The following is a 288,358-nucleotide window of genomic DNA, read 5'->3' on the forward strand; positions in this document are numbered from 1 at the left end:
ACAATATGTTAAGGATCTAGAAGACACGAGTAGATATACCCTGTATGACTTATCTCAACATTTATTTTTCTAAGATCAAAAACATACTTACACATTTTAAGGCTGGAATAAATATAGGAACATCTATATTTAAGCTGTAATTATTCTAACATTCTGAAGAAAGTGATGCGTAGTTGCTGATGCTTTCCTTCTGGTGAGAATTGGAAACAGTCAAGAACTAAAAATAGATAAGAGCGTTCAATGACAGTTAGATTTTATGTTCCCAAGTTATGTAGAATAAGGAGTAATGGTTTATTTTTAAAAGTTCCCTGTTAAAAAAATATCAGTTTAGCCACAAGAGGGAGCCAAGAACAGGTTGTCTAATGTGATTGGTTTAATTTAATAGAAGTTCAATTCCAGTTAACTCTTGTTTATTAGTTATTGTAGTAAAACTGGTTGTTGTGGTAAACGTTATTGCAATTTTGCATGCACTGAGAAGTTACTATATCTGGTAAATAAGAGAATATTTGTACAAGAAGACTTTCTTTTTGTATCTTGATGAGATCCAGGTTATAACTAACCTCAGTTGAACTAATCTAACCTCTTGATGTAATGCTAGAACATTCAAGAATTCTCCTGAATCCTGACATATGACCATCCAGGCTTTGGATAAGTGCCTCATTAATAAAAGTAGAATCGATTTTGTTTGTTGTTTGACTTTTTTGCATTATCAGATTTCCGTCTAATATCTCCTCAAATTTAACATCTGAACTTGTTGATTTGGCTCCTTGCTTCTTGAGGTTTGTCTGTTTATCTGGAAATATCCCACTGAATTCATTAAGCTTTATTTCTGGTTACACTTGCATTTTAAATCAAATTCAGTTATGAATTAAACTAGTGGTACTGATTAATGCTAGTTCAGCTTAGTTGCAAAAAATTGTGCACCTTATTTCTAGATTATTGTGTGTAACATTGTAGACCTGGTCCTTACAACAACAACAACTCGGTTGCTGGATAAGAATCTACCTAAACTCAACTCTGAAGCAGGGGATGGTGAAACTCCAACTTTAATTGTATGATACTAGGGGCTGAGGCATGAGCTTATATAAAATACATAGCCTTGTAAGGCTGATCAAAAATGAGAGGTCCAGAGTTATCTATGACAGAAAGTAGACTTGAATCCAACATCTTGACAACTAGAGTCACCTCTAGATGAGGTGGGTAGCATATAAATCTAAAAAAACAAACAAACAAATCTATACCACAATGGACTTGCAATTAAAATAGTGTGAACATTTATTTATACACACTAAATTTATGTATGTGTACACTAAATGTGTATGTATGCGTATGTGTATTAATTATATAAAACCCAACTTAGTTGGAGCAATTCAATCAATATATAATAATAACAGAAAGGTTAGCAGGGTTGGGACCATAGGAAGTCAAAGTAGGGGGGATGGTATGGTGTCCCATAGGACAAATACCGTGACAAATGAAGGCACACTTCCTAGATCTCATGATATTCCATTATTTAATGAAAATGACATCATAATTATTTTTCAGATATCTTGATTTATAGATTTTGATATCTTCCTTAATACATTAAAATCAAGAGGAATTTTGTTGTTGATTTCAACAAGAATAAAAATGTGCAGCCTGGATTTATGATATGCACTCAGATACTCCCAGTCCTTCCAATTTTAACTGATTTATATAGCATTAAAAATATAATAATCAGGCACATGCTTAACCTGATCCAAAACACCAGCTGCCTTAAGGGAAAATGTTAACACCTTCTCTTTCACCTACAGAAGCTAAAGCAACTGGCAATTAAATCTTACTTCAACATATACTCTATTACAGGGCTGTCAAACTCCGGGTCCGCGGGCCGGATGCGTCACGCGCTGGCCACCCCCACCCCCATTTTAGTGAAGGGGAAAAAAGTCCTGGTAAATCACATGACAATGTGAGTTTAACACCATGAATTTGACACCCCTGCTCTATTACATTTGAATGCCACAAAATAAGAATACAGGGAAGATTGAGCAAGTGGTCCAACAGAAGGAACCAAACAGCAGGTTTCCCCAACTCAGCCTCCATACTATTTGCTACTTAAGCCCTCCTAAGAACAGAAGCACATTGTTGCTCAGATAATGAAGTTGAGGCAAAGATGGTAGCTTTTCAAGTCAGGAGTGAATAAGACTTTTATTCAGGTAATGAATTCTGCTGCATGACTCTCCACCGAGGTGAACTCACCTTAGAATATATTTATACCATTGTCTCTTTTTCTTGCATGGAGACTCCAAGAAATGTTCAGAACTTCCCCCAGAGCTCTGAAACATGTAGAGGGCAGTTTTATTGAAAAAGAACACAAATACAGGAAAAATGTGGAAATAGGCATGTTGTTCTTGATATAAAGTGTAGCACTAGAAAACAATTTTTGGGGCTGCCTGAGAACAAGTGTTTGAGTATTTCAGGAGATATCTAGAAAGTAAGAATAGAATAGAATAGAATAGAATAGAATAGAATAGAATAGAATAGAATAGAATAGAATAGAATAACAGAGTTGGAAGGAACCTTGTAGGTCATCTAGTCCAACCCCCTGCTCAAGCAGGAGGCCTGAACCATTTCTGATAGATGGCTGTCCAGTCTCATATCAGACCAGAGTATCAGAGCAAAGGTATCTTCAGAATCAGGATGATTGAAATGAGCTTCGTGATGCATATTCCACTTTTTAGATAAACGCTAGGAAAAACTTAACTATGTTCTCAGACCACTGGGAGATCAGCTTGTATCCGGTTCCCTGGAAGGGTGGGAGGAAAAAGCCCTAGAGTTTAAACTCTAGAGCAGGGCTGACAAACTCCCGGCCCGCGGGCTGGATGTGTCACACGCTGGCCACACCCACACCCAGTTTAGCGAAGGGGAAAAAGTCCCGATATGTCACGTAATGCCGCTGTGACGATGTGAGTTTGACACCCTTGCTCTAGAGGATACTTATAGATATCTAAACAGGATTTAATTTTTCTGAACTGTAGCACACTATCAATGACTGGATGGGTTTCATTCTTACTTGCAGTAATGCATTTCTTAGTGCTTTTTGTTTGATTTTCAGTTTTATCCTTTAAATAATTTCACTGGAATTTGGCAGAGAATATTGCACAGTATTTTGAATTTGCTTTTCAGAAACTATGCTAAAACTTTCTAAGAGACCTATGTTTTGAAGCCCAAGAAACAAATTGGAAATGCCACATTCTCTTAATCAACTTTTGTGAGCACTTTAAAAATCATTTTTGCATCACGCCCAGCACCGTTTGTAATAAACCATATTACTAATCAATATATAGGGCTTTTAAATATCTGATTATGTGCCATCAAGTTGTTCACTCTTAGCAACTACGTTTTTTCTATGACAATCTGTCCCTAACTTGGTCCTTCAGATCTGCTAACCGTATTATGTAAGTACTATTATAAATATTATTTTTAAAACCATTTTGAATACAGAACAGTCAACATGAATTGTATTGAGAATATTTATTTGCTTTCAGTGCTATTTTCAATAAATACTGTATCATATTTATGTCTGAGGTAAAATAAATTAACTATCAAGAATCTAAACCTATAAATTTATGCAGCATTGTTTCATAACCATCAAACAGAAATATTACATTTCCTTCCATGTTACTTCAGTAGTAATAAAAACTTCTCTTTTGCTGAAAACTGGTTTTTGCTTGAAGAATGGTTATTGCGTGCTAGTTTTTCCAATATGCTTTTTGAAAATCACACTAGAGCTATTCTTAGGAACATCACATCAAAATTACAGGAAGAAATATGCCATAAGGATGCACTTTAGGCCAAGCAAGGTAAACACTGTATGAAAACAACAATGCTTACTACATTCTTATTATCTCTTTAATGTACGGTCTGGAATAGCAAAGTGCTGGCAGGTATGTTGCTTCATCTTTAACAGATACGCCGTTAAAACTGAGTTTTGATGGTGCACAAGTTTGTGGTTTTAGCTTTAAATGCTACACCTATGTTTAAAGCTCAGGAAGTCATAAAGTGGTGTGCTACATTAGACTTCACCACCTGACAGCTTAACACAGGCACGTGCTTAGCGGAAACTGCTTAATCAGAAGCTGACCTGTAGTACCTACGTTAAAGGAAAAAGGAAGAATAAAATCATATGGAGATAAAACCCAAATTTTTGCCACCGTGGTAGTCACCCATCATCAGTTGAGCTGGATTGTCTTTTCTTCCATTTTTGCTTGGAATGGGCTCATACTAAAGGCACCTGGGGGGGGGGGAGTTAAAAAAAGAAAGTCAAAATGGCAGTTGCAAAAGCAGGAATGAAGTCTTGCCCTTGTATATGTGCGATGTCAATTTGTGTTCAAGAGGAGTGGGATTTCAATTGTGTTATGCAACCATCATTTTGATTTCTATTGACACCAATCCCTCCCCCCTTAAGATGTACCATTGGGTGTTGATTGTCTTGTGAAAGGTCCAAGTCAAAAACCAATACAGGTTATTTAGGAGGTCTTCTATTTAAAGCCCACTTTTGTTCTACCTGTGGTTGAGAGCTTCCCTGAATATCAGTAGCGCTTAGCTTTAGGTTGCTAATCTTTTCTTCCTCTTTGAGATACATCGTTTTGATTGGTAATAGGTCTTCCCTTGAGCACTTTTGAAGGCAATGCAGATCCCATTAGTACAAAAAGATGGCAAGAGAAGCAAAGAAATAGCTTTTTGAAGGATGCTAAACAGCTAGATGGGAAGATAACAATGGTAGATATTTGCAAAAAGCATTTCAAACAAGAATGGATGCATTTTCAAACATTTGATACATTTCAAATAGGTTGGGGCAGGATTGTATCACACTCCATTAAACTGGTAGCTCTTCTTGATATGGTGATCAGTTTGTAAATCTAGAAGTTACTGTCAACTCAACCTAGCAAATTTGAGTAGTTAATTTAATTATCTAATTCCAGGATGAACTTAATCTATATGGAACCATAGCAATTATAAATTAGAATCCCAGTTAATGTCAAAAATTGATTAGAATTTATACACAAAGCAATCTTATACTTCCTACTGGCTTTTCAGGGTAATACCTGAAATTAATAGACTTCTATTAAATTTCGTACAGGAAGACTTATTTTTTTTTTAAAAAAAAGGGAAATTATTCTAAAACAAACTCTTCATCAACCAATTCAAGTTATGTATCATAGCAAGCATGCCTAGAACTTGCACATTTAGCCACTTGAACTTCTACCATGGACAAAATTTCTCAAATGGAAGGATAATTAAATTAACTACTCAAATTTGCTAGTTTGAGTTGACAATAACTTCTAGATTTACAAACTGATCACCATATCAAGAAGAGCTGCTAGTTTAATGGAGTGTGATACAATCCTGCCCCAACATATTTGAAATGTATCAAATGTTTGAAAATGCATCCATTCTTGTTTGAAATGCTTTTTACAAATATCTACCATTGCTATCCAAATGAACTTGGATGGAGCTCACTAGCCACAGTGGCAGTAACCTGGTTTGAACTTTTCAGCTAACCATACTCTTCTGGGATTCGAACCCAGAATATATATCTGAAGAAACTTCTGAGAGGTCAGTTCATTGATTGATTAATTTTCTTAGGAAAAATGGTTTGGTTTGTACTACATCATGCTTTTGCATGTGTGAGCCAACTTTTTTTCCTTAGCAGTATTCCAAGAAGCAACCATTGAAATAAATCATCACATGCTAAATGTGTCAAAAGTGTATATTTGGCTTGTGTTATGCTGTAGTGTAGGCAAGTCCTAAAAAAGATTTAAATATCCATCATCTAAAATTGTGTATCATTGCAAATTAACTGATTTGTAATATTTTAGCAGCACTATTTGAATACTCTCCACATCTGTAAAGCTTTATCATAGAAAGTTTTTAACCTGGTTTTACAAACCTCACTCAATTAACAAAAATATGCAGCAATAGGTTACCCTCTTCCCACACTCTGGAAAGAGAGTATCTGATTCAAAAACTGTCATTCACAATAAAATAGGCAATAAAAAAATAAACTCTTAATTTTCATCATCTCTTGGCACATAAAAACATAGTAATGATTAAGATCTTGGCCTTGATTTCTTCTTTATGCTAATGTCAGGGATGGGAGGGAGCCATGGATACCCGTGAAACACAATTTCATTATTTAAAAAATTATCCTTTAAAAAAAAACAACCTTAGAGACAAACCACAATTTTACGCCTGCTGTTTTTTTTTTTTTTAAATGGAAGAATAAATATCCTACACATTTACGTCTGTTGCTACTTTACATAGTGAACTGGAATTTCAAGGCTGTATGTGCTTTAAGAAACATGGTGTGACATGCGTTCAAGCACTTCAAATATTTTGGATAGTTGTAGTGACTTCTTGAAGCTACAGCTAATGTTTCTTGTGCTTTATTGCATGTGTTTCCAAGCATAGAATAATTTGATTGGTTTATTACTATTGTCATATTTTGCAAGCTATTGACAGTAGCCAAGACACTACCCTGAATAACCGATCTGGAGTATTGCAAACTCTGTGGTCTGTATTTTAGCACTCCATGCTCATGCAGTAGTTTGGGTGAGAATAAGGTTCATACTGCTGTAGGTGGAACATCAGGTTGAAGCTGTGATCAACAGCAGTTCTGGATTGTGCGTCAATATTCTGCAGAATTCACGATTGCCAAGGGTTCATCAAAAGTTGCCAGCATGATTTGTTTTGTGGAAGGCATAGAAATGATGTCTCCGCTTTCTGGTGGAGAGTGAATTCTGTTGTCTAAAGAATCATCTATAAGGTTTGAGCCTTCTTCTTCAGGATCTTCATACAGTGTATTGATGTGCAGAAGAGGGTGCACAGGGTGGCAATTCAGGGCAGGCCCTGACTCTACTACCTTAGTAGTCTGGGGCAGAGAGGCTTTTGTTGCAGCACCAGAAGTTGCTATATGGTTATGTGCACAGGTGAGGAAAACCCCCGATGCAGGCACTGTCCTGCAGATGTCACGGGAATAAAGGGACTCTTTTCCAGGAAGGGAAGAATCTGAAAGAGAAGCAAAACATTTATTTATTTAACTAATCGACATCTTTTTTCCAAATTGGGGGGGGGAAATGATTATGTGGGATCTCTTTAATTTTATTTCCACAATAGCAATTCAGCTTTCTAGATTGGATGAGAGCAACGGGTGGGCCCAAAGACACCTAATGAGATTGGAGGATAAGGAAGAGCCTTAATGTGGATGTCTTTCTTCCCTCCAAATTTTGTTTCAAAAGAGGCTTATTTTAGAAGAGAGCCACTGTACTATAATAGTGTAAGTTTTGAACGATGAATGACATTTGGGTTTTATTCTATCTTCAGTCATTAGGTGACTTTGGAACGGACATTCTCTCTCAGCCCATCAGTCTTAGGACTGATGCTTGTTTATTTTTATTTATTTATTTATTTTTATTTTAGTTTATTGGATTTATATACCGCCCTACTCCCGAAGGCTTGTAATAGGCTTCTAGAATGCATACCATTAAAAAAAAAAAACTACAGTTATTGTATATTTTTTTTTGCTCAAGACCATACTATACATAGTTTTAAATGTGATTCTGTGCTTGTTATGTACAGTTTTATACAATCCCGATGAGAGAGGGGATTGAAATTAATCACAAAACATCTTAATTTAAAATTGAAATTCCTGACCTGCTACAAAAATATGTAATTTGTCTGCAAATCAGACTCAAACATGAACAACAATTTTTAAAAGGGTCCAAGAAGGAAATCCTGGAAGCTGTAGAATAATTATTTTAGAACACGGGTCTCCAATTTGGCCACTTTAAGACTTGTGGACTTCAGCTCCCAGAATTCTTTCCTGGCTGAGGAATTCTGGGAGTTGAAGTTCACAAGTCTTAAAGTGACCAAGGTTGGAGACCTCTGGTTTAGAATGTATTCAATGGAAATTGATTTTTTTTTTTAAAAAAAAAAGGTAACCAAAGGGGGAAAAAAACTAATAATGCCCAATATGGGTGGGTGGGTGAGTGGGAAATGGGGACTCCATGAAGGACAAAAAATTTTCCTCTAAAGCTTGTATTTGAATTGGGAAGAAATTTCTATAAACATCAATGAAGAATCACTTCCATACACATCTACACCTCACAGTCAAACTGTTAAGAAAGATGATGTAGAATTATTAAAAAAAAGTACAGAAAACAAAACTTTAAGAAGGCAGCATATATTACTTGCCAAAGTAGCTTCATTGAGCTAATGAAGTTACTTAACATTCTGTGATTCAACTATAAGGACAAAACTTCAGGGAAGCTTCAAAATTATATTATTTTACAGAGTCAAATTGCTTTAATTATGTACAGTACTCCCTTCAGAAGACGTTTAAGGGAAGTCATGGATTATTCTTAAATTTCATATGAGTATTTAATATAGCGTCGCTATATTTGAGTGTGGGTGTTTATTGAAATCCTACAGAGGAAGGAAATATCGCAAGCAATAATAATTCAAGTTATCAGAAAATTAGATCCATAGAAGCTAGAGGTCAAATTTCTTCTTTGTTCCAGGTTCCTATGATGTTCTTCTCAGTGCACTCAACTCCTCTCCTAGGGATGCTGCTGTAGGGCATGACATGCCAAAACAACTAGACACAGGGACAGTTATTTTCCCCTCGTGCCATCATTCTGCTGAACACCTAATTCTCACAGTACTGTCTTATGTCTAAGTATATTTACCCATGTTGTATGGCTCTAGTATTATTATCCTTCTCATCTTCTCTACTACTCCCTCTTGTTGTTTTCATTATTATGATTATTACTATCCTGTTGCTCTGCATGCACATTGATAGCTTCTGCACTGGAGACAAATTCCTTGTTTATCTAATCACACTTGGCCAAATAAAGCTATTCTATTCTATTCTATTCTATTCTATTCTATTCTATTCTATTCTATTCTATTCTATTCTATTCTACCCTGTTTCCCCCAAAATAAGACTCAACTGGAAAATAAGTCCTAGCATAATTTTTCAGGATGCTCATAATATAAGCCCTACCCCCCAAAATAAGCCCCCGTTAAGATTGTCAGCCAGATGGGTGCATTTAGCACTGTATTCCCCCAAAATAAGACCTAACCAGAAAATAAGCCCTAATGCGTCTTTTGGAGCAAAAATTAATATAAGACCTGGTCTTATTTTTGGGGAAACACTTCTATTCTATTCTATTCTATTCTATTCTATTCTATTCTATTCTATTCTATTCTATTCTATTCTATTCTATTCTATTCCATTCCATTCCACTCCACTCCATTCCATTCTACCCTACCCTACCCTACCCTACCCTACCCTACCCTACCCTACTCCACTCCACTCCACTCCCTCCCCATAGTCCCTATTAATATCTGGCATTTATTGTGATTTTGTTCCAACTCCAAGATGTTTTAAATTGCAAGAAACCCAAGAAGTTTAGATTTCATGAGAAAGATTTTATGAGGAAAAAAATGAAACCAGAACCGAGTCATTGATTACGTGGCACAAGGACACTTTTTTCCTGAATCACACTAATGCTAGAAATATTTACAAAAATTAAAGATTCACAAATGGCTCATACATTCTAAGCTTAAAAATACGATTCTTGATGATAAATTTCAGGTTAGCAAACATCCCATTTATTGTGGGGCTCCCATACTATGTGATCAATATTTCAGTTTGTATGAGTCACATTGTTGAGGGCTCTGGATCTGCCTGATGAATGCTTTCCAGCAGAGGCTACAGCTATCATGCAAGATCTCAACACTATAGAAAAAGGAATCCCAATCAGCCCAACCACATTTCCAACATTTCCAAAATAAGGAGCAATTATGTTAGCTGCAACGGCAATGGAAAAGTAACTAAAAATATCTCCATACCTTTGAGAGAAGAAGTGACGCAAACTATGGCTTTGTTTTCTTGGTTTAAAAATCCACTCTCTTGACTTTTGGATATTGCCACAGAGTTATTGGATGGAATTTCTTGCTTGGGTTTCTTATTACTCAATATATATGGATGAACATCTAAGGAAAAGTGACGCGTATGCTTCTTTTCATTACCTGTGCTGGGTAGAGTACTAGGTTCAGTTTTGTGAACAGGGGATGGTTGGATAGGTTTTGAGTTGGTCTCCAGCAGAGGTGCAATCAGACTATCGGCTGCTGTCTTCCGACGCACCGGCTTTAGCTTCTCAGGTTTGCTGTTCTCAACCTTCATGGTAGCTAGCTGCTCCTTGAATGGCTGAGGAAGTGGATTGGAACTCGGCATCCACTTCATTTTCTTCCGAGGACGCTTGATGATTAGTGGCTCATTAGGGTCAAGATCTGTAGGGTTAATGCTGGGGTCTATTGTTTGTATTCCAGAATCACGTACAGTTGGGGTAACATCATGATTAGACTGGGCTAGAGCTGCAAGCAACTGACGCACGACATTGTCATACATCAGATCGCTTTCGTTGGTAATGAAATCCAAGCGGTTTAGAGACTTGATGTGATCACGATTTTCATTGCAAAACATGGCCAGGATATTAATATCACAGAACTGAGATTTCTGCCACTGTTTCTTGGTCTTTATGCCAACCTTGTTCAGCTTGTCAAATATGAAATTGGACTTGCGGAAAATGAAAAGGTGGATTAAATTGATGAGGATGATCAAGTTCATGAAACAAAGGAGGACAATGTCCACTCCAGCAATTATGCGTTGCAGCTGAACGGAGGGCAGTTTGCAATTCACCCGTATGAGCAATTTGGAATTGCTGGTTTTGTCAGGAGGTTCTCCTAGAGCACACGTAAATTCATTTTGTTTCTGTGTAGCATAATAGGTGGACAAGTATGTGATGGGGATGATGCTTAAAAATATGATGAAGAGGTGCCTGGCCAAGTAAAGTTTGGCTAGGAAATTGCTACGCCCTCTGCGTTCCAGATATTTCTCAAACAGGTTTTGCTCAGGGCTTTTTTCCTTCTCAGCATTCTCAATGATTTCTCTTCTTTCGCGTTCGGTTATCCCTGGGCCTTTTGACTGGATTTGTTTTTCGATTTTTGGCGCCCGGCCTTCAGCTGCTCGGTGATAGCAGTTATCTATCTCCTGGAGCAAAAAGTTAAGTTCAGAAGTCAGTCTGGTGGAAGCCAGGAATTCCCACCCAAGGGCTGGAATGTACATAATGCCGGCAAAAGCCAGCAAAGCATATGGAAGAAATTTATGCTCAAACAAGGAAGGCCAGTGGCTGGCATTTACACCTGGCAATGCATCTCTTAGCTCTGTCCAACAGTATCCTCTGGCATACAAGGCTTGATCCCGGGTGAAGTTGTGTGGTGTGTAACAGTATATGGGCTCCTCTGTATAACAGAGAGAAAAGTCACTGCTGTGCATTTAACGTACAAAAGGAGCTCTGCAAAATAAATATGTTTATAAGCTACTGTATATCAGTTTTCGTTTACAGTATATTCAGCATGACATTAAACTACCCTGTAAGAGTTAAAAACTGCCCCCCCCCAAGGCATTAGGTCAATGCAGAAAAATCTATACAGTCAACATACAGCGGCACTTGAAGTAGGAATGACAAATTACATTTGGAAAAATGGTTTGGGAGGTATTTTTTTATACTAATCAATCAAATTTGTACAGCAAAATCAACAGGATAGTGCCACAATGTAATAACTGGGGGCTCATCCTATAAAACAAGTTTTTTGCATAAGGCCCTCAAGTTCATCTCTTCATACTGAACATTGAAAAGAACAGCTCTCCTTTTAAAAACTCTGTTTTGTCATTTCTTTTTAAGAGACGGGAAGCAATCTAAAAATGAATTGATGGAGGGTTTTTTTTTTCCCTCACACTACTGAAACTTGGAAAGGATTAGCTGTGAATGTGTTATATTTTCTGCTGAGCTCTTGAGAAACTTCGGCTTTATAACAGTATATTTAAAAAGTGCAAAAATTGCAGTTGCGTAGGTTCAACATACGTCAGGGTTTGTTTGTTTGTTTTACTGCAAGGAGATAGTTATAGAACAAAATGGATGTTTTAAACTCTGAACCCCCCACCTCATAAACGATAGTGACCAGAATTCTCTTGAAATTGCAAGCTTTGATTCAATTTCTGGTAAATGGGGGCAAAGAAATGAAGCAGGCCCTCTCAACAGAAAATCCTGTAACTATGATTATCAGTAGGAGTCCCTAGATTTCCTAGGTCCCTTCTCTTTAATGTTGTCATCTAGTGCAGGGGTCTCCAACCTTGGAAACTTTAAGACTTGTGGACTTCAACTCTGGGAGTCCACAAGTCTTAAAGTTGCCAAGGTTGGAGACCCCTGATCTAGTGGGACATAGGACAAATGTCTTCTCCGTAGTGACACCTGCCTTATGGAACCACCTCTTCTCTGAGATATACACTCTCAGCTTTCCAGAAAGTTGTGAAGACCTGGCATTGGATCAGGATGGGGATTGCCCCAGAAAATGCAGAATTAGTAGCAATAGCACTTAGACTTATATACAGCTTCATAGTGCTTTACAGCCCTCTCTAAATGGTTTACCATTTTGCCCTCAACAATCTGGGTCCTCATTTTATCAACCTCAGAAGCATGGAAGGCTGAGTCAACCTTGAGCTGCTCAGAATTGAACTCCTGGAGTGAGAAGTGAGTTAGCCTGCACTACTGCATTCTAATCACTGCGCCACCCCAGCTCAGTGATGATTTTAGGGTGCCATGATGGAAAGTCTGATTTTTAAAAATATTTTTTAACTTTGTAATGTTTTTATTTCTTATTGTTGTGGGCCACCCAGGCTGTTGTGTTTAATATAGGTGGCGATATATTTTAAATAAACAAATGTTTAATTTTCTAAAGCACCTCTCAATATAGGACCATTTCTGTAATAGGGATTCATATCCAAATATATGAATAACAAATATGTTTCCATCTTAAACAGAGGGGGAATATTCAATTCCCATTTCATAGATATACTCAAAATAATTGAATACACATTGTTTCTTCAATGTTTATTAATAATTGCAACTAGGGGTGGGTATTTTGAGACAGAAGCTCCCTGCTTTGAGTTTGAGAACATTATTTCCTATTCAGTATGGGCTGTTTTTATCATTTTGGAAGTGTTTTAAGCTCAAAACTGAACTGTTGTAAGATTAAAATGGTCTCCAAACGATTGGAGCAGCTAACAAAACAGGGCATTTTAAATTCAAAAGTAATTGAATTCAGAATGTTTTATAGACCATTAAACTGCTTCCATTCAATAGGGAAAGATGAAATATTGTGGACTTTAAAGGTACAATTGAAAATATCTCCTCATAATCAATGCCCCATATTATAATGAAAGGAATATTGTAGGATTTAATCAAAACCCTGTCATAATAAAGGCAGTTTTGAGACCCTGCAAAATTACTGCTTAGCATGAAAATAATAAAAATGGAATCAGGAGACTGAAATTTAATTTGCTCCAAAAGTCTATACGATATGCTATTAAATGAATGTTTTGCATCTGAATGTTGCCAGTTACAATTTTGCAAATATTTTCTTTTAAATTTTCTAAAGAAAAAAATTACTGCCAAAGTATGTACAGTGGCATAATTTGGAGGCCAGATATCTATTTGGTTGAGTCTGTTTTGAAGAATAATCCTTAACTGACTACATTTTGAGTGTCATGAAAAGAAACTTCAAATGATAACACTATCACTAGTAATCTTTGGAAATGCACAGTGAGACTGCTCATTGTCTATATATGGTATCGATCACACATCCATGAAATGGCATCTTATGAAAATCAATAAAATGACATCTTATAAAACGATACTTTCATTTTATAAAAATATAATCAAAAGCATTATAAATACATTCTATGATTTCCAGAAAGTCTACCACAAAATACTTTTTGGGGTTGAGTGTGTTAATGGACACACATATTCATTGCTCCCTGAAAATCCTACATAATCTAAGTAATAGATTTAAGGATCATCTTCAAGATTATCATTCAGCACTAAGTCATAGCAATCCTTTGCAAAACATATTGTAGGTAAATGAATGCAACCTATAGAAACAGATCTTGTACCTTACAGTAATTCACTTGTATTCAAAATCAAAATGGGTCAAAGTCAGGTCTAATATAGCACAGAGTAAATTAATTTAATGCCACAGCGATATGGTAGGCATTACTAAATTGCCTCATTAAGTTTTATGGTTCTACGCTTAAGCTTGATTAAAATGGAGAGTAGATTATTATTCACCAGTTGCCAACACTTTAAAACTTTTGTCAAAATGATGAAAATGGCATATTTTGATGATGATGCAAGTTTGCCCTTTTTGATACAGGTTGCCATGATAAGGGCAAGGGACTTCCACTGCAATGGCACAATGCTGCCGTTTATCCCTCTCCTGCAGGTATCTTTAATCTACGTAGTGTTACTCTTCATCTTTTTAAACAGCATTATTTACTAATAGAATTAAAAAATTAAACAAGAAAAGCAAAACTCGAGAGACTGAAACAGCAATAAGCCCAATAAAATAAAAACATCTGGCACATCTGATAAGTGCCATATGAGTAAATTCTAACTGTAAAGCAAATCTCCTCTTTAGAATTTCTGTTAAATAGTGAAATGCAGGCTAATTTTTCAAAAGACCAATGAAAGTTTTGGCTTTCAACCATTCATTGTTATTGGTATGGAACACTTACCTGGGTTCTAAAGGGTATTTTAATTTAAACAGCAAATTTCAATTACAAATGTTAATGAGTGGTGGTGGTGGAGAACTTCTGCCAAAAAAACCAACCTCCATGCCTGACCCTTGCACAAAAATAAAATATATTCTTCTCTGCTCCAATAAAATTTACTTGGGCAAAATGTGACATCAATACATCACATTTTGTTGGTGCAATTTTGTATATAAAATGAGACCACAGGTTACGGGTGTCAATGTGTCCCTGCTTTGTGAATACAGCAAGGACATTGTGCGGGTAAGTATCCATACAATATTTAAAGTACGAAGTTAGGAATTCAAAACTTATACAGGTTCCGTGTACAACAATCACAGTGATTCAAATCCATTTTCAACTGTTACTATTTCCGCTAAGCTTTGGCACCAACCTCTAGTTCTCTGGATTGAGTACTAAATTTATCTGTAAATAAAGTTGTAAAGCAACTGAAACAACAGTTCATTTAATTATTGGTTGGCCCTACTCGGACTTCTCTCCTCCTGTTGTTGTTTTCTGAGATTGTAAACTCTTCACTCTTTGCACACAGATACCATAAAATACCACATTGATCTTAATAATTCCCAAATATTAATGGAACACGACCTATCAAAGTCGCAAGGCAGAAAATTGTGAACCGTCTGGATTTTTATTCATGCATGAACAAACTCTATACACAATCTTACTAACCTAAATTGCATTTGATGCAAATAAAACCATGAATAGGTAAATAAAGAATATATAGCATGCTAAGCAACGCCAAGATATTTTACTGTTGATTTTTATTATTCAGAATAGTCCCATTCCTTATTTTTAATTCATTGATCCAATATATTTTCTCTCCCCCCCCCACTTTTTGGTAAAACCATGCTCTCTATTCTCACTGTTTATACTTCTGTGCATTTGTACATCCAGGGATGTCTGCAGGAAGAGTCAAAGAAGTCAAGATGGTGGTTGGGTCACAAAGGGATGGGAATTTGACCATATAATCACAGTCACCATGGTTTGTTTGTTTTTTTGACACCCTCCTCCAAAAGAGATGCCCCTGCCCCCTGTACTGATCCCACTCTAGTTGTCTTAGAATTCTTAGAAGGGTTACTAAATTCTCTTGGATAGGTACTGTTGTTTGTGAGTTATTGTTACAGTTTTATTTTCCTTTTCCCTTTCTCTCTCTCTGTGTAGCTTTTAAGTAACATTACATTAATTTACATATGAATGTTGTCTTTTCTTTCTTCCTTCTGATTATCTTCCTTAATACATTTAATGTGGAAATGATAGCTGGCTTTTGATTGTAAATAAATGTTATATTTAATATGATTACACCTTTGGGATAAAGCTTACAAGCACACCAGGAAAAGTAAGAATCAATTGTGATATATTTACAAGCAATTAAGTTGGGGATAGGTTTTTTTTTTATCATTAAGGAAAAAACTGGATTGATCTCATGTTGCCTGAAACAGGATCTACTCCAATATAGTCAAAGAGTTTTACAATTTTTATGGCTTATGTTGCAGCAGCTGGCAGCACTGAGGCTGCCTTGGCCAATTCTTTAAAAAAAAGAAGAAACTAAACTGGGTTTCTCCTGATTAGTATTTGGATGAGAATCAAGGAAATTCCCTGATTGAACAAAATCTTGGAATGAAATAACAACATATTTCTGTATTGTTGAAAATAAAACTACACTAGCATAGCTATGAAGTCTCACTGAGAGATGAAATTGATTTTTAAAAAAGAAATAGGATTTATATGGAAAAATCCAGAGTAAACATGTATTTACTGAGTTTAAACATATACTCTAGCAATAATACTGAACTTGGCCATGATTTGATCTTTGCAGTAGAAGACATGAGCATGAACATAAAGGTTTTGCATGCAAATAAGAGATCTCATGTATGGTCCCATTGCTCCCTGCAATAATGCTCTGTTGTTTATCATCCATCTTTAGTAGTCATGCAGAAATGCTCGTTAGATGATGACTGTAATACACCACATGGTTACTGCAATCACAAGTCTCCCAGAAATCTTAGCCAAATGCAGTTCACAAAAATAAGAATGCAACCCAGCACATGAATTATTATCTTTTATTTAATGAATAGTAGCTATTCCTTTGTTACTGAAAATATTTTTAAATTCCCAGATCCTCTTCTTTCTGAAAAATAAATTAAAAGTTGGTTAATACAGTTTAAATAATGTTTGCATTGGTTTGCTACAAAACTTATCTCTGAAAAAAAAAAAGTGAACTCATGATTTACATATCAAAGAGCAGATTCTCTTACATGGTTGTTATTAAATAAGTAGATAAAGTGAAGGACTTTAATGATCATACCTTGATGGTATAAACATAATTAACAGTGGTTAATTTGGGGGGGGGGATAAACAATGATGTGGTTAGTCCTTTGGACTTGAGAATCACTCTCTGGATTCAACCATGAAACTGTCTGAGTGAATATTGGTGCTTTTGAGTTGTTTGATATCTTCCCAGTTAGAACCAGAGAGTTTAAGCACTAGAAGGGATGTTGGATATTATGTAGTCCAACTCCCCACTTACTGCAAGAATCCATATTACAGCATTCCTAACTGATGGACATATAGCTTTTGTCAGGGGTTCTCTGCCCGGTTACTGGGTGGGCATGGCCATGGTGGGCATGGCCTACACGGCCTCCTGCACCACGGGGGGGGGGGATTTTTTCCCTCCCTGGGCTCCGGAGGCTTTCCTTGAGCCACTGGGAGGGTGAAAACAGCGTCCCCAGGCTCTGGAGGCCCTCTGGAGACTGGAAATGGGCCTGTTTCCGGTCTTCCCAAACTTCCAGTAGGCCCATTTTTAGTTCTCCCCAAGCCTCCGTGTGCACCCTGCACTTACCTGCATCCAAAACGGGCCGTGTGGGGACTCCTGGGAGGGGAGGGTGGGGCCATCCAGGATTAGGATTTGGGGGTTCTTCAAACTGCACAGAATCTTAGCTAGAAGTTCTCCCAAACCCCTGCGAACCCCCAGTAGCCCACCCCTGGCTTTTATTTAAACATCTTTAGGAAAGAAGAGTCTATTACCTCTCAAAGACATCCATTCTGTTTTAGAAGAGATATTAGGATTTTTTTCCCCTGGAGGTTTAACTGAAAGTCAACTATGATAGAATATCTAACAGACCTTAGGAAAACCCAGGAAGAAGACTGTTATAGAGACCCTCAGCCCAGGGCAAGGAAGAAGTATGAGAAAGATTCAGACCAACTCTATCTTAATTATGCCAGATCAAAGTTAAGCAGAAAACTGCATTCATGGGCTTTCCAGATTCTGTTGGAGCACCCTAAAAGCAATAAAAATATTTTGAGAAATCTAGGATATTCTTGTTTCCTAAATTGGCCAGCCTCACACAGCTTGACATCAGATTCGCTGTATTTTAAATACATTGTTTCTTGTCCTGTTTTCTAGAATAATTCTGAACAGTTATGTCCTGTCTTCTACCTACAGTTATTTGAAGACAATTGTATCTCTTTACAGTCTTTTCTCCTGCAGGTTAATCATACCCAGTGCCTCCAATTGTTCCTCTTAGGTTTTTCTGCAAGGACCAAAAACAATCATGTACGCTTTTCTTTGGACATGCTTCAATTAATTGATGTTCTTTCTAAAGCAGGGCTTTCCAACCTTGGCAACTTTAAGACTTGTGGACTTTAACTCCCAGAGTTCCTCAGCCAGCAAAAAACCCCTATTCTAAAGTACCATGCTCAGAATTGGATGCACCACTCAATACACTAAGGAGACAATTAAACAGAAAGGAACTATGACTTTTCATAATCTTATTGAACTATGATCTTTTCTTGTTATCCTAGGATTCTTGTAGAATCTACCACCAACTTTTTCCTAAGCTTCTAAGAAGTCAATAGCTTGTTTTTCCATGCCACTTGTAGAAAAGACGAAAAATACTTTTGTCTATGGTCAAAATGGAGCTAACCCTTAGCAAGCTATTAAGAAAGTCTACTTTTTACCAAGTGAGATGGGTTCTACTCACTCAATCCTCATCCTTGTCCCTTATAGTAGCAAGGCAAGTTATTAAATGCCACTGACACGCCTGTATTGCTTGTTTATCCTATGTCCCCAGCTAAAATATTCTGAATCATCCTTTGTCTACTGATTTAAATATGAATTATGATTAACCACTCTCATGTCTGTAGTATTGATTCTTCTCTTCTTCCAGGCTTTCCCTAGAAATTGGCCAAATTCACACATTATTAAAAACTAGAGTTGCTTGTTAATTGTGAAGAAGCAATGTCCTAGAACATGCAGCCTACCTACGCTGCTTCTCCATCTGCAGAAACAGGTACTAGTAATTCAGACATCATAATCTAGTATGACACCTACCTTTGAAATCCTAGTTGGTTACTTTCCAAATAATAGAGGAGTATAAATTAGAACTTACTGGGTTGAGCATGCTTATGATTTTGGCAAGTTTAGAAAAAAAAATTACACAAGACTTCTGGATTTGGCAATTACAAATTATCACTTCCTAGTTGGTTTTATCCACTGTATGAAATGAGAATAAATGCCTATGTATGTAAACAGGCAGCCCATTCATTGGTAAATAATGTGCAAAGTCTGTCAATATCTGGTTCAATTCCAGTACTGTCTATGGTTCAGAACTGGCAGTACTCCATACTCCATACTTCCTTATGCGAGTTATGAGATGCTCTTACTGTTGGGGAGCGGGAGGTGGAGATATTTTTTCCTGACTGGGGCCTATGCCTGTGAAAAAATCCTGCCATTGAAATCAGTGAAATTTGTAATAGGGAGGAATCAACCCCATCTGACATTTTTAATTTAAATCGCTTGTTTTCCCCTTTCAAGTTACCCTACCCACCAAGATTGTAAATGTTGGTTTTGCCTAAGCTTCAGATAGGATAATGGAAGCCATACAGTCTGCAGGTTGCCATAAAGAATCCAATAAAAGGACAACAGAATTTTTGCAATATACTTAGCCTTAACTAGGATTCCTACTGCTGTTAAAGGAAACCAAAGAAACAAGAATCCACAGATCTTCTAAAGATTTGGAATCTGGCATGCAAATTTCCTAATTCCATGCATGGAATGTCTACAGAGAGGATCTGGTCTGTTCGCTCAGTCTGCTTTCTCTATCCTCTTGCCTCCTCACTGGTTAAACAAATCCACAAATGCTGAAAACTATTCCATTTTTCAATTCACACATGTAGTACTTATTAATGAATAAAAGATTTGTTTCCTTTCAGGTCCGCTTCAGTTTTGTGATTCCATTAGCAATTCTATGTACTTTATTGACTGCAATATACATGTATATGTATATCAGGGGTGAAATCCAGCAGGTTCTGGAGAACCAGTAGCGGAAATTTTGAGCAGTTCGGAGAACCGGCAAATAAAACCTCTGGCTGGCCCCAGAGTGGGGTGGGAATGGAGATTTTGCAATATCCTTCCCCCAGGAGTGGGGAGGGAATGGGGATATTGCAGTATCCTTCCCCTGGAGTCACGCCCACCAAGCCACGCCCACCAAGCCACACCATGCCCACCAATTCATGCCCATAGAACCGGTAGTAAAAAATTTGGATTTCACCACTGATGTATATTTATGTATATATGGATGTATGTGGAATCACAAAAGTAGACAGGAAGTGGACAAAGACCCAATCTCATGTATTTTTCTTTCCATATGTTAGTGGAAAGGTAGTCTAAAATGGGTACTCCATAACAAAATTAAGCAAAAGAGACATTAGAGAATCCTGTTGAGCTAGAATTCTGGAGCTAAGATTTCTATTAGCTAATATTGTGGCTACTCTGAGACAATGCCTCCAAACACCAGAAAAACAGGTAATTTCTATTTGGAATTCAACAACCTAAAAGAGCAGCAGATGGAATAACACTTTGGAAATGTGTTTAACATAGTATCTGGGATAGCCACTGACAGGTGGGGATTAGTCATTCTTCTTTGGCTAGAGCCAAGGGGAGGGAAAGAGTGAGATCTGTAGAGCACAAAGACAGATTGTTCTTACACCAGAAAAAGGGACAGAAAGTAAGCCCTGCAAAAATCCAATAGAATTAAGACACAGTCAAAACTATTGCCTCCATAGAACCTCCCCTCCATACCCAATACCACTTTTGCAGCCCATAGAGACCCCCATATTGTATGAGGCTGAATATTTCAGACCTTTTTTTTTTAGCTTGGGAGATTTGAAGGCTTTTGAAAAGATAAAATAAATTCTACAAGATTAGCAAGACCCTAGACACCCAGAGTACCTGTAAAATCCAAATGTCACCAAATTGGACTAATTTTTTTTCTTTCCTTCTTTAGGAGGTTCAAAAAACAGTATACCTCACAAATTTCAACTTTTTTCCATGCGAACAACAAAAGCAAACCCCTGGGTTTCAAAACATTGGCCCTACCCACTCTGGTGGCTTCATAACATCATTGGCCACACTTTCTCTTGACACCAAGGGAAGGAGAAGGAATATTTATTTTTATTTATTTGTCAAGAACGTATTAGGTAATAAGTATAAACATGGATTGGATACATGAAATAGATACAAATAGAGGAAACATTAGGAGAGGGACGGTAGGCACGCTGGTGCTCTTATGCCCCTTAAAGACCTCTTAGGAATGGGGTGAGGTCAACAGTAGACAGTCTTAGGTTAAAATTTAGGGAGTTTTGGGCTGAAACCACAGAGTCAGGTAGTGCATTCCAGGTATTGACCACTCTGTTGCTGAAGTCATATTTTCTGCAATCGAGTTTGGAGTGGTTCACTTTAAGTTTGTATCTGTTGTGTGTTTGTGTATTGTTGTAGTTGAAGCTGAAGTAGTCATTGACAGGCAAGACATTGCAGTTAATGCTATGAAACTTGTGTATTTATAAAAACACTTTATGTCATGGAAGTACCATAGCCTTCAGTATCATAGAATTTAGCCCCTGCTGTGCAATCCTCTATGTTCAATACAGAACGTAGCAGCCTCTGCTTGAGCATGTCCAGGAAAAGGTTTCATCACCTCTTCTACTGCTGAACAGACTCTACAGTTTAACTGCTTTTATACACTGAGATTAGCATTTGATCTCACTTGGTTCAATTTACAGAGAGTTATATTCTCTTCTTAAGAGACAGGGCAGAATCCTGACCTCCTCTGCATTATCTCTTTCCAAATTAATCAGGTTAGAAAGAAGATCAAGATGGGAATGTATGAGGAACATGGCATTTAGAATTATTTCTAACTCCATTACTTGCAACAGCCCTAGCAGCTTCTCTGTTTTCTTCTGCGCAATGAATATATTTCCTCAAAATTTCCTAGAAGGACTTAATTTGTAGTTTTTTTTGTAGTTATGGCATATTGTTGAATTTAGACATAATTTGTGATCAAATAAAATCCCAAAACATTCTTCTCATATACTATCATCATGTCAGGAATATTGCACATTTGATTTCTCTTCCCTAACATATACATTTTTCATTAGCTACCTATCAGCCCATCAAAATAATCTTCAATCTTGTTTTTAGGAACTTTCACTCATTTTGTATTCCTCTTTTAATTAGCTTCATTCAATTGTATTTATTATTGGTGTGAGAAATAATTGTGAGTTACTGAAACCTGCTTTTTTGAAGTTCCAGGTATATATTTGGCTACCTTCAACTTTCCCTCACCTTTTATTTTGCTGGGCAGTCTACAGTAGACACCACCAACAGTACTGCTTTTATTCATTTTTTAATTTTATTTTAATCCAGGAGCACCAAGTTTATATTGAACTTTTGTACACATGTAGCTTTTTAAACATAAGACAATTCTTTCTTTGTATTGGTTTTGTTCCTTTAGACAAGTGATATCCTATTATTTTATTCCAACCATGAAGATCATCTGACCACATTATGCTTCTTAAACATTTGTCTTTCAGCAATCAGCGTTTAATCTTATCTTCAAGCACCCTCATATTACATGATCAAAATTCAAGTGTTTGGCAACTGGCATGTACTTAGAATAGTTGCAGTAGTACAGGCTTGCTATTTGTCACCTTCCCAGAGGGCTTTCATTAGGCAAACTCAATGTGAAAAGTCACATTCACTGAATGACCATGGCAAAAAAGTCATAAAAATGAGCATGACTCGCTTAATGATTGAATCGCTTAGTGATGAAAGTTTTGTTCCCAACTGTGGTTGTAAGTTAAGTACTACCAGTGTTTAGGTATGTTCAAAAGCTAGGTAAGGCACAGGGTTCTAAATTTTTTTACTACCGGTTCTATGGACGTGGCTTATTTTGTGGGCGTGGCTTGATGATCATGTGACAAGTCTTTAGGATTTAGCAGAGGTACTGGTCTACCAGGCTTTTAACTGCTTGCAGAGCTGTACCGGTCTACTCATTTGTTTTTGGAGGCACTGGTCTACCCATTTATTTTTGCAGGCACTGGTCTACCCATTTATTTTTGCAGGCACCGGTCTACTCATTTGTTTTCTTTTAACACTGATCAGCTGTAGGGCGGCCCTTTGAAGCCCCATGGCAAAAAGTTTAAACAGTTTTTTTCCCTCTAGCTGATAGCTGGGAATCAGGAGGCAGCAATAGATTGGGGGTGGGGCCAAATAAAAGGTAAGAATAATGCAGGGGGGGTGGGGGCCCAGAACTGGTTCGGTGACGTCATATCGTCACCGCTACCGGCTCGGTGGAACCGGGCCGAACCGGGAGGAACCCACCACTGGTAAGGCAGCAGAATTTTGGATTTAATAAGAACTTCCTACATTTATGTTCCTCCAGAATAAAGTGCTTTAAATATTTTTTAAATATTAATTAATATTTGCCACAGTTTCAAAACTTGAACTTCAAGTAAAAGAAGCTGAAAGACCTATCTTTCAGATATGCAAAAACATCTGTGTAATTCTTTGCATTTCTATATGTGTTAAGAATGTGGGGATACAGGTGGACTAAACTGAGGTAGTTTTGCCATACTTCTGTCGATGCTGTTATTGCCCAAAGAGGCATGATTATAAAAAAATTAAATTATGGTGTGGAAAATGTTTTGAATGCAAACAACCATGGTTTGAATTCAAAATGTCCTGTTCTGAATGCGAGATAGTTGGTTTTAGAATGAAATGAGCTCTTTTGATCACTCTTTTGAAGTTGTTTCAAGTTCAATAATTCAAAACAGATTTTTCAAACCTCAAAATCAGGAGTACTAAACTGGAAACAATATGAACTTGAATTTTTCATTAATGCTTTAATTTTGAATGAGAAGGTTGGGACCTTTTCAGATTTATTCGTTAAAAAAAATAAACACAGGATTTAAGAACCATAAATATAGGCAGATTAAGTATGTTCAAGTTATAATCTTCCTGAATTTTTCTTTGTGGGACAAGTAGTTTGGCTGTGGTTTCCTATCCCTTTTTTGGAACAAACAAACAAGCCAGCAGTTGCATAGATCCACAATCTAATTTTAGCACATCAAAGCTACAGCTTTCATTTGGTGTGGCATCAGCTCACTCTGATTAAGTCGCTATCCTTTCTCTTCTTTCATCATTTCAGACTAAATTGATGCTGCACCATTAACCACAACCTTCCTCTTGTTCAAACAGCAAATCATCTCAGCCAAGACTGAGAAGGAACATTGCATGATATTTGAAGATATTTTACAAATAGGCTTAGCTTACTTAGCTCACTTAAACGAATGTTGAAAAGCAGTCTCTGGGATCCAATAATAGCAAAGTCAGAATAGTACACATGATTGAAAAGCACTGAAGCTGCAAAAATCTATCTATCTATCTCTGTTTTGAATAGTCGCTCAACAAGGCAATTGTTAACCAAGGACTACCTATAAAAGAAAACTAATAAAGTTGACTGATCAGATGTATCACTTACTGGTTGTCTCCACTATTTTCTTCATGAGAATGGAAAAGGGCTGAATTAGGAAACTACTAAGAGATACAAAAACACAGCATTCATGAGCTTTCTTTGATGCAATTAGGCCATTTCAAATACAGATAGTCCTTGACTTACGACCACAATGGACCCCAAAATTTCTGTTGTTAAGTGAGGCATTTGTTAAATGAGTTTTGCCCCGTTTTATGACCTTTATTGCCACAGTTATTAAGAGAATCATTGCAGTTGTCAAATTAATAACCTGATTGATAAGTGAATCTGGCTCCCCCATTGACTTTGCTTGTCAGAAGATTGGGACACAGCAAAGGTCATAAATATGAACCAGAATTTTGATCACATGGGGATGCTGCAAAGGTCATAACTGTGAAAAATGGTCATAAATCACTTTTTTCAGTGCAGTTGTAACTTTGAACAGTCACTAAATGAATGGTTGTAATTCGAGGACTACCCGTATATGCAAAAGGAAAACAGAAGGCAAAACATGAAGATTGATCTAAGTACAGTTTATTTAGTTTGTCCACCTTGTAAAAAAAGACAAAACTAGAACACATTTGGGGAAAATGTTCTATATTAAAAAAGTGGCATGCTTATGCAATCTTTTCTGGATATCAAACACAAGATTACAATTTAACATTATATAAATGGTTTCATTTTAATATCTATCCTTCTGTTTCTTTGGATGCTGTAATTCCAAAATTACTTACCCATGGCAGATATAATAACCATCCTTTCACTCGGATGATGCAGCTGCTAGGAAATGAAACCTTGCTTTAAAGCATGATGAATAATTTACCATAATGAGCCATGCAAGTCCAGACAAAATTGGATACAAATGAAGTAAGTAGCTAAAGTGTGAGGTTTTAACAGTCTCATGCCGAAGCTCAATTATTTTCTTTTTTCCCAAGGAAAAATGGTAAAAATCTGGCAAAGTTGCCAAATCTCATGAAATTTCAACTGAGAACTGTAACATCTCGTGACAATAGGCAGTTGTGGTATCTGTATGCCTTTTCTACACCAGGAAAAGAAAAATCCTTTTTTGTTGATTTGGGTAGTAATTATTTTTTAAGCCAGTTATTAAAGTTGCTTCATATTTTTTGTTGCTACTTTAACACCCCCTAATTTTTGAAAGGCTGAATTAAGAGTTGGGTTTTCTCTGCATCAAAGTAAAAAAAAAAAATCTCTTTCTCTAAAGCATGTTGCCAACATGTTCAAGTTCCAGATGTGCCAGAGCTACATTTCCCCAAATTCCCAATTGAGTTTGTCCACAAGTGACTGAAACAACTATTAAGTTTAATGAGAGATAAAGGCAACACAAGATGCTCTCTAATAAAAACTTGGGGGGGGGGCTTTAGGATGCTTAACTTGTTCTGGATTGTGCCTTTGTTTTCTCTTTTCTTGTTAAAAAACCCTACAAACAAAACTGGGCACATTATATCTGACACCAAAACAAACAAACAAACAAACAACAGCAACCAGTCTATCATCACTTACACAATCCTGCCTATAGCCCTTCTGCAAAAGAATTCACCAATAAAACAGAATATTACAATGAGCTAATTGAGCAATTAAATGTCAGCTCCATGAGATATAAGGAACTTTTACTCAATCATTCCAGTATTTAAGGAATACGGGAATAAAACCCCATTTTTTCTACCAATCTTTTAACTATTCACTAATTTTAAGAATTTTGTCTTTAATTTGAATATTTTACTAGTTTTATTACCAGGCTTTACAGCTTCTGTTTTAATTGTTGTAAATTTCTTTGGGTGCTTATGAAAGAAGATAGGTTATAGACTCAACAATTGATTGATTGATTAAATCAATCAATCAATCAATCTGCTGGTGGCCTGTTATTTATTATTTTTATCCTGCTTTTTATCCTTTTTTATCCTGTCACCCAATTCTGATGACAACTTTCGCTGATCTCAAAAAAACAAGCAACGATCAACTTGACCATTGAAATGAAAAAAAAAAAATCAATTAGATGAAAGCAATGTTAAACTATTTCCATAATGTTGCCAAGGCAGCAGCATCTATGCATCCAGGTTTTCTCACCAAGCTGTTCTTGGTTAAAGGGTTCTTTAATTCATGGCAGTCTTGTAAATAGGATGTAAGAAATTTACTTGCCCAATGGGTTTTTGTGGACTTTACTGTTAAGACAGAAACAAAGCATGGATTTTTCACCAACTCAAACACTGTATTCATTACTTATTAGTTTCTCTTTCCCCATTTATACTTATTATCCAGAAACATTAACTGAAATATCATTAGCTGCCCTAATCTCTGAGGGTTTAGTTAGCATCGATGAAAGCTAGGATTGTTTTCTTCTTGGTTATCTGACACTACAGCCCTAAATATGCCCACCCCAGAAGCCCATCAAGAATAATGCTATCTATTCCCAATGATATTGCTAGATAATTTAAGCTTCTATAAGCACCATGTTATTATAAAAAAGGTGTAAATATGAACGTTTGTAACTGTGCACCTCTCCATCCAGAAGGTAATTTTCTTAAGGAAGATTGTCTTCTTAAACTAGATCAGGGGTCAGCAACCTTAAACACTCAAAGAGCCACAAAGGTCCTAACCGGAAGCCCCCCATTCAATTCTGAAACCGAACGGAAGTCCGGTTCCCCTACCATAGAGTCTCCTCCTAGCATGGCGTCCTTTTTCCTCTACCTGTCCTAACCGAAAGCCCTATCAGTTGTGGAGCTGACCAGCGACAGGGAGCCGCAGCAGAGAAAGAGCCACATGCGGCTCCAGAGCCGCAGGTTGCTGACCCCTGAGCTAGATGAAGAGAATGTTAGAGTAGCAATGTCTCTCTAGTGGAAGTGTTTCTGCTTAAGGTGTTTGAATAATGCAATCTTAAAAAGCCAGAAGCTCCACTTAATCATAATCAATAATATTCCAAAATAAATACATATAATATTGCACTTATTTTAATGGATGTATGGAGAAAAAGTTCTGAATTTGTAACTCAAAATTTTTTCTTCAGCTAGATATTTTCTCTGCTATCTCTGGAGTGCAAAGAATTGGCTTCATGACTCCCAAGATTCCTCTCAAACAGACAAAGCAAAAACTGGAGTTGTAGGTGGTTGCGGCAAATTTATGGGGCAAAACTGTGTGATTTCAGTCACTGTAAGAGCTCAGGTATCAATTTCCTTCCTTAACAACACTGAAATCCCCAATTTCAAAACTGGACCCTGCCCTGGCATGTTTTGAATGTGGCTTTCAACATCCATTGTTAAGCCTAATGTGACCCTCAGGCCAACAGAAGTAGAACATTTCTGTCTTGTCATGGTTCTTCACTGATTTGGCACTATAGAAACAAATGAATAAACCAAATCTGAGCCACTGAGTTCAAATTATAGTCTTTTCTAGACAGCCAGTCAATCACCATCTGAGCCTCTATTTCAACTACCTTTGTGTGACAGGCTGGCTAACACTTTTTTTAACAGCTTGCAGCCTAGATTTCACCTCAGTTACATGCCTGCAAGTGATTAAAATGAGAAACAAATAGGAGAGAGAGGGAGAGAGAGACAGAGAGGGAGAGAGAGGGGGGAGGGAGAGGGAGAGAGAGAAGGGCCAATGGAATGCTATAAATGAACAGTTTCATTGTGCAGTCACTTAAGACTCACAAGTTCAGTAGGTTAATCACACATATCCATCTAATCTAAGTTCAAATATCATGCAAATGTCTAATCCTAGAATAAAACTTAGGTAAAAACTGTGGTTGTTTAGCCTATGATCTAAGTTTGGACATCGTACAAAATTTAATCACAGCCCATCAAGAGGTTTATATAAAAATGTATCTATAGCTCACAGTAATGTAGATCACGTAGTGTGATTACAAGAGTTGTTGCTTAGCAATAAATATGGGATAACTGCATGTTAGCTGTTAACATAAAAGTAACAAACTTTTACAATTTTTATACTACTATATTTGTGTCGAAAACCAAGGCACTTCCAGGTTGAAAAGATTAGTTGGTGACATTACTGTTGTTTAGGGGATGCTTGAGAGGGCTCCTTTCATATCCCTGGTATTTTCCCACCAAAGTGGTACCTATTTATCTAGTTGCATTGCATGCTTTCGAACTGTCTGATATCGTATAGGGTCTCCTGCTTGAGCAGGGGTTGGACTAGAAGACCTCCAAAGTCCCTTCCAGCTCTATTCTGATTGATTTATTGATTGCTAGGTGAGCAGGAGCTGTGACAAATTGGTGGGAAATCATTCCTTTGGGATATTGGGTTTTGCTCTTGGCTTTTGAACTGCCGAGTTGTAGACCTCTCAACGGTCTTCTGACTCAGCACTGTTTTAGCACCTGTGCCCCCCTCATTTCTATAGATAACGTTCTTTTCACATCCAAATTTTGTTAGATCAGATGTGAACTGATTACATTAACCTATAGAACCCCGAGAAATTCACAAAAATAAAAAATACCAATTTCAAGAACATAACATGGAAATAGGTATCTGTTCTTGAAATAATAGCAATAGCAATTAGACCAGCATGGAGGGGGGCATGATAATTATCTTCCAGTACTTGAGGACCTGTCACAGAGAAAAGGGAATTAACTTATTATTCCGAACATCAGGGGCAGGACAAGAAGTAATAGGTGGAAACTTGTTAAAAAGAGATTGAATCTAGAAATAAGGAGAATTTTTCTGACAGAGAACAATTAATCAATGGAATAGCTTGCCTCCCAGAATGGTGAGGGCTCCATCATTTGAGGTTTTCAAGAGTATACTGTACAACCATTTGACTGGGATTGTATAAAATCTCCTGACTTGAGCACGGGGTTGGACTAGAAGACTGCTAAGGTCTCTTCCATACCTATGATTCCATGTTCTATTCACACCAACAGAAATTAGCCCTAGAACTTACTTCTGGCTATACATAGCCCAGTAAAAATACCCCAATAAGTTAAGGTTACTAAACTAAATGGCTTCACTAAAAATCTAAACATAGTAGTTAGGTAGATTTTAACAGCTAATATGATTTATTTTCTAACATCTGTGAAATAAATGAAACAAATAGGTCTATCAAGCTAAAATCATAAAGTATTTAAATGCCTCATACTGATTTATGTAACATCTACTTAGAACATTCTTTTAAGGTGTTATTCTTATAACACCTTATTTTTTAAAAATGAAAGTTCACCACACATAGAATTTCAGGTTCGTCTGAGATTTTATACAACCAGTTCAATATGAGAAAATCAGTACAGAATTAGATACTTCTCATTTATTTAACAGACCGCACACATTATCCTTCTGCTGGCCTTACATCAACGTCCAAGGGAAATTGTAATGGAAGATACAGCTAAGGCACAGACTGCTATACAGTAGTGACTTCAAAGAAAAAGCAAGACTCATAACAACACTCAACTTCTCATTTATATTACAACCTTTATGTGTATTTTTCTTTAGGGTACTACAAGTAAACATGTCTATCCCTCTTGGAAAAGAAATCATGCCAGACGCCTGGAGCAACAGACTAATATATAAATGTAATACATGGCCCTATCTTCTGCTCAAGATATAAAAACAGTATCTTCTACTGCTGTAGATCTACTACTGTATTACAAATGAAAAGGATCAGGATATCTGGGCGATTGTCTGTCTGTCTGTTTTTCGAAATCAAAACTGAAAACACCCTTGAATGCCTTTAAGGAGTCTTTCCAAATAGACATCTTCCAGAATTCCAAGTGTGAGAATTATCAAAACTCTTAGTCGAAGACCTTTCTTGCTGGGGAATGCTGAGCACTGCAGTCCTCACACATCTGGAAAGCAGCCAGGTTGGGGAAAGATACCTTTGGCATGCAAGAAGACATCTCCTAACAAGTCTTACAAATGTCAACAGCAGGTCAACTATAAATATCGCAGCCTCCATGAAAACAATAACTACCCTAAATCTAAAGAGCCTTGGTAGTACAGTGGTCTAAAGCACCCTGTTATTAACACAGCTGTCTGCAATTACTGCAGGTTCGAATCTCACCAGGCTCAAGGTCGACTCAGCCTTCCATCCTTTCTAAGGTAGGTAAATTGAGGACCCAGTTGTGGGGGCAATAAGCTGACTTTGTATAAATATACAAAAGTATGAAGGCTATTGCTTAACGCATTGTAAGCCACCCTGAGTCTCCGGAGAAGGGCGGCATATAAATCAAATTAAAAAAAAAATCATTGTGCTAAATCAGATCTTAGGGAAATAGTTTGTGGCAACCTATGTAGAGTTTCCATCACTCCAAATAGGCAACAGAGAAGCCATTTTAGCTGTCTATCTTGCCAAAATGGCTATACATATATAGTAAAATAAAATTTCCTTCTCACCCTTATGGGTGTTCTTTGTACATAAAAATAGATAAATGAAGAGAATTAGATTAGCATTCTAACAGGCCAAATCCAAGGCACCAATGAGTTGGAAATACAGCAAGAAATGAAATAAACAACAGAATAAATGACTATTCCGTCGGCACATAATGCATCATTTCTTTTAGCTCATGTAGAACACATGGGCTATCATGCATTTGCTTCCTTCAGATGTCAGACTGAGACCATCTTCCTGTGAATTCTTTTCATGCCTTAGCATGAAATCCAGCTGGGTGACTTTGGGCCAGTCATCTCCTTCAGCCCAGCTCTTCTCACAGGATTGCTGCTGTAGGAAAAATAGAAGGAAGGAAGGAGTACTAGGGATATTTGCTCCTTCAGTTACCTATACAGTAATAAAGGTGAGATATAAATCTAATAAATAAATAAAATAACCTTGGGTGACCTTCCCCAAAGGACCTGCCAAGGTGGTATTGTTCTGCAGGACTTTATAGGTTGAAGTTGTACAAAAGGGGTTGAGGTCATCAAATTCCAAAGTTTTAATCTTGATTTATTTTTTATGTTGAACGTATAATTTTAATCTTTTTAAAAAATGTGTGTGTGTGTGTGTGCATGCAGCCATTTTTGATTGGTTTTGGCCCCCTGTTCCTATGGACAACCCTGGCTAATGTGATCCTTTGACAAAACTATTTTAGAAAGATTATTTAAAAATAGAAGGACACATAAATATGGCTGTTCTAGGGAGCAGAATTTTTCTTCCCTCCAATATCTCACCACGACATATGACGTGTGACACACACAAGCACATGACAGCAGTTTTCTCTGCCATTCCCACACTCTGGCCATGTATCCTTCTGCATCCTATCAGGTGACAAACAGGTTTTAGCAATCTCTCTCTCCCCCCCACCCACCTCTCTTTCTGTATGTCTTTCTGCCCGTCTCCTCATGAAGTTAACTTCATCTCAGCTCCAGTCATGAGTGAAACAGACATAAGCCATTCTTAACTGTACAGGCTGTCATTAAATATTGTTCTTCCTATTATTCCAACACTGCCTAAAGGCAGCCTTAAGGTGAATAAAATATGTTCTGTCCCCTATTATCTTGGAGGAAAGTCAGTAACTAGAAGTGACTTGAAAGACAGCCATAAGAATAGGATAGGAATTGGCAAGAAAAGCAGTTCCATGCTGACACCCTACCAAAGAAAGGTGGAAGTCCATAACTCAGGAGAAAGAAATTTTTTCCTAAACACATCCCCTGCTTTGCCCTTCTATCCTCCACCCCCAGCATGGGGCATCAAAAAAATTAAGATGGTAGCCACACCCATGTAATCAAATTCCACCCCCTTTTTATAAGCGCCATCTTGACTTTTTTGATGGCCACCATGTTGATTTTTTGGCGCTTCTGCGGCCACCCAACCCCCAATTTTCTCCTCTTGCCTTTTCAGTTGCAACTTTACCCTAACCATTATCCTTACTGTCAATCCAAATATAATGTCCACACGTGTCTTTTGCATGCCCAAGGCATTTAATACACCAAAGTAGCCAGTCATCTTGATAAAACAAGTTTATAAGAAGGGCACCCTTACTGTTCCTGAAGTACAGATGTGGGGCTGGGAGACCAAAGATTGTGACTGTATTGAATTCAAGACTGACCCTTCTTTTTTCCTCACACTCTTCATCCCCTTGGATATACAGTTGGTGCTCGACTTGCAACCATTCGTTTAATGACCAAAGTTACAACGGCAATGAAAAGAGTGGACTTATGTCATTTATCAGACACTTATGACCACTGCACCCTCATGGTCACGTGATCAAAATTCAGACGTCTCATAATTGTTTCATCTTTATGAGGGTTGCACTGTCCCACGGTCATGTGACCACCTTTTGGGACCTTCTGACATGCAAAATCAGTGGGGAAGCCAGATTCATTTAACAACCGTGTTACTAACTTAACAACTGCAGTGATCCACTTATAACAACTGCGGCAAGAAAGGTCGTAAAACGGGGCAAAACTCACTGTTTCGCTTAGCAATATAAGTTTTAAGCTCAAATGTGGTTATAAATCGAGGACTACCTGTAGTGTTTGTTATACAGCAGGGGTTCCCAACCCCGGGCCGTGGACTGGTACCGGTCCATGGCCTGTTGGTAAGCAGGCTGTGGAAGCAGCAGGCGAGCGCATGAAGCAGGGGTGGGTTCTAAATTTTTTTTACTACTGGTTGTGGGTGTGGCTTGGTGGTGGGGGTAATGTGACTGGGTTGGCGTGGCCAACTTTTTAAAAAAAAACTTTTAAAAGCATTTTTTCTACAACCTTAAGAGGTTGCAGAAAAAATGCTTTTCGAAGCCTCTGAGGATCAGGCAACTCAGCTGGGATCGCCAGAGGCTTTTAAAGGCATTTTTTTTCCCTACAGCCTCTTCCACCGCTGCTCTACAGGCTTGACCCCTTGTTACCGGAAAGCCAACTGGACCTTGCTTTATTTGCAGTGCTCTTGCTGCAGTGCCAGCTCACAATTCTGGATGGGAATGGTTATGCACACCGCCTCTTTATGGGTCTCCTTCTGCTTAGGCTCACCACTTTAAATAGCTGTCCGGCAGGCAGAATTTCAACAGGTGAAGCTGGTCCCGGTCCTTAGATCCTAACGCCCGTTGGATTTCCCCCCTGCCACCTGTCCTTGAAACCAGCTCGTCCCCCAGCCTACTCTTACCGGCGAAGTTCTTGGTGAAGACCAGCGTGACGAGGACAATCGGGATGAGGACGGTGCCGATGGTGACCACGCGGTCAAAGGGCAGCTCGAGCTTCAGCTGCACGAGGAGCGCGGCCAACGAGCCCGTCTTATCGTCTTGCTGCCCGGGCAAGATCAACTCCTTCAGTTTCTCCCCAGCCAGCAGCGCCGTTGCCATGTCCGGATGGTTTTCGATGATGTGTTGCATAAGCGGCGGCGGGTCGGAAGGCACTCACCGGGCTCCAGGTAGCCGGAGCAACGGCGTCGTCGCCTCACCGGAGAAGATCCGGAGCCCGAGATGGGCTCAGCCTGCGGGGAGGAGACCAATGAACGCGCCCGTGTAGGGAAAGGCCGAGGCGGGCGGCAGGGAGGACGCGGCCCGAAGGAGGCACCATATTCTTCGAAGAGACAGCACGGTCTACTACCGAAACTGCGGCACCGAGGCCGGGAGGCTGCCCGCGCGCTATCGAGAAGCCTACTACATCCCCCCCCTCCCGCTCCACCGCCTTCCTTCCCCCTTTTCCCTTTGGTAACCCGGACTCGGAGGCGACGGCGAGGCTGCGGCTGCAAAGCCGGCCTACACACAAGGGTCGGTTCTGCCTCAACCGACGCGAGCAGATGGAACTGACGCGGGGGGTGGGGGGGGGGAGAAATGCCGCCCTCACCCTCACAACTGAGAGGAAGAGGTTCCGAGCAAAGCCCAAGCCAGGTGTTTTTGCTGGGTCGTAAAAAGAGCAACGGGGGAGAAAGGAGGCGGGAAAGGAAGGGGGGGGGGAAGAAAAAAAAAGGTTTACTGCGGAACCACCAGAGTCGTCCTTAGTTACCTTGTGAAGTTTGGGAGGCGGGCAGGGAGGCTCTCCCGATCCACGGCGGGAGCGCGAAAGCCAAGGTAGGCATGAAATTTCCAGATGCTGCTGCTGCTGCGGCAAGGATGAGAAAAAAACGCCGGCCTGGAATTTCCTCTTGGTCCAAAAGGGAGCCTGTCCCACCAACCCAGCGCCGAGTCGCTTTTCCCTCCTCAGATTAAATAAACAAACAGAAACAAGAACAGCAGCAACAACCCTAGAAGGACGGCCGATTTCTTTGGGCTTCAAGTTATGTCGGCGGAGACGCGGGATTTCCCCTCCGAGGCGGCAGCGCGCGGAGCCCAGGCAGGCGAAGGGAGGCTGTTGCCGCAGCGCTCGGGGCGGAAGGATGCCCGGAGGCGCCGAAGCCCAGGCAGACGGTGGCGAGAGGTCCTTTAAGGTCTTCGCGTCCACATCTGGAATTCGCATCGCTTGGCAGCCGCGGGAGGCGGGGCTGCCGGCTTTGCACCGGGCCGGGCGAGAGAACCGAGAGGGGGCGGCAGTGGTCGCCGGCATCACACGGCACTAAGCTGCCGAGTCACTCGGCGCACCCCCGCTGCGACTGGCGGGACGGCAAGGAAAGGTCGGGCGGGCTCCCCCTCCTCCGTCTGGGGCTGCGGCTAACGGCGGTCCGTTGCCATTCCCACGACCTGCCTCCCGCGCACACACCCACACCCCGATTTTTGGGGATGTGTGTGGAAAGGCGGGGTTGCGGGGGAAGGAAGGAAGGAAGGAAAATGCAGCGACCTGAGGCGGTGAAACGTCGCTATATCAAACGCAGCTGGTGGCTTTTTTTTTTCTTCCCTTCTCCCTCAGGTTGCCCGGTTCCCCCCCCCCCCTCCTCCGAGTTCCTCTCATTAGTAGCTCTCCGCTTCAGTTCTTCTGCAGGCTCACCTAGAAATTAATTCCAGCGGTCGATGGCACTCAGGCGCATGCGCCAAATCAGCGGATCGAAGCTGTAGGGCTAGGGCTTCTTGGAATGGATTAAAATTCCTGGTTCCAAAAGCATTGCTGGGATATTCCATCTCTGGCAAACGTTGCCTGAAATTTAGGCAGAATCCAAGAACCGTAGGCAGACGAGCCGGCGTTGAAGATTGAAAGGAATATGGGCAGGATTAAGTTGCAATACAACCAAAGAGATAAAACTCTTATTATCTCTAGAATGGATTTACCCATCCATTAAACCAGGACAGTTAAGGTTGGATATGGGTTAGTGCAGGGGTGCTATTCAGTAGGTTCTGGAGAACCGGTAGCAGAAATTTTGAGTAGTTTGGAGAACCGGCAAATACCACCTCTGGCTGGCCTCAGAGTGGGGTGGGAATGGAGATTTTGCAATATCCTTCCTCCAGGAGTGGGGAGGAAATGGGGATTTTGCAGTATCCTTCCCTTGCCATGCCCACCAAGCCACACCCACAGAACCTGTAGTAAAAAAAATTGAATTCCACCACTATTGTAGTGGAATGGAAGGACTAAAAAACATTCCCAGGCCAGTCAGAGACAGTTTATTGCGCAAGGTTCAGAGCCAGATTTGTACCTGAAGCTTTGAACTAAGAAAGAACTCTGATACAATGGTTTTTATACATTTCTAAGACAAAGGATTCAGTGAGATCATACATTTTCCATATATGGTTAATCATGAGATCATACATCCGATTTTCCTTCTATGGTTACATTCACTGTTAATAAGTTCATCTAATTACTTAAAGCATTAATCTTAGTTTACAAAATTATCTTAGCCACACAACTTTTCTTAAGTGCTCAGAGTCGCTAATGGGAGAGTTACTACTGTCCTTGGGTAAATTCATTGGATTAAGTAACTCTTTGTAACATATAGGTCTTTGTGTCATTCACAGTCAGGTCACTCAGATGTTTTTTCATATAGCAGTCCTTTCCGTGACATCTAGGTATCAGAAGATATATTACCACTTAAAGGGGTTTAACTGTTTGTTAATGTAATTTCCAACAAGCACTTTCCTCTCTTATAATAATTTGAATAGATAGGGTCTCTCAGAGTTCATGTATCCAAGCACGTCTTCCCCTTATAATAATGTGAATAGAGAGGGTCCCCCAGAGCCCATATATCTGACTCTGTATGATTCCTATTTTATTCACATTATTTCTTTTATCTACATTATTCTTTATTTGCTATTTACCTCACTATGGTTAGTGTGACTCCATCCAGCCACTATGGTTAAATGAAGCAGTAGCTTGGGGAACCAAATCAATGCTTAAATTCTCTATTAGATTCTTATTTGCAATGATATAAATAGTTTCTTATAAGCTTTGGTCTAAAACAAGGAGGTCTTTAACATTTTGGCTTGCCTGGACTGCATTGAGTGAACGGAAATTGTCTTGGGCCACATATAAAATTTATAAGATAGTTTTATAATATAAAATCACATAACGTTAAAAATTATGATCTTGTGGGCTGCAGGTTGGACATGCCTGGTCTACAGTAAGATAAGGAACTGCCTCCAACTCCCCTCTCTTCCCCTGTCTTCTCCCTCAACTCTCCAATTTTGGCCACCCTGTCCCTTACCTTGTGTTGCAGCAAGCAGCACCAAAACCATGCAGCTCTGGGATTGCTTGCTGTGCCCTGGGAAGCTGAAGTCAGCTCAGCCCAGTCCAGGTCCCACTTGACACCCAGCACTCTGAGACCCCTACTGTCTTGTGCTCCACCATCCCAGCTGGCCATCACCGCTGTCTTTTTGCTTCTGCTGCTACTGCTGAGGTGTGTCTGGGCTGTGAGGGATTGCTTTGTGCCTTGAAAAAGGGAAGAAAAAACATAAAAGCAGCTTAAAGTTGCCAGAGTATACCAAAACAGTTCTTATGTAGTGTTCCAGAGCCATGTGGGACTGGCTTTGGGGGGGGGGAGAGGGGAGAGGGAGAGGTGAAAGCAACTTTTTCCCCTCAGAATGCAAAGCCAGCCTCAGCCCTACTCAGGAGTTATTTGCAAAATAAGGAATGGGATGAGATGGGATGGGACAGGACAGGACAGGAAATAAACTGTTTGCTCTACTCCAGCTCAGGGAGGGGCTGCTTTCTGGTTTTTTTTTCCTTTTTCCCCATGCAAATCTAGCCCCATACAGCTCAAGAGCATGGCACAAAATTGTGTGTTGGCACACTCCAGCTTTTTAAAGCTGGTTTTGTCACTTTTTCATAATGAAAATCCAGCTCCATGTAGTCCACTAGCGACATGCCTCAACAGTGGGAGGAAAAAAACAGCCGGGGTGGTCGTGCAGAGGCAGCAGGGACCAAAAGGACAGATGGGAGATAGGCCAGTGGGAGGAATTGCAGCACTGTGAGATGGTAAGTGCAGGTGGGCTGCAAGTGCCTGAATTTTGATCACAAGACCGTGGGGACCCTGCAATAGCTGTAGCTTTGGGCATGGGTCGAAGATCCCTTTTGTTGTGGCCCGCCAGTGGCCAGCGGAGCTGGTGGCAGACTCAGACAGTGAGGAGTTTGGGGAGGAACATGGGCCAGTCCTGGAGTCTGGGGAAGGCTCTGATGAGGGCTCTGCGTCAGAGGCAGAGATGGGGCCAGGGCCGTCTCACAGTTGTCAGCTGCTTTTGGAGTCGGACATCTGTGGAGCAGAAGAACAGCTGGAGCCTATTCCCAGTGTGCGCATGCGCAGAGCTGCCAGGAGAAGGGAACAGCTAAGGAACAAGAGTCGACTCAGGAGTAAAGCCACAGGTGGACAGTGAACAGCCCCTCTCATAGGGAATAGAGGAGCAAAAGGGGAGGGGAGTTTGCAGGAGACAGTTTGCTTAATTGGTTCGTGACTCTCAGACACTTCTTGCCAAGTTTTAAAGATATCGGCCTGGCAGCTCTCCAAGCCAGATAAGGTCTGTGACTGTAAATTCTCCCTTGAAAGACTTTGCTGGATGTGAATGAGAGGAATTCACAGTTTTTGTCAGGACAAGGAGTCTGCTTCATGCTCTTGGGAAGCCTAGGTCAGAATACCTTTGTTCATTACCACTGTAAATTTGAACAGTTGTTGAACGAATGTTGTAAGGTGAGGACTACCTGTACATGTATTGTTAAAGTATGTCTTTGCTGGCCTGATTTTGGCTACCTTCTTGACTTTATTGATCCGCTTCCTGTGGACATCTCTGTTTGCACAACAAACACTTAAGAGGCATGTTATGACCCACTCAAAATAAATTTCTCAATATTTCAGTTAAAAATGCATTGATGGCTATCACTTCAGGAAGCTTAGCAAGCCACTTCTACAGCTCTGGGGCTGTAGCAGAAGCAGTCTTAAAACAAGATCTGGGACATTCAAGCAGGTCAGTGAGAAAATGGATGAAGGACAGCTATATGGATTTTGAGCAGCTGAGATATTTAAATCCCATAGAAATTATGTGGCAGGACCAGAAATAAACAATTAATGTCAGGATACTCTCAAATATTATTGAATTGAATGGGCCAAAATTCTCATACCTGGATATAAAACACCAGTTAAAGAAAACATTTGCATTTATATTTATTGCAGCTAAAAGTTGTGCAGCTAATTTAAGAATTCTAAGAGTGGAACTATTTTGTCAAACTCACACATTACAAATTGGATAACTGTGAAAGCATTTTTTTTTTTTTTACAGTACTACAATTGTATCACATATGTGTTTGTATTTCCACTATGGTAATTTTGTCTGCTTCAGAATAAACTCTTTTGTGCAATCATTTGGGTTCAAAACACATTCATGTGTGATAAACTTCTTGTACTGATAAAAACACAACTCATGTAACTCTACTGTATGGACTTATCGATCTTGTTTTCTTTGTGACAGATATGTTCTGAAATGTTTTCTCAGTATAATAGCTGCAAATCCATGTAATTTCCCATGTTAAACCTGCTTCATTTTTTGGGAGATTAACTGAGATAGGCCAAGTCTTCACACAGAGTTGAACACAATTCTTTAAATTTTACACAATTGGATACTTATTCTTCAATTTTTAATTGTTCTGAAAAGCCATAAATCACATTCCACAGTGTGATATATTAAGACAATTCCAGTATAGGAGTCTCATTTGATCCATCACAGTGGTGGAATTCAAATTTCTTTACTACTGGTTCTGTGGGCGTGGCAGGGGAAGGATACTGCAAAATCTCCATTCCCACCCCACTCCAGGGGAAGCATTCTGCAAAATCCCCATTCCCTCCCCACTCCTGGGGGAAGGATATTGCAAAATCTCCATTCCCACCCCACTCGGGAGACAGCCAGAGGTGGTATTTGCCGGTTCTCCGAACTACTCAAAATTCCCGCTACTGGTTTTCCAGAATCTGTCAGAACCTGCTGAATAGCATCCCTGGTCCATCATCTCAGGCATTTTTGGAGATGGTTCTAATTTTAGATAATTGCTTTTGTTCTCCATTATGACTAGAGTAAATTTTTTAAATTATAGAATACTATATTATGTTATTTGATGTTAAGATATCTTTTATAGTGCATATTCACTAGATTAGGATTCTTCATACTTGTATAAAGTTCTACGAGAACTTGATGAGGTTCTACAAGAGACTAAGAGCGGTGAGACTGAGACTGTGTTTCATTCAAACACAGCCAAATTCTCTACCAGGAAAGTGCTCATTCCTGAGTTGTAGCAGTGTCAGTGTTGATGGAAGTCATTGCTTCAGAAGATCATCTTGTTAGGAACCCTGGCAGCAGGACTGTAAGAACAACCTAGGCCTGCAGCTGTTGGTCATGAGGTCCACAGCTTGATGAGCCTCTGACTCTTCCTCAGAGGAAACAGCTGATTCAGAAGAACCAGGTCATACTGGCTAGGTCTTCCATCTTCAGCATATTTTGCTTTGTTGGCATCCTGCCATAAAATGTGGCGGGAGTAGGGGTGGGTGGGACGAGAGAGATTAGGACTGGTCAAGGTTGGAGGATCAGGGGAAGAGGAAAAAACACAGGCTTTGTGAGGGAATATTCAGATCCAGCTTTGCTAATAACCACTTGACTTTAGTAAAGCTTTCACTTTAAAAACAGAGTTAAGGATCTTTCCTAAATGCAGGTCGGGTTAAGGGATTTGAAAAACTCCCTTGGATGCATAGTTTTACCTTTCCTTTCTTTATGCTAACAGGAAAATCTGTATGGAAAATACAGTGACATCTACTATTTATAATATTTTGCATAAGAGATTAGAATTCTATAATTCTAATTTAAAATTCTAATTTCTCTGTTGAACCTGTAGTTTTCCAACATTTCTAGCAACATTAAGTAAGTTACTGGTGATGACTAGATTTTTTTCCTGTAAAATCTAAATCTCTTGACAATGTAATAAACACATTTCCAGTAAAACCATAGCAGAACATCAGCACCATTTTAAAGTGATGGTAAACAGACAATATATAATCTTCTGAGTCACTGAATGAGGCATATATGGGGGAAGAATTGCTTAGGTAACATAAATAGACTTACCCAAGAACAAAATCTGCACCACTTTGTATGAATGTTACATGAATAATTCAGAATGTAATCCAGAGTCTAGAACTTGTAATGCTGGATCTTCATATATAGGTTCCATCCAGGACATTTCATTGCCACTCTTCAAATCTTTGAAACCATTCTTGCAAGAAACCATAATCGTTCACACCACAGCTGGCCAATGGGGAAAACAAAAATTGGCCTCCAAACCCTATCTCCCCTCGTCTGTTAATTTATACTGATGAAAAAAACAGATGACTACAATTCTTACAGAGAATGAGGAAACAGCCTGCCCCCAAGAGACACCAGGAAGTTCCAAGTGTCTCAAATGGCCAAACGGTAGCTTTCTGACTTGAGACTGGTCACTGAGGTCCCACATCTATGGTAGTTCTCCTCTGGGTAGCTAGGAAGCAGTGGGTGTCGCTTCACTAACTACAGCCAATCAATGTTGGGAAAGTGTTTTGCATGGGTAAATCTAAATCTTGATTTTGGTGTTGCTTTATTTACTCATAATTTTCTGGAAGAACCAGGAAGACAAAGTTATTTGCTCCATTCACTTCTTCCCATAATATGGTTGAGTATTCTATTCTGGGTTGCTAATTTCAGGCACTTAAAACTTAATTACCTTGAATTATCTTACAAGAGGACAATTATTGTCTTAAAAGGGGATAGTTGTGTGTGCTTGACTGCATTGCATATAATACGGTGATGGCTAATCCACCCCAGGGCTTAGAAAAAATAATCATTGCAGGTAAGGCAATGATTACTGATCATAATACCTCTATATTCCTTGCCAGATCTGAATACCAGTTGCTAAGGAACCTGGGATGGAAAGAGCTGTTGCATTCCTACCCTACTGTGGATTTCCTGTAGACATCTGTTGGATGCTGTGGGAACCCCCTTTGTTAGTTTATCTTGACTGTATTTTTAGATTCTAAGTCTCTTCAGCTGGAGGTCTTTCATGGCTGTGCTTTGAATGCATCATGTACAAAGGCAGGCCTACAGAGGAAAAACATAAATAATTTAAAGAAAATTATTTCACTTGAGTTTCTTTCATATTTGGAAATAGATGGTAAAAGGGCAAAAAGCCCGCTTTAGAGAAAAGACATCAAATTACACAGGACTGATACTACATATGTGGTGAAATCTCCTAAATGCATTTAATAAGCCTTTCCTAAAATAAAATAGTAAAGCTTTTCATGCATATTATATACCCGTGATGACGAACCTATGGCACTTGTGCCACAGGTGGCATACGGAGCCATCTCTGTGGGCACACGAGCTGTTGTCCTAGGTCAGTTCCACTGTGCATGTGCGTGTGCCGGCCAGCTGATTTTCCACCCACAATGCCCCTCCCCTCCCAGGAGTCTCCACGTGTCCCGTTTTGGATGCCAGGTAAGTACAGGGCTCGTGCAGAGGCTCTGGGAGGGCGAAAAATGGGCCTCCCGGAAGTCCGGAAACAGGCCTTTTCCAGCCTCCAGAGGGCCAGGGGAAGCTGTTTTCGCTCTCCTGGAGGCTCCAGGAAAGCCTCCAGACCCTGGGGAGAACGAAAAATGGGCCTACCGGGCATACTGGAAATCTGGAAATGGGCCATTTCCGGCCTCTGGAGGGCTGGGGGAGGCCGTTTTCGCCCTCTCAGAGGCTCCAGGAAAGCCTCCGGAACCTGGGGAGGGCAAAAAAACAGGCCTACTGCTAAGCCCAAAACAGGGCACGGGGTGGGGGGTGGGGTCACATGTGCATGCACAGGGGGGCGGGGGAGCATAGGGGAGGTCTCACACATGCAGGCGGGAGTGCGGGGGGTCGCGCGTGCATGCACAAGGAGGTGGGGCGCACGGGGGCATTGCATTATGGGTGTGGGCACCCGAGGAAAAAAAGGTTACCCATCCCTGTTATATATCATAATCCTGCAATGTAGCCTTTCCTTTTCTGGAGGAAAATATCCTTCTTCTGTCATCAATAAAAATCTGCTTTCAGAAGCTTTATTTTTATATAGGGCAAATCAGTGTTAATTATGATTAAAAAATACAACCCATTCTACCAAGTAAAGATAAGATTCCTATTTGTCTTCATGATGTCTCAAGAAGTCAACACAGGAAAATTTGTATTATCTAAAGGTGGCAGTAAAGGTGTTAAGAAGATGCAGTAGAATCCCTAGGAGAATAGTTTGTTGGTGAAACAAATGCTGCATATATTTTAGGCATCCCTTTTTAATTATTAAATATAATTAAGCACAAAAGAGAAAGTGGGCCTTCTTCCAAACTTACAAAAAATACTATTTCACTCACAGTCTCTGTGTCACTGGCCATGGCAGCTTTTCACCTGATAAAGTGAAGTCCAGCTAAACAAAAAGTGTATATGTTCCTGAGAACATATACATATTTCATCTTGGAGAGATGGAAGAATTTACAACTATCATTAATGGGAAGAATAACAACAATTAAGATGAATACATTACCAAGAATGTTGCTTTTATTTCAAACAATACCGATAAAATTAGAAAAAAAGTATTTTGAAAATCTTAATAAAACAATAATGAAATTTATATGGCAAAGGAAAAAAGCGAGAATTAATATAAAAATGTTACAAGATGCAAGACTCAGAGGAGGGTTCAGACTACCAAATTGGGAATTATATTATAAGGCAGCAACATTATCATGGATGAAAGAATGGATTGTACTAAGAAATACAAGGTTATTGACATTGGAGGGTCATGATCTACAATTGGGTTGGCATGCTTTTTTATGATATGGGAAGAATAAGATACATAGTTATTTTCAAAGACCTTATGTAAGAAATGCTTTATTATCAGTATGAGAGAAAGTTAGAGAAAAACATTATCTGAAAAGACCAACATGGCTTTCAACAATGGAAGCATTAATACATCCAAATGTTATTAATATGGGAAATATTATTAGATATAAAGATATCTTATCAGAAAAGGGGGAACTGAAAACGAAACAAGAATTAGAAGAGCAAGGGATTGATATGATTGACTTGAACATTGGGCGCTATCTAGCAAAATGAAATTCAATGGTGAAAAAAGTTAAGGTTCTACATTTAGGCAAGAAAAACCAAATGCACTAAGTATAGGTGGAACCTGGCTCAATGATGGTAACTATGAGGGGATCTTGGAGTTCTAGTGGACAATCACTTAAACCTGAGCCAGCAGTGTGTGGTAGCAACAAAAAAAGCCAATGCAGTCCTAGCCTGCATTAACAGGGATAGAATCAAGATCATGTGAAGTGTTAGTAGCACTTTATAATGCCTGGGTAAAACCACAATTGGAATATTGCATCCAGCTTTGGTTGCCACAATGTAAAAAAGGTGTTGGGACCCTAGACAGAGTGCAGAGGAGAGCAACAAAGATGATTAAGGGACTAGAGACTAAAACATGAAGAACGGTTGCAGGAATTGGGTATATCTACTTTAATGAGAAGAAGGACTAGGGGTAACACAATAGCGGTTTTCCAGTATCTGAGGGGCTGCCACAAAAAAGAGGAAGTCAATCTATTCTCCAAAGCACCTGAGGGCAGGACAAGGAGCAATGGGTGGAAACTAATCAAGGAGAGAAGCAACCTAGAATTAAGGACAAATTTCTTGACAGTTAGAGCAATTAATCAGTGGAATGACTTGCCTCCAGAAGTTGTGGGTGCTCTCAACACTGGAAGTTTGAAAGAAGAGATTGGACAACCATTTGTCTGAAATTATTTGAGTTTCCTAATTGAGTAGGGACTAGAAGACCTTCAACATCCCTTCCAACTTGTTATTCTGTTCTGTTATTCTTCATAGACAATGAGTGGATATGTTCAGCTAGATTTCACAGGTGAATCCTCTAATAAATTATACAGAGTTTTTACTTTAGCATTTAGTATGACTAAGCATTTTACTTAGCTGACCTTTGGTTATACACTAATAAGTCTTTTAACATCAGACTTAATACATTTAGTTTTAGACATATAGAACAGCATAAAATGTTATTAAATGTTTGCATTACTGTATTTTATGAACTTAATAACCAAGATAATTTAGCAGCAGTGTTATTTGTAAGGAGGCCTCGTTTTACATAACTTATGCTGACCTTCAATTGAAATAAAAGATCTGTCATACCCAACTAAGAACATCAATATATTGAGTTGAGAGGCCATTTAAATATGTTTAATACTAAAAACATAGCTTTATTATTTTAACTACTGGGTCAGTCCTGCTATGTGTGAGGCTGAAGGATTTATTCAAGTGCAAATAGTAGTTTTTTGAGGTGCTGAGTACTTCAGAATAGGTCTCTGTGTGGGATACCTTCTTGTAGAATATCACTTTTAACATCCCTATATCTCTTCCATTTTTAAAGTGTGATTTCTCTGTTCTTAATAACTGGCCAAATGCCTTAAGCATGGTAGTAGTAGTAGTTGTTACTTGCAAAGTTGTGTCCGACCCATTCCAACCCCATGGACAACGTTCCTCCAGGCCTTCCTGTCCTCTACCATCTCCTGGAGTCCGTTTAAGCTCACACCTACTGCTTCAGTGACTCCATTCAGCCACCTCATTCTCTGTCGTCCCCGTCTTCTTTTGCCCTCAATTGTTCCCAGCATTAGGCTCTTCTCCAGTGAGTCCTTCCTTCTCAAATAACAAAGTATTTCAGTTTGATCTTCAGGATCTGGCTTTCTAAAGAGCAGTCAAGGTTGATTTCCTCCAGGACTGACTGGTTTGATCGCCTTGCAGTCTAAGGGACTCGCAGGAGTCTTCTCCAGCACCATAATTCAAAGGCCTCAATTCTTTGGCTTTCAGCTTTCCTTATGGCCCAACTTTCACAGCCATACATCTCAACTGGGAAAACCATAGCCTTGACTATATGCATTTTTGTTGGCAAGGTGATGTCTCTGCTTTTTATATGCTGTCTAGATTTGGCATAGCTTTCCTCCCCAGGAGCAAGTGTCTTTTAATTTCTTGCCTGTAGTCCCCATCTGCGATGACCTTGGAGCCCAGGAAAATAAAATCTGTCACTACCTCCATTTCTTCCCCATCTATTTGCCAGGAATTGAGAAGGTCAGAAGCCATCATCTTAAGTTTTCTTAATGTTGAGTTTCAAGCCAACTTTTGCACTCTCCTCCTTCACCTGCATCAAGAGGCTCTTTAGTTCCTCTTCACTTTCTGCCATTACAGTGGTATCATCTGCATATCTGAGGTCGTTGATATTTCTCCCGGCAATCTTAATTCCAATTTGTGATTCATCTAGCCCCGCCTTTCTCATGATGTGCTCTGCATATAAGTCAAATAGGCAGGGTGACAGCATACAGCCTTGCCAAATTCCTTTGAACCAATCAGTGGTTCCCTGTCTAGTTCTCACTGTTGCTTCTTGACCCGCATATTGGTTTCTCAAGAGACAAGTAAGATGGTCTGGTACTCCCATCTCTTTAAGAACTTGCCACAATTTGTTGTGATCCACACAATCAAAGGCATTAGCATAGTCAATGAAGCAGAAGATGTTTTTCTGGAAATGCATACATGGGCCAGAATTCACAATTTAATGTCACTGATTATTCCAGTGAACTAAGAGTCTGGCACTATCATTTTCACTGCTATTGTCAACTATTTGTTTCATTTTAAAAGAAATGGAAATACTGAAGCACTAAAATTGTAGGACAAAGGCATTGTGAGGAGGGAAAAAGCATTTTGAAGAAAAAAAATGACATGCTTTTAAGATGGGGTATTATAATTGCAGCAAAAGAATAAACGAAACTGCCCCTTAACAAAGATGATAATTTGATGGAAGTTCTTGCTTGCTGTCCTCTCAGAAACCAAACAACACCTGGAACATCTGATCAAGAAATTCAAAGAGAGGATCTTGGTCTGTTTCTGAACATCAAGAAGACCAAACACATGACCAGTGCAAGGAATGGAAACATCAACATAGAAACTGATAGTGAAGAGATAGAATGCATAGAATTCTTTCCTAGGGGGTCAGATCACTCAACGTGGTGTATGCAGCCCAGAAATAAAATGTTGGATTACACAGCAATGATGAACATGAGCCGAATATGGAAAAGCAAAGACATCTGCCTGGCAACCAAATTTAGATTAGTCCACTCTATTGTGTTCCCTGTAATTATCTATGGGTGTGAAAGTTGGACCTTAAAACAAGCAAGACAGGAAGAAAATCGACTCGTTTGAGATGTGGTGGTGAACAAGGCTCCTTGTATTTCTTAGACAACAAAGGTGACCAACAAGCAAGTACCAGAGCGCACAACACCAGACATATTACTAGAAGGAAAAATCACAAAATTGCTTCTTGCTTATTTAACCATATCATGCGTGGAAATTCATGGAGAAAGCAATTATATTGGGAAGAATTAGCAATAAACCAGGTTGCCAAAAATATGGTGGCTGGACACCATCAAAGCTGTTGCCAGTCACAGCATAGGGAAAAAAAAATCAAATAAGTAGCGCAGGATCAGAAGACATGGATAGATTGGCCCACCGAATCACCGAATCGGACATGACTGAATGGGTGATATCATAATCTTGCTTGCTGTTCTACTTTTTGACCAAAGTAACACAAGAACAACATGGAGTAGTGTTTCTTTAAATATAAAGACTATCCCAAACCGAACTGAGCTTTGACAATTCACTAATAGAAGTATGGGAGCAGTTTGCCACTAACTTGTTCCAAGTCGTTCACCCACACTTTCTCCCTCACCCACACTTTCTTCTTTAGACCACAGCACTGTCTATTTCCTTTTCTTCCCTTCGAGCACTAATCAAGTCAAGCAGTCCAACTCTGCTTCTTCTTTTTTTTTTGAGATCAGCCCAAGTTGGCCATACACATAGATCTGCCAGCAATATTTATATGAAGTTGAAGAATCTCAGAACAGGCTAGGATTGGTTGGCATGAAGAATAAGATCTAGTATTTTATTGTTCATTCTTATTAACTACACGAAAAAAGATACATGCAAAATGCTTTAATAGTATTTATTTGTTACAGCATAAAAATATAGCAACAATGAAACCATAATTATAACACAATAAGCCCTCTATTTTATAGCATATTCTTTTAAACAACCAAGAAAACAAATCTCTGTGTATTTTTTAAAAAAGAAATAAAGTCATAGTCTGGAAAAATGGCCTGGTAGCACTTCTTCTATTTAAATGCACCTGTAGATTAACAAAATAAAAGAAGAAATTAAACAACAAGAATTGGAGAAACATTGTTTTCGTCAAAATAGTTAATCCAATATGCTGGAAATGATACCTATAACTAAAGGCAACATATGAAATATTTGTTTTACTAGCTTAAATTGATTTAATAATCATAAATGTCTAGATAGCATCATGCATTCCAAAGTAATTGTTTTCCTGCAACTTTGAGATTCCATCTATAAATGTGCACATAAGGGTTTGAAAGAGCTCTAGTTAACAGGGGAACTTCTAGGAAATAATAAAGGAAACAAAGACATTGTTTTAAGATTAAGGATGTATTTTAACACCAGAACAAGAGTTTAGGCATTGATGGTTGTCCTGAAGTGCACAGAGATTGATATTAAGGTTGTCCACCAATTATGAAGAAAATCATGATTATTTAATGAAGCCTCTATTTGTGAGTGGCGCAAGTAGACTATCTGATCAAAGTAGTTATTTCCAGCAGATAGACTGCCAAGTATGGCATAAATATGGAAACACCAATGCCATATATACAATATGAAAGAAAAAAGTGGGATCTTAAGTAACTGTATTGATCTACTAGATAACTGTAGCATTGTCTGAAAGAATTTGGACAGTGTGATATCAGAGGAAACCTTCAAAGACTCTGAATATCTTCCAACTATTCTAATAGTTGTAATTTTTTATATGCTGCAATAAATCAAATCCTTAGATATAAGGATGTGAAGAGATCAAAGTGTACTCCTCATATGGCAATGAGGACCTGCATCAGGGAAAGCACAAAGTTACATCATCAATGAGAATTAACTATCCATGAAGGGACCCCACAAACTAGGTGGAATAGAAAGATGAGAGCTAAATGACATCTGAACCCAAGGGGGCAATGCAAAAGTAGGTAGAGCAGGGTCTCCAACCTTGGCAACTTGAAGACTTGTGGACTTCAACTTTCAGCTTTGCTGGCTGAGGAACTTTGGGAGTTGAAGTCCACAAGTCTTCAAGTTGCCAAGGTTGGAGACCCCTGAGGTAGTGGATGACACAGGTCTTCCACTCTTTCTGCCAGGAAGATTCTATAGAATGTCTATCATACACTGTTTTGCAGTTTTAGTATCAATTTATTATTTTTTAAAAAAATCCTGCCTTCCTCTAATAACATTAAATAACATCCTCAAGAACTAGAAGTAGTAAGATTTTTTTTTTAAAAAAATAACTGACGTTGAATCTCATGTAAAGTGAGTTATTTGCTAAGAAAGCTAACTACAGTATGACCCATCTTGCCAAGAAAACTGCAGAGACAAGTCCAGGCAGTTGCCAGGAATCAACACTTGACCTGAAGGTATTTAAACAAGGCTAAAATATATCAAAATAAAACAAAGGACGTGAAAGAAAAATATTTTAGGAAAATTGAAAACTCTGGATATATTACTGTTTCTTGTTGTCATAACAGATTAAGGTAGCACAGCATCAAGCAAGATTTACTCATGCATCATATGTATCCCTATCAAGAATTATAAAAGGTCTAGAAAATTTTGAATGGATTGTGTATAGATGCACTAGATACCCAAGAAAACACAAAATCCTATAAAAACATGTATAACACCACTACAAATTTGTAATCTTATGTATCTCAGTTCACATATGCAAGCAGACTTGGGAGTATAGATCACCTTCTCTGTCCTAATAGAGCAGGGGTGTCAAACTCATGTCATGTGACATATCGCAACCCTCTTCGCTAAACCAGGAATGGGTGTGGCCAGAGTGTGATGCATCCTGCCCACGAGTTTGACAGCCCTGTAATACAGCGTCACTCACTCTTTCTGATGGACTCCAATATAGATCTCTTAGAGAACACAGAATAAAATCCTTACATTATTTAATGATTCATCCATGTCCACTTATTTCTTCATCAATAATGTTGAAAATACACTCACTTTTCCTGGTTTTCAAATTCTTGAGGCAAGTCACAGCCAATGTAAACGTCATTTATTAGACTGTACTCCAACAGAGCATTAAAGCAGGGATCCTGGCCAAAGGAAAGAGGATTATAAAGCTGTACAAAATACTATACCATAAAACAGCCATAGATATTCCTCTGGTTTATATTCCTTAATATTAGCAGGCCTAAATAAGAATATGTTTAGGACATTATACTCAGCTGATTTTTCACATAACACTGTGTTGCTAGGATACCTAAGATGGCAGTGTGGGAGCTGAGATGTAGCAAGCATAGTCTAAACTTCTTATAATTTATAATATACATAACTAAATTCCGTTAAAAGTTTTTACAGGCTTTTGGAACATTTATAATTTCACCGAGGCAAATTACATGTTTCCTGATTTTTTGAAAGACTTGATTTGGCAACAATCCAAGCTGTTCAGCAGAACAACAATTAATAAAGGGTTTCTATAACTAGAAAGTAGTGTTGAAAGCCATAAAGGCAATATGAAGAGGTTAATTGATTTGTTCACTTCTATAGCACTATTGTTCTCTTAATTATGAAAAATTAAGTTAGAAGAAACAAAATAAAATAAACCATACTATATTAGCTAAAATTATATTAGTATGAATTAGCACTAAACAGACAAATGAGGATCATGACATGGAAGATTGCTGCTGCAACTGACAGCTGAATGTCAATTAGTATCCGCTGTACATACACAAAAAATATTATTATTTATTAAATTTATATGCTGCCCATCTCACTGTTGCAACAACTAAATGCAATACAATCTACTAACATAGTACTACATTTAATGATAATAATACACAGTATGGTTGCTTTTTTGGGGGGGAAGGGACAGCTGTTATTAAAAGTGGCATTACTTTTGATTAAATGCCATATAATCCATATATGACATACGTTGATATCAACACTTAGCGACCACATAATTTTTTACAGGATGAGGCAAAACTTTACAACTTCAAAAGTGAGATGTTTAAGATCATTTATGATAGCATATGTAAACAAGAGTCCATCTGTTGACTTCATTTGGCTCCCTGCTGTATTTTCATTTAATGAAGTTAAGACTGCGTTCACCATATTTCAGATATCTTTTCTGCATTTAAGGATTAATGTATTGCTAAGAAAGGCTGAGATGAATCACTAACACATAATTTCCCCCTGAACTTTAAATTAGAAACAGGCAGCTACCAATATCTCAATGATATTATTCTATTAGTGTGATTAAAGGAACATGAATTAGATAATAAATAAGAAATTCTTACTTTAGCAAGAACATGAGGATTTCCCACAACAATGAGCAAAGCCTTGGCTCTGGTAATTGCTACATTAAAGCGCTTTGAATTAGCAAGAAAACCTAGAAAAGTTCTTTCATCAGTGAATAAAGTTTCATTTGACCGAACCTGGAAAATAAGCACCAACTATTTAATTCCTCCAAATATGCATAGTACTGCAAACAATTTTATAATCTGAAGTTGAATATAGCATAGTGATTAAAATGGCGGACCAGAATTAGGAGAGTTCAAGTTCAACTCTGTCCTCAGCCACAGAAACTCACTGGGTGTATTTTGGCTGGTTACTCCCTCAGTCCATCCTTCTAACACCAAGATGTTACTACAGGTAGTCCTTGACTTACAACATTTAGTAACCGTTTACTAAACTGAAAAAAAAAGGTGACCTATGACCGTTTTTTCAAGTTATGACCTTTGCAGCATCCCCATGATCATGTGATCAAAATTCAGATGCTTGACAACTGGTTCATATTCATGATGGGCGCAGTGCAGGGGTGAAATGCTCCCAGTTTGGACCGGATCGCCCGATCTGGTAGCGATGGAGGCGGGTGGTTCAGAGAACCGGTAGCCCGCCCCCATTGCCCAGCTGAGTCGCGCAATCATCAGAGGCCTTTTTTTTATTTTTAAAAGCATTTTTTCTACAACCTCTTCAGCCGAAGAGGTTGTAGAAAAAATGGTTTTAAAAGTAAAAAGAAAAAAGTTGGCCACGCCTACTCAGTCATATTACCCCCACCACCAGCAAGCCACGCCCACAGAACCAATAGTAACAAATTTTACATTTCACCACTGGCACAGTGTCCCTGGGTCACGTGATCCCCTTTTGCGCCCTTCTCACAAGCAAGGTCAATGGGGAAGCCAGGCTCATTTAACAACCAGGTTACTCACTTATCAGCTGCCGTAATTCACTTAACCTCCGAAGCAAGAAAAGTAATAAAATGGGGTAAAACTCACTTAACAAATGTCTCACTTAATAACATAAATTTGGGGCTTAATTGTGATGGTAAGTTGAGGACCACTTGTAAGGAAAAAAAGGGAGCAAAACATGCTGCCTGTGCTGCCTTGAACTCCTAAAGGAAAATGCAGGTATATTGCCATGATGTAATAATAGTGGTTGTCCAGCCTCAGAGATGGCTACCATGTATTTTTGAAAAGTTTCAAAGCCCAGAATGAATCATTCTCTTCCATCAAGTATTACAAGTGAGTTAAAATGTAAGACCTCACATCAACCACCGAAGTCTTGGTCTAGCACTTTGATGAGTAACTGAACTGCATCCTAAATAGTCAAAAGATTTAATAGTATTTCCCCACTTTAAAAAAGGTTCAAAGGAAATTTGATGCCAAGTACCTAATAACTAAGTGAGGTGGTGGCTCAGTGGCTAAGACGCTGAGCTTGTTGATCAAAAGGTTGGCAGTTCAGCGGTTTGAATCATTAGTGCCGTGTAACAGGGTGAGCTCCCGTTACTTGTCTTAGCTTCTGCCAACCTAGCAGTTTGAAAGCACGTAAAAAATGCAAGTAGAAAAATAGGGACCACCTTTGGTGGGAAGGTAACAGTGTTCCGTGCGCCTTTGGCATTTAGTCATGCCGGCCACATGACCACGGAGACATTTTCAGACAGTGCTGGCTCTTCGGCTTTGAAACAGAGACGAGCACCACCCCCTAGAGTCGGGAATGACTAGCACATATGTGCGAGGGGAACCTTTACCTAATAACTGCAATCTTCAAGGTTTTATGTATTGGTATAGTACAACGAACATATACCAACTACCACATTTTGTACTAATACCCAACTTGCAATCTTAAACACACCGATCAGCTTCATTATGTACGCTGGAAACTGCTAATAAATACTTATGCAGAGGATAGGATGATCGATTTCAAGTAATTGTGAGAGCAGCAGTTCAAAATAAGTGGAAGACACTAGCTGCCTATCCTAAGCTTTACTTGTCACTTACACATGTACTTTATCCTACTTCGGCTTGCTAATTTGGGGAATGAGATTGGCCTCTGAATACCACATACACAAATAGCACTTCACTACGTACTGTTGATATGATGATCACTGAGAATTCTTGTCCCTGAAATTCCTCTACTGAGCCAACTTTAATATCTGGTAGATCCACACTGCGTAAGAGAACTGTGATTTTTTCTACCTAAATTAAAGATGCATATTATTTCACAGACAGCATTGGATTCAAAAAAATAACATCATGATTTGATTAAAATGATTCAGGTATTGAAAAAGGTTAAACAAGTCGATTCTGAATTGTATTTTTGAAGGTTTTGAATAGTTTTCTCATTGATACTACTTTACTACAATTTGAGTTAGAAAATAAGAAAGTTTACTGAAAACAATTCAAATTTAAATCAAAACTAATAGATTAATTGCAGATCTTCAAAAAGAGGGCTATTTTTCTGGGGGGAATTATCCACTATTTTTTCTGATTTTTCATGTTTATTGAATTATTCCAAAATTGGATAGAGTATTTTCTACCAACTCCCAAGGATTGTCTTGTCTTGAATGGGGAAGCACACTTTTGTAGACATGTATTTTTCACTTTTTAGAAGATATGGATATCTGGTATGAATGAGAAAAACTGAGCTACATAAAACCAGGCTGCACATTAAAACATCTTTAACAATGTTTCAGATCACTGTCTGCCATTACGATTTTCTATTTGAAACACTGGTATTATATTTCTAAAGAAACAATTTTCTCAATATACTTTTCAAAACTAATTTTTTTAGTTAGTCTCAATAAAAAGAGAATCAGGCAATTCATTTTTGATATGTTTGTTGATAAATGTATTTTTTTTTTGTAAAAGTGAAATTGAACCACATTGGTCATTCACCAACCTATTCTAGGAAACTATGTAAATTTTACATTGTTAATTTACATTGTAAATTAAACAATGTGGGTTATACAGTACTACCCACCAGATGGATTTGCAACTGCCTGACCAACTGCATTCAGCAAATAGTCCTCAATGGAACAATATCTACATGGAGGGAAGCATGCAATGTGGTACCTCAAGTTTACGTCTTAGGTATAATATTCTTCAAAATTTTCATAAATGATTTAGATGAGAGATAGAAGGGGGAATCATCAAACATTGCAACGACATCAAGCTGGAGGAAATAGCTGACACTATTTTTTGCACTGGGCGCCTGCAAAAGCTCTTTATTTACTTTACTTTACTTTACTTTATTCAAATTTCTATACCGCCCTTCTCCTTTCGGACTCAGGGCGGTGAACAGCCAAGATAAAAACATCTATACAAAACATCACAGTTAAAAAATAAAGTTAAAATAATTTATAAATTTGGCCCATAATTTAAAACTTGTCAATTAAAATCAGTATTAAAATTTTAAAACTAACCCTAAAATCAAGACAGACCGGCTAACTGGAAAAAATGAGTTTTTAGGGCCCGACGAAAAATCCGAAGGTCGGAGATCACTCGTATCTCTGGGGGTAGATTGTTCCATAGGGTGGGTGCCACCACAGAGAAGGCTCTCCTCCTGGGGGTCGTCAGCCGGCATTGTCTGGCCGACGGCACCCTGAGGAGGCCCTCTCTGTGGGAGCGAACCGGCCAGTGGGAGGCTATTGGTGGCAGAAGGCGGTCCCGTAAGTACCCTGGCCCTAAGCCATGGAGCGCTTTAAAGGTGATCACCAACACCTTGAAGCGCACCCGGAAGTCCACCGGAAGCCAATGCAGCTCGCGCAGGAGAGGAGTCACATGGGAGCGCCCCGTCGCTCCCATAATCCCCCGCGCAGCCGCATTCTGCACCAGTTGGAGCCTCCGGGTGCACCCCAAGGGGAGCCCCATGTAGAGAGTGTTACAATAGTCCAGACGAGAAGTGACGAGTGCTTGAGTGACTGTGCGTAGGGAGTCCCGGTCCAGAAAGGGGCGCAACTGGCGTATCAGGCAAACCTGACAAAAAGCCCCCCTGGCCACGGCTGTCATATGCCCTTCTAAAGACAGCCGCGCATCCAGGAGGACACCCAAGTTGCGGGCCCTCTCCGTGGGGGCCAATGATTCGCCCCCAATAACCAGCGATGGCGTCAGCTGGCTATACCGGGACGCCGGCAGCCACAGCCACTCGGTCTTGGAAGGGTTGAGTCGAAGCCTGTTTCTCCCCATCCAGACCCGCACGGCCTCCAGGCACTGGGACATCACTTCCAAGGCATCATTGGGATGGTCTGGGGTGCAAATGTACAGCTGAGTATCATCAGCATACTGATGGAACTCCACCCCAAAACCACGGATGATCTCACCCAGCGGCTTCACATAAATGTTGAACAGGAGGGGCGAGAGGACCGACCGATAAGGTTTTTAAAAAATCTTTACATTCTTAAATCCTATTGCTTTGTCTTTGCTTAATATTTCTAAAGCTAAAATAAGCAGGAGACAATAAGCACAATGTCTTCCTTGTTGTTTCTCACAGGATATAGATAAATCTCCATTAACAATCTTCTGTACTTCTGTAAAGGATAAATAGATTTTTTTCATTGTATAAAAGTCTCCTCCAAAATTTTAAATAAGAATGTCCAGTTCAAATTGTCAAAGGTTTTCTCTGCATCTAAAAAAAATATCCAGCACAAGTTCTAACATTATTTATAATTGCCTTTTAGGTTAAAAACCCAGGTTGATATTGATGACTAAATTTTTTGCAAAACTACTTTCAGTCCGGGCAGCTGAAAAATGAATCATGGGAATGTCAAAGTCCGTGATTTATCAATTAAGAGATTCAGGAATACCATATCTCTTAATACCTCCCCCCAAATAATGTTTTTAGTGTTCACATTTATAGTCCAATAGTGTAATTTAGACAACAAACAAACATTAAAATATGCTATGCAATTACAAATAAAAATTATAAAAAGCTGAAGCAGAAAGCTATACCTGCTTTCGATAAGGTGCAACTACTCCAATGTCCTTCCCTGATACTGAACAATCGATGCCTTTAACAAGAAGGCAACAGTAGCGCATCACTTGAACTGCTTCTGTAGGATTGAACCAAGAAGGATTGGAGCCTTCACGCATTTCCATACCCTAATGTTAGCAAGGCAAGAAATGAAAAACACAGAAAACAATATTATTTCAAATACTTAACTTTATTTGCACAGTGTTTATTTTAATAATAAAAAGTCAAAACAGGCATTTAAATAGCCAGAGCTGTTCCAGAAATATTATGTTTATCATTCTGAGGAGATTCACTACAATAGTGATTGAACATAACACTGTAGCGCTGGGGCAATTTAAAAAGGGCTTTAAGTCATTCATTACAGGGGAAAAAACCTCTCTGAATGGATTTTAGTATATGGAAGTTTCTGCAAAAGAACTGGTCCTTAAAATTAAGATTTTACAGGGCAGCATTAGCAGCTCAGATTTTGAACAGTAATAGTTATTGTTCTTTGCTAAAAGGAATACATCCTCCAGCCATTTCCAATTTATTCTGGATAATTTGTAATTTCTCAACAATAAAAATGTAATATATATTCTGCAGGTTTCTCCAAAATTCTTCACACAGAACTCTCCCCTAATGCCTCATAATTTTCAGTAAAATGAATTAATGGTTTAGTGAGTAAATAAGACAGTTGTGGAGGTAAATATAAAAAAAGTAGATTTGAGAAAAAGTGCCTTTACTCTGGATTCATGCATTGTTACATTTTGATGATGACCACTTCCCCCTTGTTCAATTCTATAGTGGCCTCCATCAAATTTACGTAGTCTTTGTATATATCTTCCCTCTTTTAGAAGGATTTGGGTGCTAAAGCAATTTTTTAAAAAAATCAGCAATAATTTCAACCAAAGAAAAATAGAAGATACAGTTAAGCATTTTTTATTATTTGTGTCTGCTCCAGAAATAGTTTTTAATTTAAATATTTGTCCCCATGCTTTCTAGAACATAATCTTCATTCACAAATTAGTGAAAACAGCTTTCATCAGCAGAGTGACATCACTATATCTTCAGTATACTTAAGATGAAATGTGTGAAGGCAGAAAGCTAATTAAATCCTTTTTACATCTGGTTTTTACATAATTCTTTTAAAGCAGCTAGAAGCAACATTTAAAATGTTATTGTGCCATGCCTGACAGAGCACTCAGTGAGGTTTTCCCAAAGTGGGACAGCAGATTGCAAAATTCTCTTGCCAAGATAAATAACAATAATAATACATAAAATTATAAAGAAAAGAACATTTATGTTAAATCTCTTGTACTCAAACTACATGGTATTGCAGCAATCTAAATAATGTGATATGCTTATTGATTTACGTACTTTTGTGTATATCAGAGATTTCTAAAATCAATCTACTTTTAAGTATAATGCAACGAATGCTGATTTGTTTACATACCCTCATTCCATGAAAAATCAGTGGAAAGCCTTTCTTTGGCAGCTTTTCCCACCCCAACAAAGAGTTTACCACTGAAGGGTCAGCACAGACCTCTAGCTCCTTATGATAAAATAGCCTGGATGGCAATGTAAGCAATGCACCATGGGATCTGTAATTCTTCACAAGCTTTGTAATCTGCAAGCATAGAACCAACACCACAACATGAAAAGGAATACAGCTACATTTAGAAGCATTAACGTTTTAATAGGTGAGTCGAATTCTGTAAAGCGAGACAGAATACTGCTGCTGAAATGTTTCCCTACTGATATTTAGGACATCAGGAGGACATTGTTTTCGGTCACATTCTGAGTAACAGTCATATGCGGAATTAAAGGGAGCCACCATCAGAAGTGCCATCTTCATATGGAAGTCCATATACTGCAGCTCTACATTTAATCAAAATTCATAAGAATATACACAAATTTGCTATATTAACAGCAATTTGATACAAATGTCAGATTTAGGAAACTTCCACACAAAGTATCTGTCAGTTTGAAAGCAGCTCTTGATCACTATATTTCCCAGTTTCACTTACCAAGAGAGGATTGTATGATCCACAGGGACCAAAAGCATCCTCATCTCGCAGGTACAAAGGGCGATGCATCAGCCTCTCCAACAAAGAGATGTTTAATCCATAAAGCATTGCAATCTTAGATTTTATTATTGGACCTAGTTGCATGGGATCCCCTGAAAGTATGATCTTCAGATAAAGAACATTTTTTAAAATGGGACAACTTGCATTTCATATAATGCTCTTCATGAATTACATAACAAAAACTTGGAGATAGATGCTATCAATAACAATATGGATTTCTCTCCATTTTTTAATCAAAAATAATTATCCATATCTAAAGTAGGACATTGTATTTGAGTTACTTTTGCATTTGAATAAAAAGAAACATAATCTCCCCAAGTTAGCATTTCCAGGTTTTCACTTAGGAGCAATATTTCTACCAATACAGACAGACTGCTATTGACCAAGAAATACCCTGATCCAATTTTTACATTTTATCTATTTGTATTACTATAACATACAGTACATAGAAAGGAGAAGGATAATCTGGTTAGTCTTCAAGTAGAAATATCTAGCAACTCATTCTCCAGGGGCCTCATCTGGCCCAGAAGCACTCCATACAAAAGACAAACACTCTCGGCAGAAGTTCTATCATCTGAAGCAAACTGAGATGAAGATATTTGGTGTCTTCATTGGAAAAACAGGGGGAAAAAAAAATATCCCGTGTAATTGTGCCACCAGAAGAGAAGACTGGTAACCTTGTCAATAAAGCTGTTGCAGGACCATTCTTTCCTATCTTGCTGAAAGGCTCTGTAAAAAGGTAAAGGTTCCCCTTGCACTTATGTGCTAGTCGTTGCCGACTCTAGGGGGCGGTGCTCATCTGTTTCAAAGCCGAAGAGCCAGTGCTGTCCGAAGACGTCTCTGTGGTCATGTGGCCGGCATGACTAAACGTCAAAGGCGCACGGAAAGCTGTTACCTTCCCACCAAAGGTGGTCCCTATTTATCTACTTGCATTTTTTATGTGCTTTCGAACTGTTAGGTTGGCATTTGGCAGAAGCTGGGACAAGTAATGTGAGCTCACCCCATTACGCGGCACTAGGGATTCGAACTGCTGAACTGCTGACCTTTTGATCAACAAGCTCAGCATCTTAGCCACCGTGTCCCTACGAACTGCTCTCTATGAAAGGCTCTGTACCTCTTAGCTATTTCAGCTTTGATTGCCAGAGACCAGAATCCCACCACTAGCCAGTACTGGCATTTGCTTTGGTGTAGAGAAAGCCTAACTTCCTGGAATACCTTCCCACTTTGCTGATCTTCTGGCCTGTAGCTTCCCTTGTTTTCCCCAATCCCTTCTTCTTCGCTTGCTTCTCTCTCTCCCTATAGTCAGTTGCAGATCCTTCCTTCTCCCAGTTCCTCTCTCACCATTACAACTTTCTTTACATCCAGGCCTCCCTCAACAACAGCAGCCATAGTTAACCCTTCCTGTGTGTTGCCCTGGGTGGGGGCAGTGACCTGCTAGTGCTGTTGGTACTAGCACGTAGATTGTGGGTGCTGTTCAGGTCACCAAGAGATTCTGAGTTTTAGTTTTGAACTTTAAAGCCCTGCATGGTTTGGGCCACAGGTCCTACAGCATAGCCTTCTCCAGTTAAAACCATCCTACATGGTGAGCTAATCTGGTAGCAGAAGCTACTTATTCTTGGTGTGTAATAGGTTAGTTTGGTGGAAACCTGTTGCATGTCTGTTACAGAAACAGGCATTTCCTTATGAAGCGGTTCTTTCTGATGTCAAGTCTTCTCTAGGCTTTGAATTTCTGTACAGCAGCAGTGAAAATGGAGGCTATTTTGAAGGGGTTTTCAGAGCCATGCCAGCTACACTCATGGGTGCCTATGATTAATGTGTCTGGATAAAGATTACTGCTTTTATTTTACTCCTCCTGTTTGACAGACCGCTGTATAGTTTTTCTTGTGTACTGACTGCATTTATTGTTGTAAACTGATGTGAGCTATAAGAATGGATTACATATAGATAAAAAGATGATGAAGGGCAACTTGGATGGAGGGGATAGTAGAGAAAAGAAACAGATATGAAAGATAAAACTATCCCTAAACCAAATAAATGATATGGCCATGGGCAAGACTTTGACTATGAAAAACCACTGATATCCATACTCAATTAAGAGTTTCCCCTCTTCCTTTTTAAACAAAACTTATAGATATGGGATGAAAACTGAACTTGTGACAGTGCAGTCCATTACTAAGATATGGATGAATAATGTTTGAAACAGGCATGGCTGTTTTTCTAGTAATGGGCACAGTTCCTATTATATATTTTAGATACATTAGATCAACAGCATGCAAGCAGTATCTAAAACCAGAATGTTTTTCCTCCTTGGAGAACATCAAACAAGCTCCACACAACAGACACGAACAGTTAAGATACAACCAATTAGATCTAATGAAAACTTACGTACTTGCCCAGTGACTTCTGAAATCAATCCCAGAGGGATTAGGGTTTCTGGTTCATTTGCCTGCCCTGCTTCATCCACAAATACATGCGTGAAATGTCCAAACCTAATATTGTTGAATAAAAATTGGAAGTACTTGTCGTATGCTCTGCATTCTCAGACATCACTTTAAAAAATAATGAAAATTGTATCAAGGTAACATTGGTAAAACAAAAGTATTTACTTTCAGTTAAGCCCATTATAGATTTTTGCAAGTTATTATGTTTCCAAGAACATTGAGGTTCATGGTACAGTATTTTCAGTTGCCATATACCACTGTGCAACCTCAATGTGAAAATAACAAGGGATGGTAATTATCCAATTTTGATTGTGGGATTCTGAGAATGCCTTTGTATATCCAGATTCAGATATATTGTAGTGTAATATAACTGTATGACTGAGCTACAGTACGAATGGATAAACATCTGTGGCAATTATATAGATTCTACTTGGGTTAATTGTGAACTTTTACTTGCAATATATGCCTATTACATATTTTTAATGACAACATGAATCTTGAAAGAAACTCCTCTTCTTCATTAACCGGGATCTTTTCCCACTTTGTTCTGCCCCAGCTACGGACCCCAAAGAACACAACACACACAAAGTCTGTACAAAACTTAAATTTACTAAAATAACTCAGTCTTTTTCAAACAAAGGCTGTTAAGAAACTTTCTTAACAGCCTACAAGAAACCAAAGATAAAGTAATCACAATCTTACTAAAGTTGGCAGAAAGCCCAGAAGCAATTTTGCAGAGAATCCAGACGCGAAGGAGAATGAACTAAAGTTGTTCCCGACAAATTGCTTCAGTCAGCGTTCTTCCTTAAATAGGCTAAGGGAGTGGCCAATTAGCCCCAAGCCTTACTCTCGAGGAGACTTCCTCCTGAGGAGCCACTCCTGCCTTTTGGCAGCTCTGTGCGCCCGTGCCATTGAGAAGAGGCTCCTCCTCTTCGTCTTCTTCACTTAAAGGAGCTTCTGGAGGTTCTGAAGGCCCTGGCTGAATCCCTGCCTCTGGCACATTTTCTCCAGCCTCCTTATTGTCTGACTCGAGTGCCAGCTGCACAGGCTGCTGGCGCAGCACCACACCAGCCTCCTCGCTGTCAGAATCAGCTACAATCCGCACAGGCTGCTGACGGGCCACAACATACTTGGAGTAACTCCAGCCATTTATCAGCTGTTGCTGAGGCAGTTTGTTGCCTATTTACCTAGTTCAGGTAATAGCTTCTTGCTTTCCATTTCCTTCTCTATAGGAAGTTGCTGATATTTTTATATCCTACTTTTCCTGGAATAATCAGAAAAGTTTATATGGTACCTTACTCCTATCTGGTAGAACATCCCTGCACTGCTGCAGGTCACAATAATTATTCGAAACCGAGATGCTTCGTGAAGATCTTCTCCAGCTTTGCAGTAACACTTTATTACCTCATTAAGATTCTGTCAATACAAAGAAGCATGTGTTATTAATAGGCCTACCATGAGTCTACACATTTTCAACTCCAGACACGAGTCATTCTTTCCAATGCATGGTATTTATTATATTATACTCTGAAAGGAAGGCAATGCCTCTCATACCAATGAAGCATCCCTAATTCAATTTGTACCCATCTTTCAATTTACTTTTAAAAACAGTGAACAAGATTCTCCTCTCAAATATTTTTGCTCTGAAGCACTATGTCCCTTCTTGAAAATCTGGGTTCTCAGTACATTTTTGTCTATGTTCTCTATTAATTTTGACCTCTTTGCATTCCGTTAGATACTTGTTTTCTCTATCGTTCTCTTTCTACCTTTCATTGCTGAAATGCTTAGAGGACCTTCCAGCACCTGCCCTCTGGAATAGTATACTTACACACACGCTCACACACACATAGACATGCGCACACACAGAGCCCGAAGAAATTCAAACAGCTATCTTTTAAAATGGCTTTGAAGGAGAGGGGATTAGGTGCCATCAGTATGCTTCCCTATTTTCATCACCTTTTATTTGCTTTAATGTACTAGGTTTTGTACAAAATTGATTTATACATCAAGAAGTTACAATATTTCTCAGTACAAAATGACATAAGGAATCACTGTGTAAAATTTTATCTTTACACAGTGATTCCTTATGTTACTAAGTTGTATCTGCTGTTTTTAAAACTGTACAATATATTCATATGGCTCTTTACTTTTGTTCTTTGGAATAGAATAGAATAGAATAGAATAGAATAGAATAGAATAGAATAGAATAGAATAGAATAGAATAGAATTTTTTATTGGAAAAGTGTGATTGGACACACACAAGAAATTTGTCTTGGTGCATATGCTCTCAGTGTACATAAAAGAAAAGATACGTTCATCAATAATCATAAGATACAACACTTAATGATAGTCATAGGATACAAATAAGCAATCAGGAACAATATCAATATAAATCGTGAGGATACAAGCAATAAAATTACAGTCATACAATCATAAGTGGAAGGAGATGGGTGGTGGGAACGATGAGAAGATTAATAGTAGTGCAGATTTAATAAATAGTTTGACAGTGTTGAGGGAATTGTTTGTTTAGCAGTGATGGCGTTCGGGAAAAAACTGTTCTTGTGTCTAGTTGTTCTGGTGTGCAGTGCTCTATAGCGTCATTTTGAGGGTAGGAGTTGAAACAGTTTATGTCCAGGATGTGAGGGGTCTGTAAATATTTTTTAATTGTAAGTAGATTCTGCAACAAAATTACATAGGTGTAATGCAATTATGAACTAGTTTCCGTACAGGATTTATTTCATCTGGAAGTTCTATTGTTCTGAAAATATCCAAGTCAAAGAAAAATATGTATTTTTTCTATTAAACATTAGAACCTGATATATTTTTCCGGCCTGATGGAAACCTTGGAGAACTATTCTCTCAACCTTTTCTACTGTACATCTTGACTCCAACTTTTCTTATGCGGAAACTGACCTATTGAACCTATGATTTAAGATTCAATCTTTCAGGAGATAATATATTCAACAATTCAGGAGGATGACATTAGCAAGTAACATTTTCAGATGGTAACTTGGAAAACCAAGCACTGTTCAGTTAAAACAAGTATAACTCCGAGCTTCAAATGCACCATTTATGTAATGATGAGACAGAGTGACTCAAAGGGCAAGAAAGTATTTTAGATACATTTTTACCTCTTCGTTTCTGTTGATTGCATTAACTCTGACCATAACTCCTGGTCTTAACAACTTGCTGTCATGAAGTCGTACACAAATAAGATCTGTAGCGCTGTTGGATGGTGCACAGACTAGTATTCGGCTGCTTGGTAAACTATAATATATCTAATTAGACAAAAACAAGCATTCCTTTGTTGTATTGTTAACTGATACTCTTAATACAGTGAACAGTTAAATGGCCATTTTTAAACAGTGGTGAAATCTGAACTGGTTTACTACCGGTTCGCTGGCTGCGCATGCACAGTGCACACCATGCACCAAATGCGAGGTGCGTGCGCGCAGTGCACACCAAAAGGAGGCATGTGGTAAGTAGAACAGCGCGTGAGGGGGGTGGGTGATCAGCTGTGGTGCCCATTTTTTTTTTTAACTTTTAAAGCATTGCTTTTAAAAGTAAAAAAAAGAGCCTCTGACGATCGTGTTGAAGAGGTTGTAAAAAAATGCTTTAAAAGCATCTCAACTGAGTTGCCTGATCGTCAGAAACTTTTTTTTTTACTTTTAAAAGCATTTTTTCTACAACCTCTTCAGAGGTTGTAGAAAAAATGCTTTTAAAAGTAAAAAAAGAGCCTCTGATGATTGTACGGCTCATCTGGGCATGGGCGGGGGGCAGGGATTTTTGCTACCGGTTCTCCGAACCACCCGCCATCACTACCGGATCAGACAATCCGGTCCAAACAGGGAGCATTTCACCCCTGTTTTTAAGAATTATATTGAACCAATTAAATTTCAACATTATTTTCTTTCCATGCTAGTGCATATAGTACTGAAGACTGAGAAGACATTAAAATAATATTCAGAATATTTCATTAAGCTACAATTATGCACTGGTGCTTTATTTCTCCATATTGATCCACCATAAAAAGCTACAATTTCCTGTAGCATCTTTTTTCAAACATATACCAAAGTAGCGTTTAAAGCCACATTACTGTAATTATTCTGTTATTTTAATGTAGACAGAAAGGGTCTTGTTATTTTCAAAGCATTCTCACGCATATTAAAACTCTGTTATCTGCAGATGAGAAAAATCCATCAGCAATTCCTATCTTCCACAGCAACAAGTATTCATTCACAAAATATATTCCTAAACAACACAGGTGAGTAATTTTTTTAACAAAGAGTTAACATTATTAAAAATAGCCGAGACAAGAACCAGTTACAATTCACTGTTACCTGCAAAATTGCTTCAATAATTGTGACAGTTTTGCCAGTTCCTGGTGGCCCAAATAGGATATAAGGAGTTGGACGACATTCACCACTAAGAATCCTTTTTACTGCAGTTTTCTGATGCTCATTCAGCAGAGGATTGAAAAAGTCACAGTCTTGTCCATTCCAAGTTAGAATTCTATTAACTATATCCAAAATTATATAATTTAATGAACATCTTATTATAGTGCACAGAATTTTAAAAAATGTGGAAATGTCTCCAAAATTATAGTAACCTTCAAAATACATATCCATTTAAATAGGTAACAACAACAATTTGCCCTCTGATATAGCAAAAATTAACAAGCATTTAAAATGCACCCTCTAAACCACTTTATCCCAACATAATGATACCAACTTGTTTCTGTGGCAGTAGTAATCATATCAGAAGCAACAACTTCTTTTTCATTTTTTGGCATTCCTTTTTCCTTTTTTATCCTTTCTTCCTGAAAGCAGCAAAACACGAACATTAATATTTGTAATGTTTCATTCAATCCACTTTAATAAAGTGACAATTTTAATGTAACTTAAAATATTCACAAGCAAATTCTAAAAAAGTTATTGAAAAGCTTATCATTAGTAACAGTTAATGTACATAAATGCAGCGTTCATATGAAGATACTGTACTGCACATGTAATCATTCTAACATCATTGAGGTTTGTTATTGATGCCACTGCTTCCAAGCCTAGGCAAACTAAATCAGATGCTATTGCTTGTCAAGACAATGTGCTACTAAGGTTTTACTTAAGAATTATTAAGTAAGTAAGATTCTACTCTGCTACTGCTAACTTTTCTGCTACTGCTAAATACCGATTACCAGCAGATTGCACGATACAATTTAAAAAGCTGGCCACTACTTTTAAAACTTCAGGTTGTGTTCCAATTGAAGCTTCTCCTGGATCAGGAGTCCCTGCATTGTCATTCAAGCCCTAATCATCTCCCAGTCAATTGCAATGAGCTCTACATGGGGCTACCCTTGAATAATAATAATAACTTTATTATCATTATGTGTATATACAGTATACCCATACTACGAAATTCACTTAACACCCAAAGACCAAGTCCAACACACATAACAATCCCCACACTCTCCACCACCACAATTCCCCACCCCTAAACCACCCAAACATCCACACAACAGACCAAATAATACTGTCCAACAGCTCACTGATGGTGGCCCTTTAGTTCATTGTTGAATGCAATTATAGCTCTGGGATAAAAACTATTCAGAAAATGTGTGGTCTGAGTTTTAACTGTTCTGTATCTTCTGCCAGAAGGCACAAGTCCAATAAGATTGTAAGCAGGATGGGAAGAGTCTCTGAGAATGTTATGCAACTTTCTCAAACAGCGAGATTTGAAGATGTCATCCAGGGTTGGTAGCTGGAGTCCGATGAAATTCTGGGCAGTTTTAATGATTCTCTGTAGAGCTTTTTTGTCCACTACAGAGCTGCTCCCATACCATGCAAGAATGCCATATGTCAAGACACTCTCAATGGTGCTGCAATAGTAGGACTGAAGTAGATGCTGAGATAATTTATCTTCTTGAGCATTCTCAGGAATTACAGCCTCTTCTGTGCCTTCTTCTCAAGCATGTTAGCATTCATAGTCTGTGAGAGGACCTTTGAGATATAAATGCTCAGAAATTTAAAACTACCAACCATCTCCACCTCCTCACCATTTATGTACAATGGTAAATGTACATCTCTCTTCCTCCTGAAGTCAATTATAAGTTCTTTAGTTTTTTTGGTGTTAAGTGTGAGATTATTTTCATTACACCACAATATCAGCATTTGTACTTCCTTCCTGTAAGCAGACTCATTTGGAAGAGCATTTGGAAGCTACAGCTGCTGCAGAGTGCAGTGGCGCAGGTAGTTCTTGGGGCCCCAATGGTGGCCAATGTAACACCACTGGTCCGGGAGCTGCACTGCCTGCCTCTTTGCTTGTGGATGCAATTCAAAATGTTGATAATCACTTTTAAAGCCCAACATGACATGGGCCCAGGTTACTTAACCCCTGTCCCCAACCCCCGTCCCACTACTGGACTGTGGCCTATTTGCAATCAAACTGCGAGCTGGCGCGCACACATGCGCGTAGTTCAACTCACATGAGTGGCGGACTTGTGCACACACAAATGTGCATGCAGCTTAACTTGCTACGTAGTTAAGCTACAGGTGCATGCACGCGGACGCCAGCTCGGCACTTGCACGAGTCAAGCTGCGTGCATGCGCACTGGCCTGTCACTTGTGCGGCCCAGTTCCCCCCCACCACTGGTGGGCTGCCAAGCCACAAAGGTTGGGGACTGCTGACCCACTGGGATTGGCTTGCCCTACCCATGCAGGCAGAGGAGACATGCTGTGGACCCTACCGGCCAGGTTATTCTGGCTGGCAGGGTCTAGAACAGCCTTCACCACCATTGCACTTGCCCTTTGGAACATCTTGCCCCCCAAGTGAAGTCCACTCCAAAGGAAGGGTTTTATGTTGGGTGTGGTTGATAAATAAATAAATAAATAAATAAATAAATAAATAAATAAATAAATTAAATAAAATTAATATCAAGAGCCGAGGTGCACAGTGGTTAGAGTGTAGTACTGCAGCTACTTCAGCTGACTGCTAGTTCAGCAGATCAGCGGATCAAATCTCACCGGCTCAAGGTTGAGTCAGCCTTCCATCCTTCCGAGGTGGGTAAAATGAGGACCCAGATTGTTGGGGGCAATATGCTATTTAGTATACTGCCTTTGGTGTAAGCCGCCCAGAGTCCTCGGAGAGTGGGCGGCATAGAAATATGAATAATAAATAAATAAATAAAATCAGATCCCACCGTTTATCCTACTCCCTCTCTTCCCATCTTTTAGCTATTCTATTTTGTATTTTTATACTTTTGTAGTATTTTATTTATATAATTTTATTTTGTAATATTGTAAACCCACCCAGAGTTAAGACAGGGGGCAAATAAATTGGATAAATACATAAATGAATCTCAATATGTGGATATCTTCAGTACTCCCTTATCCTAGGGACATGCTGCCCACCCATTAGATCGAGAATAGAAATCTCTCTCTTGGCTCTAGTCCCTGGCAAATATTATCTCCAGTGATCTTGGAGGCCAATATTTTCTGCTAATGCCCTTTTCTCTGGAATAGGATTCCTCCAGAGAGCACACTGTCTTACACATAAACTTATGAAGATACTAGTCTATCTTATCTTGGAAGAGAGTATCTGGTGCTCAGTTTGTTATTGTTGTTGTTGATGATGATGATTATATATTATGTATGGCTAATTTTAATACAGGCTAAGGTAAAGCTGTTCAGACTAATTAGGATTGAAGCAACATGTAAGATTAATAAAACAAAATATAGTTAAATAACACAATAGCAAATGAACACATTTCACATTTTTCTTACAAACAAGCTGGTTAAACACCACAGTAATAAATAAATTAATGTAGAGGTAGATTAGGGGCAGGAGTTTACCTTAGTTTCTTGGGTAACACTTTGTTTTGGAATGCTGGAAGAATATTCTGACTCATGCTGCTGCTGCTGCTTAATGATTTGTGGTGATTGCATAATAAGAGCATCAGGAAACAAAACTTTGAAACAGAGCAAAAAAGAAGGAAGAATAATAACAATATGAAGTTAATAGAAGTTATCATTGTAGAAGATGCTAAAATCTTTATTTGTAAGATCCAACAATAACCTACCTCAATGTAAAATGTCTACTGAAATAATAACAATGAAAAAAAATCTAGACTATTACAGTTTCAGTAAAAATAAACAAGTAGGTAAGACATATACCCTTTGCTCCTAAATTGATGGCTTGTTCTATTGCATGATGGCATCGCCTGGTTGTTATCCTATGAAAAGTTCAGAAAAAAGGTTAAAACATAATTTCAAGAGATTAAAACACTAAGTCTGACCAATATATTATGCTCAAGAGTGCTGTTATATATGATAGTAGGAAAACATGCCCAAATCCATTAGTGTTTGCTTGTATTTCTTGCCTTAGCAGCTGCAAAACATACCACCTATCAAAACACCATTATTCATCATTTCCCTAAATTTGGAAGGGTGGGTGGAGGAATATGTTATCTTAAAAAATGCCTGCAAATGGCTCATTATTAGAATTGGTACCAAAAGATCCATATTAGTACTCAAAAGGTTATATGAAGTATTTGAAATCTTACATTAAAAACAAATTCAAAACAGATGTACTTAAGGAACAAAAGCTGTGAAATGACAACAGAGACACTGATGGTTACAACACTGCATCAGTTTGATGTGAAGGTGCCTAAAAGACAGCCTGAGAAGACTGGAATTAAGGAACACTATGGAATCCACCACCCCATTTTAAAATTTATTTTGTTAAAACTGAATTATTTTGGGATCCTTTTTAAGATTAAAAAGTAGCAGGGTGCAAAATATATTCCATGTAAACATTTCTTGAGCTTTTTAAAGATTAAAACAGCTTTTTCAACTTTGCTGGAAATGCTACAATACTTTTGTGACATTACTAAAAATGTTAGATTGGGTGATGGAAGAGACAGGACACGGTTCCAACAGTAACAACAGCTCTTTATTAGTAGATCGGTGCAACCCAGCAGCCAGCTCGTCTGACAGCCTGCTCTTTAATAGGGAGTTGTCAGACGGGTCAGCCAATGAGGTTTGAGTATTTTCCCGCTGGTTTGGTGGACCTGAGTGAAGCCTATGCTCACTCCTATTTAGTATGCAACAGAAAGTGTTCCAAGTTGACGTGCTTTGGGTACCACTGTTAAAAAGCTATCGATATTTCAGCAGTTTGTGCTTCACAGTTTTCTTTCTTGAGTCTGCATACTAATAAAAACATTAGGCAACCATTGTTACCGTTACAAACAGAAGACCTAAAACCCTCATGTGTCATATAATGCCTGAAGTGGACTTGTCCTTTTGCTCCTATGGGATTATAAAGATTTGTTTTAAACAAAGGCTGGCAACTCGCAGACCAAATGCCACATTTAATTACTATTGGAGGCAGAAACATTCTGTGTTTGTGTTTTTAGAGTTGTAACCTGAGCAAGAATCAGTGGAGTTTTTATAATCGTAACAGAAAAGAGTTATTTACAAATGCACTGTAGGCAGATCAAAGCCAGGAGGAGGAGAAAAACAACATGATGAGTTCCATATCAGTGGTGGGTTGCTCCCGGTTCAGACCGGTTCACAAGAACTGGTAGTAAAACCGGCAGGAGGCCCGCCCACTGCCCCGGATGTCATCATCAGCGATCTGCGCATGCACAGAAACAAGGCGTGTGTGCGATCCCGTTGCAAACCGGTAGTAAAGGTAAGTAGAACCCACCCCTGCTCCATGTGTGCCTGGGAACAAAGGCAGAAAGAATTGACCTTGGATTAGTAATTTTAGGAAGACCATAAAGAGTGATAGAGAAAGTGATGCTTGGCTGAGTGAGTGTCCTTGGCCCCAGCTGGCCTTGTGCCTATGATGGGACTATAACTAACAGACTTCTGGTTTCTAGTTTGGTGCCTTAATCACTAACCAAACTGGCTCTTATTTTTTACGCATTTCTTAATTATTTAACAATTACTTAAAATGGACACTATCAAAAAAGCACAATAAAGAATGTTCTTTTTGCGCCAACTCAGAAAGCTCAAACTGCCCAAGGAGCTGCTGGTACAGTTCTACAGAGGAATTATTGAGTCTATCATTTGCACCTCTATAACTGTCTGGTTATAGACAGTCTGGTTGTTGCAACCCAACAAGACAGACACAGACTTTAGAGGATAATTAGAACTGCAGAAAAAACAACTGCTATCAACCTACCTTCCATTGAGAACCTGTATACTGCATGAGTCAAAAAGAGGGCTGTGAAAATATTTACAGACCCCCTCACATCCTGGACCTAAATTGTTTCAACTCCTACCCTCAAAACAATGCTATAGAGCACTGCACACCAGAACAACTAGACACAAGGACAGTTTTTTCCCGAATGCCATCACTCTGCTAAATCACTAATTCCCACAACACCGTCAAATAATTTACTAAGACTGTATTACTATTATTCTTCTCTTCCTTACTAGTATCTATCTCTTCCCATTTACTACTATAACTTTGTTGCTTGTATCTTTGATTTATATTGTTTTATTTAGTTTCCTAGTATGGTTTGATTGAGTATTTAGTATCCTATGACTATCACTAAGTGTTGTATCTTATGATTCTTTTTCTTTTTTGTACTAAATTTTTATTTTATGTTATAACATACAAAAATTCCAATTTCAATTGAACAGTGTGTTGTCTGGGTACAAATCATTGTAGGAAATAATAATCAAAGTGTTTACAACAATATTCCTTGCATTAATATCAATTATATTAATATTAATAATCATCACCATAATATTTGTTTAACCAAGTTAACATATCTTCCTTATATCACTGATCCTTCCATATATTTCCCAGTTTCTAGCTCCTGTTTTTGTCAGCTTGCCATTGATAAAATAAGTCCCAAGTCAAAAAATATTCAGTTTCTTTCTTTTCCTTAATTGTACGTTTTACAAAAGAAATATAATTTTATGTCATTTTATTCTATTTTATGTATTTATGTATTAAATTATATTGTAGCTTCTCTATTTTACCCTACTCTTATTTTAAATTGTTTGTTTAAGATTTTATTGGCGATATGTGTTTGCACCTTATGCTTTGATATGGCCTATAGGCTAATCAAAGCTATCATTTTAAAATGTATTTTATTTCAATTTCATTTTAAATCGTATTTTATTCCAATTTCATTTTAAATTGTATTTTATCCAAATCCATTTTAAACTGTTTTTATCAGATTTTAGTAATAATTTGTGTCTGGAATTCTGCACTTTGATATGGCCTAAGGGCTAATCAATAAAGTAAACTCTAAAACTCTTAATTTTAAGTTTTAGCTGATCCATTTCTGCACCTTCTAATATTTTTCTAATCACATCATCTGTTGGGATCTCTTCACTTGTGCAAATACTATTCTCGCTGCATGTAAAATCAGATATACATTTCCTTTATTATACTTGTCTGGTAAATGCCCAACAAAAATGTTTCAAGAGACCCGTTTGCTGGGAATACTTAATAGGAAATATAGTAAAGAAATAAGGTATCTAATTCTACACATAATAACAGCCGCAAGAATATCTTATGCACAGAACTGGAAAAATGAGAATATACCATCAGAGGAAGAAGTGATAAGGAGAATTCTGGACTGTGCTGAGATGGATAAATTAACAAAGGAGATAAAAGGAATAAATGGTATAATTGGATAGAAATTAGAAATAGTAAATAAGAAAAAAGGGGGAAATGTCACAAAAAAGGTAGTGCATGGACAAAAATGTATTGTTATAATGATAGGTATGATGGAATATACATAGAAATAAGGGATAATAGGACAAAAAGATAAGTATAATTAAAGAAAAGTAGAGGGGAAAATATAAATAATAGAGGATTACCGTTACGAAACTGTTGTAAAGAAGGAGTATATGTTTTATGTTAGTGTTTGTTATGTCTTGTTGTTTTAAAAAATAAAAAGTATTTTTTTAAAAAAATGTCTCTGGTTTCAAATCTAATCTGTTGTTTTATCATTTTTTCCAGCCATGTATTTTTGTCCAATAAGTGTTGTATCTTATGATTCTTGAGGACTTGTATTTTTTTTAATTTACACTGAGAGCGTATGCACCAAAGACAAATTCCTTGTGTGTCCAATCACGCTTGGCCAATAAAGAATTCTATTTTATTCTGTTCTATTCATTATCAAACTTATTCTTATGAGTATTATTCATCAGACTAATTTTCTGATGAATATTAGCAAACACAGAGAAATGTCTCTGACCATTCTCAAAATGTTTTTTTAAAATACTGTCAGGGTTTGTATAATGATAATTAAGAGCAACCTTCAAACAAAAGCCAACATGGTCTTCTGTCGTGGGCTGCAAAGTAATCTCATCCTTTACTAATGTGAACCTTTTTTTTTTATCCATTTTGAGTGCTTGAGAGAACCAGAATGTAGTTTCCTGAACTGGCAAGAACATACATAGCATGCTTCACAATGAAATGAGATGCAAGTATTCAAAACAGTACCTGCTATGAACAAATTCCACATTCATAGGTTGAAAATTATATGCCTGCTCAAAATCTGAGTTGACTTTCAGGGTAACCTCTTCATCATGAATCTATATAAACAGAAGAAGTTAATTATTTCACTATATACCCATACTTAAAAAACTCTAACTTAAGAAAACACCAAGAGTTAAATTTTACATTCCTGCACAAATTACTTGACAGATTCTTTTATTAATATACTAACTAAAGTTCCAAAAATTTCAGGAATATATAGGAATCATATAAATTAAATGAAAGTTTAAATGCAGTAAATTCGGAGTTTAAAAACCTTCAACTTGAAGGATATAATTATATATCACTAACATGGAACTAATTCCTAATAATACAAGAGTTATTTTTAAGTAAACATGGCTCAGTTACATTATTAAGACATAAATGTACAGAAAATAAGCCAAAAAGAACTAATTAACTTACTTCGGTAATATATGCAGCATAGTAGATTACCTCCTCTGAATAGTCTTGGGTCTTCAGTATCACTTTGTCACCTAATTTAAAGTTATATGTTAAATTATTTCCCTTGATACCAAATGTAATAATGTAATTTGCACAGGGAACAGAATTAGGAAATCCAACCAACAAAGCAATTATTAAGCTTCTCTTTCTCAATATTTTCCTGAAGGCCCAAAAATAAAATTCTTAAAAAAAATAAGTAGAACACTAATAGTGGAAAAGCTAACTATATTACTTATAGAAGAGCCGAGGTGGTGCAGTGGTTAGAGTGCAGTACTGCAGGCTAATTCAGCTGACTGCTAGTTCAGCAGATCAGCGGATCAAATCTCACTGGCTCAAGGTTGATTCAGCCTTCCATCCTTCTGAGGTGGGTAAACTGAGGACCCAGATTGTTGGGGGCAATAGGCTGACTTTGTAAACTGTTTGGAGAGGGCTGTAAAAGCACTATGAAGTGGTATATAAGTCTAAGTGCTATAGCTATTATATGATCCAAGTAACAGGCTTCTATAGCTGTGCTTCAGATAGGCAGAAAAGAGGTTTGAGGACTGCAGTTTATTGCTTTTGTATATAAAATTATAGAAAGTACTTACCAAGGAATAACGAAGGGCGGCCCTCTATCACCCCTGGCACTTCAAGTACTAGGAAATTTCCATTTTTTTTCAAAGTGACCCCACACATGGCAAATTCCTTCAGTTCCGCCTCTGAATGGATTTCTTCAAGCCACAAAAGAGTAGAAAAGTTTGTCTTATAATTAAGTAGAGTTAAACCCTGAAACACAAAATGAGTTGAGAAAAAAATAAATTATTGGAGGAGCTGTAAATCATGGGGAACAACCTGTGGCATATCAGATCTACAGTCCTTCTCAGAATTAATGATGCTGCTTTGGGCTTTGGGGAATGGAATCTCAGAAACATTTGGATAGCAGAGATTCCCCATGCTTACTCTACAACAGGGGTCTCCAACCTTGGCAACTTTAAGACTTGTGGACTTCAACTTCCAGAGTTCCTCAGCCAGCTGGAAGTTCAATTCTGGGAGTTGAAGTCCACAAGTCTTAAAGTTGCCAAGGTTGGAGACCTGCTCTAGATCATATAAACCTGCAATGAAAGACATGGAAATGCAAATTCAGTGAAGTAAAATGCTACTTTTAAGAAAGGCCCCATGTATATGGCATCTTCAAATTGCGTGAACATCTTTCAGTTTTAAGTTTCACGCTACATTACAAGCCAAAGGGAAGAAAATAATCAGTAAGGGGGTGGGTGGGGAATGAATAAATATTCCAAATAGTGTTTTATGGTATCCCTTTAAAACCAATGAATGCAAAGGGAAGGCAGACAGAATATTAAAATTATTTCTATCCTTTCATAGTGATCATGCAATCATTTCTAGAAGGTTTTTTTTTTTAAGTTGTCTCCCTCTAGAGTTCTGGTTTACATGATCTACCATCTTTGACCAGATCCATCATCTTTGACCCAATAGCCCTTTTTACTAAAAAGGGCTATTGGGAGTTCCATCCCAAAATTTCTAAGAGCACTCAGGAACAGAGTTTTATGATGTTATTGCTTCCTTTTAATTATACAATTGTTTTTTTTTAAACTTTTATTATATTATATAAGATGTTGAGTGTTATTAAATAGTGTCACAATGCCAGTTTAATAAAAAATAAATAAGCCCACATAAGTACAGGTGCATATTATTTCCTAATTAACAATGGTTTTTTTTAATCAAGTGGGACATATTTTTGTGCCTTTAAGGCAGCTTTGACTCCTGATGACTGCCTGACAAATCCCATTTTCTTGGCAAGATTTCATAAGTGGTTTGCCATTGCTTCCTTCCTAAGATCACCCAATTGGCTTTGGGCCTAAACTGGGATGATAATTTACAGCCTCCCAGTTTCCAGTCTGGTGCCTTAACCACGAGAACAAACTGGCTCTCAAATTAGACATACTCTCTTATAAGCATCCATTCTAAACCAGCTGTTCTTATAAACTAACACTTTGCAACAAATTCTCTCCCCACCACCTCATTGTAGCCCAGAAAAAGCTATATTTTAGCTATTCCAACTTTCTGCCTAAGTCCTTTGCTAGACTCAACAAAGACATATCTGCCTTGCCATTTTTCAATGGGACCATCTTGAAGCTTTTAAGAAAGCAAAGGCAGAATGCTGACATCCTTTCAGACCAAGTTTCAAGGTTTTGCTTGCTATAATTAATAAAAGATAACATATGCTATAGTGCAGTCTTTCTCAGACTTTTTGTCCTTAAGAAGCCCTTGAAATAATGTTCAGGTCCCAGAGAACCCTGACATAAGAATTGCAACCCACCCCCACACAAAAACTCATAGTATAATTCATTCCTACCCTACATAACATTCATTTTACAATATCTGCAATAACAGCAAAACAGCAGGCTGATAGCCGAGTCAACATGTGCATAGCATAAGGACAATTCTGGTTAAGAAAGCCTGGCCTAGCATAACACACATGCTGATCTTTAAAAAAAAATACATTGATGTATAATATTCTGCATTTAGTCAATCTTACGAGTAAGATATTTGATTACAGTTGTACCAGATTCATGCATCTGTATATTTAAATTGATAAGAGATCTTTACTTACCTCTCCAAGATCTGGATAAAAAATCAATATATCACATTTCTTTTCCACACATTCTCTTACTCTGTCTGGAATACTGTACTGTGGAAGGAAGTTTGGTAGCTGTCTTCTTGACTTTCTAAGATATAAGAAAATCAAAGTAGTGTAATACTCAAAATACACAAAGCAATTCTTGCAGTTAGTCAGTCAGTTAGATACTATCAGACTTTTTTTCCCTCGTAAACTAACATACTTCTCCTTCTGCAATACCTTCCACAAAATATCTGACTTTTCACTCTTAGGAAAAAAAAAAGATTGTAGCGACTTTGAAGTTAATTTCCCCAATAAAGAAGCTTCACTGGCCACTAGTCAGACATGACAAAAAAGTCACATATAAATTATGAGCACAGTTCTATATAAACACATGGATACTGGTACTGGTTGAACACCACAGATGTTGCAATGATTTGTAAAACAATTTTGAAGTAAGTTTCAATAAAATTCTAAACAGATGAAATGTACTTCTTAAAACTAAGTAGAATGCAATATGTTTTAAATATTGAAAAGGTGCAGCTAAGTTTAAAACAGATACATCTCATGGTCCTCTTTAAAATTCAAATATATAGGGCACTGAGACAACAATCCTTACTGAAAAACTGTATCTCTGCTCACAATTAAAAAAAAAAAAAGGTTGATCAAAAGCACTCAAGTTTCCAAAACTCAGCCTGAGAATCTTGATTTCCTAAAATAGATATTTGTAACAGACTTATTCCATTTCTTTGAAGTAATTCCTCCTGATTGTATTTCTACTAATAAATCTCTCAAATGAAGATAATCACAGTCCCCTAAAGACAAACAACTGTATGACATTAGTGTTTAAAACAATTTTTACTCAAGAAAAGCAAACAATTTTTTAAAAGTGGATTTAATCTTACTTTAATCAGCAGTACCTTTTCAATTGTGGTAAAACCACTGTTGCTTTTGCAATCTGGGGTTCAGAACTGACTCGATATTGTCTCTGAGAATACTTCTCAGTAGCTTCTATCAACGACTCTTCTTCCGTTACTATAGTTGCTTCGAGGTACCGACCAATAACGCAGTCAGAAAAACACAGCAACAAAAGTTCTTTGCAGCGGCCAGGATTTCTTGAAGAACACAAGAATTCAGTTAAAGCCATAAAAAGGTAACAGTCTATAATAAAGTTGGCTTTTATCCCAGGATATGCTTGGCAGGAGAATAAGATGACCAGATGACAACCATATGAACAATATTCGTTGTTTTAAGATCATACTGGATGGTTCAAGCACACCAGACAGAAAACCAATTACTAATGCCATTCCCTTTCTGTATATTTCTGGATTGATAGCAATAACTGTCTGTTTTGCCTTTTCTGGGCCATGCTAGCTGGGAATTGTTAGATCAGGAAGGGATCACATTGGCAAAGGCTCTTATTAACTAAAGAAAAGATGCGTAGTATGCATTGAACAGTGTTTATGAACTAAAGCTAAGGCAACTAACTCCTTTGACAAGTTTCTCAAGCCTTCTGTAACTTGAATCTACCTTCTAAAGTGTTAGCTGTTCCCCCAGGCTGGATGTCATGTGCAGATTTGATGAGTTCCCCTTCTATTTCCTTGACTAAATCATTTATGAAGATGTTGAAGAGTACTGGACTTAAGACAGAATCTTGAAATTAAAAACTTTCATTTAAATTTTCTTTAAGTTTACCGGTTTTAACTCACTAAAAGTAAATTTTGTTGTGAAAGAGACTGTCTTAAGCTCCAACAGCTAGAATGAATTTAATAGGTATCCAAATTCACTGGTTAATACTTCAATGAATTCACTCCTGGATGTTTGCTTAGCCCCCACTGAGATTGATCATTACTTTAAATCAGGGTGAAATTCAGCAGGTTCTGGAGAACTAGCAGTGGAAATTTTGAGTAGTTCGGAGAATCGGCAAATGCCACCTCTGACTGGCCCCAGAGTAGGGTGGGAATGGAGACTTTGCAATATCCTTCCTCCAGAAGTGGGGAGGGAATGGGGATTTTGCAGTATCCTTCCCCTGGAGTGTGGTGGGAATGGAGATTTTGCAGTATCCTTCCCCAGCCATGCCCACCAAGCCATGCCCACAGAACTGGTAGTAAAAATTTTTGAATTCCACCACTGCTTTAAATGATTGCATTCCAGCAATACAATCAACATTCCTGAGCTCAGATTTTGGATGAATGGAATGTTAAACCATAAATGTTGCCCTTTTTCATACTTTTTCATGAAGCCGTATCAAGTAAAAAAAAACAAACAAACCAGATCTACAAACTCACAACAGAGGGATCTAGAGTAGAATTAGTCCGATAACATATATGTGTAATTCCTTTTGGCCATCAGTTTGAATCCTGATTTCTAACAGAGAAAATCATACATTATTGTTTCACAAAATTGTACTCGGGGGCAAAAAAGGAAACATACTTTGCAGTGCATACAACTGTTATAGAAGTCTTGCTCCCAGAAGATACAGATATGCTTCTGTTATGTCCTGTGGTTCCTTCTCCTTCATATTCTTGTTTTTCACAGATTAGACTTCCAGATTGTCCAGTTGTAGAATTATTACAATCTCCAATATTGCTTAGGTATGTAAATTCACCTTTTGCAAAAACAAACCAAAACAAACCAAGTATTCCAACTAGAGTAGAGCTAACGAGCAGTGTAATAAATTTTAAACACTGGATGTATAATTTACCTGAAGTAGCTCCATCAGGGACAGTCAATGCTGAAGCTGTTTTCCAGCACACCTGGTTCTTTTCTGGCATCTGAAGACAGAACTGCTTCTCTTTATCCCAGCCACATAATTTGCAGCTAATTAAAGAATGCTCTGTTTCCCCTTTGTTCCTAAAATAATAGCACCACTTTCCGTCTTAATATGTAAATATATTATATATAAGAAACGATATCTCAAATTATTTTATTTTTATTAAATTTATATAGGTAGTCCTTGACTTATGACCATCACTGGGGCCAGAAATCCAGTTTCAGTCATTACAGTCAAAGGTCAAGAAACCCATGTGGCCAAAAGTTATTTCCCAGCCTTTTTTGCAGTGATTATTAAGTGAACCAATTCATCTCAATGCACTTTTCTTTTTATGGAAACCAGCAAAAAGCACCACAAATTGTGGTCACATGAACACATGTAAAGCTAGCCCAACATACGGGCCCATCATTGCACAGGGTAGGGTGGGTGGCACAACCATTTAGGACAAGGATGCTTTATGGCCCATAAAGCACCTGTTCCATAGCTATTATATTTTCAACCGGTTGAAAGTCAAGCTTACTTGTATATTTTTAATACGATCATAAATAATACTAGAGTGATAAGGAAATACACTATGACAGTTTTATCCTTTATCCCAAGTTATTACCAATATAACAACAAGAAACTGTAAGAGAAGTTTAAGAGAAAATTTTTATAAAATGTTCTATAGATGGCTTTTAGATCCTAAAAAGTTGGCTTGTATGTATCTGAATTTACTATCTAAGTGTTGGAGATGTGATTGTGATGATGCCACTTACTATCATATATGGTGGACTTGTAAAAAAGTTAAAGCATTTTGGATTAAAATATGGTGGATTATCCAAAATATTCTTAAAAAGAAGATAAAAGTTTACTCCACAATTGTTTTTGCTGGGTATAATTACAGATTGTACGGTTATAGAGACTAAATTGATTTTAAACTTAATAACTGCAGCTAGACTTTTGGTGGCGCAATATTGGAAGAAGGAAGATTTGCCTACTATTGAAGAATGGACATTAAAAGTAGCGAATCTGGCAGAAATGGTGAAGATTTCAGCATATTTGAAAGATCACTCACAAGAAAGATATATATCGGAATGGAGAAGATGGATTGATTATATTCAAAACAAATATTGGACTAAAAAGTATCAAATAGCTTATGAATGAATAGAAAAATTAAGAGTATTTATATTTAGTTAAGTAAAAGGGGAGTTAAAGTGTGAAGGGGGGATAGGAATCCTTAGTTAATTAGCTTAGTTTAGCATATGATTGTTAATTGTTATACCCTGTATTTTGTTCTGGGGAGTTCGGGGGGGGGTAAGGAAGGGAAGGGGGGCACGGGGAAATACTTGTAAAAAATTTTTTTTTCTCTTTTTATAAATTTTTTTTCTTTTTTTTGTAAAACTCTTTAATAAAAAAAAAAAAGAAACTGTATTCCTATGATGATAAGAGACTATATCCAATGAAGGAATTTTCAGAAGGCCTCTATTAATACTAATAAAGTTAGTACTAATACTAAGAATAGAATAGAATAGAATAGAATAGAATAGAATAGAATAGAATAGAATAGAATAGAATTCTTTATTGGCCAAGTGTGATTGGACGCACATGGAATTTGTCTTTGGTGTATATGCTCAGTGTACATAAGGAGAATAAAATACATTCATCGAGAATAAAAAGATACACTTAGTGATAGTCAAGGTTACTAATAAGCCAACAAATCGTACTAGGAAACAAATAAAAACAATATAAATTGAAAGATACAAGCAACATGGTTATAGTAATAAGTGGGAAGAGATAGATACTAGTAAGGAAGAGAAGAATAGTAATACAGTATTTAGTAAATTATTTGACAATTGTGGGAATTAGTTGTTAACCAGAGTGATGGCATTCGGGAAAAATCTGTCCTTGTGTCTAGTTGTTCTGGTGTGCAGTGCTCTATAGCGTCGTTTTGAGGGTAGAAGTTGAAACAATTTATAATAAACTTAAAATACTAATAAAGTTAGCTTAGAATGTGGTTATGGTTATATACTCAAAGCTATACTTTGCATGTAGCTGTGCATTAAGTGAATTGTAAAAAAAAATCTTGCCTGTGACTTTTGGACCAATTAGGAAAAACACATACTGTAGGAAAAATATTTTTCCATGCATTAAATAAACACAACATTTCTTTTCAGTCTGCCTGGTGCATGGAGTACTGGCATTTTTCCTGTGCTAGGAGATCATTCTAAGTGCTTGTTAACCATACAGAGTAAAGTGCTTTAATTGTTCCTTGTCTTTCTCAAGAGGAAAGATATAGGATAACCAAATTGGAACTGCATTGTTGGACTTCCACTTTGTCCTGTGTACCTGCTAGACAGGGAAAGGATTATGGGTAGCTCAGCCTTGGATATCAGAGTAAGATGTGGATTTAAGTTATGATAAATATTTTAAAAGAAAAACCTAGGCAATAACAAAATTAACTTACTCTATCCAGATTTCCATATTTTTACTCTCTCCTAGTTTGAGTTTTCCAAAATCTGTCATTTTTGATACTTCGAGTCCTTCTTTGTCTTTCAATAAATTTTCATTTGGCTCATTGAGAATTATGTCTTGCGACAGCAATGATCTGAAATGTTAATTGATAATATGATTTAATAAAGCTATTCAAATCAATTTTATCCATGTAATTAGTATGTTAGCTGTTGGTACACAGCTGACATACACTTTCATCCAGCATATTTTTTAAAAAAAAAACCTATTATGGACCAAACTTTCAAAAAGCAAATAAAAACATGATCATATTAGATTATATTTTATGTAACGCCATTTTAAAATATATTTTATTAAAAACAACTTCTTAAGAAATAGATAGAAAACATATTTGACTGCTGATTGCCAATGTATTTTGGACAGCCCCAGTCTAAAACAGATTTCCTATAAGGATTAATTTGAAACTACTGAAAATTAGAAAAGAGTCAATTTAATCTAATGACTCAACTCTAGGCTAGAAACCAGGAGACTGAGTTCTAGTTCTGTTTTAGGCATAAAAGTCGTGTGGATGACTTTGGGATAGTCACTCACTCTGTCTCTTAGCCCAACCCACCTCACAGGGTTGTTGTTATGAAGAGAATAGAAGGAAGGAGTAATAGATATAAATAATTTCACTTTGAATTATTTATAAAAAATAATGAAGACTGGATAAAAAAGTATTTAAAAGCCCTAGGAAAAATACTATTTAAAACTTTTATTTTTCATATCAGCTCATAATATAGTCTTGAATCTGTGGTGGGAATAAATATGATTAGTAAATATTAATGAGTGAAAACTTTTGAAAGTCTGCTTACAATTTTTTTTTTTTAAATCTCTTTACTGCTAGCATGAGCTATGCTTGAGTTACAAAATAAATAAGGATAACAAACATGTTACTTTTAGCTATCTCAAACAAAAATGGAATGGAACAAGACGGAACAAAACAGAAGAGATGCTATTTTACTCAGTACCACACTTATTTTCAAGAACTGTAGAAGGACTTTATGAACTTGAATTAAATAATTTTGTAAGAATTATGAAAACTGCATTACCGATTTTTGTCTGCTGGAGCCATGCAAAATGCTCTCCAACTATAACAGGACTGGTTACTCTCCACAACCACAACATTGACAAGATCATGTTTACGGGGTAAATAATCCTTAGGAAGACTCAGAAAATCCAGACTGAAAAATATACTGTTGTCTACCACACCAGTTCTTCCATACATACTGGAAATATGAATCTGTAATAATTGTAGTTATCATTAGATTAAATAAACAACTATAATCTGATGCCCCAATGTGTGAATTATATGCTTGGCAGGCCCTGATTAAGCACTCCTGATAAGCAAAAATGATAAAATACTCTTGTATCTTCTGTGACTTGTTTAGCATTTATGTGCGAAGAAGAATTCTAGCTTGTTTGTCTTCTATAATACAGTTTATCACTTATGGGTTTTGGTACCGTATACAGCCTACAAGTAGTCCTTGACTTATGACCACAATTGAGCCCAAAATTTCTGTTGCTAAGAGAGACATTTGTTAAGTGAGTTTTGCCCCGTTTTATGACCTTGCTTGCCACTGTTGTTAAGTGAATCACTGCAGCTGTTAAGTTGCAGAAGTAACATGGTTGTTAAGTGAATCTTCTTCACAGCTTGTCAAAAGGCTGCAAAATCACATGATTCTGGGACACTGCCACCCTCATAAATTGAGCCGGTTGCCAATTATCTGAATTTTGATCACGTGACCATGGGAATGCTACAACAGCCATAGGAAAAATTGTCCTAAATTACTTTTTTCAGTGTTGTTGTAACTTTGAGCAGTCAGTAAATGAACTGTTGCAACTTGAGGACTACCTGTATAAGTCACAATGTCTTCACATGTATATACATTAAAAATTATATATTTTGATAATAACACAAGGTGGCAAACACACACAATACTTCTATTTTCCCCACAACAGCAATCCCCTAAGGGGCTGAGAGAGAATGATTGTCCAAAGTCACCCAGCTGATATTCAGGCGAGAATAGAACTCAGTGTCTCCTGGTTTCTGGTCTGGTGTCTTAACCACTAGATCAAACTATCTTGTCTATTGCAGGAAGAACTCTTATTCTACAAGTCCTGACAGCCAAACATTAATTCCACATGCAGAACTTCTCTATCAATTGCTAGAGATGCAACACACAGGTAGTTCTCGATTTACAACCAGTCACTTAACAGTTCAAGTTACAACGAACTTGAAAAAAATTACTTTTGTCCCATCCTCAAAGTTATGACTGCTGTAGCATCCTCGTGGTCAAATAATCACATTTTGAGTGCTTGGCAACCGGTCTGCATTTATGACCGGTTACAGCATCCTGTGGTTTTACCATTTCCTGGCAAAAAATACCTATTGGATAAGCTGGACTGGGACTTATGATCATGTGATTTCACTTCACAAATGCAGTGATTAAAGGATCAGTATAAAATGGGCATAAAATCGACTCTGGTTATGTGGTAACTTAACTTATGACTGCAATGACTTATGACAAAATTCTGAGCTCGATTGTGGTCTTAAGTCAAGGACTACCTGTGGAGGCTACTACTGAACTTATGTCCTGCTTTCAGGTCACTGTTTCAGGATTACCAATATGAATTTTAATCTTTAAATAAACTTTTCATCTTCTTATAGAAAAAAATATTACACCACCACAACAGAGTTTAGAACAATTTAACTGCCAGGTTTCTCCCCTCCTCTCAAAACCACCCTTGATAATTGTAATCTTGTTAGAGCAGGGGTGTCAAACTCAAGGCCAGCGGGCCGGATCTGGCCCATAGGATGCTTAAATCTGGCCCATGGGGCTGGCTTGGAAATATCAAAGGACAGACCCATGGTGCCTCTGCCGGCCAAAATGGGCCATGCGGGGGCTGTGTGCAGCCCCCGTGCGGCCTGTTTTTGGCCTTGAAGGCCTCCAGCAGCACTCTGCCGGCTGAAAACAGGCTTCGTGGGGCCTCTGCAAAGGCTGTTTTTGGCCGGCAGAGTGCTTCTGGAGTACTGTGGAAAGAAAGGGAAAAAGCGCATCTTGACCTTGTGTCAAACGCCCACCATGACCACACTCACACGGGCCACGCTCACCTGGCCACACCCATCACCATCACCACCCTGGCCCTCTGAGGTCAAACATAACCCTGACGCGGTCCTCAATGAAATTGAGTTTGACATCCCTGTGTTAGAGCATAAAGATCATTTCTTTTTAGACTTTTACTTTAGTGCTTCCGTAAGTTGGAAAAGGTTTTATTGCAACAAAGAGATTTCAGGGCTACCGGATAGAATCAGAATTATTCTAAACTAACTGCATCAAAGCAGTTCCTATTGTGGCTACTGATTTCTCCTCCCATCATCCATTACAACGATTGAAATACCTGCAAGGTCTCCCAATGTATAACACGTACCTTGTCAATTCTTTTAAACCGCAAGGGCTTTACAGATATGGCTTCACTTGTCCATGTTGTTGTGTTGACAATATATTCAGCTTGCACCAAATCTCCTTTACAAGGATAAAAGTCTTAAATATAAAACAAAAAGCAGCATGGAATAACTCCAAATCTGTTAAAAGGGAAGGTTTCAAGGCTGTATAAAATGGCACCACTTGACTTTACGGAGCACCTTGATTCTGACATGAAGCCATGCCACAATTTGGAAAAGCTGAGTGCTCCCCCACAACATCTCCAATCAGAACTGACCACTTTGTTTTGATACAGAGTGTAGCTTGACAAACCTGTATCACAGAAACAATTTGGTCAAAGGCTCCACTGAAATGAAATATCCCTTCCGGACTTTGCACGTATACTGTGTTTCCCTGAAAATAAGATCCGGTCTTATATATTTTTTGCCACCAAAAAAGGCACCAGGTCTTATTTTTGGAGGGGATGTTGTCCATTGACTCACCTCACTTTCATGTGTCGCCCCTGGCCTCCTTTTCCCTATCAGAGGCCATACGAAGGTAAGTAGTACAGCAGCTCCACCCCCACCCCCACCCTATCTTAATTTTTACCCGTGCATCCTGGATTGGGCGGGGTCTTGATTAGGGCTTATTTGGGGGATAGGCTTATATTGGGCACACGTGTAAAAAATCAAGCTAGGACTTACTTTCTGAGTAGGTCGTATTTTCAGGGAAACACAGAAATAGATATTACCTTTTCAAACCACACTGTAATTTACCCAAACACTGGATTACAAAAGAAAACAACTAAAGTGTCAGTTCCGGCATGCCTGGCAACCCGGAGCTGCCATTCTGACTGGGGGAGCTACAGCGGAAGCACCTCCTGACGTCTGGGAGCGTGCTCACTAGCTGAGAGTGGGAATCGGCAGCATGTACGGTTTCAATTAAGGGGCTGGGCCGCTGGTGTTACCAGATAGCAAAACACGACGGTGGCAGGACCTGAGCTGCTGACAGCATTGAGGGGTGACTTGGGAGAGCCGGGAAGCCCTCCAATTGGGAGATGGCCCTGGAGCAGCTGATACTGTGCGCTGAATCCTGGAGGAGCCGGAAAGCTCCCTAGCTGGGAGACACTTTAAACGTCAGGAGCCATGTGGTGCTGGGCATACATGCGTGGAAGAGGGTGGGATGGCGGGAACATTTAAAAGGTGGTGGATGTTAGCTCTGACAATTGATTCATCACTTTATTGCTTTGTTGGTCAGTTAATGCCAGAGGAGATAAACCTGCTTTGCAAGCCTTCTTCGTATTTGGCTGTTTTTTATTCCCTTCGGAACAGCAGGATTAAAGATATGCACTTCGGCAGTCAATACATATTTTAATCACATTTAAAAGTAAGCAAGCTGTTCAAAGATAAAATATACTTTTCTGTGAACAAATATTTCTTTAACTTGGCCATCAAGAATCCCTCTGGTTATGTGATTCTGATCTGGGCACTAGGGGTTTGGCTTGCAATTATAACATTGCAGCAAGCTTTAGTCATAATTGTATTTTTTGTCTTTCCCTGCCTGCTTTCCACATATGAAATTCTTACTTTATGATAGCAAATGATATTGCCATCGCTAAGTGTTGTGGTCATGTGACTTCATGCTTTATGACAGCGTCACTTAGTGATGGCAATTCCGGTCCCAAATGCTGCTGTTAACCGAGGACGATTATCTGTACTTAAACCAATACACCATCTGAAATTTAAAACTGCAGTTTTTTTAAAAAATAAAACTTACAAAGGAAATATACAGGTTACCTTTACAAACTACCTTCATAGAGAAAGAGGTTGTTTGATTGATGTAGCCACTAACTCCAGTAAACTTTGTAATACTGCCAATGAGCGTTTTAACATTTGCATCCACTGTATAAGAACTTACGCTGTTATCATCCCATTTATCACAGATGGTTTCTACCTGCAAAAAGGAACAAAAGAATGTTTCTATTGATGATATTTCTGGTGGGATGAGTGTAACCCTTTTAATAACATTTGTATACTATACTTCATGGTAAAAACAAGGAACTGAACGCTAGATCAACAAAATGTTAAGTAATCAACCCTAACTGAAAATTGACAATTTTCTTTAAATCAGTAATTTCCAGACATGTGAGACTATTATAATTTCTAGACAATCATGGAATTGAGCAGACAGCTCTAAGGCAGTCAAACTCCACCACATACAAAATAGGAATCAGTAAATTGCAGCTTATCATGGAGAGAATGGATGTACAGATAGATACTTCTGAGAAATATACTCAACCAATGAAATGTTGAACATGTGAATTAAATCGTTTCACAAACATATCAAGTTGACATTATATCCTGTACACAGATCTACAGCCCTGAAGATAAAAGTAGAAACTGCCTCAGATATCTGAAGAGGTTAGTTTTTATTTCATCTATGCAATTAAAGCTTTTGCATCTTCTTCAAATCCCTTGACACAAGACAGCAGGCACCTAAGGACCTAAGGACACAATTATTAAGGTAAAACTAAAGGTTTCCCTGTCTAGTTGTGTCCAACTCTAGGGGACGATACTCATCTGTTTCCTAGCTGAGGGAGTCAGTGTTGTCTGAAGAGATTCTGTGGTAATGTGGCCAGCATGACTATATATCACACAGAAAACTGTTACTTTCCCACTGAACTGGTACCTATTTATTTACTTGTACTTGCTTGCTTTCGAACTGCTAGGGTTGGCAGGAGCTGGGCAAGTAACTGGAGCTCACCCTGTCGTGTGGCACCTGGGTCTTAAACCCCGGCTGTCAGACAAGCTCAGCGTCTTTAAACGTTGAGTCATCACATCACTATTAAGTAGATACCATAAATGATAAATGACAACTGGATGTGAAAAGAAAAAAGAGTATAGACCCCTTTAGCTTTTCCAATATAAAAAAGGGAATATATTTTCTAACACTTGTCAAAATATGGAAGGCAAGTGAAATATTTCAGTAACTTATCACAATGTGCACTGAGCCACTGAGAAATAATTTGCGAGGACAGCTAAGATTTTAAACCAGGTAGGGAAGCATGGCTTACACTCATTAATCATCCATACTAACAGACTAAATCTTGTTTAACTACTACAGAGATATTTATGAGATGCAAGGGAAATTAGACTTTTTATTAGTCTAGAGTCCTATTTAGGCCTTGTTGGAACAGATAAAATGGACACTTATTTCCCCTTCTTAAAACAGTCCCTCAGATTTATAGAACATACTGCAGCAGTACTGTATTAATACTGTACAATGTATTAACATTTTATCTGCATAATACTGTGAAATTAATAGTCTACTTAAAATTGTGGTGCCTATAATCTTTCTTCCTTAAGGATTGTATGGAAGACTGTTTTTCCACATAATGAAGTGTTTTCTAGTCAATGTGCCACGAATGAAAAATAATTGATCAAATATAGGCTGCTAATAACATCCTACCATTTCATATGGGTGTTTTTCTCTCTCTACTGGATGCTGTTCTGCTTGGCTACTTTTCTACATTTGTCCATACCCTTGTCCCTCACCTCAATTTATGTATTTAAAACGATTGCAGCAAACTTCTGAAGATAGTCTTATCTAAAACCAATGAAGGCGAAAGCAAAAATTTTCACCGTCTTATTAATTCAAATTGACTGAACTTCAACTTGTGTACTAAGTCTGCCCCCTACTGGACTTCCTCCAGTATTCCTCTATCTGCAGTGTTAGTGCTTTCCTATGTTTATTATTATACAGACTCTATTTGTATTTTTCATTTCTGTCTTATCTAGAATTATTGTAGAAGGAACAAAAATTCAGTGTTTGGAGGCACGGTCCCAGAAAATTGCTACTTCTGTATGTCGGGGAAAAGGAACACCAAATGATTAAAAAGCACAAAAAAACAAAACAAATTCATAAGTGTAAATAATTGTTAATCATCAACAATCATGTAAATGATTGTTAATCATTTACACTGTTGTGCTTTTTTTAAATCATACTGTTTTCTTATCAGGAAATTTGGATGCAAGTATTCCTCTTTTCTGACAATTTCTATCCTTTTGAAAATATCTCATCCAGGTTATTCTGCATGTCTGAATTTGAAATCTCTTCCCTGACTCACCTCAGACTGAATTATTTTCTGTTGACAGAACCAGGGCAAAATCATATTCAACACCTATAAGCTGCATTGCTTATTACATTTCCATGTTTAGGTGGTAGGAGACAGATCGCTGCCTGGAGGCCGTGCGGGTCTGGATGGGGAGGAACAGGCTCAGACTCAACCTCCAAGACCGAGTGGCTGTGGCTTCCGGCGCCCCGATATAGTCAGCAGGTGCCATCGCTGACTATTGGGGGTGAATCTTTGCCCCCCACAGAGAGGGCTCGCAATCTGGGTGTCCTCCTAGACGCACAGCTGTCTTTAGAAGAGCATATGATGGCCGTGGCCAGGGGGGCCTTTTATCAGGTTCGCCTGATTCGCCAGTTGCAGCCCTTTCTGGACCGGGACGCCCTGCGCACGGTCACTCACGCCCTTGTTACCTCCCAGTTGGACTATTGTAATGCTCTCTACATTGGGCTCCCCTTGAAGAGCACTCGGAGGCTCCAACTGGTCCAGAATGCGGCCGCACGGGTGGTTATGGGTGCAACTCGTTGTGCCCGCGTGACACCCCTCCTGCGTGAGCTGCACTGGCTCCCAGTGGTCTTCCGGGTGCGATTCAAGGGGTTGGTTACCACCTTTAAAGCGCTCCATGGCATAGGACCCGGGTACCTCTGAGACTGTCTTCTGCCACCAATAGCCTCCCACCGGCCAGTTCGCTCCCATAGAGAGGGTCTCCTCAGGGTGCCATCGGCAAAGTTATGTCGGCTGTCAACGCCCAGGGGGAGGGCCTTCTCTGTGGGAGCCCCAGCCCTGTGGAATGAACTGCCCTGGGAAATACGTAAGATCTCCGACCTCCGGGTGTTTCGCTGCGCACTGAAGACCCTGTTGTTCCGCCAGGCCAGGCTATCAACATAATAATTTTAAATTGGGGTATTTTAAATTTCTGGGGTTTTAAATTGAGCCAAATCTATTTAATTATTTTAAATTTTTTAATCGTTGTTTTGTCTTGTTTTTTTAAATAGGCTGTACACCGCCCTAAGTCCTTCGGGAGAAGGGTGGTATAGAAATAAAATTATTATTATTATTATTATTATTATTATTATTATTATTATTATTATTATTATTATTATTATTATTATTATTATCTATTCCAAAACTTTAAATTTCCTCTTGGTAGGATGCTCAATAAGTCTTCTCAACCTGACTTAACTGGGTGTCAATCACATTAAAAGGTCTATTTTATACACCAGTGGTTCTCTAATTTTTTAATTTAAGAAGAATTTAATTTAATCGCAGACCTGAACGATAGCTTTGTATATCAAGTATCTGTTAAGTGAAGTAAAACATTAACAGCCAAAGACTAGCTATATAGTAGTTAATAGTAGTGTTTTAGGTGATATTACATTTTATTAATCACAAGATCCACATTCAATTTAAAATTAGTACTTTGTAAACCTTTTTTTCAGTCTGTAGGTGGTTATGGTTTTCCCCTTCAAAAGAGGAAGCCCTTTGGCAAGCTGCTAAAATGCTCCCAAATAGTAGTGAAATCCGCCTTTTCCTTCACTCCCTGGCATACTTGTTCATAGTAAGATAAATACAAGTCAAACAAACCAGGAAGATTTTTAGCGAACAACTCTCCTTCCTATGCACCTATTTTCTTGTTCCCATGAGCAATCTCTTTGTGCATGCTTAGAAAAATAACTGCATCCTCTCAGTTTTGCGGCCAGTAAATAACTATAAGTACTCGTTTAACATCTACATAAAGGGCTGGGAAGATTATCTGTCAACATAGGGTGAATATCATCAATATGCTGATGACACTCACAGGTACATCTCTTCCTGTAGTGAGCTAAGCAATGCTCAATTGTTCTCTCTTGGTGCCAAGCGGCTGCTGAGGTCTGGATGGAGAGCAATAGGCTAAACTGAACCTTAGAAAGATGGGAGCGACTTTGAATTTAGGGATCCTTGGATCTTGGAGAATTACCATTGCTGGTCATGGAAGGGGTTGCACCGCCCCAGATGGACTTGGTGCGTAACCTGGGGGTTCTCCTGGCTTCATAATTCCTGCTTCATCCGTTGGCACTCATGGCCAGGAGGGCTTTTGCCCAATTGCGAATCATGTGCCAATTATGCCCATTCCTGGACTAATGTGCCCTTCTCACAATCACCCACTCCCTGGTCATCTCCAGTTTGGACTACTATTGCAATGCATGGCAATGTTTTGGAAGAGCATCTGCAAGTTTCAGTTGGTTCAAAATGCAATGGCCCAGTTTTGCACAAGACTTGATATGTGCATGTGTCACCTCTTTTGTGGGAACTGCAATGGTTTCTGATTTGCAATTCAAGGTGCTGGTAATCACCTTCAAAGAATTCTTATTCTTATTCTTAATTCCATTCCATTCCACTCCACTATTCTTGCCTCAGGCATGAAAAATATCAGCTGGGTAACTTCTCAGCTCAACTCATTTCACAGAATTGTTGTTGTGAGGAAACAATCCTGTGAATTGAGGGAGGAATAATGGTGTGTTCACTGTCTTGATTTGTATATGAAGTGGTGTGTGTCTGTGTGTGAAAATAAAACAGGCAGAGGCAGGCTGCTGTTCTATGAGTCCTCCACAAATCTCTTGTGTTTGCCTGTAATGGCAGCCACCAAGCAGTGGAAAGAGCCTCCTTGAAGGAATGCTGGCAGCCTATACAAAGTGAACTATACCAGGGGTCAGCAACCTTAAACGCTCAAAGAGTAACAAGGTCCTAACTCAAAGCTCCCGTTCACTTCTGGAGCTGACAGGAAGTCCGGTTCCCCCACCAGAGTCTCCTCCTAGCGCAGCATCCTTTTTCCTCTACCTGTCCTAACCGAAAGCCCTATCAATTGTGGAGCCAATTAGCAACAGTGAGCCACAGCAGAGGGATGAAAGAGCCACAAGCGGCTCCAGAGCCACGGGAATTGAAGGTGCTTCTTTCTCAGCTCTGCTCCTGTGTCAGGAGGCTGGAACAAGCTATTGATATGGCCTTTGAGGTTGAGGTTCAAAAAATTCCCAACTGGAACTTGAGACTCTTTACTTTGGGGGCTTTCTACTCCTGTCCTGTTTCTCCCTTCCATCTTACTACTGGCAGTGAAGTACCTTTCAGTCCATGCAAGAAGAGGAGCTGTGTGAGCGAGCTTTGGGCTTGCTTGTTTTCTTCTTTGATCCATATCACAGACCCCTTGTTATAAACTCTGCAGCCTCTTTCAGTGATCCAATTTGAGAAACCACTATTGTAAACAATTAAAGCTTAAGAAGCATCTCCAGTTATTTTAACCTCACCCTGACTGCTCTTAATCCATGAGATATTTTATCTTCTTCAACGTAAGCTATTACTCTCTGTCCGACTTGCAGTGGCATACTCCTCATCACAGCATCCTTGGTAAAGCAAATTAAATCATCGATCATCCCATAGTCCGGACAAAATCTTGTTATTACACCTTCTACTGTTTTTATCCGCTTGTCATCTATAAAAAAAGAAACATTTATGTCAATACTAAATAAATCTGTACTCGCCAGAAAAATCTGTTTTAAAAATTATTTTTCTTTGTACTCTATTATAGAAAAGAGTAAAGCACACACAGTCAGTTGATTCTGATAGGTCAGTCTTTGCAAAGCGGTTCTACAAATGAAAACAGCACGCAAAATATTACTGGTACAACATTTTTTTAACATTTCCCTTTTATGTTCACAGAATCAAGTGTCTGTCCTATATCATATAATATGAATTGCTAAGCAACTTAATGATTATCAACAACAGATACTCAATATTTTTTCATAACATTTGAATTGAAAAACATTGCACTTTCACAATAAAAATATCCTTGTAGTATCACTCCACAATTTGGTATCAGAACTGAAACAAATCAAAATGTATTACTTCTACTTTGCCTGCCTGAAAGAAGTTAAGATACTATTTTGAATTTACTCAGCAATGAGTATGGTAGAAAGTAAACTATCCTGTTTCATTCAGTTGTACAGTCAGCGTACTTAAGGTAAAGGTTCCCCTCGCACATATGTGCTGGTCGTTCCCGACTCTGTTACCTTCCCACCAAAGTATTTTTCTACTTTGCATTTTTTACAGGCTTTCGAACTGCTAGGTTGGCAGAAGCTGGGACAAGTAACGGGAGCTCACCCCATTACGCGGCACTAGGGATTCGAACCGCTGAATTGCCGATCTTTCAACTGACAAGCTCAGCATCTTAGCCACTGAGCCACCACATCCCAATTCAGTGTTCTTACTGCTCAACAAAAAAACAAAAAACAAAAGACAACTGCATTGTCAAGCACATCTCACCTTATATGTAAATTGTCAACAATATTCTAAATCTCTATATATTCTTATTTTCCAAGCATGGGGTTTTATGGATTTTCTGAAAAGGTTCTTTAGTTTATTACGCATTAAAATTCACTTGTATGATATCTTCAAAGGTACATCTGCTTGTACAAACATGTTGGACAGACTTATCAATTAGCTAGAAAGTTCATACTGACAACACAGAAATTAATATGAATCCTAGAAGATGGTGGAAATTCTTTTCCAAATATACCACCCAGGAAGATGAAAGGCCAATAGTTTCAGAAACATCAAACAAGCCAAGCAAATACAACTCCACCTTTTTAGACAGATCTTCCTTAAGAGGCAGAAGAATTTATATAAACAAATTTTGTGTAACTCTAAACTTTTACTTATATAAAACATTGCAAGACTGCTAAGCTAGTGTTAAAATTTCACTAGTTAGCCCTCTCGTTTATTTTTGATTTTTTTTCATTCCCCCCCCCCAAAAAAATTAAGATGGTGAACATGCCTGATGCAGGTATGGTAGTCTTCGATTTACAACAGTTCGTTTACTGACTGTCTGAAGTTACAACAGTACTGAAAAAAAGTGACTTATGACTGTTTTTCACACTTACGACTGTTGCAGTATCTCCATGATCACAAGATCAAAATTCAGATGTTTGACAACTAGTATGTATTTATGACGGTTGCAGTGTCCCCGGGGGCGGGGGGGGGGGGGAATAATATGATCCTCTTTTGTGACCTTCTGACAAGCAAAGTCAATGGGGAAGCCAGATTGGCTTAACAACCGTGATACTAATTTAACAACTCAAGTGATTCAGATAACAACTGTGGCAAGAAAGGTTGTAAAATGAGCAAAGCTCACTTAACAAATGTCTCACTTAGCAACATAAATTTGGGGCTCAATTGTGGTCGTAGGTTGAGGACTACCTGTACTCCTTCCACATCCAATTTTCCCCACAACAATGATGGTGGTGGTTTGGACTAAGAGTGACTGGCCCAAAGTCACCCAGAGGGCTGACTAAGGCAGGACTAGAATTAACAGTCTCTTGGTTCATAGCCTGATGTCTTAACTACTAAACCAAACTGACTCTCAATATATATCCTTATATCCTGAAACGAGGCAATGCAATACATTGTACTGCATTTATTTATCAAACATGGTAACACAAAGGAACGAAGAAATACATGTAAATTATTCCATGTATCTTGATCGCAAATATATTGCTAAGAAATCTGATCTACTTGAATCATGCTATGAATTAACTGGACACATATTTTGCAAGCACTGACTTTTATTTTTATTCATTTACTAGATTTATGTTTCTCCTTTTTTGGAGGAGGTCAAGGCAACTTGCCACTCTCACTCAATTCCCCAAAGAACATTTTAAGGATGGCTGAGCAGAGAAAATCAGTCAGTGAGTTTCTTGGCTTCAGTTGGGTTTCCTAAGGTATAATCCAACATTTTAACAGTTACTGTACATTTTTCTAGCTGAAAATTTGCAGAGCTTCTGTGATCACCAAATTGTTATTAAAGTTTTCAACGAATCAAATCAAATCTCTCATGGCATTTTTTTCTGGAACTAAAATGAAAGCTCCTTAACCCTCCCTGCTTCCAGTATCATTTATCCTTTCTCCAGTATGTACTTGGTTGCTAAAGTCACTTCTTCCACTCTACTAGAACATGACTCATAATGTCTAAACAAGACCACAAAGCCTATTCTACACTAATGGCTTCCAAGGTCAATTAATCCCTAAAACTAAACTATTTTAGTTTATTTTTACTTTTTAAAGTGACAGAAAGCTATTCTTTCTACTGCTACAGACTAGCTTTGTTGGGAATTGTTTGCCAAGACATATTCCTTAAAATATTCTAAAATTAAAGTTCTTGGTTTGGGGTAGGCAATCTTGCATCCCTCAAAGCTTTTATATTAATTTCCCCTCCCACTCTATTATCAAGAATTGTGGGAACTGTAGCAGGGAGGACAGATTTCCTACTCTAATTTAAATTCAGACTACCCATTTCAAGAATGTGTACTTCTATCATTCTGAGAAAAACATTTTCACAGCTTCTAGTTCAAGAACATAAGCCTACATGTGGGATGCAGTAATATTCAGAGAACTGTATTTCTTAGAAATATACTTACTAAAAGCTTGTAAACATTATGTGACAAATAAAACAGGTTATGTAACAATTACGCAACTAGCAATTATATCCAAAAACATTAAAAATTAAAATGCCAATGTATTTCTTAGAAAGTAAGAGCCAGTCTAAGTAACAATTTCCTAAAGTAACTTTATTATTGTTAAACTTTGTTTTTAATAAAAGTTATACTCAAAGATACAAATGTTAGGAAACTTGCTTCTGCATCTCAGGATAAGAACAGCATATATATTTATATATTTATATTTATTTGATTTGTATACCGCCCTACTCCCGAAGGACTCAGGGCGGTGAACAGCCAAACAATAAAATAACATAGATACAAAAAATTTAAAAAACCAGATAAAATCAAATTAAATCATTTTGGTCCAGACAAATTAAAACACCCCAATAATTTAAAAACAGATTAAAATTTACATATTTAAAAAGGGAAGAGATTAGGCCAAGCCCGCCTGATGGAATAAAAAGGTCTTCACAGTGCGGCGGAAGGTGCACAGATCCGGGATCCTCCGTATCTCTGGGGGGAGCTCATTCCAGATGGTAGGTGCCCCCACAGAGAAGGCTCTCCCCCTAGGGGTCGCCAGCCGACATTGTTTGGCTGACGGCACCTGGAGGAGTCCCTCTCTATGAGAGCGTACTGGCCGGTGGGAGGCTATTGGTGGTAGTAGGCGGTCCCGTAGATAACCAGGTCCTAAGCCATATAACTCGTGTACTTCAAATACGTCTTTTTAAAAGAGGTTTATACTTTGCATTTAACACTAACTCCCAATAAAAATCTAGTTAAGTTTTTGGAGATGATTATTTCCTAATTTTTGTCATGCATACAATTACACAAATGTATTAATATCATGAAGCCCTATATAGCCTAAGGCCAGTACTGTATACCTGAGAGAATGCTTGTTTCCAATTGTTTCTGGCCCTCAGTATATCACAGCAGAGTGGATGTGCTCTAGATCCCCTCCATTAAATATTGCCATCATGTGGGACAGTGGTGAAATGTAAAATTTGTTAGTACCGGTTCTGTGGGCGTGGCTTGGTGGGGGGGGGTAATGTGACTGGGTGGGCATGCCCAACTTTTTTTTTTTTTACTTTTAAAAGCATTTTTTCTACCTCTTTGGCCAAAGAGGTTGTAAAAAAAAACGCTTTTAAAAGCCTCTGACGATCAGCCTCAGCTGGGATCGTCAGAGGCGTTTAAAAGCATTTTTTTCTGAACCATTCGCCACCATTGCTACCGGATCGGGTGATCTGGTCCGAACTGGGAGCATTTCACCCGATGTGGGACCAAGGAAGCATGCTTTTCATCACATCATCTGGAACAGCACTTCGGCTGGTCCCTCTGAGGCCCGAGTCTCAGTAAGGTAGGCGGCTGCCTCTTCTTGGAACTCCCTCTATTTGCCGATCCCCACCCCTTCTCTGCCCTTCTGTATGTCCTGCACAATGGCACTCCTTGGTTGTGGTGATGGTGGCGGTACCAGTGCTGAAGTATAGGCCTGGGGCTTTCAGAAGTCTGAGCTGGGCCTCATTGCTGCAAGGCCTCTATTTCAGCTCCAGCTGAAATACTGGTGCGACTTCTGAGTACCGCCTGAAACCCTGTGCCACGCATACTGTTCTCCAATGCATGCATGCTGTTTTCCAAGCTGTGAGGACATGTACAATTTGCAGAACCGTGTTTGCAGTCTTGGGAAAAAGGCCTGGTGCAGCATAGGACCCGGCTGAGTATACCTCAACAGTGGGAGGAAGCCGGTTATGGTCAGCTGAGTGTGGGAGGGCCAATGGAGCACAAAGGGCTTTATGCTGCGGTGGCTGGCTGCAGTGTTTGAGGCAGCACTCCTTAGTGGCCGTGGTGCAGTGGTGAAATCCAATTTTTTTTTACTACCGGTTCAGTGGGCGTGGCTTGGTGGACATGGCAGGGGAAGGATATTGCAAAATCCCCATTCCCTTCGGGAAAGATATTGCAAAATCTTCATTCCCACCCCACTCTGGGGCCAGTCAGAGGTGGTATTTACCGGTTCTCCAAACTACTCAAAATTTCCACTGCCGGTTCCCCAGAACCTGCTGGATTTCACCCCTGCCATGGTGGTACTAGGGCTGAAGAAGAGACTCTGGTGGAAGTGGCTGATGGAAAAATGTTGAAGGGCCTGAGCTTCTACTTCATCCCTACTGCCACTGTGCAGGACAGTCAAAAGGACAGAGACGTGGAGATGGGTGGATGGGGAAGCACCCTGAGGTCATAAGCACAAGCATATTATCAAGCACCCAATTTTGATCATGTGACCAAGGGGTGCTGCGACAGCTATAACTTTGTGGACCAGACATACATATAAAGAAAGGTAATCATTATTTGATCTTCATATTCCACTGAACAGAAAATACCCCATTTTGTAAAGAGCCAAAGATTCCCTGGTCTTGATCAGAAGCCAATCCAACGTGGTTGCTGTTGCATTAGGTTAACTGGGAAAACCGAACTGTCATTTTCCGCACCACCACAAATCCATTACTGGGGCTGCATCACTTTCAGACCATGCTAGTTAGCCCTTAAGAGTCGTTGTGGAGAGAACATTTGGGGGAGACCATCCTAAATGCCACCTTGAACTCTGAAACATTATAAACCAGGGGTCTCCAACCTTTGCAACTTTAAGCAACTCTTCCTTAAGAGGCAGAAGAATTTATATAAACAAATTTTGTGTAACTCTAAACTTTTACTTATATAAAACATTGCAAGACTGCTAAGCTAGTGTTAAAATTTCACTAGTTAGCCCTCTCGTTTATTTTTGATTTTTTTTCATTCCCCCCCCCCAAAAAAATTAAGATGGTGAACATGCCTGATGCAGGTATGGTAGTCTTCGATTTACAACAGTTCGTTTACTGACTGTCTGAAGTTACAACAGTACTGAAAAAAAGTGACTTATGACTGTTTTTCACACTTACGACTGTTGCAGTATCTCCATGATCACAAGATCAAAATTCAGATGTTTGACAACTAGTATGTATTTATGACGGTTGCAGTGTCCCCGGGGGCGGGGGGGGGGGGGAATAATATGATCCTCTTTTGTGACCTTCTGACAAGCAAAGTCAATGGGGAAGCCAGATTGGCTTAACAACCGTGATACTAATTTAACAACTCAAGTGATTCAGATAACAACTGTGGCAAGAAAGGTTGTAAAATGAGCAAAGCTCACTTAACAAATGTCTCACTTAGCAACATAAATTTGGGGCTCAATTGTGGTCGTAGGTTGAGGACTACCTGTACTCCTTCCACATCCAATTTTCCCCACAACAATGATGGTGGTGGTTTGGACTAAGAGTGACTGGCCCAAAGTCACCCAGAGGGCTGACTAAGGCAGGACTAGAATTAACAGTCTCTTGGTTCATAGCCTGATGTCTTAACTACTAAACCAAACTGACTCTCAATATATATCCTTATATCCTGAAACGAGGCAATGCAATACATTGTACTGCATTTATTTATCAAACATGGTAACACAAAGGAACGAAGAAATACATGTAAATTATTCCATGTATCTTGATCGCAAATATATTGCTAAGAAATCTGATCTACTTGAATCATGCTATGAATTAACTGGACACATATTTTGCAAGCACTGACTTTTATTTTTATTCATTTACTAGATTTATGTTTCTCCTTTTTTGGAGGAGGTCAAGGCAACTTGCCACTCTCACTCAATTCCCCAAAGAACATTTTAAGGATGGCTGAGCAGAGAAAATCAGTCAGTGAGTTTCTTGGCTTCAGTTGGGTTTCCTAAGGTATAATCCAACATTTTAACAGTTACTGTACATTTTTCTAGCTGAAAATTTGCAGAGCTTCTGTGATCACCAAATTGTTATTAAAGTTTTCAACGAATCAAATCAAATCTCTCATGGCATTTTTTTCTGGAACTAAAATGAAAGCTCCTTAACCCTCCCTGCTTCCAGTATCATTTATCCTTTCTCCAGTATGTACTTGGTTGCTAAAGTCACTTCTTCCACTCTACTAGAACATGACTCATAATGTCTAAACAAGACCACAAAGCCTATTCTACACTAATGGCTTCCAAGGTCAATTAATCCCTAAAACTAAACTATTTTAGTTTATTTTTACTTTTTAAAGTGACAGAAAGCTATTCTTTCTACTGCTACAGACTAGCTTTGTTGGGAATTGTTTGCCAAGACATATTCCTTAAAATATTCTAAAATTAAAGTTCTTGGTTTGGGGTAGGCAATCTTGCATCCCTCAAAGCTTTTATATTAATTTCCCCTCCCACTCTATTATCAAGAATTGTGGGAACTGTAGCAGGGAGGACAGATTTCCTACTCTAATTTAAATTCAGACTACCCATTTCAAGAATGTGTACTTCTATCATTCTGAGAAAAACATTTTCACAGCTTCTAGTTCAAGAACATAAGCCTACATGTGGGATGCAGTAATATTCAGAGAACTGTATTTCTTAGAAATATACTTACTAAAAGCTTGTAAACATTATGTGACAAATAAAACAGGTTATGTAACAATTACGCAACTAGCAATTATATCCAAAAACATTAAAAATTAAAATGCCAATGTATTTCTTAGAAAGTAAGAGCCAGTCTAAGTAACAATTTCCTAAAGTAACTTTATTATTGTTAAACTTTGTTTTTAATAAAAGTTATACTCAAAGATACAAATGTTAGGAAACTTGCTTCTGCATCTCAGGATAAGAACAGCATATATATTTATATATTTATATTTATTTGATTTGTATACCGCCCTACTCCCGAAGGACTCAGGGCGGTGAACAGCCAAACAATAAAATAACATAGATACAAAAAATTTAAAAAACCAGATAAAATCAAATTAAATCATTTTGGTCCAGACAAATTAAAACACCCCAATAATTTAAAAACAGATTAAAATTTACATATTTAAAAAGGGAAGAGATTAGGCCAAGCCCGCCTGATGGAATAAAAAGGTCTTCACAGTGCGGCGGAAGGTGCACAGATCCGGGATCCTCCGTATCTCTGGGGGGAGCTCATTCCAGATGGTAGGTGCCCCCACAGAGAAGGCTCTCCCCCTAGGGGTCGCCAGCCGACATTGTTTGGCTGACGGCACCTGGAGGAGTCCCTCTCTATGAGAGCGTACTGGCCGGTGGGAGGCTATTGGTGGTAGTAGGCGGTCCCGTAGATAACCAGGTCCTAAGCCATATAACTCGTGTACTTCAAATACGTCTTTTTAAAAGAGGTTTATACTTTGCATTTAACACTAACTCCCAATAAAAATCTAGTTAAGTTTTTGGAGATGATTATTTCCTAATTTTTGTCATGCATACAATTACACAAATGTATTAATATCATGAAGCCCTATATAGCCTAAGGCCAGTACTGTATACCTGAGAGAATGCTTGTTTCCAATTGTTTCTGGCCCTCAGTATATCACAGCAGAGTGGATGTGCTCTAGATCCCCTCCATTAAATATTGCCATCATGTGGGACAGTGGTGAAATGTAAAATTTGTTAGTACCGGTTCTGTGGGCGTGGCTTGGTGGGGGGGGGTAATGTGACTGGGTGGGCATGCCCAACTTTTTTTTTTTTTACTTTTAAAAGCATTTTTTCTACCTCTTTGGCCAAAGAGGTTGTAAAAAAAAACGCTTTTAAAAGCCTCTGACGATCAGCCTCAGCTGGGATCGTCAGAGGCGTTTAAAAGCATTTTTTTCTGAACCATTCGCCACCATTGCTACCGGATCGGGTGATCTGGTCCGAACTGGGAGCATTTCACCCGATGTGGGACCAAGGAAGCATGCTTTTCATCACATCATCTGGAACAGCACTTCGGCTGGTCCCTCTGAGGCCCGAGTCTCAGTAAGGTAGGCGGCTGCCTCTTCTTGGAACTCCCTCTATTTGCCGATCCCCACCCCTTCTCTGCCCTTCTGTATGTCCTGCACAATGGCACTCCTTGGTTGTGGTGATGGTGGCGGTACCAGTGCTGAAGTATAGGCCTGGGGCTTTCAGAAGTCTGAGCTGGGCCTCATTGCTGCAAGGCCTCTATTTCAGCTCCAGCTGAAATACTGGTGCGACTTCTGAGTACCGCCTGAAACCCTGTGCCACGCATACTGTTCTCCAATGCATGCATGCTGTTTTCCAAGCTGTGAGGACATGTACAATTTGCAGAACCGTGTTTGCAGTCTTGGGAAAAAGGCCTGGTGCAGCATAGGACCCGGCTGAGTATACCTCAACAGTGGGAGGAAGCCGGTTATGGTCAGCTGAGTGTGGGAGGGCCAATGGAGCACAAAGGGCTTTATGCTGCGGTGGCTGGCTGCAGTGTTTGAGGCAGCACTCCTTAGTGGCCGTGGTGCAGTGGTGAAATCCAATTTTTTTTTACTACCGGTTCAGTGGGCGTGGCTTGGTGGACATGGCAGGGGAAGGATATTGCAAAATCCCCATTCCCTTCGGGAAAGATATTGCAAAATCTTCATTCCCACCCCACTCTGGGGCCAGTCAGAGGTGGTATTTACCGGTTCTCCAAACTACTCAAAATTTCCACTGCCGGTTCCCCAGAACCTGCTGGATTTCACCCCTGCCATGGTGGTACTAGGGCTGAAGAAGAGACTCTGGTGGAAGTGGCTGATGGAAAAATGTTGAAGGGCCTGAGCTTCTACTTCATCCCTACTGCCACTGTGCAGGACAGTCAAAAGGACAGAGACGTGGAGATGGGTGGATGGGGAAGCACCCTGAGGTCATAAGCACAAGCATATTATCAAGCACCCAATTTTGATCATGTGACCAAGGGGTGCTGCGACAGCTATAACTTTGTGGACCAGACATACATATAAAGAAAGGTAATCATTATTTGATCTTCATATTCCACTGAACAGAAAATACCCCATTTTGTAAAGAGCCAAAGATTCCCTGGTCTTGATCAGAAGCCAATCCAACGTGGTTGCTGTTGCATTAGGTTAACTGGGAAAACCGAACTGTCATTTTCCGCACCACCACAAATCCATTACTGGGGCTGCATCACTTTCAGACCATGCTAGTTAGCCCTTAAGAGTCGTTGTGGAGAGAACATTTGGGGGAGACCATCCTAAATGCCACCTTGAACTCTGAAACATTATAAACCAGGGGTCTCCAACCTTTGCAACTTTAAGCCTGGAGGACTTCAACTCCCAGAATTCCCAGCTTTGCTGGCTGGGGAATTCTGGGAGTTGAAGCAGTGGGGAAATACAATTTTTTTTACTATCGGTTCTCTTGGCATGGCTTGGTGGGCATGGCAGGGGAAGGATACTGCAAAATTCCCATTCCCTCCCCACTCCTGGGCGAAGGATATGCAAAATCTCCATTCCCACCCCACTCCAGGGGAAGGATACTGCAAAATCTCCATTCCCACCCCACTCCAGGGGAAGGATACTGCAAAATCTCCATTCCCACCCCGCTCCAGGGGAAGGATACCGCAAAATTCCCATTCCCTCCCCACTCCTGGGCGAAGGATATTGCAAAATCTCCATTTCCACCCCACTCTGGGGCCAGCCAGAGGTGGTATTTGCCGGTTCTCCAAACTACTCAACATTTCCGCTGCCGGTTCTCCAGAATCTGTCAGAACCTGCTGGATTTCACCCTTGAGTTGAAGTCTTCCAGGCTTAAAAGTTGCCAAGGTTGGAGACCCCAGTTATAAACGCAACCAATTAATAAACCCGTTTAATGGGAGAAGCAAAACCCCTTGCACAACCAAATTAAAAAAGAAAAAATGAGATTGTGTTTGGGGGTAGTAGTGGTGGTGGTAGTGATTTTCCAAGCCGCCCAGTCTTGGGGAGTAATGGCCATAGCAAATATATTAATTAAATTAATTAAGCTGAATTCCTGTAGGCCTAACAGTTCCCCTGTCAAGGTCTTTTTGCATAGAAAACATGTGATACGAATTCGCTCCCTTATTGCACTTTTTTTTTTAACCGTCCAATCAATTATTAGTACAAGGGGGGGGAAAAAAAGCACCAAGTGATCTCCGTTCTTCTACCTCGGGCCGATTGAGACGCCTCTTCGATCTCCTGCTCGGCGTTCCGCCAGAAAAACGAAAAGCCCTTGGACAAAAGGTGGATCATTTCACCCCAAGCCTCCAAATACACCCAGCTCAACCCTCAGCAAGGCCTCCGTCGTCCTCCTCCTCCTCCTCCTCCTCCTCGCGCACTAAAACCCCGCGAACCACGCCACGTGCCTCCCCAACCCCTTTTTTTTTTCTTCCGCCGCGCGCCGGCTGGTCGCTCAAGCTCCGCCCAGACCAGAGGTCTTCAAACTTGGCAGTTTTAAGACTTGTGGACTTCAACTCCCAGAATTCTCCAGCCAGCTATGCTGGCTGGAGAATTCTGGGAGTTGAAGTCCACAAGTCTTAAAACTGCCAAGTTTGGGGACCCCTGGCCCAGACCTTGGAAGGGCGCTTTATTCCGCTGGTACGCATGCGCGCGCGGTTAAAGGCGGCTGTACTCGTGAGGAGAGGGATGCGTTAACGAGTTGGGGGGTAGTGTGGGGTGTGGAAGGGGAGAAAAAAAAAAGCTCCTTTGCCTTTTCCTAATTTAAATCCCGCTCCCCTTCCCGTCTCGTGACAGGTGGGTATGATGAGTTCCACACCCCCCCCACCCCAATTTGTCCAATTTACGGTTTGGCAGGTACCTTCTTCCACCCCGAATGCCTTCAGAGCTCTCCCCCAAGTCATGGGTGTCTCGCTCGGGCGCCCCGAAAGCCCCGAAGCCGAACCTGTTTTCCAAGTGGGGCCCAGCTCGGGTCGTTTGATTCCACCCCAGTTTTTCTTCCCGAGGGTTACAAACGACCCCCCATCATTCCTGGCCGTTTGTAATTGAAGACGGATGCACTTTAATGGGAAAGCAATGGGTGTGTGTGTGTAGTATGTATTTCATATGTATAAGGTATCTCTTACACAAGATACACATCTTTTTTTTCCAGAAAAAAGTTTTTTATTTTTATTTTTTGTACACCTATTGTAAATGTACATTCTCTTATTCATAATATACATATTTTTTCTAACGAAAGCATAAAAATAAGATTTTATTTTAATCACATTTGGGGTTGCTCTTCTACCCTCTCTTTTCCCTCTTTTCACAACAAACCTTCTCCTTCTTTCTTTCCTCTCCCTCCTCTCCTACTTTCTTCCTCCTTCTCTCCTCCCCTACTTTCCCTTCCCCCACTCCCCCACTCCTCCCTCTTTTCCCCCTTTCTCACCTTCTCTCCTGCTCTTGTCCCCTATCCTTTCTTCTTCTCCTTCCTCTTTCTTCCATTCTCCTCTCTCTCTCTCTCTCCTCTTCTCTCCTCCTCTCTCCTTTCTTTCTCCTTTGTTGTGCAATATTTCCCTTATTTGATATCCGAGCAACTCCAACAAGGTACACATCTTTTATATTTACACACATACATTTTATATAAATGTGCAATTTTCTTTTTAAAAATTTAAAGGCAGTGCTGGTGCTTTTCGGTAGGTTGATAGGATAACATTTTTACCTTGCATTTGCCTCAGTGGATAGAGTTATCAGGAATCCAGTAGCAAAAAAAAAAAAGACTCATGATGTAAGCATATAGGGATTGTGGGGGTCAAAAAAGTCAAGAGAGATACTTTGCTTTGTCATTGAGGCATTGGTATGCACCCCCTACAAGGAAACGATGTAGGTTTGTTGATGACATAATGAAGATGGCTTGCCTTGCCCTTTTCCAGGATGTTTGTCTATTCTAATTTTTAGGCATGATATTTTCATGCAGGTAATAAACACAATTGATCCTATTTAGCTTTGCAAAATCAGATGAAATTGATCAGGTGTTTCTATCCTTGCTAGTCTAAATCATGAATGGCAAAGCACTGAACATGATGAAATTATACCAAATAATCCATATTATAACTGAACACTTCCATCCCCAACAAGGTTATGAATACTTTCTGTGCTGTTTGCCCAATTCCTTACTCCATCTGACTTTTAATAAGGAAAAAGGAAGGGAGGGAGGGAGGGAGAGAGAGAGAGAGAGAGAGAGAGAGAGAAACAAAAGAAAGAAAAAAAGAGAAAGAAAAAGAAAGAAGAAAGATGACTGCAAAGCCTAGCCTAGGTCTGGGAATGTGCAGAATGTTCTATATGCACAAAGCAAAATATAAATTTCTGATGTTTCAGTCCATATGCAGAATGAAATGACTGGGTTTTTTTCAGGATATGAATGGAAATGTGACTTTTGGGATGAAGATATTTAGTAAGGGCAGAGGAACAAATGAGAAAAACCTAGGGAGTGTTTGTGGAAATGCTGACTGCAAGTATTAAAAATATCAGTTCTGGCTGATGGGAGGAAAGAAAGGCAAGACTTAGGAAGATTGGGAGGCAGACTGGCTGGGGAGATATGCCATAGTAGGGCATCAACAGCAGTTTCCATAGACATAAAGGAATCACTGTAGAAATGGAGGGCAGCCAGCACACAATTATATAGCAGAAAGATTAAGGTACCCTTGCCAGCCTTCTATTGTAGAATCTCTCTGGAATCCTCCAGATTTGGTTTTGGCTGAAACCCAGCACAACCGAACATTTCCAGGTTTAGTTTTAGCTGAACTGTGGCTAGTCAGAAACAGTTTGGCAGAACTGCTGGAATGTGACGGTTTGTTTCAAGTTCAAAACAATACATGTTTTCTGTTTTATGTATACAAAGCACCAACTGTATCTTATATTTCCAATATTTCCTCAGCTCCCCATATAAACCACAGAGGCATTCTTGGAAAATGGAAAATGGAGAATGACTACAATCCACTTGGGAAATTGCATGTTTCTCCCTAGGAGAAGAAAAGAAAAAAAAATAAAGATATACTGAAGTGGAAAAAGCCACTCCTGAATGACTTGAGGGACTGTTAATGAGCAAACTTATCTGTTTGCCTTCTGATGAAGAGGGTTCATGATTGAGCATCCCTAATTTATGAAACTATCCATAACCTGGTCTCAAAAGATCTTGGCTGCAAAGTTCATTGGCTGAAAAAAATTGCTGATTTAGTGTAAACCAGAGGTGTCTATGAGTCAAAAAAGTAGCCATGATGTAGGAATCTTAACTTTTGCCTGGTTTTTGTGTGTGGTTCCACAGATAAAAACAAGCAGAGATTTGGTCAAATTACCATGACCATTTGGAGGTTGTTGTTTTTTTAAAAAAAACCTTGTTCTGTAGATACCCCTAGTACTAACCATGTTTGAACCCATGTTTGGGAGCAGGTCTTAATGCACAGTGAAGAAATGTGTACAAAGGACACTTCAATAAGTGAAATGGCTTTTTAATGGCTATGTTGATACAACAAATGAGTTAGAGCTACTTTATGTGGGCTGCTATCTAATGGCCATTTGAAGTTTTGCATCATATCTGATGTATGTCTACAACTTGGGTGTAAATGTAAGTCTGATATAGGTTGCATAGTACATTTCAGTACTTGAGAACAATTGCATACAGATAAAAGCTAGGTATTATAACTCTGCCATCTATTTCCTTTTTATTAAGAAAAAATAGTGTCTCAAAATATTCTCTTAAAATTAGCATAGACTTCTATGCTGGAATTGTTTCTTAGTTGCAAGGAATGTTAAGGCAGTACAAAATGTCATCATTCCTGTTAACAGTGTGCCAGTCGCTTAAGAGAAGATGGCATTCTTAATAGTATTTAATTTAACAAGTAGAGAGGTAGAGATTATATAAAACAAAAGTACTTTAATATTCTCTATGAGAGAATATATATCTTTATTTTAAATTTCTAGAAAACTAGACATATAGAAATGTACATTTCATATAATGTTCTTATGTAAAGGACTAAATCAAAATATTGAATAATAATATTGTTTGTATTTTCAAATCTTGTTTTTAACCTTCAATTTTAATGAAAGAAGACATTCGCAATTGATGATACTCCCAAGTGGGCATGTTTGAGTTTCTGATCTACAATTACTGTCTATGTTTAAGTTCCTGACTCCTTTTTTCTTTTGATCCTCTTTCTACAATGCTATTTGTATTGTGGGAAAAAATGGAATAATTTTTCAGGTATGGCCTAGGACAACACAATATGTGTTTTTCAAAGTAAGTCCATTAGACACAGTAATGTGTTAGGATTGAAATTATAATTTCTCAGTATCAGAACATGAATATGATTAAACAATTATAATGTTTAATATATGTTATGTTGTATATTATATGTTTTACTTCTCAGCAGCATGGAACTTTATCTTGAAGTTCTTCTTGAAGACTATGATGGAAAAACCTTGCGAAAATATGGTGTAGTAGTTTTGTAGTGTGTTCTCTTCATTAACATTCTGTTGGCATTTTTATGTTCCCTTGCCTGAGTTTTTTTGCTGTGCTTTTGTTCTTGTATGAATAGATCCTGTTGAAAGCCAAAGTGGAGGAGAAAATTTTTCAAAGGGTGCATGAATCATTACACAGTGAGACTATAACAAAGTATCCAGACAGCTCTACTCACCAAACTGTTCAAAGTTGACTATTAAACTTCTCAGTTTAAGGTATGTATGGCTTTTTGGAAGGGCTGATATATGCATAGATAAGTTATAGTAATCAGTCTGTGCTGTAAATAATGTAATAATTTAACTGGGTTCCATTGATTAGTTGCATGTATAGAAGAAAGTATTTTGTTACACAATAATTATAACTGAAATGTCGGGTTCAGTAAAGATCTTTTGCCATTTTTCTAGTACTTGCTGATTTTCATACCCAGATAAAACTTAAGAAACAGTATATAAATGAATAGTTATTCAGTTCATGGTAAAATTAATCTTTATTAAGAAATTGTGCATATACATTGAAATTTTCTCAAATGTAATTAATAAGATATATTCCAATTTACATCAATTGTTAGAGATCACTTTTTAGTTTCACAGTGTAATATTTTGTAAGGTATAATAGAAAACTGTTAAGTACTTTATCAGGATAGTCAATTAAAATTAGAAATAAATTTATTAAATAATTTATTCCTTAGGCCAAAACAAATTGATGTGGAACTTAAATCTTAACACTTAAATAGGGCTAAAATTTACCATCTATGAAATAAATCTGGGTTGAGAGGTTAATATCTTAAGCATTTCTATGTAATGAAATGTGTGGGGTAATATGTGTATTAAGAGTTCTTAATATAGCATAATAAAACTGAAGATACTAAAAGAAGCAGGGGTCTTTGTCATTATTATTATTAGATCTTTATCTCACTTTAAAAAAATACATATTTCTATCAACTCAAGGCATAGCTTGGAAAATAAATGAAAATTGGTATTTTGTTATCTCTTTAAAGCATCATGACAAACGAAGAATCTTACAGGGAAGAATTTAGTTATGATAGGATGCCAACTTTGGAACGTAGAAAACAACAGAATGGAAGTTATGTTCCAGATATTAAATCTAGCAATCTTCAGCTCTCCAAAAAATTTCATCCTTGTTTCTTTTATAAAACATGGATTTATTCATTGCTGATGGGGGTAAGTACAAGAAATTGATCTACTTTAATCTGCTAGTTACTGCTTTCATGTACATGGAAAACAAACATTATTACATTGTCATCTAGTTAACTCAATTATAGGCAGATTAGGGTTATGTGCAGTCCTTCACTTAAAGTAATTTCAAACAGTCTGTAGAAAGGATAATTGCAACTCCTGGTAAAACAGAAAGTTCATTGCCTGTTGTCTAAAAGGGAAAAAAAAGCATCAAAAAGAGAAAAGAGTGTCTGAATGCAGAGGTTGCTTTTAGCACTTGTTACACCCTTTTGTATTCTCTCATGTGGCATTGTCTTCAAAGGAAGTAATAGGCACAAATTTGCTTTTAGCATGTCAATGCAATTTGGAAAAAGTGCTGCCTATGAATTATCTCCATGATGACACATTAAAATAAACGTAAAAAGAATTCTGCAACACATATGCAATTAGGTTCATCAAGTTCTAATCACAGTATTCATTCTTACAGTTTTTTTTCCAGAAAATGGGTGGCCCTTATTATCCATCTACTACCCGTGGCTGCACCTTTCATTGACTAATAAAAATAGATAATACTCATGATCTATGCGGATGGATTACTTTTGGTGTGTGGTTTCAAGGAAGACTGTTGGAGTCTTTTAATACATTTTATGTATGCAGAGAATAGCATCTGTATGTCAAAGTAAATCTCAAGTTTATTTGTGTTTTTGTTATATTTGAATATTAGGCTAGAGCAGAACCCATATCAGTAACATGGGCGTTATTTCTAGATAGATAAAGATAAGAGTTTTCTTTAATATAGATGAGACTGTCTTGCTCCCTATGTTCAATAATAGTGTAAGATGATTTTTGAATCTTGTGATGATGTTTTATGGTAAGTGTGGGATTGTTTGAGAGGTTAAGCTGCTTCTAGGGTGCTGCATTCAGTGATCAGTGACATTTTCAGAAGGAACATGAATGTTTTTTTTCTTACTCCTTTATTTTGCTTGTTTTTAAAAATAGAAGGAGAAATGGAAAATGACTAGTCCCAATCTCAGAAATGGGAATGGAAGACAATATTCCCCCATTTTTAACTTACTCCAAAGCCCCCAAATTCTTTTTTATGTGAATGCTTTCAGATGTAGATGGTAGAGATTTAAAAATAGGAATGGGAACAATTTCCATGCCTACTTCCATTCCCACACTTAAACTGATGATGATGATCATGATGATGAATTACATTCGTATGCTATTCAACTGTCAATGATTCTGGGCAGCTCACAACAGTCAAGCAAATAAATTACATTAAAATAAATTAAAAATCAAAGATAAAAGATGGCAAGAAGAATGAAGTGAAAGGTCTCATTTTCCCTTGCTCCAGGATCTTCATAGCTCTTCTAAACAAGCAGAGTGTGGGCCATCTGGATCTTGGGAGAGCAGAACATGCTGGTGATGATGACAACTACAACTAAGTTTGCGGGGAAAACAAAGGAAAGCAATAGAGTCAGGGAATGAAAAATTGCAGCCTCATTTTGGGAAATTTAGGTTCCAAATGTCAGTGAATTTGGAGTGCGAGTGGGCTTCAGTAGAATGCTGGAAGATCTGATACAGCCTATTGGTTGGCCAACCTCTGTATCAGGAAGAGATAGTAGGAATGAAGAGGAATCATCTCCTCAGCCCCATTACTTCCTATTTCTTAGAAATGTTAAGTAACTGAACATAACAATTCTAATAGAAATTATATGTACATATTTAGTTATAGTGATTTTGGCATTGGAAATTCCATTCCACTATTGTTATAGACTAAATGATATTACTTGCAATATTGCAGTAGCAGCACAGTGGCTCTTGAACATTTTCTCTTAAGTAGTTTATGAATAAGAATGGCTTCAAAATATTTTGCAATGGAGAATCACAAAATGTAGGCAAGCTATGCATATTTGGTTGTTGCATGTGTCTGCCAAGAAATCATTTATGTATATATATTCATACTGTTACTGCAATCAACTCACTAAATTAAACAGTTGCTGAATTTTCATATTTGATAAGGGAAATATAATTACAGAAATATCAGCTTACTGCCTGTACATTAACAGGAGTTGAATAGTTAAAATGCTATATAGAGAGGGGAAATATTATTGCTTCTGTGAATCTGTATCACATTCTCAGTGTAAATGTCTATAGAAAGTCTCAATCATCCAGGTCATAGTTGTCCCAAAGATGCTTCTCAAAAGGCAACTGGACTTTCTTGTTTTTTTCTTCTTGAAAACGTTTCACTTCTCATCCAAGAAGTTTCTTTAAGAACTGAAGAACTGAAGTTCTGAAGAACTGAAGAGTGAAGTTCTTGGATGAAAAGTGAAACATTTTCAAGGAAAAAACCAAAGTGCAGTTGCCTTTTGGAAAACATCTTTGGGACATTCTCGGTATATTTCTTCATATGTATTCTTTCTTACTAAAATATGAATACATTTATATTGCTGCCAGATGTTTTGGATAATAATTCTCAAATTTACATAGTTGCTTAGTTCTATAATTATATCAAAAGATTGCTTGTCATATTTTTATATTTCAGACTTGTGTACTTGTTACCTCGGGATTTTCTCTTTATTTGGGGAATGTTTTTCCATCTGAAATGGATTATTTGCGCTGTGCAGCAGGTTCAGTAAGCATTCTGCAGCATTGCTGTGGCTCCATGGAAATGTGAATTATAATGCAATTTAATTACTTAATGTTAATTGAAATACACATTTACTGTATCTCCAATTCTCTACTGAAAATTATAATGGCAACCTGTATATGTATATTTTCTTTAGCTTCCCTAGCTATTGATCGTTGATAAATTATTTACCATAAAATTACTTCATTTTTTTTTGCCAAGTAAATTCATTTTTCACCCAAGCGGATATAGAGTCATCCACAATAAAAATTAAATTATTTTATATGTGCATTTTAATTGAAATAAGTCCTGCAATGAAATGCTATTATTAGCAATTTCAGAAAAAATCAGACTCCTCCCCCCCAATTCATGTAAATGTTCTCCGGTTCCACAAGGAATTAGAGCTGATAGAGCTGGTGTTTGTTCTAGTTGTACAGTGGGCTATTGTCATGAATATATTTTGTTGGATGAGAACTTAATATGAATGAAACTTTACCTTCAGATATTTTTGAACTGAGAAAAAGGGATTTTTAATTTTTGCTGTAGCCCAGGAACCATTAGGTTGGGAATTATACATGTATTAATGAGAGGCCCAATCTATGTTCCTTTCTTAGAATACGTATAAGAATAGCAACTTTTACATTGAAGTAAAATTGATTTTTTTAAAATTTTCTTGCTATCATTACATGGATTCTTGCAGCCCAGATAACTAACATACATACCCATTTTCCTGAAAATAAGACCTATCCAGAAAATAAGACCTAGCATGTTTTTAATGTGTGTGTCTAATATACTGAGCCTGGATAGCTCAGCAGACTAATGCATTGTAATTTAACTCCAGCTGTCTGCAATTAGTAAGTTCGAATCTTGCCAGGCTCAAGGTTGACTCAGCCTTCCATCCTTTCTAATGTAGGTAAATTGAGGACCCAGTTTGTGGGGGCAATAAGCTGACTTTGTAAAAATATACAAAAGTATGAAGGCTATTGCTTAACGCATTGTAAGCCGCCCTTAGTCTCCGGAGAAGGGCGGCATATAAATAAATAAATAAATAAAAAAGCCCTACCCCCAAAATAAGCCCTACTTAATAGCCGCTTACCCATTCCACCTGGTTGGTTGCAGTGCCACAGCCACAAGGCGAGGCAGAGGAGGTGGAGCTGCCCCATGAGCCCCGCACCGGCTTACCTCAGGGCCACCGCAGCTCGGTCATCCACATCCTGATAATTGCCTCGCAGCAGGAAGCTATGTGCAGCAGGAGCCCGCTTGGCTGCTGGCCCACTACTTCTGCTTGTTCACAGCCACAACAGAGCAGGAGGCTGAGTGGTGTAATGCTGCTGCGGCTGCGAGGCAGGTGTCAGGGCATGGATGGCCTGGCCGCAAGGGCCCTGAGGTAAGCCGGTGCAGGGCGTGTGGGGCAACTCCACCTCCCAACCTCACTTCATGGCCGTGGCACCAGTGTGTCACTCAGCCTCCCGCCACAAGCAAGCAGAAGAAGTGAGCCTCCCGTACATGGGGAAAAAAATAAGACACCCCCCAAAATAAGCCCTAGTGCTTATTTTGGGCCCCAAAAGAAAAAGTCCCAGTCTTATTTTTGGGGAAACACAGGTAAACACAGACAGACACACACATACTTACTGTGTGTCTGTGTTTACCAGTAGTCTCTTTAAATCATCACATAATGTGTAAAATCTCAGCATATGGCAGCACTTTGCTAGAGTTGTCAGGGTAAGCAGAGTCAGTCCTGCTTATGACTGCTTTCGAAGACCACCAGAGAATCCTAGGGTCACAAGTTGGGCCGGATGTTGAAAAATATCCTCGAGTAAAGCACAATACAACATTGCAAAGTTGTGTCCATGTAGCTCTTAGAAGATGAGGTTGTCTTTATTTTTAAGGTGCAAAAGTCCACAATAACATCTAATTTGTATCTTTGATTCGAAACTTTTTGTTAAAACAACCATATTTTTTAAAGATGGTATCTCATTTAATTATTGTTCCCACCCAACTTAAATGAGTGATACAAGATTTCAGTAGTTGGAATAGAACTTGATTTTTCTATCATACTAAGTATCACACTAACATGAAAAATATATTATTTTTAAAGTTATTTTCTTAATGTTTTTGGCCTAGTGTATTCCCTCAGCAGCAGTGAGTTTTGCCATAGCCAGAAACAAAGCTAATGTGGTAAGTTTTTAAGTTTAGAAAGTTGAGTAACCTATTATTTATGTATTATTTTAATTAAATAAGAAATACAATGTTTTTACCATTTTTACAGATACCTGATTTTCAGTTTATATTTGTTTCAACATTTGCGATTACAACAACATGTTTAGTTTGGTTTGGATGCAAGCTTGTCTTAACGCCTACAGCAATAAATGTGAGTTGCAAACAACAAATATGGAACATTTGAACAAATCAATAAAGCGTTATAGCAAAAGATTTGCTGTGCATTTTGTGATCATTAAATAAAGGCTAGATAGAATATAATTATTGTTATCCACTTGTATGTTTCATTAAAATTAGTTGAAGTTAGGATACTCATAAGCAATTTTTCATACACATTTCAATTATATTGAAGCATAATTAACTTATTTTCTAACCCAGACTTTCTGCTCAATATCTGAATTCTTTGCTAAGTATAAACTTTTATTATTTTACTTGCAGATGATTGAATGGGCTAGGGTTTTTTTACTACATAGTAAATTATGATTTGTATCTGAGGGCCAGTGAGGAAAGATGGTTCATAACATTATATATGTTCAGGCTCATTAGAGTTTTTGATGATAGTTTTGCAAATTATGAGTTGATATTAAGACCCTCCCCCCTTTTTCTCCTCTGCCGGTTCTCACAGACTATTTTAAATCAACCTGCCTAACAAAAGCTAAAAGTAGACTTGAATCCTTGGGACATTCTTTAGAAGCTCTCTGTTCAGTAGGCATGAAAGTACCAGAAGTCATTTAAAACAATGTATTTAGTTTAATATCCAATCCTACAGTTTATGGATTCTTCTCAAATGGCCATATGCCATTATCTTACCTCTCTTCAGTTCAAATTTCACTTTGGCCAGGTTGGATGCACTAGATCAGGGATGTCAAACTCAAGGCCCGCGGGCTGAATCTGGCTCACAGGATGCTTAGATCTGGCCCTTGGGCCCACCCTGGAAACAGTGAGGGACCGCCCTGCCGTGCCTCTGCCAGCAAAAATGGAGCATGGAAGGCCCATGTGCAGGCCTCCTGGGCTCTGTTTTCATTTGCAACAGCCTCCTGCAGCGCTCTGCCAGTGAAAATGGAGCTTCGGAGGGCTCCATTTTCACTGGCAGAGGGCTGCAGGAGGCCATCGCAGATGAAAACAGCCTCAATGAGTGACACTGAGCTGGACACGCCCCCTGGCCACACACACACACACACACACACACACACACACACACACACACACACACCTGCCCTGCCCCCAAGGTCAAACAAAACCCTGATGCAGCCCTCAATGAAATTTAGTTTGACACCTCTGCACTAGATGCACAGAACTCTGTAGTTCTGTGGGGCTGGTATAAAAAAGACCTCTTTTTTTAGCAGTGCTTATGTCCCTGAGGAGATAGATGGCTTCATGGAATCCTTAAGCCATATGCTCCTCTATTGCTTTCTCTATAAAGGTTAAATGTTCATTAAAAAAATTAATTAATTAAGGAAGTTACATATTTTTATCTTAAAATATATATCTTAAAAATTGACCCTGGTAGACAGCACAATATCTGTCTGATCCATTCTCCAGAAATCTAAATTCTGCCATCCAACTGGTTTTTATGAAAGACATTAAAACCTGGCTATTTATTCCTTGGGGATTGAGATATTGAAATCTCTCTTCCCCCGCCCCCCAGCTTTGGAATATTTGTCTAATGTAAATGACATTACTGGTGTTCATATATGTAGATATACTTTGATTTTTTAAATTGTAATTTTGTTATTATTTTAACCTGAATTATAGATGATGGATATGTATGCCCCTCAAAGTTGTCAGCAACTGGAGCAATGTATAAGTAAATAAACAGATAAATAGCATGCTTTTGAAAACAGCTGGACTCCTTCGTTATGCTAAAACATATACAGCAATAATTTTATCAGTACACTTATGTTAATATAAATTATTTGAAACATTTTATCGACAGATAAATTACAATCTGATTCTCCTGATTCTGCTAGAGGTTTTCATGGCAACTACTGTAATAATATCTGCTAGATCTAATGAGGAATGCTGCAGGAAAAAAAGAGTAAGGCTGACTTTTACTATGTATGTATGTATATATTTATTTTGCATGCTGCTATCTAGCCTGAGGCAACTCTGCCTTATTTCAACATATATTTCAGGGGTGAAATGCTCCCGGTTCGGACCGGATCACCTGATCTGGTAGCGATGGTGGCGGGTAGTTCGGAGAACTGGTAGCAAAAATCCCTGCCCCCCCCCCATGCCCAGCTGAGCCGTGCAATCATCAGAGGCTTTTTTTTTTTTTTTTACTTTTAAAAGCATTTTTTCTACAACCTCTCCGGCCGAAAAAATGCTTTTAAAAGTTAAAAAAAAAAAAAAAGCCTCTGATGATTGGGTGGCTCAGCTGGGATCGTCAAAGGCTTTTAAAAGCATTTTTTCTACAATCTCTTCAGCCGGAAAAAAAATGCCTTTAAAAGCCTCCCAGCTGAGTTACCTGATCATCAGAAGCTTTTAAAAGCATTTTTTTCTGCAACCTCTTAAGGTCGTAGAAAAAATGCTTTTAAAAGTAAAAAAAAAAAAAAAAGTTGGCCACGCCCACCCAGTCACATTACTCCCCCACCAAGCCACGCCCACAGAATCGGTAGTAACAAATTTTACGTTTCACCACTGTTGTATTGTATACCCCTTTTTTCAAATCAGAATAATTTGTTTATTTGTACATAGTGATTTGAAGAATATATTCCCTATTAATTAAAAAAAAAGTCAATATACTGTTCTGTCTATGCTATTGGAACTTGTTCTTTGACAAGTCAAACTTTCTTTAAAATATAACTTATAGAAACGTATGAAACTAATTTTCTCTAATTTCTATATTTTATATGTGCATTATACTTTTGTGTACAACTATGTGGCTGACCTTATGATCCGAAACTTGCTTCCTTCTTTTGAAATAATGCATTTTTCTTAAATGTTAAGTCTCAACAATACAAAAAACTTCCTATCTTAATCATGTTCCTTAATCCTATCTTCCTATCTTAATCATGTTCTGAATGTATTTTTTTGTGTATCTCAAATCTCACATAATACAGTACTTGCAACATCTGTAGCATATATATACAGTTTGTGTGTGTGTGTGTATACACTCACCCACCCACTCACCCACACAGAAACATATATAATATATATATATATATATATATATATATATATATATATATATATATATATATATTGTTCTATATAGTAGAACAAAGTTACATTTTTAAATCATATCTTTTACTTAACGAATCAAGAGTGAATTCAGAGGTGCCTTACGTGAGGCAGGGCACTTACAGTATTCTATAAGGGAAAAAATGTAAAGCTTCAACCCAGAGCATTGAGATATCGCTTGCAAAATGTATCAATATGCATTTTTTAATTGAATCTGCTAACATGTTTATGAATGTTATATACAATAGCTTGCAATACCTAAAATACATACTTGCATTAAAACATTCTTGCTTTACTGTTAAATGGGTTCTTAAGGTGGCTTATACCAATCTTTATTATAACAATAGCTACTTGAGATTTACAATTTTAAAACAGGTAGAGGAAGAGAAGGGAGAGAGCAGGAAAAGAAGGTCAGACATCTTTTGAATAAAAAAAAGCATTCTTATTAGTGTTCAACAGAGAAGAATAGTTCAGCTTTCTGGAATGGCTGCCAATTGGGAAGTATTAGGTAGCTATGAAACAGCTTCTTCTGCTGTGCGATGATTTGGAGTAGTTGCTGTCAGATGAGGGGGGCAAGATAAAGTTATAAAAGCCAACTCTAGGTTAATAAAAGTGTTCCTCTAGGTTTTGTGAAACAGGTTTTTTTGAACAATCTACAACAGTTTCTTAGGCTGGTACATTTCTGAATATCCAGTTTTTTGTCTAATTTTGTCCCACATTTTTTTTTTCAAGACTGTGATTTCAGATTCTGAATAGTCCTCTAAGCCTAAAGAAACGACTATATTGATCATATTTGGAATGTTTTCAATTTGTAGGCATATTTCATAAAAAACATAACAGTTCTGATTTGAACATTCCTTGGAGCCTTCTGAAGACTATATGCGCAATTTTTATTCATGCATTGATGATAATTTTGATGAAGAACGGATCGTGTTCATATTTGCCACAAAACATGAATATGCACAATGTCATGTTTTTTAATTCTCTTTTTTCAATATATACATACCATATGGTAAAATCTTAACATTATAATTCTATATGTCAATAGCTTCAGTAGTATGTTAATGTTTGATACTATTGCTTTCTTATTTTGATAATCTTTTTCTTTTAGACAATTATTTATGATACTACTAGCACATTGAATAATGTCAACTTCCCAATACGTATCCTAAAATCCTATTCGGTAAGAAAATTGTATTATCGTTCTCAAGTAATCTTCTAGGATTTTGTTACTATAATCAAATTCCAATCATTTTTTTTTTTTTTAAGGTAGTAGAAGTAATTATTGGAATTTCTGCAGTGTTTGGAGGAATAATTGCCTTGAATATGAATGTGCTAATTTCTGGCCCGTACCTTTCGGTCACTTTTTTTTGGATCTTAATTGCTGTAAGTAGCACTCAATTGAATATAGCTTATTTTTATTTTCATTGCAAACTATTATTAACAACGAACAGATACTGTCATATGCTTTTATACTATCTATAAATTACCTTTAATATTTTCCAATAACTTGTCTCTACAAATAGAATTGGAGGACATAGTTGTATCCCAGTGTCCAACAAAGTAATAAAAAGGGATCCTTATCCTTTGTAGGTAGTTTCCATCTATTTTCAATTTACTTGAAACTCCTGTCTTAGGTAAGCAGTGTGGGGTGCTTCAGGTGGTGGGGGAGACCCTGGGAGGCTTGGCTCAGGAATTGAAAATCTTCCACTCAGAAATTCAAGCAGAATTTTCAGCTTTTGAGCAAAGACACAGTTATGTATGGCCTGCACTGGGCCTTCCAGGGCCTCCTCCACCTGCCTGAGGCACCCTACTGCATTGCCTTGCCATGCTTGGATTTTGGTTCCCTCTGTCTCGGTGGGCTGGCTGAAAGAGCTGCCTGCTGAAGAAGTTCAGCTTCCTTTCCTTCATTCATGCACCGAAGGGAGCTCCTTTGGTGGGATGCAGAAATGCAGTGCAGATCTTTAATATTTGAGTTCCGTTTCTGTACCTCACCAAAGGAGTTGAGCTCTCCTGCGTACACGGAAGGGAACTTGTTTGGCAGGATGCAGGAATGGAGGTTGTTTCTGTATCCTTTCAAAAGAATTTGAAGTAGGCAGCTCTATTAGCCAGCCCTCAGAGATGAGAGGGAGTCCTCTTGGCAAATGGCAGCATGTTGCTGAATTCCCCATTGAGTTTCTGGGGAAAAAGCCAGCAGAGAAGACTTCAGATCTGGTCACATGATCCTGGGGCACTTGGCAACTGGTCGTACATTTGACAAGTTATCAAGCACCCAGATTGCGATCACATGACTATGGTGGTGGTGGTGCAGTCATCCTTTCCAAGGCCATCATAATTCCAAACCATCAAACAAACGGTCGTAAATTGAGAGCTACCTGCATTCGGTTGAAATTTAAGATTTTAAGAATGGATTATGCTTCATTTGAATAGAGGTCAATCTATTGTTGGAAGTGGCTTCAGTCTTTATATATAATAAAGATTCGTTCTTAGTTCATCCCAGGTCAAGAGTAGAAAAGTTTCAACTAGGCATGATATTTTTTCCCTGAGCTGTTTGGGAAAAACCAAAGTTGTGGATGTAAATCACAAAAGGATCTGCCATTCTTGAAGTATAGCTTTCAAGGGTTCTTATACACTGAACATGGTCTCATATTTATTTCTTTTCTTAGTGTTTTCCCAGTGCAATTGCAAGTCATGTTGCTGCTGAATATCCAACCAAATGCTTGGTGAGTACATTGTTAAAATTATTAAATGATAACACATGACAGCCTCTAAATCCTTTTAAGCCAAAAACTATTAGTCTTGTGGTTTTTATCTCAAATGTATTTTCTGTTTTCATACAATGCCCAACTGGGAAACACTTTTATTTGGGAGACATCATAAGATGCATATTGGTCCAATAAAGATATTGCTGAACTGTTTGAGATCTTCCTTTTCATTGAGCAAAAAGTTTCTTTTTAATTTATTTCATAAGCCATTACTGGGGCCATGTTGAAAGTGATCTCATTACTGAAAAAAAAATGGCTGAATGGGATTTTATATAATTAAACAATATGTTTGTCCAAATATGATTAGTGGGACAAAATAGTTTCATATCTTTTCATCTTCAAACATTTCAGTCTCCATTTCTTGTAACTATTTAAAATCTTAATACTTGTTTCAATTGTTTCTTATTCAATGTACAGTTTCAAACTTCATTATTTTTATTTTCAATCTGTTCTTTTGTATGGCTCCATTGTTACATTATTAATTATGCACCTCTTCTGTAAATTTTGTTATCATAAAGGCTAGCAGGAAATTGAAAAAAAAAAAATCAAAATGGCAATTGCAACAGCCTGATTGAAGCCCTGCTCCTTTGAATATGTATGCAATGTAGATGCACATACAGAAGGAATGGGATTTTGATTGGGCTGCCCTGAATGCCAATTTGACTTATTTTATTCCTCCTCCCACCTTGCTCTGACATCATTGACATATTAAAAACAGGGACACCTTAAATAATTAATAGCATATGCAAAACAGCATCGATTGCATGCTCAGATAAGTACAAACTTGCAAGCTAAGTAAAGTTCTAGTCCAGTCACAATGTATATTACTGTACTTCCTTGTCATCCACTGAATGATTGCTGTCAGAACTTCAATTGAGCTTAGTACTAAGTTCTGACTTCTGTTTTCAGCCACTTTTTCTTGGCTAATTAGTATCTTTGAATATACATTTTAATATACCTGAAAAATTCATCTGTTGATTTTTAATATTCATCTATCATTTCTCTATGAATATTAGCTTAGTTAAAATTTTTGTGCAAATAAAAATCATAGTATAACACTTCTGATGACATATAAAAAGGCACACATTTATGGATATATTTTCTTTGCAACTGTATATTTTACAATTTTATCCTTAATTTAGGTGGAAGTTCTTATTGCCATAAGCAGTGTTACATCACCCTTGTTATTCACAGCTTCAGGATACTTGTCTTTCAGTATAATGCGCATTGTGGACATGATTAAAAATTATCCACCAACAGTTCAAGTATGTTTTATCTTTTTTAAAGCTATTAACGCGCAATAAACCTGTATGAATATTGTGTATAGGTCATGATATTCTGATTTCTAATGAAAGGTTCTATAATTTATTAAAACAAATATGATTTTAGAGCATTTTGGAACAGAAGTAGCAATTCACAGAAATGGTGTATTACAAGGATTTTGGAGATTACAGTTAGAAAATGTGAGCTAGGAGTTAAAGGGACAGAAAACTAAAAAATGAAACTTGAAAACTTATTTAAATTAACCAGAAAATAGTTGGCTGTAGGTCTACCAGTTAACACAGAATTTTAGAGAAACTGATGGAGACCAAGTCAAGACTAGTGAATGTGCAATTTATTGTTTTTGTAATGTTTTAGAGATATTTATCAGTTGATTGAAATCAATTTACGTATCAACAGGGAAAATATTTGCTCGCATATTTGCATACTGTCAAAGACATTCATTTCAGGAAAGAATTTCAATCACTCACAAGTTTCTTCTTGCCAGCTGTGGTAACATGTGTTAGTATTTCTAACCACAGATGTCCAATGTAAATGTTTTAGACATAAGAAATAAATTAGGAAAGTGTATTCATAATTTTTAAATATGTTACTCTATGAAACCTATATTTGTTCAGGTAAAGAAAAAGGGAAGGGTGTTGCCTGCATCAAAGCTTAATTATCCAGGTTTTAATGACCTTGTTAAAAAGACAAATTTACTTTCTTGGATTAAATGTACTATAACACTGTGTTGCAGAATTCTGAATTCTGTAAGCAAATAAAGATAAGCCACTACCTTTATTTTCTACAGAACAGAAACTCTTCTTTTGTTTACAAAAACAAACTAAAGGACAAGTTAAATGTTCAATTTAACATGTAACAACTGAACAGCTTATATAAGTATATGCATGTGTGTGTGCGTTTATAGTATGTAAATATTGATGAGTGCTTGTGTTTCATAATAAGCCTCTTGCTAAGAAGTGATAACAAAAGATATCAAACTAGCCTTCAGAAACATGAACATTTTTAATTGTGTAACTTGAAAAATGAATGATCTTTGAATCTCAATTGCCATATTATAGAACTGCTAGAGCCCAGGGGTGAAATCCAGCAGGTTCTGGAGAACCGGTAGTGGAAATTTTGAGTAGTTCAGAGAACCAGCAAATACCACCTCTGGCTGGCCCCAGAGTGGGGTGGGAATGGAGATTTTGCAGTATCCTTCCCCTGCCACGCCCACCAAGCCACACCACGTCCACCAAGCCACACCCATATAACCGGTAGTAAAAAAATTTGGATTTCACCACTGCTAGAGCCTCATACGCCCATCTAGAGCCAGTTTGATGTAGGGGTTAAAATTTCAGGCTAAAAACTAGTACATTTTAGAGCTGCCTTAAGCTCAAAGCCAGCTGGAGGACCTTGGGCCAGTTACTCTCTCTCTACCTTAGGATGCAGACAAGGGCAAACCACTTTCAAAAATGTAATTTAAAAAACCTGCAGTGACTAGTCCAGACAGTCACTAAGAATCAATATTGACTCAAAGGCACTAACCAATCAATCAACCAAAATGCCTCTGGCAAAAGTAACATTCTGAGATAGAAAAGTACATAATGTTTAAGATAATTAAAACTTGTTTTGTATATCTGTTACTTTTAGCAGTCTTATGATGTGCTACTCTTGCTTCTAATGCTGATGCTATTAGTTCAAGCTTTTCTGACAACTGGGACAGTCATACTGTGTGTAAATTTTAAAGCAAAAATGAAAATGCATGATTCATTATGGGCAGGGCCACTAACAAACAAACAAGAATACAAAACAACAGAGGTGAGCAATATTTATAGATTAAATTTCATAACAGAATATTGTTGATAATTTAAATCTTATTCCTCCCAAAATTGTACATCTACCATTCTTTTTTACATGCATGTGTCTAGATCTAGCAGAAATAAAGTCAACTTCATCTGTTTCATAGATCCCAAATTTTAGTTTACTTAAGACAGCATCTTCCCCCCCATATAGCTGTGAACTTGGTCATGTTCATACCTTGATATTGTTGTTGCTTTCTTTCAGGAGTTTGTACCCTTAAGTCATTAAATCCCTTAGAGGTCCATGGGTTGATTTTAAGGAGTCCAGGAACATTATTTTCACAATTATTTTACACATTTAAATACATTTTTCTGAGAAGGGATTCATAGGTTCTACCAGACTCATAAAGTGGTCCATGCACAAAGAGATAAAGAACCCTATTATACTCCCTACTCTTACTTCGTTTGGTTTTCTGATATTGTCCAATTTTAAATCACTTGATTCAGAAATATTTTCTCTTGCTTAATTTCTTTTTGCAAAATATACATACTAAATGTTGCATAAGTAAATATGAAAAGTTAAGCCATCTTATTGGTATATATGGATTTTTTATAGATTATAAGAATATCTTAAAATGTTATATACAATTATATCTAATGGCACTACATGCATCATAGCTAAATAAATATATCTTATTGCCACATGTATTTATGAATCAAACAATGTAAGTCAGACTTTTGCTTAGATTTCTTTTGTATCTTTTTAATGTAGCAGAATGCTTGAAGTAGTACATAGCAAAGGATTTTAAAACATTCCTTAAATGCTATTTTATAAATTGAATTGGCATCCTGAAATTTGCCTCAGGAGAAAAGCTGACATTGTGCTTCAATTTAGAGCAAGTAGAAGGTTTGTTCAGGGAATAGTAGAAAAGGTTAAAATTCTCTTGCAGAATTATTGTATTTATAATCATGGAAATGTGTAATCAATTTATCTAATTCACCAAATCATGATCCATTATTATTACGGATTTTTCTGCATTTTGTTCTGTGTTCCATTCTTTGACATCTTTTTTTGCTTTAGGTCTCCAGTAACAGCATGAAGGATTTTGACAAAGAGAAAGCTTGGAAAGCTGTTGTAGTGCAGATGGCTCAGTAATCTGCACTAGGGAAACTGAACCAGGGAGATTTTAGGGCTAATTAATCTTTGTTTATAAGAGCTGTGGTATTAAATGCAAAGCACTTAATTTCTTAGCAACTCCGTTGACCAGAATGGCTTGAAAACAATTCTTGCAGCAGAATATTATCAATAAACAATAACAGCCTTTAAAAGTAATACATTGTTCTAATAGTACATTTGATTTTAGCTCATCTTAATTTCAATGACTTTATTTACAAACTGATTTTAAACAGTACCATTGTTAATTAAATATTTTGACCATATGAACAGTTAATGCAAGTAACTATGAATTTTGTTATTGTAAGAAACTAATACAATTGCTGGTATTTTGGTTGTTATAAAATTTATGCAAGTTTGTAACAAATACATTTTACCCTTCATCTTTTGCTGATTTTTTTTTTAAAGTTAAACTTGTTTTTACTTTTGGATAAAATAAAAATCTTTATTGCAAGTCGGTTCTAGTCATTGGATTGATGTTGCTTTAACTAAAATCGCCGAAGTTTCCCAATTTCTGATAAATGTCACTTGCAGATCTGATCACAGGAATACATAATCCTGCATTCATAGATTATACAAAATCATAGTGTGATTTTGATACAGTGCAATCTATTAAAAGAAGAAAATGAATAGTCATGTTTGGTTAGGGCAGAAATCCAGAAATCATGTGGTTATTGATTGCAGCTTAGTGTGATGAGTAAATGGAGATGCATGTTTTTGATTTACTTTTGTGTAAAATATACTACTTTGATAAATGCTCAAGAATGTAAAGCAGAATCAGCTAAAGAAACCAGGATTTTTAAAAAAAAACAGTGACAATTTTGAAATATGACTTGTTTTTATTTTAGCCAACAACTTTAATTTAAAAAATCCAGCCACAATTGTCAATGGGAATTGAGACTGTGGAGACGTAGCCATATTTTTAGATGAGCCATTTCCTTTTTATGGTTTCTAAAGTAATAACATGTTTCGTCTTTCCCAGCTTGTTTATTTTATATTACACAACTTTATAGGCGGGGTAGGGGTGGGGGGCTTAAAACTGAAACAGTTTCAGTGTTCAGAGTTTTTCACCTTAATTATCCATTTCTGTACCAAATCCTATTTTTGATATAATGGTCTTATAATAGTTTAGTAAATGGTACTAAGTATGGTAATCAGTTATTACAAATGTGTCAAAAAAAAAAAAAGCTATTGTTGATAGCTGGAAAATATCTGACCCCCCTGAGTGATTTGGACAATATATTACAGTAATGTATTTAAAGTAACACTATAAAGAAATGGTTTAATAAATAAAATAATTTCACTTTGACTCTTAGGCTTTAGATTTTTCTGATGGGAGTTTATCCTTAAAAAAGACAATTATGTACAACAGAAGAAGAGAATATGAAATTAGTGTCAATAAATTATAATTGAAAAGCAATTGAACAGAAAAGAGTTCAAGAACATTTAAAAAATGGATTATGTCCAAGAAAGCGATAAGGGAGTGTATCAACCAAATTTATGCCCCAGTTATTTCATGGCTTAGAAATCACTGTTGAAAAAGGTAATTCTAGGTCCCATTCATCCATAACGCCAGTGATAAGGAATGTGTGATAAGACCTTAGAAGATAAGCTGTGTCAATTGGCAAAGGTGGCCCTTTTTTATATTCTACTTTCAATTCATAGAAGAGCTTCCTGATAATAATGAGAACTCTAAACTGCACAGAAATGAACCGGAAAATACAGGTTTCAGTAAATTATATTATGCAAAAAGAGTAATGATGCCTGATGGATTTTATACTTTGTAATAATTAGAAATTAATTACAGAAGATGCTGTGTCTATTTGATTTTTCTAAACAGTACCAATAATAGTAAGTAATGGGATCAAATGTTCATATTACAGCCTGCTGTTGAGTTTTGTGTGCTGTATATGTATGTTCAAAAGAGAAAAAAAAGACATCAATAGTATCAGACAAATTTGGCCTGGAGATCAGAAGAATATGATCAAATAATATATACTATACAAAGTGTAAAAAAAACATTAATTAAAATTTTGAAGTTTATCAATCATGGGTAAACGTAGACGATATTCTTAAATATGGTCATAGGCCTCTTAAATCAATATTTAGTACTGTGCATGAATTTGATAATGAAGACCTAAATATGTACTAATTAAATCAAACATGTTCTGGTTTACCATATCTTTTTTATTTTATGTTCTATCATAAATCTCCTACAGTGAATGAAAGAAGCAGCTTTCATTGTTTTTTGTATCAGACATTCCAAAAATATTTCTACGTGTTAATTAATTCATCTCAAATGTTGAATTAAAACTTTGAAAGCAGAATGAATGTTTCTTAGAAATTCTACTGCAGAAGACAAGTTTAATAATTAACATAAATAATATATCTTTCCAGTTACAATAACTGTAACTGGAAAGCTACTATAAGAGAATCACCGTCCCTTAACAGGATATTGGTAAAAATTATCCAATGTGTAACATCTCTTGCTTGCAGTGTTACAAAACAGTCTTAAGAATATTACTACAGACTATGGAAGTAGTCAAGCCAAGACTGATGATGTGAGAAATGCTTAAATGTATGCAATGTGAGCAGTAAGCAAACTGTTTGAAATCGAGCTGATTCATACTTTGGCATCCTTGTGTAATTCCTTTTTTTTTGACAGAATTCTTACCCATGTTTCCCTGAAAATAAGACCAGGTGGTATTTTCTTTTGGGCCCCAAAATAAGCACTAGGGCTTATTTTCGGAGGGGTGTCTTATTTTTTCCCCATGTATGGAAGGCCCACTTCTGCTTGCTCACAGGCAGGGGTCATGCGCAGTGTGCCAGTGCTGCCACAGTGAGGCGGAGGATGGAGCTTCCCCATGCGCCCTGCACCAGCTTACCTCAGGGCCCCCACAGCCAGACCACCAACATCCCAGCAGCTACCTCGCCTCACAACAGCAGCTATGACAGTCCCATCCAGCAGGATCCCACATGGCTGCCGGCCCACTTCTGCTTACTTCTGGCCGCAACAGAACAGGAGGCCGAGTGACGTGCTGGTGCTCCTAAGTAGGGCTTGTTTTGGGGGTAGGGCTTATATTAGGTGCACATGTAAAAAACATGCTAGATCTTATTTTCGGGGAAACAGGTAATACAAAACTGTCTAGCTAAATGCATTGATTGCTGCTGAGACTGATCTTAGTAACTAAAGCAAATAAGTAAAATAATCCAGAGTTTACCCCCTTCACAAAAATGTTTGCTTTATGTACAAATCCCCTGCCCACAATGCACAAGGTTGCCTGCCTACAAAGGTCACAATGGTAGTTAGGTAAGGAGCAATGTAACACTTTGTAAGGGGAGGGTAAAAGGAGAAGTCTCAAGTGTCACCAAGTAGAGGAGCTCTGCTGTTTCCAGGAGGGTAAGACAAAACTGAAAGCGAATACCCAGAATGCTAATCTAGTAGCCCTTTTGAAAGCATAGTAAGTACTTGATAATAAAAGAAAGATGATGAAATGAAAAAGGAAGGTGGTTGACAACATATTCCTAGGATGTGCATCAGAACCTTGTAAAAATGATTTAGGAGCTCACATGTTCATGAACAACAAATTACACTTTGGGTTTTTCATATTAATTCACATAAATGATGTGGTTAAGCATACACAGGGTTTCAATCTGTTTCCAGTGATTATACGCATTGATGGTACATTTTGTCTGGAAATAACTAAAAAGGATGTTTGCCTCTCTTTGACAACCATGACAGACCTGCTTAAGGACTATAAGTAAGCTGTATTCGATGAAAATCATATGTTTAGAACTTCAATTAAAATCTTATATTTGGTAGTTGACAGAAAAGCAAAGGAGAGATTTAGCCATACTCTTTAAAAAAGGAAATGTTTTTATATTTCATTTTCTTGAATAACTGCTGCTTGTAACTTTTGGTAGAAATATAGTATTAAGGTTGTAATATTTCTCCATTGGCAGGACTGTGACAAAAGAGTGAAGCAACAATGACAGGATGAACCGGCTTCATGTAGAAAGAAAATCTAAAGACGAAGAAACAAAACATGAAGGAGAAAATAGTTAGTGTTTACAAATTACAGCATAGGGGTTTTTTTTCACTGGGGTTGTGGGAAGGGGAGCATTAAAAGCATCAGGAAGATGACTGGATAATTACATGATCCTTAAAAAATCATCCCCTTCAATTCCACACTCAACATCAGAAATCTGGTTTTATAATAACTGATATAACTGATCTGTCTCCACTTCTGTGTCATTTAGTGCAGGTAAAGCTTTTTCTGCAGATCAGAAAAAGGGGGCATACTGGGTGTTAGATGGCAGGAAATGAAGGAATTTGGTCAGGGGAAAATTTAGACTAGGTGTTTCTCTGATCTAAATACAAATCTTCCCATTGATAAAATTAAAGATAAAAAATTTAAAATTCCTCTAAGAGGATGGGGAGATACTCATATCCCTCATTTCCATCCTTCAAAGTTGGCAAAGCATTAAGATGTTGAATGCTCTGTTGTCAGAATATTCTGATCTATACATAAGGTTGCATTTCTATATCACTAGCAGTTCAACAGATTTTTTTTATGCCTTCAAGTCTTGACTCCTGGTGATTGCCTGGACAAGTCCTAGCAATTTTGATGGCAAGATTTTGGAATGGTTTGTCTTAGGACTGAAAGTGAGTGATTGGCCCAAAGATCCCAGCTGGCTTTATGCCTAGAATAGGACCTAAAACCATGTTCTCTGGGTTTTTAGCTTGATACCTTAATCATTCTCTAAATGGTATCTTTTTGTAGCAAGAGAACCAACCAATAAGAACTAATCCTAATTAATATATTTCTTACTCACCTGTTGTGGTGAAATAGTTTTTTGCACTGCTTCAGTAAGATTAATCGTGAATCAATGAATCCCATGGAATTCTATTTTTGACTCCCTTTTACTATTGGTATTCTAATAACCATGTGGATCAAATCAACAAAACAACCCCAAATTCTCACTCAAGGTGCAAGTAATCAGATTCAAAGTATTATATTTTAGACATGTTATGCAAAGACCTGGAGAAGTCTATAATGCTGGGAATCATAGACTATTAGGCTGGGAGAGACCTTGGATGTTCTCTAGTCCAGGAAAAATGTAGCAGGAAATAAGGGGGCAATTAGCATCAATGTGGATAGACTCAATTATAGCAGGAATATGTGCACTGTTGGAAGAGCTGAAGGACCAGGTTGGGAGCAGATCCACCCGGATATGGTGAATAAGAGTTCATACCATCTTGATGGCACATAATCAAACTAAATAGAACCAAAGACATAAACTCCTACGGTGAACTCCAGCCTACTTTCTACTTTATAATAAGTTTACCAGAATCCTTAATTATGTAGTATACAGTATCATAGAATCATAGGGCTGTGAGGGACTTTGGAGATCTAATCTAACCCTCTGCCCAGGAGTCCTTATTCTATCATGTACAAATAGTTGTCCAATCTTGAAAATCCCCAATGATGGAGCACCGAAAACTCTGGGAAGCAAGCTGTTCTATTGACTAATTGTACTCACTGCCAGGAAATTTCTCCTTAGTCCCAGTTTGGATATTCCTGTGGTGAGCTTCCACTCATTGCTTCTTATACTGCCTTCAGGTACTTTGGAGAATAAATTTACCATCTCTTCCCTGTGACATCCATTCAAGTATTGGAAGATGGCTATCATGTCACCCTTAATCCTTTTCTTCGTAAGGCTAAATTTACTTAGTTCCCATACCCATTCATTATACAGTTAGATTCCATACCTCTTATCGTCTTTGTTGCTCTTCTTTGCACACTTTGTAGGACCTCAACATCCTTTTTGTATCATGGCGACCAGAACTTGACGCAATATTCCAAGCGTGGACTACTAGTGCAGTATAGAGCAGTACTATCAGTTCTCGTGATCTTGACCCTATCCCTCTGCTAAGGCATCCTAGGACTACATTGACTTTTTTTTGGCAGTTGTAGCATACTGCTGGCTCATTCTTAAGTGGTGGTCCACTAGGACATCTAGATTCCCCTCACAAGCACTACTGTTGAACCAGGTACTGCCTATTCTGTGTCTGTGTATTTGGATTTTCCTGCAAAAGTGGAGAACCTTAATTTTCTTACCACTGAACTAAATCTTGTTCAAAAGGGCCGAATGCCCAAGTCTGTCAAGAACCTTCTGAATCTTGAGTCTGCTTTCCAAAATGTTAGCCATACACTCTAGCTTAGTGTCATCCACAAACTTGATGAGCGCCTCTTCATCCCTCATCTAGGTCATTTATGAAGATGTTGAAGAGTACTGGGCTCAAGACAGAACCTTGAGGTACCTCACTGCATGCTTCCCTCCACACAGATATAGTTCCAGTGAGGACCATACAGCTTTCCATAAATAAGTTTCCTAACAAGATGACTAATGACTGTATGCAGAGAGATAAGTTCTGTTCAATTCAGCAGGACATACATCCATGCTCCCACATAAAGGTGGATAAGATCATTCTGTATTTTAGGATGTCCATATGAACAAGTTAGCTATTGCTAGAGATGGGATTCTAGGCCACAGTTTGGTCTAAAATAGTTATGGATCAAAATGAATGACATCTGGTAGTTTACCCTCCAGTATATATGTCAAATGTTATGGATGAGTGTATGACAAGGAAATATTTTATTCTAGAATGTACGCCGGTAGTCATAAAAATAGTTATAGTTACACATCTAAATCTGAATATATGAAAATGATTTGATGAAATTAATTTGGGTATAAGTTATAACAATTGGGGTTCAATGTGAAATAATCGAAACATTTAAGGGATCCTAAGATTGGATTTGGATTTGTTTTTCTGAAAATAAAGAAAAAATCCAATGATTATTAGAAATCTTTCCTCCCAGAGTTTATATAGTCTTTTCCAATCTTAAAAATTCTAACATCACAAAGATGAGGAAACAGGTATGGAAAATTGTTTTAGCAGTATCTCAGGAAGTCGGTATCAAGAAGGCAATGGGCTAGGCTGAAATGCAGGGGACATGCCCAATGAAGCAGCAAATAAGATCTACTGTGACCCTAGCCATTACTGGTCACCTGACTTCACTTCCAATGTTGTTATACTCCAGGCAACTGCCACTGGATGCTGTTGACTAAAGAGGGAATGCCATTATAGTAACACAGGTGTAGCTGGGGCTGACCTAAGGAGTCTCCCTCATGGGTTTGCCATGAGATGAAAGTAATATTACGGGAACAAGGCAGAGAAAGGTTGTCGCCAGACTATGGTTCAACATAAACAATGATAGCTGCATGACAAAGTAGCAATAATGGTACATTCGAATATCTGCAAAAAATACCATTTGCCTGCAAGCAGGAAGTGACAGGTCCATAAAATAGAGAAAATAGAAAATGAAGAAGCTAAGGTGCGCTGAGGCTTTAGAATCCAAACAGACAGCCACCTGCCACATAACACTATTGTTGATAATAAAGACGAAAAAGTCTGGGTAGTAGATGTAGCGATACTTGGAGATAGCAGAATAGAAGAAAAAGAACTGAAGAAAACCACAGAATACAAAGACCCGCAAGCAGAAATAGAACAACTGTGGCAAAAGAAAGCAAAGATACTATCAATAGCAATGGGTGCCTTGGATGCAATCCCAAAACAACTAAAAGGCCACTTGAACACCATTGGCATTGACAAAATCCCCACCAGTCATTTGCAAAAGGCAGCTTTACCTCGAACAGCTTACATCCTGTGACAATACCTTTAACACCATCAAACAACATCATTTGCCTATGCCATGTCCTTGGGAAGGACTCAACAGGTGGCTAAAAATGGAAAATCCAGTCTAAACCTCTGGCTGATTGTACAACAAACTATAATTTATTGAATGTTTATAGACCTTTGGCCCTGTAGGCAAGATGTCCATTTGTCTCTAATTTGAACATTCGGAGGAGGCTCACCTGTTAGTTTGTTTAATTCCACATATGTAAAAAATCACTCCAACTCTAGTTTCTTTTCACCATGGTTCACCTTACAAGTTTTGCTTATTTTCTATCAGGTTTAACAGAGTCTGAACGCTCGCCTGAAAAAAATCTGAATATTGCTTTGGACAATTGCCTTCCTGTAGTTTCCTGCCACCATGGGATGTTTCCGGGTATGTTTCTAGTATCTATGCACTGGGATATTAAGCATTCACTTAAAAAAATATTGTGAAATATTTCATGTGAGCTGATTAACACATACAATGCATTTTGATCGGGAATATATAGTATAAGAAAATTAGAGCAATTGCATCTGATCAAAGGAGCAAAAACAGAACCTTCAGTTGCACTATGTGTATCTGTCTTCAAGTCAGTTTGACTCCTAGTCCTACTTGACTATTTTGTTTGGCATCTACTGAACTATTCCCTGCTGTTTTCTTCCTAGCACTGACAAAGACTGATTGGCCCAAGGCCACCCATCTGGCTTTGTGCTTAAGATGGGACTAGAATTCAGAATTTCCCCATTTCTAGCCTGTTGCCTTAACTCAGGGTTGTCAAACTTGCGGCCTGCGGGCCAGATGCATCACATGCTGGCCATGCCCATCTCTGGTTTAGCGAAGGGGAAAAAAGTCATGATAAGTCACATGATGACAATGTGACACCGCGAGTTTGACACCCCTACCTTAACTGCTACACCAAATTGACTGCAGTATTAATATTTTTACAGGTCAGCCTATGGTTTCCTTTTGTATTTTAAAAAATAAATTAAAATAATGAGACACTGCTATATTTAGGCCTTCCAGCAGCATCTTCATTTATTCCAGGAATAGCTATAGATCCTGAATAGTGCAAAAGCTCTTTTAAAAAAAGGAATAACGAGGAGCTGCATCTTAATGCACATTTTAGAAGTGTACCCAAATGCCCAGAAAGAAGATACTGTAAAGTTAAAGCATGGATAGTAGAAAATGTCCTATGGAAGAGGGCAGAGGGGAGCTAGCATTCTGTTAAATACATGTTTTCCAAGTGGCTCTGTCTCCATGGCAGCTATTTTATGAATTACATCCTCCCATAGTCCTTTATGAGAATGCTCCTAACTTCTTACTAGCATTCCAAATGTGTCCACCCATCACCCTAAAAGATTGAAGACTCCAGAGTAAAGGATTAGAGCTTTGGACTCTGCTTCTATGATCCCAACCAACATAGGAGTCCAACTTCAGAGGGTGTAACATAGATCAGATTTCTTTTCCTGTCTCACTGCAAAATACTAGTTCATTTCTACATCAAAATACTCCAACATAAGGGAGTCTGTAACGGAGGTATGACAACTGGTTGGACACGGGGAGCAAAGAAGCTACTGGGTCCAGGGGTGGGCTTCAAAAATTCTAGCCAGGGGTTCTCTGCCTGGTTGCTGGGTGGGCGTGGCCATGGTGGATGTGGCCTAATAGGCCTCCTGCACCACGGGGGGGGGGGCATTTTTGCCCTCCCTGGGCTCTGGAGGCTTTCCTCTGGGAGGGTGAAAACGGCCTCCCCAGGCTCTGGAGGCCCTTCCCAAACTTCCGGTAGGCCCATTTTTTGCCCTCCCTGAGCCTCTGCTCATGCCTTGCACTTACCTGCATCCAAAATGGGCTGCATGGGGACTCCTGTGAGGGGTGGGGAGGGATGGGCGGGGGCAGGCAGGAGTGGGATTTGGGGGTTCTCCGAACTGCACAGAATCTTACCTAGAGGTTCTCCTGAACCTCTGGAACCCCCAGCAGCCCACCCCTGACTGGGTCCATCTGGCACCTCACAACCACAGCTCCCACGGTGACAAAACATTCAGATTAGACCTGAGGTATGTACAACTGGAAGACTAAGGTTACAAATCACACAGTTGTCAATAAGGGGAAGGAGAAACATCATTGTTTTTGCATCCTCTTACTCTAGTTTCTCTGAGTACTTTAGCTGGAGGCAGGAATCATTAGACAAAAAATCTGACTCTAGATTAGGAAGTTCGAAAATTAAAAGTTGCTATCTTTTGACATGACCTATGAAGAGACTGTCTATCTGTGGTCAGAAATCAACTATCCAAGAGAAAATGTCCCTGAAACAAATGTTATCATCTGTCTTTGCTATGGCCCATTACAGGTAGTCCTCAGTTAACAACTGCCCTGTTTAATGACTATTCAAACTGACAATGGTGCTGAAAAAATAGGTTCACAATTGGTCTTCATAATTACGACAGTCATAGCGTCCTCACTGTCTTGTGATCATGATTTGGACACTTGGCAACCAGTGCAATTTACAACAGTTAAGGGTTCTGCAGTCATGTGAGTGTCACAGCTGGCTTCCCACAAAGTCATTGGGGAAGCGGCCAGTAAGTCACAAGTCACGGTGACATGACACCTCACCTAATGACCCCAGCGGAACTGATGTTGTAAGTCAGGCATGGTCACATGATGTTTCATTTAACAATCATGTCACTTAGTAATGGAGTTGCCAGACCCAATTGCCATTACCAGTACTGTCAGCATGATGTGCTTTAATGCATGGGAAAAAAGGCGGGAAAATTTCCTCCCATATATGTAAGATTAATTTAGAATAATAGCCGCCTTTCATTTCATTCATTTTCTGAAAGAGGTTCTGCACCATTTCTGACTCTCAACTCTTCTCAGATGGAATGTTCCTCATTATATAAGTGCATTTGTTTCCAATAATCTCCCATGGCAACATTCCAAGAAAAGAAATAGGCAATACAACTTCATTCCATACTGACAGATATTAAGATGAAAGAAGGATTTGGGGAATTTTTTTCAAAGACTTGGGCAATGGTTTGATCTAGTAGTTAAGACTCAAGGCTAGAAACCAGGAGACTGTGAGTTCTAGTCCTGCCTTAGATATTAAAGCCTGCTGGATGATTCTGGGACCAGTTGCTCTCCTTCAGCCCAACCCACCTCACAGGGGGAGGAAGGAAGGAGTATTAGGTATGTTTGCTGCCTATAAAATTAATAAAGACAGAATTAAAAAAAATTTAAAAGTTACTTTTTTGCTAATCCCACTGGAAAATATGGAAAATGAAGAGGATAACAGAGTTTGTACATTTCATGGAAGCTTATCTAGTGGTCGAAACTGTAATTTCAATGAATTTGGGTAATTATGCTAAATTAGGCTAAATTTAGTATAGACAAGGGGCATCTTGGCAACTTTAAGACTTGTGGACTTCAACTCTCAGAATTCCCCAGCCAGCTTTGGACACACCTTGTCTATATCAAACGTGTAAATAGAGATATTACTTCAATAATAACTTGTTTTTTCTTCCTTTGGACAAAATCTGGCCTGTGGCAAAGGTTATCTATGTTGATGTTCTGGGCCCCTGACATCAGGAAGCTTTGATTGTGAAGTCATTGTTTTAATTTCTCACAACTCCCCAGTATGGTACTCTGTCAAGTCATTGTGGGAAATTTTAGATGGCCTGCCAGACTGAGGCACAACTGCTATCAGGTTTGCCCACAGCCAGGAGTGACCACCAGAGAATAATCCGGCCAGGAATCTCTTAGTCCTGAACTTAATCTGAATTACTAGCTGTAGAGTCTACAAAAGGCCACATCTGTACATAATCTGCTTTATTTTGTATGCATAATTAATCTCCATTTTCCCCTCCAATATGTAGCCTATGCATAGGCTTTAATCCAAACATAATTAGCTCTAGTGTACATGTATAATGTTGCTTGCACAAATTGCCAAGAGGATTGTTAACATTGGCTAGTTAGTGCTCAAATATTTTAATTGCTCTTCCTCAGAGGTTCATCATGACCCATAGGGAAATTGATCACTAGTTGTCAGAAATCAAATAATTGTTAATGTCAAGAGAAATCTATTGAATATGCAGGGATATTTGGGAGCATTTATTTATTTATTTGTACCTCACCTTTATTATTTTTACAAATAACTCAAGTTAGCAAACATATCCAGTACACATTTCTCCTCCTATTTCCCCATGACAACAACCATATCAGGTGAGATGGGCTGAGAGAGAGTAACTGGCCAAAGTCATCCAGTTGACTTTCATGGCTAATTCATGGTCTCCTGCTTTCTAGCCTGGTTATTACTAAATAACCTCATTTTTTTTTAGTGCAGTTCTAATTCTATATTGTTCTTCTTTTATTTAACCATTTTTATAACATAGTTTTTTCCTTTATATTTTTAGAGCTCACATCGAGATCAGTGGAAGAATTGCCTTCTCCCAGAATAGACAAATACAAGCTTGCAAGATTTTTAGCAGATAAAGCCATCAGGGTATATTTAATAGGAATATTTTTGAAATAGTGTTTGTATTGTAGCATGTCTGTCTAATTTTTGGAATTAAACCATTTAAAAATATTCCACAAACATATTTAAATATAGCACCCTGAATAAGGAAAAAAAAGGGAAAATATTGCTTTGAATAAATAGAGATAAAAGTGAAAGCAGAGTTGGCTTGCATCTGTTTAAAAATACAGCTGCATAATTCTTTGCACTCAGTTTCATGTCTATATTTTTTTATTCTTCTAAAAGATTCTTAAAAGCTGGGATCATGGCAATATATTATTCTTCAGTCAGTGACTTTAAAGTGATTTGAAAAGGAATTTTTCAGTGCATTTTTCCAAGTTTTCAGATCTGTCAAAAGCCTGCAAGATCTAATTAACTCAGAGATGACAATGGGAGAAAAATAATATCTGTATATCTATTGTAGGATGGTTTGATACAACTGTTGTTCAAAGTTCTTTAAGTTTGTTGTCTGCAAGCTGCCATTATGTTTTGGTAAGTGGCTTTGAGGTCTCATTCTTCAGTGACTCCCTTCAATGCTTTGGTGAGGTCATGGAGTCAGAAGTAGGGTTGAAAAAATCTAAATGTCCTAAGTATTGGAATGATACCATTGGGATATTATATCAGTATGTCAATTCTCCTATATATAAATAGGGTAATTTACCTCTCCTCGGCCTGCTTTCTCTCAGTCTTGTGCTGATTGCATGTGGAACATGAGGGGGAAAAAGTTCCCATGCCAGACCTGCTTCTAATAATGTCAAACATCCAGAAACTCAGCTGTAGACTTCCCAGTCAGAATTGGATTCTACCTTGTCCAGATGGGATTCTTCTGTGTATAGCAAAGGTGTAGACTGCCATAATGATTTGGGGAGAACAAAAGTATCATGGCATACACAGCTCTGCCCTCTGCCCGAATTCAGAAAAACTCAAGCAAGTTTTTTTCCAGATTATTATCTGTGAAAGTTGCAGGCAGTTCAGACAAGGGAATCTCTGACTCTTCTTTCAGATATTATACTGAACTATAACTCCTAATATGCCTCACTGGCTGTTAGTCTTGGGACTGCTGGGAACTCCACTTTAGCAACTTAAAGACCACAGATTCCCCATTCCCATTCTAGTTAGTCCACAGTACAATATGTATTATTATTTTCTTCAACACAGCATAATTTCTTCTCCATTTGTGGTATAAGAAACAGACACCTTCCCACTCACCATACAGAATATCTTATTTTCTGCAATGACTCTCAGGTACAGGTAGTCCTTGACTTACAACAGTTTGTTTAGTGACCATTCGAAATTACAATGGCACTGAAAAAAGTGACTTATGATCATTTTTCACACTTATGACCATTGCAGCATCCCTATGGTCATGTGATCGAAATTTAGATGCTTGGGAACTGACTCATATTTATGATGGTTGGGGTGTCCTGAGGTCACATGAGCCCCTTTTGTGACCTTCTGACAAGCAACATCAATAGGGAAGCCAGATTCACGTAACAACTACCGAGTTTCCCCCGAATATAAGACCAGGTCTTATATTAATTTTTGCTCCAAAAGATACATTAGAGCTTATTTTCTGGTTAGGTCTTATTTTGGGGAGGAAATACGGTACTAAATGCACCCATCTGACTGACAATCTTAACTGGGGCTTATTTTGAGGGTAGGGCTTATATTACAAGCATCCTGAAAAATCATGCTAGGACTTATTTTCTAGTTGGGTCTTATTTTGGGGGAAACAGGGTATCTTTCTAACTTAACAACTTTGGTGATTCATTTAACAACCATGGCAAGAAATGTCATAAAATGGGGCAAAACTCACTTAATAAGTATCTCACTTAGCAACAGAAATTTTGGGCTCAGTTGTGGTAATAAGTCGAGGACTACCTGTACTATATTTCCCCTCCACCTTTATGATTACCAATCAGCCAAACCAGCTTGTTACCTTTCTTACTCCCCCCCCCAATACTTTCCCACTCGTGGACCATGACATCCATTTCACATGAGACCATCTCTGGTTTTGGGGAGTGTTTCGGAACCAATAGGGTCCCTTGTTTGAGAACTATTTTTTTGTGAGTCTTTTTAGAGTCCTCATTCTGATAGTTTTTCATGTGCTGACATCTGGGAAAAAGAAGAGCATATCTATCCGCACATAATTTTCATATCTATCACCTGCTTGAGCGGCTGCCATGTAGTCCATCTTTTATATATATCTATTCATACTTTCACACAAATACATCAGGGGTGGGTTCTACTTACCATTACTACCGATTTGCAATGGGACTGCATGCGCAGATTGCCGATGATGACATCCGGGATGGTGGGCGGGGTCTCCTGCCAGTTTTACTACCAGTTCTTGCGAACCAGTCCGAACTGGGGGCAACCCACCACTGAAATACATGGCATAAAATGCACAATACAGTTGTAGACATCTAGACCCCGCAAAACCAATAACAAGATATATGTTGATGGCTCCCAACCTGGAAGTTGACGGGATTTAGATTGGAGTCATGAGTGGCCCAACATCCTTGGAGGCAGTTCCAGAGATGCCCAACAGTTGTTACCAAAGGGTTATTTTTGTGCAACTGAGGATAAATTATTAACCATCTCACTGGGAGTAATTTTATTAGGTTTAATTTTAATTAAATGTACACTTTTACAGAAATCAATTTTAATTTTTTTAAAAAAGGGAAAACCTTTCTCAAATTAAGTTTTTGTCCTGGCCTACTATTTGGCTTGATAAGCTATCCAAGTCCAAATGGAGCCTTCAGCCAATTGAGAGCAAAATTAATTTGCATGGAAGCATTGAGGGCAATACAGTGATGGCAAAGAATCTGCACAGTATGGTAAAAGGGGTTAAGATGACAGCCATGATACTGCAATCAAAGCTTCAAAGCTTTTTTTATGTGCATTACCATTTATTTTTGAGAGAGACCATTAAAAAAATTAACTAAAGAGAAAGATGAAGAACACACCATCGCAGACATTTTGTTGACTATTGCTTTATGTTAACATCGGCTCTGAAACCCCTTTATGATTTCAGGAAAGGAGAATTTTTACCATCTGTGGTCCTTACCCAGTAATTCGCTCTTGTTTAAGAAAGAGAGGATGGGTGGAAAAAAAGCATATACTTAAATTTGACATTCAGGACCATAAAGATGAAGGGAATGAAGCAGAACGTGACAACGGTGTTAAAAATGGTAACAGATCTTTTAACTATGTTTTTTTTCTTGCTTTTTATTCGCTTAGAAATGCATAAATAATTGGCTTGAATTTCCTGTGAAATATGCTTTTCTACTCCACTTTCAGGGTTGGCAAACTTTAATGCAGATAGGTGTCATGGATATGTGAATTATTTGAGATTTATATTATGTCCATATACTTTTTCAGATGTATTTCCCTCTCTGCCCTAAGAAGCCAAGAATTGCTAGTTTCTTATTTAGTAATCTCCCTTGATGATAACTTTACCTACTGTGAGCATTACAGAATGCTCACAATTATTCTAATTAGTGAAGAGGGAGAAGTACCAGTCAGGGAATGTTGTGAATAAGTGTAGCTGTTGGAAAATAAAAGGTTGGTTAAGATCAACTTAACGTAAGGACAACACATTTTGTGTGCTGTTAGTGGAAATGTTTGTTTTTAACCATTTAGTCCTGTCTTGACTCTCAGTGACTTTATAGGCAAGTGTTTCCCATGCTATCCTATCTTTCAATAATTGTATATATAACTTTGCATCATATTAACCCAGCATGTTCTTTGCTTTCCCCTTATTCTTTGTCCACTTAACATTCCTAGCATCACTGCCTTCTCCAATGAATATGCATGCATAACCTGGCTAAAGTAAATCAGATGTAGTCTTATGATTTTAGCTTCTAGTGATGTGTCTGGTTTTATATGTTTTAACACTTCTCTATTAGTTATTAGTTACTCTCTCTGTCCATTTTGTAGTTTTGTGTTCCCTTTAGTTGTTTGAGTAGTGTATAAACTACTGTATGTAAAGAACAAAGTATTTAATAAGAGTACTTCATTCATTCAGATCTCGGATGTCTTCTGCTTGTGTTCCCTTTATTTTTTGAGCAGTATATTTTCCTTTAAATTAAGCCTACTTAATTAGAGTAGTTCCACTATTTTGTAGCATCTGGGTTGCAAAAATTTAGACAATTAGGTACAGCAACTGGATTCACATTTGCTCCATTTCTTTGCTGCCATTTTTGGTTACAAATATCTAGGAAATTTGGTTCTCTTCTGCTCATGTTAAAGCATGTAATATCAATTTTTCATTTTAAAGTTAATGACTATAAATGACATTGGTTTACAATATAAAAGTGAATCTGGACACTAGAAAAAAGATATGGTGTGGTGGGGGACTGTCAAAATTCTGATAATTCTACCTCATGACATGATTTTTCTAATAACATTTTTTGGAAATAAATGTTGGAAGTAAGGCTTCCAAATGTTGGACGTAAGGCTTTTCATAGTTGGGTTATAGCTTTCAGAACATTAAAAACATTTAACATATACTTCAATGTTCTATTATAGGCTAACCTTATTTGAATGTTATAGAATTTTTAATTCACGGCAATAATGTGTTTTCAATACCCTTTGCTGCAGCCTATTTAACTTTTTGTATTTTCTTTTTAAGAAAGCAAGGCAGTTTTGCATGAAGAAGAAAGTTTAAACAATTCAAATGACATCCATGATATAATGGTAAGATTATAGAGATAATCATGTTATTGTAAATTTTAGTATTTTGGGGTATTTTTGTCAAGTAGATTCCCAGCCCCACTAACTCATGTCACAGCAGAGGAAAAACAACATGTTTTGGTTTCAGTCCAATCATGTTCAATTGGTCAGCAAATCACATGTATTTAAGTAATTTCATCCTGACACTTAATATAGCCCCTATGGGCTCTCCCAAATGAACAGTTCTTCATATTTCCACACAAAAGTTGTTGGGCAATTTTTCTGCTTTTCTCTTGAAATGAAATTTTCAGTGTAGAAAAATGAGGGAAAAAGTAGAAGGGAAGATGATTCAGTAGGCTTATCAATGGAAAATTACAGTGTAGGGCCTGTTAATAATGTAAGATTTTATTGCACAATAAAAGATTTTATTGCACAATAAAAGATTGGTATGGAAGTTTTCATGAGAATTAAATATTTTGGAACCAGATCATTATAAGACTGTTTACATCTGTAAAACCTGCCACAGCTTTATGACAAATATCTGAATCCTAATCTATGGCCTTCCATGTAAGAGGAAACCAGTGCATTTCGTGAATCCAATTGCACCAGATACAAACATGCAAGCAGAATTTTTATTTCTTAAATTTGATTTGTTTCATTAGCCTTATCTCTAGCCAGTTCTGCACAGATAAAACAGGGATCTTTTTGGTCCAAATCATGCAGCATACATTCTTTATTCTGCCTCAGTAGACCCAACAATTTTTCGCAGCATCTGAAAAACCCAATATATGGGCCAGAAGTAAACTTATATTAATCATGAGTTTAAATTTGCACATGCAAGTCATCTGATTTTTATTTTGGCAGAATCCTGATGTGGGATGTTTCCCCAGGCACACTGGAGGTTCCATGCATGTATTCTGATAAAAATAATCCCATTCTCTTTTGTGTTTTAACAATGGTTATTTATTGCAAATTATATCTTTAAAGATGAATTGAAGTCTTCAGGTGATCTTCTGAACTATGTGTCTCTAGTATAGTTCCACGTTCTGCAATTGATCAGGACTTACGGATCCACTATAGGTTTATAAAAGATATTTCCACACAAAGCCACCATTCCTGCCTCCCAATTCTGCCAGTAACGCTCACATTATTGTCTTGGCTGCTAAGAATCTTCATGAATTGATTAATAGTTCTTCCTTGTTCCCAGCTGGTAGAACACAAAAATGGATATTCCCACCACCACTCTATTCCCACAACTCTTACTGCACCAAAGGAGTTTGAAGTCAATGCCTTTTTTTCTTTCCCCCCCTTGCTTTCTCCCACTATCCACTTCCCCTTTCCCTTCCCCAATTTCCCTATTATTTACTTTTGCATGTCATATTATAAACTAATTAAAAAATTGAATGGAAAGTTTATTTTCAGTGAGAGGGACCCACCTATTGTCAAGGGAGTAGTATATTCACCAGAATATCCTGCTGGACTGCCCTAAAATGCAACTCCTTACTCTGCAGTTCTAGAGGAAATACTAGCAAGTAACTGGACAGAATTTTCTCTGTAGTATGATTTGAAGTGATTACTTTTCAGAGTTTATTGAGTCAGCATGAAAGACTCACAAAAGTTCACCTACATCATAGGAACACAGGTTTGGCACAGTGTATGCATGTGAAAGGGGCTAATGACTGATTACTTTTATGAATGTATTCACCCTTTGATGTTTAAAGAAAGTTATACATTTAAACAAAGAAATAAACTGGAGTTATTCTTAGATGGGTAATAATACTGGCAGTCTAAGACTCAATATGCTTTGACTTGAAGGCCAAACTGAATCTGACTCCAATCCTGATTTCAATCCAGATCACATATATTTTCCATTTTCCATGTAGTTTTTCTTGTTATATGAATGCCTCTTTCCATCAATCTTCCATGCTTTATTGTTCTGTGCAACAACTATAGCCTTGGATCCTCAAGGAACTTTTCATTCCTTAGTTACAGTACAAACAGGAATTCCTATAAAATGAAATGAAGGTTTTGCTTCAATTTGTTCAATTCAGAGATGGGTTATAAAAGAGTATTTGATGAAGTGGATAATATTTTCCATGTGGAAACATAACACAGTCTTCTTTGGGCCAGTCTAGATTGGTAAGAAATGAAGAAACTTCTTTTTATTGGACTACTAAAAAGGATGCAGTTGATTACTACACTCTCCATATTGATCAGATGTTGAACCATTATTCAAGAACTGGCTCTTTTACAACCAAAGTAAGTACGTAAATAGTGAAAAGAATAACAAAACATTCATCTGGCTGGGAGGTCTTTTTATCAGGTTCGCCTGATTCGCCAGTTGCGTCCCTTTCTGGATCGGGACTCGTTAAAAACGGTCACTCATGCCCTCGTCACTTCACGCCTGGACTACTGTAATGCTCTCTACATGGGGCTCCCCTTGAAGAGCACCCGGAGGCTCCAGCTGGTCCAGAATGCGGCCGCGCGGGTAGTTATGGGAGCAGCATGGCGCTCCCATGTGGCTCCCCTCCTGCGCGAGCTGCACTGGCTCCCTGTGGTCTTCCGGGTGCGCTTCAAGGTCTTAGTTACCACCTTTAGAGCGCTCCATGGCTTAGGACCGGGGTACTTACGAGACCGCCTTCTGCCACCAATAGCCTCTCACCGCCCAGTACGCTCCCATAGAGAGGGGCTTCTCAGGGTGCCGTCAGCCAAACAATGTCGACTGGCGGCCCCCAGGGGGAGAGTCTTTTCTGTGGGGGCACCCACCATCTGGAACGAGCTCCCCCCAGAGATACAGAAGATTCCGGATCTGCGCACTTTTCGCCGTGCCCTCAAAACATTCCTGTTTCAGCAGGCCGGCCTGGCCTAACTTTCCCTTTATATTGCTTTTTGATTTTATTTTAAACTGGGATGTCTTGAATTATCTAGGACCAGAATGTTTAGTATATTTTAATTGGTTTTTTATTATTAACATTTGTATTACATGTATTTTTATCGTTCGCTGTTCACCGCCCTGAGTCCCTTAGGAATAGGGCGGTATATAAATTTAATAAATAAATAAATAAATAAATAAATAAATAAATCTATTTCACTAGGTTAAATAGGTATAGAAAAAATTGACAGCCCCATTCCCTATAAATTGCATATGATTAATTACGGCTTGGGCCCTTGAGGTTTGAGGTTATGCGTTATTGGGAAGGCTTTCAAAAAGTACCGTAATTTATTTTCTAACGAGCAATCTTACTTCCTGGCAGTATTTTGGTTGTGATGAACATAATTTCTATCATGTTGTCCATCAAACCGAAGCATGTAAGGAAGATGCAGAGAAAAACAAACAAACAATATCTGCTAGTAGGATTAGCCAGCAAACAGCTTAACCTGGTATCAGAAATGATTGCAAAAAAGGTTATAGATGCCAACTTGTTCTTTTTGTTTACTCCCTGTGGATATCCCTATCTAGCAGAGAGGCCAGATGAGAAAAAAATGAGATGCGAGAACTGAAAATTTGAAATTCCTTTCTGGTATCGATTTTTTTTTTAAACATAATTTCTTAACAATAGAGTGAAATATGAGATTTCCCCCTTGTGGTTTAACTTGTCAACAATGTTGTATACTTATAAATATTTTAATTAATGCTGGAGGCAAAGATGGACCTAAAGAGGGCTGGAGTTACAGTCCCTCTTTATAGACTGATGCAAATTACAACACACCAGTGACTGGAAAAAGCACCCTGGCATTTCATTGGATGTAACAACTCATATGCCTAATGAAGTCAGTGAGATCATTAAGGTGTAACTATGAGGTAATGAGGGTAGGACTACAATGACAATGAGGTTTTGAAAAAACAAGGAGGCAGTTATTCCACAGTGTCTTTCAGGAAATTACCGTACTTCCTTTAGCTTTCATAGAACTCTGCTGAGCTCCCAGTACCTTTTCCCCAACTTACTCAGCATTCCTTGGCCTCCTGACTATTCTTTGGCTAAGCTAACAGTGTAGTTTTTCTGAGAAAGTCTTTCTGTAATGGGATAATTGCCCAATTTGACACTGGAGCCAATGCTTTCTTTTCTTGGAGAAGATATATTCAGCTTAGGGAATTTAGTTGGCCCTACAATGTCCATAGCATGCTGGCAAATCTTGAGGTTGACATCATTGTGGAATTTGATTTTGTGGAAGCAGTCCTCCCAGTTGATAGTGTTAAAACATTTTTTTGGGGAATTGAATGATCTGCTTGCTGTCACACCAAGATTTTAATCAACTATTGGCCAATATTATATCTGTGCTGATTGGCAACAATTTTCCAAAGTCTCAAGGAAAAATATATTGCTGAATCAAAGATCTTTTCAATGGAAAACAGATGTTCTACCATTGGAACAGAGTTGCTCTTACATTATCCAAGATATATTACCCATCAAGCAAAGGCTCAGGTAATTTGATGTGATGAAAATAACATTTTTGTATTGCTGTATTGAGTATTCTACCATTTCACATAGGTAGCAGGTAGATTTGTTTGTTAGTTGTCATCCATAAGAGATGCCAGAATCCATTGTAAGCTTATTATTTTGGAAATTGTATATTTTGATCTTAGACAACTTGTTAGACAACTCAAGTTACGGGCAAATTGGAATATTTGAAGTAGAATAGATTAAATCTGAGGTGAAAATTCATAAGTAATATAGGAGTGGTGAAAGATGACTTTTTCCTGTCTGATCTTAGAGTGAGGAGTGGAGGATGGGGTTAAAAGGGAAGAATAAACTTAAAATTACATTATTCTTCCCTTTGAGTAACTTAACTACCTGACATAAGAGACACATATTTCGAGGAGGCCTGGAGGCCAGCTTAATAGGGTTTCAGATGATCTTCTTGTGTTCACACATACAATGATGGTGGTGGAGGAGGAGGTGGCATATAGGATAATCTGTCTGTGATGGGATGTATTTTTGCCACTCCCCTAGTAGCTGATTTGTGATGCATATGATAAGAACGGACTTACGTTTTATGAGCCTGAGGACATAAGTAGTATCTAGTCAACCGCAGGTTCTGTTGACTCTCACTTGTTTTGGCCTTTACATGCTAAGAGAAGGACAGTGGTTCTTAAATTGGTAGAAATTATTTCCAGAGGGAAAATTTGGGCATATTCTGAGGGCAATGAGGCAGTTGATAATTTGTGATTTGTGATTTGGAACTACCACTTGTGCAAAACATCAGAGGTGTGTGTTTGTGTGTGTCATGGGAGTAATGACATTATTCAAGACCAGGAAATGTGATAATGGAATGGAACCATCTTAAGAACCCACCAGTCTAAGAAGTAGTGAATATATCTTTGGATAAAGACCTGGTGATGCTTGTTTTAGTGGTTCACCTACTACTGAAACAGCTATCACCAGTTACAGTACCATTCAATTATATGTTCACTTTGTTTATTGGCAGGGAGGGGGCTAAGGAGTTTGTGTCTTGGCAACTGCAGATATTCTTGGAGGGTACCAATTTTCTTGACCTTCAATCTGGTTTCATGGTCTGGTTTGGAGACTAAATCAGCCATAATTTTTCTGTTAGATAATGTCCTACAGGGGAGAGAATTGGGGAGTGTTGCTGTTGAACCTGACTGATTTTTCAGTGGGTTTTTGATTTCATTGATTATGATATCCCATTGGATTTTTTTTTTATAAGTTGGAGTTTTTGTTACAGTAGTCCTCTTCCCTCTTGCTGGAATAGACTCAAAAAGTAACATTGGATGACAGTGTCTTTGCACCCCAAGAGTCCTACTATGGGATGATTTGTTCTATTACATGCCTTGCACTCATCAGAAATTTCATCAATATGCTGATTACATTTTCCTCATTCCACAGCATTTTAATTAGGAAAGGCTTGACATGTTTTGAACCTATGTTTAGATGCAATGAAGGTATGGAAGATGGGAAATAAAGTAGCTTTGAATCCGTGTGGAGGGGGCTTCTTGGGTATTGAAATTGCATGTATTGGGAGGAGGACTGCCTGTTCTAAAAGGGATTGCACTTTGTTACAAGCAGCACACAGTTTGAGTGTATTCCTAGTCATCCAGTGGTCAGCCCAGTGGTCAGAAGCCAATAATTAACAATTTTATTTATTTATTTGTAAAATTCACTGGATGCCTACCTTACCACAGGATAATTTACAATCTTAAAAAGATAAAAAGATAAAAGACATAAATAAAATACTGTGAAGATCCAAATACTGAGCCCCAATTAAAAATGGGGAGGGCAGAGTAGGATGGGAGGGAGGTGGGATCTGTGGTTCATCAGTCAACCACCTCTACTGTGATGTGCTCCCTTTGGAGCCCCAAGCTAAGGTCTTAAGGCTCTTACAGAAGGTCAGGAGGTTTGGTGGAGACCTCATTCCAGAGGACAAGATATTCCATAGGGCAGGTGCAGTGGCAGAGATGCCTCTTCTCCTGGATCCCACCAGCTGGAATACTTGGGCTAACGGGTCCCACAGCATGCCTCTTCTGCCAACACAGGTGGGGCCGTCCAATCCCAATTTTGCTCGGTATATCAGTTATGCTTTTGCTATTGTTGCAATTATTATTTAATATATTTTATACTTCCAATAGAAGAGAATATATGCAAATCAGGGTTGATCTGTGGAGCCCTTGTTGCTCTCTAAGCTTGTTGGTCATCAGCGCTGATGACATTTATCTACCTGAACAATGGAACATTTGCAAAACAAAAAAAAACAACCAAGCTCAGAGAGCACAAAGGACTCCATATTTTAATGCTGTTATATATAAAGTTCTTTAAAGCACTTTATACAAAATAAAATTAAAAAGTGCTGTACAAAATGTAAAATATGCAATAAAATGAACTGAACTGTATTTATTTATTGGCAACCGTAGGTTTTATATACATTTGTATGTAAAATCACATCAATTCAATGTATTCCTTCCAGTATTAGCAGCACTATTGGTCAGTGTATGCTTTTGTATCTTCCTTGCAAACAGAGAGAGAGAGAGAGAGAGAGAGAGAGAGAGAGCATAAAAAAGGGAGGGAGGAAAGAAAAACAAAAGCAGAAGCAGAAGCCAAATTCACCCAGAGAAGATCTAAATGAAGAGAGGGGGCTTCTTTAACAATTTCTACAGGATGTAGCAGAGGCATTTAACAGATTTCAGGGAGTGTGCATTCTAGATGCTATTCTTGGATGCCATTACCAGAAAACCTGCCCACAATCAATCACCAAATTGTCCTTGAGACATAATAAGTAAAACCTCCCTTGACAATCTCAGAGATCTGCCATGTTTGTAATTAAAAAGGTGCTAGATACTAATCCCATGACGTATGTTTATATTTTATATTTTTTAAAAAAACTTTGACTCTGGCTCAACAACGAATTGTCAATAGAACAGATGCTTCAACAGATGTGGAATCTGAACAGTGATAAGACTGCCAGATGCTGTACTTGCTGCAGCTTGCAGACCAAGCACAAGGATAGCTCCAATAAAATGCATACAATAAAGTGTTTCTCAACGTTGGCAACATTAAGATGTGTGGACTTCAGTTCCCAGAATTCCCCAGTCAGCCAGGGGAACATATCTTAACTCACACATTTTAAAGTTACCAAGATTGAGGAACACTGAACAAAGCATTATTAAGTACATGAACGACTTTGGTTGGTATGCTAACTGTACTCACTCCTGGATACTATTGTCGATAAAAGCACTGATAATGTATATATATGTATTCTTTATAGATAGGACTATGTTTGCACCTAAGGAATTTGCCTTGGTATGTGTCAGTGAACCCGAACAGTTTCTTTCCTCGGTGTTATGCCATCTGTATAAATGAAGAGAAATCTGCTTTTATCGGTGAGTTATTTTAAATTTCCTTCATTTTAGCCCTGAAAACCTGCCAGTGGAAGAGTTTTGATTGCTGTGGTTGACAGCAAGCAACTAAAAATCTATAACAATTCTGTAACAGTGCATGCATTAGTTTATTTATTTATTTATTTTATTGGTTTGATTTATATGCTGCCCTTCTCCGGAGACTCAGGGCGGCTTACAATGCGCTAAGCAATAGCCTTCATACTTTTGTATATACCTGTTTAGTAGGGTTTTCGCCCCCCCTAAACAGTGTTCTTTTTTATACAAAATCAGTTTATTGCCCCCACAATCCGGGTCCTCATTTTACCTATCTCGAAAGGATGGAAGGCTGAGTCAACCTAGTTGAGCACTTATTCCAGTCCAATGGAAATTAGAGAAAATATCCATATTGATATCAGCACTACAATCTTAGTTACATTTATTTGGAAATAATATCCATTGAGATGATATACACTTAAATGCACATTAAAATTGCAACTTTCCAGACATTTATTGCCTTGAAGAAGGAATGTTTTACAAGCTCATTTACAACCATGTAATAATTTTGCTTTCTGCAGATGATTTAGGAATTGTCATAGACCTATTTAAGAAAAGAGTTTATTATCCTACAGGATTATGCAATCTCTTGACCTGTCCTAACGTTTTTAAAATCTTAGATTACATTTTTGTGCACAGTTATGTACTTGGCTATAACACTATGGCAAAAGTTTCCAATTATTTGATACTCAAGTGTTATAATGAGCTCCTGTTTTCCATGGCTGCGTCCATCTTTTTTTTTTCTTTTACAAAAATCCTGCAAAATAGCAATAGGAAGAACTTTTTTTTGCAGATTGGAATGAAAAGTGTATAATAAAGACAACGCAGAACTTGTCCATGTTAAAGATGGCTGTGCTTCTTCTTTTCTTGACTGCTTGTGATCAGAACCAATCTGAGGAATGGCCAGCAGGGCCTCAATGTTAAATTTTAGGATTTTGAATGTATCACTTATATGCAGGGGTGAGCTTCAAAAATTTTAGCAAGGGGTTGCTGGATGGGCATGGCCACGGTGGGTGTGGTCTAGTAGACCTTCTGCACCACAGCGGGGGGAGGAGGTGTTTTTGCCCTCCCGGGCTCCAGAGGCTTTCCTTGAGCCTCTGGGAGGGCGAAAACAGCCTCCCCAGGTTCTGGAGGCTCGAAATGGGCCCATTTCCAGCTTTCTGAAACTTCCGGTAGGCCTGTTTTTTGCTGTCCCCAAGCTTCTGCGTGTGCCCTGCACTTACCTGATCCAAAATGGGCTGTTTGGGGACTCCTGGGAGGGTTAGGGTGGGCGGGGCGGGGCAGGGCGGGGCCAGCCAGGAGTGGGATTTGGGGGTTCTCTGAACTGCAAAGATTCTTAGCTAGAGGTTCTCCTGAACCCCTGCAAACCCCCAGCAGCCCACCCCTGCTTATATGTTATCACTTTTAATTTTTATTCTGGCTAGGGTCAGAAACTGAGGGTCTGTGGAAATATCCGAATAGACTGAATAGGTTCTAGTTATCATGTACTATTCCTAGCAGACAATTGCAAATTAAACCCTTTCTCCTAAAAGATTATTCATTTTAATAATGATTCAGTATTAACTTTCATATTCTTAAACTTATTATTTTTATACAATAAAAGAAGTATGACAATATTAGGCTTACACTTTTACAAAGCCAGATTGTACTCTAGATTTTTTGCACTGGCACTGAATTGTTAGTTGTGTTATTCCAGAAAAAACATTCTTGTTTTTGAAAGAAATGACAACCCAAGACTACACTACTTTAACATTCACAGTGTACTAAGACCCTCTCCTAATGATACGCAGCAAGACTGAATTATACCAGTTGGCAGAGCAGATTAGAGAGAAAAACATCTAGAGATGTTTCCAAATCATTTCACACTTGCAGCCATCACTTATTTTCTCGCTGCTGCTTCAGATCTTATTCTCTCCATAGTGATAGTAACTGAGACCTTATTCTATATGCTCATCCAAATCCATTCCACCTGGCAGAATTATAGCACATACATAAAGAAAATTGGATTTTCAGTAATACATCTCCAATATCACATCAAGTTTGGTATGTTGCCCTTGTGGAAATGGGACCAAATATATCACTGCAGTTTAATAATGGTTCTGGGTGGATTTGGTGCTGTTTTCACCATATGCTTATAGTTCTGCTTTCTGCTTTATCATTTAGACAATTTGCTGCTTAAAAGAAATGTCATGTATTTCAGATGACTTCAGAAAAACAGCAGCCTTCTGCGTAATTAAATGGGTTGTCAATTTGCATATTTCTGATGACTGGTCCTCTAAAGAAAACAGTGATAAAGAAGATGCAATTGAGATTAAAGGTATTCTTTAGAATTGTGGCTGTCTCTATAGTTGAATAAATGTCCATTTGTGGCAGTGGCAGTTTGCCTTTTTATTTTCAATATTTATTTATTTATTTATTTATTTATTTATTTATTTATTTATTTATTTATTTATTTATTTATTTATTTATTTCCATTTCTATACCGCCCTTCTCCAATTAGGACTCAGGGCGGTGAACAGCCAAAGTAAAAAACAGAACATACAAAATTTAAAAAACAGTTTAAAATAATTAAATATTTTGGCCGTAAATTAAAACAATCCGATTTAAAATCAATTTAAAATTTAACTCAAGCCAGCCCAGCTAGTTAAAATAAATAGGTTTTCAGGGCCCGACGGAAAATCCGGAGGTCTGTTATTGTACGTATCTCTGGGGGGAGGTTGTTCCAGAGGGTGGGCGCCGCCATAAATGAATTAAAATATTGATTTTAATGAAATCTATTTCCTCTGGCAAATACTGGACTGCATAAATGTTATGTATCCCAATGACAGGGACCTTACAAAGAAGCCTTGAGGAGATAGATAGATTGAATGGCATACAAAGTGCCATCACTGATAAGCATTTTGCCTCGATTTCCTAGATTATGAGGTAAAGAAAGTTAAGGAGCTTCCTGGAGAACTTGTAGAAATGGCATGCAAAGTATGTGAAACCTACCTGGAACAATTTGAACATGGAGACATTGACGCAGAGACAGACAATGTTCCAGTACTTTCAGAAACAGAATGGAATAAGTTCATTGATCATTACTATTCTCTCATTCAGTAAGTGTTGACTTCCACGTCTGCTAACTGAAAATTGCTATCAGGTTCATGTTTATCTTGATGCTTAATTTTATAGGCCTTTTTTTGGTGGAAACTATAATTTGATACATGCAGAATATATACTATAGGATTTTCATCATATGGTTTTTTGTTGGTTTTCTTTCTCTATGGATAAACCTGTGGCTCAAAGGCAAAAACATATATTCTTTTGTAAAAAAAAATGCAGATACCTATCGACAAAGATATCTCTGAGCATCTGACAAATGCTTCACTAAGAGCATGCATGTCACTTGCAAAATTTAATTGTCACCCTACATACACTACTGAAGCAAAAACATGAAGTCAATAAAGAAAAGTGCTTGCTGCTTTTAGTTATTTTCCTCGTCTTTCTGTTAGACACAATCCAGCGGTGGAAGCTGGTGGAACTGTTAAGGTGGGACTTCATTAACTTGTCAAGTTTTCAGTACAATAAATTTGTGAAAAATTAAACCACCTCTCTTTCCGTGGTAGACTTTCATGAGAAGTTTTCAAAATTGCACACTGTCCCCCAGAAATATGGGGATCAAAATTTTTGATGTTTATCTGAGCTACATTGAATCTACTTGTTTTCCCAAGGATATCCTTGAACTGAAGTTATATCTAATTTCCTAATTTATTCCTTAAAATGTCATGCAGTACTCCAAATAATTTGTAACTTTAATAATTTTGAATACAAATTTATTACAGGATTGGCTTGATTTTCTTGATTTTTTTAATTTTCTTGTTTTTTCCAGTGAAGAGGCAGTTATTTGTAACGCAGACAGTTATTTTATTCAGTGTCAAAATATTTTGCACAAAATTAGGCTACTTAACCCACAGCAAGAGATTGATGGTCTTCATAACATCTGGATCATTAAACCTGGAGCCAAATCCCGTGGCAGAGGTAGGATTATGGGGTTGTTGTTGTTGTTGTTGTTGTTGTTTTTGGACAAATACAGATAGTTTATTGTGTACTAAATGTGTGGAAATGTTGTCTGAATCTTATATTTGTTCAGCAGAGAAGCTATTAGAGAAGGCCAATTATCTCTCATTATGGTCTTTTTCTTAGATTAGAAAAGATGATTAACCTGTATCTACTTTTAAAAAATTTTGTTCAGAGAGATTATATCATTTTATAGAGGTCTGTAAACATTTCCGTCTCTTTGAAATAATTCTTTTTTCTTGTCAAAAAGTAATTCATTTTCTAGAAAAGGATTGCATTGCTTTTAAGTTTATCCTTTTCTCAAATACTATTAAATCTAAGCAACAGATCACACATTCCACTATAAAAAAAAAAACCTAAGTTTTTGTGGAACTATGTATTGAGATTATACCTTAAAATCAAGAAGTTGTGAAACCACTGAGAAATTACCAAACAAATTAATGTAACATTGATAATGCTACGTACTTTGATAATGAAACCTTCAGAGAAGAAACCGAGATCAACCAACATCAAAATCCCAACAAAAAAGTCAATGCTCTTGTGTCAAAATTTAGACCTAATAAAACACATTCTTACAAGATTTTTTCATTTCAGGTTTGACAAAGAGCAACACAATTGTAGTACTAGTTAAACTTTTGATTGAAAGCATCAAGTAGCAGTGATCAGGCAGCACAATGTTTGTGAATAATATGCAATATTTTTATCAATTCTGGGGTATCCTGAGGCCCAAAGGATAATTCTCATGTCTTTTTCTCCAGAAATAGTATGCAAAAATCGACTGGATGAAATATTGAAACTAGTTGAACCAACTGATCAATTTCCAATTAAAGATCATAAGTGGGTTGTCCAAAAGTATATCGAGAAACCACTCCTCATTTATGATACAAAATTTGATATTAGGCAGTGGTTTCTTATAACAGACTGGAATCCATTGACTATATGGTTCTACAAAGAAAGCTATCTGAGATTTTCAACTCAGCGGTTTTCCTTAGAAAATCTTCACAGGTAACCGAGATTATACTTCTAATTTTGATTGCATGATATGTGATTATGTATATGGATAATATCTTACAGAGGGTTTTATTTCAGGTAAACATTTATTTATTTCAAACATATGGCCGCCCATTAAAAACAAAAACCTGGTGCCAGATCAGATGTCTACTGTGTGATTATCTAGTCTTATTTCAGCTTTTGGGGGCAAAACCAGGTCTTCAAAGCCTTATAGAAGGGGTGGGGGCCTGCTGAACTTTGGGGGCAGAGTGTTCCATATGACTGGGGCTGCCATGGAGAAAGCATGCTTCCCAGTGGTGGGTTGCCCCCGGTTCGCATCGGTTCCATAGAACTGGAGTTAAAACTGGCAGGAGGCTCCGCCCACTGACCCTGACATCATCAGAACACTTCTGCGCATGTGCAGAAGAGTGTGCGCATGCATGAGCAAAGCAAGCATGCACGTGTGGCCCCATTGCGAACCGGTAGTAAAGGTAAGTAGAACCCACCCCTGATGCTTCCTAGTTCTTATCAGATGTTTATATTTTGGGGAGGGAACTAGCATGGCCCCATCCTATCTGATCTGGTAGCATGGTAGATTTTCTTAGGGAACAGTCTTGCAAATAAAACATTACAAAATCATGATTTTGCTTTTTTGGTACACTGGCTATTATGAAAACACCATTGCATCATTGAGCCCAGTGTGGATTGCTATAGCATGCTCTTGCTGCAGCTTTTCTGATTTTAAAATAATTTAGAATAAGTCTGGCTGGATTTGGATGCGTAGTTGCACACGGAAGCATTTCTGGCTGAATAAGAATTTAAATTTAAATAAATTAAATCAATTTGCATGAAGAATGAAGATATTATTTTATTTTCTTAAAATGCAATGTAACTGAGATGAAAATATATAACTGCATTTGAGCTCATGGAATAGGCACGGATGATCTGAGAAAAATGAATGAATTAGATACAGTCACTTTACAAAATTCTTCAGAACCAAGATATTTTGTTTTCCTGAAGTAAACCTCAAGTCGAAGTAGAAGTACATTGTTAGTCCAGTTCTTTAAACATTTCACATAATTTCTGCCTTTGACCACTTCTCAACACTCTATATCAAGGTGAAGTGCAGTGCAAGCTGTCATGTTGTTATGATTGCAAGATAGAATTGCTTGCTGATGACTAACCATTTCCAGTTGCTGCCCCTCCCCCAAATTAGCATAGAGCTAGATTGTTCAGGTGATACAACCTTATCAGGAGCAAAACCTTTGCCATTCTTTAATTTTACATAATTTAAACATACTGAAGATCACTTTTATTTTTAAATGATGCTGAACTACAGGTAGTCCCTTCTGGTTAAGGTACTTATATATATTTTTTAAAATAAGAGAAAAACAATTAGGTTAATTCAGTGGATTATCCTTACAATTTCCTCCCGGTATTCATGTTCATATTTTATATTTGGTATAATCTCTACAGAAGACTAACTGGTCCATATAATTTCCACAGCTCCGTTCATCTTTGCAATAATTTCATCCAGAAAAATTACAAAAATGCATCAGATCGTAGTTCTCAGTTGCCATATCACAATATGTGGTCCAGTAGCAAATTCCAAGAGTATCTGCAGAAGAGAGGCCTTGGCCATGTTTGGTGCAACATCATCTATCCATCTATGAAAAAAATCCTAATATATATAATGAAGATGGCTCAGGAGCAAGTGGAAGCACGGAGGAGCAGCTTTGAACTGTATGGAGCAGATTTCATTCTTGGCAGTGATTTCAAACCTTGGTTGATTGAAATCAATAGTAGCCCAACTATGCATCCTTCTACTCCAATTACAATGGACCTTTGTGCTAAAGTGCAAGAAGACACAATTAAGGTTGTGCTTGACAAGAAGTTTGAGAAAAATTGTGAAACTGGAAATTTTGAACTTCTGTGGAGACAAGTAAGAAGTGTTTCATTTTGTTCCCTAGCTGAGTAGTATATAAAATAGTTTGATTATAACTATATCTAATTATGGTTAGAGAAATTAGAAGCATGGTTTCAGAATATGAATAATAATAATGATGGAGAAATATCAAATTCTACTTCCAGGAGAATGTCCTCTCCTCTTGCAAAATTAAATTTTAGTAACTTTGAAAGCATTTTGACATAATGCTGGTTTATTTCCCTGGATGTCTTTAATAGATTCTAATGATAATGGCTTGTCTTTTTTTAGGCTTGCTAATATGCAGTCAAACATTTTTGTTGCTATTCTTAACATTTGTTGCATGGAGTTGCGGGTTCCGTTTGCTTTTGCATCTTGCTTGCCAAATTGTAGCAAAGTGATCGATGCATGATATAACAAGAGGCTCTATTCATCAGTCAGCTTGTCACAAACCTTGATGCCAGCTAGGGCTAAGAGGAAGTGGCTGGCTCACAATCATTTAGATGATTCCCATGTCTAAAGGAAGACAAGAACCTGGGTTTTCCCATTCCTGGTTGCCTCCCTAACTATTCCATTATGCTAGTTTTCATAAAATTAAACTATTAAACTATTCAGTACATTAAATACATTGTGTGTAGCATTCCTTTTGCTTTTATGCACCTTAATAAAACACTTCCTATTAGTCATTCATTTTGAAAACTCCTCTGAAATGTAATTGCAATCCCTGCCCCAAATAATCAATTGGCCCCTTTTTGATGCTCCTACCGGACAATTTTGCAAAGCAGAAGTGGTGGGGAGAGGGAAAGCTTCCCTTTTACATGGGGTGACCCCAGACAGGTTTAGGTCCTTGCATGCTTGTACCAGTGTAAAAGGCATTGAATCACTAAGTTTTTAGCACAATCAAATGAAGATTAATACATAATTAATCCCATAATCCCGCACTACTAAATGTCTTGGCCGAACTGGCAGTGGAACTCCCCAACCTTTTGGTTGTGGGAGATTTCAATCTGCCGTCGGCTGGTGAGACATCTCAGTTGGTGCGGGAGTTCATGGCCTCCATGACGGCCATGGACCTAACTCAGATTGTACAGGGCCCAACTCATATTGGAAGACACACACTCGACCTGATTTTTCTCTCTGGTCAGTGGATAAATATTCATGGGGAGGGGACTTTATCTATCGATCTATCTGTCATGGACCAATCATTCCCTCCTTAGGCTTGACTTTCCTACCGCCATCTCCCATCACAGGGGTGCGGAACCGGTAAGATGGTTCCGCTCCAGGTGCCTGATGGAACTCGAAAGGTTCCTGAGGGATCTTGGGTCATTTCCCGCCTCCTTAGCCCACGATTCATCCGAGGCCCTTGTCGCAGCCTGGGAACAGGCTGTGGTGGGGGCCCTGGATCAAATCGTGCCTTTGCAGCCTCTGATTCGACACAGATCCCGGGCAGCTCCTTGGTTCACTGAGGAGCTCAGGGAAATGAAGCGTCAGAAAAGATGCCTGGAGGGTGGTTGGAGATCCTCCCGATCCGAGTCCGACCGAATACAACTAAGAACCCATATTAGAACTTATCTTGTGGCGATGGAAGTGGCGAAACGTATTTCGCCACTCTCATTGCATCTGCAGAAAACCGCCCAGCAGCCCTGTTTAGAGTGACCTGCTCCCTCCTTAATCAGGGAGTGAGGGAGGACCCCTTGCAGCGCCGTACTGAGGATTTTGCACAGTTTCTGCAAGATAAAATCACTCAGATTCGGACCGGGTTGGACTCTGACTGGACAGAGTCCGTTGAAATGACAGGGGCTAGTCTTGATGGAGACATCTGGGTTGAGTTTGAGCCTGTTTCGTTGGATGACGTGGACAGGATTATGGGTAGGCTGGGGTCCTCCATCTGTTTATTGGACCCTTGTCCCTCCTGGCTAGTTTCGGTAGCCAGAGAGGTGACTGGAGACTGGATCCAGGCTGTTGTCAATGCTTCGTTAAAGGAAGGGGTCTTCCCTGCTGCACTCAAAGAGGCAGTGGTTTGACCCCTCCTTAAGAAGCCTAGCCTGGATCCTGACATTCTTAACAACTACCATCCAGTCTCCAACCTTCACTTTTTAGCGAAGTTGTTGAGTCCGTGGTGGTGCAGCAATTCCTCAATTCCTGGAGGAAACAGACTACCTCGATCCTTACCAATCTGGTTTCAGGTGTGGTCACAGCACGGAAACGGCATTGGCCGCCCTAGTAGATGATCTCTGGCGGGCCAGGGATGGGGTTTGTTCCTCCATCCTGGTCCTTCTTGACCTCTCAGCGGCTTTCGATACCATCGACCATGGTATCTTGCTGCAACGGCTCAGGGGGATGGGTTAGGAGGCACTGTTTTACAGTTGTTCTCCTCCTATCTCTCTGGTCGTCTGCAGTCTGTTTGGGTGAGGGATCAGGGATCCTCCCAGAGGCCTCTCACTTGTGGGTTGCCTCAGGGATCGGTTCTCTCCCCTCTGCTCTTTAACATCTACATGAAACCGCTGGGTGAGATCATTCGTGGTTTTGGGGTGAGGTATCATCAATATGCTGATGATACCCAGCTTTACATCTCCACCCCTGACCACCCTAGGGATGCCCTTTCCATGATGTCCCACTGCCTGGAAGCAGTGCGGGTTTGGATGGGGAGGAACAGACTTAGACTCAACCCTTCCAAGACTGAGTGGCTGTGGATGCCGACATCCCGGGATCTGGAGGTTCCATCTTTAGTGATTGTGGGAGAGACTCTTGCTCCCTCCGACAGGGTCCGCAACTTGGGTGTCCTCCTGGATTCTCGGCTGTCCTCGGATGACCATCTGACGGCTGTAACCAAGGGGGCCTTCGCACAAGTGCGTCTTGTGTACCAGTTGCGTCCTTTTCTAGACCAGGATGCCCTCGCCATGGTCACTCACGCCCTCGTTACCTCTAGGTTGGACTACTGTAACACCCTCTACATGGGGCTGCCCTTGGGATGCGTCCGGAGGCTCCAGCTAATTTAGAATGCAGCCGCGTGGGTAGTTACGGGGGCATCTAGATACTCCCGTGTAACACCTTTCCTGCTTGAGCTGCACTGGCTGCCGGTGGTGTTCCAGATTCATTTCAAGGTGCTGGTGCTTACCTATAAAGCCCTTCATGGCTTAGGCCCGGGGTACTTGCAGGACCATCTCCAGCCACTCTCCCATCATCCTGCGCACTCTCACAGAGTGGGCCTCCTCAGGGTACCGTTGGCCAAACAATGTCGGCTGACGGTCCCCAGGAGGAGAGCATTCTCTGTGGGAGCCCCGACCCTCTGGAATGGATTGCCCACCGAGCTCAGGACAGCCCCCGACCTTCTTTCCTTCCGTCGCGAGCTGAAGACGTGGCTCTTCCGTCAACTCAACTGATCCGTTTGGGGATACACTGTTATAATTTTAAATTGTTTTAATAGGGTTGCTGATTTTAATTTTTATTTCATTGTGATTTGTATTGGAAATTGTCATTTTGTAAGCCGCCTTGAGTCCCCAGGGAGAAAGGCGGCATATAAATCGCATAAATAATCTTGCCATGGAATGATAGCTGTGATTATATCCAAACAACAGGCTCTGGGACTGATTTTGGGAGGGTACCACCAGGGAAATGTTTTCCAAGATATTTGGAATACCTCTTCAGAAATAAATTTAGAAATAAAAAAGGCAGTTTGATGTAGTGGTGTTGGCTTAGAAAGCAGGAATTTTGAGTTCTAGTCCTGCCTCAGGCATGAAAAATCAGCTTGATAATGTTGGACCAGTCATTCTCTCAGCCCAATTCATCTTAAAGAGCTGTTGTGGGGAAAATAAGGAAGAAATGCTGGTATATTTATCACCTTGAGCCGAGGTAGTGCAATGGTTAGAGTAGGCTACTTCAGCTGACTGCTAGCTGCAGTTCGGCAGTTCAAATCCCACCGGATCAAGGTTGACTCAGCCTTCCATCCTTCCGAGGTGGGTAAAATGAGGACTCAGATTGTTGGGGGCAATATGCTGACTCTGTAAACAACTTAGAGAGGGCTGTAAAGCACTGTGAAGTGGCATATAAGTCTAAGTGCTATTGCTATATGGAAAAAAAAGCAGAATAAAATCTAAAAAAAATATGAGACCAGACAAATAAACTGGATATTCAACAGATCTCTAGAAGAGTCCTAATTATTTTTAGATGGGAACTAACAGACTTTTTCCATTTCTTTATCAATCCACAACTTAGAGAATAAGCATCTCTCAACTGATATCTATTTTGATAAGACAAAATTGTAAAACTAACAATGAAATAGTGACTGTTCTTTTTATTCTGTAGCCCATGTTGGATATGCCACCATTTAATTCTACAGACCTCATTGTGGAAGGAATTGGTTTAAAGAAACTGAAAAAGCATGTGGTCATCAGTAACTTTAATTTTGCTGACCCTCTTTTGAGCATACTGCAGCCTACAACTAATCATGAAAGTAAAGGAGACTCAATTCCACCTATCAACGAGAAGCAAAACATAAAAGTAACACTTGGAAATAATACTCCTTGCACCTTTCCAAAGACTCTGGAGAAGAAGACTGAGAAAAGCACTAAAGTAAAGTCGACACCCAAAAAGCCTATCAAAATCATAGATTTCCCTCGCATAACTATTCTCCAAGAAGCAGCAGTCATGCCTGATTCAAAAAAGACCAAGGCAATTAAAGAACCCAAACAGCAGACTGGAAATCAAGCAGCCACCAGTTTTCCAAATTCAAATTCATTAGACTGGGCATTACTTCAGCCCTCTAAAGATACAGGTAAAATAAATATGTAAATCATACACAGACACACAGATATATACTATATACAATGTATACAAGTTGAAATAGTTAAATTATGTGTATTTTATTTATTTTATTTAGTTTGTCAAACATGTACAAGATAACAGGTGTAAGTATAAACATGGACATGACCACATGAAATGAATAATTTTATGTCATCAGTGAAGAGGACGCAGCTGCTTATAATATGATTGCAAAGGTTGTTTATGTAAAGCAGGAAGATTGTGGGTCCTAATACACTGCCTTGGGGGACACCGCTGTTAACTAGTGCAAGGTTTAATAGAACGCTCCCTATTTTGACTACTTGTTGCCTGTTTGACAGGAACATGGCTTATCCACTTGTGCAGGGATCCAGGAATGCCGTAAGAACTTAGTTTTAATAGTAGTTTGTCGTGTACCACTGAATCAAAGGCTTTGCAGAAGTCTATGTAAATTGCATCTATTGCTTTACCCTGGTTGAGTTGTGTGGTTCAAATAATTTTGATAAATTTCTCAGTTCTCCCTCTTAGTAAACCACTTCTGTATTGCCAAGTTAGTTGCACGTTTGTGTCCACATATGTCATCAGGAGTCAAGCTTGACTCAAAGGCACTTTAACTTCAAACCCTCCGCATTCGTCTCTTTAGATGATATATATCGTTATGAGGCAGAGGTTAAGCACTGTTGTCTGTGCCACATTTCCCTTCTCTAAATTTTCCTGTCTGCACTAGGAAACGTGAAGGCATCATGTAGATTCTGCTGATTGAATTAATATCCTTGATTACACATTCAGACTGTGAAGGTGGGAAACCTCCTTTCCCATCCTTGCATTCCCAATTTGGTTGAAGCTCTTTGGTGTTTCTTTTCTTAAAAAAATATCTTAGAAGGTCCAAATCTAATTTCCAAAATCTCCAGAAATTGCATGTGCTTTGTTTAAGAATTGTACCCCTAACAAATTATTATGATCTCTTTCTTTTAAATAAAGAAGGACATTCATAGCTAATTCAGGAAACCTCTTATAAAGATGAAGCATTCCTCTTAATGGAGAAATGGTTCTTAAGGGAATTGCCAACTGGGATAATCCTACTTAATGGTTTATCAAGGACTAATTTCTTCACAATCAAGCCATTGAAGCCTGATTTTGCACACTTGCAATATGAGATTACATCCTCGTGCAGGATATCAGTGTCATTTTCGCATGTGAAAGGGACAATGTGTAAAAATGACATTTCCTCATGACTAAGCGAAATTTTAGAGGGATTTGGTGGCTCAGTGGCTAAGATGCTGAGCTTGTTGATCGAAAGATTGGCAGTTCAGCAGTTCGAATCCCTAGTGCTGCGTAACGGGGTGAGCTCCCATTACTTGTCCCAGCTTCTGCCAAACTAGCAGTTCGAAAGCACGTAAAAAATGCAAGTAGAAAAATAGAGACCAACTTTGGTGGGAAGGTAACAGTGTTCTGTGTGCCTTTGGCATTTAGTCATGCCAGCCACATGACCACGGAGATGTCTTCGGACAGCGGTGGCTCTTTGGCTTTGAAACGGAGATGAGCACTGTCCCCTAGAGTCGGGAACAACTAGCACATATGTGTGAGGGGAACCTTTACCTTTACCTTAAGTGAAATTTTACAGGTGGTGGTCTGCCACCACCATATACCATATGGGTAGATTCACTCATGTCAATTCCCCTGTTAACTAGAGATGCTTTGGAGGTATCAGTGAAATAGCACTACATTTCACTGCCCGTTATAACCATGGAAGTAAACCATGGCGGTAAACCAGTAACCATGGCAGCGCGTGCACTTCCGAACTGGTAAGGAAGGTAAGTAGATTTCACCCCTGATCTAATAGTTAGAGAAAGTTTTATATGTATTTTATTTAAGAGACCAAACACCCTGGACACAAACTACCACTTCTTTTCGTTTTGTAGAAACACATTAAGCGGGACACGGTAAGCTATGTGATTCAGTATTGATTGGAATTATTGTTTGCTCTCTTATTTAAAGGTCTACAGAACCAAACCAAGAAGACTCCATGCCTAGTTTGTGGAGATGGTTTCCAGTCGGAGAAAACTTGTAAACACTGCAGCTCTTTTTGTGCAACTGTATTACAAGGAGGTTCATATTTACCTATGAGTCCGTGTTCTGCTCCTGAAAAGATGTCCAAGACCAGGGTGGCTTACCCATATTATGGGTTTCCAAAATACTTTTGACTCTATTCAACGTGCCTTGAGATAGTGTTTTTCTTTTACAACCAATTCCTTAAAAGATAAAGCAGAGCTCAAGAACCATCCTTGTATTTAAAAAAAAAAGTCCTTGTAAAACATCCCAAACCCCCATTCATTATCAAATATGTGATAGGAATTTGACAAAACATTGTTATTAGTATAAATCTTACCATTCAACATTTAAGGGCAGCATAAAAGCAGAGGAGCCTTATTAGTATTTGGATGGACTTATTTAAATAGGAAAAGTTTCTTCTAGAAAGGTGATTAGCACCAGGGAAGTAATGGATTTTGTAGATAGAACTGATTCCAAATTGTAGCCTTAGCCCGATTGATGCTTTTGTGTCAATTGACTAGAAAGGAAGCCAGTTTTTCAGATTTCAGTCCCTTTGTCCTTTTTGGCTATTGTGATGCCCAGTATTCTTTCTGGACCATTTTCACCATGGCTCTTGATTGGTAGATTACTCTGGGGAAGGAAGGAAGGAAGGAAGGAAGGAAGGAAGGAAGGAAGGAAGGAAGGAAGGAAGGAAGGAAGGAAGGAAGGAAGGAAGGCAATGGACACTAGAGACCCGTGTTACTTTGTAATCAAATGGAGTGGAGAGATTTGTTTACAGTAGGCAAACCAGACATCAGTGCTTGACTAGCATAAACACTACATTTGACATAAAACAATAAAAATCAGGAAAAATTGCCCAAGAGATTCTTCCAGAAATGATAATGCAAGTCAAGTTAGCATCTTGTTAAGAAGGGACTGCTCTATTGATTTGTAGCTTTGTCAGTAAGTAAACCTTTGTGGCAAAACACTCAGTGGTCTGAAGGACGCTAGTTTATGATACTAAAAGAGGTTGCAGATCCGCCAAGACACAAAAATGAAAAATCTGATAAAATACTGGCATACTGGTCTCTGCTTGCTTTACACTTTACATTTTGGAAAGCCGTTTTCAGATTCTACCTGGAATCCATAGCTGAATTGGGAAGAGTAGTTAGGGCACGGGTATCAAACTCGCAGCGTCATGTTGCTGTCATGTGATGTATCGCGATGGTTTTCCCCTTCGCGAAGCTGGGGTGGGTGTGGCCTGCGCATGACACATCCAGCCCACGGGCCGCCAGTTTGACACTCCTGAGTTAGGATAAAATCTTAAGTAAACTGGGTTATTGCTCTGTGCTCTACATGGACCTGCCCCTGAAGACCGTCTGGTAGAGCTGATACAAAATGCAGCAGCATGAGCAATAATGGCTACTCATACAGCTGACACAAAATGATACAAAATGCAGCAGCATGAGCAGTAATGGCTGCGTTCCTGTATGTTTATGTGTCACCGCTTCTATGTGAGCCTCATTTGTGTTGTCAGTTAGTTTCTGGGTACAATTCAAAGTGCTGGTCATTACCTATAAGCAGGGGTTTAAGACTTGTGGACTTCAACTCCCAGAATTCCTCAGCCAGCACTGGCTGAGGAATTCTGGGAATTGAAGTCCACAAGTCTTAAAGTTGCCAAGGTTGGAGACCCCTGTTATAAAGCCTTCATGGCATAGGGCTTGGGTACCTGAGTACTACCTATCTCCAACTGTTGCTGCCTGCCCAATTTGTTTCAGCAAAATCGTATGTTCCAGGTCCCTTCTATTGTTGTCATCTTATGGGAGAGAGTCCAGACAGTGCTCTCTCCTATGGTTCCCCAAAGCCATTAAGACCTGTCTTTGGTCACAGGTCTGGGGTTGATATCTTTGTAGGGCCTCTCATTTCACTTCATTTGTTATTTTTTGATTGGTTTGAATGTGGGCTGCCTGCAAGATTGTACATTTTTACAGTAACTGTTTTTATTGTTTTGTATTTCCCAGAGACTATGTGCGTGGTTGGCCATACAGGCAGCTCTTGACTTATGACCACAATTGGGACCAGAATTTCCATTGCTAAACATTTTCATCTGTTGGCTGTTAAGTAAGATGTGCCCAATTTTACTACCCTTTTACTACCATGGCTAAGGAAATCACTGCAGTTGCTAAGTGAATTAGGCAGTGATAAAGGAATCAAGCCTGCCTCATTGACTTTGCTTGCTGGAAGCTTGTTTGGAAGATCACGCATGTGATCACATGATCCCGAGATGCTGGAACTGTTCTAAATAGATGCTGGCTGACAAGTGACTAAATTTTGATCATGTGACCATGGGGATGCTGCCACAGTTGTAAGTGTGAGGACACTTTATAAGTCAGTGCTGTTGTAACTTTAACTGGTCACTAAACAAATTGTTGTAAATCAAAGACTACCTGTGAAACATATTTAGAATAATAGTAATAATAATAATAAAAAATAAGAACAATCCTGTTTTACTATTTTCATGTGGCTATCTCAATGAGAATTTCAGGTTTAGATGCAAGCCTTTATAGGCAGGAATTAATTACCATATTTTTCTGAATATAAGATGCACTCCCTCAGGGTGAAAATTTGGATGCGTCTTATACACTGAATGTAGCCTCGCCCACCCGCTGGCCCCCACCCTTTAGCCTCTGCCTCCTAGCAATTTGCCTCCTTGCAGCAAACAGCCCATTTCAATTTCAGCTTCTGCACAGCCTGATTAGCACAAGCAGTTCATTGTCAGTTGGATTGGCCTCCCGACCATTAGCTGTTTCAGGCTGCAGGTTTTTGGTCTCCGCTGTTTGCTGTTTGCTGCAATGAGGTAAATTGCTGGGAGGCAGAGGCGGATTTTTTCCCCTTGTTTTCCTCCCAAAAAAGGTAGGTGCCTCTTATATATGGAGCATTTTTTACTCCGAAAAATACGGTACATTCATTGATTGGACAATTTAAAATATGGGATTTTTTTTTTTAGTGAACTAGTTGTTCACTAAAGTATGCTAAAAGTTGTGGTTGGGTATTTACTGCCCTGAAAATAACAACAATGAAAGAAAAGAACTGTACTTTTTATCTTTGGAGATTCTCAATCATCCAGGTCATGGTTCCTCCCCTCCCTCATTCTACTGCATATACCACGTTACTCAGTTTGTATCTGGGTGTTTTATGCTTGGGGTGGACAAGCTTCTTCTTTTATGTTTTAGTTCTTTATCTTTCCCATTTTTGCTGGTAGGCAGGCCTTCAGCTCAGTAGTGTAGGGTTCTGATAACTCCCATTTTGTGCTCCAGTGGGTGGTGAGAATCAAAAGAAGAACTAAAACACACCAAGGAAGCTCTCAGAATGTGTGGCTATCCCAAGTGGACCTTCATCAAATCCCCCAAAAGACCCAGCAGGAGCTCCTCAATAACAGACAAGGAAGAGAGCAATAAATGAAGCAGTGTTGTCATTCCATATATTGCAGGAATGTCTGAAAAGCTCAGGAGGATCTTCAGCTAACACAATATATGTACATACTTTAAACTCAAGAATAAACTAAGGCAGAAGCTTGTCCACTGCAAGGATAAAATACCCAGACACAAACTGAGCAACATGGTATATGTAGCACAATGCAGATCTGTACATTGGCAAAATAAAACAACCACTTCATAAACACATGGCACAACATAGGAGAACAAACCCATCAGGATAAGATTCAGCAGTCCATCTGCATTTAAAAGACAAAGGCCATTCTTTTTGAGACAGCAAAATCCACATTTTGGACAGAGAGGATTGCTGGTTTGAAAGAGGGGTTAAAGAGGCCATCTGTGTCAAAATTGAACAGCCCACTCTCAATAGAAGGGGAGGGATATGACATCATCTATCTCCAGTCTACAACACAGTTCTTTCAGCAGTTCCAAGAAAGCTCCACACCTATTTGTACCAGAGGTGGGTTCTACTTACCTTTACTACTGGTTCGCATCGTGCATGCGCAGATCACTTCTGATGACGTCCGGGTCAGTGGGCGGACCCTCCCATTGATTTTACTACTGGTTCTTGCAAACCGGTCCAAACCGGGGGCAACCCACCACTGATTTGTACTACTCAAGTACAAATGAGTACCTTAGAACAGAGATAAACCTCCAAGTGGCATCAGAGACTCTCTAAAATAATGCAAATGACCAGCTGTCTGCAAGGAATAGAAATCCTTCCATTCCCCACCATTTGGTCTGAGCTGAAGAAGCTTCTTGGATGAGAAGCAAAACATCTTCACAGAAAAACAAGAAAGTCCAGTTGCCTCTTGAAAAAGCACCTTTTGGGACAACTGTACCTTTCCTTATTTTCCATACTTCTTCCAATAACATATCTAGACTATTGTTTTTGCTGGCAGTCAGTTGAACTTTGAAATGATGCTTCTTTCAGAGTTCCTCTGAAATGTCTGGCTATGGCATATGGTCCTCAACAGTGCAAACAGCTCAGGCTAATCAGACCCTTTGCACTTGTCAGTGTAATACAATCTTGGAGAAAGCTTGTACTCTTCAAAATTGTTTGGAATACAATACCCAGTGCTTGTACTCTTCAAAATTGTTTGGAATACAATACCCAATCTCAGCGCTCTCAGCCAACTTGGGCAAGTACAGAGAAGTAGGGAATGTACTCACTGACATCCTTTGGTTTATGAAGAATCCTGGGAATAGGACATGTGGTCACTAATCAAAGAAAATCTGATAATTGACTGAGGCATGGATTATTATTTGTAATCTGTGTGCCTAACACATTTTTTTGCTTGTATAAACACAACAAGGAAACATCGGTGCTTGAATTTCCCTCTTAATTGAAGACATCATTGAATCAAGACTGCTGTTTTAAGACATGTTTTCAACACATTTCTGTCCTGAAAGTCTGTGCCCTGGTATCACATCAGAAGTGTGTTCAAATCACTCCTGCATGGTTAGAATTCTACTTATCACCCATTTATCATCCTTGCTTATATTATTTATGAGCTGATTAACATTTTATATTTGGTTATTTTAAAGTGACTCGGGATCTGAGATATTTCAGATGGCTACAGCACAAAGTTTTGGGGGTTTTGTTACATTCTTATTTAACAATTATAAAGTCTGGGGAAAATAGATATATTGTCCTAAGAGTTCTTTTTATTTATAATGTTTATTTAAGTTTTGGGGTTAGGGACCCTCCTCTAGTGAGAACTTTCTGCAATTCTACAATAAATCAAGGAATAGGCAAGTCTTCATATCCTGACTTTAAAGAACAAGGGGTTTCATGTGCTCTTTTCTTCCATCACTCTTCTGTGTATGTCTGTGGTTGTTTTAAAATGGTAAACATACATCATAAACAGGTACAGTATATGCATAATGTAGACAAAAACCTGAGAGTGATAACAACATTGAAAAATATATTTACCAATTCCAGTTGTGTGATTTAATTCTGAAGTATGTTTTGGTACAAAGTCATAGCAATATTTGTATATTTTTTTAAAAAAAATTAGACAGCAAATGTTGGAATGTACACATGTTCTTCCAAATCATTCCCAGGTTTTTAACCCTATAGGCTAGAGTTCCCCACCCATTCTGGCTTTGCAGACTGGCCGGGGCGGGAGGTGAGGGAAAGGGGATAGTTCCATGCGAGTGGTGGGCAAGCGTGCACATGCAGTTCCATCTGCATGAGCAGTGGGCACGCACATGCACATGCTTGCCCACTGCTTGTGCAAGTGAGGTTGCACACGCACACGTGCTTGCCACTTCTGTGACCCAGTTCTGAATGGCTCAAGGCCTGGGAGTGGGCTGTGGCCCGGGGATTGGGGACCCCTGCTGTGGGCAATGTAAGGCTCCATGTTGTGACTGGCACGCATCATGATATTTTCAGTACAAATTACTTATGAAATAAATGTATGGGTATGTACATTTACATACCCATCTGTGTATGTACAAGTATCTAGCATGAACAGGAAGAGATGTTACTGTCTGGATTTTAGGTGAATACTTGGAAAGGATAATTACATGTAGATCTTATGGAATTATGACATTTCAGATTTTCCTACAGCTAATTTCTCTTCACCCTTAGGCCAAAATTAGATCTGAAGATTGAATTAGTACCTTGTCCATGACTGAGAACTTTGAAAGTTTCTGTGTTTATACAACACTTTGAGTTACAAATCAACCAGCCACATTCTAGCTGCAGGCAGTTTTTTTCCCCTCCCCTTCTTTACAAGTGGATTGCTACACATCAGGAATTCAGCTGCCCTTCTCCACGCAATTTGTATTACATTTGGCCATGGCTCAGATTACCAAAGTCTTGATTAATGTTTACAATATGTTTTCCTGGTTAACCAAAATTTTAAAGCGTTAATGGACCAAAGGAATACTCACTTACAAAATTCTCTCTCATCTGTGGATAGAAGCAATCTAGGAAGAGGAGTGTGTGCAATGGGTGTGTGTATGTGTGTTCGTGGTGTGTGCATGATTGTAGGTTAGCTATGGCAATCTTTAGGTTTTCTCCATAGTATACCAAAAACAGACCACCAGAGGGTCTTTTGACTGATACGTACAAATTGACAGAACTTCTGTCAAGCCTTCAAAGCCCTAAGGTTTCAAATCTTGCCAGTGGTAGGAAGACACCATCGGATACCACTGAGATAACATTTCTGTACTGTTCTGACCTAGGCTTCCTTAGAAAGCATGAAGCAAAATCTTAATACCGGTAAAACCCCTTTTATTAACACGACTGTGAATTCCGTTCATTCACAGTCAACAAGGCTTTGGCAAACAGTCTTTCAGAGGAATGTTTATCAACCCCCACCTTATCTCACTTGGAACGCTGCCAGAGAACCAATTTCCAAATGCAGGGTAAGGCTAAACTTGGCACCGGGTCTATTAGAGTCACGAATAGAACTTTCCAATCTTGAAACGAGATGAACTAATTGCTTCCTGGAAAAGCCCACATCCCTTTCACTCCTCTTTTATGTCCTATGGGAGGTGCCAGTCATCTCCAAGGTGTGGCCTTACTCCCGAGTCTACCCTGCTTTCTTAATTGTTCTTGTCTTCTGGCAGCTCTGCGCATGTGTACACTGGGAACGGGCTCCAGCTGTTCCTCTGCCTCGCTGCTGTCTAACTCCCTCTCTGCCTCCGACGCAGAGCCCTCGTCTGAGTTTTCCCCAGCCCCTAGGACTGGCCCACGTTCTTCCTCAACCTCCTCACTGTCTGACTCTGCTGCCAGCTGTGCTGGCCACCGGCAGGCCACAGCGTGTACATTTTGTAAATCCCACAGCAGAGATCTACCATATCACCATCATCACCCAATATTAAGAACTTTTTTTGGCCTCTTATAATCCCTGCATTGGGTGGAACAAAGGCTCATACTACACTGCTGCCCCAAAAAGTACAGATGCTTTTTGACAGCTAGTCTGAACATAACAATATTTGGCTACTAACCCAGCCCTTTTTTTGTAAAACAAAAGTGAAGCTTTTGTTGGAAGATTAGTGTGGATAATTTCCAGATCACGTTTGTACCCAGGATGCTCCCAATCTATCTCAACATTCAGGTCAAATCAAGATCAGAGCAAGCACATAATGCCACTCAAAATAGTAAAAATATAACATGGTGTTTATTAAACATCAGCAAATATCAAAACAATTAGCTAGCCTAATAAGGTAAGAAGCAGACAAATGCAGGGGATGGGTGATGGAGTGTGACATGAACAATAGAATCTCTATCATCTGTGCCAGTCTGTTATCTGATATTTCTATACAGAACTTTCCAGAACTATTGGAAACAATATAATATTGGACAATTTCTAATAAAGAATGACCTTTGCTTATTCCTTGTACACTGCCTTTAAAGGCCCTTTGATAGTGAGATTGGTGGTCTCTAAATTCAACCGATAAATCCCAGTTATAACATTTTTATGTGTAGAATAGCAGCAGAATGAGATGGAAAGTAGGAGACCAGATGATCTCATCCTCTATTTGGCACCGTGAAGAAATACTTTGGTGAAGAAGAACGATGGATCTAACAGTTTTGCCCTACTGGACAGTTCTCTTTAACCCAGGTGTCTCCAACCTTGGCAACTTTGAGACTTGTGGACTTCAACTCCCAGAATTCCTCAGCCAGCTTTGCTTTGCTGGCTGAGGAATTCTGGGAGTTGAAGTCCACAAGTCCTAAAGTTGCCAAAGTTGGAGACCCCTGTTTTAACCTATCTCTTTCCTTTTTCTCTCTTTTCTGTAATTTCTTCTTGAAAAAGAAAAGGGTAAATGCAGTATTATACCAATTAGTTCTTTGGAGGTTACAGCAACTACTTGTCAAAAGATCCACTCACATCGGTGAATAATCTGCTTTATTAGAAGATTAGTTTAAGTTTTGAATTTTGAAATGTAATAAACCTAGAATAGAAGCAGTTACTGTTACTAGTTTGAATAATGCTTAAGAGGACTCTCAAGGATGGAGAGAGCACTAAACAACTTATTAACAGTTCTGAAAAAATGAGAAGTAGAGGTGACTGGTGCACTGAAGCACTTAGCTGGCATCACCACTGTTGCGCCATCTGTTTTTCTGGCTTCAAATGCAAATTTACTTTACACCAATGCACCTCTTGAATCTTCTTTCCACAAGGAATTGAAGAAATGAAAAGTTAAATCATGTATGGGGCTGTAGGAAGTTAGCACCTACTCCTTTCCTAGAAGAATGAAATATTTTAGGAAATATTAAAAAGGCAAAATATTATATTTCCCTGGTTGAGAAATGGAGAAACATGTTTTAAAGACAAAGCAGCTCCTACATTCCTGCCCCCCCTTTGTCAATGGACCATCATCTGCAACACAATAGGACTCATCTAGCAACAGAAACTAACACAATAGGACTCATGTAGCAACAGAAACTCACCACATGGCACCTGGGAAGATTACATCAGCCAGAAAGGCTAGCTAAAACCCCCACTCCCTGGGAGTCTGACAACCAATCAGGATACTCTTTCAGGGCCCCAGGAAGTTCAAAGCCAGAGAGGGCATAAAACCCGGGGGACTCGCCGCATCTCTGCCCTTTTCTGTTCAGGAACTCAAACCATGTGATCCTGTCCACCATTAAACCATCTTTCAAAGCAGTCTCCATGTTTCCAGTGTGTTTTTCCCCACTTCGAGCTGAACCCAGAAGGATATTTCTTCTAACAGGGCCATGTCACTCTTTACCCTGTGGGCAGGAATAAACCATTTTGGCAAGCTCACAAATTCAGATAAGTAATATTTAATGAAGAAACTTGAGAGCCGCAAGCAAAGAATTTCAGCAAGTGTTGTAATTTAAGAAGCTCTATGTGTTGAAACAGTGTTCAAACCCTCATGGGGTTCTTTCTTACTATGCTTGGTCCCTTCTTTTGAGTGAGTTGGCTTTTATTTTTGTAACTGTTAGATTGGATACGAGGCTGTTCCTTTCTGGCTGTCAGAAAACTAATTTTCTCAGCCACTTGCCTGTCTTAAGTTAGTTTAGGTAGAAGAGAAGAACCAAATAGTTGGGTTGCTGGATTAAAACATGCTACGGCAACACTAAACTGTAATAGTAGATTGAAATAGTTCACTAGTAACTGAAATAGTATTTACAACTAAATTAGAGAGCTTCCTGGGCAGAAAAGTGAATAAGGTGAAGAAACCATATTATTTATTTATTTATTTATTTATTTATTTATTTATTTAGTCACATTTCTATGCCGCCCAACTCCCAAGGGACTCTGGGCGGCTTACAACAAAGAAAAATGATATAAGGAAGATGTTTCTCTTTGATTTGGTTATAGCAGGCATTGCATTAGCAGTAGACTTTTTAGGTAATAGTTGGAGGCCAACCCTGTTGTTACAGGATCTGTTTTTTTGTAGTACAATGAACCAATGAATGTCTGAAATCTTGAAATGCCTCAAGGCAAAACTAGATAATTGGGGAAGTTGTGTGACACACAATATACTACAGTGGTGTTGGCTAGTTTGCAAGTATATGAATATATGCAAATTCAACCCCTGTGGTTAATTTGTCTTGGACAAAACTGAGTAAATTTATTTACTCAATCATGATTTGGTTAAGCAATATTTGCATATTTTGGGAATGCAATTCTTAGAAAGTTCATCTTCTCTATCAACCCTTTCATACATCTCCTAAATTCTATTAGGTTGCTAAGCATAGCTTACGAAATACATGTAACTGAAAGATTACTAAATGCTTGTCTCCTGCCTCAAATTCCATTCTGAGGTCTCTTAAATTTATAATTAGATTATGGGTCTCTGTCCCAATGCTCTCTGGATAAAATATTTGAGATGTCCATTTCTATTCGGGAACTGAAGTTTCTGCTTTGCCTCTGAGACAGACACAACCTCACCCTAACCTGACTTTTTGTTTATTTAGAATTGATGGGGAAAATAATTGTTTACAGTATCTTAAAACTACTTGGGAGAAAAGGGGAAACACAAACATAAAGCAAATCACATTAAAAAGGGAACAAAAATGCAAGTGGGAGGAATCAAGTCCATAATATCTTTTTTTCACGTTCACTTACAAACTGTGGCATATTATCAACAGCCTGAGATAAGCTCTAGGCATCAACTTACATAAAATAGAATGAAATAGTTCCAGTTAGACATCTGTTACTTGTTATATCTTAACAAAGGTTCTTGCACAATTATATCTGTCCTTGTAAGGATCAATAGATAATTATGTTAAGATTGAACAAGAGAAAATATTTACATAGTGGCTTCAGTAAACAAAACAACATTGTTTTAAAATTAAAGCTGTTAAATTCAGAAAAATATGTTATAGCTTCCAGTAACAACTGAACTTCCCTATGACTCATCTTCAGTGTTGATTTCTCCTTTCTACTAAAAGGAGGAGTTCTTTTCAAAGGTAATGGGATGGGTGGGTGGGACTATTACACTATTTAAATGCCTTGTCAGAGTAAAACAGCTGTTTCTTTAGGACAGTCACCATAATAAAACCAGAAAAGAAAGTAACTTAAAAAAAAAAAGCTCAACAATCCCAAAGATGAAGTTTATGTGGCAGATTTTTGCAATATTTTATGGCGCATATGGCTATCACCTCATTCCCAGGATTAAAGAATGTGGAGTCACTTGTTCACAGGTATGTTACAATTTGATTTATATCTGCAGTCTCTAAATAGCACCATCCTTTCTCCATTATCTGATTCACTGAGGAACATGTGTATTTGCTACAGTTGTGTGTCCATAGAGAAAGATGTCAATCTTTTAGGCGCAATCTTTTTCTAAAATATGGTATAAATCTGTGTAGTGCTAGGATTCAGAAAAAACTCATGGTTACATTTGCAGAGAATTAATAGATTTGTTATTTTGCATATTGGGACTGGTAATTCTTGAAAATATATTGATTAGATCATTATTACCATAAAATATCAGTGATATTTCTAGATTCTGCATCTATATATGATATGATAAATCAGAAAAATGCAGCACATTGTCATGTCACCATGCCATTAAACTTTGATTAATATTAAATCATTAATACTTATGTTTTAATTTCTAAAATGAATGAAAATATCTTGATTCAAGTCAAAACATAAAGTTGTATATTAAAGTATGTTTACATTGTAATTTGAATATGTAATATTTAGATTTGGTCTTTCTGGGCACCAATTGTGTTTTTTAAAAAAAAAAAATACATTATTTCTATTGCACTTTTAGCTTGCAATATCTCCAGAATGGTGGTTTTCTAAATTAACTCCACTTGAGGGCAGCCTTGCAGATGGTCTGAGTTAGAAGTCAAAATTGTGAAACGCTAACGGATGCTTGAAAAACTGAGTTATGAACCACAAAATGTTAGAATGTGTTTGCTAGCAGAATGTCTGAAGTATAATTGGAAATCCAACATTGGTGAGGATTTTTTCCTGAGAGCAGAAATGCTTCAATTTACCCAGAAAGAAGGGAACAAGCCCACCTTATTTTTTCTCAGGACAGACAGAGTTAGTAGCTCTGTAGGCTAATTATTTGGTATTATTTTTAGAGAAGGAAGGCTAACCTCCTTGGGTTATTTAAATAATTGGCATAAATTAATTTCTGCCTGTTTAAAAAAAAACACCCATGAGAATTATCATTGATGCATACTATAATACTTTTTGAAGAAATGATTTGTAAGGTACGATGTTGAGGCACACCCACCCACTTTCTGACTTTGGTATCTTGTTATTTGAGAAGTTATCAGCTGAAGTTGACCAATACAATTCACCAATTTTGTGTTGAATGGGCCTTAGGGAAAGCAATGAAGGATTGACTAGTTGGTGCTGATCCACATTTGCAATTTATGTACTGCTGTAGGTGATTCAGATGAATGTTGTGCCACCACCTTGGATTTAAAGACTAAAAGGTGCTTTGGAGTATTTCTGGGCACATACTCGTAGTATCTGTCACAGCTCCTTAAACTAAATGTATTTGGAATGTACAGCAGCTGTGAAAGGCAGCTGTGTGATCCCAAGAACAGGCAGAGATGCTTTAAGGCAGAGGTCTTCAAAACTATGCTGGCTGGAGAATTCTGGAAGTTGAAGTCCACAAGTCTTAAAGCTGCCAAGTTTGAAGATCTCTGCTTTAAGGAGTAACAAGGAGCTATGCCTGTGCTCCAAAGGACCTTTTGCTTTTAAATCTGAAGTGCTGCCCAGTCCTCACACAGGTGTTTGTTAATGAATTGTTTCACGTGGCTGAGCAAACCCAAATGCACTTACCTGTACTCAGATCTTGGAATAGGACTGGGGAAGCCCGATTCTGAGTCTACCTCAGCCATGGAAGTTCATTTTCTCCTGTGACCAACATATTTTTCAAATGTCATGGGGGTGGGGTGGTGCGAAAAAGAAAGACTTCTGGAACTTGAGGAACTTCTGTCAAGTTCCAGAAGAAAATCTGGGGATATAAATCTCAACAAATCCAAGAAATCCCTGCCTGAAGAACATGCACCTGACAAATTGTCCTCTTGCCTTCAAACATTCACAACAAAATAATGGTTTGATACCACAGGAATAGAATAGAATAACAGAGTTGGAAGGGATCTTGGAGGTCTTCTAGTCCAACCCCCTCTTAGGCAGGAAACCCTACACCACTTCAGACAAATGATTATCTAACATCTTCTGAAAAACTTCCAGTGTTGGAGCATTCACAACTTCTGGGGAGGCAAATTGTTCCACTGATTAACTGTTCTAACTGTTAGGAAATTTTTCCTTAGTTCTAAGTTGCTTCTCTCCTTGATTAGTTTCTACCCAGTGCTTCTTGTCCTATCCTCAGGTGCTTTGGAGAATAGCTTGACTCCCTCTTCTTTGTGGCAACCGCTGAGATATTGGAAGACCGCTATCATGTCTCCCCTAGTCCTTCTTTTCATTAAAGTAGACATACCCAGTTCCTGCAACCGTTCTTCATATGTTTTAGCCTCCGGTCTCCTAATCATCTTTGTTGCTCTTCTCTGCACTCTTTCTAGAGTTGTGCTCTTTCCTCCAACACTGCAGATACTTATTCAGATAGCCACAAGAATGTTGGGATGTGAGAGAGAAAGGGGGAAGAATTACAATGTCACCCCTGGTGATCTCATGCTACTCTTTTATGTGTGTTGAGCAATGAACGGTACCATTGATTTAAATCTACCTGAAAGGGTCTTTATAAATCTTTTGCCAATCTAGTCTCCCTTAAATGTTTTGAGACTTAACTCCCTAAATTGCCAATCACCTGGAAGATCCAAGTTGGGAAAGCTGCCACTGCACAAGATTGCACTGTTAATGAGCTACATTACCTAATGTTCTTTTTAAAGCAGAACCCTATAGGGAAATCCCCTGATTTGACTTGTATCCTGGTGCAGTTAATTTTGCAACTCGTGTCTGGTGAACTTCTGTGTGTGAAGAATGGATATTTTGCTACATTCTGATTCTTGAGAGGTGGGGGTGGGTATGTGCGATGCACCAAAAGTGATAAAACATTCATAGCATGGATTTCTTTTCCTTTACTTCCCATGATTAAAATACGTTTTCAAAGAAGGAAATAGCAATATTTTACATGGGATTTCCCTCCCGAAGGAAAGTTGATTAAAAAGCAGTTAATGAATCATGAGGGAGCTCTTTCCCAATCAGATGTGACTTCAGTTTTTCACCTTTGGTACAGTTCAGCTTAATGACCTGTGTGTTGTAACCTGTACAATTTGAGCAACTAGAAGAAAACAGCTTTAAAGTAAAAGTAAAGCCAGACTCAAAGATTTGCTTATAAACTGGACTGCATTGATTCATGTCACATCATCATTTTTGCTGATTTATTTTGAAAGAGAATTCAGATTAAGGTCACTTGCCAATCAGAACAAAAGCAAGAACTCAGTTAGCACTGACTCATCAGAACTGAACAAATCAGCCAATTGTTTTCCCAAAGAGAGCTGGGCAGGACAGAAAGGAAGCACTTATAAATGTGTTTTACTCCATTATGCTTAATGGATACTCATATAATCCCTCATGTAATACTATTCTATGATACTTCAGCAAAGTCCTCATGTTTCATTGCCGCTTCTTCAGAAAATGCTGTGGTCTGTAGAGTTCAATTCAAGTATTAAAAAGTCATACGAAGAAAGATCCCATTAGGATGGTAACTAAGCCACAATTGGTGCTGCACATGGGTTTATAGTGGATTGAAAGAAGATTTTTTTAACAAGTGCAATTTAATGGGAATTTTGAAATCCTTCCAGGGTCTGAAATTATTTCTTTAAAAAAAGGAAAATAAGGTAGTAGCAGTCATAAACCAAATGGTCCATTCGTTTGAGTAAAGCAGACTATTTCTTGATCCAACTGCAGGCCTCAGTTTAAAAATATGAAGAATGCCATTGACTTCAATCAAACAAGTTCACACATTGCATTTTTCTATTCAATGATTGATGTCTAGATATATACTTATGCAGATAAATTTGGGATGTAGCTTGTCTCCATGATGGTGCAAGTATAAGCAGATTTCTAGTGTACAAATTGCATTGTTTTTTCTGTCTTGTTGTGTGCCCTCACAAATACCCACTCTAAAGACTGCTAGTTCCCCATCAAGAATACACATCTCTATATTCATCTTTTCTCATCCAAATAATAAACATAATTCAATGGAGAGCTATTCTAGTAATGTGCAAGGATATTTACAAGGAAGGCGTCATTGTACCCATTTCTTGGTTTGATGTGGGACCAAAGCTTTACTGAATTTGGCCAGTCCAGCCAGAGGGGGTGACTACTCTAAATGAAAAAAGATTATGCCATTAGTGTATAAACTCAGAAAACACTGGTAGAGTTGGGGCAATTTGTCCTGTGGCCCCAGCTTCTGCTAGTTTGGATTACACATTAACTTTGTGCCCACAACCACAACTGTCATACAAATTACTCAGCAGAGTCACAAGAGCATTGTGTAAGCCAGGCAAAGAATTTCTGAAAATATTTTTCCAATACATTGGAAAAATGAACACATTTCAGATCCCATTTTTGCAGTTCTGAGATGGTTAAGTTCTTTTCAGAAAAAATATGAGATGAACCTCATTTTAGAAGATAATAGGAAAATGACCGTTAAGGCATGGAATACTGCATTAAGCTGTTTAGTGTAGGCCTGGAGATCTTCCCAAGATCAGACAAGGTACAGCAAGTGGCCAAGCTCCAACAGCAAGTTTTTCTTTTACAGAAAGTAGAAGCAAATTAGGAAAGGTTCCTGTATAAAACAGAAGGCATTTTAATATCTATTCTCCACTTCAAGGGCTGAAAATGTCAGTCCCTGCCTTCTGGAGATGTCATTGTGTCCCTGCTGGAAATCCCATCCCACATCTAGGTGAGATGGGAATAAAAAACCCTTGGATTAGGGCAGGGGTGAAATTCAAAATTTTTCCCTACCGGTTCTGTGGGCGTGGCTTGGTGGGCGTGGCAGGGGAAGGATTTTGCAAAATCTCCATTCCCACCCCACTCTGGGGCAGGGGTGAAATGCTTCCGGATCGGACCTGATCGCTTGATTCGGTAGCATTTTTTTCCTGTGGTTCGGCGTTCCGGTAGCGATCACCGCCTGGGTTTCGTTACTTCCTGTGTTTAACCAGCGCGGGCACTTCCGAACTGGTAAGGAAGGTAAGTAGATTTCACCCCTGCTCTGGGGCCAGCCAGAGGTGGTATTTGCCGGTTCTCCGAACTACTCAAAATTTCCACTACCGGTTCTCCAGAACCTGTTAGAATCTGCTGGATTTCACCCTTGGATAAGGGTTGATTAAAATGTGTAAGAAAATTATTTTAGGGGCCTTTATCTACTTCTCTTTTGAAAACAGGTTACAAGATAACTAGGAAAAAAACAGTTACGCCTACATTCTGACTTATCTAGAGTTACAAAGGGAGAGAGAAAGAGAGAGAGAGAGAGAGAAGTAGCTATTTGACTGGTACAGTCATACAGAAATAAGAAAGGAAAGGAAACCTCCCTCCAGGCATTAATACATCTTCTGCTTAGTGGGATAGAGCTGATGATGAATCTGTCTAACATGAAAGAGAAACTATTTTGCTTTCTTGATCCTGTATATTGTTTCAAGTCCTACAAAAGATTAGTATTCTGTGCTGTCCTTACATGCCACATGCTCTTTGAATCATTCTGTCAATTTGGATCAGGACAAGATGTCCTCATGTGTTCTTTGTTCTTTTCTTAGAACAAAGTTGAGGAAATAGGATTGAAATCCATTCCGGACTTGTGAATTTTGTTTCCTCCTTTTTTGGTTTTACACACTGATGATTCCTTATTTTCTCACCAAGTTCCTTCTCATTCCAGACTGCAGTTTAAGAGTTTGTTCCATTTGGTCTAGTCTCCCTACTTGTGGAACACTAGAGAGATTTTATTTTTAAAATGTTTGTATGTAATAAGATATCCAACCATCAACAGCCATAATGACAAAGTGATATCAGCATTATTTTTATGGTTCATTGACCAGTCAGCGAAGCGCTTAGACTGGATTTGGCATTTTTATAAATAATATTATTAGGTTTTTATTCTGGCTTTTTAAAAATAACATGTTGGAAGAAAACTTCCCAATCATCTAAAACACTGATCTTGGGTATCTGACAAACATAAAACAGTAAGGAAAAAATGAATCCTTTTCTAAAGGCAAACTGTCTAATTTTGCATAGAAAATTGTATGCTACAATGTTATTGCAGATTTTATATTTATTTCTAATTATTTAATATCGCCTATTGCATTTTATCTCATTTTTGGTTCTGTACAACCTTTTCATCTGTCACAGTAGATTGGGATAATTATTTTTCTTACCTATTTCCTGAATTATTTTTTAGGATTCTCAATTCTTTCTGTATGATTAGAAATCGCTAAATCATTTTAATGATCAAAAGAAAGGGAAAGGATGAAAACTAGCTGTTAAAAGTTATGATTTATATAACGCCATTATATATGATTTATATAATTATCAATTTCTTCACTACTATGAAGAAATTGATAACTAAGAACACCATATACATAGATCTGCATAAAATATTCCATATGTGGGTGGTTTACACTAGGGGTGTCAAACTCGCAGACTGCGGGCCGGATGCGTCAGGCACTGGACACGCCCACCAGGAAATGCTCCTGGTTCGGACTGGCTCGGGCAAGTATGTAGCGATGGCGGCGGGCAGTTCGGAGAACCGGTAGCAAAAATCCCTGCCCCCACCCCCCATGCCCAGCTGAGCCACGCAATCATCAGAGGCTTTTTTTCTTTTAAATGCCTCTGAGAGCCAAGCTCTGACGATCCAAGCTCTGACGATCCCAGCTGAGTTGCCTGATCGGCAGAGGGTTTTTTAAAAACCCTCTGATGATCAGGCAACTCAACTGGGATCGTCAGAGCCTTTTTTTACATGGTTTTAGATGTAAAAAATGGTTTTAAAAGTAAAAAAAAATTGGCCGCGCCCACCCAGTCACATTACCCCCCACCAAGCCATGCCCACAGAACCGGTAGTAACAAATTTTAGATTTCACCACTGCGTACACCCCCATTTTAGTGAAGGGGGGGGAAAGTCATGATACATCATGTGACAACATGACACCGCAAGTTTGACACCCCTGATTTACACAGTTAAAAAATTAATTAGAAATAAATAGATATCACAGTAATAGAGAAGATTACTACTGTTAACCCAACTGCATATACATACAATCTATGATATTCAGGTGGAATTTATGGTCATCTTCTATATTGCTTGTTTTTTTAAAGAAAATTTGATTTTAGGTGGCACTGTTACATCTCCAGATTAAAAGCTACTCAAGCACCTGATTGTGCTTTCAGGAAAAGAAATGTTGAAGTTGAGATAACAATAAAATGTGACTCCCTGTCTGGATCTTAGGTCATAGGTTTATAAAAACACTTGGATTTGACTTATTCTTGGTAGTTGTAGTTCCAACTTGCTCAGGCCTAAGGCTGATATATACAGGTCTTTGTGTGCAAATGAATGCTCAAAATGCAGCATTGTTGATAGCACTTTCACATCTACAATGCCACATTGGACACAATATTGTGAAACAAAGATTGACGTATACAGATTGTGAAAGGGTCCTAACTGACTATTGATTCTACTTGTTTTTATGAGTTGTACCTTGTAGCACATTCCTTTGCTTACTAGTTAAAGGCATAACATACTGTCTTTGGGGGAGCTTATTCTCTAAGTAAATTATGGCATGCCACCTTTCCATTCTCTTGGATAAAGGCAAAATGTCTTGGTCAGGAAGCTCTTGCATGGCTAATCTATTTTGGGGGTCATACAATGAAATAATAGGTTGGAGATAGTACACCTCCAAATAGGCTTCTGAGAACCATTGCTCTCTATTATACCATCTTTATAATATTGCGTCTTCAAAGGGATTTGGTTGCTTTAAGTGAGTAAAGCACTGGGCAAAACAGTTGACTTCCTTGGCTGCTCAGTGAACTAACCTAGTTGTCAAAGGGGAGGTCTAGCATACTTGCTGAATTAGATTGCTGGAGATAAACTGCATTGAGTTAGCATCTTTGAACTGCATGTCCTTCTAGAAATTGCATTGTTACCTCTTAACCTGTATTACTGTACCACAGATGCTTTTCTTTGAAAAGGAAGCTATTATTCACATGCTGTATTTTCAAGGCTTTACAGACACCTTACTGTAAACGTTTTTCTTCACAACTTCCTTGTGTATTTTAGTTATTGTTCATGCAGAAAGCTGTATTTCATCTTGTTTTCTTTTTAAGCTTCTTCCTGGTTTGCATGCTGGCCTTGGTTTTTCTTTAATTGCAGTTTCCCTAATACTCTTTAAATTTGCTTCTGTGCGGCTTGACTTCATAATAAATTGAATTAAGTGACTGTTCCAAGTACAAACTGAACCTGTTTTTCATTCTGCAATGGCTGCTGTGTAATCTATCTGGCCTAGTAATTTGTGGAAGAAATTTAGGATTAGGTTGTGGTAGAATCTCATGTGATAACCATGATGAGAGTAAACTGCAATGGGTGGATTTACATCTCATGTTATCCATAAATCACATCTGGGATTAAATCATGCTATGCTTAATCTTCTACCTGAAGACAATCTGTAAAGCTCAGGTCAATTTAACTTACTGAAGAACTGCCCAATATATATATTTTTAATAATAATAATAATTTAATCATAATAATAATAATTTTATTTATATACCGCCCTCCTCCCGAAGGACTCGGGGCAGTGTACAGCCAAAATTAAAAACATAAATATACAATATCATAGTTAAAATTAATTAAAATCATTAAATAGTTTTGGCCGAATTTTAAAACCCAAAGTTAAAACCCAATTTAAAATCATTCAATTAGACAGCCCCGCCTGTCAGAACAGTAGGGTCTTGAGGGCACAGCGAAAGACCCGGAGATCAGAGATGGTACGAATATCCGGGGGCAATTCATTCCAAAGGGCAGTTAAAAAGTATAAGTGATGCTTAAAGATCATACCTTAACTTTCTAATGTTATATTTACAGAACTTACATCATATTGGTTTGGTCTGCCCATTGCATTAAATCAACATGCAGTTGGTTTACTTTAGCTTCATTCAGTGTGTGAATCAGTGGTGAAATTCAAATTTTTTCCCTACCGATTCTGTGGGCGTGGCTTGGTGGGCATGGCATGGGAAGGATATTGCAAAATCTCCATTCCCACCCCGCTCTGGGGCCAGCCAGAGGTGGTATTTGCCGGTTCTCCGAACTATTCAAAATTTCTGCTACCGGTTCTCCAGAACCTGTTAGAACCTGCTGGATTTCACCCCTGGTGTGAATCCAGTCAATTGTAGCTTAGTAACAATCTGTAGTTAAAATTGAGGCAGTGCATAATGAGTAAGCCTAGTGAGTAAGTAAACTTATTGTTTTTATGATCCTCAAGGGTGGGGTACGAGCAGTAGTGAAATCCAAATTTTTTTTACTATCGGTTCTGTGGGCATGGCTTGGTGGGTGTGGTGTGGCTTGGTGGGCGTGGCAGGGGAAGGATACTGCAAAATCTCCATTCCCACCCCACTCCAGGGGAAGGATACTGCAAAATCCCCATTCCCACCCCACTCTGGGGCCAGCCAGAGTTGATGTTTGCTAGTTCTCTGAACTACTCAATGTTTCCGCTACCGGTTCTCTGAACTGCTCAAAATTTCTGCTACCGGTTCTCCAGAACCTATTAGAACCTGCTGGATTTCACCCCTGGGTACGAGGTATGGAATTGTTTGGTAGTTCATCCTTTTAATATATTTTGGCAGTTTGAGTTTAGACACAGAAACTCAAGTACCATGCACAATTTGCCTGTGATAAACTTAAAAGAGTCTAGAAATAGTATTTTGTTAGTGACTGCCCAGTTTAGCAACTATCTGAAGTTATGTCACTGCTGCAACTGACTTCCATATCACAACAGATGCCACCAGCTCATATAAATCTGATTGAACAATTTAAATAGTGGGTCAAATATGAGCCAGCAGTGTGCTGCAGCTATCAAAAAAGCCAATACAATTCCAAGAAGGATAGAATCAAGATCATGTGAAGTATTAATACCACTGTTGCATCTAGCTTTGGTTGCCATGATATAAAATGATGTTGGGACTCTAGAATGAGTGCAGAGATGAGCAAAAAAGATAATTAGGGTATTGGAGGCTAAAACCTATGAAGAACAGTCATAGGAATTGGGTATGTCTAGTTTAATGAAAATAATGCACATGGGTGACATGATAGTAACTTTCCAATATCCAATGGGCTGCCATAATGAAGAGGAGGGTCAATCTATTCTCTAAAGCACCTGAAGGCATGACAAGAAGCAATGGATGGAAACTAATCAAAGAGAGAACCAACTTAGAACTAAGGAGAAATTTTCTGACAATTAGAACAATTAATCAGTTGAATGATTTGCCTCCAGAAGGTGCTCCAACACTGGTGGTTTTTAAGAAGAGATTGGAGAGCTATTTGTCTGAAAATGGTATAAGGCTTCCTACTTGAGCAGGGGATTCGACTAGAAGATCTCCAAGGTCCCTTTGAACTCTGTTATATACTTATATATAAAAGGCACATGAAACTGTTTGAGATTCACATTTGAAATACATCTATAATTTAAATGTCACTCAGTACACAAGCAAATAGTTATATTATTTTATTACATGTTAAACAATGATTAAGGAATATTGCTTATTGTGGACAAGGTTAAAGATCTTAAATTCTCATATATACTCAGTGAAGCTCAGTTTCTAAATTGCTGATGTGAATTATTCATCGTGTATGCATATTTGCATGCAAACGCACCTGTATTTGCAAGCTGTAACAATGACAAGGAGTCCCTGTTCCTGGATAGCATACCAACCACATTGCTATCTGCCTGTAGCTTAGCCTTAGTAATTCATAAGAACCTCATAATAATAACCTTGTTATCGCAAATAGTGCTGCACACGTCTGTCTGTTAAGGTGAGCAGTCTGGTTGTTAACTGAGATTATATAACATTAATCCTGAAAGAACAGCACTGATTGCCTACAGCTAAAGTGGTGTTACTAGTCAATTAGTCTTAATTGCTTAGGGTCTAGGTACTGAAAAAGAATATATATATAGTAATGCTACTTACCTTATGTTAAGACCAGCTGCTTATGCTCCACCAATGGGATTATGTCTCTGTGCTGGCCAGGTGTGGCAAATTCTTAGTTCAGTGCCACAATTAGTGCCCTCTTTCAGTGCCCTCTTTCAAGAGATGCTTGGATGGCCTACATACTAACTTATTTCACAGAAGAATTAAATATCCTTTTATCTAGATATTTCTGGGCTAATGTTACACCAAGACCAGCCAGTTACTTTGCTTTTCTGTTTTTTACAATTTGTTATCATATGTCTATTATTTTTAAAGATTGACGGCTTTATCTGAAAATTTACTATTCCTTTCAAATCATGCTGGGGTTCCTTGGGAAGGAAGCATAATATGAAATAACAACAAAGGCACTCTCATCTAAGAGTGAGATGGGTAGTATCTAAATCCAATAAATAATAATGCATTTTTATTTGATATTGTTTCTCCAAGTCCAAAGAATTTCTCAGAATGACATACCAAAGATTTAAAACAGCGAAAGCACAAAAAAGAATAGTGCAACTGTGTGAAACAAACAATAAAAAAGCAGAAAATGTAAGCTCTAACAAACTAAAAGCATAAACACTAAATAGAAGGAAAATTTAAACAGATTTAAATGGTGCTTTGGGCCACCCAAATGCCTTACATTTGAATCGGTAAAGGGCATAATAGTCACTGCCAAGCAAACTCTATGTGGAAAAACATTCTAGAATCTAGATTCTTGAAAAGAACTATCACAACTTCCACTCTTCCCTGAGAGGTGGCAAGAGTGTGTACGATCTGTAGTAAACTAACAAGATTGTGGGTTTTGACCATTCCATTCTGTCTAAGTATCTGCAGTGAAGGAGATAAACTTGTCCCTTATCATTTAAGTGCTTCTCCTTTCAATTTCTATCCATTATTTTCAGTTTTTAGCTTTGAGTTAAATTTCTATTTTCTGACAAAGAAATCTATATATAAACTTGAAATTTGGCATGTATGTTCCTCTTGACTTCTAGGTGCTCGCTAAGAAAGGATTTTTCGAAATGACTATCAGATCGTTAGTATTTCATATATAGAATTATATTCACATGCTCTGATGCTAAGGAATTAGGCTTTTTACTTCCCCTCCCCACCTGAAAAGAACTCTGTCTCAACTGCCAGTTGCCTTATATTAACATGCTCTGATGCTAAGGAGTTGGACATTCTATTTTCCCTCCCCACCTGAAAAGAACTCTGTTACAACTGCAAGTTGCCTCACATTCCATTACCTCAGTTCAAACTGGCAGACGTTCCACTCCTTCACTCAAGAGTGGTCAATGTATCAAGCCCAATCACATAGTTTCGTAGCGAAACTATGTGATTGTGAAAGCAACTGCCTGCGGAGGCTTCTGGATTGGGGCTGAAAGGCAAAAGTGGAAGCAGTATGCTCTGTCCCATATTTGGGTAGACTAAGTTGCCCTGATAAAAAACACTTTTTAGCTTTGAAGTGTGACTGTTTAAATCCACTCCACCTCTTAAGAGTCAACAACCAGCACGGTTCCTTTAATCCTGTGTTCCCTTGGCTCTGCCTACCCACCACCTCTAACCATTTTCATAGAATATGCTTTTCAGATGCCTCTCCATGAACAAATGCCAGGTAGAGATTGTATTTTCTATTCCAGATGTCTTCTGGTAGGCAGAATAAAGGGAGACTACTAAAAGTTATTTCCTCTTTATACCTTTATTGAGGATATTTTGATGAACCATACTATTCATTTCTAAGAGGAACGCGGTGACTCAATGGCTAAAACGCTGAGCTTGTCAATCGAAAGGTCGGCAGTTCAGCGGTTCGAATCCCTAGTGCCGCATAACGGGGTGAACTCCCATTACTTGTCCCAGCTTCTGCCAACCTAGCAGTTCGAAAGCACGTAAAAAATGCAAGTAGAAAAATAGGGACCACCTTTGGTAGGAAGGTAACAGCATTACATACGCCCTTGACGTTTAGTCATGCCGGCCATATGACCACGGAGGTGTCTTCAGACAGCGCTAGCTCTTTGGCTTTGAAACGGAGATGAGCACCGCCCCTTAGAGTCAGGAACGACTAGCACATATGTGCGAGGGGAACCTTTACCTTTACTATTCATTTCAGTAATGACATGATTTATATTGCTCTTTAGTTCTTTAGCTTTTTGCAGCTACAATTTCCAAAATTTTGTCTATCCAGCATTCTTTCTTATGACAAGTATTTTTGCTAAATGAATTATCCCATACCAGAAATAGTGATTCTGTTATAAGAGTGTGGGAAGTGAAGTTGTATGAATCTCACACCCTCTGTCCGACATATGATTTAAATCCAGTAAGAAAACAACTTCTCTTCTTAGATATTTAGGATTTGAATTAAGATTTAATTAATGGAATATCTAATTCCACAACTAACTCAAATAGTGCTCACACTGTGGTATTATTTAAACATTGCTAGGTCTGGTTGCAAATCTCTATGTGAAAACATAATCCATACATCTTATAGGTGTATGCAAAAATAGATTTATTCATCTGTCAAATCTGTATTCTTTCCATTTTGTTTTGGCTCATGGACTCCATAAATGATAAATTGAGAGATAACTACCTGCTTTATCTTATATTACGATATTACAGATTTTCATTAAAGAGAAAATAGGTAGAGACATGAATTAGAAAATAAACTATCTCTGCTGAGCCAATAAATTATCCTGTTCTGTTGCTTTTCTTCCTTAACTTGATATCATCCAAAGGAGATTAACTTCAATATTTGATTGATGGAAACTGAAATTGGAAAGGGACTATGTTGGGGTTAAATGGTATGAAAAATATGAAAGAAAGACCAAAAGTTACATGATAGTAGAAACTAAGGGTGGTTTCACCCAAAAGATATGGCCTCTCCTTTGTTGAGCTTCATTTTTTCCTTTGCCCTCTGATTCATGAAGAACTACAACTTCTAACAATATAGTCATATGCTGAAGAATGCCTTGTTGAAGCCTGTTCCTAAGATTAGGTCTCAGTTAGTCACCTATGGTTTAACATAGGTGATAATAATCCAATGTTTAAAGTTGCAGTACTGTAACTGAGTTGCAATACTGTTCCTGAGGTCCTTAATTGAGGTGGAATGTGGAGACTATTATTTCCAAACAAATTGTTGGCTTGAGGGAAAAAAAATGCCAACTTTGGAATGTTATGTCAATTCCATTGCAAATACTTTTGTTTGCCAGAATTTTCAAAGTCATAGTACAGTTTGTTCTTCAATTAATACTTATTTTCTGATTTCCCACCCCTCCCTCTGGTTATTTTGTTTGTATTTGAAATATTTCTCTAATATTTTTATTTGAGGGTGCATTTGAATAACATGCTAAACCATTGTTGTGGGTTAAGGAATACACCTGCCACCATTTCCCTTTCATTTATGCAGCTTATTTACCAAAAGCAGAATTTTACCTGACGTGCATTGTATCATCTGAATCTACGGTGGCTGACATTTTTGTTTCTAGAAAACAAATGTTGAAATCAAATTTCCTTTTCTGCAGACCAACGATAATGGGAGTCAGATGCTTAAAAACTATATTACATGAAAATCATATAAATCTCCAGGACATACTAGGTTAAGAGAGCTAGTTTAATGAACAGTTTCTTTCTCAGACAAGCAGGCAAGCCTGCTGTTTTGACATTCAGGTCACTGAGCTTTAGCCTAAAAAATTAATTTATTTTGAGAGAAGGCAAGAGTAAATTTAATCTGAAACAGATGTTCTGAATAGAAAAAAGGGAAATATTGGACCGGTCTAGAAAATGTGGTAAAAAGTCAGGATGGGAGTCATGTTGGCATGATCAAAACTCCACCTGTTTTTTTTTTTTACAAATATTTTTTACCAAATCCTGCTGGCACCCTGGGACCAGGGGTAGGGTGCTGGGGATTCTCAGGGCTTCGGGAGAACCTCTAGTTAAGATTCTGTGCAGTTTGGAGAACTCCCAATTCCCACTCCTAGCTGGGCCCACCCTCCTCTCTCCTACCAGGAGTCCCCCTATGTTTTGGATGCAGGTAATTGCATGGTGCGTGTGGAGGCTCGGGGAGGTTGAAAAACAGGCCTACCAGAAGTTCGGGAAGGCCGGAAATGGGTCCGTTTCTGGCCTTCAGAGGGCCTCCAGAGCCTGGGAAGGCTGTTTTTGCCCTTCTGGAGGCTCAAAGAAAGCCTCCGGAGCCTGGGGAGGGCAAAAATGCACCCTCCCTCCCCTGTGATACAGGAGGCCGACTAGGCCATGCCCACCATGGCCATGCCCAGCCAGCAACCGGGCAGAGAACCCCTTGCTAAAATTTTTGAAGCCGACCCCTGCCCTGGACTATACTGGACTAACCGTGTAGTGTTATTTCATACAATATAGCCATAGTATGTCTTTCAAATATATACATAACTTCGATTAGACTGGTAGATGCTCTTTCTGTTGCATAAAAAGCAAATGTGATCCTGAAATAAAATGTTAAAATCCTGGTTAGAGTATGCTAGGGTTGGGCCAATTCAAAGCTCACAACCTAAGTACAATCTTCTAAAATTGCTACATCTCTACCAAGAGCACGTTACAAAAAAACAGATGGGAAGACTGATGATGCTAAAGTAATTAAATTAGTATGGGGAAAGGAAGGCGTGTCCTGTAGACATGCAAAATAGATACGTAGTTGGTGAAATTGGGTCTGTATGCTTGTATTTCTTTACAAAATAAAATACTTTCATTCTTCTGACAGTCACTAGTGCTGTTCCCCATAATAATTTTCTGGATTTTCTAAATCTTTCCTGTTTAAGCAGTACAGTATCTATGAGCAGTATGTGTAAAATAACCACTGTGCAGAAAGGAACATGGGAGCATTTCATGGACTGTTTCAGGAAGACTATGTGTGCATGTCAGTGGTGGGTTTCAAATTTTTTTTACTACAGGTTCTGTGGGTGTGGCTTGGTGGGCGTGGCAGGGGAAAGATACTGTAAAATCTCCATTCCCACCCCACTCCAGGGGAAGGTTACTGCAAAATCCCCATTTCCTCCTGATCAGCTGGGACTTGGGAGGCAAAGAATAGATGGGGGTGTGGCCAGTCAGAATTTTTACTACTGGTTCTCCGAACTACTCAAAATTTCCACTACCGGTTCTCCAGAACTGGTCAGAACCTGCTGAAACCCACCTCTGGTGCATGTGTATACAAGTAGTCTTCAACTACTACTATGGCCAAAATTCCACTGCAAAGAAAGGTGGTTAGAGAGGTTCATCCAATTGTAGGGCCTTTTTTTGCCCACAGTTGTAAAGTGAATCATTATAGTTGTTAACTGAATCACATGGTCATTAAGCAAACCTGGCTTCCCCAATTGGCATTGCTTCTTGGAAGCCAGCTGGGAAGGTCACAAATGGTGATTACATGACTCTAGGTTACTGCAACTGTTATAAATACATGGTGGTTACCAAGCATCTGAATTTTGATCCTGTGACCATGGGGATTCTATGATGTTTGTAAGTGTGAGGACTGGTCATGAGTAACTTAGAGTTAAAAATCACAATAATATAATATATTAATATAATATAAGCTATAACTAAGTTAGAAAAATGTGGGATAGACAGCATCTGGGATAAGAGCCAAGGTGGCGCAGTGGTTAGAGTGCAGTACCGCAGGCTACTTCAGCTGACTGCTAGCTGCAGTTCAGCAGTTCAAATCTCACCAGGCTGAAGGTTGACTCAGCCTTCCTTCCTTCCGAGGTGGGTAAAATGAGGACACAGATTGTTGGGGGCAATAGGCTGACTCTGTAAACCGTTTAGAGAGGGCTGTAAAAGCACTATGAAGTGGTATATAAGTCTATGTGCTATTGCTATTGCTATCACCACCAGGTGAATTCATAACTGGCCGACAAACTCAATATGTAGTCCTTAATGAAACTTCTTCTACATAGAGGGAAGGAAGCAGTGAGGTACCTCAAGGTTCTGTCTTAGGCCCAGTATTCTTCAATATCTTCATAAACAATTTAGATGAGGGAATAGAAGGGAAACTCATCAAATTTGCAGACAACACCAAGCTGATAGGAATGGTCAATACCCCAGAAGATAGGCTCAAGATCCAGAGAGATCTTGACAGACTTGAACACAAGGCACTATTTAACAAAATGAAATTAAATGGTGAGAAAAGTAAGGTTTTACACTTAGGCAAGAAAAACCAAACGTACAGGTATAGAAGAGGTGTCACCTGGCTCAATAGCAGTAACTGTGAGAGGGATCTTGGAGTCCTAGTGGACAGTCACTTAAATATGAGCCAGCAGTGTGCGGCAGCTACCAAAAAAGCCAATGCACTCCTAGGCTGCATTAACAGAGGGATAGAATTGACATCATTTGAAGTTTTAATCGTGCTCTATAAGGCCTTAGTAAGACCACATTTGGTATAGTGTATCCAGTTTTTGTTGCCACAATATAAAAACAGTGTTGAAACTCTGGAAAGAATGCAAAGAAAATCCACAAAGATGATTAAGGGGCTGGAGGCCATAATATATGAAGAACAGTTGCAGGAATTGGATATGTCTAGTCTAGTGAAATGAAAGACTACTTGATAGCAGTGTTCCTCAATATTTGAGTAGCTGCTACAAAAAAGAGGGGGTCAATCAATTTTCCAAAGTGCCTGATGGCAGGACAAGAAGGAATGGATGGAAACTAATCAAGGAAAAAGCAATCTAAAACTAAGGAGAAATTTCTTGATAGTGAGGGCAATTTATTTTTTATTTATTTTTATTTCCAATTTATATACTGCCCTTCTCCCTGAGGACTCAGGGCGGTGTATAGCCAGAATTAAAAAACATAAAATACAAATATTAAAAAACAATTAAAATATATATAAATTTGGCCCAAAATTAAAAATACAAACCAATTAAAACATTTAAAAATTTCTTCTTAAGCCAGCCCAGTTTGCCACAATTAACCAGTGGAACAGCTTGCCTTCAGAAGCTGAGGGTGCTTCATCATTGAAGGTTTTTAAGAAGAGACTGGGCAGCCATTTGTCTGAAATGGTATAGGGTCTACTGTTTGAGCAGATAATTGTACTAGAAGATCTCCAAGGTCCTTTCCAACTTTGTTATTCTGTTATTCTCAACTTCTTTTCAGTACCATTGTAATTTTGAAAGATTGCTACATGAATCTACATGTAAGTCAAAGACTACCTATAAATAGATGTGGAGACAGGGTAAAAAATATGGTGATGGATCACAATCCATTGCAAACAGTCTGCAGATATTGCCTTATCAGGTAAAATCATGGATTCAAGTCAGTTCTTGAGTCATGTCAGAACAGTAGATCAATCTGAAATAATCTGAGAGGATATCATTCTGCTTCTAGATCACCACAGAACGCCCTGATGAAGGAGTTTAGACTGCTCCATTCTTCATACAAGTTGGCCTCCAGCCACTTGATCATCTTTGTTGCTTTTCTCTATACTCATTCCAGAGGAGACTCTGTATTTGGATAGGGTTTACTTTACTGAATGATAACTTAACATTTGCATGATAGATATTACAGATTTTACAGCCCATATTCCTAGAATTGTAGAGTTGAAGAGTTGAAGATCATTTACTCCAGGAGCTTCAGGGTAGAATTTGCAGTATAGGATCTGCCTTTACAACCCAAATAGGTTGTCTAGTCTTGATATCAATACCACTTCAATGAAGAAGGGCCCACTACTGTAATGCTCTCTACATGGGGCTCCCCTTGAGGAGTACCCGGAGGCTCCAACTGGTCCAGAATGCGGCCACGCGGGTGGTTATGGGAGTGACATGGCGCTCTCATGTAACACCTTTCCTGCGTGAGCTGCACTGGCTCCTGGTGGTCTTCTGGGTGTGCTTCAAGATATTGGTTACCACCTTTAGAGCGCTCCATGGCTTAGGACCTGGGTACCTACGAGATCACCTTCTGCCACCGGTAGCCTCTCACCGGCCAGTACGCTCCCACAGAGAGGGGCTCCTCAGGGTGCCGTCAGTCAAACAGTGTTGACTGGTGGCCCCCAGGGGGAGAGCCTTCTCTGTGGGGGCACCTGCCCTTTGGAACGAGCTCCCCCGGAGATACGGAGGATCCCGGATTTACGCACTTTCCGCCGTGCCCTCAAGACTTTTTTATTCCAACAAGCTGGGCTCGCCTAACTCTTTTTAATTGCTTAAATTTAATTTGCTTTTAAAAAAGGGGTGTTTTAATTAGTATGGGCCAAATTTGTTTAATATGTTTTAAATTGTTTTTTAAATTTTATATTGTATGTGTTTTATCTTTGGCTGTTCACCACCCTGAGTCCTTCGGAAGAAGGGCGATATATAAATCCAAATAAACCAAACCACACCAAACCAAACTATTTCCCAGGTATGCCCCTTCTACAGTTTGTTAGGAACCTTTCCCAAGATTTAACTGAAATCATTGTATTTTTCACTATTTCATTTGGGTCTTTCTGTCTGGAGTAACATAGAGCAGATGTACTTCATTTCTGTGTGAAAATTCTTCACATATTTTAAGAAAGTGATTACATCTTCCTATAATTTTCTTTTATCTAGACAATTTCTTTGACATTTCTAATCAGGATTGAAGTCTTATGTGCTACTATATTTTGGATTCCAGCCACATAATTCAAGTGACTTATAAGAATTGACCTGTATTTTTATATGAATATATGAGTATTACTTGTCTAATTTTATTCCTTAGATATATTATTTAAATTAATATATCTTCATTTTCTCCTCCATAGGGATTTCATTGCAAACATCAATTTTCTAGTAAGTATTATATTTTCATTCTTATTATATTTTATTCATTCTTAAGATCAGGAAAGCAAAACTTTTGAATGATCAATAAGCCTGAAAGCTCATTATATTTTTTAAAAAAAATCTTCCTACTTGAAGACCTTCCTATTTGTCCTCAAATGTCTTGGGTTATGTCAGGATGTAAGCTTTTCTGTGAATGACCTAAATAGTATGTTTGTTTTTAACAAGAATTATTTAAAAAATGAGGCTTTGCTTCTCAGAATACAAAATGTATTATCATTCCTTGTACACAAATATTTTGATCATATCACCCATTGTCCCACAAAGAAAATATCAGTACCTACACAAGTACTGCAAATGAATAATCATGGGTATACTCATTTGTCATAGATCATTGGTGGTTTTTCTACACCAACTTTTCTGGATGTAAATTATTATATAAATAGCTATGGAAATCTTTAAACAGTTTTTGAATGGGTGAAAGTTGCACACCAGCAATGTAGATTAGTTACTGAACTGTACATCCTGACATTGCATTAGCAGTCAAGCTATCAGATGTTATTGTATGTTCCATTTGCCTGTAACTTTTGTTATAGGCTGAATATTCAATTAGCAATCTATAATGATTTGGCCCGCCCTTCTCGCGAAGAGTGTGATGTGATATGCTTTCGATTGTTTGCATGTGTGTGTCTTCAATGGCTCTCATCACTTAAAATCATGTAACATTTTTTATTTATTATTACTTATTTATTCATTTTATCTACCTTTATTATTTTTATAAATAATTCAAGGCGACAAATATATGTAATATTCCCTCCTGCTATTTTCCCCACAACAACAACCTTGTGAAGTAGACTGGCTGCGAGAGAGGGACTGGTTCAAAATTACACAGCTGACTTTCATGCCCAAGGCAGGACTAGAACTCACAGTCTCCCAGTTTCTAGTCTGGTGCCTTAACCACTAGACCAAAGTAATCTATCTACTGGTCTACCCACAGTAGATTTGGTATTCTGTCTGGTATATTCAAGAAGGTGGATATAATTTTCTTCATCTGTTGTGGCCTGTGGTGTACTAGATATATTATTCAAGCATTTATTTATTTATTTATTTATTTATTTATTTATTTATTTATTCATTCATTCATTCATTCATTCATTCATTCATTCATTCATTCATTCAACTTATATGCCATCCATCTCTGCTGGAGATGACTCTAGGCGGCTTACAATAATTAAAAGCCACTAAAAGCATTAAAACATCAGAACAATAAAGGTATGGGGAATCAAGTGAATAAAGATACCTACATAAAAGGATTATAGAAATGATCAAATCTTGTAAAAGATTGTTCACAACCTGGGCTCTCTGTGTTTTTATTAGAGTAAGTTGTTGTATTTCAGCTTTTACTGTACCCTTATTTTCAGAAGTTTCTTTTTTATTTCTCTGCTCGTGGCCAAGTGAACGTGCATTCCTACAGTCCTTCAGTCAGCAGAAAAGTATTCTGGCACAAGCTTCTTTATCTCAATTTCTAAGTCATTTTCTGTCTCAGTGATGAGGCCACCCAGTGGTATCATCTACACATATTTGATATTAAGGAAAGGGATTGGCAGATTCCCTGGTTTCATTTTCTCTTTAATGGGCATTGCCTGCTGATGAGAAAAATATCCAGCCATCACTCTTTCTACTATGAGTTGTGACTGGGGCTGGGATTGGGAGGACAGAAAGATTTTATCAGAAGGTTAAACTTAGAGTACTGACCTATGAAATGGAAGGGGGTCCCACTAATTTATTGGGCAGCCCCCTTCTCTGACAAAATGATCCTCAGAGTGGCTGATGTTGCCCAATGCTTGTCTCCTGAAAATTGGTTGAGAGGAATTAGTGGAGAAGCAAGCAAGGTGGAATCGGGTGGGGGCTCTATCGATACCAAACCATCTCCTAGTGCAGTGATGGTGAACTTATGACACACATGTCAAAGGTGATATTTTGGGTGACACACCACTGCTCCCCAACTCCTGACAAATATTCTTGAAAGCACGTTCTATTTTTCAGAGACTTTGGAAGTTGCAGAGGCTGCACGAGAATGGTGTATGCTTTTGTATGCCCTCCGGGCCAAGTGGGAGTCATGTGAGAAGGTCATGTTCTTGTGTGGCCTCCTGAGTCTCTGAAAATTGTGCAAGGCCAGAGCCTGTTTTCGTGCAGTGTTCACAGTATTCTCCGAAGCTACTTCAAAAACAAAGACCTTGTGCAATCTGGAGCAGCCTCCGGTAGGCCACAGGTGCTTGTCAACAGAAAGAGAATGCTGCCTATTGATGCGCATCTTGGGAAATGATGCGAGGCAGCCATTTTGAGTGACTGTGGTGGCCTCTACTTCAGATCCAATCTCAGTGCTGCTGATGAGTGCCACTGTTCAGGGTGACCAAGATTGGGGGTGAGGGGAGAGGATTATTTCTGTTTTCTGAGAGAGAGGGAGAGGGGGAGGAGAGAAAGAGAGAGAGACAGAGAGAGAGAGAGACAGACAGACAGACAGAGAGACAGAGAAAGAATTAGAGAGAATAGCAGGAGTGTCAAGTTAGGCATTTTCTGAATTTTTAACCCACCAAGTCCAAAACATTCACCATTGCTGTCCTTAGTTTTATTTTGGCTGTATAATTAAGCAGGTGCAAGATCTGAATAGCATCTCCATTGTTACAGAAATTGAGCAATGTCAATTTCAATGGAAAAAGAATACTGTTCATTTTATACATCATAGAGAAATGATATAAGATATCTTGCAGCTAATAAGGTTAAATGATGGCTAAAACAAGTCCTCCTGGAAATGAACAGATTAGATCTTTCTTCCAAATCCAACGTTAATGTAGCAAAATCAACAGTATTGGAAATTAATTCTTTGCAGAATGGAATGAAGTTTGAAAGTTGTAGTTTCATTTCAACTTGCGATATTTCTATTACACTTTACTAAAGCACATACTCCTTCAAATTATACTGACCTGGCATTGTTTAAGATAATAGCTGCAAGAATTTTATCTGCTTTTATTGGAAAAGATTCTTCTTTTCCGCTATGGAAGAATGGTTAATTAAACTGTGGGAATATGCTTTGATGTCTAGAATAACTTCATTGTCGGGGGAAAAAAAATCTATACAATTCAGTTATATTTTGAAATTATTTTTGGACTACAATTCTATGCATAGAATTAGGGTTATGCAAATTAACATAACCCTAAATTGGTCCTCTGGTTATTCATTTTGGGGGTGGTGGTAAGGGAGGGGAAGTATTTAACCAAATGGGTCTTTTATTTCCAAGTCAATTGTACAATTTAAGAGTACATTAATTAAACAATTAAGAGTTAGATTGGTGTAATGGTTAAAGGCACCAGACTAGAAACCAAGAGGCCATGTGTTCTACTCCTCACACAGGAATGAAGCCAACTGGATAATTTTAGGTTAGTCTCTCTCTCTCGCTCTCCGAAGAGAGAGGTAATGATAAACTGCTTCTGAAAATATAACCAATAAAACTGCAAGAATTTGTCCAGGCAGTTGCCAAGAGTCGGGAATGATTTGAAGTAACATAAACATTTGTATTGCCTGGGCAGTAGGTTTTTTCCCTGGCAACCATTTTGCCCTGTGGGTGATGCATGCACTAGGCATCTTCCTCAGTACTGTCATTTTTGGTCAGAACCTAAATTGGCCCAAGATATTATGGCAAAGGGATGTGGTGGCTCAGTGGCTAAGATGCTGAACTTGTCGATTGAAAGGTTGGCAGTTCAGCAGTTCGAATCCCTAGTGCTGCGTTAACAGGGTGAGTTCCCATTACTTCTCCCAGCTTCTGCCAACCTAGCAGTTCGAAAGCACGTAAAAAATGCAAGTAGAAAAATAGGGACCACCTTTGGTGGGAAGGTAACAGCGTTCCATGCACCTTTGGCGTTTAGTCATGCCGGCCACCTGACCATGGAGATGTCTTTGGACAGCGCTGGCTCTTTGGCTTTGAAACGGAGATGAACACCGCTCCCTAGAGTCAGGAACGACTAGCACATATGTGCGAGGGGAACCTTTGCCTTTACCTATTATGGCAAATGAATGTATAGTTCCTTCCTGCAAGGGAAGATTCTTGATTTATCCAAAATCCTCCTTTGTGTTAAGTACCATATGTACTGATGGATTTTACAACTAGCCTCCTTGAGTCAGAATTGGGAAATCTTTACCATTGTTTTTTAGAAGATGTGACTGAAGTATATGTCTATAGTGCATTGTTTGTCTAGCGAATGTCTTTCCTACCTTATTAGTATATGAGGGATGAACATATAGACATCTGCTGAGTTTTTCTTCAATAATTTAAGATATTATCTAGCTATTGCAAGCTTGTTTTTACACAGAGGCACATATACACATATATTTGTTACCTTTACAGTGGAGGCTATGAACAGTGTCTGCCGTCCTGCGCCTGGCTCCGTTTCTCCAGTCAATCTTAAAAACATGAAACTTGGGACTACAATGAAGTGTGAAGATCACAGGCATTGCTCTCTCCACTTAAGTGTTAAGGCAAACCTGCAACTTAATGGTAAATCAGAAGATTTCATAGGGAATGTGGATAATAACTGAGGGCTCTTGTTCTGTGGAAAAGCATGTGCAGAAAATCCCAGCTCTACTTCCAGTTCTTTAGAGAGATCTAGGAAGAACTCATGTCTTTCATGGAGAATTATTGCATATGAGATAAGGGGAAACGCAGGGCATTCTTTGGGTCCTGAGAAATCCTTTCGGTTAGGGCTCCCATCACAATATTGGTAAAAAGATGGTGATTCCATCTGAGAGTGCATACTTGTTCTGGTACTCAGGGCTTGTACACACAAGCTGGTCTTGGTGTAGAATGTTCTCTTAGGGGAAGGGATAGTGCCAATAGGTTGCGTCATAATTAACGCTACCAAATTTGAATTGCAAGAATATGGATGATCACTAGATAGCAGCAAAAGGATGGGAATTGTTGTATTGTTTGCTGCCATCCTGTGGTCACATCAGTATACACTAAGGCAATTTAAAACAATGTGAAGTTCAAAAGTATGGGTTTCAGCTCAGGACAATGGGAGACTATTCCTTGGGTTCTTAAGATGCTTCCAAGTGCCATTAAGAAATTACAAATTAAAATTAAATGAATGCAACTGGAAAGAAATCAAGAAAGATAGCTGTATCAAAGAAAGCAATAGAAGTTGTTTTTGTTCAGCAAACAAACTACTGTAAATCAATATTCCCAGTTGCATGAAGATAACATGATTCCATATAGAAATCTATGAAAACACTTTCTCTAGCAGAAATTTTAGTGGCGATAAAGGAGATACGAAAGTAGGAGAGTCACCTCTAATCAATGTTGACCTTAATGGATTTGGTCAAACTGGATTGGCATTTACAGAGGTTGGCTACTAATACACTTTAGCTCCATGAAAGTAGAATTAAAAAATGGACCTATTGCTGTTTTCTCCTAACGTTTTATTTGGTAGAACTTTGATCGAGGAGCACTTCAACTTTCAAAAGTGAGGTGCTCATCTTTGATTAGCCTATACCGGGGTGAGCAACTGTGGTCCTTTTACAACCTGTGGACTTCAACTCCCAGAATTCCTGATACAGCCAAGCTGGCTCAGGAATTCTGGGAGTTGAAGTCCACAGGTTGTAAAAGGGCCACAGTTGCCCATCCCTGGCCTATACAGATTCTAAAAGTTATGCTATTTGTTTCAGAGGGCTTTTTATTTCTATGGTTCATTCATAAAGGGTTTCCCCCCACCCCAGTCTTTCATAATATTCTATTGGAAGTGAGTAATAATTCCTTCCTCTCAAAGTTCGTTTTTTTGAATTTTGAATTTGCTTTTATTTCTACATTATTTTCAGAAAATACTTCTGGTGTTCAAATTTGTTATATCCTGATGGTTACTCAAAAAACCAAGTGTGTGAAAGTGAAGATTTCCAGGGGGCAAAATGCCCATCCTGAGGGAAATAAGGTAAAAGATTTCAGCGGTTTCTATCATTTTATTAGAGTTAAATTTAAATAGTCTTGGAAGAAGGTGATACGGTGTCTCTCAATGTAAGAAGTGATTTTTTTTTCTTTTAAGATGACAGGGCAAAGTTATATGTTCAGAGGTAAATATGGTATTCCCATTTTCTCATTTTATAGTGCTATGAAGTTATTTACAGAACAGAGTTGGACAGAGTCAGCCTTTCAAACAAAAAATACCAACCATGAGTACTCAAACTATTTTTATTTGAAGGTTACACTAGCAGAATCTTGCAGGTCTACAAGTACCTTTTATTTTTACTCTCCCAAATACTAAAAAGATTCCCTTCTGATATGCTTTGTCTACCCCCACAGCTCCTTTGGACTCAGATTTCTCTTATTTGACTGTTGTCTAGAGTAGACTGTGACTCTTCCTTCTATCTTCCAAGGTCATTCCATTCCAAGACCATTACAAATAGGAAGGCTTGTGGATCTTCCCTTATATTTTTTGTCAGCTATTACTGAGACTGCAGAAAAATCAAGATGTATGTCAGGGTTCAATATGATACCTCCAATAAAATTGTTCTTTGAGGAACTTGCCTGCCTCGGAGTTCTGTTTTCTATGGAGTTATTACTTGGAACCCTGACAATGTACTTATTTATTTAATAAATTGATATGGCAACTCATTTCAATCAGAATAGAGCTGGAAGGGACTTTGGAGGTCTTCTAGCCCAACCCCTTGCTCAAGCAGGAGACCCTATACCATTTGAGACAAACGGTGGTCCAATCTCTTCTTGAAAACCTTCAGTGATGGAGTACTCACAACTTCTGGAGGCAAGTTGTTCCACTGATGAATTGTTCTGACTGTCAGGAAATTTCTCCTTAGTTCTAAGTTGCTTCCCTCCTTGATTAGTTTCCATCTGTTGCTTCTTGTCTTGCCTTCAGATGCTCTGGAGAATAGCTTGAGAACTGCCCCTCTTATTTGTGGCAGCCCCTCAAATATTGGAAGATAGATATCATATCCCCCCCCCAGTCCTTCTTTTAATTAAACTGGACATACCCAATTCCTGCAATCTGTTTTCAATCAATGAATCAATGAATCAATGAATCAATGAATCAATGAATCAATGAATCAATGAATCAATGAATCAATGAATCTAATTTTGGATAGCATACAACCAACACTTAAAACACTGTTATAGCTATTTTAAAAAGCTTAAAATATAAATAAAAGCAAAATTGCTGGAGAACATGCACCTAAGCACAATATAATAATTATGCAGGCTTTCCATGGGATGTCCAAGGCTTCTGGAAAAGTTAGGTTTGGGGGATTTTCTGAAAGATTAACAGGGATGGGCTAACCTCACCTTCGGTGGGGTTGGGGGGATGATGTTCTAGAAGGCAGGAGGAACATGTCATCTGGGTCCCAATGGATGAAAGCCAATGGGTCTCTCAACACAACCTTCCTGTTGGACCTGATGGGCAGATATGATTGGGAAAAGGGTGGTCCCTTAAATAGCCTGGCCCCATGCCATGTTCGACTTTAAATGTGAAAACCAGCTCCTTGAATCACATTCAGAAGCAAAGATCAGCCAGTTCAGCTCACAGAACAGAGATACAATACAACTATCCGCACAGCTGCATCAATTGAAACTCTCAAATACTTTTGAAGGGAACCCCAGGCAAAGTGCATTTCAGTAATCTACTCTGGAAGTAACCAGAGCATGGGTTTCTGGGAGTAGAAGAGCCTTGCGATTCAATAAAGGGTACAAATGATACACTATATGAAGCTGTTCAAAGCCCCTCCTAGTCACCACTGCCACTATGCGAATGACTCATATATCATTGTGTAATGGGATCATGACATGTGTGTAACATTATTTTGTCATCATCATAGCTTCCAATCTCCAAGGCTGGCTCTGGAAGTTATTTTGGGATTAGAAGTTATATATTCGTTCTACGCAGTTCTGGTATTTTAGTTTATTTTCCACACTATTATACCAGCCAAATGGTTGCCTGGCCAAAGTGAGAATGAAGATATTTGAACTATTTAAAACAAGGTCCCCAAAACACTAGTACAAAAGGAACAAGAACTGGTTCAAATTGTTTCCACAATTTGCCTTGAGCCTTGAGCTATGAAAATTAGTATGATGACTGTGTGGGCTAAGAATATTGCATGCCATTGCTCCCATATGGATTTATTTAAAAGAATATCCCTGAAAACACAAATCAGACAATTATTCCCCATAAACTTAATTATATCCTCCATGCTCACATCACATTTTCACAGAAAACATTGTGTACCTCTCTCTTACTTCCAAAGGGAAGTACTTCCAACTAACCTGCCAATTCCTGAAATCTAGATTTGGCAATATATTTTTTACGGACTTCTTCTTTTTGAAAAAAGCAATGTATATATTACGGTTAGGAAATATTACTACAGAAGGGACATCTAGGGATTTTCCAGAAAATCTTATACCTCATAAAAAATACTTTGAGTTTGATATTGATTCATGGGTAAAGGTTTAAACATTTCCTCAAACAAGGTTGATACTATTGGTATATATATCTATATCCATATGCTCCTCTGGGCCAGCAGTGAAATCCACTTACCTTCGCTACTGATTTGGGAATGGGAGCATGCGGGAGCGCAGAGCGTCAAAAAGGGAACATAATGATCTCCTGGCGGGTGAGTTCACGCGAGCTGGATAGATCCGGCCGATTTCACCGCTGATCTGGGCCCAGTTGAATTGATTGGATACAACATTTGATGCATGGAGGAACAAGAAATACAACCCCAATTCCAAGGCCAACAGTGTTTACTTTTGGCCAGCTTCCTGCAAAGAAAGCTAAGTTGGAGCCAATGTTGCAATGCAACAAAATCTTTTAGATGTTTTACTTTGAATTAAATCCTCCTCTATTCATTATGGTGCGTTTGTGGGTTGTAGAGGCGAGTCTCATCTTAAGTTATAGACGTTATAAGGATATGCCTTTTTATGTTTGCTTTTGTTTTTTGTCTTTTTTTGTCTTTTTTTTTGAGTTTTGTATTTTAACTTTCTTTTGAATAAAATAGTATGAAAAAAAAGGATACGCCTCCACATGTCAATATTTTTGATCTTAACAATAATAATTTTTTTATATTAGAAACACGACTATTTTATCATAATCCAAATCTCTGAGTTTAATATAAAATACGATCAGAGTTCTTGCTCATGAGCCCAGTCATGTTTGCTTTAATGAAGGGGTTAGAGTTGCTTCCTGGATCTTCAGTGGATTGGCAAGTTCTAACCATAGGGCAGAACTCAATTTCAAGTAGATTGCTGGATAGTCCCCGCTGTCAAAACTCTGAGTGATGAGTTAAATTTGGAATTTTATCAATGCATTTCTTGAAACAGGATAGCCTTTGGAAACTGAGAACATAATTAAATAAAAGCTAGGAAATTAATAAATACAGAATAACAGAGTTGAAAGAGTCCTTAGAAATCTTCTAGTCCAACCCACTTGCTCAGGCAGGAAAACCTATACCTGGGAGGGTGAACCTGTGGCACGCATACCACAGGTGGCACGTAGAGCCCTCTCTACGGGCACGCGGGCTATTGCCCCGCTGGTCAGCTGGTTTTCAAGTCTCTGGTGCATATGCATGGGGGTGGGGTGCACTGGGGTGTGTGTTGCGTGTGCATGCGTGGGGGCGGGGCACACAGGGTCTCATGCGCATTGCATTATGGGTGTTTACGCGTGCACAAGTGCTTTGGCACTCAGCAAAAAGGTTAGCCATCAGTGGCCTATAGCATTTCAGACAAATGGTTCAATTTAGCACCAGCTGCCTGCAATTACTGCAAGTTCAAATCTCACCAAGCTCAAGGTTGACTCAGCCTTCCATCCTTTTGAGGTAGGTAAAATGAGGACCCGGTTTGTGGGGGCAATAAGCTGACTTCGTGTGTGTATATATATATATATATATAAGAACACTGCTTTGCGGGGGGGCGGGGGTGTGTGAAAGCCCTACTAAGCAGGTATATACAAAAGTATGAAGGCTATTGCTTAACGCATTGTAAGCCACTCTGAGTCTCCGGAGAAGGGCGGCATATAAATCGAACCAATAAATAAAAATAAATAAATCTCTTTTTTAAATGGAACACCCACAATTTCTGGAGGCAAGCTGTTCCACTGGTTAATTGTTCTCACTGTCGGGACATTTCTCTTTAGTTCTATCTGCCAGAATTATTCAGGGTAAGAGAAGAAAATAAAAAATGACACATAACATTAATACATTTGGAAAATAATCTTAGTGGAATGCCTGTTTCCTCATGTTCTCATTTTGTGAAGTAGTGTCTAAACTGAAGATTCTTTTCATGCAAACAGGTGAAAATACAATTTAATTGCTTTGAAGTCAGTGTGGGACAACATCTCTATGTAACCATGACAACATTTCCAAATTATTGTGGAGTTAAACAGACTCAAGAATATTATGTTGAAGGTAGGAAACTTTAAAAAATGTTGGTCTTGTATGTGTACATGCATGCAGCTGTGTGCACTTGAATGTTTATGCTAATGCAAATACTAAAATGAAGATGATGCTGACACAAATATCAGTTCAAGTGATTGACAAGCATTTACCAACTGTTTGAAGTTATAACAACACTGAAAAAAATAACTGACAACTGGTCCTCACACTTACAAATGTTGTAGCATCTCCACAATCAAATGGAGCTGCACACGCATTTGCCTGCCACACATGTAGAACCATCCTTTCTCCCCCTGACCTCTGCCTGTCCACAAAGCCGAAAAGGTTGGGGAACTCTGTTTTAGACCATGCCTGTTGTGTATTCAGATTAAACACACCAGAAGCGGGCGCCCATTAACAGCTGTTTATTATAGTAACGAGAGTACCAACAGTAACTGACAACCAAAACAGCACAACGAACGAACAATTCTCCTCAATGCGAGGCTTATATAGCTAGCTGTCAAATTGTGTAGCCAATCCGACAGCTGTGGCTCCCGCTACTTTTGTTGCTAGCGGCTGCTCCAATCAACATTCAAAACGCTAGTTAGGCATAAGACTCAACACTCCTTCCCACCCGGACCGTGCATGCATAATCAGCCAAGTACGCCGGCCAGCGTCGGCTCCGCCCCGAGCGGTGAAGGACCGGTTCAGATGAAGGTGTGTCTGCCACGTCAGATTCTGGGACCAACGGCGAAGGCAAACTGACAGGTGGTGGAAGCTCCGGACCAATGACTTCGCCAGGTGATGGTGGTAAGGCAGCAAGCGGTTCTGCACGGTCTAGGCAGTCGGGGCCCGGAAGCATTGGTTGCAACCCTTGTGCGGTAACCGAGGGACAAGGGGGTGCCTCACGGGCCAACATGGGGTCGTTTGCATCAGCAGCACGTCGCCTTAATTGGTTAATGTGGCGCCTCCACACTCTCCCATCAGTGAGCTGAACCCTATAAGAGTAGGGGCCTGTTAATTGTATTATTCTGCCGGGAATCCACCTTTCCCTGCAATTAACATTGAATGCATAGACCAGATCCCCTACAGCAAATGACCTAGCGGGCAACTGGACGTTAGGCCGTCCTGCCTGGGCGTAGTTGGGGTGAAGGCGGTCCAAAGTGATTCGGAGCCGCCGGCCCATCAAAAGTTCAGCAGGGCTGAGCCTTGACGTAGGAGTAGGGGTAGAGTGTTGCGCCAGGAGATACTGAAAGACCCTATGGTGCCAATCGGACCCCCTTAGGCGGTATAAGGCTTCCTTTGCTGACCGCACGGCCCTCTCCGCCAATCCGTTCGCAGCCGGATGTGAAGGGGCAGTACGTGCGTGCCGAATGCCCAGCCTGGCGAGAAACAATTGGAAGGGGGCTGATGTAAATTGAGGGCCGTTGTCCGTGACAATGGTGTCAGGAAGGCCATGTGTCGCGAATAACCCTTCCAAAACTCTTGTAATAGCCTCAGTAGTGGTAACAGACATGAGGGACAGCTCCACCCACTTAGAGTAGGCATCTACCACAATAAGGAAGGAACGACCCAGGAATGGGCCAGCTAAATCAAGGTGTAACCTCGACCAAGGGGCCTTGGGCGAATCCCACTCTTGCACTGGGGCGGCGGGTGGGGCGGACCTAGACTGTTGGCAAATGGAACACCTTGCAACCCAGGTCTCAATATCTTTGTCGAGCCCAGGCCACCAGACATAACCTCTGCCCAAAGTTTTCATCCTCACCACTCCGGGGTGGGCATCATGAAGACAGGACAGGATATTCTTGTGCAGAATGGTGGGAATTACAACTCTGTGGCCCCAAAGGAGGCAACCTTCTTGCACAGACAGCTCGTGTTGCCTGTGGAAGAAAGGCAAGAATTCTGTCCCTGGGTGGCCATCCGGCCAGCCCCGCCGGACCCAGTCCAGAACCTGAGACAGTACCGGGTCGGACGCGAACGTGTCCGCACCTCGCTAGCTGTCACCAGGGCAGGAAATTCATTGATCACAAGGACAGACCCCACGGGGGCTGGATCCCGGACTGGAAAAGGGAGAGGACAGCGGCTGAGGGCATCCGCGTGCCCAATGCCCTTCCCCGGTTTGTACTGCAACTGGTATGAATAAGCGGCTAAAAATTCTAACCACCGTGACATGCGCTGGGACAACACCAGTGGCGTTTGGCGGTCAGAAGCCAACAAACCCAATAAGGGTTTGTGGTCGGTCACTAGGGAGAAGGAACGACCATATAAATAATCGTGGAATCTTTTGATTCCGGCCATCGCTGCCAGGGCCTCCCTATCAAGTTGACTATAATTTCTTTCCGCTGCAGAGAGCGTGCGGGAGTAATAAGCAATCGGGGCTTCAGCCCCATTAGGTAACAGATGACTCAAGACCGCCCCCACCCCATAGGGGGAAGCATCACAGGTTAATGAGACTGGTAGGGAAACATCATATTGAACTAGGACGGCATCAGAAGTGAGCACGTCCTTGACTGCCTGAAAGGAGGCCGCCGCCTCCTTTGACCAGAACCATGGAGTTTTCTTATAAAGGAGTCTATGCAGGGGCTCTGCCAAGGAGGCCTTATGGGGCAAAAATACCGCATAAAAATTGAGGAGCCCCAGGAATGCTTGCAATTCAGCCCTCGAGGTTGGTGTTGGGGCATTCTTAATTGCTTCAACCTTGGAAGGCGCTGGCCTGATACCGGCCGCGTCGATAAGGAAGCCTAAAAATTCGACCTGGGGCACTCCTATGTGACATTTTTCTGCTTTTAGTTTCAGCCCTGCCTCCTTAAAACGGGATAGTACAGCCCTTACTTTGACAACGAGGTCCGCCTGATCCGCAGCCGCGATCAGGACGTCGTCGAAGTAAGGGACCACCCCCTGCAACCCATGGAGCAAGCGCTCCATGAGGCTTTGAAAAATTCCCGGGGCCACACAGACCCCGAATTGGAGGCGTGTACATTTGAACGCCCCACGGTGTGTAACTATTGTCTGGGCCAGGGCTGTGTCCTCATCGACGGGAAGCTGCTGATAGGCTTGAGCCAGGTCCAGCTTCGCGAAGATTTTGCCCTGGCCCAACGAGTGCAGCAAATGCTGCACTACAGGGACGGGGTAATGATTAGCCTGGAGGGCCCTATTCAGGGTCGCCTTATAATCGGCACAGATCCTAATGGATCCGTCCGGCTTTAGGGGAATGACTATGGGTGTCTCCCATTTGGAATACTCCACAGGCTGCAGAACCCCTTGAGCAATTAATTTATCCAGCTCTAGATCTACCCGGGCTCTCAGTGCGAGAGGCACTCTGCGAGGCTTAAGCCGGATCGGAGCCACCTGAGGATCGAGTGAGAATGAGATTGGCACCCCTGTGTATTTACCCAATTGGCCATTAAACACCTCAGCAAACTCTCGGGTCAGCTCAGCGGAGACATCCACCCCGATAGCATGGATACCAGACACCCCCAATTGAAGCGCAGCTAACCAGTCAAGGCCCAGCAGGGTCGGCAGACTGTCCCGAATGACGATCAGCGGAAGATGACCTGCAAAGGAACCATAAACAACAGAAAAAGAACCAGTGCCCAGGGTAGGAATAGCCCGACCCTGATAATCTTTGAGTTTGACTTGGCACGGTTGAAGGCGTCGTTTAGCGAAAGTCGGGATCAGCTTCTTGAGGGTGGACCATGCAATCAGCGATCAGGAAGAGCCAGTGTCCACCTCCATCCGGCAAGGCGCTGATTCCAGAAGGACCTCGATGTGAATCTTGGATTCAGAGCGCGGTGCAGACGCTTGACTCACTCCCACAGCGTCAACCTCGGTATCTGGGAATGGCTGAACAGCATTCTCCCGATGGACAGCTCGCTTCGTTCTCCGCTGTTTGGGGGTGGGCTCCCCCGAGTTATCTGGACTAGGGAAAACGGCTTGACAGACTCTGGACAAATGGCCCTTCTTGCCACAACGCCGGCAGACTGCTGTCTTGAACCTGCAGTCCGTGCGTCGATGCTGACCGCCACAGCCCAAACAGTTGCCCTGGGATGGTTTAGAAGGGGTGAAATCCTTGCTTTTCCGCGCTGTCTTGAGGCGGCTCACTTCCCCTTCCACTTCTTTGTCTCCTTCCTCATCAGAATCCTCATGGTGTACTGAATGGGGATTTGCAGGTGGGGAAACCCCTGATGGCTGCGCTCGCTGTATCTCCACTGAGGAGTGAGCAGACATTTCTGCAGCCCGGGCCTCATCGAGGGCAATTGGAAGTGTCAAATCCCATCTTCGTTGCCAAAATGTTGTGTATTCAGATTAAACACACCAGAAGCGGGCGCCCATTAACAGCTGTTTATTATAGTAACGAGAGTACCAACAGTAACTGACAACCAAAACAGCACAACGAACGAACAATTCTCCTCAGTGCGAGGCTTATATAGCAAGCTGTCAAATTGTGTAGCCAATCCAACAGCTGGTGGCTCCCGCTACTTTTGTTGCTAGCGGCTGCTCCAATCAACATTCAAAACGCTAGTTAGGCATAAGACTCAACAATGCCTTAAGATCAAGATATTGAATTAAATGGCTCTTACTCGGGGGTGCGTTTCTCTGCCTGGTTGCTGGGTGAGTGTGGCCATGGTGGGCAGAGCCTAGTCGACCTCCTGCACCATGGCGGGGGGGGAGTGTATTTGCCCTCCCCAGGTTCCGAACGCTTTCCTCAAGCCTCCGGGAGTGCGAAAACAGTCTCCCCAGGCTCCAGAGGCCTTCTGGAGGCTGGAAACGGGCCCGGTTCTGGCCTTCCTGAACTTCTTGAACTAGGCCCATTTTTCATCTTCCCCGAGCCTCAGCATGTGCCCTGCACTTACCTGCATACAAAATGGGCCGCATGGGGACTCCTGGGAGGGGTGGAGTGGTCGAGCCAGCCAGGAGTGGGATTTGGGGGTTCTCTGAACTGCACAGAATCTTAGCTAGAGGTTCTCCCAAACCCCTGCAAATCCCCAGCAGCCCACCCCTGCTCTTACTTAATTATAATGAATACTTTGCGATCTAAAAGTTGGTGTGTATCAGTAATCCCCTGGGCACATGAAGAACAACTTGTAGTTTACCAGCTAAAATCCAGTTACCTCCATGTTCAATTTAGGGTTTCCTGTCAGTGCAATAATAATAAGAAAAAACAAATCTTTAATCAAGGAGATACCTACTCTAAATTTTAGGATCTCCATCTTATTTTTATAGCAGCAGTAGTAGTAGCAGAGCAAATTATCTTGTACTTAAGTAATATTACCACTACTTGTGACTTTAAAACTGTGGTACAGCTCCTCAAAAAATTATTCCTATGACTATATAACATTCATTTGATGAAAATAAAATGATATCATTTTCAAAATGAACTTTCAACTTATTTGAATATACAATACGGCTTTTTGAAATAGCTATTAAAGGCTATGAAAGCTTTGATGGGACATTTCAAACTGGGTTTTGAGGCCTCCTTTAGCAGTTCTAATGGCTGAAAGAGACTTTTGCTAACACACTGTTTCTGGAATTGCTGGACGAGGCAATTTGCATATCTGGACTTTTTCATTCTGCAGTCTAGTATCTTTCACTGAGGTGAAGCCAAGCCAATAATGGGGGAAATAAGATTTTTTTTCACTAAGAATTTCAGATGCATTTTTCCTGTTGGAATCTGTTCCTATAGTTAGGAAGCACGAATCTGACTGGTTGTGGAGAAGATATACTTGTTTTTGTCATCCACCTATCATGGTCCTTTGAGAACTTCTGGAATACAGGAGAAATGCCTGGAGATTGAAGAGCTAACAATATTTGAAAAGGGAGAAAAGCGGACCCAGAAAACTATGGACCAATCAATTTGACATCAACACCTAGGAAAGTCCAAGACCAGTGATTCTCAACCTTGCCAACTTTAAGATGTGTGGACTTCTACTCTCAGAATTCATAGCTAGCTGAAGAATTCTGGGAGTTGAAGTCCACACATCTTAACATTGCCATGGTTGGGAAATACTGTCCTAGAAAAAGTTCATGTTATAGCCCTGCTGGACATATTCTCTGATGAGGAGGATGGAGAGGAAGTAGAATCAGGTATATCCATGGACAATAAACTTAACAGTGGTGGTGAAGCCAATGACTCCATTCTGGTTGAAGCAGCCCCAGGCCTCCTTAACTGCACCCACTGACAGTTCAACCACCCAGTTGTAGGCAGAGTATGTGATAAAGATTCCACAACAGAGAGCAGGACTCTGCAGATCTGAGAGATCTGCCAAGAAGACAGCATAAGGGTCCATGCTGAGAAGTAAACTGCTCTAATTGTGTATTGAAGAGGCTCAGTATGGTTGGTTTATTAGCTTCCCTCCTGGAAGCAGAACTATTCAAGCCTCACTTCTATCATATTCACTTTGCTATGCCATGCTTAGAACCCTGGATTCCATTTCAGTAGGCCTCTTGTCTTGTCCCTTTGATCTGTCACTTATTTATCTTTAATTGGAGAAGTGGCTCCAACAGATCCCAGGAATGACATCAGAGCTTTCTATCCAGAAGAGTGTAGTGTTAGGAACAGCTGAGATACTGTGCAGAACTCTCAAATCTCCAGGCCTCTGCTAGAGGGCCCAACATTGTGAAAGACATATACCTTACCATAGGGGTAAGAAATGATTTTTAAAATATTTCAAATAAATAAATAAATGTTATCAGAATAATAAGTGAATAATGTGATTCCATGTGAACCTTCATAATTAAGCGAATCCATTACTCTTTCCTTCCTTTCATTCCTCCCTCCAGGAAGGCTTCCAATCACACTAAGTTGTGTTTCTATAATGGCTTAAATAAGCCACTTCATTAGGTTCACAAAAGGCACTTTTTCAAAATCAAAGCAATCACACATAGACCTAGAAGCAGAAAGAACATAACTGTATTTGAGAAAAATTTTCTCCAGGTTGTCAGTCCAATTAAACTCCTTATTTAATCATCATAGCTGAATCAATGAAATATTTGTAATCTGTATGCTACTGTATAAAGGGATTTCTACTGATTTCTGACCATCCCTCATGAAAATATAACAGATGTCTTAAGAAAATAAACAACTTGAAAATCTGTTGTTGTTTTTTTAATTTTGCAGACTGCAGAAACAATGATGTGGGGAAAAATATTCCAGATTGTTTTGGTAAGTTGAGGTCTCTGCAATCTAAAACAGTAGCATATTTAGTAGTCTACTAAATATTTCATCAACAAGGACATTTTAGGATTCTTTAAGAGTTGACAGTTTTGATCAATTTTGATCAATTGTAGTTGATACTACAATTTTATTTATATTTACTCCAGATAAATTTGTATAAGATTGTAGACTAACATTTATTGAAATCAATTTTCCTACACAAATAACATTAATATTCCAAATAAAGTTTAAACTCCTCAATTATCTTGTCTTGTATGGACACACAATAATTATTGGCTACCGAAAATACAAACATATGGCAGTACCATTACAATTTTTTCTTTGTTGTAAATTTCAGTGAGCAAAATGGCTTATAATGTGGACAGAACCAGAAAAACCATTTCAGTGAATATTTCAGATGTCCAAAACACAGACTGTTATGTCCGTTTATGTCATCAAAGATTTGTATGTGAAGATGCGGGGCCTGTCACTTTGGTAAGTACTTGAAAGAAGTAGAAAATGTTTTATGAAATTAATTCAGCTAGCAAAACAGTACTGAAGGTGTTTAAAGGGTAACATAATTCCATGAGAATTCCAAGGATAATAGAAATATGTTTTTAAAAATTATTATTTTCTCCCTTTTCCTAACATCTACACCTTTCTTTCTTCCACCCTTTTCTCTTGCTGTTTTCTTCCCCCATTCCCTCTAGTATTTGAAGACATCTAATTGTGAGAAGTTAAATGAACAGAAATTCTAAGAATTTCTAAATGCAAATGATAAGATTTGGACTCGTTGCACTATAAAGGAAGAGAACACCAGTTTATGAAAAAAATATATGGGATAGGATATAATAGGAGCTGTTAGGAGTTGAGTGGGATGCAAATTTGATAAATAAATTAGGTATGGGGAAAAAAGAAAACAAGGCTACATAGGCATAATTCTTAATGTGATCTGGATCTTGTCGCTATGTTGGAAATCGTCTTTGCTAAGTATTATGAATAAAAAAAATATAAGAAGCTGTATTGAGTTCTTTGTGACCAATGGTTAATGACTAAAGTTTATCGTAGAAATAGGATGTTTTACTTGAGAAAAAGTAAACGAGGTGTATACAGTTATTCACGATACTGGCATATAGAGGAAAATGTGTCTGCCTTTTGGAATATCAGAATAGAATCATGAATAAAACTTAACACAGGGCGAAACAGGACAAATGAAAGAAAATATTTCTTCACTTAACCCATAGTAAACTATACAACTTTGTAGCTATTAATATATACTGATGACTGCCAAGTTGGCCAGCTTTAAAGAGGCTTAGATTAGTTCATAATAGTTAAGCCCATTTGTAGTTATTAATTATGAGAGCTATGGATTATGGTCAATATTAGAGAATTAAAAATTCTGGCTTTCATTCTTCCTTTCAACTGTCAAGACAAGATAGATACTAAGAAATGTTGCTTGGTGCTGGAAATATAAATAGGATGGGAGATTGGACTGGAATGAGAGATGACAATGGGCGCCTGATCTTCTCAGGGTGTTAACATTACCTACTTAATTTCTAATAAGAAAGGAAGAGAATTTAGAATATTAGGCCTCTTGACCAGTGAAAATGTTAGCAAATAACCAATGCCACATACACAGAAGGAAAACAACCACAATACACCTAACTGATCTTTTCCCTTACAATGGAAATTCTTCCCAAAGCCAGTAACAGACTCTTTTTCCATTACTCTCTCTCTTATTTCCTTCTTTCCTACTGACTTAATCAGCATTCCTACATAAATCTTCTTTCCTCCACCAGATATTTGACTGAGACTTTCACCCTTTTGTCCCTATTTGAGAGGAAGCTTAACTTTTTCAGGACTTTGTGAAATAGGGAAATTCCAACAATTTCCCCCAATATTGTTTTTGTGTTCTACTTATAGATTTCCAATAGATATTCCTATAGTCAATAATGGACTATAGATACCCCCCTGGGGTCATTACTAGATTTCTCGGCATATTCTTATGTCAGTAAATATTAGACTGACCCTGTTAATTTTGGATCATATTATTTATCTGCTTTTAATGTTTAAACTAATGCTAAAGAAAGTTAATGCAAAGATACGTAACTACAATTGTTGGAAAGCAAAGATGGATAAAACATTTCATTTGGGAGGGAAGCTAGGGATATAATTGAAATTCAAAAATATAAGGTCTTCTAAAGAATAGGGATGCAGTACTCAGTGGCTAGGATGCTGTGCTTGTCAATTGAAAGGTTGGCAGTTCAGCAGTTCAAATCCCTAGTGCTGCATAATGGGGTGATCTCCCGTTACTTGTCCCAGCTTCTGCCAACCTAGCAGTTCGAAAGCACATAAAAAATGCAAGTAGAAAAATAGGGACCACCTTTGGTGGGAAGGTAACAGCGTTCCATGTGCCTTTGGCATTTAGTCATGCCGGCCACGTGACCATGGAGATGTTTTCGAACAGCGCTGGCTCTTCGGCTTTGAAACAGAGATGAGCACCGCCCCCTTGAGTCAGGAAGGACTAGCACATATGAGTGAGGGGAACCTTTACCTTTAAAGAAGACTAGGACTAGGATTTCTCTCCATCTCTTTTGAGTAGGAAGTTGTCTTTCGCACAACTGCAAAATCATTTTCTTCCTTCTCAAGTAATCACCGCAGTCTAAACATATACATGGAATTACTTTGAATAAGTCAAAAGACAGCTTTAATTTTACCATGGTCCTGGAATAATCCATAAATAACTGCAATGTTTTGGAATATTAAGCTTAAAGTGCTAAAGAAATCACCTTGCACCAGGTGTGTAACAGCAAAATGACTGGATGATATTTATATAGATGCATACATCTTTCTGCAACTCTTCTGTCTGTGCAAAAAAGTTTGACCTGTCACCTCCTGTTTTATAATTTCAGATTCAGGGAAAGGACATGATGAAATCCGCTTCTTTGCAATACGCTCAACTGCTGCCTTGTCTGTGTATTGAGGTAAATGTTTCCACATAGCTTGATGTACGATAGCTCAATATATAGGAATCCTTCAAATACCCTTTCACAACTGTCTACAGGATTGAGTCAATATACAAAAAAATCAGCTGGCACTTTTATTATGCCATTGTGGCCACCATTTTGAGATTTTTGAGCAGAACCTGCAGACAGCTCTGAGATCATGACTTAGGGGAGCGGGCTTATCCTAAAACCTAAAACCTCCCACCTATGACACACAGATAACAAAAATCTCAAAATGGTTTGCATTAGTGTTACATCCAGTTTTTAAAATTTAATCATTACAAAAATAAATAGTAAAACTCATTTTATTTAGATCTTTCCCAGAGAAGAACTGAGAAGTTTATTTTTGCTGTATTCTTTCCTATTATATACATTTATGTTATTTTGATTACTCCATAAGACACCTTAAGAGAAAGGCCACATAGAAAGTGTCGTACAGGCAATACTTAAATTGAAAAGCAATTTAAAACTTATGGTGATTTGAACTAACGGATGCATATTTGGATTACAGGTGTGGCCGGCAATTTTAGATGCACGAAGAATGCAGTTGTGCCCATTCAAGAATGGCAAGTGAAATGTGCTTTTTGCTTTTTCTGAGTGGTGATTATGCAATTTCAGAAGCATAACGGGTGGGAAGAATAATGTCACATGTAGCCGTCCCCCCAATAATCTGTCACTTGAGTCATTTGAGTGGGTAGCAAACACAAATTGTAAACTAAACAAACCAATGCATAAATCTGACTTCTTTTCTTACAGATGTGTTCCTACATTTGCTTGTTTATAAAAAAAGCCCTATAACAACAAACAAAACGTGACCGTATTTCTTACTTTTCTAATAATGGGAATAATTGCAAAAATCTCAGCATATATGTTGCTATTACAAGAAAGGCACATAACATTCACTCATCATTCTGATCTAGTTGTAGGACGACCATAAATTCAGGTCAAATAACAGAATAGGCTATATTAGTATGATACCATATATATATATATGTATATATATATATATATGTATATATATATGTATGTATATATATATATATATGTATATATATATATGTATATATATATATATATATATATGTATATATATGTATATATATATATGTATATATATATGTGTATATATATATATATATATATATATGTATATATATATATATATGTGTGTGTGTGTGTGTGTGTGTGTGTGTATATATGTGTGTATATATCTCTCTCACACACACACACACACACACACATATATGTATATGTATATGTGTGTCTCTGTGTGTGTGTGTGTATGTGTGAGGAATAGCTGCATATAAGCACTGCATAAATCTTAATGACCACAAGAAGGCAGTAGAAAGACATCATTTTGTAACTCTTTGCTCCCATCTGGTAGTCATCAGGATTTTCACAGCCCAGATGTAGGACATCTAGTCTGAAAGAACAAACCATAGCACAGAGAGACTAATCATTTTTTCATGTTTCCCCTTCTGCTCTGCTTAAATTCTCCGGTGCTTATTTAGTAGTGGAATAACCAATAGTTTCATTGTTTTTCAATGAGAGAGGGAGAGAGGGAGAGAGAGAGAGAGAGGGAGGAAGGGAGAGAGAAAAATAGCTCAGTGTAACAACACATTCTGAAGTTTATCCTTTTCTTCTGTACCACTGAACAGAACCAGAGGATATTAACTTGATAAACCATAAATGGTTTATGTCCATCCAATAAGATCTAGCAGGGAACTCTGAGTCCCATATTTTAGGGATTCCCATCACAAGAGTATGGTTTTTCTGTAGCTGACCTGCCCCTCTCCTTTGCAAGAATGCAATATGTGAAGGTAGGCTAGCACTAATCCTGTTGCCATTCTGAAAGCTATCATGACCTGGCCCTTCTGGAAAACATCTGGGGACTGGGCATAAGATGGTTCTCCTCCACGCAGTAGTCAATACATCTAGAAAAACGTTTAAAGATTGGCAAGCTGATATTTTTTTATTTGTTCGATTTTATTTCTGTTCCAATTTTGAACAACTTAGAATATTTTTGGAACTGGGTGGCACATAAATTCCTGAAAATAAATGAATGTCCAAATATGAGTACACACTATTTATATCCCCTTTCTACTGTCATTCAGAGTGGCCATGATAAATTAAAAGCTCATTTGATATATATTTAGCCAGAACAATAGCATTCTAATGATTCACAAACCATATTTTCATATGGACTGATTTTTTTTTAGCTACAAGAACTGTCAGAAACAACTTTAGCATATGATAGGAACATTTTTATCTCTTATGCTGTAATTTGTATAAGCTTATAAAGAGGAGACAAAATTTGAAGTCAGCAACATCAAATGTGATATTTAAGGGTGAACGTGATAATAAATAAGATGGCTTCATGTCTATTTTTTGCAACAGATAATAAAGTTTGCTAAATCAGGCTAGACTTACTCATTTTCTGTACCAAACTGGTACAGAAATAAAAGCTGTCATAGTGTTAGCGTAACAAAGCATGTAACAATAGTAATAGATAATAACTCTGAAAAAATCCCCACCATTTATTAGAATAGAATAAAAACTTTGTCACTTTAAATGTACGCTAATCAGCATACAATTCAGCTCTCAAAAGATAACCATTATGCATATACCCACATATACACCCATATATGACACAGAGAAACATCACAATCTAATTTGAATGTATACATATTTTGTTGTTGTTAGTTGCAAAGTTGTGTCAGACCCATCGCAACATGGACAATGTTCCTCCAGGCCTTCCTGTCCTCTACCATCCTCTGGAGTCCATTTAAGCTCACGCCTATTGCTTCAGTGACTTCATCCAGCCACCTCGTTCTCTGTCGTCCCCTTCTTCTTTTGCCCTCAATTTTTCCCAGCATTAGGCTCTTTTCCAGTGAGTCCTTCCTTCTCATTAGGTGGCCAAAGTATTTGAGTTTCATCTTCAGGATCTGGCCTTCTAAAGAGCAGTCAGGGTTGATCTCTAGGACTGACTGGTTTGATCGCCTTGCAGTCCAAGGGACTCACAGAAGTCTTCTCCAGCACCATAGTTCAAAGGCCTCAATTCTTTGGTGCTCAGCCTTTCTTATGGTCCAACTTTCACAGCCATACTTTACAACTGGGAAAACCATAGCCTTGACTATACCATGTATACATATACATGGCAAAAAAAAAGAAAGAATATAGAGAGTTTATAAGATGGATGGCAAGTCTTATTTTTTAGATACAGGAAATTTGCTTCCAAATTTGCATGTGCAGTCTGAATTAACCATTATGCAAAATAAGCCTGTGTTAAAGGCTCTAAGAGGAGGGGGCACCATAGAGGTTTTTCTTCTGTTAAGTCCTTAAGTCTTTCACTGCCACACTTAACTTTTGTCAGGTTTTCATAATTGTTTTTATCTGCTGCATTTGACTTTAATCTGCATTGCTAAAAAAAGATGTTTTTTTGGCATGATGAGTGACTAAAGCTGAAAAGTTTGTTTTGAAGGGATAATCAGATATCACATTTGTTCTCATTCAATAGAAGGAGAGCTTCCCTTCCATTGAGGGGCACCATTGTTGGGTTGTGCTTGGGACATCAGTTGGCTTTAATCCAGTGGTGAAATCCAATTTTTTTTACACCAGTTCTGTGGGCGTGGCTTGGTGGGTGTGGCAGGGGAAGGATACTGCAAAATCCTCATTCCTTCCCCACTCCTGGGGGGGGGAAAGGATATTGCAAAAATCTCCATTCTCACCCCACTCTGGGGCCAGCCAGAGGTGGTATTTGCCAGTTTTCCGAACTGCTCAAAATTTCCGCTACCGGTTCTCCAGAACCTGTCAGAACCTGCTGGATTTCACCCCTGCTTTAATCCAGTCTTATGAACATGGAAAGAAAAGTAAATAAAAAACAGAAAGAGAGAGAGGGCATTCTATAACTTTATAAATATCATACCTTCTAGCAAAATGAATTAATTCTGCACAACTATTTGATATGGGTTTCAAACTGTTGGTGATTATTAAAAGGGGCTATTTTTCTGGCAAATCTGCTGAAATGATCAATATGACCTGTCAGAGTACCATGCACCTCAAGGATGTTTAACTTTTCTGGCTCTGTGAATACTGTCCAGTTAAGTTGAGATTTCGCATTCAACGGTGTGACTGCTAGCAAATGGAAATGGCAGAATTCCCTTTGAACTCCATAATTCAGAATGAATTTCTTAGTCTTTACTCTAAAATTGAACCATAATAGAGAGACTGGCTTGTTCTCATTAAGATTAAATAGCAAGTCCTACCTCTGCTATTGAACAAGGTCTGACAAGCAAAGTTTCTGGGTTTGTGGATGTTTCTATTCACTGTATGTTCAAGCAAACATGAATTGAAGTCTTGTTTGGATATTACTCCACTAGCAGAAGGGAGTGGAAATTAAGCAGGCAAGGAAACAGATGTGCAGAGGGGCAGGGGTGGGGATGTACCTTAACATCCATCTCCTCTTTTAACCTTCATGAACCTGGGCTAAGTATTTGCATAAGACTGATAATGATAAGCATCAAATCAAATAATGATGAGCAGCATCATTCTAGTGTTATACTGTACTACAAATACTTCCTTATTAATTTTCTGTGGTTGCTTATTGATTTTCTGTGGTTGATCCTCCCACTTGGCATCCTAATACAGTACTTCAGCTCCCATGAACCTTGACCATTGGACAGAAATGCATTCATAGCATGAAGTGTGAGATTTAAAGAGGGGGAAGGAATGTCAATTATATGACTTCAAACTACCACACAGAAGAAAACCCCGATCTATGTTTTTGTAGCACAAGTGATGAGTCCTAGGAGTAACAAGTACAGTTCTTCTTTACAGTTCAATAATTAACTAGGTTCATGCTTCACACACTTAAGATCACGGTTCTCACCCACCTTGGCTGAAAACATCTAAAAGGGTACTGGAGAGCAACAAAGATATAGAAAACTCTTGATTATTTGATGCCCTCCTGAGGGCGTTAGGATTTTTAAAAACTCGGATAAGGTAACCCAATGAAGCTACAACTCTCTCCATCCTATATTAGCCCACACGATAGGCATTTAGTATAGCTGCATTTGGGGGAAATGATTCAGATCAGCATTCTGAATGTTAGAGGAACTCATATTTATACGTCTTTGTTTTCTTCATTTCTTTGTCTTAGATACTAGGTCCCTGTGGGATAATATTGTTTATCAACCTGCCACACAAACACTGACTTGGGAAGCTGCCTGTCCTGTTCATGTTACTGTCAGCCTTTGTCAACTGATGAAGATTAATGATAAATGTGTTGATCTAGAGGGCACTGTCAACATTGCTACAGAGAAAGTAAGCAATAATAAAAAAAAGAGAAAATGTTCACTACACTACACTACATAAAAGGCAGGCTTATTGCCCAGATCTTGTCACACTACTGGCTGTCATGAATGTTTCTTAGATGCATGAAACTTCATTCAATTCAACAGAATCAGATTTACTAGACAATATTTTAAACTTGCCAGGGTCCTATAATGAAGCCTTATAGAGTGCTCAACAGACCATGCAAATAAAATCTGAAGACCACTTATGCCTATCTTTCTGATATCTGACTCACTTATAAGGTCAAAAATCCAACTTTTTCTAAGCCGAAAGGGGAGGAAAAAATGGAAAACCTAACCTGGATTGCTCTAGGTTGTAAATACTATTGTAAATACATTCCCTTTGACATATCTCCCACTTCTCTAAAATTTGAATCACACTGATGTCCTGTTGTAAGCATAGAAGATACTGCTTTATGTTCTTTGACATACATATGGGTGAACACCTGACTCAAGACACACCTATAGCCGATGCTAATCCTCTTTCACAAAACTGGCACTAATGAAAGCATTGCCAAAGATTTTGAATTAGTGTGATCTGCATGTAGAGATAGATTTATAATGTAGAACTTTATCTGCAAACATCAATAATGGAGAAGGTTTTCACAACTGCATATCATCCTCTCTGTACAGTTCACTAACCATGTGTATTATGAGCTTTGGAGTGTGTGAGTCAAGACAGAGGTTATATGGATCTCTGGAACCCATTGATTTTCATTCAGTTGATTTTTAAAAATGAAAACTACATGGTAATTGAAGAATTATCACACTGTATTAAGAGCACAAAGTAACCCAAAACATTTTTCTCCTCCTTCACTTTTAAAAAAAATGTACCAGATGTTCACAAGAATTCCGAGCTCTCCACAAATACTCCTATTTCATATAGAATAGAATAGAATAGAATAGAATAGAATAGAATAGAATAGAATAGAATAGAATAGAATTCTTTATTGGCCAAGTGTGATTGGACACAAGGAATTTTTCTTTGGTGCGTATGCTCTCAGTGTACATAAAAGAAAAGATACACTCATCAAGAATCATAATGTACAACACTTAATGATAGCCATAGGGTACAAATAAGCAATCAAATCATATTAGGAAACAATCAATATAAACCGTAAGGATACAAGCAACAAAGTTACAGTCATACAGTCATAAGTGGGAGGAGATGGGTGATAGGAACAATGAGAAGATTAATAGTAATGCAGACTTAGTAAATAGTTTGACAGTGTTGAGGGAATTATTTGTTTAGCCGAGTGATGGCGTTCAGGAAAAAACTGTTCTTGTGTCTAGTTGTTCTGGTGTGCATATTTTTTTTTTGACTCGTGCAGTATACACGTCCTCAATGGAAGGCAGGTTGGTAGTAATTGTTTTTTCAATGTTTCATAAAGACCTGCATGACTATATGACAACATGTATTTCTTGACTTTGAAGAGGAAGTTCATTTTGGCTTGCCTCATCATGTTGCAAAAATAAAAAGGCTATTTTTTGCAGCAATTCTGGGCTCTCCAACTCATGCGCTTCCTCTTTATATATAACTTTCTGAAATGCCAGAAATAGGATATTATAGAAGGGCTTTCAAGGAAGTGATGAGACAGAGAAGTCCATTCTATTCATGAATACACATCATTTTAAAAAGGGAATAACCCCCCCTCCCCACTACGTGGATAAAATACTTCTCCCTTACACCCAGGAACTTTTAAAATATCTTAGAAGGAAATCAAGGATAGTAGAGTTCCATTTTTGACTAGTATTTATTTCATTATGGGCTCCATTGGGAAACTCATTGTAAAGTTTGTACCCAATGGCATCATTACTGCAATAATTAGGCATTCCTAGTCAATGAAAGATCATCTTTTTCATACCCCTTTGGTGCATAAATGATATAATAAATGTCAGTTACTTCAAATTTCAACCACTTATAAAAAAAGTTCTCAATGGGCAAAGAGACTAATTAATAGTGATATTGTCTACTTTGGGGGTGCTTACTCATTTGAGTTTTTATTTTATTTATTAAACAGATTTATATGACCAGCAAAATCACACATAGTGATTCTAGGTGGTGTACAACAATAAAACGTGACTTTAATTTAATGTAATCCCACCCGCAGTCCCTTCTTCCTCACAGCAGCAACAAACACAATCAAACAAGCCACTTGAACAGCTCCATATCAACCCAGAGTCCCCAAGACTATTTGCAGAACCATGTCTTTGGAGTCTTACTGAAAAGTAACAAGGTGGGGGCAAATCTTATTGCTGGGAGAGGAGCCACTACAGAGAAGGCCTTTTCTCTTAGCTCCACCAGATTTATAGATGAGACGTTCAACAGGCTCTGCCTTCCCACTCGGGTGATGGTAGAGCTAACTGGAGAGAAATGGTTCTTCAAATAATCTGGCCACAAGCCATATAGAGCTTTAAAAAGCTTTAAAGTTTTGGTTTGAACCAACTAAAGTTTCTGGATACTCTTTAAGGGCATCCCCATGTAGAGCATATTACAACAGTTCGAATAGAAATTGACTATGGCACGGGTGACTGTTACTCAAACAGGATATGAAATGGTTTTCTGTTAAGGATGCCATAGTTAAAATCCTCTGTCTGCAAAGCATTGTCAGAAATTGAATCATGATCACAAGCTTATTGTCAGCAAGGTATGGGGGTATTATATAGATTTTTCAAAACCGATTAAGAACCAAAAGCAAAATTCATTTAATAGTGAATTCAACAAGGTCGAGAACTTCCTTTTTCTAGAGGCAAGTCTAAAGGGCTAACCACCCCTTTTCTAGATGAAACTGACTCTAATATACAGCATCTCTTTGCTCATTGTTTACTCTTTTGAGATACTCCTATCCCATTCTTAGCCCCAGAGATTTCTTTTACAAGTCCTGCTCTTAGCAGAGATCAGATTGGACAGCCTTCATTACATATCTAACATTCTTGTCCAAGTACAGAATAGTTTCAATGCACAGGGAGGAATTAGTTGTGGAGACAAATACAGGGTCAGTAGAGATTGATTTCCCCCTTTACTCCAATTGCGCTCATTGTACATGAGATATCATTAAAATTTCATAGAATGTTCTTGTTTGGATGCTTGCATTTTCAGGATTGGCTAACAATCTAATAATCTTTTCTCAATCAGGTGAAATATTCCCGAGTTGATACACATCCAAGCCTTTGCATCAAGGTAAATCAAGATCCAATCGCCATGTCTAAGTGAGAGGTTATGACCCTTTTTCTGGTTTATGGCCTCAATACAGATTTGATTAGATTTGACAGTAATGACCTTTTCTAGTGTGCAAGTCTCTTGTTTCTTTTGGTGGAGCTTGAAACTGATAGTTTTTGTAGATATGGTGGGAAACTTTATCCCACCAGGAGTTCAGTTGAGAGTCTCTTTTCGGAACCTGGCATTTGATTTGTGTGTCCATATGGTGTTGGGTAATTTCTCACTGAAATCGGGTGATATGTCTTTTTGAAGCAAATGTCAGAGGAATAATTTGTCTTAGCCGGGTAGTAGTAGTATAATAGTAGGGTAGAAAAGAATTTTACAGTTCCTTCCCATCCTTTGCCAGCCCATTTCATGCCAGCTAATGCCAATTGAACTGTACAAAAGCATATGACAAGTGTAAAGTGTACCATGTATATGTTGGCCTTAATTATAATCACCTTTCAGAGATAATTTGGAAGAAAGAAGCAGGACTAATAATGTAAACGCTTTTGTTGACCCAGATAGCTAATTGTACATAAAAAATTATGGTACAAAGAGGTATCCAACAATATGGTCTGGATCTCCTATTGTTGCAAACGGTGATTGGTTTAACACAGTTTATTGAATAAATCACAATTGGTTTACACAATGCACAAATCCATAAACCATGGTTTTTAAAGGGCAATGGCTAATTTATATCAAATTCATACTACTCAAATAATTTTGAATAGTTTTGGCATAGCATGATTGATAAATCCAGCTCATGTGTGTCAAAAAGCTATAGATAAATGAATTGACATGCAGTAGATCATAAATTAGAATATGATGCAAATTATAAATTATTGTTACAAATCCATTATTCCCACTATCCTTCATTAAAATATCAAGGAAGAGTTTCATAGTTTAATTCTATGTAACATTTGTTTAAAAGTTTATCTGATTGGTTTTAGTGGGCTTACTCTTTAGGATGCAGCTATAATTGCTCTATTATTTGTTTGAGCTTATTAACCCTAAAAGCAACATTGTCATTCTGCCTGATAGAAGAATTTCTACAGAGCTAGAGATTCAATCCATTCGATACGTTACTTCAGTTTATTGCAATAGAAAATTCAGGCTGGATAACACAAATTAAATGTTAATTTCTTTTAAACCCTTTTTAGTTTGCAACTGAGCACAACATCTGGGTTAAATGTCCATTCAGTCATGGACAATTTCAAGGTAAAATATTAATTGTAATGTAATTCTTTTCTTACATTCACAATGGATTAAATGATTAACAATAATCAAAGCATATAGAAATAGTTTGGTCAATACATACCATAACATGTAATTGATTTCATTATTATTATCATTTAAATGCAAAGAGTTTTAAGTAGTTTGATAATGTATCTTTTGATTTGTTATATTTTTGTGATAGAATGTTGTCTGGATTCCCAGGAGGGTGGGAGTGCATTTCAGAGGAACAAGAGACAACACAGTTTAGTGTGGGAGAAAGAGAGTGAAGACAGCTCCTCCTAATAGTTCCCACAGTATATGTTTTATGTATTGCATTTGTTTATTGAATAGCCCGAAGGCCTTTTCAAACAAAACAGAAAAGAAAAAGGGAAAAAGGCAAAACAGTTACAGAAATAACAATCTAAAAATATATGATGTATGACATTAAAATTTTACAATATCAGATTTCAATAGCTAAGTTGCCAAGACTAGATAACCCAAATAAGATAGCTCCTCTCTAACTCAACTCATCTTTCTTTCAATCAATGAAATTCTTTTCGATATAACTGGCTCGTATTGCTGTCATCTTTTTAAGATAGCGAGTGATAGCCCTTACCATGGGAGGAGAGTCAGCCTTCAACAGAAATGCTAATTTATGCCTTATATTCCAGTGAGGAAATTTATTTATAATTGGGGACAGATATTGTTTTCTTACTTCCTCATACAGCCTACATTCGAATATTATATGCGCCGTGTCCTCCACGACGTTTACCCCACATATACATGTTCTTTTGTCATACGGGATTTTCCGGTAACGGCCGAATTTAACGTTCGTATCTAAAAGTTCGAATCTAAACTTAACAAATAACTGTCTCCCCACTGATGGCATTTCTAAATGTAAATACTTTTCCAGGGTGAAAGTTGTTTTAACTGCTGTCAGCAGTTTAAGGGAGTGATTAGTTGAAAGAGTTGCCATGTCCATTTGCCCATGTATATCTTTAATCCGTTGTTTAACTTGCTTCAGTGTGTCATACAGCGGGAACCTATGCCATATCGGTTCAATATTTCTGACAGCAGGGTTAGCCAGGAATACCTTTGAGGATTTAAAATCTGCTGTTCCTCTAGGCAGATTTTGGGGAGTCTGCTGGCTTCCATCTGAGTCATTTTTAGCCAGTAGGCTACCGCCCTAGTGATTGTATAGGTGTACAGTGAGAAATGTCCCAATTCAGCTCTGACGGCTGCAGTTGAAGTGGAATTGTTTACCCCGAGCATCCTCCTTAACAAATTATTTTGAGTTCTCTCCAATATGGGGGCCTCTGTATATGTTTTATGGTACAAATGTCTTTCTTGGCTTGGAACATGACAATTTTTCATCATATGTAGTGTGTATAGTGTTTATTTCTTTAGAATAAATCAAACATTTACTAAGCTATAGGGATGCTCTTTAAAGCACAACATTTGACTTGTATGTTATCATCTATTAATTATACTAGCTGCTGGTTTTCATCATGTTCCAATAAAATTTCCATACAGAATTTCCATCAGCAAAACTGCAGTGAAATATTAAGTGTATTTCAATCAATCTAGTAAAGTCCTAATTTCAATGAAAAGAAGTGTTTATGAATCCCTTGATCCTCTCTGTCTTTTTTTAGATAGGATGTCCTTATAAGGAAATCAGACAGGGCTCATCCATTGCCCACATAAGAAAGCAGAACAAGCAGTTAATTTAATTGATAGGTTTTCAATAGATTGTTTCTCATATAAGGAATACTGTAATACAAATGGCTTTTTATGATTAAAATTATATACACAGATCCATTGAAAGATAGGAATCACTTAATAGATACTTAAACCCCTACCTACTTATCTGCTAATTCTATATATTAAATAGTTGAAGGAGATATCCAGAACTGCAGGAGAGTTTCATCTGCAATTTAGGCAGATTTAGATTAATATTTTCCAGGAACTCCTTATTCCTTTCACATGTTCAGTATATTCAAATATGAGTATAAATTACTTATTAAGAATTGTGAGTTAACTTAATCTGGGGTGGCATTTTAAAGTGCACGAAAGCATGATATCCCTGCTACAATCTTTGTATCCAGCCAGGGCTAGTATTTTTTGGAAACATTGTTAAAAACTGGAGATTTCCCCTTTTTATTATGATTGTTTGTTTAGTATGCTCCAGAAAGAATGAACTTTGATATATATTTTTTTTCTAATAGCTTTCTTAGGATCACATGGCCATTTAACAGAAGTTAGGCATTTTACAGAATAGCAAAGTTGGAAGGCACCTTGAAGGTCTTCTAGTCTAACCCCCTACTGAAGCAGGAGCCCTATACCATTTCAAACAAATAGCTGTCCAATCTCTTCTTAAAAGTCTCTAGTGATGGAGCACCCATAACTTCTGAATGAAAGCTGTTCTCACTGGTTAATAGTTCTCACTGTTAGGAAGTTTCTCCTTAGTTCTAGGTTGCTTCTCTCCTTGATAAGTTTCCATCTGTTGTTTGTGGTCTTGCCTTCTGGTGCTTTGGAAAATAGTTTGACCTCCTCTTCTTTGTAGCAGCCCTTTAAATATTGGAACACAGCTACCATGTCTCCCCTAGTTCTTCTTTTCTCTAGACTAGCTATACCCAATTCCTGCAACCAAAAGTTTTGCCAACAGGTTTGAATTAAATTGAATTGATGAAAGCAGAAGATTTTGAAGGCAGATTTTAGAAGTAGAGATAAGACTCATGGAATGGAGGATGCCTTTGGAGCTCAGTTCAAAAATCCCTTCATGGAATATGATTCCACCATAACATTATAAAAATGTAAAAATATTATGAGTGTATGAAACATTTTTTTGAAAAGAATGTTTACTGTAGTGTTAGGAGAATGCATTTTACTATCATTTGTAAGCATCAGAATGGAATAAACATCCAGTGTGGTGTAGAGGTTGGTGGCTTAGACTAGGTCAAGGAGACCCAGGTTTAACTTGAAATTCAGTGGATGATCTGGTCCGATCACTCTTTCTAAGCTCAATCAATCATTATAATAATAAGGTTCATAATAAGGTGATCTATGTTAACTGAAGTATTATTAATCCAGTTAGCGTTACATACCAGTTTGATGGGTTTCTTTCTGTTTTTAGCTTGGAAAATGCGACTTGCTATAATGGGACAACAAATAGAAGTTTCTTTCACATCACATTTTGAAGCAGAATTTTCAGTACTTGTATGTAACAGGACCAACTTGCATTCATGCAACTCTACTGGAAGTCCCAAAGCCCTTTCATTGGTTAGTGCAACTTTTTTTTTGTTTCAAAGGTTCTTAAGCAAATCCAGCATGAAGGAGATAGGCCTGCCAAATTCATTTCAGCTAAAAACACTAAGAAGTATGCAATCCATGAGAAATATCTATGTTAGAAAGAACTGTATATCTATATATACTTACCATGGTCACAATTATTGACACATATGGACATATGTTCTTAATGCTGCAATATATTTAAATCATAGAGAACAACTACATGCAGCTGGATGTAGCTATGATGGAATATAGTGAGGAAAAACTATGAAAAGCTATGGCAAATCTAGACAGCATTCTAAAAAGCAGAGACATCACCCTGCCAACAAAAGTGTGTATAGTCAAGGCTATGGTGTTCCCAGTTGCAATGTATGGCTGTGAAAGTTGGACCATAAGAAAGGCTGAGCACCAAAGAATTGAGGCCTTTGAACTATGGTGCTAGAGAAGACTCCTGCGAATCCCTTGGACTGCAAGGCGATCAAACCGGTCAGTCCTAGAGGAGATCAACCCTGACTGCTCTTTAGAAGGCCAGATCCTGAAGATGAAACTCAAATACTTTGGCCACCTAATGAGAAGGGAAGACTCACTTGAGAAGAGCCTAATGCTGGGAAAGATTGAGGGCAAAAGAAGAAGAGGACAACAGAGAATGAGGTGGCTGGATGAAGTCACTGAAACAGTAGGCATGAGTTTAAATGGACTCCAGAGGATGGTAGAGGACAGGAAGGCCTGGAGGAACATTGTCCATGGGGTTGCAATGGGTTGGACATGACTTCGCAACTAACAACAACAACAACAAAGTAAGGAAGTGGATTCCCAGGAGGAAGGGGATGTACTACATAAGTGTAAGAGGCAACACAACCCCTCTCTAATAGCTCACAGAATATATTGTGGTTGCAGATAGTAGAGTTGTCAGTCTGGCAAGATTGTGTGTCTTTATGTGTGAAACAATAAACACTCAGCTCAGAAGAATCATCACATGTCATGGTCTGGGACCCGTCAGTAGGCAAAGGATTTACTCTTTAGACATATATTTTTTAAAAATCCTGAAATGTTTTTTAAAGCTATGCTGGGAAATGATGATTTGAAGACAAAGTTCCCATACTGACTTTTACATGCCCCCTCCTTCCAATTTTTCTCAGTATTTTCACAGTCAGCAATTGCAGCTATCATAAACACTTACTTCTTCTTCACAGAGTTGAGAGGATTTTTTAAAAAACCACACCCCTATTTTTCTTTCAGTGCTTCCAGAGATTACTACACCTGGATATTCAGTATACAAAACAATATGCAATATTGTATAGTGTTTAAAATGAAATATTTATTAAAGGATTGGCTGCCAAACTCTTAAGTCTGAGACTGATTTGAATAAATTGGAAATCCCCTTGTAGCTTTTATACCAGAGACCCAGCAAAGATACAGTATTATTTTTAGGGGTGGGGATGGGATCAACATGATTGTATTCAATAGTCTCTTTTGGGCAGTATGTAGAGTATTTTCTCTCTGTGTCTCTCTGTCTCTCTCCCTCCCTCCCTCCCTTTCCTTATTTCACATTTTGGAAATCAATGTGTCTACTGACTGGCATCTATGTTCCCTATGATATCAAGAAATGGCAATTTCAGAAATTCCAAGATGATTTCCAGAGTTTGAGAAAATAAGACATATTCCCATGTATTCCCAAAATGTTAAAACAATTAACAAGCACATTCAGATGACTAGCATAGTAAGCCACTTGATGAACATGTCAGGAACAGTGAAAGCTGCATTAGTGTAAAGCTACTATGTTTGTGAAACCGCAGAATGAGTGACAGGCAACAGATCAAAAAGATTATGCGGCTTTATTTTCTTGAAGTTAACTTGGTTTTGACTTGTATTTTCCAGAGTGGATTAAGTTTACCATCTGTCAACATTTCAGGGAAACCATGTGGCTCAAACGTCTGCATTAAGGTATATAACTTTTGGATCTGCATGCAATTAATAACTAAAAGTGTGTGTGTGTGTGTGTGTGTGTGTGCGTGTGTGTGTGTGTAACACATAAAAGATAAAAATCACAAAATCTCACCTTAAAATACAATGACATTAACAATCTGGGAAATGATTCAGCATTTTTAATTATGCAAAGCAAGTATCTCTGGCTGTCAGAGACAATATTTTCAAAGCTTTCTCAGAGGATGTTCTGGATTCAGTCCCTGCTTTGTTTGGAAGTGAATTTCTCAAGATGTAGAGAAATCAGAGCCCAAGTGGTGGCCAAACACATCAGCTGCCATTAAAGCTGGGCAGGATGGGAAAAGCCTTCGTACCCTGAGGAGCATGAACTGAGGGAAATCCCAGCATAAGTAGCAGCAAACCCAGCAGCAAACCAGTTTTTTGCATTTTTAATGGCCAACTGAGGACAAGAGCATGCACATAAAGCAGTAATAGTAAACACACCTCTATAAATCAACCAGCTAAATGCAAACATTAGGAGCAGTAATTTACTTTGCAGGCAGGAAATGGCACAAAGAGTTGGAAAATTCCCTTTCTTCTTCCTACTTTTAGGTTTTGGGTATATAATCTGCTGGCCAAAACATCCATATGATCAGTGTGTATTTTGCTGCCTCAGAGCATAGCTCATCCTGCCTAATCTAGCACCATTATCCTTGGGTGTGTGTATATCAGAGGTAGTATTCAGCAGGTTCTGACCAGTTCTGGAGAACCGGTAGCGGAAATTATGAGTAGTTCGGAGACCCAGTAAATACCACCTCTGACTGGCCCTGCCCCCATCTATTCTCTTCCAGAGGTGGTATTCAACAGGTACTGACCAGTTCTGGAGAACTGGTAGTGGAAATTTTGAGTAGGTCGGATAACCGGTAAATACCACCTCTGACTGGTCCCGCCCCCATCTATTCTCTGCCTCCTGAGTCCCAGCTGATCGGGAGGAAATGGGGATTTTACAGTAACCTTCCCCTGGAGTGGGGTGGGAATGGAGATTTTACAGTATCCTTCCCCTGCCATGCCCACCAAGCCATGCCATGCCCACCAAGCCATGCCCACAGAACCGGTAGTAAAAAAATTTGAATCCCACCACTGGTGTAGATAGGGATCCTGAAAGTGGAGTTCTAAGTGGAGTCAATGCCTTTAATTTGCTAAATTTCTAAGATTTCTAAGTTTGCTAAGTTTTCTGTCATACTTCTGTTCAACTAGTAGCACCAACAATTACTTTCAAGTAATCTTCTGATATGGTATTTTGCTTCAAAGTATTTTGTTTATAAGTTCAGATTTATTATTTCTCTGCAGCTATCATTGTCACAAGTAAAAAAAAAAAAGCAGAGAGGTATTTCTGAGTGCAGTGAACTTGAGGGAGCACTTTTCTCTCTAAAGAATTTTTGCAGCTTTCATATGGTTGATTATCTTTTTTTAAAAAAAAAAAACAATGATAAGCTTCTTGTTTGAACAGAAGTTCTCCACAAAGTTCCTCATCATTTGCCAACATAAGGCTTCATGAAAACTTTGCTGCCAGCTAATGTGATCACCTGGATTGTTGCAGTGCAGAAATGGAGTAGCCTTTGAGCCAGTCACTCTTTCTTAGCCCTTGGAAGGGGGCAAGGGCAAGATACTCTTGAAAATGCTGCCAACAAAACTTCAGGGACAGTCACCGGCAGTTAGGAATGACATGAAGACCCAAATACACTGTACATACCCAATGAGAAGATATTTTTTTTCCCATGCAGTCTCTGAACTTCTTTCAAAGTAGGTAAATCCTACGTTGAGAACAGCATTATCAACCATGTATTTTGAAAATGTGTGGGCTTCATCTCCAAGAATTGGGGATTGGCTGGGGAAATCTGAGAATTAAAATCCCCATATCTTTAAGCTGTCAAGGTTGAGAAATAGTATTCTAGAAGTTGTGCTGGCCAACCTCAACCCATTTGAAATCATTCCTATGATAACTCTCCAAGAGTAGTTACCTATTCATGCTGTTCTTTTTAATAAAGGAGAATATTTGTAAATCAGGGTTGAAATGAGGGGTCCTTGGTGCTCTCTGGGCTTGGTTGTTTTGTTGCAGACGTTTCATTACCCAAACTAAAAAACTTTTTTAAAAAAATGTGCCCCCATTTTGTACTTCACTTATATGCTAAAAAAATCCCAAGAAGATATATACTTGGATTTTATTGTATGTTGTCTCTCATGATTATTCAGGAAAATGTTTTCTTTTCTTTTCTGAACAAGGGATGGAGGACAGATGTGGACTATTCTGTTTCTTCATACGTCTGTGATTTACCCTGCAGTAAGTTTCAATAGAAAAAAGGCTACTGTATATGAGATAAGGCAAAACATCTACGGGCTCCTAACAGAAGTGATTTGGGAAGCTAGCACACTACTAAGTGCTTCCCAACTTTGGCCATTTTAAGATGCATGGACATCTACTCTCAGAATTCTCCAGCCCCAGCCCCAGCCCCATGGCTGGTTGAAGAATTCTAGGAGTTAAAGTCCACACATCTTAAAGTGACCAAATCTGGAGAGTTAAAGTTCTCAACCTGTTGTGGTGGGCAGTTGATGTATTTTGGCCTTTGCCTCTTGAACATGAAGGGTTGTTCTGAGGACCCCATGAAGATGTCTCAATGAAGTGAAAACCTTTAATAAATACATATGGACTATTGAGATTGCCATCATGGTGGTAACTGCAAGAAGATAATATGCAGCTACCAAGATTACAGTCATGATGCCCATGTGAGGACAATGTAAGAGAAGATATTGATTTAATAAATAAAACCCCCAGACTTATAGATAAAATCTGACTATGAATGTGATGGTAGGCTAAAGATGAGAACCAGATTGGTGTAGTGGATAAGGCATCAGACTAGGATACCCTGAGTTCTAGTCCCACTTTAGGCATAAAGCCAAATGTGTGACTTTGAGCAGGTCACTCTCTCAGCCCTCAGGAGGAAGCAATGGCAAGTTCTGAAATCTTGCCAGGAAAAATACAGGGTAGTCAAGGCAGTCATCATCAGTCAATGCTGACTCAGAGGTACAAAAAAAGAAAAGAAAGGCTAAGGATTCTCAAGATGATTATCTACGAGATTCAGAGATGTACAGTGTCTGCCTTGAAAATAGACTGTGGTGCACTACAGTATATAGTATAGTCAAACATGAGGTCAGGAAATGACCACAGGAAATATTGTATGGCATTTTTATATTATGTCATAAAATGTCTAATTTTATGTTATAAAATGTTTTATAAAGTTTGCCAAATTTCAGTTCCATGGGAGTCAAGGCTCATTTATTTTAGATGCGCTCTGTAAGTTAGTCCATTTGAGATACCCTAGTTCAAAAATTCTTGCCCTATGATGCACCATTTTGCGCAGTTAAAGGTTGTAGACAAATAGAAGAATTGTAATAGTATGTAGATGAAGCACAGTACTTATTGATTTCTCATTGTTCAATGAATTGTACTGAGGGCAAAAGATACAACAGTATTTTGGGAGCATGGAGGAGCTTTGATAGCTCTGTTTGGCCCAGGAATCATATTCTTATTCTCTGTCCATTCTTATTCTAATAGATTAGGAAACAAAGATTCTTTTGTGTATTTCTAAAGAAAAAGGAATTAAAGCAAACAGATGATAAGAAACACCAAAATATAGAATTCCTTGTGTGTATCACATGTATTTCACCCTTTCTCCCATTCCCAACAATTGAAAATTGGGGCATTTCATTACTTGAATTTCCAGCAAACTATCCACTGGGAGCCTTTCTATATTAGTGGGTTTATTTGCTGATGACAGCAACACTCCTGTGATATTTGGAGTATGTCGACATCCATTTTAACTTCCATTGGATCTTCCACTTTGCTGTCTGAGCATAGTGGTTAATGGTAAATGGCCATGAATCCCTGTTAATTCATTTACATGGTGCTTTTGTTATGAAGTTTGTCGGTCTGTTTTTTCTTCTCAATGATATGGCTTTGACTAGAAGAACTATCAAAATTTAATAAAAGAAAATAATAAGGGCCTACTTATTCTTAGATGAACATCTAAGATACTATTTTGTTTAATTCTAGACTCTTCTACTGGGACTCAAGAATATTATGAATATTCCTTAAGCATCCTCTCTCTCATAGCATTTCTTGCCATATTTCTAATCATGTTGGCTCTCCTTGGACACAAACTTTTGTCAGGTACTGATTTATGCAGCGGAAAAGTCAATAGATGGTTACAATAATGGTTGTAACAATAGAACATTCATTTTAACTGATAGATTTTAATTAATCAACACTGGCTTAGAAGTTTATTAGAAGTACTAACACGTAATCAGTCAATGGCTTGTTATCTTAGCTTTGTATTTTCACAATAATATTCAAAGAAAATTTGCATAGGGAAAATGTACAAGTGCTTTTTTTTAAAAAAAATATAGCTTTTACAATTCCATCATGTAAATTTTCCTTCAAATATTATACTGAATGCTCAGGGCATTTTTCTTTTACCCATTTGCAGAAGCTTATTACAATTGGAATTATTCCCTTTTCAAAGCACCCTTTGTTCTTATTGATTTGCATATATTATGATTTCTGTGTGAAAACTATTTTTATATGAAATTTAATTGAGATCCAGTGACAGTAATAGTAAAATATTGCCTACAAAGAGGAAATAGTAGGCAAGAATTGTGGGTACCAATTCTTCCAGTAATAAATTCATAATTAAATTATTTTAATTTAATTAACTTTTAATGTTGAATTTTAACTTTCTTTGCCTCATATAAATTTTATCTATAGTTTATGTTTTAATATTTTACTTCTACGCCTTCTGGAGTCCCTTTGTGGTGAAAATGAGCAGTTTCTATATTTTTATAAATAAAGAAACAACCAGAGACAATGTCTAAAGCAGCGGTGTCAAACCGGCGGCCTGCGGGCTGGATGCATCATGCACAGACCACGCCCACTCCAGCTCAGTAAAGGGAGACAATGTCATGATACATCACGAGTTTGACACCCGTGGTCTAAAGCATCCTTTATCAAGCATCGTTTTGAGTGTGAGCTTTGCACTCAAATAGTTTATGTCCAGCCAATGCTATCAATGCAAAAGAAGTAAATAAGTACAGCTCCCACCCCCCTTTTTTTCAAATCCTTTTAGAAAATCTGTTCTAGAAGTGAGGTAGCTTTCCCATTAACAGAACACCCCTCAGGGCAGGATCCCTCCCCCAAAAAATATCCATCCCAAAATATCAATTTTGGATCCATCCCAAAATATCCATTTCTTATAAATGGATATGGTTGCTTTCCATTGCCATGTTTAGCGTCCTGGTATGCTACTTACACTCTTTATTTCCTTTTTCCAGGAGGTACTGCATTCCCAAGCCAAACGTTTTCTATGAATACTTTTGGGTATTATATGAGACCCAGAGATAAGAATCGCTAAGGCATTTTTAGATATGCAGTTCATGTCGTAGTTGGCACTGCGTTTAAAAAAATGTGACGACTACCCACAAAATAAGTGAACTTTAAAAAAAAAATTAAAAGCAAATTGTCTGGGGTGTGCCAAGTATCCAAAATGTCTATAAGAAATTCTATACGTACTTATCGACTTTTGGATTACAAATTGAGTCCACCACATGACTGCAATTACCTCTAAATCTCTTTCAAGAGAAGGATTGATCTTTTCTTGCTTCAGCAATAAAAGTTAATATTTCTATGAAATCTCCAGTTTTGTTTACATAATAGATTTGGATTTTATACTTGACACTTACAGAAGACCAATATTCTGTAAATCAATCTTCCCCAGTTTGGTACTTTCCAACTAGTTTGAACTTCCCCTAATCATGCCCTACTGATGTTGCCACATTCATTAGAAAATATAAAGTTGGCTCTATAATTCCAATGATAAAGATTAATAGTATTTTACTTCCCCTTCACACTTGAATGCATCCATAGATATGTTAATATGCCCTGCTGTAATTCCATTGTCTGATATTTCTCCTAAAAAGCTAGATTTTTGTGTGTGGCTTTCCTGTACATGCTTTCCATTTCTGAGTAAGAGGTGTACAAACAAAATCAATGTGTGATTTCTTCAGGACACAATAAGTTTTGTGATACAACTCTCACATTGTCTAAGTAAGACTGTTTATTCAAAATATCCAACTGTAAAAAGCCTTCCAATTATAGTACCTGGTGAATTTCTATGTCTGATGGTTATTTGGAAAAATAAAAGTCATAATATGAATTTATCAGCTGATTCACACATACATGTCATATTGTCATGCTTCCCATAAGTTACTTAGTGATTGATTGATCATGTAACCTGTATTGCAATGTTCATACTGTTTTTTAAAAAAATGTTTTTGAAACTACTGTATGAGCAGTAGTATATAACCTTGTTTATATAATTTGATCTTGATACTGATATTACAGTAATTGTATAGTCAAAATGGAATAATGACATCCCTTTAATTTTGTTATATAAAGGATGCTTTTACACAATACTATAGTCCAAATAAAATGTATTTGGGAACTCTAGTATGGTGTCTCAATGAGTGCAGAGAACTCAATGAGGGTACAGAGATCTCCTTTGGTTGTGATCAATCTCTCAGCCCAGCTGATTTTTTTATACTGATTTTCTTAATTAAAAATTGTGGAACTCCAATGCTGCAATGCACACAAGCAGCCTTTTGCTGCATTTGGAGTTCCATGGAATTTCCCAGGTGTGCCTCAAATAGATAACATAAGGTTTCTTTGAAAATAAAAATGATGAACACCTGCAAATGAGGTGTGTCCATCTACTCAGAAAAAGGACAATGGCAGGCAGTAGTAGCAGCAGAGAGCTTTCTGTGGAATGGCCAGCTAGAGTGGAGTAGGAGGTAACCTCCATGCTTTGGGAACGGTATGGTTTCCAACAGTCATTTTAGAATTTTAACACTCATAACATGTTCTCATTTAATATGTTCAACATGTTTCAGATGGTCCACCAGTTTCCTAATGGTGAGAGATCGTAGTTCTAACTTAATCCACTGCCATCACCATACATGCTCAGAGAAGCTTTCCATAGTTGAATGGTTGGTGGCCATGAGAATCAAGGACAACATGAATTCATTAGGGTGCTGAGATTAAGGGAAAAACTCATCTACTTGCCACCACACAGCCATAAAACTCATTGGAATAGAGCCATATTGTATACACTGCCAAGAATTCACAGAGGAAAGACTATCATAGTGTCATAAAGAGCCTCATCAGTGAAGAACAGTATTAACCGATAACATTTTTTCTCAGTTAATTCTAGGAAGACTCATGAAGAGAAAAGTGTATTACACATCATAACACACAGGTAAGCATGTGTTTTTGTATAGTTCTTTGACATTTTGAAGAATCTTTGCTCTAAAATGCAAGTAACTATTTTACAGTCAGTCTGACCTGAATTCTTAAAATTGGGGATGAATTTTAGTTTTTTTTTTTTAAATATCAATAAAAATAAAAGGTACTGAATTATAGCTAATATATGAATATAACTAAAAAATGACATTCCATAGCTATGAGGCATGGAAAGGTCTAATATTGATAGAAGAAATGTTTTGTTAGAATTACACTAAAATTACAATTATCCCTATGTGAAATAATTTAAAGCTTCTATTTATTTTTAGGTAACATGGTTCCTGAGAAAGATATGAAGTATATACCTCACACTTCTGCCTTGGTAAAATATCATGTAAAGAAACTGTGTACTTGGGGCCATTTAAATTGGTTTAGGATATAAATAATTGATAATTTAAATAAATTAACTTTGACATTTATTATTTAAATTCAGAAAGCCTAGATTAATTTTAGTGATGTTTGGGAATAAGATGTAAATCCTCTCACTCTCCGAATTGATTGTTAAATCATCATTTATTACTCTAGATCAGGGGTGTCAAACTTGTGTCATTATTGCAACATCACATGATGTATCACGACTTTCCCCCCGTTCATTAAACTGGGCATGTGCATGGCCAGCATATGATGCATCCAGCCCATGGGCTGCGAGTTTGACACCTCTGCTCTAGACAATTGCTTGAACCTTTTACCTAGAAATTTCAACTTGAATTCAGTCTCCTGGTTTCAAGCCTGATGCCTTAAACCATTAGACCAAACTAGCTGTCTAGATTCAAAGATTTAGATCATGACCCAGGGGTGAAATGCTCCTGGTTCAGACCGGATCGCTCGATCCGGTAGCGATGGTGGCAGGTGGTTTGGAGAACCGGTAGCAAAAATCCCTGCCCCCCCTCCCCCATGCCCAGCTGAGCCTCACGATCATCAGAGGCTTTTTTTTTTACTTTTAAAAGCATTTTTTCTACAACCTCTTCGGCTGAAAAAATGCTTTTAAAAGTAAAAAAAAGAGCCTCTGATGATCGTGCAGCTAAGCTGGGAAGCTGCATTTTTTCTACAATCTCTTCTGCCAAAGAGATTGTAGAGAAAAAAAATGCTTTTAAAAGTAAAAAAAAAAAGTTGGCCACGCCCACCTAGTCACATTAACCCCCCCCCCACCAAGCCACGCTCACAGAACCGGTAGTAACAAATTTTACATTTCACCACTGTCATGACCCTTAATCTTCACATGACTTTCATGCATAATTGGTTGCCTACAATAATTTCAGCAAACTTTTGTTTTTTTTACAAAAATCTAAGTAGTCACTAGGAGCCAAAAATGACTCGATGACACAGAATTAAGTTTTGCATTTACACTTATCTGCATAACCTAAAATTTGCTTCTGTTAGCAGATCTCAGCACACAAAAATAATCACTGAGTCCAGAATGCTTAATAGTTTATACAATCTGACCATGTATTTCAGAGTATTTCCATATCAGAGATTCATCATGTTTTATCATGTCATCCAGCCATCCCTGTAGTGCTGTTTCACTAATAGAGATGGGTTTTATGTGACCGCAGTGATGGCTGGTGCTATAAGGTGCTATAAATTACTTTGTCTTGAAATATTTTCATCTGTATTTAATTGGTTTGAAATGGCAAGCAGCTGGAGAGCTCTTAAAGCAGCATAAAATATATTATAGAGAGGTCCAATTTGTCCAGGTAAAAGGAATTAAAATCATCCTAGTTATGTATGTTTAGCATTAACTACAATTATGTACATTATTACTCATCATTCTCAGTTTCCCATTAAGAGAATTGGTCTTTCCATGGTTTCATCTGATATAATTCACTATCTTGTTTGCCAATTTAGTAACATTTTATATACTAGTAACTGCAGGGAGAATGCATTTAGGCCTTCCCTATTTCTTTTTGTATGCTTTGTTTTCATATAAATTGAATGGGGAGATAGAGCTGACATATTTTGATAGAGGGTGTTTCCCATTTGGCAAATTCATAGAAATAGTCCTTTTTATCAATACTCTCAGGACCAGTAGCTTCTACTCCTTTTGTGATAGAATATATTCAAACTGTTTTCTATTTATATATTTTTGCCTACATATTCCAGTGAAAAACGATACATTTCCTGCCTTGTAAGCAAAGAATTATTACCTATTTCCTAATGATATAAATTACAGCTACTCCAGCCTGCCAATATTTGCAGAACAAGCTCTTTATAGGAATATATGAGCCAGTAAAAACACACTGGCAGCCTTAGTGACTGATAGAAGTGGAAATGCATAATTGCACTTTTCAAATTGCAGATATTTCAAGAGTCTTGTGTCTCATTTTCTTTTTTCCTCAGGATGAAATAGCACCATTTGTTTTATGTATGAAGAAAAGCAGTCAATTTAGCAGAATGTTGTCACTTCCTGCATCTTAACAAATAATTGAAAGATTTCTCTACGGTAAACAGTTACATGTGTAAATAATCCTTGTGTGTGCAGAGGTCTTCCTTGACTTCAGTAATGTAGGAATAAATTTTTGTGAGGCAAATTCCTTACCCTGTGCCCTATTGTCTCCCTTCCTGAAGTAATTTGATAACAAAACATCTTTCTGTAGACAATTTGACTTTCTCCTAAATCAATGATGGTGCCTGCCCTTTATATTTGTGGAATATGCCCTGTAATGTAAAAAAATCACTGATCTCTATGGTTCTTTCATGTTTTATATACTTTTCCCTTTGAGGATCATTCCATTCAGAATATTACTTCCTATCAAGATAAATAAATATCTCAGAAAAATATGTAAGGAAAAATTATGTATATATATATTAAATTAATAGTCTTGTTTATAATATTTTCCAGTTGTTTGTTTTAAAAAATAAGTTTTTTAAAAGTACTGCTATGGATAGAAACCTAGCACTTAGACATGAACTGGATTTATATAACTGGCAGTGACACAATGTTTTCAGTGTTTAAAGTTCTGGGCATACTTTAGACAGAATTGAGTTCTATTGAATTCTGTGGGACATGTTTCTGATTGTAGCTGTTATGTACAGGTTCTGAAAGAGTTTGTTACTGATTAGTGGGCTGCTCCTATGAACTGTCCATCATCTGCTTCCTAGGATCTAAACTAGCTTTGTCAGACCATTTCAATGTTCAGTGGCATTACGGTAGCATCTTTTGAGACTAACAAATATTCTTGACAAACATTAACGTCTGTGACAACAGCTCACTTAATCAGATTACCTGAAGTTTATGCCTCTTAACGTTTTGTTAGTAGGAAAAGGTGCTACCAAACTCCCAATTTTTGACTACCATAGAGCAATGTTTCTCAACCTTTGATGCATGGATTTCAACCCCCAAAATTCCCCAATAACAATGCAGGCTGGGGAATTCTGGGAGTTGAAGTTCATGTACATCTTAAAGTTGCTGACATTGAGAAACACTGCCATAGATTAACATGGATCTTCTCTTACAAGATCCACAAGAATGCTCCAATTCCTATGTGTCCTCTTTTTCCTCCAGCAGTCCTCTTAAAATCTTTTCACCCTAGTCTCCATCAAAATCTGAACTAGGGGAGGACAGTGGCTTATTGAGTACCTTAAAAAGGTGGAGTTTGGTTATATGGTACCATCTCCAGCTGAGCTACTGTGGCCTAAACTAAGCTTATGAATGGGCTATGTGACCTATTTATATGTGGTTTTTCTTTACATCCAAATTAAACCTTGGACTAGGATTTGACTTTTAGGATTTTAAATTATTGCAGTAATATGCAAAAATGTGTTTATCTTTCTATTCAAACTGTATTATTGGTATTGGCCACAAGGAGATATTTGGACCATGTTCAAATAACTTTGTAAAGTATTTAATATTTAACAGAAATCCAAAGGACGTGTGGAAACATTATTTTATGTTCCCAAATGGGTAGCTGTATAAGTGTTTTGCAGCAAAAGAGACAGCAAGAACATGTGTTCTTTCGTGTCAATGTTTTATATATTACTGTCAATATTTATACTTGCAAAGGAAAATAATAAAATACTCTGAACTCTACAAATGTCAAAAGTTTGTCATTTATTTCTCCTACTGTCATCTATATTCTTGCTATACAGACTTCATTACTCAGGAAAAAAGAGTAAAGTTAACAGGCATGAAAATTATGCTGTCTAGACTCTAAACCATGTGGGATTACTTGATTTACACAGACAATGGTTTCTACAGTCCCCCATCTTCCCAAATGGGAGAAATAGTGAAGACTATAAAAAGTCTGGAGGTAGAGACGCTTTTTCCATCTGTTGATGATTTTGTCTTTGGTTTTCAGAAGGCACATTTCATAGAAGTGAAAATACAACCCATATTGAAACAAGGGAAAGTCTCTTCTGAGACATTTGCCACCCCCCACATTCTTTCTGTGAAGTCAGCTGCTGCTTTTTTGACCATTGTCTAATTTACTGGGGTATAATAATAGTTTCATAACAGTTTCAGACTTGGTTGCTCCTTTGCCACTTTCAGGAAAAAAAATTAGAGACATATGAACCAAATATTGAACATTTCCTCAGTACACGCGGTGCTTCTAGTTTCATTCTAATTAGGTTACTAATTTGTATGGCTTTTATTCATAATTGCATGAATAAACCTAAGATTTTGGTCTCCTCAAAAATATTTAACCCATGCGCAGCCAGTCCCTGCCATTTCCTCTGGTTTCCTTCACACGCCCCAAAATAATTTATCTATTTTTATTTTATTGAATTTATATACCGCCCTACTCCCGAAAGACTCAGGGCGGTGAACAGCCATAGAATAAAATATATAAATACAAAATTTAAAATAAAATAAAACGAATTAAATAATTTGGCTGAACAAATTTAAAACCCCAATAATTTAAAAACAAATTTAAAATTTCCATTTAAAAAGGGGAAAGACTTAGGTCTTTCCTAAGACCTCCCCGAAAATAAAGCCAAGTGCTTATTTTGGGGTTCAAAAAAATATAAGCCAGGGTCTTATTTTTGGGGAAACACAGTATGTATGTTAAAAAGCTGAAAAACAAGATTTGTTTGTTTTGAGAATTTGTAACAAAACTAAATGGCTATAATAACTTTTCAATTTTCTGATGGAATTGAAAAAAGTGCAATAGTCCATCTTCCTTTGAAATGTCCTGGTCACCTTTTGTTTAGTACTGATCAACATGAAAGAAACAGGTTTCTTTTTTCCTGGAGGAAGTGACTGCTATGTTCATGTGCCCCTGAAATCTTGTGACATGGAAAACTAATTTCATAATCACTTAACACATGGCCTCCTTCATGAACTGCTCTTTCACAATTTCGACCTTTACAAAAGTCTGTTCCTAAGAAATGTGATTTCATGCCTGTCCTAAGACATGTTTCATACAACTAGGAAACAGACGTGTAATTTTCAAGCATGGGTTTTGGAAACAAATCCACTGTTGAATGTACAACAATAACAACTTCCTTCAGATTTCTTCCCAGAACTCAACTGTTACAAAATCCAAGACAACAAAAAATGGATCACATGAAACAGAATCAATGCAATTTAACGGAAACACTTTTCTGTTATGATCTACCAAAGACCTAAAGTTGGTATAAAGGCTCACCTACTCAGTCACGCTTCAGCTGTAGAAATGAAATCCCTTATTTAGTTACACAACATAGTCATGCTGAGATCTTCCAGTTTTTTTTTTTTTTAAAGATCTGGTAGTGGTTTATGGAATTGAGAGGCAGAGGAGAAAATAAGAGCTGTTTGGGGAAATCTCATTGTCACATATTTATACTACAGTCTGAGGCTGATTCCTTATGATATTACTATCTGCTGTTCATTTGCTAAGGTGTTATCCCATTTTGAGTTGATATCTCCAACTAAGGAATGAAAGGACCCAGAAGGAAAAGAAACATCTTCACGGTTTATTACATTCTTTCTGGAGATGGTATAGAATAAAAAGCACATATATAGTGGGTTTATTTTTGGGAAACCAATGCTTCTTTTGGCTTTTGGCTTCATGCACAGCTCCTGTTTAAATTATTTTCACCAGGTGTGTCTTGGTGTATGTGTTTAAGAATACAAAGGCATTTGATAAGCTTATAATGGATGGCATTTTACAAAAATTAAGAGATAGGATATCTCATCAACTATCGCATGGCATTTATTCTGTGTTATTCACTTATGGGAGATACGCAACACCTAGATTAGTGTACCACTGAATAATTATTTCCTTAATTTATGCAAATCTCTGTTAGGTTTGGAATGGATCACTGTGCTACCTTTCTATTAATTGCATGATCTAGTTTATTCCTGAGAGCCAAAGATCAGGGGACATAGCATTTCTTTAATTCAAATTTAAACATTTAACCACAAAGTAGATTATATCGATGCTAGTAGATAACTATATACCTGGCAACAATCCAGCCTAAACTAACTAGTTCAGAAGTAATATCAGGAACCAAATACGTTGACAAGAGCTAACACCAGAAACTCTATCTCTCTGAGGATTTAATCTGAGCATGTTTTGACCCATCCATATTATTATAGGCTATAGACACCAAATTAAGCTTTTGTCAGCATTCTTGATTCAGCCTTGGGGGAGGCAATGTACAACTAGATTGTACAACTAGAGGGTATCATCAACGTACAACAATTAGGGATCCTTGGTGATCTCTGAGCTTGCTTGTTTTCAATAAGCACCAAGGACCCCTCATTTCAACCCTGAGCTACAAATATTCTCCTTTATTGATATACAATCATTAGATGGTAAGCTTTACCAGTGGCAGGCCATATTATAGTTAGGTCTCATCTGCCCAAACATGCAAGATGGAAGAAATAGGGCACATTCAAGAATCGGCAAAGGAGAATAATGGATAATGAAGCATCATATTCCTTGTGAAATAGATGCATAGTAGGGCTCAGAAAACTCTTTTTCAGTAATGATTTAGATTTTTCTGTATTTATGGTATATCATTGCCTTTGCCAAGGATAGAAGTAATACAAGCCACTGACTATATCCTATTTTCACATATTATATCGTTGACTAGTTCAATGCTATTCCCCTGCACAATCATAAAAAATACACCCTGTATTATCAGATCTTTTCGCTACCATTCTGTAACCAACATGTTAGATCATGTTGGTTTTACCATCTTTTATCTAAAAAAATAAAAATAAAAATCCCAATCTTACTGCTATGCTTCCTGAAATAAACAAAACAGGAAAACTCTTTAAGTCTAGTCATTTACAAAGAACAATGTTCAGTTTTGTGTTTTGTTATTCGAAGAGAATGAAATATTCTGAAAGATACTGACTTCTGTTTGATCATGTGAGCAAAAAATAATCTCAAGATCTAAGACAACCAGATATGAGAAATATTTAATATCCTTTAAGAAGGAATAGTGTAACAGCAAACAAAGAATGTATCATCACACTAGCCTTTATTTAAATATGTTAAATCGGATGAAATTGTCATAATGGTGAAATGTTAGCACTCGTTTTATGCTATTTTGTTATTCAACCCAAGTCAACAAATATAACAGTCTCTACCCTTGATAATCCCTCTGTGTTCCCTTCATTCAAATTTAATTCTTAGGAAAAACGTTGTGCATGAACAATTGGCACACTAGCGGTCAAGGAATTTCATCTTCACAGTAGGTTTGCGTCATATATCTGGTTGCGTGCTACTGAAGTATTGATGAAATATGCCAACAGCTATTTTTCTTGCTATTTTAAATCATTTTTGTTTAATTCAGCGCCCTCCTGGTGTGTTAAGACTGTAATATCCAGAATTTCCAACCAGCACACCCAAATATATTGCTTGGGAATTTTGGCCATTGTAGCTCGAAATACCTCTGGAACACATTAGATAACCTACCTCTGTGTGATGTTCCTGGGTAATTCCAAGATGACCTAAGTCATATTTCATTCTTCATTGCTGATGAGGAATCTACAATAAAGCAATCAGAGAAGCAATTTTCTGCATTAGATCATCACAAGTCATTGACATTCACACATGGAGAATTGATATACATGTATATTTACACATTTGTATTATGACAAGAGTTTATCTATTTATTATTTATCTCCATAAAAATGCTACCATTGGCACAATGCATTTGTATTTACAAAAAATTTTGCAGGGACGGGTGGAAAATGGTTTTCATTCCATCACCTAGAAAGTGAAACACTTCAGCTTATACTTCTCACAGATATAGTGAGTTAAAAACATGGTCTGCCAAGTGCCTGGTTAATTAAATGCAGATTCCTTTCTGCAATTGTTCTTTAATTGCAATTCTGCAATTATATATGCTTTCATAGGAAATCTAGGGAGACCTAGGACTACACTATGTAGAACTCAGAGGCGTGATAACTTCAAATTATGTTTTTAAAGGAGGTTGCTAGATTAATTTTGTTATCAGCCTGCCAGATAACTACCATAGGTATCTGCCTACCAAGTTATTCAAATTACTATGGAGGGTGGAGGTGGGCTTTGAATACTGTTAAACTCTATGTAACAAGACAAATAAAAACACTTAGGGTATGACTTTTAAAGTTTATGTTAATAAATCCAGTAAATCCAGTACCAAGAAGGAGGAAGTCAGAAATCAAATATGTATCGCTAATATTTTTAGCATTTTTGCTCCAGAATCTATTGGAGTTGGGCAGCATGCAAAATGAAATAAATAAAAACAAATAAATATCAGTTTGTGTCTCATGCAGACAAAACATCTTTACCACTCAGTATGCTAACTTTATTTATAGCAATGTGGAAAGCTATCCCCCCTTCCTAGAAGAATGAAATACTTTGAGAAATATTTAAAAAAAAAAAAAAAGGCAGGATAAAATATTTCCCCTAAAAGAGAAATAAAAATCTTTTTTTATTTTTTATATTATTTTATACACAAACAAACATTTAATACATCCGTCATCCCTCCCGTGTGACATCTCAGCATTTTCTCTGTAACTTCATCTTCTATTTGTTGTTTCTTCTGTCTTCATTTTCACCAAATCTATTGTAACATTTCTCCAAAAGTACAATATTCTAATTATACCATTTTTTACATAGCTATTAATTTACTCATCTGTATCTCTTTTCTAACCAATGGTAAAATTGATCCCATATCTTAAAGTATCCTGAATCCTCTCTTTCTTTAATCATCAGAGTTAATCTATTCATTTCTGCACAGTCTATTTTTTTTTAATTACTTCTCCTTCCAAGGGTATTTATTTCTCAGAGAAATAAAAATCTGAAGGGAGACAGAAACTCAGAGCCTCAGCTCCCTGCCCCCCCCAAGCAGATACTGAGCTGGGGCAGCTTTAGAAGTGCAGATTTAGTAATCCATTACTCCCTGCAACAAGGTCTGAACAAAGGTAGGATTAACCCACTACCATCTGGCAGCAGAGCTCACCACATGGCACAATCTCCTAAGGACATTGCATTGCCCTTCAAACTTCAACCAAACTTAGCTCAGACAACCTACAGAGCCAGCTATGATCCCAACAACAGCCAATAGAATACATGTTCTTGCACAGGAACAGGAAGCTCAAGTTCATAGCCCAAGAGAAGGTATAAAAACCCCTCACTCTCAACTCCATGTGTTCAGCTACTCAAAATCACACGTGCTTGGTGGTTCTGTTTCATCAATAAATTGACCCTCTTTCCAATCAGCCTCCATTTTGTCTCCAGTGCCTTCCTCCCGGCTTGGACCTGAACCTGGATATTTCTTCCAACAGCAAACATGCAGGAAACCCTAACTACTCTAGAAACTTCAGATCCCTGTCTTTGACTATGATATATTTGCTATGAGAACTATTTTATGAGAAAGGAACAGAGGAAACTGCCTCATGCTGGCTCAAATGATTGCGCTTCCAAGTCAGGGGTGGTATTCACTTACCTTTGCTACCAGTTTGCAAATGTGAGCATGTGTGCATGCACGCACCACCTCTGCACGTGCACAGAGCCTTCCGTGCATGCGCAGAGGGTAAAAAATGGGATGGGATGACGTCTGAGAGGGTGGGTGGAACCTCCCGCAGCCGCTGCTACCGGTTCACCTGAACCGGATAGAGCCGGCTGAATACCACTGCTGTTCCAAGTTCAGGACGATGTATCCCAGCAGCAGCTTTGGGGAGTTTTGTATTTCTTCCTTTTTCTTTTTTTTCCTTCTTACCGTTTATTAATTCTTACTCTTGTTTTTAAAACTTTCAGTAAAGTTATATATTTTTAAAAAGCAGGTCATGCTGCTCTTCTACAACCATTCTCTGTCCTTGTGATAATCATTTCAAAACATCAAACAAAAGCTGTGGGTATTTTTGGAAAAAAAAAGTCATTCCTTTATTGCGTAAAAAGGAACTATTTTTAAAGCTCTGGTGGGACATGAAGGGAAGTGCTCCCTCCCCCCCCCCGGATGGGTGAACCATGGTCAGTGGTTCCCTTTGTAGCTCTTTTTAATGCTGTTCCTTTCCTGGTTTTGTGTACTTCATCAATAGTCTTCAGGGAACCTCTTCACTTATTTACTTTCTCCCCACCGAAGAAATAATACTGAATTTTAAAAACAGGACAGTCCCTTGTATGTTACTAAACTGAGTCAAAAGCATGAACGTCACACAGGGCCCAGTGTGTGATATGTGTATATATCAGTGGTGGGATTCAATTTTTTTTACTACCGGTTCTGTGGGCGTGGCTTGGTGGGCATGGCATGGCTTGGTGGACATGGCTTGGTGGGCATGGCAGGGGAAGGATACTGTAAAATCTCCATTCCCTCCCCACTCCAGGGAAGATTACTGCGAAATCCCCATTTCCTCCCGATCAGCTGGGACTCGGGAGGCAGAGAATAGATGGGGGCAGGGCCAGTCAGAGGTGGTATTTGCCGGTTCTTTGAACTACTCAAAATTTATGCTACCGGTTCTCCAGAACTGCTGAATACCACCTCTGGTGTATATGATACAAAATCCCCACTGAAACAAGGCAAGATCTCGCTGAACCAACAATTGCTTGAACCCAGTGTAGAGATTTCTTCCACTCCATCTTGCAAGAAAATCATGTGTGCAATGAATATGCAATAAGCCGTCCAATTTAATTTCAAGGGCATCTTATTAGTTATTTGTTTATTTACTTATTTACTCACTCCTCTAGATATTGGTCCATCATTACAAATCTAATTCCTGGCCAGGGATTTTATGATGATGCTTAGGCTACCTAAGCAAAATAATTAGTCTGCATTGGAATGTGGAATGCTTTTAATTATTTAGTCTTAGGTCATTTTCAGATGCACGTAGTCAAAATCGGGTTTGAGCACACGTAGTCCTGTGAGTGCAACAATGAGCTCCTTTAATTCAGCTCTGTAGCAATTAGGCAGCCTCTACAACCTTGCTTTATGTGATGGTGAAATGCATGTTACGATGGCATCTGGACTGTGGCAAGCTCTAAAAGTAGAAGAGCATTTAAGGACATTGGTGGATAGACATTATTCTGTCTGCGGAGTCTTGTGAAAACTGAGCTGCATATGATAAAGTGTTACTAGATTTTTATTAGTACCTGGTATTTCCACATGCAGGATTACTCCAGAAATTAAAACAGTATCTAATGGTAATGTCAAAGTTGTTCTCATTAGGCCAGGTATTTTAAAATCCCAAATTAGTTTAACTCTGGTTGAAAACTATTATTGTAGAAGATCTGTTTGAAATCTTCTAGGTCAACCCAGCTGATTTCCTGTATAGTTGATGGTGGTCATAGCTAATATTTTCAAGGACAGAGGAGAAGGGCATATTTTGGGGATTTAGGAACGATTACATAATCTCACAGTATTGTCAAATCATGGAGATTTTATATGTCTCACCTGAAATCTCATAAGATGACATATGCATATATGGCACAGTACTTGGTTAATTATACCAGACACTGCCTTGCAACAATTGAATCTGTCCATTCAGTATGAACATTTTGAGACGTTCTACATGAAGTTATGTGGGCATAGATGGACCTGAGTTGATTGCTTTTTGATGCCTTTGAATCACTATTTTATTTGGTAATATACTGCTGAGAGTCTATGGATTGTGGAAATACAAAAAAGTATCACACTGTAAATGATAGATATCCAATAAATATAAAATTGCACAAAATTTGATGAATTTAGGAGATTTAGCCACTTTTTAGTATTTTTAATAATATTTTCAAGATTTTACTAATCCCATGTTGGATTTTTGGCTAACCATGTTTCTGCAGTATTCCACAGTGTAGCACCAAAACATCTACTGAACTGAGTCAACACCCATGTCAGTTTTGCTTATCAGAGGTGGAAAAGCTTAGAAGACATCTTAATTTTACTTGCATATTTCTATGCAGGTAAGTGACAAGGTGGGATTCTATACTGCGGAAGGCAAACATAAAGCTCTACCATACTACTATCTATCTCAGTATTTCTTGACAACTTGAAGATGTGTGTATTTCCACTCCCAGAATTCCCCAGCAGCATGGTGGCTGGGGAATTGTAGGTGTTGAAGTCAACACATCTTCAAGCTGTCAAGATTAAGAAACACTGACTTATGTCAAGCCATCTTTATTTATTGATTTTATTTAGTTTGTCAAACATGTATGAGATAACAGGTATAAGTATAAACATGGACATGAGCACATGAAATGAGTACAAATAAATGGGGACAGTAGGACAGGGACGGTAGGCACGCTGGTGCACTTATGCACCCCCCCCTTACAGACCTCTTAGGAATGGTGTGAGGTCCACGGTAGACAATTTAAGGTTAAAGCTATGGGGGTTTGAGGAAGTAACAATGCAGTCAGGTAGAGCATTCCAGGCATTGACTCTATTGCTGAAGTCGTATTCAATCAAGTTTGGAGCAGTTTACCTTGAGTTTGTATTTATTATTTACTCATGTATTATTGTGGTTGAAGTAGTCGTTGACAGGTAGGACATTGTAGCAGAGATTTTTGTGTACTATGCTTAGGTCAGACTGTAGCCGCATAGTTCAAGGTTGTCCAAGCCCAAAATTTCAAGCCTGGTGGCATAAGGTATTCTATTGTGAGCAGAGGAGTGGAGGACTCTTCTTGGGAAATACCTCTGGACCAGCTTGATTGTATTAATGTCCAATATACAGTGTAGATTCCTGGCAGGTGAGCTGTATTCAAGAATTGGACTGGCAAAGGTTTTATATGCCCTAGTTAGAACCTTACACCAGTGGTGGGTTTCCCCCGGTTTGGACCGGTTCACAAGAACCGGTAGTAAAACTGGCAGGAGGCCCACCCATCACCCCAGATGTTGTCATCGGTGATCTGCGAACCGTTGTGAACTGGTAGTAAAGGTAAGTAGAACCCACCCCTGCCTTACACCTAATGTATCTTCCCTGACATGTCTTCATCACCACCTGGATGTCTCATACATATGTAGAATAGTGTTGAACTTGTTGTCAGTCCTTCCCCACAACCCCTACGTGAGTTACCCAATACTGGAATCCTGAAACCCAGACAATTAGTGTGTCAGTTACTGAATTTATCTGAGCACTCCATGAATCATTCAAAGTCCTTTTCTCTTCCTTTATAGGAAGGGAAGCAAAGCCATCCCCCCCCCAAAATGAAGAACAAAAACACACTCATGAATTTCTGGCAAACTTTGTGAAATATGAAAAGTGGATTGCATGTCAGAAAATCAACTTGATGCCAGGTTTTTTTTTGTTTTTATGCCTTTGGATTTAATAGTTTTCATATGGTTTTTTAATCTTATTTTAGTTTTAGATTGGGAGCCTCCCAGAGCTTGTTATAAGATGGGTGGCTATATCAATGTTTCAAATAAAAAAAATCAATCAATCAATCAATCAGGACATTCCATAGCTAGCAAACCATCTCCCCCATTTTAATTCATATGAGTGAATGCAAGGAGGAGGGTTTGATAGTTTGAGCAGCTTCTGTATGAATACTGTATTCACCTGCTTCTGAATATTTACAGATTTACAGATTAACAGGGAAGGGACCTTGTAGGTCATTTAGTCCAACCCCCCCCCCCAAGTAGGAGACCGCTTCCACCATTTCTGACAGATGGCAGTCCAGTCTCTTCTCGAAAACTTCCAGTGATGAAGCTTCCACAACTTCTGAAGGCAAGCTGTTCCATTGGTTGATTGCTCTCACTGTCAGAAAATTTCTCCTTATTTCTAGGTTTAATCTCTCCTTCATCAATTTCCATCCATTATTCCTTGTCTGGCCTTCAGGTGCCTTGGAAAATAGCTTGTCCCCCTCCTCTCTGTGGCAGCCCCTCAAATATTGGAAGACTGCTATCATGTCTCCCCTGGTCCTTCTCTTCACTAGACTAGCCATGCCTAGTTTCTGCAACTGTTCATCATCTGTAAAGTCCCTCCCCCCTTTTTTTCCTTTTCTTCCTGCAAATGCAGGATCCACTATTTTTTTCTTTTTGGATCAACTGAGTGTCGACCCCTTTGACTGTGACTGGAATTGACCAATCAATTTATTGCTTGAAGCTGACTTAATGGTCTCTGAGTGAACGACTGGCCTAAAGCCACCCAGATGGCTAGAACTCAAGTCTCCTGATTTCTACTCTGGTGTCTTAAGCAGGAGAAGGGTGGGAAAAAAGGATGATTTTAAATTGGTGGCAAGTAAGTGGGTTTGGGAGGGCTGTCTAATGCATTAATACTACTTTGCTGCTGGCAATGTTTAAGCTCTGGGTGTGTGTTCAACAGCAAAGGTGGGGTAAGACTGTTGTGCGTTAGGGCTCATAAAGGTTGATGTGTTAGGGCTCATAAAAATTCCATGCAAAAGGCAATTTCCAAGGGATTTCCCGATCTGATAACAGACTGCATGATCATTTGCATGTTTAGCGTAAGAAACCTAAGTATAGGTGAGACTCCGGCATCACGCCCCTGTTTTCATCAAGTCGCAATCATTGCTTCAGGTGTTATCTAATCAGGTCACATTTAGTGATAAGGTCCAAGAACTGGAACCGCACCAAAATAAAGCTAAGAAAATTAATCCCCAAGCTGTATTTATTACCCAGTAAAAACAAAGAAAGCCACAGACTTCTCTTTAAGCCTTTCAATGTTTAACTATTTATTTTATTTAATTATTTATTCTGCCAGCAAGATAAACAAGAAAAATCAGAAGTAATTGCTGAAGTAAGGATTATGAAAAGCCTAAAAGACTTTGACTGAAAAGAATTAAATACATCAAAACATTATTAAATATAACTTTCCAAAGGATAAAAAAAAGAACTGAAATAAAAGAGCAAAGAAACTTTATAACACCAACACTCAAAATTGGGCGTATACTAACTGACCACAATGGTGAACACATGGATGAGAGGGACACACACACACACACTGTGAAGATCATAAACATTGTTACACAGTTATTTTTTTCATCACCATCTTAACTGTGAATGGTCACTGAGGCAATTGCTGAACCCGTATAGCATAGGCTGATGTTTACTTAGTTGGTCTCTTAGAATAGATTGGGATTTATTCAAAGGCAATTGGGCCTATATATAATTGTAGAAAGGACTTTGTGATAGGCTGAATCCAGTGGTGAGATCTTCCCTGGTTTGCTATTGGTTCGCTACTCATAGATGCGCGGTGTGCGCCAAGCATGCGCTGCGCACATGTGCGATGCACACCAAATGTGTGCAGTGCACACCAAACATGCTCTGCACATGTGCGCATAGCAGTGTGCACAACACACTGCCTGTGTGCATGCTCAGTAGGTGCCAAACGTGTGCTTCATGAGGAAAAAGGAGGCTTGGGAAGGTAAGTAGAACAGCGAGGGGGGGGAACAGCTTTGCCGCATGATTTAGATTCTCTAGAAAGCAGGATTTCCTGCTTCCTAACGATTTTAAATCGCGCAGCCCAGCTGATCGTCGGAAATACCAGTCCAGAGGAACTGGTAGCTTTTTTTTACTATCGGTTCACCCGAACTGGTAGTTTTTATCACTACCAGTTCATCCGAACAGGTGCGAACCAGTAGGATTTCACCACTGGCTGAATCCCACTAGCAAGGAATTCTAGACTCCAAAAGAAGAGAATATCTGTAGATCAGGATTGAACTGTGGAGTTCTTGGGGCTCTCAGAGCTTGGTTGTTTGCTTGATGTTATCTAGTTGGGTAATAAAATGTCTGTACCAAGAACTCCACAGATTTTGAACTGTCTGGCTGATAAATAGCATTCTATGCCATTGCTTTATCGCTGAAAAAGGCCTCTAAATAACTATATTCAGTGGACCTGAGGTTCTAGGAAAGAAAAAAAATTATTTTCATTTTTTCAAAATCTCTCAGAGAACATCATGGATGAATTAATAATGTCATTACAGAAGAATGGGAGTGACTGTCAGACTGTCTACAGCTTGAATCCAGATAAAAATGATCCTTGGCTCCATTTGTTGAGAAAGATATAGTTTTATTAGAGATCAGGTGTATTGCAGCATTGCAAAGCCAGAACTGAAAATCTCATGCCAAAATCCCTAAATTCTACTTTCCCTTCCCTAGCTGTCTCTCGTTACCCACCCGAGTGCAACCAATCAGGTTCAGGGATGTTTTCCTAACGGCCAGTTCAAGCGTTGTTTGGTATGCAGTCTCCTCCTCCTCCTTGAGGCAGCGTCTTGAGGAGATACAACACTTACTTTCACTTCCCCAAAGCATTCCCTCCTTTCTTCTGCCTCCCCACAGTTCATGGGAGTCTGTCACCACATAGCAGCGAAGCACAAGCAAGCACGAGGTGGCAGCTGACAGTGACATTTTAGTCCTTTTCATTTTCTGGGTGTCCATAGCTTGGATAAAATTTAAGCTTCTGCAAGATTTGAGGCACTGGATTTGCTCCTAGTTCTAAATATCTAGCATTAACAAAATAAGAAATGTCTTATTTTCTTAATAAGAAAAAAGATGCTACATTATTACTTCGGTTTGCTGCAGCATCATGCGAGATGCAGCTTTATGTACCATAATACATGCTCTGCAGGCATCCTTTCTCCTATAGAACATGTAGAAATTCTGAATTTCTAGATACTCAGCGCAAGCCTGTATAGCTATTCTTATTGTTTCAGAATGCGTCCCAATAATGCATGACCAAGTTTGATAGTAGTGATGTTTATTCACATTAGAACAGAACAGAACAGGACAGAACAGAACAGAACAGAATCTGGAAGGGACCTTAGAGGTCTTTTAGTCCAGCCCCTTGCTCAAGCAGGAAAACCTATACTATTTCAGATAAGTGGCTGTCTAGTTTCTTCTTAAAAACCTCCAGTGATGGAGCACCCATGATTTCTTACAGCAAGCTATTCCACTGGTTAATTGTCCTCACTGTTAGGAAGTTTCTCCTTAATTCCAGGTTGCTTCTCTCTTTGGTTAGTTTCTAACCATTGTTTCTTGTCCTGCCCTCTGGTACTTTGGAGAATGATTTGACCCCCTCTTCTTTGTGGCAGTCCCTCAAATACTGGGATACTGCTATCATGTCACTTTCAATTCTTCTTTTCTTTAGACTAGCCAAACCCAAATCCTGCAGCTGTTCTTCATATGTTTTAGTCTCCAGGCCTTTGATCAATTTAGTTGCTCTTCTCTGAACTTTTTCCAAAGTCTCAATATCTTTTTTGTAGTATGGTGACCGAAATTGGTTGCAGTATTCCAGATGAAGTCTTACTAGGGTTTTCTAATGTGGTACTAGTACTTCACGTGATCTTGATTCTACAACCCAGGATTGTATTAGCTTTTTTGGCTGCTGCTGCACACTGCTGGCTCATACTCAAGTTTTCATCCACTAGGATTAGACATTAGATCAGAGGTCTTCAAACTTGGCAGCTTTAAGACTTGTGGACTTCAACTTCCAGAATTCTCCAGCCAGCATAGCTTGTGGAGTTGAAGTCCACAAGTCTTAAAGCTTCCAGACCTCTGCATTAGATAGTCCCAAGTCCTTCACTCAAACACTTCCTGTTTAAATCAGGTTGCCCTGCTGGGTCTACAATTCCCAGGGTTTTCAAGTTGACATTTATGTCACCTGGCTGTGCAATTAATCCAGGAGTTGTAGTCTGGACACATTGAGAGGCATCAGGATAGGAAAGACCTATTTGTATTCTACAGTACGTGACTTTGTATAGAAGTGACTTCTCCTGATGCATTTAGATGCAGCTCTCCTCTATTACATACTACTTTAAGTACAACCAACACTAATGTACAGGTAGTCCTTGACTTATGACCACAATTGGCACCAGAATTTTGGTCATTAAGTGATGCGATCATTAAGTGATGCAGTCATTAAGTAAGCATCATGTGACCAGAAGTGATTTTGTGACAATTTTTACAGTGGCCATTAAGTGGTCATAAGTGGAGGATTACCTATATGCTTAGCTCTTTTAGGAGCATTCAGTTTTCCATTCCCATGTCCTGTTTTCCCTCCTCCTCTTGCCATACTACAAGTCCCAGGAAGCCCTAATTGTAGCTCTAACCCATGATTGTGTATAGTTTACCCAAGGACTTATATTGCTAGATTCCTGAGGACCACCAACTGGAGCCAAACAGAACACAATTGATAGGAGTAAGGGAAATGTAAAGCAGCATCAAGTTCAGAGACAGGTTTAATTACTCGTTCTCCCCACCATTGGTCCGAATACTAAAGCATTCAAGTCTATGTCTTTCATACTGTTGACTCAGCTCTCTAAACTGGCCTACAGAGATGTAATAAATCACACCTCATACTTCATCATCGAGGAACAGTAATGATGAAGGGTAAATAATTAGCACAGATAAGAAGCAGTAGTTTTCAATTTGCTTTTAAATGAATGCGCATTGCTAAAAAGACTTCTTAATCTATGAATGGAACTCATTTACTTTTTGCCTAACACATAGCCCAAGGTGCTTCTTGCTAGCACTTGTTTGCCTTGTGTAGGTGGGGAATTCCTTCATCCTGGGAAATGTAACTTATCCCTTAAGTCAGGCATTTTTCAGCTCTGATAGAGAATAAGTCAGAAAATCACAGGTCCCGTGTAATTTCATGTTTCCTAGCAAATAGCCTGATTTGAACTCTTAAGTGTTTACATGCCCTATTCTTGTCCCAAAAGTGCTTTTCCAAAGGTGCTTTTTCTTGGTTTTTGCATTGAAAATGTTCTACTTCTCAACCAAGAAACTTCTTCATGAATGGTGGGGAATGGAAAGATTTATATTCTTTGCAGTCGTCTGGTGGTTAGCTTTCTGAGAGGCATTGAGGCCACTTGGAGATTTATCTGTATCCTCAGTGTTAGAGTGCAAACAGGTCTAGAACCTTCTTGAGGCTGCTGAAAGGACTGTGATGTAAATAGGAGATAGGTGGTGTCGTATCCCTCCCCCTCTCCACAACACAGTCCTTTTGGCCATCCCAAGAATGTTCCACATCTGTTTGCACTCTGATTCAGATGATTCTCGGGGTACAGATAAACCCCCAATGGTTTCAAAGACTCTAAGAGAGCTAACACTCAGATGACTGCAAAGCAGTGGTGGGTTGCTATTGGTTCGCCCCAGTTCGGGTAAACCGGTAGTAGTAGTGGCAGGAGGCTCCGCCCTCCTGCCCGGACATCATCAAATATACTCTGCGCATGCACAGAAGCTTCTGAAGCTCTGTGCATGCGCGAATGAACCGGTAGCAAAGGGAAGTGAAACCAACCACTGCTGCAAAGAATATAAATCCTTCCATTCCCCATCAGCCACTTAGAACTGAAAAAAACCTCTTGAGTGAGAAGTGAAATGTTTTCAAGGAAAAAAAAACTAAGAAAGTTCACTTGCCTTTTCGAAAAGCACTTTTGGGATAATCATGACCTGGGTGGCCGAGAATCTCCATAGACATGCACGATTCTTTTGAAATGTTGAAACTTTATTGGATTAATTTTAGGCCAGGCAATAAAACACATATGAATCATCTGACTGCCATCTTCCAATACTGCTGTTTTAGAAAGGAAGTCAACATCCTGATAAAGATTGTGAGGGATGTTGTCTAAGCAAAAAGAATTTCTTCAGCTAGCAAGGAAAAAGTAAGCAGCAATGGACTTCCTTCCTTTCAGAGATAAGTTCTCACGGTCTCTTCACTGATCTCTTGGATAGTATCTGATACAGAAGTAGTATTTTTCTGATTAATCATTTCCATATCCAAAAAATAAAATCATCCAGCATCTGTATTTCATGCTGGTGTTTAAGTCAAGAGGGTAAAACAATAGCAATACTTTAAAAGCAATTTAAGGAAGTGTTTTTCATTGTCAGCAACATTAACATGTGTGGATTTTAACTCCCAGGATACCCACAGCATGCCATAGCCCTTCCCCTTCTCTTCAAAGAATATTGCACTTTTTCATCCACAAGGATAAATACCTGAGGTCCATGATTTAGCCAAAATCCAAACCTGAACCAGGCTTTACTCATTAGTTCAACATTTCACTTCCTGAATTATAAGCAAATCACATGCACTAGCTGTGTTTCCAGAATACTAGGCTGAATTATGTTCATCATGTAAGTTATAGTGGCCGGCTAATAGAGCTGCTGAAAATTTTCTGACTTAAACTTGTGGCTTGTTCACTACATATATTTTTTTGTACTTAACTGTGTTACCTATCTTGATCTCCATCAGTTCAGCACCTCTATTACACTTATAATACCCTTAAGCCTTGTAAATCATCCTTGATTCTATCTTATCCACTCATAGCATGATATCTACTTTTTGTACTTTAAGCTTTTCTCCCTCTCCTTCTCTGTCTCCCCCTCTCTCTCCCTCCCCTCTCTCATTAATAATATCAATTTTTATACTAGAGCTATAAGTGCACTCAACTATGAACTAAAGGGCCACCATCAGTGGTGAGTTGCCCCTGGTTCAGACTGGTTTGCAAGAACTGATAGTAAAACTGGCGGGAGGCTCCGCCCACTGACCCGGAAGTCATCAGGAAGTTTCTGCACACGCACAGAAGCACACACGTGCAAGCGAGCCAAGCGAGCGCGCACGTGCGGTCCCGTTGCGAATTGGTACTAAAGGTAAGTAGAACCCACCCCTGGCCACCATCAGTGAGCTGTTGGACAGCATTACTTGGTCTGTTGTGTGGATGTTTGGGTGGTTTAGGGGTGGGGAATTTGTGGTGGGTGGGAGTGTGTTTGGGGATTGTTATGTGTGTTGGACTTGGTCTTTGGGTATTAAGTGAATTTTGTTGTATGGGTATACTGTGTATACACGTACAATGACAATAAAGTTATTATTATTATTATTATCAAATCATGACACTACAGTAACTGGGCATGGCTAGTCTAGTGAAGAGAAGGATCAGGGGAGACATGATAGCAGTCTTCCAATATTTGAGGGGCTGCCACAGACAGGAGGGAGTCAAGCTATTTTCCAAGGCACCCGAAGGCCAGACAGGGAATAATGGATGGAAACTGAACAAGGAGAGATTCAACCTGGAAATAAGGAGAATTTTTCTGACAGTGAGAACAATCAACCAATGGAACAGCTTGCCTTTGGAAGTTGTGGGAGCTTCATCACTAGAAGCTTTCAAAAAGAGCCAGGACTGCCATGTGTCAGAAATGGTGTAGGGTCTCCTGCTTGGACTAGATGGCCTATAAGGTCCCTTCCAACTCTGTTAATCTAATCTAATCTAAAACATTCTTGGTTTTTCCCACTGGTTTTAGATTGGCTTTATCAGAACGAAAACACCTAGGAGTTAAAGCCACACAGAGGTTGATTATGAAAAACTTTGAATTATTCCTGGAAACTTACTGGAAAGCAATTTGTTGAATTGCTGTCAACCCTTCCAGGTAAACCAAACAGGAAACATAACTAGATGACTAATTCTACTTTATTATACTGTAAGGGGGTGCATCAACATTATCTTGCAAGCCTGAGAGAACAAATCTCCTGCTGCCTCTTTGAACCACCAGATCCATCGGGATGGGTCATTCTTAAATTTCATCCTCCAAAAGGGGCTCCGTTCTCTCTTGTCTAATTGTTTCTTAGGCAGCATCTCTTCTCATTCCTCAAGGTCATTTCCTCACCCCATTACAGCTACCCTACAACTACAGGGTAGTTGATGCAGCACTCACTTGCTAACACTGAAGCTGGTTGCAGCATTTTTTTTTACTAACCCTTCAAAAGCTTCCCCACGCAAAAAGCATTCCAGTAATTTAATCAAGCAGTGAAGTTGTACTGTATGTACCCAGGTATAAGTCCACCCACAAATAAGCCAACCAGTAAAATCACATCCAAAATATCAGTATAATCAGAAACTTGTTTTTTTCCAACTTGATTTCCATCCTATACCATTCATTAATTTCAGAAATCAATATTCAATTCCATAGTCAAATCAATTATTCCCTACAGGTACTTTTTGCTTAACAATCATAATTAGGACCATCAATTCTCTTGCTAAGTGACATGGTCATCACATGAATGTGACTTATGATTTTACTGTTGGCTTCTCCAGTGACTGTTTCTTGGAAGTTGCCTCTGAAGTGTACAAATGGCAATACGAGGCTGCAGGACAGGGGTGGGTTGTCCCCGGTTCGGACCTGTTCACAGGAACCGTTAATAACACCGGTGGGAGGCCCCGCCCATTGCCCTGGATGTCATCATAGGCGATCTGCGTGTGAGCCCGTTCTGAACCATTAGTAAAGGTAAGTAGAACCCACCCCTGCTGCAGGACATGTGAGTATTGTAAATACCTGCTGGTTAGCAAGTGCTCAACTCTCAATGATGTGACTACAGGATGTTGTGATAGCCATAAGTGCAAAAACTGGTCATCACATTACCTGTTCAGTGCTGTCACAACTGTGAGTGGTTGCTAAGCAGCAACTCAACGCTATTCATAGAACCCACACATTCTCTGTATCAGTTAGTATGGAATAAAAGATATTTTATTTCTTTGTGAACTGGTAAAGAATAAAAATCCAATCTGCACAGCATGCCTATTTTTCTTTCCTTCAACAAGTCCTGCTATTTACCGATCACTCTTTTTACATTCTAAGCCTCAATCTTTTAAATATCATGATTTTTACCAGATGGACCCTTCATTGCCCCTTATAGCTTTGGTCAATTGAGGCTTTCACATAACAGGTTTTAGTAAGACAGAAAAGATGTAGACCAGATTACCTGCTTTAGTCATACCTAACAATAAGCCAGCCAGTTTGGAACACTTTGACCAGTATTTCACAAGCACAACCAAATTCCAGTTTTACCCTAACATCCTCAAACTATTGTAGGTGAGGTAGGACTTCTAATCCTAGAAGCACTTTCTTCTTCTTCTTCTTCTTCTTCTTCTTCTTCTTCTTCTTCTTCTTCTTCTTCTTCTTCTTCTTCTTCTTCTTCTTCTTCTTCTTCTTCTTCTTCTTCTTCTCCTCCTCCTCCTCCTCCTCCTCCTCCTCCTCCTCCTCCTCCTCCTCCTCCTCCTCCTCCTCCTCCTCCTGCCATATCCGTCATTGGACATTGGTGATCATGTTGGCGATCCTATTTTTATCAACAGCCGCATGAAAAAGCGCCGCTGAGTTTTGTCCAAACCAGTTCCTTAGTTTTTTGAAGCCATGATGTTCTTCTTCTGCCTGGACCTCGTTTGCTTTCAAGTGCATTAAAAACCAGTATACTGTTATCTACTTTCTGCAGTTAAGAAAGCATGGTGGCTCAGTGGTTTAATGACATTGGAGATGGTCTTTGCTCCAATGGTTTGAGTCCTAGCATTATATGATTGGATGAGCTCCTATCACTTGCCTCAGCTTCTTCCCCCTTAACAGTTTGAAACATGTTCTGTGTGAGTAGATAAATAGGTACCACTCTGGTAGGAAGATGAACCAGCACTTCATGTGGAAGGTTAGAACCTTCCTGGTCGCAACACCCATTTGTCAGGCAGTTTCAGTGGAGGGAGAAGATCTCAGATGACGCTGCAGGAAAGCCGCTCGTCTTTCTTTCTGGTGCAGCACTAGCTCATCCTCCTTGGGAAGCATGCAACTGTGAACCAAATAAAGCTAGCAAACAGGCAGCCAAACTACTACTCTGCATTAGCATGGTAGTCTCCTGGCTAATGTAACATCACCATGTGCTAAATAAGTAAATAAATAATCCTGCAGTTAGGAGAAATAATACAGTGAACAGACACATGATTGGGATACCCAGCCTGTGTCAATAAAAGGGATCTTTTAAAACCCTTCTTCTGTGAGTGACATATTTAATAAGCCAAATTCCTCCTTAAAAAAAGAAAATTAACAAAGCAGGGGGCAAGTAAGGAAGCATTACTTTGAGCTAATGTCACTTCTTGATAAACTTCCCATCCTGCAGGTCTTTGTAAAGGGACCAGGAAAACCATGAAGTAAAATGGCAAGGCATTCATCAAACTGAACTTGAATTCTGGAGATGTGGTATCTTTCTTGGAAGCAGAAAGAGCCAGGGGGAATACAAATAGCATTTCCGTAGCTTGGAATCAGTACAGGAACATGTTTCTTGGAAAATTTGGGCATTGGCCACACCCACCTGTATGGGCCTGTTCAGGCATTCACTGAGCAGTTCAAGCTGGACTCTGTTGCAGCAAGAGATGCAAATAACCTAGGCTTTCAGGGGCAATTCAAGGTGTTGATTATCACCTTTAAATCAGTGGTGGGATTCAGCCGGTTCGCACCTATTTGGGAGAACCGGTTGTTAACTTTCTAAGCAGTTCAGAGAGCCAGTTGTTGGAAGAAATCTCCTTTTGTTTTTTTCCACTTTACAGGGCTAATCCTGTAAGGAAGACAGGAAGGAAACATTCTGGTGTTGTTTCTAGCCTAATCTTTATTGCCCTGCTTACAGAAACTGCCTCTCAGGTTAACCCTTATTACATTGTAACAGCTAAGGCGAAGTGCCCATTGACGTGAGTGATGTTGAGTTGGCCATGCCCACACGGTTACATGACCACTGAGCTACGCCTACCCAGCTGGTCATTAGGGCAGAGACCTGGTTGTTAAATTATTTGAATCCCACCACTGCTTTAAATCCCTATATGATTGACTTGCAGGACCACCCTTCTCCAGTAGTTTTTGTTCAACCCACCCAATTCAAAAGAGTGGGCATGCTCTTGGTCTCTTTTGTGAACCAGTGCCATCTTGTAGGACCAGGAAATGCACCTTCTCTGTTGCAGGGAATTTCCCTATAGAACAGCCTCCTAAGATCCAGTCATCTCCAACCCTGCTGGCCTACAGAAGTCTATGAAAACCTGACATTTCCTTCTGAACCAGGTTGCTTTGAGAGTATAGTAGCTTCCAAGGTACTTTGCCTGTTCTTTTTATTATGATTGCTTTTTGGTTGTATGTCTCTGGCCTCTTTTTATACTGGTTTTTTGTATTAGCAATGTATTATTTACTTAAGGTAAGTGGTCTTACAAATAAAGAAATATTTTTTTAAAAAATCTCCTTCCTTTCTGATCCCCTAAGGTAGTAAATGGGTTTTTCTGTCGCCACACAGAATTTTTCCATGTATGTGTATTCTCAGATATAAATCTATGATCCTGACTTATAGGTAGCTTCAGGCTAACAAGCTTAAAATTTGGCATTCCTAGATAACATTCCTCAGGAGAATAACGATCTGATTCACTAGCTCTTCCTTTTTATTCCATTATTTTTGTTGTATTACTTCAGATGTTTGTACAACTCCTCAAGTTATTTTTCACCAATAAATGATTGGTGAACATTTTCTTAACAAGTTAATAGTTTAGCATGTCACTCTGAGTGTCTATTTGGTATATTGGTTAAGAATAGTGGACTGGAAATCAGAAAACTGGGATTTAGGCACAAAGCCAATTGGGTGACCTTGGAGCAGTCACTCTCTCTCAACCCTAGGAAGAGGGCAGTGGCAAACCACTTCCAAAAATTTTGCCAAGACAACTGCAGGGACTTGTGCAAGTACCATATTTTTCGGAGTATAAGACACACTTTTTTTCCTCCTAAAAGAGGCTGAAAATTTGGGTGCGTCTTATACTCCGAATGTAGCTTTTTTGAAGCTTTTTTTCAGCCCTAACAAGGCGCTAGCGAATGAAGCGATCTCTGTGCTTTGCCTGCTCCCTCAGATTCTCAGCTGTGCTTTAGAAGCTTTTTTTCAGTGAAGCGATCTTACTTTGCCTGCTCTGACTCTCAGCTGTGAAGCGCTAGCGAGTGAAGCAATCTCTGTGCTTTGCCTGCTTTTCTCATTGCTTCTCTCTCCAAAGATCAGTTGTGCTTTAGAAGCTGTTTTTTATCCCCAAGCAGGGGATAAAAAACCAGCAAACTAATGTGCTGAAGCTGACCAGACTAAGGACGCTAGCCAGATGAATACCTGGTAGGCAGATTTCCCCCCCCCCTATTTTCCTCCCCAAAAACTAAGCTGCATCTTATACTCCGGTGTGTTTTATAATCTGAAAAATATGGTATTTATCAGGAACCGAGATTACTATGTTGATTAGAAGAAGGTTTCTCTACCATATAATCTTCTTAGATAATCCAGCTACTCGTTATTTTTTGAGGGGGGGGGATAAGGGACCCACAATGAAGAATACACTGGGTTGTTTGCATAGTGCATATGCAGCTTGATCACTTTCAGGTACCAGTGCATTGCTTTTGATGTATATTCCTTATCTTGTACCTGCTTACTCTCTTGTGATCCTTTCCTCTCCATGATCCTTTTTTTTTTTTTTTGCAAGGGAGGGAGGAACCAAGGAGAAGGCACAGGGCAAAGTTTGCTCATTATAAAGGTGTTTGGGATTGGTTATAGTTATTTTTTCAATACCATCATAATATCAAACAGTTGCTGAATGAGGCAGTCAGTAAGCAAGAACTACCTCTATAAACTGTAAAGTTAAATGAGAGAATTGGCAATATTGGGAAATAGTTCCTTGAAACTGAAGTGTTGATTTTTTTAAAAAATACCTTGATTGACTTGCTTTACACAGAATTAGGTTTTGAGAATTAATTAAGTGAAGCAGTTTGTGGTTTTGCTAGCAGGTGTCAAAATAAAAGCTGAGCACAGTTATCTCTAATTTATTCAACACAGCTTCATTTTATAATTGCAAGAGGATCTGATTACTATAGCATCCAAATTGATTTTAAACTCGAGATACAGCATCAAAAACATGACACAGGAACATTCTCAAGTGTTGGTTAATTTCTTCTATTTATAAAGACAAAACATTTCTTTGTTGTGAGGAGGCAAAAACCAAGAAAGAATAGATGGATCCTGTGTCTGTGATGCCACCAGGAGTCAAGCATCCCTTAAGAGGACTTTACCACAATTGAAACCAGAGTAAGAAAGTTGGTGTTATATCTCCCTCATGTGTCCATTATGAGCATTACAAACGTATACATTCTATTAGAATGGTATCTATCAGTTTTTTTTTTTAATTTAACAACTTTCAACTTTCAGAATTCCTAGCCAACATAGAGTTGTCGAGTTGGAAAACACTACCTTACACTATGCCATTTTGTAGACACAGAATTGGAAGGAAGTTACCTCATAGCTCTTCGAATCTAACTCCCTGTTCAGTGCAGGAATCCAGTTGAAGGTGTCTTTGACAAATTTCTGCTGGAACAGTTTTGGCGGAAAGAACCACACATCAACACCTTTGGTAATTAGGTCCAATGTAAAAAAAACACCTTTTTATTGTATGAATGGCATACTGGCTTGAAAAAAACATTGGTATGGACAATCCACTTTTCTTTAAACTCTCAGAGGAGAAAGTTACAGATGTTACATTAATTATGGAGGATGGAGTTTTGCATGTCTTAAAGACCCTTTGAAGAGGCAAGAATTTCTTTCTTTTTATATCTATATATCCTGTGTTGTATTTTTTTGTTAAATTTGTATACCCTCAGACTTCCAACAGCTCTTTCAGTTACGTAGACCAGAAGCAAGTCAGGCATTTTCCCTGGCTTCTTCAGTATTGGGAACCATCAGACCTAGCTTGTTCGATGTTATTCATGGGTGGGCTTCAGATCCTTTAGCAACAGATTCTCTGCCCCATTGCTGGGTGAGTGTGGCCATGGTGGACATGGCCTAGTCAGCTGCCTGCACCATGGCAGGGTTTTTTTTCGCCCTCCTCAGGCTCTGGAGGCTTTCCTTGAGCCTCTGGGAGGGCGAAAACAGCTCCCCCGGGCTCCGGAGGCCCTCCGGAGGCCAGAAACAAGCCCATTTCCAGACTTCCAGAACTTTTGGTAGGCCTGTTGTTTGCCCTCCCAGACCCTCCGCATGGCCCCTGCACTTATCTGGAATGATGAATGGGCTGTGTGGAGACTCTTGGGAGGGGCGGGGTGGGGCGGGGTGGGGCAGGGTGGGCATGGTCAGCCAGGGGTGGCATTTGGGGGTTCGCTGAACCCTGGTGATCCTTGGCTAGAGGATCACCCAAACCTTGCTGAACCCCCAGGAGCCCACCCTTGATTTTATTTTATATTTCAAACCTTCTATTGGGAATTGAGCTCATGGACCTTCAATGATTATAGGCAGTGCATTAGCTTTTGATATTATCCAGCTCTTAGTGCTCAATAGTTACAGGAGGGATATATAGAATCTATTCAAGTGGTATATACAGTCCACCTCCCCTTAAGGTTCAGAGATAAATATGTTACACTATGTCATGCCCCTTGTACAAAGGTTTATAGATTTAAGACAGGGGTGAAATGTAAAATTTGTTACTACCAGTTCTGTGGGCGTGGCTTGGTGGGGGGGTTTAATGTGACTGGGTGGGCGTGGCCAACTTTTTTTTTTATTTTAACTTTTCAAAGCATTTTTTCTGCAAATGCAAAAAAATGCTTTGAAAAGCCTCTGCCGATCAGGAACACAGCTGGGATCGTCAGAGCCTTTTCAAAGCATTTTTTTAACCACCTCTTCCCCGGAAGAAGTTGCAGAAAAAAATGCTTTGAAAAGCCTCTGAGATCCCAGCTAAGTCACGCGATCATCAGAGGCTTTTTTTTACTTTTAAAAGCATTTTTTCAGCAGAAGAAGTTGTAGAAAAAATGCTTTTAAAAGTAAAAGAAAAAGCCTCTGATGATTGTGCGGCTCAGCTGGGCATGGTGGGGAGGGGGGGGCAGGGATTTTTGCTACCGGTTCTCTGAACCACCCGCCGCCATCACTACCAGATCAGGCGATCTAGTCCGAACCGGGAGCATTTCACCCCTGGTTTAAGAGCTTGAACTAAAGTTATTTAATTTATCACTTGCAAGGAAAAACAAAGGTTCAGAAGTAGATACTTCCCTTTTCCCCTTAATTTGTTGTATTCTTTGTTTTATTTATTTATTACTTTTCTATCCTGTCTTCTTTCCTCACTGGGGAGAGAAGAGTGAGAAGCTTAAAAACCAAACGGCAGTATTTGAAGCAGGGGTGCTATTCAGCAGGTTCTGGAGAACCGGTAGTGGAAATTTTGAGTGGTTCAGAGAACCGGCAAATACCACCTCTGTCTGGCCCCAGAGTGGGGTGGGAATGGAGATTTTGCAATATCCTTCCTCCAAGAGTGGGGAGGAAATGGGGATTTTGCAGTATCCTTCCCCTGCCATGCCCACCAAGCCACACCATACCCACCAAGCCACGCCCACAGAACTAGTAGTAAAAAAATTTGAATTCCGCCACTGATTTGAAGCAATATATATATATGCACTGTAGATGAAAGGATAGTTTTCAAGGGTAGAAAGACATGGAGAGATAAATTGATTGCTTTTGGCCTAAACTAGACTTAGCTATATTTCCTTTTTAAATCTCCGATTACTTTCATTACTGTAGTTCCTCATTTGTTCTTCCTTTCCTCCACTTTGCATATCACTGCTTAAGGGAATACATTAAAACCTCAATTTAATGGGCCATTTGGGAGGAAGAGCTGCCCGTTAACACAGAATATTCATTAAATCCTAAATTGCATGGTTTGTGTCAATGTACATCATTTGTCTAATGATATGATTGACATTTAACATCATTTGTATAACTGCATAATTACACAAATGAACATAAATGAAAAAAAAATGTCATTATACAAAGAACATAAATTACGCGAATTGTATAACCTCCTCATCCGGAGGATTGATGTCTGTGGTTTGGAGGTGAAGATAGAACAAAAATGTCCACTGCATCTGAAATCTGCTAAGTAGAAGTTCAAGGAATCAACGTTTTACTCTAATATCCCTTTGTGGATTCAACACAAGGCTGCATTGGTTTTTATTTTTATTTTTGGCAGCTGCAGCACACTGCTGATTCGTTCTTAAATGGTGGTCCATTGGGAAATCTAGATCCTTATCATACTCAATAGATCAAACCCTGAGAGAGATTAGTGTTATATACTACATATAGTACTCACATTTCATTCACCTTTGGGAGCAGCGCAGAGACATTTTATGCTTCCAGTAAATATATGTAGATATTTGGTTAACGTTGTAATGTTATATAATAACCCATATGTATAATGAAGTTTATTGGCCAGCCTCCCCAACAATTAGAATATAGAACATAGATAATAGGGTTGGTAGGAACCTTGAAGGGATGCGGTGGCTCAGTGGCTAAGATGCTGAGCTTGTCGATCGAAAGGTCGGCAGTTCAGTGGTTCGAATCCCTAGTGCCGCGTAATGGGGTGAGCTCCCATTACTTTTCCCAGCTTCTGCAAAGCTAGCAGTTCGAAAGCACATAAAAAATGCAAGTAGAAAAATAGGGACCACCTTTGGTGGGAAGGTAACAGCGTTCCGTGCGCCTTTGGAGTTTAGTCATACGGGCCACATGACCATGGAGACATCTTCGGACAGCGCTGGCTCTTCGGCTTTGAAACGGAGGTGAGCACCGCCCCCTAGAGTCGGGAACGACTAGCACATATGTGTGAGGGGAACCTTTACCTTTACCTAGGAACCTTGGAAGACTTCTAGTCCAAGCCCCTGCCCATGGAAGAAAATCCTGTACCATTCCCAACAAATGGCTGCCCGGTCCCTTCTTAAAAACCTCCAGTAAAGGAGCATCCACAACAGCCAGAGGCCAGCTGTTCCACTGACTGTTTTGACTGTCAGAAAATACCATCTTAGTTCTAGGTTGGATCTCTTTAATGATCTCCCACCTTCTTATTTCTTGTCCTGCCCTCAAGTGCTTTGAAGAACAAGCTGAGCCTCTCTTCTCTGTGACAGCCCCTCAATTACTGGAAGACTGCTATCATATCACCCCAAGTCTTTCTCTCCATTATGCTAGACATACCTTGTTTCCTCAATTGTTCATCATATGGCTTAGCCTCTCAACCCCCTTATCATGTTTGTTATTCTTCTCTAAACTTTTTCTAGGGTCTCAACATCTTTTTTTATATCACGGTGCCCAGAATTGGACAAAATATTCCATGTGTGGTCTCACCAGTGTAGTATAAAGCTGTACTATCCCTTCGCATGATCTTGAAACAATCCCTCTGTTGATGCAACCTAGGATTGCACTGGCTTTTTTAGCAGCTGAAGGACATTGCTGGCTCATATTTAAGTGGTGGTCTATTAGGACGGCTTGCTCTTTTTCACAGTTAATACTATTGAGCCAAGTTCCACTTATTCTATATTTGTGCATTTGGGATTTTTTGCCCATGTGTAAGACCTTACTTTTCCCACCACTGACTTGCATTTTGTGGGATAAGGCCTAGTGTTCAAATCTGTCCTGGTCCTCTAAATCTTTAGTCTATCATTTAAAGCAGTGATGGCTAACCTTTTCAGGACTGAGTGCCCAAAGCTTGTGCGTGCGCAAGTGCATGTGGGCATGCCAGAACCCCCAAAATGCAATGTGTGCACACACTCCTGTGCATGCGCACGCAGCCCCTGCAAGCGCCCCACCCCATGGATGCCCCCCGCACATGTGTGGCAGACACTCAAAGATCAGCTGGCCGGCGGGAGGCATGTGCACATGTGCAGTGGAGCTGAACTGGGGTGACAGCTTGCGTGCCATCAGAGAGGGCGCTGCGTGCAACCTCTGGCACATGTGGATCTAAAGTGTTAACTGTTCCCCCGAGCTTGGTGTCATCTGCCAATTTGATTTCTCTTTCTATCAACTCATCTAGATCATTTACGAAGCCATTGAAGATTCCTGGGCCTGAGACAGAACCTTAAGGTAGTAAAGATACTCACTGCCTGCTTTCCTCCATGTAGATGCAATTCCATTGAGAACTACCCTCTGAATGTGGTTTGTCAGCCAGTTCCGAATTCATCTGGTGGTGACATTGTCTATCTCACATTGTTCTAGCTAACCAAGAAGTAGGCCATGGTCTGCTTTGTCAAATGTATTACTGAATTCTAAGTAAGCTATACCCACATCATTTCCCTTCTCCACTGATTTAGTCTGTGGTCTACTTTGTCAAAGAAGGCAATAAGGTTTGTCTAGCATGATCTGTTTTTGACAAGCCTATGCAGTCTTCTATTGATTGTCTTTTTTTGTTTCTTAGTGCTCACAAATGTGTTGCTTGATTATCTTTTGCAGAATCTTCTCAGGTGTTGATGTCAGGCTGATTGGTCTGTTGTATCCTGGATCCACTTTCCCCCCTCTTTTTGCCTATTGGAACTACATCAGCTCTTTTCCAGTCCTCTAGTAGTTCCTCAAGCTCCAGGTGCTCTGAAAGATTATGTTCAGTGGTTCTGAGATCACATCTGCCACGGGGTGGGTTCTACTTACCTTTACTACCAGTTCGGAACGGGAGTGCACGTGCTTTGCACATGCACAGATCACCCATGATGAGGTCGTGGCAGGTGGGCAGAGCCTCCCACCAGTTTTACTACTGGTTCTATAGAACCGGACTGAACCGGGAACAACCTACCACTGATCTGCCAGCTCTTTCAGAACTCTGGGATATAATATATCTAGTCCTGGCAATTTGAATTCGTCTAGAGTGGATAGGTGTTCTCTTACCATTTTCTTGCTATTTTGAGTTGCATTTCTATTTTGTTTTCTATGATGCTGCTTTTGGTAGGTTGGGCTATTTTTTCCTTGTGTGTTAAGACAGTCAGCATGAGAAAAGTACATAGCCAAGCGGAAGGAGTATGCTCCGTCCCATAATTGGGTAGACCAGGTTGCCCTGATAGACCAGTCTTACAGGAAAAAACACTTACATAGCCAAACAAGCATTTCTTTAGATTCACTTGTCACAAGATCATAGGTTTGAGTTCAGAGATCTGCATAAACTCCTATGCCTGTAAGCATTACATCTGGTCATTGCCAAATTTTTAACATGACAATTGATTTAAAAGTTGGTTCAACAAAGTGGGTCCCATATTCTCCAACTATGCACACAGTGTTCCTACTGGAGCTCCTTGGGTAGAAATTTGAGCCTCTGATAGTACTAAACATTGCTAAATTCAGGGATCAATCTATCCAAAGTGTTTTCAGCAGGAAAATGCTTTGCTCCATTATCTCTTGCCCATAAAGTGTGAGCATAATGAATGGGTGTTAAAACCGTGTACACATTTTACAAGTTGAGTTTAAATATCCTATAAATATACAAATTTATAGTTCTGATGCTGGAGGCCAATATTTTAAAGCTGTATCTTCAAGCTATTGAATGTCAGAAACCAGTTCATTGGCTTTAAATCATAAGCAATATGAATAGCACTTCCATTCCAGAGTCAGATGCATTATCTTTTGCCTGCTTTGCATGTCATTCTCTGTATTGGTGATTTATTAGAAACTAGCACTAATGGAAAGGTTTGTGGGGGAGAGTCATTGACTGCATTAGAATGTTAGTACATGGTGTGCTTTTTAAGAAGTCCACTAGGTGACACCAAAGAGCTTTCTCGGATCAAACAGCTTTCTGTCTGTCTCTCTGTCTCTCTCTCTCTCTCTCCCCTCCCCCTTTAGATATTAATGAAATAAATTATCCTTTAAGTTCTAAGTTTCATTTATGCAGAAAGAAGACCTGAAGAAAGAAAGAAAACATTGTCTTCTCTGAGAAAAAGATGTTTGACCATTTTGAACTGCATATTCTATGTGCATTCTATGTGCAATTCCAGCAAGAAAGATTATGTCTGGGTATCTGAACAATTTAACCTGTTCAATAGGATGGTTATTTAGTGTCCCAATATGCCTTGGTGTGTGGCTCCCACTTCTTAATCTTAGATATATTGCTCTTCCTTAAAGGAGAGACTGATAAATCATGCTTCTATTGTGTTAAAACAAATGAACAAGGTACAGTGGTGGGATTCAAATAATTTAACAACTGGTTCTCTGCCCTAATGACCAGCTGGGTAGGCGTGGCTCAGTGGTGATGTGACCGTGTGGGTGTGGCCAATTCAATGTCACTCAGATCGATGGGCACTTCGCCTTAGCTGTTACAATGTAATAAGGATTAACCGGAGAGGCAGTTTCTGTAAGAAGGGCAATAAAGATTAGGCTAGAAACAACACCAGAATGCTTCCTTCCTGCCTTCCTTACAGGATTAGCCCTGTAAAGTGGAAAAAACCAAAATAAGATTTCTTCCAACAACCGATTCTCTGAACTGCTTAGAAAGTTAACAACTGGCTCTCCCGAATAGGTGCAAACAGGCTGAATCCCACCACTGAGTAGTAGGCAACTGGTAGTTAGTGCTGATCTTTCATTATATGTATCGTATCTCTTGAAATAGTTAATGTTCTGGAGACTTCATTTTGTACAGTTCAATTTCTGGACACATTTCTATTTTTTATTGATGAACTTTATACTGTACGTTGCTCATCTTGCTATCCAGAGTGACTCTGGGGGGCTTACAATGCACAGATATATGGAGGTTTTTCAGTTCTACTTAGAGCAGGTTGCAGTAAACAAGATTGGTACGAGACAGTGTTCAGTGACTCTGATTACAGGTAGTCTTCTCTTAATAACTATTCATTCAATCACAATTCAAAGTTATGGCAGTACTGAATGAGTAATATTTATGATTGGTCCATGCATTTATCACTGGAGCAGTGTCCCTGTGGTCACATGATCAACATTTGTTTGCTTAGTGACCAGCCTGACTTTCCAACCGTTGAAGCATCCCTTGGTCTTGCGATTGTCATTTGTGACCTTCCCTGCCAGCTCCTGACAAGCAAAGTCAATAAGGAAACTGACGGGAAGTCACAAGCTAGGGTCACATGAAGCCTTCACTCAATGACCCATGCAGTCCTTACTTAAAGACCACCATACTAATGATTGAAAATTCCATTGTAAATTGTCATGGTCATGTGGAGTTCATTCTTAATGACCACATTGCTCAGTAATGGAGTTTCTGGTCTCAGTTAGGGTCATTAAATGAGAACTATCTTTCCTTTGAGATACATGGTAGAGAAGGGTAGAATCAGGTGTTATCATCACACTCCATTCCAAAGCTCCATATTGCACATACTTCCTAATAATTTCATGTATATGCTAAACAAATGTTAAGTAATATGCTATAAACAGCATTGGAATGAACAAGAATATGTAGGACACCATAGGTTAAACCAAATGGTAAAAAGTCTTCTCCCAATACCATCTTCTGAATATTTCCCAACAGGAAGGATCCGATCCACTCCAAACCATTGCCATCCCCTCAAGCCCAGCTAGGCCCAAAGAATAGCTTTGGCCAACAGAATTTAAACTACAGTTTCAAGACTGTAGCAGGGTCATAGAACTGAGAAAGGAATGATTTCTTTATCACCTAACCCAAGAAATGAATATTTGACATACATTTATAGAGATTGTTCAGGTTCAGAAAGGATTTTTAATTAACATAATTCTCTCCTTCAAACAGTTAAGAACAATTCCAAACTTAAGGAAGTATTGAAATCAGTGATAGGATCCTCCCAGTTTAACAACTGGTTTGGTGATCCCGCAATTTGCGTGCACGTGCACAGTTTGAAGAGATCTTCACTTCCTGGTTTCTTCGGAGGAATAACACAGCTGATTTGTGCAGCAATCTCCTCCACCGTGCGAATCAGCTGAGAAGATAAAAGTAGGAAAATAGCCTGCGGGTGGGGGTGGGGGGCCCCATCTGATCGTTGGGGTGAACCGGTTCGCTCCCAGCTGATCATCGGAGCTACAGGTTCACCCGAACCGGTCTGAACCGGTAGAATCCCACCCCTGATTGAAATAGTATTGCTCTATACTACATTAGTGAAGCCACACTTGGTATCCACGTCTGGTTGCCATGATATAAAAAAGATGTTGAGAGCAGAAAGGGTGCAGAGAAGAGCAACGAAGATGACGAGGAGTCTGGAGTCTAAACTGTACAAAGAACAGCTAAGGGAACTGTGTATGTTTAGCCTAACAAAGAGAAGTCTTAGGGATGACATGATAACTGTCTTCCAATACGTGAAGGGCTGTCATAGGGAACAGGAGGTTGATTTATTCTCAAAAGGGCCTGCGGGCAGCACAAGCAGCAATGGGTGGAAGCTCATCAGAGGGAGATTCAACCTGGAACTAAGGAGGAATTTCCAAAAGTGAGAATGATAAATCAATGAAACAGCTTGCCTCCTGGAGTTATGGATATTCCATTGCTGGAGGGTTTTTTTAAAAAAAAAGATTGGACAACCATTTGTCTGGGATGGAAAAGGACTTCTATCTTGGACAGGGGCTGGACTAGAAGCTTTTCAAGGTCCCTTCCTGTGATTCTATGATCTTATTAATCTGACCAATTTAATAAGATAGGAGGCTAGAGTGTAGTAATGAGGAGGTAGTCTCATCTCACTGTACATCCTGTTACTGTTCTCTCTATGAAAAAAAAAATCCACAGTGGTGGAACAAATGGTTGCCAAGATTCCTTCTTAATGACTTGCCCCAGTCCTGCAGTCCAAGTCAAGGCATAACTTTGCAGACAATGAATAGAATAGAATAGAATAGAATAGAATAGAATAGAATAGAATAGAATAGAATAGAATAGAATAACAGAGTTGGAAGGGACCTTGGAGGTCTTCTAGTCCAACAACCTGCTTAGGCAGGAAACCCTACACCACTTCAGACAAATGGTTATCCAACATCTTCTTAAAAACTTCCAGTGTTGGAGTATTAGCAACTTCAGGAGGCAAGTTGTTCCATTGATCAATTGTTCTCACTGTCAGGAAATTTCTCCTTAGTTCTAAGTTGTTTCTCTCCTTGATTAGTTTCCACCTGTTGCTTCTTGTCCTACCCACAGGTGCTTTGGAGAATAGCTTGACTCCCTCTTCATGATGACAACACCTGCTAGTACACTTTTGATACAGTGGTGAGTTTCAATTTTTTTTACTACCGGTTCTGTGGGTGTAACTTGGTGGGCGTGGCATGGCACGGCTTGGTGGGTGTGGCAGGGGAAGGCTACTGTAAAATCTCCATTCCCACCCCACTCTGGGGGAAGGATACTGCAAAATCCCCATTTCCTCCCGATCAGCTGGGACTTGGGAGGCAGAGAATAGATGGGGGTGGAGCCAGTCAGAATTTTTACTACTGGTTCTCTGAACTACTCAAAATTTCTGCTACCCTTTCTCCAGAACTGGTCAGAACCTGCTGAAACGCACCTCTGCTTTGATAGCAGTGGTATTAAAGAATGAAATCCTTTTCATGGTTCATTGCCACAGAATAGCAGATTCTGTGGCAATGAACCACAGATAGCTTTTACAAAGGGTACCACTCTTCACTCGTTCAGTCCTGTACTAAGTTTCCTAGTAAACCGAAGTACAGATTTGATCTCCTGGATGGAAGAGGACATTCAGCACCGATAATGTTAAGCACCAGGTTTGCCTCTTTTTCCTCAATTATCAGTTGCAATTTCCATGTTGTCATTATAATTTTATTTTGGTCATTGGCCAATAAATGTTACATTTTTTCCCAATGGCAGTTCCTACATCAGTGTAGCCATAGGAGACCTTGCATTATGGAAATCACTATTTAAAATGTATATGATCAAGACATTATTGCAGGTGATAGATGGATGCACACACACACACACACACACACACACACACACACACACAGCCCTGCTATCTATCATTTGTTATTAGACAGAACTCTAAAATCTTGACAACACCCTATGGAACAGCTTTAAAGTCATATAAGCGGATTCTGCAGTAGTTATCAGTCTTCACTGATTTATTTGAAATCTCAATTTTCTTTCTCAGAAAAAGCTGTGAGCAACAAATTAAAACATCAACAATCAAAATGTCAATAAGATGCGAATGAATAATGCTACTACTGTAGAGTGGATTAGGAATGCTATTCCTGGTAACATAGCAGTGAATAAAATGCAGCTACATCACTTTTATTAAGCTTGGACTCCTGATTAGGCAGGGAGATCATATTCAGAATTGTATTGGAGCGGATATTCTTAGAAGGCTGAGAGTTTGCAGGTAGATGCCAACACTATGTGTCAACTATTCGGTTTTTCTCCCAGGCAAGGAAAGATATGGACAAGATATAGGAGCCTGGTGGAGCAGTGGACTAAAGCGCTGTTAAATAGCACTTAGCTGCCAGCTGCCTGCAATTACTGCAAGTTCAAATCTCACCAGGCTCAAGGTTGACTCAGCCTTCCATCCTTCTGAGGTAGGTAAAATGAGGACCCGGATTGTGGGGGCAATAAGCTGACTTTGTATAAAAAAGAACACCGCTTAGGGGGGCCCCAAAAGCCCTACTAAGCAGGTATATACAAAAGTATGAAGGCTATTGCTTAATGCATTGTAAACTGCCCTGAGTCTCCAGAGAAGGCCAGCATATAAATCGAACCAATAAATAAATAAATAAATAAATAAATAAATTCTGACTTTGTGTTGATAAATAAATTATTGTTGTTGCCAATTCTGCATTATCAGAGTGTGCTTAGAATACTGTATCCAACTTTAGACACAGGTAGCATCTGTATTTTAGGAAAAGATGTTGATAAACTTGAGTGTGTCCAGAGAACAGCAATCAAGGTAATATGGGTCCAGAAGAAAACAATTCTGAGGACCAGTTGGAGGTAATGGATACTTTGTGGAGAGATATGATACATGGCTTCAAGTATCTGATGGGCTGTGGCAATGGTGGGATTCAAATAATTTAACTAATGACCGGCTGGTGGGCATGGCCATGGTGGGCATGATCAGGGGGTGTGATAGGCAGCACTCAGTCTCCTGCACCCCTGGGAGAAAAAATGGGCTGCGGGTGGGGAGCACGCCGGTTCCCCTGTGCCCTGTTTTGGGCCTAGTAGGCCTCTCTGAAGCCTCCTGGGAGTGAAAATGAGCTGTGGGGGGGATGCTGCCCCCCCCGCAGCCCATTTTTGGCCTAGGAGGCCTCCCTGACGTCTGGGAGTGAAAATGGGCATGGGCGGGGCGCGGCACCCCCTTGTGCCCCATTTTAGGCCTAGTAGGCATCCCTGCACTTATCTGGGAGCCGAAATGGAGTGTGTGGAGACTCCTGGGAGGGGCGGGGGGTGGTGGGGCAGGGCCAGCCAGCAATTTAACTACTGGTTCGCCTGAACTGGCCCGAATAGGCTGAATCCCACCACTCAGCTGTGGTGTAGAAATCAGGACAGAATTGTTTCGGAAGTCAGGATTAGAAAAAAATGGGCTCAGATTAGAATGAAAATATATTTTATTTGGATATGACAAACATATTATTTAGCTTATGATAAGAACATAAGAGAAGAGAAGTAACCAGGGGTGAAATGCTCCCAGTTCGGACCGGATCGCCCGATCCGGTAGCGATGGAGGCGGGTGGTTCAGAGAACTGGTAGCAAAAATCCCTGCCTCCCCCCCATGCCCAGCTGAGCCGCGCGATCATCAGAGGCTTTTTTCCTTTTAAATGGCTCTGACGATCCAAGCTGAGTTGCCTGATTGTCAGAGGGTTTTTTAAAAACCCTCTGCCTATCAAGGCAACTCAGCTGGGATCTTCAGAGCCATTTAAAAGAAAAAAAGCTTTTTCTTTTAAATGCCTCTGACGATCCAAGCTCTGACGATCCCAGTTGAGTTGCCTGATCGGCAGAAGGTTTATATATATATATGTATGTATGTATGTATGTATGTATGTATGTATGTATGTGTATATATATATATATATATATATATATATATATATATATATATATATGTGCGATATTTTTGCAATCAGGGTTTTTTTCCTATGTTGAAAGATGTTAAAATGGCCATGGTGGGATGAAATCTCTATTCATCACTTTCAGACCTGTCAGAAATTTTATGTTGTTTCTTCTGTGACTTATGGGAGACTGGGATAGCACTATTTCGGCCTTTTTAGGCCTCTTCAGCCAGACACACCCATATTTTGTGACTCCTCCCTGTAGAGGTCAAATATTTATTTCTTTTGATTCATAGGTATAAATGTGCGATATTTTTGCAATCAGGGTTTTTTTCCTATGTTGAAAGATGTTAAAATGGCCATGGTGGGATGAAATCTCTATTCATTTGAATATTGAATAGAGATTTCATCCCACCATGGCCATTTTAACATCTTTCAACATAGGAAAAAACCCTGATTGCAAAAATATCGCACATTTATACCTATGAATCAAAAGAAATATATATATATATATATATATATATATATATATATATATATATATATACACACACACACATACATATACACACACACACATTGGCCACACCCACCCAGTCACATTACCCCCACCCCCACCCCACCAAGCCACGCCCACAGAACCGGTAATAACAAATTTTAGATTTCACCACTGGAAGTAAACATATATATTCTGGTTCACATAGTTACTGTATATGTAAAACCTTTGGGGCGGGGTATGGTAGCAGCTTCATAACTGGTTGCCCAATTCAGCTATCCAGGCCACCACCTCTGGTGCTGCTTCATGCAGATCTCCTAGGGAATCAGAGAACGCATGTTGTGGGCAATCTTGCACAATATGTTTAATAGTTTGCATAGCAGCACCACAATCACAACAAGGGAAATCTTTCCATCCCCACTGAAACAAGGCAGAGGCAATTTTTCATGACAGACTGATTTGTAAGAATTGTTCATGAATGGAAAAGATTGTTTCTGAAGGTTGGGGACTCACCTTTGCTGGAGCTATTTAAACAAAGGATGCCGTAGTAGCCCTGCATTAGGCAAAAGCTTGGTCTTTGAGAGCTCTTCTTAATTTTTACACTTTATAAACTTATTGCTTTGATATGATTGAATGGAAGGCACTACACTAGTCAATCACTGTGTTTCTAATAACTTGATTTTGCCCACCCTCTAGTTAATAGAGTGTCAGAAATTTATTTCCTGTTTAATATCAAGCTCACTATGGCTTCATCATTAATGGCTCTCTAGAGCCAGGAATGAGTTTTACATAAGGATTTTATCTGACCTGCAGTTTTTACCTGACAGTAATCTTTATTTTCCACTTATAAAAGTCAGAAATGGGGCTATGAGACAAGGTCTTTATTCAAAAGCATAAAGAAATGAGTTGTACACTTCCTTATAAAACAAGTACTGTATAACTTGGAAACATTATCATTGATCAATCTGCTGAAAGGACAGTTCTATGGATGTGCCCAGGGGTGGGATTCAGAAATTTTAAAAATCGGTTCTCTGCCTGGTTGCTGGGTGGGCGTGGCCAGTGGTGGGATTCAGCCAGTTCGCACCACTTTGGGAGAACCGGTTGTTAACTTTCTGAGCAGTTTGGTGAATTGGTTGTTGGAAGAAATCATTAGGGCAGAGAACCGGTTGTTAAATTATTTGAATCCCACCACTGGGCGTGGTTATGGTAGGCATGGCCTACTCGGCCTCCTGCACCATGGGGGGGGGTTTGCCCTCCCCAGACTCTGGAGGCTTTTTTTGAGCCTCTGGGAGGCTCAAAATGGCCTCCCCAGGGCTCCTGAGGTCAGAAACGGACCCATTTTCGGACTTCTGGTACTTCCAGTAGGCCCATTTTTCGCCCTCCCCAGACTTCGGAGGCTTTCCTCGAACCTCTGGGAGGGTGAAAATGACTTCCCCCAGTCTCCGGAGACTGGAAAAAGGCCCTTTTACCCTGCACTTACCTGGCATCCAAAAATTGGCTGCGTGGAGACTTCTGGGAGGGTCGGGGCAGGGTGGGAAGGGTCAGCCAGTCCTTGCAACTATTGGTTCGGTGAACCAGATTAAAATTAACATCCGGTTTGCCTGAACTGGTCCGAACCAGCTGAATCCCACCCCTGGATGTGCCCCAAAGTGCAAGGAGAGAGGTCATGCAACTGGCATAATTTATTGGAAACCATCACTGTTACCTTCTCCTTAAAGGTGATATAGGGTACAGATCAGTTGAAAGTAGTGCTGAAAATAGGTTGTCAGAACAAACCCTTCTTTGCTAAAATAGCACACTTGCTATAGTAGAGCTGTATCTACTTTCACAATTATTAGAACAGAGTGAAATATCAGAATTAGTGACTTTAAAGAAGTAAAAATAAAGGAGCATTAAAAGATTGTTTTTTATTTAGGAGGAAGATTGACGCTTTCTTCCCATAATTGCCTTTGAAATGGGAAGGATGAACTGAGAATGTAGTAGACACTACACTACACTGAGAATGAAGTAGACATTTCCCCATAGTTCTGGATTGATGAATCAAACGGAGCCTTACAATTTGGGGGCTAAATATGAAAAAAGCATTAATCGTAATGACAATTACAGTTAAAATCAAAGAGCCTTGGTAGTACAGTGTCTAAAGCATCCTGTTATTAACACAGCTGCCTGCAATTACTGCAGGTTCGAATCTTACCAGGCTCAAGGTTGACTCAGCCTTCCATCCTTTCTAAGGTAGGTTAAATGAGGACCCAGTTTGTGGGGGCAATAAGCTGACTTTGTATAAATATACAAAAGTATGAAGGCTATTGCTTAACGCATTGTAAGCTGCCCTGAGTCTCCGGAGAAGGGCGGCATATAAATCAAATTAAAAAAAATAATAATAATTTGAATGACTAATCAAAAAGATATCTCCTAAGATACTTTGTAAAAGCATTTCAAGCTACCAAAATATTATTGCTGTTTTCAATATCTGAATCTTTGTGATCAGTTCATCTACAAAATAAACTCTGTCACAGCTTGTAATATTAGTTTCTAAACATGCATCCCCCAACCACAAGCTGTTGGAGAAGTAACCACAAGTTATTTCTGTATTATGTGGACAGCAAAGCCAGATCTTAAGTTATCTCCCTCTCCTCCACCCAAAACCCTGGCAGAAGAAAATATTTTATGGAGTATGTATTGGTCCCATTTCTCTAAAAACTACATAGTTTTATTATTTACTGCCCGGCATTTTTGATGATGACTTTTCATTGCAATATTCCCTAAATATTGTTTAAATGATTGTTAGCTTCCCCTTGATTCTCATTCTTATAACTTCTCCCATGAAGTGATTTCATGGATTTTTTTTTTCATATTTTATTGCTAATCCCACAACACTATTTTTTGGTTTCCCCACTGAATGTTATCTCCCCGATGACTACTACTTTCTCCTTCATTGTCATTTATCACTTATACATTTTCATTGTGTTGTTCCCTTTCGGGCACACTTTCTGAGGCACAGGTGATCACCATTTTTATGTCCATACTGGGTTGCCTGGTTTATAGATATCCTTTAGTTAACAGATCTTGCTTGCATTGCAGATCCTTTCATAAGTCCTCCCCCTTTTCCATTTTTCTCTCCTAACATTTGGTCTGAGAGTCCTGTCTGGACAGCAATCACCTGTTATTAAAACTAGCCTTTCCTAAACTAGTCCCACAAGAATGCTGGCACAATATGTTACGATTTTTCTGGAAACATGGCTTTGGCCACGAAGAATAGATTTGGAACTTTCATCCCAACCTCTGAAGAATTTCAGTTTGGAAAAGGCTTTTTACATCTGTACATCTCCACCCCAGGCCACCCCAACAATGCCCTTGAAGTGATGTCCCAGTGCCTGGAGGCTGTACGGATCTGGATGGGGAGGAACAGGCTCAAGCTCAACCCTTCCAAGACTGAGTGGCTATGGTTCCCGGCATCCCGATATAGTCAGTTGACTCCATCACTGACTATTGGGGGCGAGTCTTTGGCCCCCACAGAGAGGGCTCACAATCTGGGAGTCCTCCTGGATACGCAGCTGTCCTTGGAGGAACATCTGACGGCTGTAACCAGGGGGACCTTTTATCAGGTTCGCCTGATCCGCTAGTTGCGGCCCTTTCTTGATCGGGATTCCTTGTGCACAGTCACTCATGCCCTTGTAACCTCTCGCCTTGATTACTGCAACGCTCTCTACATGGGGCTCCCCTTGAAGAGCACCCGGAGGCTCCAACTGGTCCAGAACGCAGCAGCGCGGGTAGTGACGGGAGCAGCGTGGCGCTCCCATGTAACACCGCTCCTGCGTGAACTGCACTGGCTCCCGGTGGTCTTCCGGGTGCGCTTCAAGGTGTTGGTTATCACCTTTAAAGCGCTCCATGGCATAGGGCCTAGCTATCTTCGAGACCGCCTATTGCCACCGACGACCTCCCATCAACCCGTGCGCTCCCACAGAGAGGGCCTCCTCGGGGTGCCATCAGCCAAACAATGCAGGCTGGTGACCCCCAGGGGGAGGGCCTTCTCTGTGGGGGCACCTACCCTCTGGAATCAGTTGCCCCCAGAGATAAGGCGAATCCATGACCTCAGTGCCTTCCGCCGAGCCCTTAAAACCTTCTTTTTCCAACAAGCCGGGCTGGCCTAATTCTTTTTAAGTGTTTTTAATTGTTTTGTTTATTGTTTTAATTAATGGGGCCAAATCTATATATATTTTTAACTGTATTTTAATACTTGTATTTGATGTTTTTATTTGGCTGTTCACCGCCCTGAGTCCTCAGGGAGAAGGGCGGTATACAAATTCAAAATAAAATAAAATAAAATAAAATACCATACTAGCTTAGATAAACCAATGTTCTGGCTTCGTATAAACCCAAGTCCTAAACCCAAGCAATATAATGTCTTTATCAGCATGCTAGGGGAAACAATATTTGAGTTTGAACTGACATTAAATTGATTTAAAGAACACAGTTCAGGATTTCTCTTTTGTTAAAGTCTCCAATAACTTATAGTCAATTTATAACGGTGTCAACTGATGTCTGTCTAGAAATAGATTTGGGAATTGAATCACAGATAACGAGAGCCAATTGTCTGGTGTGTACAATACCTGAAGCACAGCACATTACTTTCCACTTTGGATAAAGCCACAGTAGGCATTTCTGTGATGCAGTAAGAGGTTTCTCTGTCATCCCAGATGATCAAAGGCAAACTGCATAGCTTTATAGAAGGGAAATTCAGAAACAGATATTTTTTTTTTACCTGGGCAGATGGAGATCATTCATCTTCTACAAAGAAGAAACAAAATGTTCTGGGTTTTTGTTTTTGTTTTATTTTTGCCTCCTGCTGCTGGGTGCTTTGACAAGAAAATAATTTATGTTGGTATTTTAGGAAATGTTGACTAACCTCCATCTTTTACACGCTTGCAAACAGAAGCCATTTAGAGAGAGAGAGAGAAATTCTGAAGACAATGTAGAGAGATGTGGGAGAACAAAATAACATTTGGAGATTGAAAAGTTGCAAGGTTGCTCCATTTTCCCAGTTCTCTTAAGAAAAGTGCCAAAATAGAAAGGAGAGCCTTGAATTATTGTTGGCTATAACGTTGAGACCTATTCTGAAAGTACCAAGGAAAATGAACATTATGCGTGCGTTACTTATATCCTATCAGCTATCTCAGACACTTGCCATATATATGTGGTGAATATACTTCAACCTAAGGCACCATCTTGCTTTATAGAGTGATTCCTGGTCCCATTTCCATATTAAAGGGAAAACTATGATACTGTGTTCAATAAAGATATTATAAACCCTCTTATGTTCTTAGATATTGCTTGACTGCTTTGGCAGTTGGTTGTGACTACTGGTCGGCAGGAAATGAAATGCACTTGGTTAGAGGCTGACAGAAACAGCCTGACAATTTTGAATACAAGATCAATCTCCATTTATTCAGTTGGTTGGGAAGGAGCAATTTTGAAGAACTAGAACAGATGCTTGAATATTCTATGCAGTAACTGAGTCTCTCTGCAAAAGTAACTCTGTTTTATGCTAGATGTATCTTTTCTTCCTTTGGCCATGCTGCATATTTGTAAATAAAAAGATGTGGTGGAAATATAGGCCTTCGTATCTTCAGGTGATCTGACAAACAAATGATGGAAGGACTTGCTATCCCTTTAAAAGGTGATGAAAGCAAGTAGAAACAGGATGTGCTGAAGGAAAAAGATGAATGAAATGGAGATGAAAGAATTGCTAGCAAGAATTGGTTTTCAATGACACTCTAACCAGAGTCCTGTTCATTCACTAATTGCTCTTATTCTGTCCATTTTGTTGGATAATCATACTGACATGAAAACCTCATCTTGAGGTAAGTATTCTAAACGTTATCTCTCAGGATTCATTTCTAAATTTGTTCCTGTGATAGAAACTTCTGTTTTTCTATCTTGTTTCAGAATCTTATGAATTTCTTTCAAATTGTTGTTAATATTTTTGAATTTATGTGCTTGTTGGATGGAAATGATGAAGAGCTATTACTTGAAATGCTATCTTCTATTGCACATTTTCTCATCATTCCAAAGAGCCTATTTCTCAATATGAGAAAGCCCAGCGGACAGAATTTTCTCATTATGTCATTCTTTGGAAATGAAGAGTAGAAAATCAGGCAGAGCCAGGGGTGAAATCCAGCAGGTTCTGACAAGTTCTGAGAACCGGTAGCGGAAACTTTGAGCAGTTTGGAGAACCGGCAAATACCACCTCTGACTGGCCCCGCCCCCATCTATTCGCTGCTTCCCGAGTCCCAACAGATCAAGTCTCCTTCTGCACACGGAGCTGGAAAGCAGGTTAGTGGGGTAGGGAGGGAATGGAGATTTTACAGTATCCTTCCCTTCCCGTGGAGTGGGGTGGGATGGAAATGGAGATTTTACAGTATCCTTTCCCTGGAGTGGGGTGGAAATGGAGATTTTACAGTATCCTTTCCCTGGAGAGGGGTGGAAATGGAGATTTTGCAGTATCCTTCCCCTGCCATGCCCACCAAGCCATGCCCACAGAACCGGTAGTAAAATTTTTTGAATCCACCACTGATATGTTATTATTAGTGTTAAGGCATGTTTAGTATTTTTGCTTTTATTACAAATATTTGTTCACTTTATTCTATAACTTTTTCATTGATAAATATTTGGTTTAGGGAAAAAAGAATCTATTTCTCTCTGTGCAGCAGATATCTACTGTATAACACAGATACTGAGGTGAGGAGAAAGATAAGGTAAGTGGAAGTAACATCAATGGTAATATAATTTTTACTCTTAAGGATGTTCAAGGAAAAGTAGATGATGACCCTCATCTACTAAATCAGGATTTTTTAAAATATTCAAGTTTATAATCCCCCGAGCTCCCCCCGGAGATACGGAGGATCCCGGATCTGTGCACTTTCCGCTGCGCCCTCAAAACATTCCTATTCCAGCAGGCTGGTCTGGCCTAACCTCCCTTTTTAATTGCTTTTAAATTGGTTTTATAATTGGGGTGTTTTTAAATTTGGCCAAAGTATTTAATGTATTTTAAATTGTTTTTAATGTTTGTATTATGTATATTTTACTTTTTTGGCTGTTCACCGTCCTGAGTCCTTCGGGAATAGGGCGGTATATAAATTTAATTATAAATAAATAAATAAATAAAAATGATAGTGAATCAAAGTCTATTAAGAAATAATCTAGTGATTTTTAAAATAATATACCTCCTCTGAAGATTATTTTTTTTTAATAAATACATTTTATTAAATTTTCCAAGTTAAAATCAACATAAGACAAAAACATTGATTATACATAACAACAAAAACCATACATTCCCCTCCCTCCCTCCCCCATTCATAACACTAGACATACAAACACATCCATCCCGGCAGATAATATTCCTGCCTTCATTAATAAATAATCTCTGAAGATTATTCATGACCAAGCTGTTTATCTAGTTGTACTTTTATCTCTTCAGAAAATTTTAGATACTATTAAATTCATGAAAAACTCCTTGTTTATGAGGGATATCCTGTTCAGTTGTCTAATTATATCTTTTGGGGTGTTTTGGAGGAGTCCAGGACAACTTGTCATGCTCAACTTGCTATGGCCAACTCACCATGGCCAACTCGCCACAGGGCAACTTGCCATGGCCAACCTATCATGAGACATCTTGCCATGGGACAAGAGTTACACTAATATCAAAGAAATGGTGTAAAAGAATCATTAAAGAAAGGATGCCAAAGGAGAAACAAAAGGAAATGTGAAATGACAAAAATTAATATATTTTAAAAATTATTTTAAATAATTAAATTGAACTGTAGAATTATATTGTGCCGAGTTGTCCCCGTGGTGAGTTGGCCATGGTGAGTTGTCCCATTCTAGTTTTGGAGGGCTTTACTTGGTTTGTGTGCTGCATTAATATTATGGGCTGTAATAGTTTCATGGTGGTTAAACCACCAAGCTCATAGAGCACCACATATCTATTTGTTTTGCTTGTACTAAGTCTTTTTTTTTTAAAATTAATTTGGAGATTCCAAATCCATTCTACTTAGAGGGAGGGGAAACATTCAAGTCAGGGGTGGGTTCTAAATTTTTTACTACCGGTTCTGTGGGTGTGGCTTATTTTGTGGGCATGGCTTGATGATCATGTGACAATTCTTTAGGATTTAGCAGAGGTACTGGTCTACCAGGCTTTTAACTGCTTGCAGAGCTGTACCGGTCTACTCATTTGTTTTTGGAGGCACTGGTCTACCAATTTGTTTTTGGAGGCACTGGTCTACCCATTTATTTTTGCAGGCACCGGTCTACTCATTTGTTTTTGGAGGCACCGGTCTACCACCACATTGCCTTTTAACACTGATTAGATGTAGGGCGGCCCTTTGAAGCCCGGCGGCAAGAGTTTAAACAGTTTTTTTCCTTCTAGCTGATCAGCTGGGACTCAGGAAGCAGCAATAGATTGGGAGTGGGGCCAAATAAAAGATAAGAATAACGTGGGAGGGAGAGGCAGGGGGGCAGAACCGGTTTGGTGATGTCATATTGTCACTGCTACCGGCTCGGCGGAACCGGGAGGAACCCACCACTGATTCAAGTCCTGTGGGTGAGGAGAACAGGAAATACCACCAAAAATGGAAACAAATGATTGAAAACATTTCCAAGACATATTTTTGTAATCCCAAACTACCAGAACCAGCCCCTGTTTATATTCATTTATAGCATTTCAACCTGATTATATTTTGTGGCATTCCTTTGTTTATTAATAAGGACATCAAATAAAAATCACAATTTCCAAATTGTTTTTAAATGCTACCTCCCCATCTGTTCAGCTTACTTCACTTCCATCGTGTTAATTCATTCATTGTTGCCAACCTACCTTTTCATAATGTTCTTGGGCCAATATTAGGGCTTATTTTGCTTGCTGAGTACATTCCTTTTACCTGGATAATTGATAGGTATGACTCTGCTCTTTGTTTTTTTTTCCACCTTGATTTTGTCTTGTTGTTTCTGCCCTGCTTTTCCATTTGTACGTCAGCAGAGATCTCTTATTTCAAGCAGCTTCATATTTCTTGGAAGTTCTCTCTCAAAGCAAAATTCACCCTTGGTGTAATTCAACATATCTGAGTAGCTTTACACCAGTGATGAATAATTGCAGGGTCACTTAACCTAATTACATTAATATCCATAGTTTCTCTCCCCCCCCCATCTTTTTTGAGGGTGTTGTTGATAATTGTTGAAAGGATCTATTAATGCTTATAATTCAGATTTAAATCATGTGATTGTAGCTCACATTTATTTGGCATTTTGGCTCCAGCAGAAATGCATTGTGGAAGTTAAAGGACTGTATAGGTTCAGAGTTGGATAAGAGGGAATTTGATGTGCTGTGCAGATTCTAGGGAAGAACTATAGAAGAAAATCTAATGCAGGGCTGTTAAACTCCCAGTCTGTGGGCCACGCCCATGCCCGGTTTAGCGAAGGGGGAAAAAGTCCCGATACATCACCTGATGCCGCCGTGACGACATGAGTTTGACACCCCTGATCTAATGGATAATTGAAATTAGGAAACTTTACATCTAACTGGGTCAAACTGGGCAGGCATGGACAGGTCCACTCCATGCTAGCTTACCTCAAGAGTCTTTCTAGTTGGAAGAGGCTGGGAGAATATAGAGTGAGATAAAGATGCAAGAAACAAAGCCACAAATTTCACTGTATTGTATATTCTTGTATTTTTGTTTGTTTGTTTGACAAGCAAGAATCCTGGATTATTCACTTTAGTGTTTGTTTATCAACTGAAAGGCTGCTCACAATGCTCAAGAACCTACAGTAATGAGATACCACGCAAGCAAATTATTTCTGCAAACTGAAGCTATAGAGGAAGATTGGCTGGGATGGATTACCAGTATTTCAGGATCTTTCCAAAGAATTTGTAGCTTTATTTCAAGAAAACTACAGGGGTAGTGGCTTTGTTATAGGACTACTGTTGATTAATGCTAAAGTTTGGTGAAATGAAATACAATGTTACTTAATGCCTAGGGTGGACAGAGGAAATGCAGAAACCTAGAGATGGGTTTGTGCCAGTGGGAAAACAGACTACTGTCAAATGCCATAGTGTCACTGTAATTTCAAAGAAAATACCAACTTTGTTCCAATTTCAAACAACCATATCAAAAGTCAGAAAACATCCTTCAAGTGCAGCTGTAATACAACTTACGTTATATGTTCAGACAAATCCCATACGGCTTTTGAACTGCTGTAAAGCATTAAGATAGAGGTGCCCTAAATGACTTTAGCTGCAGAGACACTAGAAATCTGGTAGGCAAAAGACATAAAATAGGATGTGAAGTAATATAAAACATTGTGGTGTATTTGGGGCCAGTTTCTCTCTCTTGCCCTAGGAAGGAGGCAAACCACTTTTGAAATTTTGCCAATAAGAAACTGCAGGAACTAGTCCAGGCAGTCAATAGGAGTCAACATTGACCTGAAGGCAATAATAATAAAAAGAAATACCATTTGCCTACAGGCAAGAACTGGTGGGACTACAAAACAGACATAGTAATAGAAAATGAAGAAGCTCTGGGACTTCAAACAGAGAATTCAAACAGACAAGCATCTGTCATGTAACACTCCAGATTTAACAATTGTTGATAAAAAATACAAAAAGGCAATGGAGGCAATGGAATAGAAAAGAAAGAACTGGAGAAAACCACAAAATACGGACACCTGCAAATAGAAGTAGAATAACTGGGCGAGGGGGGGGGGGTAAGCAAAATTAGCATCAATAATAATAGGCCTCATGAGTGCAATCATAAAACATCTGGGACCATCACTTGAACATTATGGGTATTGACAAAATTGCCAGTAATCCATTGCAAAAGGCAGTTTTCTTTGGAACAGTTTACATCTTGTGACCAGAAAGAGACAATTTGCCACGGCCAACTTGCCACAGCGAAATCGCCACAGCCATCTCTCTGCAGCCAATTTGTTGGGGGACAACTTGCCATGGCCCACTTGCTGAGGGAAAATTCCATGCTGGATAACTCAACGTGATAAATGTTATCTGCCATAATTTCTTTACATTATTTCCATTGACAAAAAGGGAAATAATGTCGAAGAAATAGTGGTGGATAACATTTATTGCATTGAGTTATCTGTCTTGGAGTTGTCCTGCAGTGAGTTGGCCGTAGTAAGTTGTCCTGTGGCATAATGGCCGCGGTGAAATGGCTGTGATGAAAATGGCTGCAGTGGGTTGGCCATGGTGAAATGGCTGTGGTGAGATGGCCATCATGAGTTGGCCATGGCGAGTTGTCCCAGTGACATGCCTTTAATATCATCAAACAACATCTATCTACCTATTTTAGATCCTTGGGAATGATTTAGTAGGTAAATAAGTCTAAACATCTGACTGTGCAACCAATCATAATAATTGGCACATCAGTCTGACTAAAGTCTGTTAAATGACTGTTGGTTATTTTACAGGCTGTTATACCACAATTGTTCATCAGATTTACTGACAGAATAGAAAGTAAATGAATGAAGAGCAGTGAGTTTCATCTGCAGCAATCAGTAGGAGAGTCCTTGAAGTGAATAATGTTATTCTCTTAGTCTT

At 38.8% G+C, this 288,358-nt stretch overlaps 5 protein-coding genes and 1 long non-coding RNA gene across 19 annotated transcripts; 3 read left to right on the forward strand and 3 right to left on the reverse strand.

Moving 5' to 3' along the window:
• Positions 1–3,498: 3,498 nt before the first annotated feature.
• On the reverse strand, positions 3,499–35,873 carry PANX2 (pannexin 2). Of its 4 annotated transcripts, none has more exons than XM_034421038.3 (4): positions 34,423–35,873; positions 33,581–33,907; positions 9,898–11,349; positions 3,499–7,050 (listed from the first exon to the last, which is right to left on the reverse strand). In XM_034421038.3, exons 2-4 carry the CDS (start codon positions 33,804–33,806, stop codon positions 6,671–6,673), a joined length of 2,058 nt encoding a protein of 685 aa, XP_034276929.1. In that variant the 5' UTR covers positions 33,807–33,907; positions 34,423–35,873; the 3' UTR covers positions 3,499–6,670. The 4 variants fall into 4 exon arrangements, 3 of the variants coding, with proteins under 3 accessions (XP_034276929.1, XP_087730351.1, XP_087730350.1); XM_087874225.1 differs by having other exon boundaries at positions 9,898–11,402; XM_087874224.1 differs by lacking the exon at positions 34,423–35,873 and adding an exon at positions 34,264–34,297.
• On the reverse strand, positions 16,763–26,604 carry LOC148112922 (uncharacterized). The gene is made up of 2 exons (XR_015729006.1): positions 19,639–26,604; positions 16,763–19,601 (listed from the first exon to the last, which is right to left on the reverse strand). It is a non-coding gene; the product is annotated as an uncharacterized LOC148112922 (long non-coding RNA).
• An 11,951-nt stretch (positions 35,874–47,824) lies between the features above and the next one.
• Positions 47,825–103,767, reverse strand: MOV10L1 (Mov10 like RNA helicase 1). Of its 2 annotated transcripts, XM_060687151.2 has the most exons (27): positions 103,543–103,767; positions 92,381–92,565; positions 86,770–86,926; positions 84,981–85,093; positions 82,601–82,791; positions 81,505–81,645; positions 78,990–79,138; positions 78,719–78,893; positions 77,206–77,400; positions 76,280–76,394; positions 74,256–74,433; positions 73,630–73,700; positions 73,174–73,265; positions 68,874–68,932; positions 68,553–68,668; positions 65,440–65,527; positions 65,049–65,227; positions 63,840–63,986; positions 62,003–62,124; positions 60,657–60,756; positions 58,208–58,372; positions 57,634–57,807; positions 56,180–56,329; positions 53,321–53,428; positions 51,251–51,388; positions 49,956–50,047; positions 47,825–48,021 (listed from the first exon to the last, which is right to left on the reverse strand). In XM_060687151.2, the coding sequence occupies exons 1-27, from the start codon at positions 103,625–103,627 to the stop codon at positions 48,012–48,014; spliced, it is 3,495 nt and encodes a 1,164-aa protein (XP_060543134.2). In that variant the 5' UTR covers positions 103,628–103,767; the 3' UTR covers positions 47,825–48,011. The 2 variants fall into 2 exon arrangements, with proteins under 2 accessions (XP_060543134.2, XP_087730352.1); XM_087874226.1 differs by lacking the exon at positions 47,825–48,021 and having other exon boundaries at positions 49,952–50,047.
• Positions 103,768–103,853: 86 nt separating this feature from the next.
• MLC1 (modulator of VRAC current 1) lies at positions 103,854–124,493 on the forward strand. 5 transcript variants are annotated; one of them, XM_034420988.2, is made up of 13 exons: positions 103,854–103,972; positions 107,905–108,043; positions 108,826–109,009; positions 111,552–111,641; positions 113,760–113,813; positions 113,905–114,006; positions 115,792–115,893; positions 118,150–118,221; positions 118,308–118,424; positions 119,705–119,761; positions 120,946–121,068; positions 122,717–122,884; positions 123,947–124,493. In XM_034420988.2, the coding sequence occupies exons 3-13, from the start codon at positions 108,830–108,832 to the stop codon at positions 124,019–124,021; spliced, it is 1,140 nt and encodes a 379-aa protein (XP_034276879.1). In that variant the 5' UTR covers positions 103,854–103,972; positions 107,905–108,043; positions 108,826–108,829; the 3' UTR covers positions 124,022–124,493. The 5 variants fall into 5 exon arrangements, with proteins under 5 accessions (XP_034276879.1, XP_087730357.1, XP_087730358.1 ...); XM_087874231.1 differs by having other exon boundaries at positions 122,720–122,884; XM_034420997.3 differs by having other exon boundaries at positions 103,964–104,128.
• Positions 124,494–127,388: 2,895 nt separating this feature from the next.
• On the forward strand, positions 127,389–165,068 carry TTLL8 (tubulin tyrosine ligase like 8). 3 transcript variants are annotated; one of them, XM_087874227.1, is made up of 16 exons: positions 127,389–127,439; positions 128,003–128,100; positions 132,079–132,174; positions 136,185–136,273; positions 139,323–139,479; positions 140,922–140,986; positions 143,093–143,221; positions 148,682–148,796; positions 151,048–151,164; positions 151,765–151,945; positions 152,719–152,867; positions 153,665–153,911; positions 155,403–155,838; positions 160,126–160,594; positions 162,598–162,666; positions 164,652–165,068. In XM_087874227.1, coding segments are annotated over exons 2-16 (2,385 nt in total). In that variant the 5' UTR covers positions 127,389–127,439; positions 128,003–128,036; the 3' UTR covers positions 164,654–165,068. The 3 variants fall into 3 exon arrangements, with proteins under 3 accessions (XP_087730353.1, XP_034276856.2, XP_034276847.2); XM_034420965.3 differs by lacking the exon at positions 164,652–165,068 and having other exon boundaries at positions 127,389–127,500; positions 162,598–162,881; XM_034420956.3 differs by lacking the exon at positions 164,652–165,068 and having other exon boundaries at positions 162,598–162,881.
• Positions 165,069–173,553: 8,485 nt separating this feature from the next.
• IL17REL (interleukin 17 receptor E like) lies at positions 173,554–240,447 on the forward strand. 4 transcript variants are annotated; one of them, XM_087874228.1, is made up of 19 exons: positions 173,554–173,760; positions 193,440–193,467; positions 197,858–198,007; positions 199,324–199,433; positions 203,790–203,904; positions 210,989–211,033; positions 211,383–211,519; positions 213,937–214,008; positions 214,541–214,595; positions 219,188–219,351; positions 222,517–222,561; positions 223,743–223,800; positions 226,931–227,076; positions 228,964–229,029; positions 231,292–231,349; positions 233,120–233,236; positions 236,318–236,372; positions 236,686–236,738; positions 238,754–240,447. In XM_087874228.1, the coding sequence occupies exons 1-18, from the start codon at positions 173,665–173,667 to the stop codon at positions 236,687–236,689; spliced, it is 1,521 nt and encodes a 506-aa protein (XP_087730354.1). In that variant the 5' UTR covers positions 173,554–173,664; the 3' UTR covers positions 236,690–236,738; positions 238,754–240,447. The 4 variants fall into 4 exon arrangements, with proteins under 4 accessions (XP_087730354.1, XP_060543135.2, XP_087730356.1 ...); XM_060687152.2 differs by lacking the exon at positions 236,686–236,738; XM_087874230.1 differs by lacking the exon at positions 233,120–233,236.
• The last annotated feature ends 47,911 nt before the right edge of the window (positions 240,448–288,358 follow it).

This window comes from Pantherophis guttatus, chromosome 7, assembly GCF_059756535.1.
Source record: "Pantherophis guttatus breed Tessera chromosome 7, ASM5975653v1, whole genome shotgun sequence".
In the NCBI taxonomy this organism is placed as follows: domain Eukaryota; kingdom Metazoa; phylum Chordata; class Lepidosauria; order Squamata; family Colubridae; genus Pantherophis; species Pantherophis guttatus.

Excerpts from the sequence above, each read along its gene's own strand:
- MOV10L1 (XM_060687151.2), bottom strand. The coding sequence starts at position 103,627 with ATGATCCACCTTTTGTCCAAGGGCTTTTCGTTTTTCTGGCGGAACGCC. Across the intron at positions 65,228-65,439 it reads TACTACTGCCACAGAAACAA|TTAATAGAATTCTAACTTGG; the intron begins GTTGGTATCATT and ends TTTTGGATATAG. Across the intron at positions 60,757-62,002 it reads TTCTACCAGATAGGAGTAAG|GTTTGGACATTTCACGCATG; the intron begins GTACCATATAAA and ends CAACAATATTAG.
- IL17REL (XM_060687152.2), top strand. The coding sequence starts at position 173,665 with ATGAAGTTTATGTGGCAGATTTTTGCAATATTTTATGGCGCATATGGC. Across the intron at positions 223,801-226,930 it reads CAGTCATGGACAATTTCAAG|CTTGGAAAATGCGACTTGCT; the intron begins GTAAAATATTAA and ends TTCTGTTTTTAG. Across the intron at positions 229,030-231,291 it reads GCTCAAACGTCTGCATTAAG|GGATGGAGGACAGATGTGGA; the intron begins GTATATAACTTT and ends TTTCTGAACAAG.
- TTLL8 (XM_034420965.3), top strand. The coding sequence starts at position 128,037 with ATGAACCGGCTTCATGTAGAAAGAAAATCTAAAGACGAAGAAACAAAA. Across the intron at positions 140,987-143,092 it reads ATGACATCCATGATATAATG|TCTAGATTGGTAAGAAATGA; the intron begins GTAAGATTATAG and ends TCTTTGGGCCAG. Across the intron at positions 151,165-151,764 it reads AGATGCAATTGAGATTAAAG|ATTATGAGGTAAAGAAAGTT; the intron begins GTATTCTTTAGA and ends TCGATTTCCTAG.
- PANX2 (XM_034421038.3), bottom strand. The coding sequence starts at position 33,806 with ATGCAACACATCATCGAAAACCATCCGGACATGGCAACGGCGCTGCTG. Across the intron at positions 11,350-33,580 it reads CTTCACCAAGAACTTCGCCG|AGGAGCCCATATACTGTTAC; the intron begins GTAAGAGTAGGC and ends TCTGTTATACAG. Across the intron at positions 7,051-9,897 it reads CGTCACTTCTTCTCTCAAAG|ATTCTTCCCTTCCTGGAAAA; the intron begins GTATGGAGATAT and ends CTTCTCTTTCAG.
- MLC1 (XM_034420988.2), top strand. The coding sequence starts at position 108,830 with ATGACAAACGAAGAATCTTACAGGGAAGAATTTAGTTATGATAGGATG. Across the intron at positions 118,222-118,307 it reads GTATCCTAAAATCCTATTCG|GTAGTAGAAGTAATTATTGG; the intron begins GTAAGAAAATTG and ends TTTTTTTTTAAG. Across the intron at positions 119,762-120,945 it reads AATATCCAACCAAATGCTTG|GTGGAAGTTCTTATTGCCAT; the intron begins GTGAGTACATTG and ends TCCTTAATTTAG.